Source organism: Natator depressus, chromosome 10 (assembly GCF_965152275.1).
Source record: "Natator depressus isolate rNatDep1 chromosome 10, rNatDep2.hap1, whole genome shotgun sequence".
Lineage (NCBI taxonomy): Eukaryota > Metazoa > Chordata > Testudines > Cheloniidae > Natator > Natator depressus.
The window spans coordinates 51,733,517-51,960,333 of NC_134243.1; the positions used below are offsets into that span (position 1 = coordinate 51,733,517).

General features: G+C 39.8%; 2 protein-coding genes across 4 annotated transcripts; one reads left to right on the forward strand and one right to left on the reverse strand.

Moving 5' to 3' along the window:
• Nucleotides 1-459: 459 nt before the first annotated feature.
• On the reverse strand, nucleotides 460-34,318 carry LOC141994515 (C2 calcium-dependent domain-containing protein 4C-like). Of its 3 annotated transcripts, none has more exons than XM_074964744.1 (3): nucleotides 34,126-34,317; nucleotides 12,614-13,930; nucleotides 460-1,136 (listed from the first exon to the last, which is right to left on the reverse strand). In XM_074964744.1, exons 2-3 carry the CDS (start codon nucleotides 13,851-13,853, stop codon nucleotides 1,120-1,122), a joined length of 1,257 nt encoding a protein of 418 aa, XP_074820845.1. In that variant the 5' UTR covers nucleotides 13,854-13,930; nucleotides 34,126-34,317; the 3' UTR covers nucleotides 460-1,119. The 3 variants fall into 3 exon arrangements, 2 of the variants coding, with proteins under 2 accessions (XP_074820845.1, XP_074820844.1); XR_012641151.1 differs by lacking the exons at nucleotides 460-1,136; nucleotides 12,614-13,930 and adding exons at nucleotides 31,486-32,228; nucleotides 32,662-32,904 and having other exon boundaries at nucleotides 34,126-34,311; XM_074964743.1 differs by lacking the exon at nucleotides 460-1,136 and having other exon boundaries at nucleotides 11,433-13,930; nucleotides 34,126-34,318.
• Nucleotides 34,319-34,449: 131 nt separating this feature from the next.
• VPS13C (vacuolar protein sorting 13 homolog C) lies at nucleotides 34,450-226,043 on the forward strand. Its single transcript, XM_074966157.1, has 85 exons — nucleotides 34,450-34,644; nucleotides 37,737-37,780; nucleotides 42,474-42,516; nucleotides 43,406-43,501; nucleotides 45,778-45,879; nucleotides 49,202-49,264; nucleotides 51,838-51,903; nucleotides 54,752-54,861; nucleotides 55,884-55,943; nucleotides 58,136-58,195; nucleotides 58,848-58,928; nucleotides 67,398-67,455; nucleotides 73,277-73,404; nucleotides 75,297-75,403; nucleotides 79,010-79,181; nucleotides 80,149-80,211; nucleotides 83,200-83,335; nucleotides 84,009-84,103; nucleotides 88,795-88,937; nucleotides 90,919-91,111; nucleotides 91,330-91,444; nucleotides 91,879-92,015; nucleotides 92,729-92,855; nucleotides 93,573-93,690; nucleotides 97,960-98,089; nucleotides 98,493-98,571; nucleotides 99,106-99,245; nucleotides 99,811-99,964; nucleotides 101,255-101,331; nucleotides 101,480-101,539; nucleotides 103,462-103,624; nucleotides 111,361-111,477; nucleotides 112,546-112,649; nucleotides 114,966-115,133; nucleotides 118,738-119,042; nucleotides 119,442-119,589; nucleotides 120,260-120,368; nucleotides 120,846-120,979; nucleotides 122,951-123,107; nucleotides 124,552-124,631; nucleotides 133,515-133,574; nucleotides 134,982-135,144; nucleotides 136,789-136,905; nucleotides 137,449-137,552; nucleotides 140,022-140,189; nucleotides 141,401-141,705; nucleotides 142,772-142,916; nucleotides 144,390-144,546; nucleotides 146,116-146,246; nucleotides 149,670-149,839; nucleotides 150,427-150,662; nucleotides 152,142-152,371; nucleotides 153,664-153,756; nucleotides 154,961-155,326; nucleotides 156,958-157,047; nucleotides 158,798-158,953; nucleotides 159,896-160,160; nucleotides 161,025-161,185; nucleotides 161,890-162,011; nucleotides 166,950-167,244; nucleotides 169,192-169,581; nucleotides 170,817-170,921; nucleotides 172,105-172,269; nucleotides 172,613-172,741; nucleotides 174,726-174,859; nucleotides 175,066-175,192; nucleotides 179,079-179,314; nucleotides 180,154-180,304; nucleotides 182,074-182,214; nucleotides 183,989-184,070; nucleotides 184,182-184,251; nucleotides 184,932-185,043; nucleotides 187,038-187,151; nucleotides 194,427-194,566; nucleotides 195,030-195,111; nucleotides 195,642-195,755; nucleotides 196,310-196,385; nucleotides 198,579-198,742; nucleotides 204,324-204,369; nucleotides 205,862-205,985; nucleotides 206,837-206,951; nucleotides 217,448-217,539; nucleotides 219,317-219,437; nucleotides 220,688-220,777; nucleotides 223,475-226,043. Exons 1-85 carry the CDS (start codon nucleotides 34,545-34,547, stop codon nucleotides 223,577-223,579), a joined length of 11,301 nt encoding a protein of 3,766 aa, XP_074822258.1. The 5' UTR covers nucleotides 34,450-34,544; the 3' UTR covers nucleotides 223,580-226,043.
• The last annotated feature ends 774 nt before the right edge of the window (nucleotides 226,044-226,817 follow it).

Sequence of the window (226,817 nt, forward strand, 5' to 3'; positions counted from 1 at the left end):
ATTTGCCTAGATGACTACAGACCCAGACCCTTGGATCTTAAGAACAATGAACAATCCTCCCAACACTTGCACCCCCCCTTTCCAGGGAAATGTTGGATAAAAAGCCTCACCAATTTGCATAGGTGACCACAGACCCAAACCCTTGGATCTGAGAACAATGACAAAGCATTCAGTTTTCTTACAAAAAGACTTTTAATAGAAATAGAAGTAAATAGAAATAATAAAAAAAAATCCCCCCTGTAAAATCAGGATGGTAAATACCTTACAGGGTAATTAGATTCAAAACATAGAGAACCCCTCTAGGCAAAAACCTTAAGTTACAAAAAAGATACACAGACAGAAATAGTTATTCTATTCAGCACAATTCTTTTCTCAGCCATTTAAAGAAATCATAATCTAACACGTACCTAGCTAGATTACTTACTAAAAGTTCTAAGGCTTCATTCCTGGTCTATCCCCGACAAAGACAGAATATAGACAGACACACAGACCCTTTGTTTCTCTCCCTCGTCCCAGCTTTTGAAAGTATCTTGTCTCCTCATTGGTCATTTTGGTCAGGTGCCAGCGAGGTTACCTTTAGCTTCTTAACCCTTTACAGGTGAGAGGAGATTTCCTCTGGCCAGGAGGGATTTTAAAGGGGTTTACCCTTCCCTTTATACTTATGACATTGGTGGTGATTAACTATAAAACAAAACTGTAAAAACAATTTAAATTGTTTCTTTAAACTGTAAATCAGACTTCTTTGAAAGCTTATTTACTGCAAATTCTAGTTAGTCTGAACACTGTCTAGTTAGTGGTCACTCTTCTACATTGATAGCCAATTACACATCTAATGCAGACTCCCAAAGAAACGCAGTTCCCGATCAGTCTCCAGAGAAGAGGAAAACTCTCAGATTACCTTTATTACATAAATTACATCACATTTCTCCCCACTTGAGCAATTCAGGAGTTATTCCTTTGCTTTCAAAGAAGCCATTGATCTGCTTCCTGATGAGAGAAGATGTTTTTATTCTTTCCTGGCAGCAGAGCAGGGTTTCTTTTAGCCAATCTGATCAAAAAGTTCATCAGTTGATGTGGTATCTTCAGTGAGATTGATGGCTGGATAAACTACAAATCAAATTACCAAGTGTGAAGTGCTGTTGGAAACAATGCAGAAAGGCAAATATATTACTGAATAAAAAGTGTTCGTAAGAGTTGAGATTGAACGAGTTAAAATAAAGTCCTGCTAACGCTGCATAAATGTGCCAAATATTCTGTCTCTTAAATAAAGCCACGCTGGAAAGGAATACTTTGCTACCACATCACTCTTCATCCCTCAATATCTCCCTGCCTTGCTTACCTCACTAAAAATGTGCAAATATAAATGCAAGATTCAAAACAAATATGAATAGTATTTAATACTAACAAATCTAGCCTTCTTTTTATTAAAACCTCAGAGTGGAGGTTGTTTGTAACTGAAAGTTCTGTAACTCTGAACAAAACATTATGGTGGTTCTTTCAAAAGTTTACAACTGAAGATTGGCTTAATACAGCTCTGAAACTTTACTCGGTAGAAGAAAAAGGCTGCTTTTAACCGTCTTAATTTAAATGAAACAAGCACAGAAAAGTTTTCTTGTCAAATCTTTTTTTAAACTTTCCCTTACTTTTTTTTAGTAGTTTACCTTTAACACGGTACTGTACTGTATTTACTTTTTTTATTTTATTTTTTTATCTCTGCTGCTGCCTGATTGTGTATTTCCGGTTCCAAATGACATGTGTGGTTGATGGGTCAGTTCATAACCCTGAAGTTCTACGGCATACAAATAGCTATTTTGCCAGCCATTGAAATATAGTGAAGACGGCAGTGCCAAAGAGTAGCTGGCCCCTTAAGACTCTCAGCATACTTGTAACGAGCTCTGCTAAAGAGAATAAGCCAGCAGATATCCATCTTGGGATAATTGATTGCCTAAGTATCTGGGGAGTAGTTAATTAGCGAAGGAATACCTGGGCCTTTTAAAGGGTTATATAAGCTCAGGGAGGAGAAAACCCAGGGAGAAAGTAGGTGGGGAAAGAATGTTTCAGGGGAACTGACTAGGAAGCTACTCCCAGTGGGGTCTCCCCAGAGATCAGAGGCTCCCAAAGGACAGAGCTATGAATGCCAAGTTTCAGAGAAACCTGGTCCCAATGGAAAGACTTCACCAGGCAGCAGCAACCCTAGACCAAAGAAATGATATGCTTTCCTAAGAAGAATTGTCATGGTGTGAACTCTCCGTGGACCTTGACTCAAGCAGAGAGACCCATTCCCAGATGAGGACAAGAGGCCCTTCTCCTGAAAGGGGTTCTGTGTTAAGGGGCCTGGACAGAAGTGGGGTTGACAGACTAAAGTTAATGCAGCCCCTTCCCTGCCTAGCTAGGATGCTGGAGTGGAAGCCTATTTGTATAATGTTCTGTCTTTGGGTTAAATAACTAGATCCTTGAAGGGACACTGTTCAATATACATAGTCCTCATTGGACTTATTGAAAGGCCAGTAGGAGAAACTGAGGCAGGCATAATTGCAGTGCTGCACCAGGCTGCCATGGGCGTGTTCCAGGGTTAAGGGCCCCCATTACAGGCAGCCACTCAATATGGTAACAGTTTATTAAAGAGCTGTTAAACTAAAACTATAGAATACAACTATTCAAGATGAAATATCAGCAGGATACTACCTGTATTGTGGTCATTAAGCAATTGATTTGTGGGGGTGTGTGTGCATGCTTACTTTTAGATAGACCACCATTTAGAAGTGACTGGAAGCAGTGCCACTTAAGGTGATCAGACAGCAAATGTGAAAAATTGGGATGGGGGTGAAGGGTAATAGGAGCCTATATAAGAAAGACCCAAAAATCGGGACTGTCCCTGTAAAATTGGGACAACTGGTCACCCTAGTGCCACTTAATTAGAACCCAGCATGCTCTTAAATTGATATGATATTACTCACCTGGGGAGGAAGAAAGCTACTTGCTAAATCACTAGTACATTTTCCTGTCATGCTTTGGTTTACTTCTAAGGGCTCCCATCCAAACAGTGGCCAGTCTGAGTCCTACTTTTCTTAGATTATAGCCTAATATAGTATGGCTAGCTAAGGTCAGAAGCCACATCTTAAATGTTGTTCTTGTGTAACAAACCCAACTTGCCATGCTCAAAGGCACCAATCTGAGGACAAATTAATGATAGGTAAAGCTAATTCTTTGATATGTAGCTAGTTGTAACTCTGTAATAAAAAAAAGGGGGAAAAACCCCTCAGTTTACAAAGACTATTTTATACTATATATTCTATTCTATCTTAAACTCAACTCTTGCATTTTACTACCAATAATAGTAAAAAGTTAAATTTATTTAAAAAAAGGAAAGACTGTTTTTCCACTGATCATCTGACCAAGTTGGTTACAACTGAGCTGACTAATGCAGTTATTCATTGTAATAAGCTTTTATCCTTCTCTGGCTATGCCAGTTCCTAGAAATGTGGCAAGTGGTGCTTCTGCACACAATTCAGATTACTAGTAAACATGTCCATCTGTTCAATATTTTCCTTCCAGCATAATTTTGACTCTGTGGGTAAAAGCAATTGACTGAGGGCAGTACACAAGAAGTATATATACTCTTACAGACTCTGTCCTTTTACTGTAAAACTTCATGGGAAATCAGTTGTAATTTGTTCTATCAGAATACACAATGAAGAACCCACATTGCCAGTGATGTAGCTATGTGTAAATTGAACAGAAATTGGTGCTCAGATGCAGTTCTTGGTCCAAATTCTCTGATCATGGAAGTGGCTGCGGTTCCATTGACTCATTTGCAGAGATAGTGACTCAATTTCACCTGATGCTTTTTTAGTCTAAAGGGTGGGTGGGTGTCTCTCTCTAGTATTTTAGTTTCCCCGCCCCGCCCCAAGAGACAAGATACTGAGGAATGCATTGGAGCTAGCAAATTTACTGGAAGCAAGGCCAACCTGCTGCTTCTTACCAGTTTCAGAAGAAGTATGCCAGAATAGCTGAGCTCTCCGAACAGCCATAGACCAAGACCAAAGGAATAAATGGCTATCAGGAAATGGGTTGGTTTTAGTACCATTAATCCTAAACACCTTTTTAAACCTCTTCTCACTTCAAGGGGTAATGTGGTGTTGTCGTTGCTTGATGTGCTGTCTGTTCTTTCATTTAAATCCAGCCCAGATCATCAGTCTGGGTAGTTTGAAAGAGAGGAGGATTAGAGTTACAGGATACATTAAAAACACAAATAAGGACTTAGTGCTACCCCCATACAGCCAGCTCAGAAGAATCCTACCATACTGTCATAACCAAAATCCTGACTGGGACAAATTTTTAAATCTGAAGGGTAGAATACTAGATAAGAGTATTTGCCAATCTGTGTGGAAAATAGGACACAAGGAGATAAACAGATGCAGCTCCAAAACACTGGAATATCCAGCCTTGACATATTCTTACATTTATTACTGGTTGTAGATGTAGGAATGACAGCCTTGAAGACTTATGCTATTTGACCACAGGCAAGGGCACCCTGGGCAACAGCACTATGCATTTCCTACACTGCCTTGAGCCTCCTCTAAGGTAAGAGCCATAGGAGCCTCCTCTAAGGTAAGAGCTATTCAGTTCTATATGACATAAATAGACCTTGACATTTGTGCTAAGCATAACAACAATAGCATGTACACAAGCATTAACCAACTTAGTCATTACTAACCTGGGTTTGATTTAAACCAGTAACATACCTTCGTCTGTCTCACTACCAATATGCTGAGTCATCCAGGCCCACCTGTTTAGGTAACAAATTATTTAGGGGTAATGAAAGTAGTAGTGAGGTGATAACTTTCTCATATGGTAAGTGTCCTGTAGCATCATTAAAATGTAGATAGAGGAGGGGATTTCAACTACAAAACTTGTCTGTTAAGCTTTATGTAAAGCAGGGGATACAATTAAAAACAGCAACGTCCGTGCACCACACTCTAATACTTTAGGTAATAAATATATTAAAGGTTTCAGAGTAGCAGCCGTGTTAGTCTGTATTCGCAAAAAGAAAAGGAGTACTTGTGGCACCTTAGAGACTCACAAATTTATTTGAGCGTAAGCTTTCGTGAGCTACAGCTCACTTCATTGGATGCATTCAGTGGAAAATACAGTGGGGAGATTGAAGTGAGCTGTAGCTCACGAAAGCTTATGCTCAAATAAATTTGTGAGTCTCTAAGGTGCCACAAGTACTCCTTTTCTTTTTGCAAATATATTAAAGAACACTTGGGACTTGATGCTATATTGGAATCCACTGGATGAACCCTTGCACTACTGCACAGTCCCACTTACATGAAAAGCCTCATCATAGCATAGGGATATTGCTCAGGTGCAGGGGTATGAACTGGTGGAAGACAGCACAGAATCAGGGCCTTGGATTATTAGTGTACCTAAAGAAAGCTATCCAAAACCCTATATTTTAAATGGCCTAGGTTATTAAAGATACTTGTATGGACTCTTGCAATGGACCATGTGAGCCCTTTATTCATGTGTGGTTTTTGTTTAATATTCAAGAGAGTACTTTCTTGTCATAGCAACAGCAGCAGTGTTTGCTTTTGGTACATGTGCTTCAGTGCTGTCAGAAATAAAGAACTGACTGTACTGAAACCAGAGGCTCTTCATTCCTAGTTTCTCAACTGCCTAATTCAACCTTCTACTGAGCAACCATTTTTTTAACAGATCCTTGGTTTTTCTCTGTCATTACTTTCATGCAGTATCATAAATAGTGTTTCCTTACTTAATGTAAGAGACTGGGCTATACATGGAGACCCTACCCACAAACATTTCCGCCTTTCCAGGCTACACAGTTTGAGTATACAGTAGATTGATGGTTTTGAGAGAAAGGCAGGCCTATGGCAGAAACCTAAATACATAAACCGGTCTTTTATTGACCCAAACTGCACTGAGTTGCAGAACAGGCTCAATGAGTATAGGTCAGTACACAAACACCCTTTGCAAATCACTGAGTCTAGATCAGGCAGCTGCCATTACTATTGGAGCTACCTGGGCAGGCTATAATCTGGAAGGTGGAATCTATAAGCTTTACAGCTGTAGTTCTCCTTCTCCTGCCACCAGCAGGCATCCTCAAGAAGAGAGAGGGAAATTGCTCTGAAGGCCACAATAGTTAATGAGAACCAGTATGTGGAGAGAGTGGTAGGATAGTATTTGATCCACTATTGTTATAGTAACTTAATGCCTTCAAGTAACTGTAGGTGAGGATCTACCAGCTAAAAAGAATCAAGGACTCCTTACACTCTTGTCCTAAAGGCAACAGGGAAGGTGATACCATCAGTTAAATGGGGATCTCCCAGCAGAGAGCTCAGATGTATCTGTAGCTAGATTCAAGCTCTGTGACTATAAAATGCAGTGAGAACAAGATAAATATTTTCAATAAATGTGCAGAGCAAAAGTGTGAGCATCAACTTCTTCATGTAAGGTAACGGTTCAGTCCATAATGTATGGCTGTTCCTTTCCATGTGGAATGTTCACAATAAAGATTTCTGGTCAAAGAAGCAGCATTCCTATTCCAGTCACATTGAACAAGCCCATGGTTTGGTCACATTGCAACATCAGACCAGGGTAAGGTGGTGTTGTCAAAACAGCTTCTATATCAAAAGGTGACAAGTTGTGTTAACAACATATCTGCAGAGAAATGTGAAACTCCAGAAGTTGTAGAGGGGAAATAATACAGCTAAGCCCTGGAAGTTGTATTGTCAGTGCATTGCATGTGGTTTCTGGCAACTTCCCAGGGGAGCTCTGTAGGTAGGGACAAAAGTTAAATTATTTCTATTTATCTAGTGTTCCTGTCCTCCGCTTCAGTAACCTGCTCCAAAAGTTGGCATTATAATGATTAAGTTTCTGCCAAAGAGTTTATTACAAGAAACCTGTCCCCCAGTTTTTAGTAAGCAGTGTAGTATAGTTGTGTCAGTCCCAGGACATTAGAGAGACAAGGCGGGTGAGGTAATATCTTTTATTTGACCAACTTCTGTTGGTGAGATAGATTAGCTTTTGAGCCACACTGAGTTCTTCTTCAGGGCTGGGATCCAAATTTTTTAAGCAGTCCCGGGTTTCATGGCTCTGCCTCACCACCTGCAAGGCTAAAATAGCCAAAGGTGACTGGTGATTCTGGGTGCCTCTCTTTCCAGCTGTACAACATGAGACCTGTAAAAGGGGTCAGACTTTCAGAGTGTCAGTGCTTAGCACTCTCTGAAAACCAGACCCCTTTGAAGGTCATTTAACACATTTGAAAATGTACTTCCAAGAGTCCAGAAGACGAGATGACTATTTCATCTCTGGCATAAAAGAGGTGATAGCCTTGGAAGAATACAGGGTCCCCAACTGCCATGTAGATCTGAGAGAAAAAAGTTCACCTCAGTGACATATGGGGTAAGATGAGAATTGATTTTTGCAGCTCAGGGCAAAATTAAAAGCCTTGCCCCAGTAGTTGAACCCTGTGCTTCATTTGTAGTGTTTCAGTGAAGGATGACTTTCCATCTCAGAAATAAAGATTGTAGAGTTGGTTAGCTCAAGACCTATTAAACTCATTGGACACTTTATAAATCAGCAAAACTGTACTGTTGAACTGAAGTTAAACTCATTGGATTTTTTTTGGTGGGGTTGGGTACAATCTGAGTGTCAAAATTATTGTCCAAGTAAAATGAAACAATTTGAGCTAACTATAACTATTAACATTTCCAAACTCCATAAAGCCTTGACTAGATTACGCTAAAGCTGTGTCAATATTTCTGACAAACACTTGCTTTTAGGGGGTTCTAATAATCTCTGGATGAAACCTGGAGTGGTGTTCTACAGGTAACTGAATTCCAAAGGCAAGCAGAAGAAGGCTAAGTAATAGAGATATGAGGGAAGGATCGGGCCTGCAGAGTGAAAGTTGTGATATATGGGTTTTTCACTTGAAGTGCTCAGTCCTAGAAATTGTTCTCAGTAGATATAAAAGTAAATTATTAGAATGCAGATGTTTCAGGTCAGCACTGAAGTATTCAGTGAAACCAAAGGTGGTGTTAGATGATGCCTAGCTCTAATGTTCTAATACCTTACTTGTGGGATAACTGTTGTTTACGTTCACACAACAGTTTACCCTCCCCGCCCTCGAGAATCCTGGTAAGACCTATACCCAGGATCAGCGTCAGAGCTACAGCAGGTTCAGTGATAACATTATTTGTCCCTTGTGGAAACTGAAATATGATAAACTTTGAAATAGGATAAACTTTGAAGGGCAACTTGGAGACCTATTATCACATGAATGGAAACAATCTTGGCTGATTGTGAGTTGGAAAAATAAATAAAAGCAGTAGCTGTTACTGTGAGAACCTTTTAATCGAGCTCAGGAAGGAATGTCCTGGGCTATTATGGATTACACCTTCAAACTACTGGGACTTTTGTTCAACAAGTGGGTGAGGGATTTTCCATGTAAGACCTGGGATGGTAAACTTATATTACCCAGTGCAGCTGCAGGCTTACTCCAGGTGTTGATTTAAAGGGTGATAAAAAGAAAGATGGTGAGATCTTTAAATACATAACTTAGCTTTGCTTGGGGTTTTTTTTACACAAAAAGCCTATTAAATTCCTGTAATAAACTGCAGGCAACAGTGAAGGAATTTACAGGTGTCTTGTTTCTTTCACTGTACATCTTTCTCAATAGATACATTCAAGACATTGAATGGCTTTGGTTACAGAAGATATCAAAGCTTCTTTTGGTTTGTAAACTCAGATCAAGTTGTGGGGTACACTGATGCTTGCTGTTGTTCTCAGGTGCGCTATATATTAAAATTATTAAACACACAGATCACCACTGAATAATTTTTTGTATGTGGTGTTTCGGGATGTGGCAGAGTCCAAACAAACTCTCAACACTATTTACTCTTTTTGCCACCAGGGCCTTTGACTTAACGTATATCTTTTTCTCTCCTCTTGAAACTGTAGGATGCAATATAACGGAAATATGAACTTTCCTTGATTGGAATCAAATGATTCATAAAATAAAGCCAAAAGCAAAACAGGACAATTTGAGAGTGGAAGATGAAATAACATTTGAGTCAAAATATGTGATATTGCTGAGGACCTGGAATTAGTGAAATGAAGATAAATATCTGCCTTTACTTTTGTGCAGCTTTCTTCCTCATCCTGTTCATCTACATGTTTTCACATATATAGTATGCATTTAGGGATTGACTTTCAGGCTTCTGTTCTTTGTGGGTGCAGTGGCTTATTTCAAAAGTGTTAGCAGCTTGCTTTCTGATAACTAATATTTTGTGGCATGTAGTTGCTATGTCAAAGAGGCAAGGCAACATAATACATCCCCTTAAGCTGTGTTCAGTAACCAGTTTATGTCATAATATAGCCAAAAGGACTGACGAACAAAGATGGCGAATCTGGGCTGAAGGAAAGTACTCCTTTGTCTCATGCACTGGACTAGCCACTTTCTCCTACCTCATTGGCACAGTGTCTAACTTTGCCCACTCATATCTCTTACTACCACATACTTTGAACATTCCAGCTAGGCAGAACATAACTATGTTATCTTCATAATTCAGCAACACACATTGTTTACCCACATATGTTTCTGGGGTTTGAAGATAAGATATTAATGTTCTGCCTAGTTGGAATATTTGAAATGTGTGGTGGTGAAAGCTGTGAGTAGGAAGGTATGATAATGGTGAGACCCACTGCTTTTTATTGTAAGTTTGTGCATCTCCAAGGCTGAATGGGAAGGAATGAAGAAATTCCGGAACAAAACTAAGTCTGCTCTCAGATCTCCTTGATAGAGCATGGATTTGATGTTTCTCTCTCCCCGTGGAAGTCTATCAGGGTGGAGAACAGAAGAAAATGAGAATAAAACTATCAATTACACACAAGAGCAGCATTTTTCCTTTTAATTATAGGATGGAAATCTTAGTTATTTGCAGCTAGAAAAGGAAACAGGAAGACAAAAAGCTAACTCATAACAACTCCTAAGAAAAATCACTTGTACTGCATACTCCTGTACACCACTGAAAGGACCATTATAATGTTTCCAGCAGGGGGCTGAGTTGCTTCAGTTTTGGAACTGATCAGAGGATGACATGATAGACAACTTCCTCTGTTCTTCCTGGCCAGTTAGATTGCTTTGAGAATGAATTAGTGCAGAGCTATTTTGGGTGAGCAAAAACAGGCAGAGTGAGAGAGGCAACTGTTTGGCCAGAGGAGAGAGAAGGAGGGTGTGCATACCAACCCTGCAAAAGGAAAGGAAAGGCAAGTACTCAGTTAAAGGTATATAAGCAGCCTGTTAAGTGAAAAACAATGTGGGATAAGTATGGAAGATGCTGATGGAAAGCTCAGCCTAGGCACCACAACAGTTGCTAGTTCAAAAGGAGAGACGCCAAATTGTGGGGAGAGTCTGAAGGTCAAATCGGAGACATGCACCACAGATAACGCTTATAGTCTTCAGGATCCTTGTGTGGGGAAGGACTAGTAACCAAAGGGTGTGGTTCTGATGGGAAAATGAAGAGATACTTGGATTAAATCTGGTATGGACCAGTAGGATTCACTGTAATTATTTAATTATTGGAATGGCTAATTGTGTTATAGCCCTAACCTATTCACTATCTATCTAACAGCAAGGGCAACATCTCTGAAGTAAATTACCCTCATTTTTACCTATCTTGTATCTTGGCCAGACTCTGTGTAAAGGTGGTTGCTTTCTTTTTTCACCCCTGTATGGTTAGAGTCAATCTTGAGAGAACCCAGCAGGTGTTAATTACTGAGGTGGTTCTCATATATGCAACGGCAAGAGCCTTTGTGGTTTCTGCTGTGGCTGTCAAGATCACCGATGCTAACACACTTTTGTGCACCGCCACACACGGTGCTCAGGCTCAGGCTCATGTGAACCAGGATGGAGGCATTTACAAAGCTTAAACATCAGGTGGGGTAATCGAATCATTCTTCAGGGCAGGAGCTCACTACCACCAGGTTGCCACTGAAAGCCATTTTCCCCTAGATGCATCAGAGAACAAGTCTCCAGGTATTAGGGTTTTATGTGCCTTCTCCAACAAAAGGCTTAGAATGCTGCTGGAAGCATGCTAATGAAGTTAATGGACCACATTCCCATTCTGATAGACAAAAACTATGATTCTAGAGCCCTATAGCCCATACTCAAACTATTAGGGTAGAAGGAATTACCTTTTCTGGAAGCTCTGAAGGCTTGGTAGTATCATATTCAAATAAATCCTAAGTACAACCAGGGTGGCATTAAACACTTGATCATGTGAGCATGAACTTTAAAGTAAGAAACTGGGATTTTTGGAGTTATTAAAAAACTGTCAATATACCAGTTCACCAATGGTGCAATTTCCTAGTTAACAGCAATTAAGTTGTGCCACAAATGTTCTCTGCCTTAATTTACAATTATCAACATACCAAAGACCTTCTGTAAACATTTTGCTTATACTGTTGGCCAGTGATGCAGTCCTTACACTGTCAAAATTCACCGTCAGTTACAAATGAATCTAGGTAAAGAAAAATTAAATATTTCTTCATGAAAATGAGGCGCACATGCAACCACACTGAACATACTGTATTAAAATAGTTTTTCTTGGTTAAATGGTAGCAAAAAAATAAACCTGTAAAATATTCCCCTTAAGTTAAATAAAGTGCCATCCCTTTTAGACCAAATGAGTATCAAATGAGTACATCACATGAAATTTCTCCTTGATGCATTTAAAGTATTAATAGCTAGGACCCTATTGTGGTAACTGCAAGTATTAATTGATGTGTATATATACTCAAGCGGCAGCAGTGAAGCATTGTTGTAAGTAATGTTATAGATTAACAACATGCTCATTCTATAACCTGGCACTTAAAGAATTTTCCTGAGACAAGTTAGCATCTTCCAAACATATGAAATCTCTTGGGCAAATGAAAATAGATTAAGTTGTCATTGACATGTATATGATAAATTTTCTCTAAAATCACACATGTAAAGTCTATTGCTGCAAACTCCCAAACTATATCTAAACTCATGTCCAACACTTAGTACCTCTTACCTAATTGTGAACGAATGTACTGCTTTTTAAATAGGAAGTTTCTTTCCTCTGTTGAAAATCTGTGTTGGCAAATACATGCAACTAACTTCTATATCAGCAGCATGGGTAACAAGCCAGTGGTCTGACATGATAACAAAAACTCCAGTTTTCTGTTAGTGCCTGTAAACTTAATGCACAACCGTGGGGATTTCAAAGGATCGTGCAATTGCTTTAAATTAAGGTAATGAGATATTTTAAGTCCCCTCTATAGTAGAATTTAAATACTGATATGTGGGGGGGCAAAACCCTGATTAATATCAGCCACTTACACATGATGTACTTGAAAATAAAACTTTGCCAATTATGATTTAACAATAACATCAATTAATTGTAAAATAGAAAGAGATTACATAAGAAGGGAAAGTAACATAGCCACATAAAATACACATCTTATTCAAAAGTAAATTTACCTAGCTCAAAATAGACTAGACTTAAATTGCTTTCCTGTGCCCCTCAGATAGGCACCATACTCAATAAGCAAAGTTCAATTTTACCTAAAATATAATCTCTCTTCGTAGTAGATGCTTTATTCACAGCTTTTATCTTGATTGATCGTCTGTGAAGATCATCCTTAGAAATACCATCAAAGAAGAAGTCCTCATTAAAGATGGGATTTCTGCTTCTCTTTATAACAGTGCTTCTTTGTTTCTGAAGTTTCCCTGGCACAAGAGAGAAGGTGATGCAACGGTTAATCCTTTTAGGTTCCACAAATACATCATATAAGCCTTCAGCACTTATCAGACGGAGTCTCAGCCTTCTGCTTTCAGGACAGTAGTCAGAGAACAGTCTCAAGATTCCTCTTCTATCAAGAAATACTGTACACACACTTCTAAGTCTCTCTCTGCCATTAGTAAAATCCTGGGGAAAGATGGTTGACTGTGACCCAGAAGAGCTTTGTGTGCTTGAGCACTCACATAAACTTGCCAAAGACCGCCTATTGGGATTGGGGCTGCTGTCTGTGGAGCTGTCTTCATCTGTGGATAAGGAGTTTTCCCTTAGCATGCTGGATTTGCTTTCTGCCTTTAAAGTCCTGCAGAGCAGTCTCTCTGGGCTTTGGATTGTAAATAAAAAGCAGGATCTGGGAAGGAATCTTTTGAGAAGTGAGGAGGTGAAAGGGGAAGAGTCAGTGGAGGAAGCAGTATCACAGTCACAAGTGTCTTGTCTTGGCATGTGTGGATGCCTAGAAGAGAGTCTGGTGGCGGTAGAGCTGATGATGCTGGAACCTACTCCTTTGAGGTAGATTCTGGAACTTGGCAGCAACAGTAGACAGGACACAGAACAACTGCATGGGTCACTGTGGAAAATACTCTCCTTTCTTCTGGTATGGGGACTCTCCAGCAAAGTGCAAAATCCATAGGACGTCTGCACCTTGGGGAAATGGATGAGGGAAAGTGCTGCCTGTGACTGTGGGTCTGAGTTGGTGCCTTCTTCCATTGAAATGAAGTTATTAGCAATTTCAGTTGAGAGGATATGTGGCAGCTGTGTGCTGGGGTTATGAACAGTTTCACGAGGGCACAGGTTGGTCTCTGCATAGGACTGGATGCGGGAGCTGGGATCCCTTGCAGAGTGGGAACTAATCAATCTGGATGGGATGCAGAATTCTGGAATCCTGTCTGGGGTTAAGATGTTGGGAGAAGCAGCCATTGCCCTCTGAGCTCTATTCCAGTAGCAAACTCCTTCTTTTCCCAACATGATTGGCTCTGAAGCCTTGCTGAGTTTCTCCAGGCACCACATCAGGAACAGTTTGTGATACACACAGCTATTGTACAGGAGGAGAGATCTGTCCTAGGGGAGAGGCTGGTCACTGGAACCTGCAACACAGGAAAAGTAAGATGAGGATCACTTGCTGCTTTTCATAAAAGCCAGCAGCCACTAATGGTCCGGAGGGAGGCAGAATTAAACACTGCATCAGGAGGAACCAGCTACAGACTTCACAGTTAGGGAAGGAGACTTTAAAAAAAAAAAAGAAGCCTGAGTGCGATTTTAAATGAATTGAAGCAAAATCACAAATGTAAAGAATTAATGAGGGAGCCTTCCTCTGTAGTGGTGAGACATGATAGGCGCCTCAAGTTTAGGTCAGTTTTCCTGAACCACTAACTTGGTTGAAGGACTTTTCTTTGTCCAAAATGGCAGCAATCACTTGGCTGCTGCTAAATGGCGTTTAACAAATGCCACCACTTAAAAGCTTTTGGCTTTTTAATTTATAAGAAGAAGTAAACACCCTACTTGACTTCCAATACACGTAACTTGAATCTTAAAGCATACTAGTCGAATGACATTTCTGATGTGCTGTTAGAATGGGTGCATGTGGTACAATTTAAGGAGTACCCACCTCTAATTCTTTAAATGCAGTGAGACAGTCCCTGCTAATGCCACTGAGACGGGACGCTGCAGTAGATGTTCAAACTGTAGTTCTGCTGCAATTCAGCTAAACAACTGGTTCTGCTTTATAAAGGCTGACAGAAGTGGTCAGCAAAGTAGACCATCACCAGTGGAGACCTGCTCTCTTTCGGGCAGCACACATCCTCAATTGCCGCTCTCGAGATGATGTGTTATATGCCACAGCAACAACCGGCAAGCCCCACCCTCAGACAGGCTTCCAGTGAGTTTACATGCAGGTCAGTTCATCTACTGCTGCAGCTACACAATGTAAGAGCCTCATTCAGAGCCAGTGCACACCCCCTCCTGTGTAACTGGTTTAGGTTTGCTTTTATTTGCTTGCATTTTTTAAAAAGACAGTATGACTATGTCTAGAGCAAATATAAAAGGAAATATGGTAAAAAGGAGTGGATGTAGTAATGATGATGCTTCCTGCAAAGAATGGTAATTGGATTATCGAAGTGCCTAGGGAAGGTAAGAGGAGAGAAATGGCAAGATGACTGGTACTGATGGAACTAGTATCAGAGGGAAGGCTAAATTGCAATACGGCACAGAATTTCATTGCTGTTGCCAGTGCAAAAAAACTACATATAAACAGAAATGACACGAATAGCCACCCCAGAGGTCCAGAATTTAGCCCAGTAGTTTCCAAATTGTGGAAGGAGAGATGGCTGGTTATATTTGTGTTGGCTTTCCACTTAGTATCCAGCTGCTGACTTGAATTCAAAACCACTTAAAGAAAAACCCACTTAATACCATTTTAATATTTTCTATCTAAGTAACTGCTGGTCAGCATAGGCACAGGCAGCAATTGCCAAAAGGAGTGTTGGGATTGCAGTGCAAGGGACATTTGCAGTGGAACACTTTGGCAACTTTGCTCCAGTTCACTCTGAACCACACTCTTCTATGAATGGTGTCTCTATTTTCCAAGGCTGATCAGAGTTTGGGGCAGTTGCCATATGGGGTACCATATTTGCTTATGGGTCATGCCAAATGCCGATTCCAGATGGTCCAACAGCTCCACCACCTTATCTATGTGCTTCTTAGCACAGTGCCCCTGATAGAGAAAGGCAGATTATTCAGGAGTGGCTTAAAACTCCCCAGATAAATCCTAAGAAGCAGGCATTATTCCAGAGAGCTAACTTGCCCCAATGTCAACAAGGCAATCACTCTAAAATATACTATGCCTTATGAAAAACTGATATCCCCTGGAATTAGGCCATGGTATACTTCCCAAAAGTACTTGTGATATCATTGGCTATTCTTCTGCCTCAACCAACAAGTAACAGGCGTCAGAATCTGAATGAGGATTCCCCATGCAGTGAGGAAGGTGTCTGACATTAGCTTGTGGTACATAAGGCTATTGAAATGTCAGTGCTGTCAGAAACCCTGAACATACTGCACAGTTCAGGTGCTGCTGGAGCCCTTCAGAAACCCACAAAATAGGATTTGCCATGGATGGGGGGAGTTCAGTGAAAGTTACCCAGTGGGCTTAGTCTCTTCCGATCCAAGGTTCCCAATCAGTTGGGGTTGGTCCTGCTTTGAGCAGGGGGTTGGACTAGATGACCTCCTGAGATCTCTTCCAACCCTAATCTTCTATGAGTCTATGATCAGTGTCTGCTTTAGTCCCAAACTTGATGAACACTAGAAGGTCTGAACCATGAAGTGCTGGGATACTTGCTGTAAAACTCCCTGACCTGGGCATGATTCTTCTCTCTCACTGATTTTACATACTGTAGTCACTGATTGTTATGGAGTTACTGCAGTTTTACATTAACATAAGTGACAAGAGAATCAATCTTAATACCTGTTTAGTTATGTAATGTGTATCCATGGCCATGCCAGGTATTCATTGTCAAGAGATAATCTCAGAAAACACTAGGGTGCCTTAGCTCTCTGGAATAACGCCAGCTTTTAGGATTTATCTGGGGAGTTTTTAGCCACTCCTGAATAATCTGCCTTTCTCTATCAGAAAGGGGCATTGTGCTATGAAGCACATAGATAAGGAGCTGGAGCTGCTGGATCATCTGGAATCGGCATTTGGCATGACCCATAAGCAAGTATGGTACCCCATATGGCAACTGCCCATACTCCAGTCAGCCTTGGAAAATAGAGGAACCTTTCATAGAAGAGTGTGTTTCAGAGTAAGCTAGAGCAAAGTTGCCAAAATGTTGTGGTTCTTTTTTTTATTAGGTGAAACACTTTCTTGCCCCATAGCGATACTGTCTAGTTGATCAATGCCTTGAGTAAGAAGGATCTTTTGTGGAGAGACAGAAATCATTCACCTTTTCACTTTAGGTTGAGTGATGCGTGGGACGTATGGAATCTTGCCATCCTTTGTTGGGCTACTTACAAAACCTGAAGTTCAGCTGATCATTCATTTACTTTGCTAGTCAAGCGTGGAGGCTGTAATTGTGCCATATCCTGCTTTTATCTTTATTTTTTTACTTAAAGGCCTTTAACTGTCTCTATAGTAAATTTTAGCCAATGACAAATCAGTGATCCTTCCAGAAAGAAAGCATTGCCAGAAGCTAAAGGAAACCCAGACTCTTGAACCTGCCCTGACTGTGCCCATTCAGCAGCTCTCCTTATTCAATTAATGCTTGGCCGCAAAACACAGCCCCATCAGTACCTCTCATTTCTGAATCACTTAGAAAGCCTAATCTAGGGGATACTGGTCACAATGGTGTTCATGTCCATAGATGACTGGTCCATCATCCAAGTGATTACAAGAGAAAATTTTGTCATGAGAGGTAGAATCTGTACTTGGGCTAACAGATATTGATGACTGTACATTTTACTGTCTGCTTAAAATTAATTCTCACATTCTAATTCTCTGATGACTGATGCACTTATTATGGACACAATGCTCAACACAGTCGTCTCTGATTCTATCTTCTTAGACTTTCTCTGTGACTTGCTCCTTCATATTAGGACACATAACAGTCATTATTAATTCTTCACCAGCTTCTGAGAATTTTCTATCTGTTTTTACAGGCTATGGTTATCCCTGAACTATCAAAATCACTTTGTTCTCATATACTGACTAATTTCCAGTTGACTCTGTTATGTTAATTCATACCCCAAACACCTGGAGCATGTCACCATGGTTCAGATTGTGCCATATCTTCAGGATCATGTTTTTGAAACACCCTTTTCAAAGAGGGTTTAGAATTGTCTGTTCTACTGAAGCGGCATAATTGAAAGTATTTGATGATCTTTCAAGTAGCTAAATCAAAAGGCCTTTCATCAGTTCTGGATTTGCTCTGTTTAGCAGTCACGTTTAACAAGATCAACCACAAGGTATAATGTTCCTGTTAATCCTTCTCAAAGGATTTAAGCCTCCATGCTCCAAGTGTTTTGCTGCTTAGATCTCTAATTGCCCATTTCACATTCTCCCTTGGACAAAATTATAATTATTCTATCCATGTGAATGCCCTTAAAAGGCTCTCTTAAGTCCCTCCCTATTTTCTCTTTCTGTTCACTTTCAATACTCTGCCCTAGTTATCAACACAGTGTGGGTGACATTCTCAGCAGTGCAACTGTACAAATGTTCCCTGATGACTCTCAAGGGATGAATCCAGTATTCCACATTAACACGTTGTGATCAGTAGCCAGCCTGGATCCAGCATGCATTGATGCTTCACAGAAGAGAGTGTTCATAGGAAATCAGCTCATCAGAATATCCCCTGATTTCTAAGGCAGAAGGGCTTCAGTCACAAAGTTGAGCTCCAGGTATGAATTGCCCAATAGCTGTTGGTGGTAAGGCCTGGAGTTCCGCTTTGAGCCCATCTCCAGTTAAGAACACTAGTGAGTAGTAAGATTCCTACTTAACTCTAACTGCACTGCTGCGGAACAGCTAGCAAGATGGTCTCTTCTGATTACTTGTTTTCTTTTGACAATCACAGATGGAGCAGCGGAAGAGCCCTCTCCAAAATCTTGGAAATCATATCATGCCCAGAATTATTGCCAAAATCCTGGGAAGTAAAAGCACAGATTTAAAGGCAAGAATGAGTTGTCTCTGTGTACAGAGGCCGACCTATGTTGGAAACAAGCATTTCAGTATTCCATTTGTCCCTTTCCTGCCCCAATAAGTCAATATGTGGGTGCATCAGTCATGGGCAAGCACCACTGTGCAAAGGTCTGTATTACGGTCTAAGGTAAAAAAAAAAAATGTACAACTCATTTCACAGTATTAAATTGTTTATAAAATATGCAGCATTGGAAACAGAAATATTGGTACAAAATGACTTGTTAAAGAACTGTGATACAGATCTTCAAGGCTTATAATAAATCGTACGTTGGCATAACAGTGAGATGAAAGATTCTAGAAATAGGAGATGTTTATAGTTGAAATAATTGAAATATGGTTTGATTGGTTAATTTTAATGGGATGAGTTTGCTTCCTCCTTTTGGATATTATCTTGTGGGACGCCGAAAGAAGGGATCAGTGACATGGATGAACTGGAAGTAATGAGGTTTACTACCAGGGCTGCCTCCCCCAGTCTATCTTGGGAACCTGCAATCTACTATGACACCATTAGGCCTTAGTTTTTCTGATCTTTAATTGCCCTAACCAGATGAGGGCCACTGAGAAGGAACCAGAAGATGTCACCATCCCACTTATTTAGTGTCAGGACCCCAATTATGGGGGGCAGGGGTCGAAGCCAGAGCCTGAGGGCAAGGGACTGAGAACATACTCAGAGTTCAGTCAAGAGGGTCAAGGACAGAAGCAGCAATCTGTCCTGGAGTCATGCTGTAGGATCATGATGGAGTTGATGTTGATGAACTGCAATGGAGTGGAGCCAAGTGAGTCAGATGAAGTAGATTTCAGAGTAACAGCCGTGTTAGTCTGTATTCGCAAAAAGAAAAGGAGTACTTGTGGCACCTTAGAGATTAACCAATTTATTTTAGCATAAGCTTTCGTGAGCTACAGCTCACTTGAGCTGTAGCTCACGAAAGCTTATGCTAAAATAAATTGGTTAGTCTCTAAGATGAAGTAGAGTTAGTGGAAGAGAGGCAAGGTGAAACATCAGAAGCAGGGATGAGGACCAGGAACTGGGATCAGGAATGAGGCAAGGGATCAGGAATGCACAGCAGGGTCTGTTTGCAGCAGCAAGCCAGGGATCTGCCTAGTTGCACAGATAGTCTCCAGATGTTTTCCTTAGGCCTTAAATAGTGTGCCTGGGCCAATCAGGCTCTGCCAGTCAGGACATCCATGGGCTCTCCAGTGGTGGTGCCGTGGACACAGCAGCTGCCCAGGTGCCAGCAGATCCAAGTTGCAGACTTGCAGATTCTCACACCTTGGCTATAATCTGAAAAACTGTTGGGTTGAGAGCCTTTGGTTACTCCTATCATTCTCTCCCTTATTTTCTTCTCTCACCTTATTTCTCCTCTTTCTTAATGTCCTTTTGCTGTCTTTTGTCGAATAAGAATCTGGCATAACCAGCCAAGACATTTTCCCCTCTGCAACACTGCTGTAAGCCTGTGAGCAGAGAGGAAGCTAAAAGCAGTGTCTTCAGCAGCCCTATGCTGGTAGGTTTCCCAGTTTTCAGAGTGTCTGATAAAATGATGCGTGCTGCCTGTGTTTCTCCGTAGCAAGTCTGTGAGTAAAAAACGTAAGACAGAAGCTGTATTTTCTGTTGTTGCATCTGTGTATGTCTTGTTTTGCCTTAAAGGGAATAGGATTGAGCTTCTCTTCATCAACCAAGAGAAAATTAGTTAAGATGGTCTTGAATTTCTTCTGTTTTTGCCAAAAGAACATTCAGTACCATCAAAGATTCTTATATAGTTAAAGGGAAGGGAATTAAGGGAAAATGTTACTTATTCAATTCTTTGTTTCAGATGTGCTATTTTCCTTCTTAGTTAAATAAAAGGTTAAAAATATTTTTTATGGTGGTTGCAATGGGAGTAAGCCAGCAACAACTTGATACAAAACCCAAGACTGTTACAGCATGAAATAGTTAATAAGGGTTTTATTAATGTCTTTTCCCCGTTTGGACCTGAAGCACCCCCTTATTAACAGAAGTTCTGGCTGATCCAGATCACCACTACAGAGGTGCAGGTACTGGACTTAAATCAGCATTTCATTTTGCATAGGCATTCAGCTTTCACTGTCAATTACTTTGATGAGCATGCAACTATTGAGTATGTTCCTTAGTGACTTTCTACTAGCAGAAGGACATCTATATATGGATTTGGAACTTCCAAGTCACTTGGCTCATGATTTGAATCCCTTTCCAGCTGACAAATCACTTCAAAATTGGCACTATTTGGCAGCTATTCCTGGAGGTCTGGCATGATGTAACGACTACCACAGTCAAAACTAATACGGCTACAGTAGAAAATTTCCAGCAATTGTTGACCTGCATCGGGGTCCCTTTTTGTTTGTGGTTGTCATGGATGTGATAAGGGAGGGCGGACTTGGAACACACTGTTTGCTAATGATTTAATGGTCTGTGTGGAAGACTGAGAGCAGCAAGTCAACTTTGAACCGTGGCAACATAGTTTTGAGCAGGCGGGACTTAGAAGGAACATTATTAAGACCAAAGCTATGGTACTTGTGGGAGGAAGACTCATCACAAAGGATAAAAAAGGCATTCCTGGAAGAATGGAGAGCTTAGAAGAGTGAAAGAATTTAGATACCTAGGATCAATGGTGGCTGATGATGGTATCATACAAAAGCTGCTTGGTGCAAATGTTGGGAGCTAACCCCAGTTCTTTGTGACAAAAAGATGCCAATACAGTTAAAAGGTAGCAAATATAAAACTGTAATTCAACCCATTTTAATGTACAGAATGGTAATCCGGCCAGCTGCTAGAAATCAGTAAACTCTCCACCACAGAAATGAAGATGTTGAAATGGTCAGATGCTCCATGATCATGTGAAGTCCTTTATTACTGAGGCTCAGAGGCAAGAGCCAGGAATTTTTGGGTTGCTGAAGTCACCGGTGTGAGGGACAGACTAGGAGAAGAGATTACTTGGCCTGCATAGACTTTTGAGGGAAGAGTCTGAAGTTTTGATTTGTTAAGAAGACTTCATATAAAAAAAACAACTAACTCTGCTGGAAACTGCTTTCCTGGATTCTGTGAGAGAGCTGAGACAGAACTACCCCAGGAAATGAGCTGTCTCAGCAAGAGCAAAACCTGGTCTGGTAGGAGGAGGGTGCTATAAGATAGGCTCCAATCCTTTACAACATTTACATAGTTAATGTTCAACTATTAGTTCCTGATGATTCTGAGTAAGTCCCTTCTAGTTAATTGTTAGGTTACTCCTCAGATATTAGGAATTCCTCTTGCTCAGCTTCACTTCTGCCACTGCCAGTACATTCTTCAGAGTTTGTTTCCCCACCCCTCCCCCACGCTCCTCTTGTTGGATTTCCTCATCTGCCAAGATATTTTTTCAGCAGCTTATAATTAGTTTCTACCTCTGGAGTATCCATCTGTATGTCTGAGATTTGGATTTCTATCCCAAGCGACTAGAATATATTTTTCCTTGTTTAAAGTCTTACTATATGATACCAATTTTGGAAGCTGAATGAGAGTTTAAAAGGGAATTCCCATTTGTAGTGGATTTCTGCCCTCCTGAGTACTGCTGTAATTTTCCCCAGCCCCTTTCCAGGAAAGCCTGAAAAAAAATGCAGTTTGTGGTTTTTCAGTATAAGTGCTGGATGCTCTCTGCTTTTTACCCATACTTCAATATGTTTTGCTCTTAATGAAGAAATTTCACAATCAGATCTCTTGGTCTGATATGAGGCCCCAGTGGAGGGAATAACACCCCTGTGTGTTCTGTTCACTTTCACTTCTTCCAAAAAACTCAGATTTAAGAACTCTGCAATTAAAGTTCTGACATACAATACTGGATTGTCTCCTTCAGCTTTTTCAGGCAACCTTTCAATTCTAATGGGCGATGCACTCCATAATGTTTTATGGAAATATGCTTATGAGTGTGAATATACTGTAACTGGAATATGCTTTATGCAAAAAGTCTCTTGTAAGGTATCATTACAAAGCTTATAATCTACTGAGTGTGTTCATCCTATTTGTGTGAATGTATCATTCTTGTATCTGAAACTAGGAATATGAAGTATAACTCCGAGGTCCTACTGTAAGTATGCAAAGTGTGGGCCATTAATGGTGGTTTGGAAGCTTGACGGCTCCCACTGACTAGGACAATTGGTTGTAAATGGTCTGTTTACTTGCAAACCTTTCTGGGTGCATGTGGGCCAGCCCTGGAAGAATGAAGGCTGGGGTCTCACAGGACATGTGAACATGTTACCTGATACTGGAATCCATCTTAAATCTGATGCTTTTCCTTTTAGAAGGAAGGATGGGGACCCAGAGAGACAAAAGATTCCCACCTTGTGCCAAACAGAACAAAGGTTGCTGCCAGTCATGAGAAAACCCCTAGTTTCCACCTAAGATGTCTGCTGAAACTAACAAGGACTGTACCAGGGGAAAGGATTGGGCCCAGACTAGGAAGGAGTCGAGTCTGTGAAAGAAGCTTATTGGAACATCTTGGAGGGTGAGATTTCACCTTGTGACAGGGTCGGGCCAGATGGCTACAGGAGAGTAATAGAAGGCAGATATATTAGCCCCAGGCTCAGTAGGTCCCTTTTCTCTGGGTAAGGTAATAGAGAAGGTTCCAGAACAATCAGGAACCTTCTGGAAACAATTAAGACAGGCTGATTAGAACACCTGCAGCCAATCAAGAAGCTGCTAGAATCAATTAAGGCAGGCTAATCAGGGCACCTGGGTTTTAAAAAGGAGCTCACTTCAGTTTGTGGTGTGTGTATGAGGAGCTGGAAGCAAGAGGCACTAGGAGCTGAGAGTGAGAACGTGGACTGTTGGAGGACCGAGGTGTACAAACATTATCGGACACCAGGAGGAAGGTCCTATGGTGAGAATAAAGAAGGTGTTGGGAGGAGGCCATGGGGAAGTAGCCGAGGGAGTTGTAGCTGTTGCACAGCTGTTCCAGGAGGCACTCTAGACAGCTGCATTCCACAGGGCCCTTGGCTGGAACCCGGAGTAGAGGGCGGGCCCGGGTTCCCCCCAAATCCTCCCAACTCCTGGTCAGACACAGGAGTCGTCGACCTGGACTGTGAATTCAGAAAAGCGGCCAAGCTGAGGGCTGCTGTGAAGCTCCAAGGCGAGCAAATCCACCAATAAGCACAAGACCCACCAAGGTAGAGCAGGAACTTTGTCACAACCTGTAATCAGTTTCTCAATGTATTAGGCTTAGACTTGTGTGTTTTTGCTTTATTTTGCTTGATGACTTACTTTGTTCTGTCTGTTACTACTTGAAACCACTTAAATCCTACTTTTTATTCTTAATAAAATCACTTTTGTTTATTAATGAACCCGGAGTAAGTGGTTAATACCTGGGGGCGCAAACAGCTGTGCATATCTCTCTATCAGTGTTATAGAGGGCAGACAATTTATGAGTTTACCCTGTATAAGCTTTATACAGAGTAAAACGGATTTATTTGGGTTTGGATCCCATTGGGAACTGGTTGTCTGCGTGCTGAGCAGTTTTTGGTTAAAGTCTGCAGCTTTGGGGGCGTGGACCAGACATGGGTCTGTGTTGCAGCAGGCTAGTGTGTTTGGCTCAACAAGGCAGGGTTCTGGAGTCCCAAGCTGGCAGGGAAAACGGGCTCAAAGGTAATTCCAGCATGTCAGGTGACAGTTCCAAGGGGGTCTCTGTGACCAAACCCGTCACACTAACATTCTTTTTCCCTGATCTGTTTTCTGTGCCATCTAATTTAAGCTTCATATCTCTCTCTGCTGCAGCAATGCCAAGTGGCTCTGCAGCTCTGACACGGTCATTTGTTTTTCTTTGGCCAGTTTCTAGAACAGTGACTCAACCTTCCAAGTCAGTCTTGTCCAAGATTCTAGGAGTAAAGGAGGAAATAAGATTACATCTCATTGTGACTTCAACGTCCTTCCTTAATGCCCCATCTCTCCCTACCATATTGTTCCTAATTATTGGGGCAGAAGACTATTTCAATCAGTAGAAATCAACAACAGCACAGGCATTGTTCACCAGCTAACAACAGCATTATCTTCCAGGGGTGCTGTACTGTGGAGTCGTACAGCAATTTTGTGGCATGGCACACCTGAAATGTATGGGTTTCCCCCCTCATCTTAACCTTAGTTGTCTTTTGAGATTTTAAATAAAGCTGTTAACCAACTAACTAAAACAAAACAAACCAAGCAACCAAACAACCCTCCTTTGAAGCATTCCTCAGACCCTAATAAATAGTGTGGACATTTTTATGCCAACAATCTACTGATAAACCTGTGGTGTAAATTCCTCATTACAATAGTATCAGATGATGTTATAATTAAGGCTACAGGGCCAGATCTTGGCCCCTGGTATTCACCTTTGTGCTGCAGCACAACATATTGCTAATACTCATTTGTCTTTTCTGAGAGCGGGCTTCTTGTAAAGAGAATGTGTGGCTTTCCAAGTGCTGTTCCTCCATGGATCACAGTACTCTTAAAATTCTGGAATGACTTGGCATAACTGGTTTTAGTCCCAATGATCACGCTGGAGTAGACTACTGATCTCAGTACCTGTGGATATGTCACATGTAGCAGTACTTTACCCTCTAGTTTCCCGACAATATTACTGACTTGCAGAAAAATCTGGAATTGAGATGGTCACCTCTTACTCATCTCTAACAGGTCACATGCCACCAGGGGCTATTCATATATTTTGACCTGGTACACTTTTAGAAGCTACACAAACATATAAGAAAAGGTCTCGTGCAAAAGAAGTGGTTTAGAAAATAGACTTCATTTATTCCTGTCACATAGCAGGAGTCAATATATGCTCTGTCTAGTGGCTGTAAAAGGAACATATATAGATCAAGATGAAAGATGGCTGTCATCTGCTTAAGTATTTGTAAATTAACCACAGTTGACTTGTTGACTGCTTAAGTATTTGTAAATTAACCAGATGTTGACTTGTCCTGTGCAGGACATATGAGGTTGAGAGAAAGAGGTATGGTACTTTCCCCTTTAGCCAGTGTGATAAATTACATGTGACAGCTAAAGTCCTGGTGCTTGTTTCCCAAGTTGAAACATTTCTGATAGCTAGCTCCACCAGGAGGCTGTGACTATCTCAAAAGCAGTGTGGATGGACAGGACCATGCCCTTTTTGCACTTAAGGAAGGATGTAGCAACTTCAAGTGAAATGAGACATGAGGACTTGCTTTCCAATGCATCCCTTCATATTAATCTAACCATTCTATGCCTTTGGAACACTGGAACAGTAACTCTGGAAACTGCTACCAGTTTAACATCTGCCCTTTGCACAACTCTGATATTGTGCCTATGAGAGCTGCATCATAGCTTCTAGATATATAAAAAACATATGATTATGATTAAGGCCTTATTTAAATCACGGGATGATTGTCAAAAAATTGCGACTGAGTTGTGGACAAGCCATGGAAAATTGTGGAAAACTAATAATGGACCTTGTTATTTGAGGTAATCAGGTTAATTACTTTTCTGTGATTTTTCTGCTGTTGGCAGCCTGGGGCTGAGAGTGGGGACTCCGACTGTTGGCCAGCTGCGGCTGAGAGTGGCCACCCAGGGCTGAGAGCAGCGGCTGGGGCTATGACTGTCAAAATTGCGGTGGAAGCCGCAATTTCCGCAATATTGTGAATTAAGAATGGCCTTAATTATGATTCAGTAACATATTAAATGTATTGTAGAAACAATTTTGTTGTAAATCTTTCAAATAATGTTTGTTTCTTGATCATATATAGCTCACTCACTGCCCTTTTATCTCTTTCTTAACATCAATTAACTTAACTAATCTGAATTTTTAAAAGATTGATTCAATAATCTACTTAATTAAGCACAAGCATCATGCTTTTTTAAGGAGTAATACTTTCTACTTTCTGTTGCGGCCTTTGATGAAAAGTTTATTTAGGACACAATGGGAAAATATTTTGTACTGTTCTCAGATCGCATAAAATAATGCCTTCAGCATATGAAGTCACTATCTGAATAATCTTTTTAAATATGACAGTGGTTCTGTGCTTGTGTCCAAATAAGGACTCAAGGAACTAAGGCAAGATTTGTACCACATAGCTAATCATGGGTATATGAAAGGAAGCTTTGCAGTTAGGAGTACTACTGAAAGTATAAGCCATTATATCAAGTGTATGTGGGTGTAGCAGATAAGCATTTCATTTACATTCATACTTTCCCAAACTCATGTTGCTGTGAGTCTTACACAACCTGACCATTCCCTCACACTCAATAACTCTGCATGTTTCAAAAAGAAAATCAAATAAATTGACAGAAGTGTAGTAGAGGGAGAGGAGAATGGAGGATAATACCCAGAGGAAAAATAACCAGTATTACTGAATCTGATACCTACCAGTGGGCTGTGCAAAAGCTGAGTCTAATGTACCCTAACACACAGGCTATGCAGAAATATCGTACTATAACTGTGACGGTGTGTAGCATATTGTTTCCCAATGTAGCTTGACAAAATTTCTTTACTCTTTTTGACAGCATCACTACTGCCCCCCTCAAAAAAAATCTATAAGAAAATGTGAAACTTCTGAAGCATTGATAAAATTTTGGGAAATTTGGGAGGTAACAAAAGTGATATAATAAATAAAACCGTACTTTTTTGGGGGGGCTTGAACAGGGGCCCCATCAGCCTCAAGAGTACCAGGTTAAGGTCCGAAGCTGGGGTGGGCTGTTGGATTTGAGGATACAGCCTGTCCAACCCTTTGAGGAACCGTCGCACCACATGATTAGTGAAGATAGAGAGGCCATGTTCTCCTGGGTGAAAACCTGAGATGGCGGCCAAGTGAACCTTCATCGAGGAGTGAGACAAGCCCTGCTGTTTCAACTTTAGCAGTTGAAGATAAAGGGTTAAAGTCCAAGATAAAGGGAACCAACGATTACGTTGGAGGGATATGGCTCTGCAAGCACCAAATTGCTAATCTTTTCCATTTGGCCAGGTAAGTAGCTCTGGTGAATGGTTTTCTGCTACCCAAAAGGACCTCCCTAACGGGGTCTGAGCATGTGAGCTCTAGCAGGTTTAACCATGCAACTTCCAAGCCGTCAGGTGGTGAGATTTGAGATTGGGATGCTGGAGACAACTGTGATGTGGAGTGATGAGGTCTGGAACTAACAGCAGAGTAATTGGAGTATCCACTGAAAGCTGCAGTAGCATGGTGTACCAATGCTGACATGGCCAGGCTGGTGCCACCAGGATCACCGAGATTCCGTCGCTCCGGATCTTGAGAAGGACCTTGTGAACTAGCAGAATCAGAGGGAACGTGTAGAAGAGGTAGTCCTTCCATGGAAGAAGAAACACGTCTGCCAATGAGCCCGGGCTGTGGTTCAGGAAGAAGCAGAATTGCAGGCACTTCCTGTTGCCCCCTGTGGCAAACAGATTGTTCTGGGGAACTCCCCAGCATTGGAAGATATTGCTTATTACGTCCAGATGAATAGACCACTCCTGATTTTGAAAAGACCTGCTGAGGTGGTCTGCTAGCTCGTTCTGAGACCTGGGGAGATAGGATGCTTCCATGAGTATCGAGTGTGCTATGCAGAACTCCCAGAGCTTGAGGACTTCCTGACATAGGGGAGAGGAGCATGCTCCTCCCTGTCTGTTGATAAAAAACATCACTGTTGTATTTTTCTGTCAGGACTGATATGCATTTGCCCTCCAGGAGAGGCTAAAAGGTCTCAAATGCCAGACGGAATGCCCTGAGCTCCCCAACACTGATGTGAAGCAGCAGTTCCTCCAGAAACCAGAGGCCCTGAGTTCTGTGCTCTCCGAGGTCCGCTCCCCACGCCATGACAGAGGCATCACTGGTCAGACATAGCAAGGGGTGGGGTTTGGAAAAGGTGATCCCTGCACACACCAAGTGCGGGTCGAGCCATCACTGAAAAGACTCGAGAACCCGTGGTGGAAGGGTAAGTACCTTGTCTAGGCTGTGCCTGCTCGGTCGATACACCTGGAGAGGTCTGAGTCTGAGCCTCATGTGTTGCACGACATATGTGCAAGATGCCATGTGTCCTAGGAGTTTCAAGCAACTTCTTACTGTGGTTATAGGTAACTGTCTGAGGTTCTGTACGACATTGTGAATGGCCTGGAAACAGGACTGAGGCAGGAACGCTCTGGCCTGTCTCGAGTCTAGCACCGCCCCTATAAACTCTATTCTTTGAGTAGGGGTGAGCATTGACTTTTGAGTGTTTAGGAGGAGGCCCAATGCGTTGAAGGTGGATCTTATCAGGGTGACCTGTTGATCTACTTGTGTCCTGGACCAGCCCTTGATTAGCCAGTCATCGAGGTATGGGAATACCTGAATCTGCCTTTTTCGCAGAAAGGCGGCCATGAGCGACATACATTGGTGAACACCTGAGGTGCTGATGATAGGCTGAACAGTAGCACTGTGAATTGGTAGTGAGTGCCCCTGACTACAAACCTTAGGAAGTGCCTGTGGGGCGGGGTTATGGAAATGTGGAAATATGCATCCTTCAAGTCAAGGGCAGCATACCAATCTCCTGGATCCAGGGAAGGGATAATAGTGGCCAAAGAGACGATACAAAACTTTAGCTTTTTCATGAACCTGTTGAGATTGCACAGGTCCAAGATGGGTCTGAGGCGCCACTTTGTTTTTGGTATTAGGAAATGCCGGGAGTAAAACCCCCCTTCCCTGAGCTCCAGCGGAACCTACTCCACAGCTACTGCCGATAGGAGGGTTTGTACCTCCTGCATAAGGAGTTGCTCATGAGAAGGGTCCCTGAAGAGGGACGGGGAAGACGGGTGGCAGGGGGGTGAAGAGAATTGGAGAGAATATCCCATTTCTACCATAGGACCCAACGGTCTGAGGTGATTTGGGACCACGCCTGTAGAAATGGGATAGATGTTCCAAAAAAGGGAAAGAAGGATTTGGTTGGCAGGCTGGTATAACGCCCTCAGGTGCATCCTCAAAAGGTCGTCTTAGGGCCTGGTGGTTGTCTGGACGACCCAGATCCCCAGTTGCTCGGGGGTTGGGGTTGGCGATGACTGTTTTGATTTCTGGGTCGCCTGCAATTATGGTCCTGTCAAGACTGCTCCTGGTATTGTCATGATGTGGGCTGAGGCCTAAATTGTCTATGCTGGGTGGCAGGAGCGTGCAGTCCCAGCAATCTCAGAATGGCTCAGGAGTCTTTCAAACTGTAGAGTCTTGAGTCCGTTTTCTCTGAGAATAGTGTAGAGCCCTTGAACAGGAGATCCTGGATTGTCTGTTGGACCTCCCTGGGGAGGCCCAAGGTCTGCAGCCAGGAGCAATGGCGCATTGCGATGCCCGAGGACACGGCTTGCATTGCAGAGTCTGCCGAGTCTAATGGGGCTTGCAGTGACGTCCTGGTGACCATCTTGCCCTCATCCACCAGAGCCGCGAATTCGGACTTAGAGTCCGGTGGGACCAGGTCAGAAAATTTGAGCATTGCATCACATGATTTCAAGTTATATTGGTTATACCTGCCATTGTGTCGGCCATGGCACTGGGGGAAGGTCTGCATCACCCCCACAGTCTGTGAGCGTTGGTGGCTATGGTGCCAGCTCCTCTGGGACACACAGGAGTCCATCTCCGATTTGGACTCCGAGGAGTACGAGTGTGGAGACCATGGCAGTGCTGTGCCCGTCGGTGCCAGGGATTGGTTCCGGGGAGATGGAGATCGGCGCCGAGTCATAGCCGGCTTGCCCTTGGACTGCACCGGTGGCCACTGTGGTGCCTCGGGGCCAGTGCACTCTCACTCTGATCAGGAGAGTGTGGACCTTCAGAATTATAAGAGTGATCCCAGGCTGCCTTGTAAGTCTCCGGTGTGGAGGGAAGGTCTAAATCCTCCACTTTGGTCTCCTCCAGTGGCAACTCAATGTCGCCTGCCGCGGGACCAGAGTTGACAGTGCCGGCTGTTGAGCAGGAGGGTAGGTGTGGTCCTGCACAGCTTGCCCTCCCTTGGGCGGCTCCCATTCCACTGCTTGGGAGGGAGAGCACCCCGTGTCCGTTTTCCTGTGCTTCTTCCTTGGCACAGGAGACTGTGATCAGTGCTGTGATTGCTCCCTTGCCATGGTCTTCGGCGCCGGGGAGTGCTCGTGCTGAGGGTGTCTGACCTGAGTCCTTCCTCGGCACCTCCTGGATTGAAGTCAGTGCACTGCGCACCGATGCCAAGGAGCCCAGTGCCATATTCGTGGGGCTCGACTCAGCCTGAGACCACAGAGCTGCTTCCATTAGCTGCAGCTTCAACCTGTGGTCCCCCCCTTTTCTCATGCGGGGTCGAAAACTCCTACAGATCTTACGCCTGTCCATTTGATGGGACTCTCCCAGGCACTTTAGACAAGCTGTGTGTGGGTTGCCCTTGGGCACAGGCTTTTGGCAAACCCCACATGGTTTAAAGCCTGGGTCCAAGGCATGCCCCAGGCCTGGAACAGGGAAGTGGAAGTGGGGAGGGAGTGGAGGAGAACACCCCCGAGTTCAGATACCTAAACTAACTATAAAACAACTTTTTAAAAAACTGCCTTTTACCTATTGACAGAGAGACTATGCTAGAGGATCGCTTGTGAAGACGAGACATGACTGCCACTGGCGGTAAGAAGGAACTGGAGAGGTGGCGGGTTGGCAGGGCCCTATATGCGGCACTATGAAGGTGCGACTCCAGGGGGCTCCACAGCCGACTTGACAGGTGCTGCTAGGGGAAAACCCTTCCGGCAACTGTGCATGCGGTGCGCACATACACAACTAACTGCAATCGATATGAGCAAACACGCGTAGAAGAACTGTGCTCCAGGACAAGGGGTGGGATTATAAACCCTTCTATTAAGTGCTGTGGAGCCAATATGCTTTGGTGAAACACAAGAGTGTAGCAAATCAACCCAGAGCCCTCTTTTGAAGACAATGAGGGTGCTGAATGCCCACAGCAAGGGGCATGTACTCCTTGAAAGGACCATTGTTTTTTCTTTCTCCTGCTGGCATACCCACTTCTGAGACTGAAGGGGCCACTTAATACATGTAGATAGTAACTGCCTTTCCATTTATGCTTTCATATTACTCTTATGTATATTCTATAGGTGGAGCAGGTACTGAAGCTTGTTAAGGTTGTCCAACATTAAGACAGTTTTCAAATTGCTTATAATTTTGCCAGATTTAAACTGTTCAGGCTCAAAGTACTCATATGGTGTGTCTGCTTTAGGCTGAAATGTTTTTGAGTTTCAGCAAAAATAAACAAACCAAAACAGATCAGCAGTTTCCAGGAATGAAATTAGGGAAAAACAAGTTGTTATACACTTCTTAATGAATAGGTTGCAAGTTTTTGCTTTATTTATTTATTTTTGGAAGCTCCAGCTTCTCCAAGATTTGGAACAAAGACTTGAAATTTAGATGGGGGCTTGCCCTGGTTTCAGGGATGTGTCTTTGGCACTCCCTGTGAAGATCTGGCCAAGTTATAAACCTTCTCAACATCTGTTTGAACAGGCTCAGTAGTGAGTTATTGAAGTTTGACTGCTAAAATTCTCAGAACAGTTTGTCTGCACTGAGGACACTCCAAACCAGGGTTGCAGCCAGTGACGAGGACTTTATTTGAAATTGCTGCTTCTGGCTGCAATAAGATGGATACAGGATCTGACAACTGCTGGACTGTTTCTCCAATGCTCTCAGTTCCTCTTCCCCTTATGGACATTCAGATGGTGTGGAGGAGGAAGCTACCTCAGCTGAAGGAGAGAGGGGACAAGAGTTAGTATTGGGTTCAAGGTGGGGTAGATGGGACAAGGAGAGAGGGGCACAAAAAATGGAACTGCCTGGATAAAAAGAGTGGGAGGTGGGAGTGAAACAGGGTCTGAACAACTCAGATTGGGAAAGCAGCTGAAGGGCATGGAACAGGGTTGCCTGAGCACTTGTAGGAGAAGAGACAGTGCAGGAAGAGAAGGAGGAGTTGTGGGGAATGAGGGCAATAGGAACTGGCTAGACAAGGAGAGGGAGGGTCTGTGTGTAAAACAGGAGGGCTGGGGAGGACCATTACGGGAGACTAGAACTGGCTGGGAAATGGGGCTGGAAGAGGGGCAAGAAGTCCCTGGAGACAGGGAAGACTGGATAAGGAAGACTGGGACAGGTTCAAAGGGACTGGGCAAAAGAGGTCACACTTACGGGCAACAGGAGAGAAAAGAGTGTGCCAACTAGAGCATGCTCCTCTCCAGAGCCTGGAACTGAACCCAGTATTCCAGTGTCTCACATTCCTCTGCTGTCAGAAAATATCTGTGAAACTCAATGGAGATGTGTCATCCTTCTCTAGTGATGGTTCATGTAGAGAATGATGGCCTACCACTGCTGTTAGTTACTCCGTTAGCTCAAGAGTCAATAGTTCGTGTGATGGATCTAAAGCTTCCAACCCTGTTGATGAACCACATGGATGTCAATACAACTGTATGTGATGGAATTAGTTTTATCAGGTTTTTTTTTTTTTTTTTTAAATTTAGCAAATTACACACACACACAAAATCCACCCTGAGCTGCTTTGTAAGGCTCACGTTCATTCATAACTCTCCCTCACCTACAAATCTCTCATACCTACCTTTAAGTTTACAAGTAAGCCAACTAATAATGATTAATAGAGGTTAACTGAGGAGATGTATATATTTTTAAAAAAATCAAATGCAAGTAATAGGGCCTGACCAATCTTCACCCTGACCACTTGCTCGGTACATTGTATCTTTCTCCCATCCTTAATGGTTTTCAAGACTGTTAGTGCTTTGGGGCAGGGTTGGTTTCCTTCTGTATGCCTGAACACATACAGGGAGTTAATGTAATATAAACAATAAAGGGATATGACAGAGTGCTGAGTTTGGAGTACCTAAAGTGCAGGTACATCAGGGCTTGTGGCTGAACTGTTATATGAACAAGGAGTAGGTGTGCCACCTGCAGTCATAAAATCTGCCATTCTGTGTCCCTGCAATCTTCAGTTAAAATGGGATTAGATTTCATGGTGGAAGATAAATTCCCATTATTTTCCACGAAAGCTGCTATAGGGTCATAAGAATTTTTCTGTGTTTGTAGATGGACCCTATATATGGTGACCATTTGTCCATTTTAAGGAATGTTCCTTATTTGGTGCCTAATCAGGGCTCATGGGTTGGGCTCATTTGGTTCAATCGAAGCAGTAACTATGCTGAGCCCTATAGAGTGTGATGCCCTGTGATCTGGAATCATAAATGAAGTACTGTGAGATGGTGTGTCTGAAATATGTTTTGACGCCTATTATTCATACATTTGTCCTTTACCTCCTTGAAATGTGCCATCCGTGAATCTGCATTAGAGGGGGCAGGCAGCCAGTGAAGTGACCACCCTCTGTCTTTGCAGAAGGGACTTTGTTTATCGAATCTGACCCCGTTGACTTGACACAAACAATACCACGACAACCAGCAAGCGATGAGCTTAGCTGCTGAAACTGACAGGCTGCCTTCGTACATGGACACCCCAAAGAGCTCGCCCTTGGTGCGGGGGGGTGGGCTGGCTCTGTCCTCTCTCTGCGAGCTCAGGATGAGGGGCCCCACGCTCTGAACACGTCTCGCCCTGCGGCAGCCTTTCCTCCGCTCCAAGCCCCCACAAACCTACCTGTCCGGGGGAGCGAGATGTGGGGGCCGCGCTCCGCCCAGCGTCAGGGCAGGAGACCCCGTCCTTCCCCGGCGGGGGCGGCCCATTACCCCGGCTCCCCGGGCCGTGCGCAATACCGAGGCTGCGCTGGGATGGGTGCGGGGCCATGGGGGCCCCGTTCTGGTTGTCGGGCGGGAGGGGGGATCCCCACCCCTTGCGGACCGGCCAGGCTCACGCGAGGCCTCGCGACGCTGTGAGTGACAGGGCGGCCGAGGGCTGGCAGCCGATTCCACGACGCCGTCACGCGCTGGCTGCGGCGAGGACCCGCCCCCTCCCCCCGCCAGTCACATGACAGCAGGGCGCTGTCAGGTGCGCGCCAGGCTTCCGTCCCGTGCCCCCACCTCTCGGCTGACCCCGAGGGTGCTCCCGTGCCCGCCGCCATGGTGCTGGAGTCGGTGGTGGCGGACCTGCTCAACCGCTTCCTGGGCGACTACGTGGAGAACCTCAACAAGTCTCAGCTCAAGCTGGGCATCTGGGGGGGTAAGCGCGGGGCGGGGCCTGTGAGCGCCCCCCTGCCCCTGCCCCTGCCCCTGCCCCTGCCCCGGCTCCGGCCGGTCTGCCGTTAGCCCTCATCCCGGTGTGGGATGCTGCCCCCGGCGCTGTCTGCACGGGCTCCGACCGTTAAACCCCCACCCTGCCTGGACGGGCCCCTCCCCCAGCGCGGCCGCCGCACGGGCTGGGCCTGTGGCCGGGCTGCCTCCCTTCGCGCTGGACAGCGCCCGAGGCAGGGGTTCTGCTCTGTCACCGGGGTGTGGAGTTACTGGGGCGGGGTGCAGCCAGCGCCCCAGGTGTCCCCCGCTCCGCCAAGCCGGGGCAGCCAGGCCCTGGAGCTCGGTGTTTGCAAATGGGGGGGAAGGGGTGAGAGGGGAGGATAAGTTTTGGGATGCCTGGTTTTGGCATGTTTCAGAGTAACAACCGTGTTAGTCTGTATTCGCAAAAAGAAAAGGAGTACTTGTGGCACCTTAGAGACTAACCAGTTTATTTGAGCATGAGCTTTCGTGAGCTACAGCTCACTTCATCGGACAGTATGCATCCGATGAAGTGAGCTGTAGCTCACGAAAGCTCATGCTCAAATAAATTGGTTAGCCTCTAAGGTGCCACAAGTACTCCTTTGGTTTTGGCATGTCCTCCCCGCGGGTGGGAGCTGGGTAGGGGTGCAGGGTCTAGAGAGGAATTCAGAATCATTCTCCCCTGTCGGCCCCAGCTGCAAGAGGAAATTAACATTGTAGGTGAGACACACAGCGGCGGATACCGAAGCCTCCCTGAAAAAAAACCCAAAAAACAAACAAACCCTACAAAGCAAATTCTGGTTTAGGGTGGTACCTTTTGTAGTGAGTTGTTTGCTCTGTTGGGCTGGTCTGAAGCAAGAAGCTGACTGAGAGGAGGGTCAATGAGATCATTAAGCCAGCAAGCAAAACAAGTACTTCTTTAAATCAGCTAGTCTGGGGAGCATTAGAGGAACTATGTTGTGTTGGCAGAAGAAAGTTGGTTGTACATATACAGGGTGTTGCAATGGCTGGGAGATGGAGGAGGTCTGAGCTGCTGAGCAGCACCTGATATATTTGGGGGACAGTACTGTGGACATTAACTTGGTAGTAGAGGAATTGAACATTTTAAAACCTTACCGTAATAATGTCTGAAATAACTTGTCACTCTTTCTGGTGTGGCTTATGACAGTGAATGCCTGCCTCAGGGCAGACACTTCAAACTGTAGTATGGTTTCTGATGAGACTTCACCAAGCCAGTAACTCCTAAAGTATTACAATAGTCTTTTATAATGGAGTCACAGATAGTCCCCTTAGATAATCCAGTCTATCCTGCCGCCCAGGCAAGATGGACTATGTGTTAAATGGTCACGTACACCAGAAATTTCAAGTATTCCAAATTACACCCAGTCCCAAGAGACCAGTCACTTACCCAGGTCAATTTGCATACTAGCTCTCTCACAATGCTGTGTAGCCAATATTATAGTAAACTAACTTAAGTTTATTAGCTAAGAAAAGGGAATGAGAGTTATTGAGAGGTTAAAGGAGGTACAAATATACATACGAGTGTGGCATTCTCTATAATTCCAAAAGGTAGCAGAGTTTTATTAAACTGCAAGTTTCCCAAAAGTCATTAGGGCTATTCAAAGTAGCTTTGGGGATCTTCATCTTCTCATTGGGTTGTTCTGCCAGTTTAGAATCCAAGCAGTCCAGAGATGAAGTTTTTCCTTGTGGCCGTATTTACAGCTTCTCAAAGAAACCAAGCTAACAGTAGCAGTTCTCATGCAGGTCTCTTCTTCACTGTGCGGAGGGAGGGGGAAGGAATGCGCTTAAAGTCTTTGGTCCTTGATCTCATGCAATGGATCATTTGTGTTTAATGAACAGGATTTAACATCTTCTTGTTAGAGACCATTAGTTGCATTACACAAGGCTTCCTGGTTTGATGAGCTATTTAGTTATAGGGGTGTATAGGAGTGTAAATGTTTGCTATTACATTCTGTCAGGATACATATAAGTGAAAATAATGCCTGCAGCATCCCATTAGTTTTCATGAAGTTAAACACCACATACATTCCTATATACTTAATAGTCACTTTGATCTATACTAATACACAAGTGAATTTGCCTGGCTTCCAGCTGTGAGTTGTCAGTTCTCATCTGATTCCTATGCCTTGGCCAGAGCTGGCACTTGGCTTACCAGCATCACATAACTTATCCTCTGTGTTTATTTCTGTGCTTATACTATGTGTGGTGCTTTATTGGGCCAATAAAATGGATGGAACTCCTGCTGTAAGGAGTTTAATACTTAAAAAAAAGTCTTAGAAACGTAAAAGGAACAATTCCCCTCCCTCTTCCCCCCCCCCTTTTTTTTTTTTGCTTAACTGCACACTTTTTCCCCCCCTTGTTGCCGTGGTAAAAGCTGTATGCCTGCAAACTTACTGATTGCTAAAGGCATATTTGTTGTAAGCCATGCATGTAAATACAATACAGGGAAGCTGGTTATGTATGTTTCCATCATTATTATGTAATCCTTTGAGCCTCCAGCTCTCATTTGGGAATGATACTTCAATTCTGATGCCTAAGGCAAATGGAGTATGAATAGCAACAAGTGTTTGAAATCTAGCAAATTTTTGAATAAGTTTACAATAGTTACAGGAACTAATCGTCCCAGGATGCCCAGGCAAATTTTGTGATTTTTTTACAATTCATATATTTTTGTTAAATGTGTTTCTTTTCCTATTGTTAAAAGACCCAGTAAAACAAGGGACATCGAGAGACTATGTAGACGATTTAGTGCAACTAACATACTCAGTGCTGTCAAATGAAGAAAGTAAACAAACTGAAAAAAACCTAATATTTTTCTCTTACTATGTTACCTTTTAAAACAAAAATAGTAACTCACACACACACACAAACCCCTGTCACATATATACCTTTTGCAATACTTAATTTCTCCAGTGATATCAGAGTTATTGATGTCCCTCTACCCCCAATCTCAGAAAAAATGCCTCTTCCTATTTTGTTAAATAATACTGTAGTCCTACTTATTTACAGGAGTATTGATAGTTTTAATCTTCTGCTTTGTAGGTAACGTGGCACTAGATAACTTGCAGATAAAAGAGAATGCGCTGGTAAGTATCTTAATATAATCAGTTGCTTTTTAGGATGCTTTTTTTATGGGTTGCAATGACCAAGCCATATCGTATAAAACTAATGACTTAGGAATTTGATTTTTATAATCTTTATTATTCATATTTGAGTTCTGGTGCAACAGTAATACATAGAAGCTTGAAAGGATAAGAAAAACAAGATTTCAGTCTCACCCTCCAGCATCTCTGCCCTTCACATGAATGGTATTGACATACCTTTTTTGAAGATGATTTAAAACAAATTGCACTTGTAGACTACTCTTACCATCTTGTTGTAAATTCTTACTCCCGTTCCATAACAAATGAATATAATGAACTACTTTATTTTGACTTCTACAGTCATTACATTTTGAATAGTTAAAACCCAGGCTTTTCTCCTGCATGTGGATCTGCAAGGGTGGGTCCTTGTGCCTGTGCTGACTCCAAACAATTTCTATAACTGAGCAAATACTCAGACCAGTTTTACTTGGTAGGTGTTCTCACAGATATTTATGTAGTACGGAGTGGATCCCACTGCAGGATCTATAATATGCCTCTAGCAAAGTTCTGCTAGCTTTTCACTATTGGATTTGATATAGAGGCCTAGGAAAAATTGTAGTAACTGAAATGTAACACTAATAAAGCATGTTATTGCTCTTTGGAAATTTCTGTAGCCATAGGTTTTATTGTATGTAGGAAAATAACACCGAAATCATTTCTTTCCTAGCTGAAGGAAGCTATCTTGCTGTAGTGCTCTATTACTGCTAGAAATGCCAGTCCAATATATGAAAATAAAAAATGTTTTGTTAAACATTTAAATGTTTTTTTTGTCTGTAAGAAAATGTTACTTATGATGTGTTTGGAAATTATTACTCTTAATCAGCTACCTACTTTGGGATCTTTAATATGTATTCAAATTGATAAATTCTAAGAGTTTCAATTCAAGGACCACATCAAAACTGCTATTTGAAAAATAGCATCTGTTTTAGTCCTGTTGGCCTTCTGCTCTGCCCGTAACCACTACCTAATGCTCCCTTGACTAGTACTACTTGAAATATGAGCCCAATAGACAGTACTTGGGCCTGCCTGTGGCAATCTGTATTGTAAGAAATGGATGGTGTTTAATGAATATATTTGATTTTGTATGCAGTAGGGTAATAGTGGAACATTGTCCAATATTAATGTAATCTGTGTGGAACTGATCTGTTATAGATTTAATACTTGGATTAGATTTAACACAATTGCTTAGCATTTGGTTTCTGTCATACTTTAGGTTGGTCATTTCATGTAACAAAATTACCAGTACTATAAAGTGCTGTTCTGCCTTGTCTCAGAAGAGAGCAGATACTCCATTCCACTTGCTTTCAAGAGATTCAACAGATCCTATGTATAATAGAGCCCTTATGCTAACTGTTGTGGGTTCTTCTTTAGTGTACTTACAGTACATGATCATGGTTAAACAGAACTTCTGCTTTACAGTTCAAGTACTAACAAAAGTGTTCCCAAGGCAAGATGTGTTGTCATGTAATTAGTAACAGAATAAGGGCTGAAAGAAAAGTAAGACAAATTAGAGAGAACTAAAAGTGAGCACTACTTTACTCAAGTAGGTAGTATGAGTACGGTACCTTTAGGCTTCATGGTGGATTGGAGCAATAGTAAATGAAAGGATTCAAAAGGTAGGTATTGGAAATGCAGGTTAGGTTTGAACTGCATGTTCAATTATAGGACTGTAGATCAGTGAAACAGGTATTTTAAAGCTTGTCCCTTTTAATTATAGTTACAAATGTAACTATTTGAAATTTAAATAGTCATAAGAAAAAAGAGAGTGGGAAGAGGAGACTAACAGTGGCATTACAATAGGAAAGTGGAACACTGCTAGCACAAACACAATACCAAACATGGGATGATAGCTTCCTGTGTGGTGAGAGAATAGTGAGTGATGTGTATAATTTATTCACTCGTGCTCCTTTTCATACATTAAAAATAAGATTTTTTTTTATAAAAAATAAAGCTAATGGAAAAGCTTTAAATTGAGCTTTCTGAACAGATGACTTATAATATGCAGCGTTCTTAGGAAGGAATGGCCACTCAGCAGAAAGGGATAAACTTTAAAAGCACAGTGTATAGGAAGTACACACATTTTCTTATGGGATTTCAAGTACACAGTGAATCTCAGTGTTAATATGCATATATAACATGAAGGAATTAAAATATTCCAGACCTTTTGATTGCTTTTTAAACAGATGAAGTAAGAATGAGTTGCAATAGATTTCTGTCAGTGGTCAATTTTAAAATGTTATTGACTCTTCTTTGCTATAATCAAAACAGGGATTTTGTTCACGGCTGTTTATTTACACTGATATTTAGTTTTCCATGCTATCTTGTTTTTTATCTATTCAAGAAATTGAGGGTTTTTTCTCATTTAAAACTCATCTCTCTAAAAGCCCATTATCTTAATTTTGGACCCATCGTGATTTCAGTAAGAAACAATTAACATCTTGCTTTTGTTTACACCAAATACAAGTTGTTAAGTTTTAAACCAGATACTTGGTTTCTTGATTGGGGCTGGAGCTGCTACTTTGGGGAGTTTTTTTGCTTTTTCTTACCAAATTGTAAAGGGAGCCAGGGCTCTAGCATCTGTCTCCCAGTCAGTGGGGAGAGGTGGCTAACATCTGTCTCCTTTGTAGAGATGAGTTTGATTGCTTGTATTTAATCTTTGAGATTGAGAATACCCCCCAGGCTCCTGAATCTAGTAATTGATATGATTCATTAAAAAAGCATCAGACTAGTAAGGAGTTTCAGAAACTAATTGGGAAGTGAAAGAAACCCCATGTCAGTTAAGACATGCCCCAAAGCTGGCAAATCTTTCTTTTAATGTAGACTAGAAGAAGTTATATTTTGGTTTAGTTAAAATGAATTTGAATGAGTATGATTAAATCTTAGACGCATTTGGTCCCTCTATTAAGTGGTGTTGGTATTTGTTTCGCTGTCTACTTTGTAGCTTAGGTTCTTGACTGTGGTTAATAAACTGTCCTGAGTGAACGGTAGTATATCTTCCTTGTATGGCTTTATGGGTCTGCTCAGTCCTTGATAATTGGCAGGGAGTTTTGTGTCGAACTTGTCTTTGCTATATTAATATTATTACACCTAGCTCTTATTTAGTGATTTTCATCAGTAGATCTCAAAACGCTTCATGATGTATTTATCGTACAATATCCCTATGAGGTAAGGAAGTGCTTTTCTCCCCATTTTACTGATGGGGCACTGAGGAACAGACTGCCACCTAAATGACTTGTCCAAGGTTGAGCAGGAAGCCTGTGGTAGAGCAGGGACCTGAACCTGGGTCTTGCAAGGCCTAGGTTAGTGCCCTAACTACTGGAAAGCTGAGGAAAATATTTTTCTTCCTTTTAAATACCACAAAATATAAGCCAATAGTGCTATTTTTTCTTGTGTGAATAGTTGAGCTTGTGAGTGAATAGTAAAGGTTGTGGGTATCACAGATTTATACAATAAGTTTTTTAATACCCCATTTTCAGTAATAGAGACTATTTTATAACCAGGTTCCTGTCAGTCTAATTATTTTCTAAGCTATGCAGTGTCACTTTACAGAAGAAAATTTCACTATAAACTTATTTTATAACTTTTTATAAAATACATTTATTTAGAACTTAAATGACTTCTTTAGATCATGATATTGTAAGCTGACCCACATGGGTACAGGGATCTGCCCCCCTGAATCAGTTTTATGATTAGGGCTTTAGTGTATAGAGGTTGCTCATTCAGTTTCTGACCTTTCAGAAAGACTAAATCCTGGTTCCTGTCAACTCTGATTTTAATCAACTAATATATTTGAGATTTGCCACTTACCAACTTCCACATTGTGTGTGGGGATTCTTCTCTTCACTGAGGCTTCAGTTCAGGAAAGCATCTCTGTTTAGGAAAGGGCATGCTAAGATTCAGAAGTAAATGGGATTTAATCAAATACTTAACTTAAAGCACGTTTTAAGTGTTTTCATGTGTATGTTTTGTCTAAATTATTCAGATTACACTAGAGCAAGTTCACCTTTTTTGCAGAAACTTACTTCTTGGATTTGATGGCTATCCTTAACCTTTGTATAGAAAAGTGATTTTTTTTTTTTTTAGAGTGACTTGAAAAACTAGCTCTGTTGGCATTTGCTGAGAGCATTATTTATCTGTAAAGAAAAAAAGGTTATGCTAATAACTTTATATGTTGCAAGTCATACTGAGGGGTGTGTATATATATATACACAAATGCACATAACAAGTAATTTAGATTCTGCATTTTTTTGTGCCCTAAAGATCTGTCTATTGGGAAAATATCTGATTTTTAACCTCTCTTTGCCACATGTTCCTAGTTGTAACTAATTAGCTTGGTCTTAAGTTTTATGAACCTCATTTTAACTATTATAATCTACAGTACTTGATGGAAGTTTATTTTGAGTTTGCCACACTAATTTCCTAGTTTGTAATTTCACAATTATCACTGTTACGCCATTGTCTCAGTCTGAAGGAATATTTTTGCATAAGGCAAAATTTCCTTGTCAAAGAAAAATAACTTGAAAATCAGTCCTAAGATTGCTAGGATACCCTGGTTTCTACAGCAGAATGAGCTGATCTTAAAAGTAGATGATAGCTCTGAAATGTAATGGGTATACTATTACTTTTCTTCCTACAGAGTGAACTGGATGTGCCTTTTAAAGTTAAGGTTGGGCAAATAGGTAAGTAAATACTTCTTACTACACAAGCTGGGTTAACCTAAGCTTTCACTCTGAAGAGGAAGTTAAAGTGTAAGTCTTAATGCTAAACTGTCTTGCTCTCAAGTTTCCTTTTGCTTAGAGTTCCCTTAAACGGATCTTTGAGTGCTTGATTTCCATGACTGACTTGCTGTGTGGGTGTCTTAACATTGATTCCATAGCAAGTGTTGAAATCTTTCCTGAATGACAATAAAATCCTGTTCTAGCATACCGACATGTCATTCCTGAAAAACCTGTCAGTAGGGATCTTGCTAGCAGATATGTGGGGTCAAACCTGAGATCTGGTGTGGACAAGCTGAATTTGAAAACGTTTTCTTTTCATATACATTAGGTACATTATTCCTGGTAGTAATCACTGTGCTGCAGTATAGAACCCATTGCAGAAATATATGCTTTGGTAATGGTCCAAACCTCTGATATGGAGATGTTTGAACCTGAACACAGATCTTTAATGTTACATTAATTTTTTCATATGTTCTTATCACTTAAATTGCTTTTAAAAATTGTTCCCAGGCTCAAGGTATTACAGCATTGTCTATTTCTGAATAACTCCCCACCCGCCCCAATTTTAGTCCTTTTTTAGTGGTTGCCACTGCTTATATAGCTTGAGGCATTGGGGGCTCTGGAAAAGTGAAGAGATGTACTTCTCAGAAGTTACCAAAACTAGAAATGCTCATGTGCCACTGAGGTAACCAAAAGTGAACATCTGCTAAAGGCCTGCTTTATCTTACAGTATCAGTAATATTTTTCAGTGTTTGAAATTTAGTGCAAACTAAATTAAGCTCTAGGCTTATTCAGTTTTTTGCTTTGTAGCAGAAGAAGCTGAATGTGAATTGTATTTTGGTCTGTTTAGATAAACTTACTCTGAAGATTCCTTGGAAGAATCTGTATGGTGAGGCAGTGGTTGCAACTCTAGAAGGCTTATATCTGCTCATTGTTCCTGGAGCAAGTAAGTAATGTCATCAAATCATAGTGAAATAGAATAATTCATGGTGCAAGAGGAGTAAAACTACTACTATCAGATGATGCTATATGGATGAGTACAAAATGGAACTGTTAACTAATGTAAATTACTCACTTACACATTGTTTCCAGAGAGAAACATTATTAGAATACTTTTATTTGTAGCCAAATATTGGCAAGTGAAGAAACTTGATGCTTTTACAGACTACCTTGTCCCTACATTTGCTTCCCTATCCTTTGTCAACTTGTGAACCGTAAACCCTCTTAAACTTGCTTATTCTGTCTTCGGTAGGTTTTTTCCAGAATGGACTAGTTTATTAGACTTAGGCTACATCTGCACTAGAAACACTACAGCGCTGCAGCTACACTGCTGAAGTGCTGCTGGTGAAGACATTCTAATCTGACGGGACAGAGCTCTCCCGTCGGCTTAATTATTCCATCTTCCACGAGAGGCAGTAGCTATGTCAGCGGGAGAAGCTCTGTCTATACTGGCGCTTAGGTCAGTATAATTTACATTTCTCAGAGGCGTGGATTATTCATACCCCGAGCGAAGTAAGTTATACTGAAGTAAGTTCTAATGTAGACAAGGGCTATGAATTTATTCTTTTACAGGAAATCTTGTCTAACTTCTAACCATTGAAAATGATATGCTTCTTGATCTTGCCTTTTTTCTCTGAGGACGTGGTTAATTTCCATGAACCTTATCTACATTAGTGGTCTTATGAAACTTAAAAGTTCTCATCTTGACAGGAAAATCAGTAATTCCTAGATCTGAAAATGCTGGTTTAATAGAATTTATAACCTGCACTGTCTAATTTTTTACCAGCTGCACTTCAATGGAAGAGTTTTAATTCTCTTAAATCAGAACTGTCTCATTGATTTCATAAACCTACCAGGTGCAACTTGTAAGATTAGTAAGTTTGTCAGTTCCATTATCCTTACTTTTCTCATAGAACTTTAGAAGCTCCATGATTTAGTGGGTCTGGTGCACGAAGAATTCAAAAGAAATAGAAATAGCTGCGTTTGATGGCACATGGATCTTGTATCTGAGAGATTCATATGAGTTGCCAATTCTGCAGCCTTCTGGGTGGAACTTAAGTCAGAGTATCGAGAAGGACTTGTGGACCTTGTGAAGTCCTCCAGCTATGTTGCATAGTATAAGACCTGTGAGCCATTGAAAGAAGGATTCACAGAAGTTGAATTTTGTTGTCTTGTTTGTTGCGCTTCAAAATGCCATAAATAAGTTTGGAAAGATTAGATTTTTATCGTAAATGTTGAAAAACGGTGATTTCTCTATACTCACAAGCTGACGAAAAAGCGTATTCATCAGTGATAACTGAAATTTATAAGTAGACGAAATCAGAAAAATGCTGCTTGAGAAATTCTTAGTTTGATTTAAGCATATTTATTTAGTATTGTTTGACATGTGATATTGACAATTTGTGGTTTAAGTTTCAATTTTTTGAATCTCAGCATATACCGTTATTAAATAATTGTCTAATGCCCCTTCATAATTTCCCGCAACTGTGAAAATTTAAATAGATAAAAATAGAAAAAGTGTTTAAAACCCATAATTTTGCGCAACTTTGAAAATTTATAATGATAGAAATCTAAAAAATGCCTAAAGAAATTTGATATCCATCAAAATTATATTAAAAAAATCTAATTCTGCCAAGTTTCTTGGTAAGACCTGAAATGAATAATTTGGTGGTAATTACCATAATTACCATGATGGTGGTAATTCTCTTTTTCAGAACATTTTGCAAAACAGATAAATTGGGTCATGAAGAAGTTCAGTTATTATAACACTTGTGCACCATATTTATTTAAAAGGTCCACAACTATAGACAGGTCAAAAAGGGTCTAAAGGCCCAGCCTTGTAAGAGTCCTTGAGGGAATCTATAATGTGGCCATCTTACTTTGACGGCTAGCTCAAGTAACACCTGTGAAATTTGTAAGCTCCCTGTATAACAGTTATGGCTTGTCTACACACACATCTAGTCCTGTTTCAAAGAGGACAAGGTCAAAGCGTGTTAACAGTTAGTCCATGGCAGGCTAGCGTAGGGTAGATTCATGCCCCGGCTTGCTGTGACCTAAATGTTTGTGTAGACAAGCCCTTGGGTATTAGATACTAAATATTAATTAGGCTTTAATTCATTTATATTAATTAATAATTATATTAGTTTATATTATGCTTTTATTTAATTTGTGTAGTTGTATGTTGAATTAAACATGAAATCTATCCTAATTTTTGTCTTCTAGGCATTAAATACGATGTGGAGAAGGAAGAAAAATACTTGCAGGATAATAAGCAAAAAGAGCTATCAAGAATTGAAGAAGCTCTGCAAAAATCAGCAGAGAAAGGTATTGTATGTGTACAAAATTAATTAAAAGTTTCGGGGTCTTAGACGATACTGTAGAAGTAGGAGAAACCTTATTCTATGACTGATTTCACAAGTGGTACACCTCAACATTTTAATTAACTGATGTAATTTTCATGCTTTTAAAAACAATAATTTCTGTGAAACTTAAAATAAGAGATGTAATCCTGCGTGTTTACTCTCCAGTTGCTTATTTAGTAATGTCCACTAGAAATGTGAAGTTGATTATTTGATATACAATATATGCCTTACCTCAAACAATAGCAAAAATGTAGATCTTGATGCAGCTGTAGAATGACAGCGTGTTTGTCATCCAGTATGTTTTAGCTGTGGATGTTGGTATATGAACATATGTTTTGGAAATTCTTTCAAACTGAGTCTTGTTAAGGGTAAGGAAATATTGAGCCTATAGGGAACTGGTAACTTTGTGAAAAATGCTGTAATTTTGGTGCTATAATAAGTAAACCTATATTTGCAGTTTTTAATGTTAAGCATCTGATGTTCAGTTTGGTTTTGATTTGTGCTGTCACATCTGAATATTCTAGTCAGCGTTAGAATAATTGGTAATAAATAAGAGGACCATTAAATAATTGCAAGACACAGGAAAATGATAGTCAAAAATAATGTCGCCACTTAATTTTTGGCCCAGGTCAGTAGGGGCTGTTTTATGGATAGCTGTTTAGCTTCACGGATGGATGTCCATGTTGCAAAAATCACTAGCTTAATTGGCACCTGTGCCTCCCAGTCCTGACAAAGGCCCAGGATTTAATTAAATACTCTCTACCCAAGGTGGCCCATCTGAGTCAGGGGTGAGACTCATTAGCTGGGTAGCGTGAGGAGTCTTCAACTATTGTTGCTTATGTTGTGTCCGTTAAGATAAATAGGTGACTGCCATTTATAGGGGTGCAGATCATTTCACTTTCATGATAACTCTGAAGTCAGTGAAAATTAAATAACACTTCAAAACATCTTTTAAAAATAACTTTGGAGTACAGTTTCTTTGAAAATTAAACACACAATCTTCACACTTTATTCTATTTTTCCTGTTTTTTGTGCTACTTTGAAATGTAAGCTAATGGTTTCCTTAAACTGCACATGTTCGGCTTCCATTTACAGTGAAGAGAAAAGCCCTTATTCATTGCACGTGTTCTTCTAACATTCCAGGAACTGTAGATTTCATGGTGAATTCATGTAATACTGATTGATAATCTGATCACTTATGTCCGTTTGGCCCAAAGAATCATATGCATAAATAGAAACAATCAGAGTTACAGACTTGACTACTACATAAATTACAACTGCTGCTTATCAGACAAGCAGAGCTATGGTAGAATGGGGCAATAGTGCCAAAAAAATTAATAACCAATTTGCCCATTTTTATGTTAAATACTTCATTCATCATCTTCTCTATACAAGCATTTATAATACTGTTAATGTGCAGCTTTCTGAGGGAAGGCATCACACTCTTTTATTACAACCAGCTGATGCTGTCTTGGTAACTGGATATAATTAGGGTTTGTCTATGCATACGGAACAGGAATATTGTTTAAGACACTATGAAAGATGAGATTTTTATGAGAAAGATTTCATAATGGCTGTGGCCATCAGTAAATCTGTATTATTAGATGAGTTTGATTGGACTACTGAAAGAAATGTGAGGTATTACATATTTAATTAGTAGCTTGATAGCTTCATGAAAAGACACTAGTGCTGAGGTTCTATGCTGTGTCTCAGAGAGGTGCAGCCCTGAATTCGCAGTCCGGGGGAAGGGAAGGCCAATGAAGTTTTAAGATGCCTTTGTGCCATCCTAATCCTGGGCTGTTCTGGGAGTTGGAGAGGCTCCTGGAGTAACTTAGGCAGCACTGGCCGCCTGTCTAAATTATTGTGCATCCTGTGGAGCTCTATGCGTGGCGTTGGTGCCTGGAATCTCTCCAGTGCTATGGCCTTGCCTCTGGCATGCTCCTTCTGCCCCTGGCGCAGCCCCTCTTCTGGAGCTTGCCAGTGGCTGATTGAGCAGAAGTGTTAGAGCTGTCTTGCTGAATGAATCTCCTTGACCGCAGCTAGGGTACAAGGCTTTTAGGGTTCACTTACGCCACTCTGGACCTTTCACACAGCGTAAAGGGCCAGAGTGGAGGAGTTAATCTCATTCCATAGATGTTCCTTCAGTGAAGTGAGAAGTGACTGTTCTTTGGGATGTACGTGGACTCCTGGCTCTCAACATGCTTTTCTTAATAATAGTCATAATAAAGATGCTTTTCTATTTGCTAGTGTACATAATGTATGGCAAAAATAATTTGAAGTGAGAAGCCTATTACTCACTAATTACACATTAAGAGAAGCTCTTCATTGGCTTAAAAAAATGGCAATTTTTAGAAGTAGTACTTAAACTCAGAACTACATGAAAACTGGGTCTATAGCTAGAAAACTCTTGCCCAGTTACAACAGTCAGCTGTTGTATGTCACTTGTGGGGAATGCCATAACCCTCTGGGGTACACTTCAGATTTACATGAGCGTATCTACTGGACAAGCTTTAAAGGCTGGCTGTTTAAGCCTGACACTTTTGGTTTGAAATTGGAGCTTTCTTCTCCAAGGTGAGCTGCCTGCCAAGGCTGATGAATCCCAGCCGCCCTGTGAAGATTTACTTTAAGCCGGTCTTTATTTGCCTTGCTATCCTCGTCATAAGGCCTAGGTGGCATTTGACAGAGGCAGCCAGGCCACCAGTTATCTCACCATGCCCTGCTGAGAGGTGTTGCCAGTTGGTCTGCAACTGCTTATTTAATATTTGCAGCTGTCCTGCATACATACAGGACGTCCCCTTATCTGCCAGAAAAGGGCATGCTTGATGGGAGTTGGTTGCTCCATTCCAGAAGTTACATAGCTAGAAAAGTGACACAGTGCGTTTGGGGAGGGGAGAGGAGGAAGGAGACAGACCGCCTTTGTATGTAAGTGTGTTGGGTATTAGATAAAGAATTAAAGAAAATGAGACTTGTATATTGTGGGCAATACAAAAAACTGCCAGAGCCTTTCTCCATTGTGTTACCAGTGTTAGCTTAAAACTACTTGCATATGTGTTAAAAAACCTAAGTTTAAACAAGTAACTTACATGCATAAAAAAGCAAGTTTTTCAAATGAATCATTTTGCAATGTCTATATTTATCTTCTAAATATCAGGAAAGGATTATCCTTTTGTTTAAATGGTATGTAAATGTGCTTTGAAGTTTAAAGATTTCATTTGCTCTGAAATTTGAAAGTAGATTTCCTTTAAAAAATCATATTTTTGGTTATTGCTGCCATGTGGATCAAGGCACTCATTCAGGAGACACCATATATGGCTTGGAGAGCTTTGTTTGCAAGGATAACAAGCCTGGTGGGTATGCATGGCTCATTACCTTCTTCCTTTTTTAAAAAAAAAAGCTTAATTTTATCATTGACGGTATCAGAACTCATATACTTGATAGTCAAGTATGTTGGCACGAAGTGAAATTTAGGAGGCTCTGGAAACAAGATATTAAGTAACATGTCACTGAGAGAATGTTGAAAAGTAACGTACTATGTTACTTGAATGTTACAAGAGTCCTACTTTCAAAAGAAAGATAAATAGAAAACAGTGAAGTCTGGTTCTACTCTCAAGTGTCACTAAAAACAGTATTGTTGATTTTTCTCAAGGAGCGTTCAAAGACACAGATGGCGGTTGGGCACCCAAATCCCATTGGCTTACAGTGGGAATATCTCGCCTGCTATTGGTGCCTTTGAAAACGTCCCCATCAATTATCATTCTACTGTGTTCTAACTGTGTTCGTTAAGGTCTGTCTGAACTGCTGTTTCAAGGCCAAGCTGTACTACTACCTTAATAGTGCAGCCAGTCTTCTTTTATGAGGTGGCTGTTACTGGGCCAGGTCCTTAGCTGTTGCAAACGGGCACAGTTCTTTTGAAGCCAATGAAACGAAGTGGATTTGCACCAGTTGAAGGTCTGGCCCCATATTTCTTGTAATGCGAGATGACATGATCATGTTTTGTGTCCTCATGGTAACCATGGTATTTAGCTGAAAGGTGCTAGAGTTGTATGATGTTTGATTAATTCAAAGAAGTTGCCATATATTAGTTGAACTCAGTGTTAGTTTTTTGTTTTTAATACAATCCATTCTCCTCTCTCCCACTGCTACCCCAAATAAGGCAGTTTTTGTCCGCTTAGCCTTGAGGCTGTTGAGATTGGGATTGCTGGGTGACAACGTTACACTCGTATTTACCTATTATGTTCTTTACAAAAAAGCAATTGCTCAAGACTAAGGAAACTTATTACTAAGGATTTAGGAAATATTCAACTACCCATATAAGAATTGCCAGATTGCATCATACCAGTGATTCCTCTTAATCACAGTCAGATGGGAGACTGGACAATAATAGATGACTTTGAGGGCGGTGCAGAGAAGCCTGCACTAGACAGTTGTGAAATAGCTTTTGCATTGCGTTGAAAAATTTAAGTTTTCTTCATGGAGAACATGTCTAGTTTTCAGAAAGTGGCAATTTCCTCTCACATTTTAACATTTGAAATCTGCTTTTTACAAGTCAATGTCAAATTCCACCTACATCTGTGTGGTGTGATTTTTTTTTTTTTTTTTGGTAAGCAGGTAAAACAGTGAAACTAACTCTGCAAAAATTTCAGAAAGGAACCCCTTTGAAGTTTTTATGTATCAAAAATATGTCAGGTCAGCTTTCAGGGCACATTCTAGTTGTCAATGGGAGGATTTTTGGCAGAGGGTGAGTTTAAAGGGATCTTAAAATAAGGATGCATCCATGATTTCATGAGCCTGAGCTGTGGAGAGATTGTCTTTTCACTAACAGCAAAACCACATATCCTCACAGGACCAGGTCCAAGGTTTGGGTTATACAGATTCAAAAACCTATGACTCCAGTATTCATTAAAGGAAGTAATGTAATTCAATGACTTAAATGACAAAACTTCAATTTCAGAAATATGAGATGGAAGACGAGTTTCAGTAAATTTAAATAGATTTATTTAGCAGCCATTATTGTGCATTGAAATAGCATGTTTAAACTTGAATCTCAAAGGATTAATATGTATACATGGTACACTGGGTGTGTATTTATCCTTCCCATTCTTAAAACGATGATGGAGAAGTCTCTCCGGCTGGCATCTGAGCCAGAAGCCAGGATTCCCCTGGTCAGAAGTTCCCTACAGCAGCCTCTGACAGAGGCTCTACTTCCAAGGCTCAGACAGCAGACCACCCTGCTATGAAGGTGGCTAAAAAGCATCCTGTGGCTTCACCGAACGCTTTTGAAAAGACAAAAGCATGGAAAAATTATTTTAGTGTTCTTCATTTGATCAGTGTAAAGAAGAGCATGGATAAATGCACCCTGGGGATACAATGAATAGCTGTCACTGAAACCGTTTAACCTGTGTTTTGTGACCCTGTGAGGCAGGAGTGGACTTGATGGCCCCATCCATATGTAAATGTCTTTTATTCTCCACTCAATGCATTTAAGTAACTGCTTGAAGTATTGTATTGGTTCAGCTTTTTGTGTCTTTGTCGATTGGACCAAAAAATAACGTTGGCCGTTTAAAGGATGACAGTTTTGGGTGCTAACAGGTACACCTTGCATGTGGAATTCTACTACCCTTTTTCAGAACAAAAACATTGTTTCTCTACCCAAACCCTAACCATTTTTATGTGGGCTTGTCTGTCTATGTGTAGAACTGAAAGATGAGAGAGAATTGGAAACAGATGATAAAACATACAGGATAGCATGTTGCTTCACTGAGTGAATTTGAAATATTTTAAAGGTTTTGAAGAAAGGCAACTGTTTAAGATGAATCATTTTCTTTTTAGAAAGCCAGTTAGCTACTTTTCCTCATTTTCTTTCTTACTTTTACTAACTTGAATTTTATCCTTTTCTCACAAAATTGCCTGCATTGAGAAGGACGTAAGCGTAAAAAGCATAAAAAGCATTTTAAGAAACCCTTTAAAAGTCATGATCACTCAAAAGGTGGGTACAATGTAGCCTTCTACATTGCATATTGTATTTGCTATTTGGTTTTTAATAGCAAATGGGAAAAACATAGACTTCCAGGGCCAAATTCTTCTCCTCCATTGTACAGCTGGAGTAATGCTATTGATTTCAGTATAGTGAAAAATTTAGGTTAACAGGCTTTATCACAGAATTTGGCCTATCCTCTGCATATAAAACTTCAGTTAGCTTGAATTTTACTGTTGGAAAAAGAAGGCACAAGATTTTAAAACCAGAATTTATTTTTGTTTGTGTCAAATTATTCCATAACATGAAAATAGTTGTGGTCATATATCAAGAGGCTTGTGATGCCTACATGACAATGGTTTCCTGTTGTGCCATCAATGTTTTTCTCAACTCCACTTTTGTTAGCATTTGTGATAAATAAATAATATGCTAAACTCCAAACAGAGTTACTGTGGGCATATAAGCTATTGCAAAGCATATAGAGAATAGAATTCACATCCTCTGATAAAGTTAATGTCAGTGCTGAGGCTCTCTTTTTCTTTCTTACTGATTGTACATAAAGCAATAAATATGAAGACTTTTCAAAGGCATGAAAGGCAGATAGTCTCCCATCCCTTAAATGAAAATGAAAGTGGGAGTTTGGGAGTCTGTTTAGAATAGAATATCAGGGTTGGAAGGGACCTCAGGAGGTCATCTAGTCCAACCCGCTGCTCAAAGCAGGACCAATCCCCAATCCAGTTTCAGATGGATTAATTAGAGGGGATGGGAGGGGTGGGGGGGAATGGAAGGTACTTTCTTGGATATTTTGGGATTATTTTTCATACCTGGGAGGAGCTAGGTGGAAATGTGCAATATATAAATGAGAGGCGAAAAATGAATGATGAGTCAGTGGTCTTGACATACAGTTTTTGCTTGCACACATTTCTGCTCAAAGTTGCCGATGATATGTTTGTGATTATGTGCTTTCCATTGAGTGAGCAGTGTCCTCATTCACCTTCAGAAGCAAGACACGTGCACCTTTCCATTTTTGAACAAAATGCTACTGAACTTTGATGCGTGAAATTTTTTTGAGATACAGATGTGTTCACTTTTCTCTTGAAGTGAGCTATACAGTGCATGTATACTTGGGGTCATATAGTTGATATTTGTGTACAATTCATAATAACTATATATTCTATATTTAAGGACAAATTATACATAAAATAGTTAAGTCTTCAAGATTAAGCATTCAAATGTCAGATGGTGTTATATGTGCAACCTTAAGACAGCCTTAATCCTGTCACTTGTACATAACTTGGCAGAATTTGATTTTTAAAAAATATTTTCTACAGATAATAGCCACGTTTCTTTTTAAGCATTTCCCCATTTTTTGTCTGTTTGTTTATATTTTCACAGTGGTGGGAAATTATAGGGGGAGTCAGACTGGGGGTGGGGAGCACACAATTATTATTTAATGACAATAGATGTTTTGATTCTGAAAGTTAAAGCTTTATAACTGTTAAAACACAAATTGTCAACATCACATGTCAGAATACACACCAAGTAAATATCCTTAAATCAAACTTTAATAAGTTTCTAAGTAGCGTTTTTCTGACTTAGCCTATCTGTAAATTTCACTTATTATTGATGAAAATATTTTTTTATCTTTTTGGGTACGGTGAAATCGACATTTACAGATAAAAATCTAATCCTTCCAAGCCTACTTGTATACAGTATATGCACATTCATGTATATAACCGCTGATAGCCATGCATAGCATTTTCTTCTACAGTGTAAGAGCCTGCGTCCCAGCAGTGAAATTCCAATTACTTATAAGGTGTATATGGAATGAACAAAGTTTCAAGAAGCCATGTCTCATTGAATTCATCATTGAGGAGAGAAACGCATTGACTGTGTAGCTGAGTTAGCCCTGTACACACGCATTGCAGCCTTGTTTGCTTAAATCGCCACTTGTAAATGGCTTTAGAAGTCTTACTTGGAAGATAGCAAACTCATGTGTGCCAATCAAACCCTATAACCTGATCAGATCAAAACCATTTTTCACCAGTACCCTCTCAAAACTACTTTCTGTCACTGAGGAGTATCCTCTGCCAAATTGCACCTTTCTACTCTTATCTATACCAGTGCTGGCACTGTTAGGCCATTTCTAAAGTGGTGTTTCATTATGGGTAAAACTTGTTTTTTCAGTTTCTTATTCAAACCTGGGTTTGTTCAAACTAGGAAAAAAATGAACTTTGAGCAGAGATTGGGTTTGAAAAACGTCAGCCTGAAAGATTAAAGTTGGTTGGTTAGAAGCATCTGGCTTTAAGAGAAAATACAACTATAATGCAGATTGTGTGTTGCTTGCTCTTTTTTGTTACACTTCATGAACTAAAAACATACATTCTGAATATCAGTATAGGCAGAATTCTTATGATCCACAGAACACATTTTTTTAATATAAAATGATTAACAGAATGTTATGGTTGGGCAAAGGATCGGGGAAATTGTCCACTCGAGAGGGATAAACTAAAGCTGCTGCTTTTGTCTCTTCATGGTCTGCTGAAGTTCTTAGTACAGCATATAGTTTGTCAACTAACATAACTGTCTGTCTCCATTCATACCGTATTTAATATCTGTAATTCAAACAAGTTTTTAATCCATTCTTTTGAAATTTCCCCCTTTAAGCTTTAATATTTTTAATTTTAAGCACAAAAGGGCTCTAAACAGTTTAGACTAAAGCATTTAAGGCAATACTTAAATGTGAATAAGTGGATGAAGTTATTGAAATATGGTGAACGAAACTTTGTATGTATAGTTGGGCAAAATGTAATGAATATAATGAATGCTGATTTTTGTTTTAAACTTTTTTTTTTTTTAGATAAGCCAAAGGCAGAGAAAAAAGATACATTCTTGGAAAAGCTGGCAACTCAAGTTATAAAAAATGTACAAGTCAAAATCACAGGCATTCATGTTAAATATGAGGATGATGTAAGGGTCCTAAACTTTTTTTTTTTTTTTGCTTTCTCTTAAACCAAATTTCTCCTGAGATCTCTCACTGTGACAATAGGCTATTTTCTATCTGCACTGTGTACTCAGTAGATTTGAAGTAAATCAGAGTTTTCAACCAACTTAAAAAAGTTTTTTCATGTGTTTAATACAAGCAAAACAAAAGCCCTCCAGGATGACTGAAAACTTAATATGCTGTGATATATAGCTGGACTTGGCCCTCCAGTTTGGACAGACAGCTGCTTTTCATGTCTTTATATAAGCAATTGAGGTGGTTGTTTGTTCAGTGTATTATGGCAGGAAGAGAATAGTAGACATCCATTCTAAAAAAAAAAAAAAAAACTTCACAACATTTTTAAGGAGTCTTAATACTAATTAAATCAATAATGGAGGATTTTCCTGTTAAAAACTTGACTTTTTTAGATATTTCTTTTGGGAAAAGAGAGAGGCTAGGAGTTAAACTGTGAAAGTTACACACCTGAAAAGAAGAAAAAGTTGTATTGAGGCTTAGGAAAATGTCCTCTTATCTCAAAATAGCCTCACTTCAGGACCTATTTGAAGGTGAAACTTCAGAGAAGTCTTTAAAAAGCAGAATGATGTAACCAAGACAGCTGTTGGTTGGAGAGTGTCTCCATGTGGTTTGTATGGAAAAGCGAGGATGGGGATATGGGACGTGGGGTGGAGGATAACAGGTTGGATCTCCCCATCTAAAAGAGCTTTTCAACTCAAAATTAGATGCAAGAAGAGGCTAGAAATAATCCCTCTAAACTGAATGAAGGGACAGATTAATGGAAGCTTTCTTAGAAATTCCTGCGTGATGTCTGATTTATCAAGGGCATAGCTAGTTACAGTGAAGTGTACGTTACATTGGAGATTTAAATTCCAAGGCTACGAAATAGAGTAACTGTTTTAAGATGTCTAATGAGCTGATAGGTGTTTGGTTTGCTGCATAAAATAATACAATATTTAAATAAAATTTCCTTTTTATCCTTTTCTGTTTGTAGATCACAGATCCTCTTCGGCCGCTTTCTTTGGGAGTGACATTGGGTGAACTTAGTTTACTGGTAATGTTTGTTGTTTTTTAGTTCTGTTTGTTTCATTTAATTCAACTTATGATGAATAACATGGTTACAGGATTTAGAACATTAATATAGACTTGCTGAACACATTTGTAAACAGAATACTTGGATCTGTTTACTTAAAGCTGTGTACGTAGTTGAAAGTAAAAACAAACACACAATCACTGTCTCTAAAAATATTATTCATGTTTTTGTGGTCAAACATGGGCTTGAGAGCCTGGAGGGAAGGTCCATCTGTGGCCTAGTTTATGTCACTTGACCTCATGCTTCAGCTCATCTGTGTAATTGGATAGAAGGAAGAGTTTACTGCTGATTTTGCAATAACCTGTCCTAGGTAAAATAGGAGAAACAATTCCATGTTGCTGTACATGGAACAGTTTTTTTCTAGGTCAGCTACTAGGTACAAGGAATTCATAGAAAACACAAGTTGAGTGCTAGTTAACTAGAAAACATCTGCAGGAAAAGAAAAAATCGTATATGGATTTTTTTTGCTTAATATTTTCATGCACCCTTTGACGTTCAGTAACACTCGAAAAGTGCAAAAACAAATGTAACTTTCTTTGTATCACTGATCTGTTGGAGAAGCTTAACATTTTGATATTAGATGAAAAATCTAGAACAGTATTCTGTGAGTTCTGTAGACGTGGAAGCTGGCACTTGGCACTGGCCGCAATGAGAGCAAAGTTTGTTCAGCACTGAGGGCTTTTGAAATCCCCAGCCTTAATCTTCGTATTCATGTTACTTACACGTAGGTCCCAAATCCTAGTTCAACATCCTTTTATTAAAAAAAAAAAAAAGGATATAATCGGCAATGGTGATTCTGGAGTGTTATTCCTTATGTATGTGAAACTTGAAATTCTTGTTCGAGGTAGCCTCTGCGCACTCCCAGTTGTGGGAAGCACCTTGTCTTCTGTTGCCACTGAGTTTATGGAAAGAGATGCTCCTTGGGACCGCATGACTGGTGCCAGAGAACATTCACTTTTTTCTGAGATGAGATTATTAAAGTGTCGTGTGGCTTGAACCACTCCAGCCGTTGCCGCCTTTATGTGTGGTTAGCTGGTGTAAGGTCTAGAGTGACTTCCCCCCCAGCTGAAGTCAGGTTGGTTGGGGCATTATTGATCCACAAATTTCCCTGATTTTATTGTTGATCTGTAATATGGGTTGTAAGGTTTTTTGTTTTTTAAGAAAAAGTTAGTTTTACACCTCCTTTAAAACAAACAGCCAAACAAACTGGATCTCTAGTCCTTGTATATGAAAATTCCGTGACCAACAAAGCCTCAGAGGATCTGGGTAGGAAGGGCAGTGTTGATGAGGCGTGTCATGCTCCTAAATGACGTTGGGCCAGCATACATACTGCTTTGTTTTGTTGTGGAAAGCCTATTCCTAGATCACTGCTTGGTAACATAGCAGTAGGGAGTGGAGGGTTCCATGCCTTCGTCAGTGAAAAAAGGCCTTAAGACCCTGTTGACTACATCTGGCGTAGGATCGGTTGTGTGGCCCTCTGAAAACAGAGAGAATCTACTCTCCCGTCAGTGTCAGGCAAATGCTAGGTCATGGGCTATACCTGGCTCTGAGAGCTGGGAACTGGGTGTCAGTTTCCATCAATAAACCCTGAATTTTGTATATTTAACTCTGTCTAAACTTGATGAACTTTGTAGCTCGACACAGACAAGTTTAGTGTTACGTGAACATAAACCATTCAATCCTTAAAAATTTTTAACTCCTAAAATGATTTATATTTAAACATCCATAATTAGATATTATAGAGAAACTGGTTTTAAACATATTGGGTTATGTAAGTCTTAAAATCCCTTTATGGTAAAATGGATCGACACTTTCTTTAAAAAAGTTATGTCTGAAGTGCTGTTGAGCCTTGTAAATGGGACTAGGTGTTGAAACATGAAATACATCAACATAAGTGGTGAAACTTTCAAAACCAGCCAACAAAATTTGTTTGCAAAATTTGTTCACAGGATATCTCACACACACACACACACACAAAACAGGCTATTTTGGCTTTCATTGTTTAAATATATGTTAAGTGTTATAAATTGTGAAGTTATCTGTACACCCTCAGGTTAAAAAGGATTTTAAAAAAACCCCTTTGAAATAGATGTTACATAATGAATTGAAGATGGCTTTATGGGGAATAACTTCCAATGTTTTTCAATTTCTAGACAGCCAATGAAAACTGGACACCTTCCATTTTAAATGAAGCTGCAAAAATCATATACAAGGTAATATGTCAAAGTTCATTATTACCTGGGTCAGGAGTGAAAATTGGACCAAAATATCACTGATAAATTAACTGAATTCAGTCGTCCATGAAAGGGTGGGTGGGGGAACATACTGATTTAATGAACCAAAATAAGGAAATAATGGTGCTGTAACTTTTTTTTTTTATTACTTTGTAGCTCTTCATTCCCTATGCCCTTGTTTTTCAGTTGTTTTTCCTTTTTATAACTAGTGAGAAGTAGAACCATGATCACTGCTTAAATATAAGGCATTTGTTCTCAACTCTCTGGGTAAATGGGGATCTCATACTAAGCACAAGCAGTAATCTGTTCATTAAATGAAGTCTAAAATATTGTTAACCTCATGCAGATTCCAGCTTCCTTACTCAAGGAATCAAATATTGACCTCAAAAAGCAAATTTAACCAGACACCCCTTGCATTCATTCTTTTACCCTCACAAATAGACTTCAGGTACAGAAGTAGGAAAAGAAGGCCAGATTTTTGAGCAACACATTAAAATCAAACTTGGCAAAAATAAATTACCATCAAAATGCGGGGTTTCACATACATTGAAAGCTTATTTCATTTAATACAGAAGTCATATTGTTTATTTTCATAAATTGCAAAATCCATTGAGTTTTCTTTACTTTGCAGCTCCTGAGTCTTGATTGCCTCAGTGTCTACTGGAATGTGGATAGCGAGATGTATTATCATGGGTCCCGTGAACAAATACTGGTAATTTCGAAGGCTGCATATAGTAAATGGTTATATGATATAAATATCATACTACTAGATTAATCTCTTAGAGGGAGATTTCAAATGCAAAAATATAAATTAGGTGCCTAACTTCTATTTCTGATGTAAAAATCTCCTTCGTAGTGTGTGTTGTGCTCTGATCTTAAGGAAATTTTTAGGCAAAGCTGGGTGACTGATTTTTATTCCCCCCCACTCCCTCTAATGATCTAATAATGAATTTAGGAACTGATCATGCTAATATTTACTGGTGGTTCTGCTGACTGAGTGTTATCCCATTGATTTGTGGGATCATAAACACTATCAACTACTATGCCTGTAGAATTCACAATGTTGGATGATTATAATTGCTTCTCAGGTATGATTACTTATATTGTTCAAAAATTGATTGTGGGCTACCTAATTCTTTTCTCATTTAGTAACTTAATCTGGGCTTTGTGTTGGTTTCTCCATTCATAGCATTTTTAATTTCATTATGGTAGCACCTTAAATCTGAATCAGAAATCAGGACTCTATTGTACTACACTCCCATCACAGGGTAAGCTAGCCCATAAAAAGGGTTGGGAAGGAGATGAGTGCTGAAGTCATGTGTCAAGGGTCATGTGACTAAACAAGGCCTGCTGATGGGGATAAGAGAAGACTGTGGTGAGCAGTCATAAGTGGAACTCATAGGAGCAGTAGACCTGGGAGATCAGAAGAAGATGGCAGGGAGAAGAGACCTGGGAGTCAGCTCTCCATCAAGAGTAGGAGGGCATCCAGGAGGATTGACAATGTAGAGAGAGGCGTTTGGAAGAAGCAGGACAGGTTAATATTTTAGAGGCAAATAATCTGGTGGTTTAGGGTTCCCATAGCAAAAGGTGGATGTGGGTTCGCCTGTGCTGTTACATTGGAAGGGATGCAGGGTCCTCTGCTGTTAAAGGGAGGCTGGAGAGAATTATGCTGCCACCTAGTGAAGTAATATAGGAACACCTATGAAAAAGGGGAGCATGAAGGCACTGGCTAGAGCCAGAGGGAAGGGGACTGCTGAGAGTGTATTGTGAAAGACAAGACAGATTCTTGAGGAGAAAGGGCTATGCCCGGCGAGTCTGGGACAGAATATTAGTTGTTTTGGACTTGAGATTTACTCTGGAAGGAGTGGGCTTTTTGTGAGTTGGCCGGAAGGCCAAGACATCTCCACAACCTGACCACTTTGAAAGCCAGGAGACCATTTGAGAGAGGGAAAGTGAGGCGGAGGATGGGACCGACCAAAGCCAGACCAGGAAGGTCCCAGCTACGCTGGTGTTGGTAGTCCATCGCTGACGATGACGATGATGATGATGATATTGTAACAGTTCTCATCTATGGCTCCAAGTAACAAAGATATTCCCTGCCCCAGAGATCTTACAGTTCAGGTGTTGGATAGGATGTGACATATCAATAAAACCAAATAAGGCAGGGTGGGAGTATCAACCTAGTTTTGTTAGGTCAGCATTAAAATGGAAGTCTATGTTTGCAGCTTGACTAACCACTGCCAGATGGAAGTGACTTGTAGCCATCGCAATAGAGAAAGTTTTAGAGGAGGAATTTGAAGGATGATAAAGTGGTGATTTATAGATTTTGTTGTTTTTTTTCCCCCAGTCATAGGGAGCAGCATTAACAAAAAGATGGAGAGACTTGAGGGAAAAGCAGACCACTGTATGAACAAAGCTGCGATTGTTAGCAGAGGAAAGATAAAGATCAACAGCTAGATAAGTTGGTATATATGAAAGATAGGGTGGGGCTAAACAGCAACAGCAAAAGACAAACAGAAGAAACTTGTGTTAGATATGGTGGTGGATGAGGGAGATCCGGTAGAGTGATGTGAGTGGACAGTTGATATTATGAGCCAGGAAGATGGTCATAGCAACAGTATTTTGTATGTGTTTGAGAAAAGTAGTGAAGCTGACATGAGGGCCAGGGCAAAACTTGACCACAGCTTGAAAGTCTGGGCTAAGAGAGAGTGCCAAATATAGGTTTAAATCAGGAGGTCTGGTTTTAATTCCTTCAAGCTGTTGTTATCTAAATGAGCAATAAATCATAGAATATTGCAAATTTTATATACACAATTTTTATCTCTATTAACTGGCAAAGAAGACTTAGTATGTTCTGTAACAGTTTCCCTTTCTTTGCAATATTAATACATTATCTTATTGTAAGATTAGCTCTGGCAAAAGCAGGAGTTGTGAACATAATGCATTAAAATAGGAGCCTAGCCATGATAGTTTAACTGAAATAGAAACTTAAAGTGGCTATCATGCAGGTTTACGTTCTGCTGTATTCATAATCTAGTATTTCCTCTTACAAAGCTGATGATTAGCTATCTATTACATTTCTTCAAAGCCAGTTTATAGATTTAAGAAACCCTGTAGACCCTTCCAATCTAGCTTTGAATCACAATTAATTTGGGTTTTGATAATAATTGTGACTATGGACAAATGTAAGCCTTTTTTTCTGTGCACTTGTTAAAGACCTCTGATGTGCCAAATGACCATTTACTAGTAAGCAGATTACATCATATGGCTGCTTCAGTAATGTGATTAAATGGGTTGCCTCATTTTTGAGTAATGACTAACAGATGGTACTTTGAGATTTGTTATTTAATTGAAGTAGTACATTGTTCAGTATCTTGCAGCTTTATTGTCCTTTGTGAGGAATGCTTTCAGAAGTACTATACAGGAGTTTTACCTTGCTTTGAAAGTTTTTGAAGACGGACATTTAATTTTTGTTTAAATTGAGATTTTTTTCACTTACTGATGTGAATGTTTAGTCAAAACCTATGTAAACTACTTACCTTTCTGTGCAGCTCATGAAGGAGTATGATCTGTTCAAATAGATGATTCCAGTGTGAAGCTTGTACATTTAGCTAACTAATGGCTTAAGAAATAATTACACTCAGAAGACTCAATTTTGAAAAGCTTGAACACATGGAAAAATATCCCCGGGGGGAGTGTGTGCATGGATACTAGCAGAAGTTGAATACAAATGGACATTTCAAAGGGAGAGGTGGAGTGTGACACTGGTGGGTGTGGCTGAACTATCCTGTATGGCCAATCCTGTAGCTCCTTACTTATGAAAATGTTCCTTGTGTGCTTTTGCCCCTGAACAATATGCGCTGGTTGGTAACATGCTCCAAGAGGAGCCTGCAGGCAAGTGCCAACCTGGCTCTTCAGTGTATCAGAACAGTAGTATAAGCACTGAAGGTGCTCATTTGGGTTTTACCTAAGCACTTAGTGACTGTCACATGAATATGGGTGACAAAAAAATGGAGCTGAGGGTTTAACAAAAGGTATTCACTAGAGCAGGTCAGAAACCCTCTGTCAAGTGTTCCGTTAGAAAGTGCCGTTTTGATTAAACCAAAATTTTACATAAAATCGTATCTGTTTAACTAAATTTCATGTAGCAAAATGGAAAAACATTTGGAAATGCCACATTTTGACATTTTCAGAATACATTTCAATTTTTCATTTTGAAATGACTTCTTGTTTCAGAATTTATCTTTTGGGTGTAAAAGGGTCAAAATTTAAACACATTTTAGATTCATCGAGATAAAATATTTTGATTGTCCCAAAACAAATTTTTAACAAGTTTTGTTTTGAGAAAATTTCTAAATTTTAGCTTTTTGTCCTAATTAAGGATGAAAAAAATAACTTTTTCAGGAGATGGAAAATCCATTTTCCATCAGCACTAGAGTTTACAAGTATCCACTTAACCAGCTGTTTTTTGTCCCATTGATCCCTTTTGTGTTTAAGTGTACGTTGTACATACACTTTTCCTCCAGTAATTAGTACATATAGTACTAATTACTATAGGGCATAGAATCCAGAAATCGCATTATCAGGAAATATTTGATTGCTTGCATGCATGGATTTTATAACGGAATGATTTGTGCATGGATTTTATAGAAGACAAGTTGGAGGGTGGTTTCCAGAAATAAGTAACTGAGGTTGTCTGTCTGTGTGAAAATTGATTGTGATAAGGTTCACATATTGACAGGATTGGTTTAATTCTAACTCATGAGACTTGTTAAGTGAATACAGAAAAGCAAATCTGAAGAGCATGATAACATTGAAAGAATGAAAAAAGCTGACTTACGAGGAAACAAAAAAGGAGGTAAAGGAAGAGTAGAAAACGGGAAGACCGTAAAAGTGGGGTGATTGAAGAACTTTAAAAAAAAAAAAAAAAAAAAGATTTCAGAGGAGTGGACCTCATACGATGTCATACTCCCCACCTATTGCAACTTCTGTGATCATTACAGAATACAAAACTGAACTGCCACAGCGTGAATAAACTTTCAAGGTCAGACTAAGATGTCATTCGAGCATGAGATCTTCTGCATCTTCTGCACCGGGCGGCCCTGCTGAGTGATGAGGGAGGGTCCAGGCCCAGGCTGACCTTTTTAAACTCCTCATTCCTAGGTGGTGAGTCATCCACCACGCTGACTGCTTTTCCAGCAGTTCTATGTCTCCCCTCCTCCCCACAAGCCAGAAAGCATTGCCTTCTTCTCCTGGCCAGCCAGACAAGCCCTGTGCGCACCCGTGCGCCACCCCTCTCCCGCCCCGCCCAAAGTGCAGGGTGGTGATTATCACAGTAAGAAACTCTGTGAATAATGACAGTTTCTCTACTTTGTTCTGTGCTTTCCACAGCTTCCTTCACATGGGGCTCAGGGATTGCTGTCCAGCAAGAACCTGTTCTTCACTGGAATGTGTCCACACTCTGCTGATAAGCAGTTAATAGGTTAATGCCCCCTCTGCTTTTTGATGGACTCAGTGCAAAAATATACTGCCCTAAGTTTTAAGCTTTAAATAGTGTGTAACCAGTCACTGGCAAAATTTGTTCTTCTGCTCGAAACAGGTTTGGAGTAACATAGTTAATTCTGAAGTTATGCCAGCTAAATTGTTTGGCTTCTGCCTATCACCTAAATTGGCAAATAATTTTGTTTATTCCCCTGTAGCACAGATGAGACAAACCATGTTTGATTAACTGGTTTGGTTGTTCATCTTTGTTCCCATCTGTTTGTGCACTATGACATCCCAGAGTACGTTGCTCCTGACAGACTAACAATATACTGGACAAACCGTATGGAATTAAGATAAACTTCACTGAATTAAATTAAATCTTATTGAATTAGGTTTAATATCTTTGGGGTCCATTAAAAATGCAATTGTTTGTGTTGTTGTATGTAACTTCTAGGGAAGTGATTAACGTAAATATTAGAAACTCCAAAGAATGGTTTGGGAAAAGATGTGTGAAGTGGGTTTCCTAGGAGGTATTTGGGAGGCCTATTGAAGCAACACCCTGGGACAGACCCTTTTATCTATTGCTGGAAACTCCCAATCAAAGACCCCCAAACTGTATAAAAGATAGACTAAACTTTTCGTGAGGGTGCATGATCTGAGCAGAAGCTGTGATGAACTTGAAACCACAGTGAAATCCCTCGGGTGGGGTTTTGAAGGGCTGTTCCTCACAGAGCCAATGTTAGGTTTGAGGTGATACTTGGTAAGCTTATTAGCATGTGTGTAGAGTCTTTTATTGTTTTAATGTTTTCTTTATAGTGCTTTCACCTTAAGAATGAAATCGGTTCGCATGAGAAGCGCTGTGTGGTATCTTACATTTGTTGGCAATCACTCTCTTATTAGCCTCTGAAGAGAAGGCAAGTGAAGCTTGCTTAGGCAGTCTATCTTTTGCTGAGAATAAAGCAGTGTAGGCTGGGAACTGTTAATCATGGAGATACTCTGGTCAGGAAGGAGAGAGACATGGGTCTCCACCCAAGAAAGGCAATAGCTAAGGAGCTTGGAAGCCCGAGAGTGGATGTCCTTGCTGAAGCACTAAGGGTGCAGTTGCCCTGAACTGTAACTCAACTCATTGGCCATGTTCTCCAGATGCACTCTCCCTTGCTGAAGCAATGAGCTGTCCAGACCTTCAGAATGGACTGATAGAGAAAAGATTAGGGAACTTGATAAGTGCGGATGTAAAAAACACAGCTGTGTGCACAAACTGAACCATGTTAGGTAGCAATCCCTCTAACTTTTTTTACAAGTACAAGGAAAAGTGTGGGCAGGATTCCCTGGCCTTTGTGGTAGGGACCCCAGGATTCCTTGGCTGTAGAATTGTGCGGTGGAAATGTAGAACATCTAAGATCTCCATTTTAGAGTAGAAGTGTCTAGCTTTCATGGGAATGACAAATTTTTTTTAAATATGAATTAATTGAGATGTTTTCCCAAACTTTCAGATGAACTGAACCTATAATTGAGGAGCATGAGCTATCTGGACCTCTTACATGTATACCATGATCTGTGGATCGACACTTGCCTATATATTCCGTAGTTTTATCTTTGTACTAAGAGTAGAATTCTGCTCCATGCTAATCAGAGGAAAACATCTAATTTACATAATGTTCAGTAAACCCTGTTTCCCAGAGGATTAGTTCTTCCTTCTAAACAGGATGTTTGGGTCTTAATTTTAAGCTTTATTCTCAAGAACTCAGTTTGATAAATGGCTAATTAGTCTGCTTCGTGTTAGTGATAAATTGTGTAAGCCTTAGCAATCTGTCATTTTTAGAGCAACGGGCTTGGTGTTTCTAAGTAACAGAAATATAACTTTGTTTGCGAGATGGGTTATTGCATATTAAATATCCCTATTTGACTGTTAGCTTTCATTAATATAGTCCAGCAGACAGGATATATGATGAAATACAAATATTGTGAATAGAAAGCTACCTCCTAGTAAATTACAAATTAGCTTTACAGAGGAAGCTGGGGAACGGAACACTTTGAAGAAATTTGTTGTGACAAAATCCCCTTCTGGTAAAAACATGATTTTTTTAATATCTGGTTATCTTTCCAATAAAGAAGCACTTGTGTAAACTATCCACTGTATTCTAGTAACATCTGGTTGGCAAACATTGATGCATTTTCGTCTGAATTGTAGTTCGTTCTTAAATAGGGGGATATTTGGGGATAAATATGATTTGCATTTTGTTACGTATACTGTATTCCAATACATTTCAAGTGCTTCCCATGACTAATTTTCTTTTTTTGGAGTGATATAAAATACATGTTTCTTTTTCCAGAATAAGATTGCTACAACTGTACTTAAACCATTCACCTAATTTTGCCGCCTTGTGATATTTTTAATCTAAAAGCTGTAGTAAAAAGAATATAATGCAGTTTTCATACATACAGTCATTTCAAAAGGTATTTGAAATGTGGGAACATGACCAAGATAGACATGAGAAGTTTCTATTTTCAGAACATACAGGAAAACAAGAAACAGAGTTATCAGTACCTACTGAAATGCTCATACAGGGAGACTGTGTAACACAATATAAGGGCCAAAAGCATCTTACTCGCCTACTGATAAGCTTGTTTCCTTCATCTCCTAGTTGTGGAAGCTAGTCACAACCATATTCAGAAAAGAGAATCCTTTGCTACAAAGGGGATAGCAAGTCATGATTTCAGCTTTGTTACCTTTCACCTGCTGGGGTTGAAGAGTATATGCTGAGGCACTATTCTCATACCTTTTTCTCACCTGAAGGAACAGGAGCTGCCTAGGAGTGGACTCCATATCTCTTGAGATGTTTCTGGGCTGTGTGACACACTTCTATATTCCAGTCTTGCAATGAAATGGTGGTGACTGAGTTCTGTTAATTTCTGTTGGAAATATCTTCTGTACAGATAGCATTTACAGGCCTAACTTGAAGTGCATATAGTTCTGCTGCCTGCGATTATTGGTGTAGTTTTGGTGGTGCTGGATAGATCTGCTACTTTGCACGCAATAGAGCAGTTGTTGTAGGGCAGCTTTTCATTGTGTAAATGGATTATTTGTGATGCTTGCTGTTTTTTTGTTTTTACCTTCCGATACTCTGGGATTAGCCATGGATTGGTTACCCACAGGTCATAACCGGGGCAATTTGGTTAATAGTTTCTACGCTGAATACTGTATCTGCTTTTCTGAGACTCTGCTGCATTTACATACGCATAGATCCATGTTGGATTCTTCAGACTCATGAATATGGAGTACGTGTAACTGCACTACTATAGCATAAGAAGTGTTAGACTCAGGTTGCATATCAGATGGTATTTTAAACAAACAAACAAAAAAAAAATCTAAAGCGTCACTGTGTTTTATCTCCAATGTTTGGCTTTGATAGTTTTGGAACTGAGAGAAGCTCAGTTGAATTAAAAGTTAAATCCTGGATTAAAGATAGAGGGAAAACTTAAACAGAAGACTTGGTTGGAGAGCAGCAGTGTAAGAGGTAAGGAGTTCTAAATAAACTGCTGCATTAAACTTCTTCCCATCTGAGCTGCAAAATGACAGTGTATGAACTTGAAACACAGGCTCAGTTGACTCAATTAAGAGCTCACTAAGAACTTTCTACACAGTAGTAATCAACACAGCCAAAGCCTCATAAAGTTAAATTGTCTCCAATTGCAGGATCAGCTAAAAAGAGGAGTTCCTTCTAGCAGTAATCAGCCTAAAAACTACCAGTATAGTAAGTATGTTGAAGAGTGTATTTGGATACAGCAGTTGTGAGTACTTTGCTGAGCTTAAGGTTTTTAAAATAAACGTTGGGAATCAATTTTTGTGATAATTTAAAATCGTCTGTTAAACAAGACCTGTGATAATGCTTGTGATTGTAGAGGGAGAGGAAGATAGGTTGTGCCATATTTGGTTTGTTTGCTATATAAAGAAGACATTACAAATTTTATCCATGGTGTCATCTCATTCTCCTCCACTTCCCGCACTTTTTTGACATTAGAAGTTACAGATACTGTTTATCCTATTTTCATAAATGACTAGGCACTACTGTAGAGGCAGCATAATAGGACATCCTGGGTGCAAGGGGAAACCTGAAAAATGAGGCAGCTGAATACAAGTCTCTTCCTTCAAAAACAATAAAGCTTAATTCAAAAGCTTAGAAAAAACAGTAAAATGATTCTTGTTAAATATTTTCCTTTTGTACACCAACAGTTAAGTCTTGAAATAGCTCCCACAAAATTCTTTGGTTCTCCATGGACCAGCAAAACCAGGAAAGTCAGGATTTGATATTCCTGAAATCAGGGTGGATTTGATTTAGTCAGGAAGACTTGATTTAATCATGGATTTCTACATAAAACTGCGTTCTTGTTGGTTGTTATAACCTTAATACATATTCTTCACAACTCCGAGAGAGATGTAGGTTTCATTTTTAGAAGGTACACACTATACATTTTTAAAGTGATTTATATTGAAAACTTTTTAGATTAGTTTTACAGCTATATCAGAAAATGAATGTTTTTTTTGTTGTTTCATTTACCAAAGGTAATTGAAGCAGATATTTATGAAGTCATTGGGAGGTGAACTATCTCCAATTCAATAGGTTAATCATTAATATTTGGAGGATTTTCTTGCCATGCTGTATTAGGAGGAGAACGTCACCAGACAGACATTTAAGTTGTTTTATTTAACTAAAACAACAACGTTATGTATTCTGGATTTTTTTTCTTTATCAGCAAACCTAGAATATTTTAACAAAACAAGCATATGAATTTTTGAATTTAGTTAAACATTCAAGTTTTTTAAAATCAAGTTTGTTTTTGTTAAAATTGTTTGTAACTAAAATAGTTAAATGAAATATTAAAAAAAAATTAAATCAACTATGTCAGCCAGGTCAACATGAGAAACTTAAAATACTGGCTTCTGCAGCTAACTCAGTCGTCTTTACCTGTTTGTTCATAATCTGGAAAGAAAAACAAGCATTCCTGCTTTTTCAAGTCCCAAACGATTTCTCAATTTGGAATGAATTAGTCCAAAGGAAGAAAATAGTCTTTCTACACCGGCAGAAGAAGCTACTGCTGTTAAAAGTGAGATTATCACTTCAATTGTCTCTGAATCCAAGTGCTTAAGTGACTTCCACCAGTTCACTGGTGTGACTTTCTTTAAAACATCATCGGCAAACAGATATTTCTTGACTGGTTCACCCTTACCTCTGAAGTTTATTATAGCTGGCATTATGGAGGGATGATTGCTGGATGTCCATGTCATAGCCAACTCCTCCTCTTCAGCAGTTAAGGTTTGACCCTGGTACTGATTATTGAGATAGTGCTTTATCCCATTCCTTTTTGTAATGCTTGTAATTTAACTCTGTCATTGCATATTTTTCTTTTTTAAGATCTCACTCAGTTCCTTCCAAATTTCAACAGCATCAACAATAAAACAGCTATTTCCCTGCATTTTGTTCAAGGCTACAGAAGTAGGCTTCGGGGAACTCAGCATGTGTTCAACATTTCTCTTAAGCCCAATGTTGAGAACTTTGGCTGTGACAGTGACATCTATTTTTTCATGATTTTGTTCAAAAACTGTCATCAGATTAGGCCTGTTCTTGATATAGTGCTCAAAACAGTCCGCTACTGAGTTCCATCGTACGTCATATAGGAGAGTTCGCTTGGTTCCTCCCACTTTTTTCAGAGCAGCTGCTGCAAAGTGGTTGTTACGGGAGTATTTTGCAATTTCAACAACATTAGCCTTTATTTCTGGAGCACTGAAGCCTTTGGCTAGGAGGTGCATCAAATGAGCACTGCAACTGTATGTTGTTAGCTTGGGACACTGTCTTCTAAATAGTTTCTTCTCATTTTGGATTCATTCGCAGCATTGTCTGTGACCAAGCTGCGTACTGGACATTTGAATTTTTTTTTCAGTTTGTTATAGCTTTTACTACTACTTCTTGTAAGTATTCTGCTGTGTGTGCATTTCCTGATCTATCAATTGTTTCTGTAAGGAAGACATTCTTTTCTTCTTTTGTCACACAAGCACATACAACAGGATCATTGTGGACATTGCTCCACCCATCAAGACTCAAGGTAACAATTTTAGCCTCTAGACCTGCTCAGTTTCTTTTTCATACACTTTGCCTGTGACATCTGCTCTGTTGGGTGGACTGTATCCTCTAATGACTGAACCATGTTAATGAAGCGTTGGTTCTCAATCATACGGAAAGGAGAGTTGGTTGGATAAACAAACTGGGCAATTTTTTCATCAATTACCTCTTTCTGTAATCTGCTGGTTCTTACCACAAACTTATTTATGGTTGTTTCTGGATGATAGAGATTTTTTTTTCCTTTTTGCTACAGGTGATATACTGTGGCTATGTGACATACATGATGTGACCGAAACACTATCTGTGACGGGTTCGGTCACAGAGACCCCCTTGGGACTGTCACCTGACTACTTCTGAGCCCGTTTTCTCTGCCAGTTTGGGCGTCCAGAACCCTGTCTTGTTGAGCCAGATAAGCTAATCTGCTGCAACACAGACCCAGGGTCTGACCCATCCCCCCAAAGCTGCAGAATTAACTGAAAACGGCTTAGCAAGTGCTCCTGTCTCTAGCACCCAGACACCCAGCTCCCAATGGGATCCAAACCCCAAATAAATCCATTTTACTCTGTATAAAGTTTACAGGGTAATTTCATAAATTGTCCGCTCTCTATAACACTGAAAGAGAGAGATGCACAGTTGTTTGCTCCTCCAGGTAATAATTACTTACTCTGAGTTAATTAATAAGCAAAAGTGATTTTTATTAAATATAATAACGTCACACTTTCATTGGCAGATAACTCTGAAACTATAGAAAATGTTGGTGAACTTGAAGGTGGATAGTCTTCAGAATCCTGTATGTTGAGGATGGATTCTCCTAAACAAAATAAGTCAGTGCAGTTCTTTAATGATTATTACCATACTTCTCATTTAGTATTACTCATTGCATTCACTGACAGTACTACTTTAAAGGTGAAACTGTAAAAGGAAGATCTGCCTATTTCAGCTATTTATTTTTCATCACAACTGCATCTAAAATGATAGTACCATAGCGTAACAAATATATTTTTTGCTCAAACATGAGAATTCAAGAATAGTCCAGAAGGAAGACAGACGGTCCTTAAGAAAGAAGTATGAAGGAAAAAAAAAAGATTACCAACCTGAAGATCCTTCATGTTCAGACATGTTCCTTTCATCATTTCCAACGCAGCTTCCTCCTGAGAAGGAGCACTTATCATTAAGATGTTTCATTCTGGCAACCAGGTCTTGCATTTCTTTGTTGCACTGTTTGCATTTTGCACGCATGCCTGTCTTACCCAGAGGAATTTCATTAAAATATTCCCAAACTGGGTCTCTCTTACGGCCTGCCATTATAGGTTTTCCCTTTTAGTGGGAGAATGGTATGGTAGATCTCAAATCAAAGAAGGCTACACTCGGAAAGACCTACAATTCTGGAATATGCTGCTCAAACAGTTTCACTTTTGTTTCTCCTGCCTGTCCCTCCCTTCTCACATTTATCTCCAGACTTCTTCTTTTGCAGATCTATTCCTCCCCCAACCATCTTCTATTCATTGAACTTTTTGAAACTTTGCACTTTTCGAGAGAGGTAAGGGATTGACTCTGTGTACACAAATTTGCAGAGGGACTATAGGGTTGAGGTCTGTTATTTCTCACCTCTATATTAATTTATTTATTTCAAAACATTTTTGCTGTTAACAAGCATGTTATCTCTGGAGACACAAATCCCCAGTTTGAGAACTGCAAAACTAAGCATCTCTGATGGTATCTTCTATACTGAGCACTGAGTCCCATTGGGTAGATAGAAAGATAAACCTAAATCTATACAGAAGCCCCTGGAACCCCATAAGATTGGGTTCCTAATCCGTGAACTATTGGAACTCATTTACAAAACTTTTTTAAAACATTACATGAATATATTGTCTCAATATATAAAACTAGAATTTATAATCCCTCTTCCATGATGAGATATCTTTGCGATAGAATGTATCTTAATTAAAACAATCTTTAGATAGGTTTTTCCCTAAAAAAGCATTTTTATCAAAAAAATCTGATTTTTATTTTTTAAAAAAAATCATCTGTTTTTATTCACCCTGCCTGAAATTTAAACAAAACATAAACCTTTAAAATAAATACATACCTTGTCTATACATTATGATGAAGCAAAAAGGGGTACAAATGCCCATCTTCCTCCTTGAAGAGTTAGCTTTAATAAAGCTAATCTTCTTTTAAATGTATATAGTGATTAGTAGAGTTTTTTATAATATCAGTAATTAGACATGGATTTAAGAAATTATTATGCCATTTAAGCATGGACTCCTGCTTTGTGTAAAGTGTTCATGCTGAAATAGTAAGGTAGTGGGTATCTTAAAAATATTAGAAAAAGGACAGGTTGCGAACTTGCTGATAGCATAGATTCTGAGCCAAATTAGCGGGGTTGCGGATGTGATAATCACAGTACACTTTTCTGTCTTAAAACAATAAAAAAATGAAATTATATAAAACCACTGAAATGAATGTAACAAGCTATCTTAGTCAGATGTCCTCAGAGTGAGACGGTACAAAGGTTCTAGAAATTGACCAAATAAACATTTTTCATTTTTCTTATAGAAACATAGTAAGTGGTGTATTATGTTGTGAATGTTGTCCTTGTACTGAATCCCTTCAGTGTTGTTTAAGGAGATCATAAAGAGCAGTGTCGGCTTCAGATAACTTAAGTATCTTGATAAATCCATTACAGACAGTACTGAGGAATGAATCCATCTTCGTTTTCTCCTCTTGCACCCCAAATTTGCCTAGTTTGGTTTAAAAACACTTGCTCATTTTGCAGAAGTGTATTCCTTAAGTGTGAAATGATCACTTTTCCTTCTAAATTCTAATCTGTCTTGCGAACACTAGGTTTGATGGAGTATTTTTGGTCTCTTTCTCCAGACATGCTATAGAGTTTCCTTCTTGGTAGCCAATACTGCAGTCGTCATTTTCTTTTATGGACTCCTCATAGAGTTAGTTTGTTTATCACAGAAGCATCTGCCATAATGTGTAGCTTTAATGCTCATAGTTTCCTAACAGCACATTTCTCCTGCAGCTGATTGAAAATAAAAATAATCATTTTGTTCTCATCAGTGTAATAGTTTTGAACTGACGCAGTCAACTTAAATATTTATCTGAAATGTTCACCTTCTAGTTAAAAGTAATGCAAGATTAACAATATGTGCAATGTTTAAGATGAGCATCACCTGCTAGAACTTTTGCTCTTGCTATTTTGGCATAAATATTACACTGATGTTTTTCTGTAAATATAAAATTTAATAATTGATTTAGGCTCAAACTGTGAGTCTTAAACAGATCTACTACATCGTATTGGGCCCTGTTGATTAGGGATATCACAGAATGCTTCAGAAGATCACCAGTGGCAGAATTTGTGTAGTAGTAGTTTTCTTTACTCGGTTTTACTAATTTTGGGCCAATCAGAACCATAGTGTTATACGTGTTTTGTATCTTGAAGTTTTTAGGCCAGTATCAGCCTCTGCAAAACTCTACATCAACCCGCATGCAGAAACTGAATTAAAAACTCCAAAGCTTGATTGGAATATAGAAGTACAGAATATTGCCATTGAACTCACTAAGCCACAGGTAAGTCATCTTGCTATTTTTATTCTCTGTTTAAGGATTATGACATTGCCTATATATATTCAACCAGACAGGTTTGTTAGTTACATTTGCATACCTGTCTAAACTACCTAATGGTAACCCTGGGAAAGTGTGGCAGCTTCTTTTTGTCTGTGTTGTAACAGACATTGCCTGGTGCTGGCTAAGTGCTACCTGTGGGCTGACTGTGGGTAAGATCCCAACCGATTTATGGTTAACACTTGTACATTGGCATGTTTCCCACCTATTTGAGGTGTCTTTCCTGCAGGGCTATTATATTGTTTGCCTTTGCCCCACATAAACATAAATTTAGCACAGTGAATCAGGGTTATGCATGCTGAGCATTTTGCTCATATTTTGGATAAGGCAAGCAAACGACTTTTTCAGTCCAAGTTACCGTGTCTTCTAGTTTATCTTCCTGATTCTTGCCGTTTTCAGATACAGGCTTTTGTTTAGTATATGCAGACTTTATGCTAATTTATAACTTGATCTTAATCTAATTGAATTTGCTTCGTGCTAATGTACATTTTCTGTCAAGCATCCACATGAGTCTATAAACCTTAAATTTTCCATAATGTTAAACAGTATTAATTTCTGGTAGATCATCATAGCATTGATTATCTATATAAAAGCAGGTGGTGGTGCTTAGTGGTCACATAGGACCTAGTTTCTGCATCAGTAACAATGCAAATAAGAGTGTGGTATTTGCGTGACTTGGCATAATACAATCTAAATAAGTAGGAATGGCTGTGTGCAGCAAAGAGAGGACAATGTATTGGAAGTATTGAAAGTGATTAGTATGTTCAGGAGAGAACCATGGAGAAGAGCCACACACAGTCATATTTAAAGTTACAGAACTAAATAGCATGTCATTTTTTATTTTTATTTTTTTAGTCTTCACTTTGAATGTTATGTAGAAATGTAAGCACATCATTAGGAAGATGCTAATTACAGTATAAAATAGACTCTAGGACAATAATGTTCTGCAAGTTTGAGAAGTATGTGTAGGAGAACTTGAAGAAACTTACAAAGTTTAAGCAAATAGAATGGACATTTGAATAAAAATACAGCAAAAATGTAAAATTTTAGTGGTTGGCAATTTATTTTAAATTGGCCAAGGTGTATTTTTTTTTTAAATAATCCATGCAAATTAAAGGGGAATTGAGGAAAATGAATAACACTGAAATTGTAAATGCTGTTCACGGAAACAATTGCATATGAGGATTTTGAAGCATTTCCACGAAACATTAAACAAGAGATTAGTGTAAAGAACAGCTAGTACCTGGTGTAGGAATTTGGGCTTGATAACTCTTCACAGCCATGATTTTAGGGCTGTTGCATGACTGCGCTGCAACAAATTAAAAGCTGTATATGTTTTTCAGTTTCATAGTCCTTTTCAGCTGGTTAGAATTTGGTCAAATTTTTGTGTTTAGACTGATGTTTTTCAGGTCTGGTCTAGTCCGAGGGTGTAATCTTGTGGCATACTGGCTGTATTACAGAAACAGCATGGGAAATGCAATAAATCTATATGTGGGTTCCAGTAATACAACTGAGACACACAGGATAGTGCATTGTGGGGAACGCACAGAGGGGAAGTGAGGGAAAGAAACCAATTTGAGAAGCTCTACCACAGGGAGACAAGCACACGAACTGAAATATAAACTGTGCCTTTTGATTGTGATTTACGCAACCAACAGTTTATACCGTGCGTCATGCATGTAACTCTATACTTCGTTATCCACAGAGCATGCATTTCTATATATTTCAGTAAAGACGGAAGACCATTAAATAGCTCTATGTGTAACCTGATCATTGCATATAATTAAATTATGTAAACCTCTGGTGGTAAGAAATAATGTTTTGTTTCATGTGTGTAGTACCTCAGTATGATTGACCTTCTGGAGTCCATAGATTACATGGTTCGAAATGTACCATACAGAAAATACAGACCAGATGTACCTCTACATAAAAATGCCAAACAGTGGTAAGTTGTATTGTCTAACAGAACTGCATTAAGATATCAGGCTTTGTACTGCATCTCCTGCAACTACTGGATCACTGAGTAATAAATGCTGGAAGCTTTCATATGGGCCATGACCACTATTCATGCTTTCTCTTAAGGATAGGACTATTTGTTACCTTCTTGATTTTACTTTGTTGTTAATATGCTTTAAAAATTGATGAGATGGTCTAGATACTACTTGTCCAATGTTAAGTTCTCACTTCTAAAGTAATGCCAATAAGGAAAACTGTATTTAAACAAGTAGAGAGGCAAGGTGGATGAGCTTTTATCTTTTATTGGACCAACATCTGTTGGTGAGAGAGACAAGTTTTTGAGCCATACAGAGCTCTTCTTCAGGACTGGGAAAGATACTCTGAGCATCACAGCTAAATGCAAGGTGGAACAGATGGTTTAGCATAAGTAGTTAGCACATATTCTAAATGACCATTCAAGATAGGGTGGCCTTTGGTCACATAAGCCCTACCCCTGCTCTCTCCCCCTTCCCCTAAAAAAAATGCCAAATTTAATTCTGGAAGTAACAGGGTATATTCAGAGGAATTAAACACCTTTCTTCTGCACATCATTTACTATTTGTTTAATAAAGGATCTTGGGTTCCTAAGAGTTGTATTTCAGTGCTTATTGAAGACTTGTAGGTGAATAAGCTTACCCATTCTCTTCTGTAGAACTTCCTTTGAGCTACTGGCAAAATGTTGACAGGTTTCAGAGTAACAGCCGTGTTAGTCTGTATTCGTAAAAAGAAAAGGAGTACTTGTGGCACCTTAGAGACTAACCAATTTATTTGAGCATAAGCTTTCGTGAGCTACAGCTCACTTCATCGGATGCATACTGTGGAAAGTGTACAAGATCTTTTTATATACACACAAAGCATGAAAAAATACCTCCTCCCACCCCACTCTCCTGCTGGTAATAGCTTATCTAAAGTGACCACTCTCCTTACAATGTGTATGATGATCAAGGTGGGCCATTTCCAGCACAAATCCAGGGTTTAACAAGAACGTCTGAGGAGGGGAGGGGGTAGGAAAAAACAAGGGGAAATAGGTTACCTTGCATAATGACTTAGCCACTCCCAGTCTCTATTCAAGCCTAAGTTAATTGTATCCAATTTGCAAATGAATTCCAGTTCAACAGTTACTCGCTGGAGTCTCGATTTGGAGTCATAAACCAGTTGGAGAACACTTCAATCTCTCTGGTCACGCGATTACAGACATGAAAGTTGCTATATTACAACAAAAAAAACTTCAAATCCAGACTCCAGCGAGAAACTGTTGAATTGGAATTCATTTGCAAATTGGATACAATTAACTTAGGCTTGAACAGAGACTGGGAGTGGCTAAGTCATTATGCAAGGTAACCTATTTCCCCTTGTTTTTTCCTACCCCCTCCCCTCCTCAGACGTTCTTGTTAAACCCTGGATTTGTGCTGGAAATGGCCCGCCTTGATTATCATACACATTGTAAGGAGAGTGGTCACTTTAGATAAGCTATTACCAGCAGGAGAGTGGGGTGGGAGGAGGTATTTTTTTTTCATGCTTTGTGTGTATATAAAAAGATCTTGTACACTTTCCACAGTATGCATCCGATGAAGTGAGCTGTAGCTCACAAAAGCTTATGCTCAAATAAATTGGTTAGTCTCTAAGGTGCCACAAGTACTCCTTTTCTTTTTGGCAAAATATTGATATTCTGAACTCCAAATGTCTACTCTCCAGGAGAAATGCTTAATAAGCCAACTCCATGTTCTAACTGGAAGCTAAACAGAAAAAAGTGGGAACTTGTTATAGCAACTTGTGGAGTCTTCCTTTGAATGTTTAATAGATGAGCTCTTTCAGTTATTAAGGAAGAGACTGAAGCAATTGATACAGAATGTCATAGCCAGTAGCTTTCCGCAAGCTGTTCTAAATGGGTATGCTAGTGTATTTCAGTCAAAACATGCAAAATGTTGTTCCAGCCCATTTTATTTTGAGCAGTGTGCCTATTATGCCAAGTTCTATGTTGCTGAAGTCAAATAGGTTAATTTGCAGCTGATCATTGGATGAGACCACTGAACATGAGGAATTTCTGATGTGATTTGCTGTTGTAACATAGATCTAGTACAGTAGCAGTTCTGTTCTTTTTCCATCCAACTTAATGTTGGACTGTATTGCCAGCTTCAGCTTTACCCTATTCAGAGTGGAAATATAGTTAAAGCTTATAGCCTGGTAACTAAAGATGAGGTGAATCGGGATGCTGGTGTGCAACACTTGTGAAAATCAGACATTGGTTTCAAATTTAATTTCTTAAATTAAACAATAACTGGAACAACTCCTCTTCTAGTAAAGGAGTACTTGTGGCACCTTAGAGACTAACAAATTTATTAGTTAGTTCATCGGATGCATGCAGTGGAAAATACAGTGGGGGGGGTGTGTGTGTGTGTGCGCGCGCACACGATGAAAAAATGGGTGTTGCCGTACCAACTCTAACAAGAGTAATCAATTAAGGTGGGCTATTATCAGCAGGAGAAAAAAAACTTTGAAATGGGCCATCCTGATTATCACTATAAAACAGTTGACAAGAAGGTCTGAGTAACAGTAGGGGAAAAATTAGCATGGGGACGTAGTTTTTACTTTGTGCAATGACCCATCCACTCTCAGTCTTTATTCAAGCCTAATTTAATGGTATCCAGTCTGCAAATTAATTCCAGTTCTGCAGTTTCTTGTTGGACTCTGTTTTTGCAGTTTTTTTTTTTGTTGAAGAATTGCGTCTTTTAGGTCTGTAATTGAGTGACCAGGGAGGTTGAAGTGTTCTCTGACTGGTTTTTGAATGTTATAATTCTTGAAGTCTGATTTGTGTCCTTTTATTCTTTTGCGTAGAGACTGTCCGGTTTGGCCAATGTATATGGCAGAGGGGCATTGCTGGCACATGACATATATCACATTGGTAGATGTGCAGGTGAACCAACCTCTGATGGTGTGGCTGATGTAATTAGGTCCTATGGTGGTGTCCCTTGAATAGATATGTGGACAGAGTTGGCAACAGGCTTCGTTGCACGGATTGGTTCTTGGGTTAGTGTTTTTGTTGTGTGGTGTGTGTGTGGTTGCTGGTGAGTATTTGCTTCAGGTTGGGGGGCTGTCTCCCAAGATCTGTGAGAGTGAGGGATCGTCCTTCAGCATAGGTTGTAGATCACTGATGATGCGCTGGAGAGGTTTTAGTTGATTAGTCTCATTAGAGTTCGTACGGCAACACCCATTTTTTCATGTTCTCTGTGTATATATATCTTCCAACTGTATTTTCCACTGCATGCATCTGATGAAGTGGGTTTTAGCTCACAAAAGCTTATGCCCAAATAAATTTGTTACTCTCTAAGGTGCCACAAGTACTCTGTATCAGCAAAAAGAACGAGGAGTAACACGGCTACCACTCTGAAATCTGTCATCTTCTAGTGTAACTCCTAGAGTTACAACTTGTTCAGGTACTATGAACAAAATAATCAAACCTTGATTTACTGTTCTTTTTTTTTCTTCACAATTTAATTTTAAGTTGTAAATCATAAAATGCAGCCAGAAATAATTAATGCAAATGAAATTCTTACAGGTGGAAATATGCAGCTAACAGCATTCTTGAAGTTCATATCAGAAGATGCACTCGCATGTGGTCATGGAGTAACATGAAACATCATAGGCAGCTTTTGAAGAACTACAAAAGTATGTACAAGAACAAACTAACACAGAGCAAACTATCAGAAGAAACACGACGACAAATTCAGGTACTTGCTATTAATATGGTGGTATATTTGACAGTGGAGTAAATCTTGATATCTTTACTGATGAATATTTTAGTGTTTTTTCTTTTTTTTGTAACATCCCTCCGGCCAACCAATATGTTAAATTAATTCCTCTCTTAAAGAAGAGCCTTGCTTAATATTCACACTTGACTAAAACTAAGAGAAAATCTGGAGTAGTATTCTTCACTTCTGCTATTTTTTTTAAACAAAAATGTTTTAAAATAATCAACCTTTTATCTAGAGAGAGTGAGAGCCTGATTCTTTAATGTAAAATGTGTGTAATCAAGTGTAAAGTCAGGAATAGTAAATGAATTTGAAAAACAATATGTACCAAAATGAAACATTAATTTTCACAATTTGGTGTTCTAATAGCATACTAGCCATTTGGATAGTGTCATTTTAAAAAAATATTTCAGAAATTGAGCTTAAAACTTGCGGGAGGCTGAAATTCTAATGGCTATTACTTTTTTTCATCACTGCAATTATTGACTTTTTGTTAAAACATACATGGGAAAAGAAAGCTAAGATAATTAATTATTTAAACTTAGTAATATAAAGTTGACGGCTGGTTGCTTTCCATACTGCAATTCTGTATGGGTATACTTCAATTTTCAGCTCCAAAGTATCAGAAAACCTCCATATTATTGTTAATATGTGGGCACTATGAAAAAGGATTTGTGAACTTCAGTTATGTTCAACTTCCTGAATTATAGATGAAATGCACTCCCAACATTTATTGAACTGGAAAACTGGTTTAGTAAATATTCTGTCTTAAGCCAACTTTCACCTTCTAGTGACCTGTTGTAGAGAGAGAAATTCTAAAAGGCAGAGGCTAGAAAGGAGTCTTAAATGGATTTGTGGAATGGATTACTGCAGCAATTTTTTTTTAAGAGGCCGTAAGTTAGTTCATCTTACACTAAACAGGGTATTTATTTCCTTTGTTTAACAGGATCTAGAAAGAGCACTGGACATTTTCAACATCATTTTAGCAAGACAGCAAGCACAAGTTGAGGTAACAAAATAAATAAAAAAACAGTTTTTAATGTTTAGTAGCAGGTATTTATGCATATGAAGTTAAGGCCTGGCTTGCGGAGGTTTTCTATCCTTCAGGAAAGAGTTTACAGTGTTTCACTGCTGTAGTCTTACCTACGTTATAGAAGCATAGAAGATAGATGGAGAGGAGCTCTTATGTTATAATTCTTGCTTTTTGCTGGACAGTTTACTATACTATAATTTCCTAGTTTGGTGTTCAGTCTTAAATTTGTATCAAGAATTGAGACTTCTAATACTTCTGCTGGCATGGTATCCCATAGCATGATACACCTTGCTGTCTTTTTTTCCTGATAATACACCTAAATATTCCCCTTTCTTTATTCCATTACAGAACTACTTATATTCCTGCATGACCTCCCAAATACTTGATCTCCATCCTTGATGTTATACATCCCAAATATGTGACTGTTAGGTCACTTCTCTTTATCACCCAGCCAAGCTTATTCCTACTGAGGCAGAGACGGAAGCAATGTGAGACACACCAGAGTATGGTTAAATGCAGTGATCACAACTTAAGCTATTAAACAACAAGAAACCACTAATTGGCAGGCCTGTTACAGTGCAGAATTTAACTGAGCACTGCTAACCTTGGGTTCTACAAACCTGTGTGTGTGTGTGTATATATATGTAGGCAGTGCCCTCTGTATATCCACTGGCCTAGTTGGAGATCCTGGCATGAAGCTAGAGTCTCAATCTATTCCCTTCATCCATGTTGGATGTAGGAGAGGAGAGAGGAAGGAAATCCTATGTCCACAAGACTTGGAGGCATATCTCCTCACTGTGCAATGTCATGTTTGGGCTCCATGCCCAAGCAGCCCATTGTTTTACGGGGTTTTTACATCTTACCCTTTCTCAACCCACCCATTGCACTGGAACCCACCACAGGGGACGACAGCAATTGGTTTATGTCTACTCTCACACTGCTGAGCAGCAAGAAAGGAATCTGTATGAGGTCTCGACCAAGGAAATATCTGTACCATATTCTCTCTAAACAGCTCAGGAGTGGTATACTTAATTGTTCAATGGGAAATCATTGCACCCCTAATTGTGGTAATATACTTGTTTCCCTGTTGACCTCTTTCCATGTCTGGTTCATTATTGCTGGTCTGGCAATTCCTTGCCAACCCAGTTTTGGAAGGTTTTTCGATCAGAGCTAGGTAACATCAGGGGAAGGGCTGAAATCTGGCTGATAGCTCTCTTTAACGTAATGATCAGACTAATACCTTTTGCTGTGCTTAAATCACAATGATGAATGAATAATGATCACCTGTGAAGGATAGGAACAGCCTGCCTAGGGTGGATGAATGGGGCCAGCAGGTTCCCACAACATTTTTCTCCTTTCCTGCCATCTCAGGTGGGGATCTTAATTGGAGAAGCCTAAATGGAGTCCCCATGTTTGCCAGACACCTTTTTTGTCCCCAGTGAAAAATACTGTGCCCAAATACTGAGATATCTATAGGTGTGGCTTTTCCATGTGATCCTGAAAAAGACAGACAACATATTTAATAATGAAATTTTAAATTGATGTTACCCATTTGGGGTGACTTAATACAGGATGTAAACACTGGTCCATGTGTGCTAGCACCTGATAGATTGTATCTCATAAGCACCAGGAGGAGGCTAGGACCCTGTTATGGAACAAGCCACGAAATGCTGGGCAGAAGCAATCCCTGCTTCCCACTGCCTGTGAGGGTGTAAGACAATCAGTCAGTCTGACGTGACCCCACACATACAATGGCGGCAGGAGTGGGTGGGATGAGCTCAGATGCTATTAGCTACAGCCTCCCTGGGAAGGAAGGGGAGAGGAAATAAACACAGTCTAGAGTTCCCCCTTGCTTTCCTTTTCTCCCACCCAAAATGGTGGGAGGTGGTTGGTGGTGCATGTGTCCTCACTGCCCCCAGTCGTATCAGTTACACATCTCGGGTAGCAAGATGAGCACTTAGGTACTCTATGAATAAAGATTTGGCTTTCTCCAGTTTTTTTGTTCCTCATTGTAATTGCTCCGTTTTTTAATATCTTTCTTTTAACATAGTGCCCAGAATTGAACGTAGTATTCCGGGATCAGTTATACTGGAGCCATATATAGATTGTCTTGGGCTCAACAAGGAATAATGTGTTAGCAATAGCACACATCGGTTCCATGATATGATGCATTTGTATATAGGGCTTGATCTTGAAAGATGCTGAAAAGTCTGGCAGCCTGGCAAAGTATTTTTCTCTTTGCTGACTGTCCTATTGCAAAGTCTTTTCTATCTTTCAGGTTGCTATGAGTCCTCAGATAAACTAAACATAGCCTATGTGTTTATAGTGCCATAATGAGAGGAAACTATTGATGTAGTTTAAATTTGTCAAGCATTTATGCTAAAGGTAGCTGAAGAAATAATGTAAGATGTATCTTTTCAATTGCAAGTTCTTTGGGCTAGGGACTGTTACTTAGAATTTGAGGTAATAGGGTCTTTCTGCTTAAAACGTAAAAGTGGAAGGTCTAAATATGAATACAAGAAATTAAAATGGTAGAACTATCGAGATGGATTTATAACAAATCCGAAAAAGTATATAAACTATATTAACAGTACATAGATTTTAGGGCCAGCAGTTGTCCTTCCCTTTCTTTATCTCCCTTGCTTTAGTTTTTTTAGCTCTCACTTGATTTGTTTGCAATTAGATTGGAGCCTCTTTGGAGCAATGGATTACAAGTAGATAAAGGGCACAACACAGAATAAATGTCATGTTTGGCAGTGAAGCACTTTTGCCCCTTTAAAATAGGGAGACTAATGTAATAAATACTTCCATCTTATGCTAGGACTTAGTCTCTGACCTCTCTCATTACTGAAAATGCATGTACATCATTTGATATATCCATTCTTTAATTTCTGGTAAAACAAAAGTTAATATGGAATGGTTCTAACATTTATGTTAATTTAACTAATTATTTTTGGTTTGTAGGTGATAAGATCAGGGCAGAAATTGCTGAGGAAGAAATCTGCTGATGGAGAGAAGAAAGGTGGAGGATGGTTTAGTGGGTTCTGGGGTAAGAAGGAATCTAGAAAAAAGGAAGATGAAGAATCACCAGTTCCTGAAAGTAGGTTTGAATTTAAATAGGTCATTCTCACATGAAGCTTGACAAATAGTACTAATATTTAATTCACTTGTGGGTAGGTGACTGTCTGTCCTGCTTGGCTATAGGAAAAGAAGAAAGGTAGAGATATGGAGTGCAGTGTTTCCTTGTGTTTTAATTTTGGTTCTCTGCTGTTATATCACTGAATAGATAGTAGTAATTCAGTGAAAACACAGTAATAAAATATGTCAGCAAATAAGCTGTGGCCTCTTGTAAATGATGTATGAAAATTTCAGAAGTGCATTGTAAAGAAAAAATACTGAATTATTTATGATAGTTGTAAAAGGCAAGTATTCACTAGCAAGTTCCTCTAGTGACAGTTGGCTGTTTGGGCCAGGAATTCTTAGGGTATTGCATGATGCCTAGCACAATGGAGTCTTGATCACAGCTGGGCTTCTCTGTGCCACTGGGATGCAAGTAATTTCAGTGAGCTTACATTATGTAGGTATATATCACTAGCTTGTGGTGGGGGAATGAGAGTCACATTGCATAATTTACAATCTTTTTGAGAAATACTTCATAGCAGAAACTAAATTAAGTGCCCTGGCAGCCTGTGGTGTTAAGATATATTAATTAAATTATGTTTTTCCTATACCAGTTATGGATACTAATGTGAATTTGAACACTTTTTTTTTAGCCATTGATGACCTCATGACCCCAGAAGAAAAGGCTAAGCTCTTTACTGCTATTGGGTATAGTGACAGCTCTCACGGCTTGACTTTACCTAAGAAGGTAAACTGACCATTTTTAATGAAAAAAGAACAAAAAATTTGTTGTCCTGGTATATGTCAGTAATACAGGAGTGAAGTTAGGAATGACTATATTTTGAGTGCCAATCGTTCACTGATACTGATCTGCCAAATATATATTCACTGTGAGTTCATATTCACTATATATAGACTAAAAGATCATTATATTGGGCTGTATAAATATCTGGGCTTGTTGAGATTTTGGTGTCCAACAGTCAAATGCATCCCGACAAATCACTCGCTTGATGTTACTATCAGGATGTCTTAATAAAATCATTCATGTGTGATCTTTATTCCCCAAATGATGTGCAAATAGGTAATGGGAGCAGAATGAGTTGAAAGATAAACTTGCTGCTTAAAAGAGAGGAAAAAATAAAAGGTTTGCTGTAAATGGGGGAAACAAAACAAATTCCAACAAACAAAAAAAACAACTAAAATAGTTTGACCTCTTCAGTGTCTCTATTTCTTGCTGAATGTTGGAGGGAAGAACTTAAATTGGAGTTTAAACTTAGAATCCTAACATCAGTGCATTTCTGTAGTAATTAAGTGAAATAAATATGTATTTAGTTCAAACGTTAGTATAGTATTGTTGATGCCTTGGGTCAATGGTTAACCAATATTCAGAGCTTGGCAGGGTTGTTCATGTTAGGATGAGAAATTGATTATATGAGTCAGGTATATACACTGTGTAATTTTGTTGGGTTAAAAATATATATGCACAAGGTGCTGTTTCCACAAACACAATAGTAACAAACAGCAGTAAGCAATTAGATTGTTCAGAAATCCCCAAGTCTGCATTCCAGCTAGTTATGTGCACAAGAAGCTCACATGGCCAAAAAGCCACGATTACTCCAGGTAAGAAAGAGGACAGCTTAGGCTAAAACCTGTCCTGGTTTAGCAGTGAAGTGCAGGCAGCAATTAGAAATTAAAAAGCAAAACACAAAAAATGGAAAAGAGAGGAAATAGTGAGTAATGAGAATAAATTAGAAGTTATGAAGTGTAGAAAATTGGTAAGGGAAGCTAAAGACCTCAGGGAGAAATCCATGGCTTGCAGGGCTAAGGACAGAGAGGAATTTAAATATATTAGGAACAAAAGAAATCCTAACAGTAGTATAGACTCATTACTAGTTAGAGACGGTAAAATTAATGATACAAAAAAGGCAGAAGTTTGAATAAATATTTCTGTTCTGTATTTGGAAAGAAGCAGGATAATGTACTAGAATCATAGAACATCTGCTAGAGATGAATCTTTTTAAATCAGGAAGCCCAGGTAACTTGCACTAAAGAGTCCTAAAAGAGTTGGCTGAGATCTCTTCTTTTTAATATATCTTAGAATACCTACCAAATTCCAGAAGACTGGAAGAGTGCTAATTTTATGCCAATAGTCAAAAAAGACAAACTGTGTGACCAGGCTAACAGTGGACTGACTAGCGTGACATCAGTCCTGGCCAAAATAATAGAAAAGCTGATCTGGGATGCAGTTATAAACATATTCGTATGTCAGTCAGTATGATTTTATGGAAGAGAGTTCTAGTCCAACTTGATTTAAATCTTTGAGACTACCAGTTAGGTTGATAAAGTTAACTGCATAGATGTAATGTACTTAAACTTATATAAGTTGTCTGTCTTAGTACCAAAAATAGTCTATTAAACAATTAGCACTACATGCTGTCAATAAAGCCCACATTAAATGAATTAAGAATTGGTCAACTGATAGATTTTAAAAAAGCAGTTGTCAGTGGGGAATCAGTATTGAATAGGGCCATTTATAGTGGAGAATCACTGCTGACAGAATTTGAAGATGTCACAAAGATTGGCAGAGGAGTAACTAATGTGGACAAGGCAGTCATACAGATGGGTAAGATGGGCCCATTCAAACAAAATGTGTTCTAATGTAGCCAAATGCAGTTATGCATCCAGGAACAAGTAATGTAGGTTCTAATTACAGAATGCGGGGTTGAATCCTGGACAGATGTAACTCTGAAAAGGATTAAGGGGTCATAGTGGACAATCAACTGAACATGAGCTGTGGCAAAAAGCTAATGGGATCCTTGGATATATAAACAGGGAAGTAATGAGTATGGATGTGACTTTACCTTGGTATATGGGATTGGTGAGATGGACGCTGGGATACTATGTCGATTTCTGGTGTCAACATTTTTTTTAAGAAGAATAATGAAAAAATCAGAGCAAGTGCCACCAAAATAATTGGAGGGCTGGAGAAAATGTACTACTTTGATTTACAGCATATTGCTTGAGATAAGAACCTTGCAGTAAATCAGAGAGCTTCAAGTATACAAAATATTGCCCTTGGCAGCTCTACCCCTTTGGCACAGAGTGGACTAGCCATTTATGTATTTATGATATTGTAGCTATACAGAAAAGGAGTACTTGTGGCACCTTTAGAGACTAACCAATTTATTTGAGCATGAGCTTTCGTGAGCTACAGCTCACTTCATCGGATGCATACTGTGGAAGTTTCCACAGTATGCATCCGATGAAGTGAGCTGTAGCTCACGAAAGCTCATGTTCAAATAAATTGGTTAGTCTCTAAGGTGCCACAAGTACTCCTTTTCTTTTTGCGAATACAGACTAACACGGCTGTTACTCTGAAACCTGTAGCTATACAGAAGTTCAGCAAGTGTTATCTATTTGAATGTGATTTTTTTTTTTTGTCCTGAAGACTTGACTGGAGATCTTAGTAGTGTAATATGAGTTGTAACTTCTCATAAGTGAAAGAAAAACTAGAATAATTCATGATGCTCATGAGAGATGTAAAATAGCCTGAAACAGTAATCTTCTATGTATCTCAATGAAGTGTTTACTCTCAAGATTGACCCTGAATACTGTTTCACTGACCCTGTTAACAAAATGATCAGCCGTCAAATAAACTTGCTCTGTTTGTCCTCTCAGAGAGTGGTTTGATGCTGCAGTAGGGGTTCAAAAATATACCATTGGAAGTTGTGCATAATGCAAACATAAACATGCAGATATTAACTTGGATGTGATTACTTCACTATACAAAGTGTGCAACATCTTAGTGAGTAGAAAGTGCATGCACATCCACCAAAAAAATTTGCAGGGCAGCATCACAAGAAAATGTTTTTGTACTTTTACAAGGTTGATTGTGTAAGCTTCGAAGGACACAGCCATTCTGAAAGTCTCCCAGACTCTTTGTGGTCATAGCAGAGATAATTAAGGGACAGCACATTTCCACCCTGAGGATCTCAAAATGGGTCTCAGGATGCGTTACGCTCTATGAACTAGCAGGATGATCCCCACTGGGTGGGATACAGGCCCATTCCACGAGAGCACAAGCCTCAACTACCGCTGCACTCCATGACATGCCCCTGTTGGACATTTGTAAAGTGGCCACTTGGAGCTTGGTGCACTTCTTCTCTTCTCATTATGCCTTGGTGCATGATTCGGCAAAGGACGCTTCATTTGGTACAGCGGTCCTTCATTCCATGCTTCCGTCATCCTCCTTGCACTCTCCTATATAGGTACTGCTTGTCAATCACCTCAGTGGAATACAATAGGGACCATCACTCGAAGAAGAACGGGAGGTTACTTACCAGTTACTGGAGGCTCTTTGAGATGTGTGGTTCCTCTATGTATTCCAAACCTACCCCACTTCCCCTCTGCTGTGGATCTGATATGTCTGCGGTGGAGAAGGAACTGGAGACGTGACTGGTCTGCCTTGCCCTTTATTGCTTCGGGCGAAACCAGGTGGCAGTGGAAGGGTGCATGTGCAGACCGACGGACACTACTATTTTCAAAAGCTCCAGCTCCAGGGGCAGGAAGCATGCACATTACCCTCAGTGGAATACAGAACCTTCCCTTCCGTAGAAAAGTCTTTCACACAGTGTGGGAAAATATTTATTATTTAATGAGGGAATCTTTGGTGGTATACTGTGGCAGTATACTCGGTGTACATTGCTACCCTCTTAATTTCTCTCTCCACACTGGTAGTCCTGTTCTTTAGGTTAGGGCTGCTAGTCACGTACTCAGAAGAATGTATGGGTTACATAACTGTTTCTTTTCCATGTTTATGTATCAAGGAATGTTCAAATCCTACTTTTCTGTTTTGATTCAGATAAAGAGAAATCATTTCTTCTTGTTCTCAAAAAGGAAAAGTGTGCTCTGATTTTATGTGGATGCACTCAAACATAGGTCCCAGGAAGTAATCCAGTAACTTTGATTTACATAATCTTTCTTGCTGCTGAGACTGACATACATATATGTGTAAATTATTCAGATCATTAATCAAAATTAATGACCGCACCTAGTAATTATATCTTTGAGTTCAACTAGCCATGGGATTAGGAGTTGCCTGGCTTCACTGGATTTCCATCAATGTAGTATGTCTATGACTCGAGTAAAAATAATTATTGTTAGATGGAATTGATGTCTGTTCTGTCAGAGAAAGGAAATACCTCAGTAACCTTTTTTTTTTTTTTTTTTAAACTTGGAGGGAGGGGATGATGATTGAACTCAGGGGCCTGTAACACAGGTTTCTTTGTGGGTAACCAGGCAATGTGTTGGGCTACTGGATTGGCTGCACTAAAACTATATAAAACAGTGGAATATGTGGTAAATATAAGAAAATAGAAATTATCATGAAGCATTTGTGCAAAGACTCTTAATCTCAATTTTTTTTATCTCCCCGACTAGTATGTTGCTCATGTAATGACACTGAAGCTGTTAAGTACTTCTCTTACAATTAAAGAAGACAAGGATGTGCCAGAGACTCTTAAAGTACAGATAATTGATCTAAGCACGAAAATATCTCAGAGACCAGGAGCACAAGCACTTAAGTAATTACATGTTTGCTTTTTCATATTTCTGTGAACAGTGATGAATTTATATTTTCAGGGTGCTAATTTTCACTCTGCTTATTCCTTTTTAAAATTAATGATTCTTGAACAAAGCAATATGTTGTGTATGACTCTCCTTATTACATTTTCTCAGATTTTTTACAACTTAAAACTTTTTTTGTAGGTAAATGAAGTTATAAATATTGATTTTTATTTAAAAAAAAAAAAGTTGAAGGAGTGAGCTGTGCTGGCTTGCTTAATAAAGGCCTCTTTTGGAGCCCTGCTTCATTCAGTGTTTAACATAATTACCTTTTATTTATGCTACCCGTTCATACATGTGCAGCTTGTCTTCATTCCATATTTTGTTAAAAAGTGCTAAAAGTAATACCAAGCCTGGCTCCTCAGTCAATGCCAAATGTGCTGGCCAGAGTGCCCACCCCCAGTTAAGTTGGTTATCTTGATTACTTTTAGCTGAAGAAGTGACAAATATTGCTTTGCACATAGTTCTGTTTCATCTGAAAATCTCAAAGCACTTCACAAAGGATTAACCCTGCTTAAAGCTGTGGCTGGGATGATTTAGTTGGGGATTGGTCCTACTTTGAGCAGGGGGTTGGACTAGATGACCTCCTGAGGTCCCTTCCAACCCTGATATTCTATGATTCTATGATAAAGGGTGCCCTAATCAAATACAGAGATTTGAAATAATAGTTATGATGATGGACGTGGCCTGTTTCCAGGATATGGGTCTGTCCTCATATCAGAGTTTATTTCCCAGCTCTGCCACAAACGTCCTATGGAATCTTCACCGAGGAACTAATACACTCTCACCCTTAGATGTTTCATCTGGAAAATGAACCTGTGCACACTTTTTCTAATTCAAGTTAGCATATTGGTGGTGAGAGTAGGAGAAGTAATTTTAACAGATTCTGTTTTTCCCCCCACTTTTCTTTTATGCAGAACCCAATTTCACAGAATATCTGTTTAAAATATTCTGTAATGTGTAATGTGGTTTCACTGGGCAGATTGAGGGACACACAACTAGCACTTGGCCCAAAAATAAAGAAGGAGACTTTTGAAAGTATAGTTGGCAATGAGACTTATGCTCAAAAATGTGGAAGTGATGATTTTATTAATAAAATTTCATAAAGGAAAAGGTGGATCTAATCTGCCTTAGCTATTCTCCTTTCTTTTAAAATGTTAAAAAAATCACATCTCTATGAACCTGAGCCTAAACGGACTTTCCTGTTTTGAACTCCCAAGTCTTTACTACTAAAACTGAATGAAGATCTTAATAGTCAGTTGTAGAAAAACCATGTATTTTTTTTTTCTAAGGTGCAACCAACCAACATAATCTCACATTCAGAAATCTGGTTCCTGTTTCCTGAAGTAAACAATAAAGACCTTCCATTGGTATCAAAGGGAGCAAGACTGGGTCCATAACTTGCATTGAAATCGGCAGGATTGGGCTCCAAACTGGCTCTCCTAAATCATTAATTACTTTTTTTCTAATCTAGCATAAGTGCACTATCTCTGAATAAGAGAATCAGTTACAAGAGAAATGTGAACCTGAATTTAAAATGAAATAAAGTTGAATGTAGATGGTAAGGACATTAAAATCGCAGGGCTTAATTTAGTCTCCTGTTGTATTCTTTTCTTTGTGTAGCCTGCATTGTCACTTAAAGTATTTAGCTTCATTTAACCTAAGGTATTTCTTTGATGCCTTTTTATAGGCAAGAATCTCCTAAAATCCTTTGGCATGTAGTTAGTCCTATGAATTTAGGATACTTCTTGAGACAGTTTTGGCTAATGATTAGCCACCCCTGTGTCTTGTGTTCACTTACATCTTGTCTAAGACACTGTGAATTTTCCTGTTTCATGTTGGTGCAAAGTGAAATTGCAGCTTGTATTCCATTGATACATTTACATACTCTTGAATATTCAATACAAATTGATTTAAAACAATTCTTGTCTTCATTTACAGAGTGGAGGCAAAGCTTGAGCACTGGTATGTAACAGGACTGAAACAACAAAGTATCGTACCTTCTCTTGTGGCTTCTATTGGGGATACCAAATCATCTTTGCTTAAAATAGTGTTTGAGACAAATCCAGAGGATAGTACTGCTGACCAGAGCCTTATAGTTGAATCACAGCCTGTGGAAATCATATATGATGCTGTGAGTAATATTCAAATTAGAAATGTATGGGAATACCTTTTTTTCTCTCTCCAGCTCATTGCCTTTCCATCTCCTTTCAAATATTGTACCAAAGTAGATTTTCTTCCTTGCCTTAATTTTTTGCCATCTCAGTTTAATTGATATTTAATTTATATTTTGGAGCTGAAGCAGTGTGTATTGGATGATTGCATATAAACTGATACTATTTGTTTTTAAAGAGAACAATAAATGCAATGGTGGAATTCTTCCAGACAAGTAAGGGAATGGATTTGGAACGACTAACATCAGCCACGTTGATGAAGTTGGAAGAAATTAAAGAAAGAACTGCTACAGGTAAATAGATAAAAGTAACTACCATTGATAAGTGAACCCTTAAATATTAGCAAAGAGTCTGGGGGCCTTACTTGTGAGGCAGTATTAGTATTGCTGTTTGAATAAACATCACACCATGGGATCTCTGAATCAAAATTGCTTTGAGTTCTGTTTCTCTTGAGTCAATACACAGGTAAGTGATTAACATCCAGATAGAATGCTCTCTAGCAATAAATTGAAAAATTGACTTAAAAACTTACAAGATGTTAGTATATAGAGAAGTTAACCAAAAAGATGTCTGCATTAAAGATTGATCACATTGAATCTGTAACTGCTCCTACAGTGAAAATATGACTTTTACCTTGGTATAGTATTGTTTGTTCCCTGTCCCATACCTATTGGTTACAGATGTGAATATATTTTCATCTTTTAACCTGTTCTTTTCCTTATTTAAGGGCTAGCTCATATTATTGAAACACGGAAAGTGCTTGACTTGAAGGTTAATCTGAAACCATCCTATCTTGTGGTTCCACAGACCGGTTTCCACAATGAAAAGTCAGACCTACTTATTTTGGACTTCGGTACATTTCAGGTATGCAGTTGGTTTCCTCTGGTTTCATTTGAGTTCAAGATAGAGGGAAATTATACAATTATTTGTTCGTTCACAGGAGGCTCGTTTTAAGACTGACAACAGTGCTGATCGGTGGTCAGGTACCTTTTTGTAAACCCACTAGTATCATTTGCATCATCATCTTTGTCATAAACACATGAATAAGAATCATCCAGAAGAACTATATTTCATTCTTTGTGAAATGTGGTTCCATATATCAAACAAGTTAAATTGTAAGAGCTATGTGATTTTTCAAAGCCATATCTTTCACTTGTTTATGAAGCACTGTGTACCTACATTTTTCAGCGAAGTAGTCTTCCTTTTATTTAACAAATAAGACTTAAGAAAAGCTGTTGAGCTACTCTGGAGCTGTGAAGTTAATGCTATGGTGGTGCTGTAAAGCTGAAACTTGAAGTCCTATATAAGTTGACTAATACATTGTTGTAGACATAACGTGATATACTAACAAAAATAAAAATAAATGTTACTGAACTTGCTCTATTTTCAGTTATGCTATCTTAATTTTTATTAAGGATAATGGCGTTGACATTTCTAAAATACCTCTTCTGAGGTAGTCAAACCAAAAATTACAGGCTTTAAAAATCTAGTAGTTTCGCCTGTACAGTATTGAAATGAATAATATAGTGTGTGTGTATAAATACTGTACTTTTATTTCTTTCAATCTGTCCCACCAGTTCACCAGCGTAAATCAAGGGGGTCATCAATCTTCTAGTTTTTCATCCTTGGAAGAGATTATGGACAAAGCTTATGACATGTTTGATGTGGAAATCAAGAATGTACAACTTCTTTTTGGCAGAAGAGGTATTAAAGCAAAATCACTTCTTAATCAAAGAACAATAAAAATGTTTAAATATATATTAGTAGATAGTGGTTTGTTCTTAAAATAAGTTACATATAATGTAAAGAAAATAGAAATAAAAACTGTAAAACTTCCTTTATTTTAATATTTCCAGTATCTTGTGTAAAAATGCCCATTTGTTCTCTGGAAATCTATATTATTGCTGTATTCATTCAAGTGTTAGCAGGTAAGTTAGGGGTAGGTAATTTTAGTATTCCGCACCGATTGATAGGCTCATGAATTTTTTTTTTGTTTATTTGGATTAATAGACAGCTCAGACTAGCTCAAAATGTATATGATATTCTTTTATGATGATTTACATGTGAGGACTCTTATGTTAGGAAAAATATTGTGAGGAAAAGAAGAAATCTGACGTACTGATAATGGCTGAGTTCATAGCTCTTGCTTCTGGGTTTCAAAGTTGTAAGTGAAAATACTTCTTGGTTTTGGCCCATGCTAGATGCTGATAAAGCATGATGTTAGGGGTGGCTGTTTTCTGACCTGTGGAAGTCCATGCAATATCTTGCCTATATGAACTTAGGTTTCTGCAGTTCATTAGATGGGCTGGATTTTTTAAAGTAATTCTTAAATGATTTTTCTGGATTATTTTTATACTCTCTCTTTGTTACAAAATAAAGCTTGTGAAGTTTAATTTTTGAACTGGTTAAACACTCCTTCAGGTGAAGACTGGAAGAAGGCTCGATTTCAGCATCCATCTGCTTTGCACATATTACAGCCTATGGATATGCATGTGCAATTAGCCAAATCAATGGTGGAGAAAGACATCAGAATGGCTAAGTAATGTATCAGCACTATCAGACAATTAATTTTTGCTTGGTCATTTGTCCTTATTGAAAAAGGGCTTTGTCACTGAAGCCCAGTGGGACAAGATGGAGTTTGAAGACTTAATTTTCTCCTTGTTATGGGCAAAGTCAGTAGCTACATTTATAATTAAGGCTGCCTAACAGTTTATATGTTGCTTGTAACTTTGCCAAGCTTTAATCATTTGGGATGAAACTTGACATATTGAGCGTTTACAAAATTCTTAGCCTGCAGCAAAGTTTCAGCTAAAACAATGTAGCCTTTTGTGAGAATCAGATAAAGGAAAAACACCTTCTTTTGCCCATGTTAAATTGCTAAAGCGTCTGTATGTTTTAGAGCATGCACTTAAGAGAATTCACACTCGTGTCAAGAATGTGCTTTTTGTCGTTCCTGTGAAAATTTGGCCTTAATTGTGAGCCTCTGAAAAATGGCACGTGCATACTTGTTAGCATTTGGTAGCTAAATTCTCAGAAGATACTATTTGCACTGACTATGCTCCATGCTCACACAGTTCCTACTGGCCTGCAATAATCTATTCTCTGACAGGTTTCAGAGTAGCAGCCGTGTTAGTCTGTATTCGCAAAAAGAAAAGGAGTACTTGTGGCACCTTAGAGACTAACCAATTTATTCTATTCTCTGAATGATTGCACAAGTACATTACACTCTTGGTGTGGGTGCATCCCAAGCACAGTTGTCAGAAATTTTTTCCTCTGAGGTACCCTTCATGGCAGTTGAATCACTCTTCCCTGTCGCACACCACTGTGTCAGTATAAAGAGAAAAGCCATTCCCTCCACCCCTCTGTTTCTTCTTACTTCCTGTGGCCTTATGCATATATGTAGTGTGGTGTGCCAGATTTCATATCAGGATTCTACAACGTTGGCTGGCCTCAGTATTTTTGCCAAGCTGTCACTATGTGAACACTGTGCTCAAGGGGCACCTCACGTTTTAGATTCTCTAGACTAGACTGGTGGGCAAACTCTGCCAACATTTGAGAAGGAGTTAATTTGTCCTCCTGAGCCATCACTCATGCTAGTAACAGATGCATCTGCTTTAGGTTGGGATGCTGATCTGGGTTCCCCCTCAGTTTTAGGGGTTATAGTCTGCCCTGACTCATGAGGTAAGGGGAGTTGACAACTATCTGGCTGGTGTGCCCAGTTTTTCTGTCACATTTCAATTTTCTCAGTATCACAGACAACTCAGCAACAATGTTCTATCTCAGCAGACAAGGAGGTGGCCACTCATCCTTGTTCTGCCAAGAAGTGCTTCTTCTGGAAGTGCAGAACAGGCTGGCAGATGACCAAAGCAGGTCATTGATGAATCACCATGAGTTGTCTATTTATCTGGATGGAACCAGGTTCATTTTCCAGCCCTATGCAGCTCCTCAGGTAGACCTGTTTGCAGTGAGATAAAACAGGAGATGCCAACAGTTTTGTCACCTACAGGGTCACTGTCTGGGTTCCCTAATGGACACTTTCCTGTTGTCTGAAGGAACAATCTTCTGCATGCTTTCCGATCGATTCCACTGCTTCACAATGTGCTACTAAAAAATCAGACTGCACCATGCCTGAATCATTCTTCTCGCCCCAGCGTGGCCAAGGCAGCACTGACTCTCCACTGTCCTGTACCTTTCGGTGAAAAAGCTGATACTGCTTCCATTGGACCCGGATTAAATTCCATAGGACTGGAAGGGACCTCGAGAGGTCATCTGGTCCAGTCCCCTGCAGTCACAGCAGGACTAAGTATTATCTAGACCATCCAAAATCTTATTTCTCAAGACCATGGTTGTCTGTTGTCTACCCAAACCTGTTGACATCCATTGAACAGCATAGATGCTCCATGGTTAGACTCTGGGGGGCAGTTGTGTTCAAAAGAGGTTAAGATGTGCTATTGCATAGTAGAAAATGATCATCTATATCTACTTGCCTCTCTGGGTATGTCTACACAGCGAAAAAAAACCCAGCCACCTTGGGCTTGCAGGGCTCGGGCTGCAAGGCTGTTTGATTGCTGTGTAGACTTCCAGGCTTGGGCTAGAGACGGAGCTCTAGGACCCTTCCACCTCACAGGGACCTGTAGGCTGGACTCTAGCCTGAGCCCAGAAGTCTATACAGCAATCAAACAGCCCCTCAGCCTGAGCTGTGCAATCCTGAACCAGCTGACCAGGGTGTGTCACAGGTGTCGAGTTACTGTATAGACAAACCCTCTAAGCAGAAGCATTTCTCTGTCTGGTCTCATCTGCCTGGAATTTTGCTGATACATTCTTCAATCCAATATATTTTGGACTATCTTTTGTACCTAACACACAGATTGGCTGTTAGTTCCATCAAGGTCCACTTAGTAGTTATCTCAGCCTTCCATTCGTAGGTGGCTGACTGCTCTGTCTTTTCTAATAGAATATCAATACATTTTTGAAAGACCTGGAAAGATCGTCAGGTACGAGATCCTGTTCCTCATGGGACCTAAACTTGATACCGTAAAAGTTTCTTTCTTTTAAGCTTTTAGCTACCTGCTCTTGACTGTCTCTTTCAGTGAAAGTAACATTTTTGGTGGCCATGACTATGAGGGTAAGTGAGCTGTGGGCCCTGATGTCCGGCCCTCATTGTAGTGTTTTTTTGAAGACCAAGTTTACCTGTTCATCCAAAGTTTATCTCAGAAGTGGTATCTAGCTTTTATATCAACCAAGCAGTTTACCTACCTTCATTCTTCCCAAACTGCACTCAGATAAAGATGAAAGGAAGGCTGTACATACTCTGGTTATGAGGAGAGCATTGGCATTCTACCCTGACAGGTCCAAACAGTTCTCTATCTGTCTTCCCAACTCTTTCTGGTGATCACAGACAGAATGAAGGGGCTCCCAGTTCCTTCTCAGAGCATATCATCTTGGATAACTTCATGTATCCGCGTGTGCTACTGTTTGTCTAATGTTAGCCTGCCAAGTGGAGTGATAGCATGTTCAATGAGATAGCAAGCTGCTTCTGCAGCCTTCCTGGCTAAAGTTCCTATCTCAGACATTTGTAAGATGGCAACTTGGTCTTTGGTGCTCATGTTTGCTTCCTATTATGCCATCACTCAGCAAGCTCGGGATGATGCCAGATTTGGGCGAATTGTCCTTTAGTCCCTGTGCAGATAGGCTCTGATCCTTCTACCTGTTTCCATGGCTAGTGAATCATCAAGAGAGGAATGCACATGTGCAATCACTTGAAGGAAAAAAACAGTTACTAACCTGTTCCATAACTGTTGTTCTTCAAGATGAGTTGCATATATCCGTTCTACGACCTGCTGTCCTACCTCCCTGCATCAGTGTTTTTCCGGCAAAAAGAAACTGGGGGTGGCGGTGGTCCTTGTCTTTTTTATACATATATGCACAGGCATGCAAGAGCAGAGCGCTCTCGAGCTGCCCCGATGGGTACTGCTGAGGGAAAAATTTCTCACCACTGTGTTCGGGGCATGTACACACCAAGAGTGGAATGGTCATGTGCAACACACCTTGAATAACCACAGTTGAGGAACAAGTTAGTAATTGTTGGTTTTTTTTTTTTTTTTTTTTTGCATACCACCTATTGAAATTTTCAAGGAATTCTTGTCTGAAGTGTTTTTGGTCACAGTTTCAGGCTGCAAATAATTCCTTTACATTTTTGTTTAAAAGCACAAACTGTTCTGCTGTTTACTGAACAAAAACTTTTGAACATTGTGGCAGTTGAGTGTGTTTTGAATAAAGTAGCTCTGGTGGGTTGTCCCCACATCTTAACTTTTCCAAGAAAAACAAATATCACAAGTTAAGAGCAAAACCAGTGACCTGAATACCTGAAATGTATGTAGAGGCAGTTTTCCTGGATTTTCGGGCAAGTATCTTATATTGTTCTCCAGCCATCAGTATGGCTAACACAAAGAAGGAGCTGAGAGGAGGAGGGAGTTATGACTAGCCCCTTGGGCTTCAATAGGAAGGCGGGGGAAAGGGGTTATTGGTGAAATTCAATAGTGGGGGGAAAATCTCCATTTAGCTTGGGTGTTTAATATAGTTTCACTGAATTTTTTTTTATGGCTGTGTTAACTATAAGTATATGTACTACCAGGCCCTGAACGCAGATGTCTGCATCATGAACTTCTTTGCTCCAATGGTTAATGACATGTTAAAATTAAAATTTAGTAAACCTCTTAGTATCTGCTGAAAAGTTGGCTCACATGTAACTTCATTCCAATATTACACTGTTCACAAAATGCTGTTTTTTTAAATTCTCTCCCCACAGGTTTAAAGTTTCAGGAGGCCTTCCCCTGGTACATGTGAGGCTTTCTGACCAAAAGATTAAGGGGATTTTTGATCTGATTGATAGCATTCCATTTCCTGAGATGTCAGCCATGTCAGTTCAAAGCACAAAGGTAAACTGACTAGGATAATGGTAAACTCGAACTAAAACATGATAGTATAACTGCATAAAACCCTTTTAGTGAGTGCATTCCTTCATTTAGTATTTACAGAAAGCCGATATTAGCAGGTAAGAGAAGGCTACAGGATATCTGAAAAAAAAATAGTAATATGTTCATCTGTTGCTGTAAATGATGATGAAGATAGTCTTCAAAGTCCACTTGAGCACACACAACTAGTCTTATTTGAATAGACAGTGTATTATCATATGTTGACTTGAAAGCTCAAATTAAAATTTGAGTCTTATCCACAGATTTTATTTGAAAAGCAGGGTGGATTTTCGTGAGACTATAAATGAACATTCTGAAGTAATAAGTTATGGTAGATTAGTTTCTGTACTTGGCTATTTTTTTCTAGGTACCTGCTATCCCCACGGTTACTGATGTGAGGAAAGGGTTACTTGACACCTCAATATTGCTGGAAGGAGTAGAGTCAGGTAACAAAATATTTATAACTATTTCTAAAAGTAAAAAAAACTATTGTCTATTTAGCAACAAAACTTTGCTAGGTGTTTCTGATCATGAAATTAGTGTCCGGTGGACAATAAATACCTGTGCATACCTGTGAATTGCAAAATTTAAGGCGGCCTTGCAGATCTTGCTGATACTATCTTAAGACACTAAACTTGCTTTTTAAAAGTAAATAATTAGCTTTTTTTGTTTAGAAAATAGCTTTCATAATGTAAATTAATGTATGGGAGGCTTTCCTAATTTGAGATCAGTCATTCAATGGGCTGTTAACTTGTGGTGTCTGGACCCTGATTGTCACAACTATCTTGCGCTTGTAATTACCATATTTAGAAAATACTTACACGAAGAGGCCTCAAACACAGGTAAATACAGAATTGATAATGACAGACAAATCAGTATGTCAAGGTACTAGCTGTTGCAAAGAGAACATTTGCTTGTTTTTATATTTGGCTGTCAGTGCCACAGACAGCATAAAAATATTACATGTCTTTATTTCCTAGAGTCTGATGAATATTTTGATGCTGAAAATTCTTTTTCACTAACTGAAATGGCTCTACCTGAAGGACATGATCTAAAAAACAAAACAGAGGCTATTAATGAGGAGTTCATAGACCTTCAGTTGAAGTTTGAAATTAAAGAGGCATGTGTTTTACTCTTCTCTCTTCAAATTGCATTACTCTCTCTTAATCTGAAGGCCATTATAAAGCAGTTATTATATGATCCATTACATGTCAAAGTGCATCCCCATTAGTCTTATAAACAGCACGCTGATGAAGTGTAATCTCAGAAAAGAATACATTTACTTTAACACCATAATACAGCAAACTTCCATATGTAGTAACTTAATAGTGATGCCACGTATGAAGGAGGAAGTTGAAACATCAGGAGAGTCATTAACAAAGAACCAACTCTAGGAGTTTGATTCTGCTTTGTAACAGCAAAATTCTACTCAAAATATTTGTTCACCAAGAATTAGAAATGTTTCCCCCCGCCCCCCGTTCCATTATGCTTCAAGTAGTTCAGATCTTGACAGCCCACCTTCATTTTCAGACTCTTGTGCAAGAATGCTAGTTGTTAAGGAAAATAAGACAGTAAAATTAGCAGCAATTTCATTTTCCTCTTTCTGATTAATAAAAAATGGAACATCAGATATGAAAAGAGATACCACTCTATTACTGACATTTGTGTAATTCTCATTCATGTAGGTGGTTTTAGAACTCACAAAGCAACAGAAAATAGAGGAAACAATACTTGTATTTAATGTAATGCAGCTCGGAACAGAAGCTACAGTCAGAACATATGACTTAACAGCTGTATCTTACTTAAAGAAAATCAGCTTGGATTACCACAAAATTCAAGGTAATGAAAATAATAAAACAAAATGGAGGATAAGAGTAATTGTGTCTCTGCTTAGTAGACTTCATAGTTAAACCTTTTTGTATCAAGGTTTCGACTGCCTACCCTACGCTTTCAGAGAAAAGTTCTACAGTATGACAGTTAGGTTTGATATTTAGAATGAGCCCCTTCTCTTTTGAGGCTGCGGTTGTGTGGGCCCAAATAATGGAACTTATGTGCCGGCACAGTTGATGCCATTAAGACATCCATCTGGTTTTCTGTGCTTATCTAGTAAATGAGTAATTTAGACATCTAAGTTGTAGTTGCAAAATGCTGGAAGTCAAGTTTTAAAAATCTGACCCTTACCCTTCGACACGCATCCAAATTTTTAGGAAGATACCTAGAAAAGGAAGTCACCTTTCTTAGTAATACATATTTGGCAATGTATCTGTTGAAGAGTGGGAAGGGGGTTAATTTAAATTTGGTCCAGAGAAACAAGAAGTGGTAGATCATAATGGTCCCTTCTGACCTTAACATCTATGAATCTATGGAAGTTCTTCTAGGGCTTGAATTGGGCTAGCATGCACTTGTGCACCTAGACTGACCAAAACAGCTAATTTATCAGTGTGTTCTGTCATTTGTCTGTTTTGTTTAAAGTTTTCTTTTCCTTAATAATAAAACACCCATGGTTAATAATTTTGATTATTTTACTTGGCTTCAATCATGGTGTCCCGTAAGGTATGTAAAAGAACCACTGGAGACTAAATAGTAGGAATCATAATGCCAGAGGATAGTCTCATGGTAGCTAGCTCTTACTAATTCAGGGAAAATCAAATCAAAAGACAGAATCTTTGTTACAGGCTAATTCATGAGACTATCCTCTGGCATTTGTCATGATTTTTTTTTTTCCAACTGAATGCTTTGTGAAACATTTTTCAGGGGCACATATCAACATTAGTCTCTCAGTACACATGGACTTCTAATACGAGTTTGGCACCTACCTTTTTTGAAAATTACAGCCCTTTAAATGTTTTAATATTCTTATTCTTCAATATAAGTATTTTAAATACGGCAAAAAGAAAAGGTATCAGCCTGTCTAATAACAGTGTTGACTTGTCATTGCCTGCCTAAACGTTCAACTCAAAATGTAAATATGGATTCTAGGTTATTGGCACAATGCTTCAGGCAGCATCACAATTTGAAGTGTTAAATAGAAAACGATGTTAGAGGAGAAGGGTTTCATAAACATTTCTTTGCCTGCTTCAATATTGTGAAAGCTGACTTCTCAATATGCTCTTACTTGGTATGTTACAGATAAAAAACGACCGCTTCACTTAATTAGCTCTTCAGATGGACCTGGATTAGACCTTTTGAAAGTGGAATATATCAAGGTACATGCTTACTATTTAATAAGTATTTATTAAAATGATCTGTTCAGTGTATCTGGTAACAAGTTACAAATTTAGCACACAAGGTATAAATGACTGCAGTCTGTACAATGCAGTGCCTCATTCAATTTGTCTATCTGTAACCTTTTAGGCTGACAAAAATGGTCCAAAATTTCAGTCAAGCTTTGACAACACTGAACAAACACTTCAGGTAAGTGAATTTTTTTCATGTGTCTAGTATTAGACACTTTACTTAGCAGGTACCTGCAAGTCAAAACTCAGACTCATTGAAGACTAAGCCTGACTTCCCTAGGTAAAGTGGTATGATCTTACCTCATGTTAGGTAAGTTAAGGTAAAATGCTAGTAATGACAGGGCAACTTGTAATTTCAGTAGGTCAAGTTGAAGCCTAGGCTCTTCCATAGTCTTACCTTGACCGGCAAACTCTTGTGAAAACAGCTGCTTGGTCTTCACTAGGGTTTTAACTAGCTATCTCGAGTTAATGAGTTAACACACCCTTCATCTCCATCCCCCTCCCCGCCACACCCAGTAGAGACAAGGCCTTGAAGTCCAGATTGCCACTATGCCACTCCAGCCCTGCCCCTGACACATCCCTACACCCTGGGGTTCATAGGAGATGGCTATAACAGCTGCCCCAACCTAGGAAAATTCTCAGCTGCACTTAGGGCAGTTTTACTGTCCTTGTGTGCCACTCTGGCAGTGCAAAGAGGTCCAGCTCTCCCAGAAGCTATTAGAGTATGGATCAGAAGTCTCAGCCATTCCCTGCCAATGAACTGAAATATGTGCTTAAAAGCCTTAGTTCAGGCACCAAACATTTTAAAATGACTAGATAACTGTAACAATTGGCGGAGCGAGCAAGCTCTGTACTAATGCTTTTTTCCTCCACAGTACAAGAACGAGGAGGTATTAAAGTTATAAAAGAACAAATTTAAGTATGTGAAAAGGAAATACATTTATTGTGTGGTACTCTCAATATCTGATGTTTGGGTGAAATGTCGGAAGAGATTAAAACAACCTGGGGGGAGGGAGGGGAGGTTAAAAAAAAAATCTCCATTAACTGTGCCTGAGATGAAAAATGAGAAAGGTAATCAGTTTTCTTACCGTAGGGCATATCGCCGATTGGTTTCAGGAAGAAACTTTTTTTCTCTGGTGTGAGCTGTGACTGATGTAAGGAGTACCTTGGGGATGAAGGCATCTTCTTTTGAAGCATCTGCCAGTTACAGTCAAGCTGAATATTTGACTGAAATGGTCAACTAGAGTGCTCTACATTGGGTCTATGAATTCTGTTTGTTCCCAGTTTAGAAATGTTTTATATTTCTGTGAATCCTTCTATATATTGAGTTGAATTCTTTGGTACATATTTAGTGTTAAATCTTTACATTACTTATATGAAACTGTCAAGGTTAGTGAAAAGTGATAGAACTAGGCTTGGGTACATCAGCATAATTTTAATGAAAATGAAGTTATTGATGGTTCCCAGATGAATTTATCAAGTTATGGCCTAATTAAACTACATCTCTTTCATCTTGTCTGTCTTTTTGTGTGTTTGGGACAACTACAGTGTGGTATACGCCTGGCTAGTACCTCTGGTATAGCACGGGATTTTTAGTAACATTCAACTGCAGCTTGCTTGAAAGGTTTATTTTGTCCAGCTGAGAACAGACAGTTTAACAATGCAAGTGTTCCCCTGAAGAACTTTCTGGGAAGGTATTTTCTGCATCTTCTGGTAATTAGTATTATGCATTTTCCCCAACAGACTAAGTTCTCAGGGCAACAAAGGTTAAGAAAACCAGAAACTACAAACTTAAAAAACAGATCAGGAAAAACTACTCAAAGACTATACTGGAGTCAACTAAAAGGGGAAAGAAAAAACACAACTAGTCGAGTATTTGATGTCTTTTTAGTTTAGTTGCATGTCACCTTGTTCTTGTATTGTGGGAAGATGAAGCTTATTGGTGATTACATATCTGTGTTATTTTCCTATATAATTGTCACCCTGCAAGCCTAAATCCCAACCCATTCAGCATGTCTACTCATGGAAGTGATCTGCATGCTAAATGAATGTTACCTGTAGCTTTACTTTTTGTGATTTGGATTCTTTTGTTTTAAACAGGTGGCCTTTTCGTCATTAAATTTTCTGCTACATACACAGGCCCTTCTCTCTACTATCAATTTTCTAACAAGTGTTATTCCATCAAGCAGTCCAAGTGCTGGTGACATAGGACAGTTGCAAACACAAGGAGAAAAGCAGCAAAAAGATACTAGTGTGAAGAAAGGTATAGTTAATCTTTTTGGCGAGCCTAATGTTGTTCAGTGTGTTATGTTGGATTGAAAGGGTAGATTTAAATTGTTAGACATTAATTTAATTTTAAAAATTATTAAAATATTTAGTTTGCAGAAACAAGAAATGGTAGGCAAGTTCTTACTAATTTTCTTTCACTGCCAACTCAGAGGCATCCACTGTTTAGTCACAAGAGTTATTTTACATCGCTTAGGGGACATCATGATTAAGGCCAAGCAAAATAATGGCAGTTATAAACTATGGCTGTTTTGTTATTGAAGTAAGGAAAAGAAAACATTTAAACAATACAAATGATAAACTGGTTATTTACATTACAATTTGTGTGGTATCTCTTTCTGTGGAAAGCTTTTAACAGAGATTACAACCCTGAGAATGAACACCTCTCAGGTATGCTTTCCTCTTGGTAAGTTAAAACTAAAGTATATTTTTCCCAAAATTATTGTGAATCCTTTCTTTAGTATATCCTTAGATAAATAAGAATGTTCAGAGATGGGGAGAATTTTGGTTAAAGGCAGGATGTCCCATTGTTTGTTAATATATAACCAGTTTATATATTAATAAGCCAGTTTATAGTTGGCCAAGTAAGCGATCTTTACTGCATCTTATGAAACTGAAGAAAATGTGGAAATCAGTTACTTAGAAGAAGCCATTTAAGGAGCAATCTTGAGACAGGCCAGTTAGCCAAAATTAAGACTCTTAAATCCAATTAAATCCCACTGAATGTCAGTTTACCAATGTTTAGCCTCTGTCTTCTCTCCAGGAATGCAAGGTTTAACCACTTGGTGATTAACAGGAGAAACTTAGTCGTTTAAGTATCAGAGGGGTAGTCATCCACAGAAACAACAAGGAGTCTGGTGGCACTTTAAAGGCTAACAGATTTATTTGGGCTTAAGCTTTCGTGGGTAAAAACCCTACTTAGTCAGGATTTTTTACCCACAAAAGCTAATGCCCAAATAAATCTGCTAGTCTTTAAGGTGACACCGGACTCCTCGTTGTGGTTTTTTCCGTCTCTTAAGTTACAACATTTCAGTATTACCAAGAAAATCATGACAAGAGTTTTAAAGCTAATCCCTTGGCAGTCTCTTAATTTCCTCTCACTAGTCCAGGTTGAAGTAGTGGGGCGGTTTCCTTGGGTTGGTTTCTTGATTTTTTTCCGTTTTCCTTACGTAGGTTGCTTATAGAGGTGGCCAGGATGAGTTGTGGAGTGCTTGTTGTCTAAGTAGTAGGGTGTGTGTGTGCACCTGTGCGCGCGCTCACTTCAGAGTTTTTTATATCCTTTTCTTTATTTTCATGAAATGATAGAACACACCTTTTTCATACTTCTTTAGCTTTAAACTGGTTATCACCTTTTCATTGGCTCCATGCCTTTGGGGTTGGCTTAGGTGGCACTTTCAGCTCCTGAATATGCACTTTGTATTATTAATATACAATATTATAGCAGGGAAGATCCAGAAAACTTTTAAAGTTAGTTTTAACTCTTTTATTTCCAGTCAAGCATTAATAAAATTGAAAGAGTACCTCAGATAATGGACGGAATACAAAGAAATTCTCTTTTCAAAAAGTACAAATGCTCCTGTTTTTTGATCAGTTTTTATTTCTCAAGAGCCTTTTGAAATTAAATAATTTATTGAAAGTCTTCAAATTAAGTTGTTGCTTCTATATGATCATTTTTGGAAAGATGATTTCTCGTCGTCTTGAGTGGGTTGAGAGTTATTGGCGCACTGTCAGCAATTAATTAATTTCTACATTCCTATAAACATATACTTCAATGACTTCTTACATGAGTAATTAGCTTAGCCTCAAATGACCCTGCTATAATTGTGCATAAAACATCTGACTATTAATATATCATGAAATTAGGAAGTTATTAAATGAAGGTATTCATTTAGATACAAAATATTTGCAAATGTGCCTTTTAAGAGGCTTATGCCATTGTAAGCATTGGAGAACCAACAAAGGTTTTCATCTTTAAGTGGAAACATGAGTTAGAAGTAACCAGTATCTTCTGTAAAACATTTCCCACCATAAATGTTCCTCAGGTTCAAGGAATGAAGACTTTAATGTGTTTACTAAAGAAATGAATTTCAAAAAGGATATTTCTAGTTTTATTTGTCAGAGTTTAAATTCAGGTTTTTCTTCGAAAAGAAAGTGGGGGTGGTTAGTATAGGCCCACTTTACTTCTAGATTTATTGCTCCGATAACGTAGTCTTGCATTCCTTTCACAATTAGGTTGCTTCCAAAAAGTGTTTACGTGGTTTGTCTGGTGTTGGCTGTATTTGGGAGATTAGAAACAGAAACCTTCCTTCATGTCTCTGATTAGCGTCAACATTTTGTCACATAATTAGCTAAACATGTGTATTGTTAAATTTCCAAAACTCCTGGCTTTAAAACTCCTGTATCCAATCTTAATGGTCAGTGAAGGGTTCAATCATGCAAGATACTAAGCACTCTGGCCCTGACCCAGCGAACAAGTTAAGAACAAGTACTTAACTAATGGAGACTGTTTGCTTACTTAAAGTTAAGTATGTGCTTAATTTGTTGGATCAAGATGCAGGAGCATTGATGTGATCTAAAGATAGGTGTGGCAGGCAAAACACGTAGCCCTGGTCTACACTATGAGTTTAGGTCGAATTTAGCAGTGTTAGATCGATTTAACCCTGCAACCGTCCACACAACGAAGCCATTTTTGTCGACTTAATGGGTTCTTAAAATTGATTTCTGTACTCCTCCCTGACAAGGGGATTAGCGCTGAAATCGACATTGCCGGGTCAAATTCAGGGTAGTGTGGATGTAATTGGACGGTATCGGCCTCCGGGAGCAATCCCACAGTGCTGCATTGTGACCACTCTGGACAGCACTTTCAACTCAGATGCACTGGCCAGGTACACAGGAAAAGCCCCGGCAACTTTTGAATTTCATTTCCTGTTTGGCCACCATGGCATGACCACGCAGAGCTCATCAGCAGAGATGACCATGGAGTCCCAGAATCGCAAAAGAGCTCCAGCATGGACTGAACGGGAGGTACTGGATCTGATTGCTGTATGGGAAGACAAACTCCGTTCCAAAAGACGAAATGCAAAAATATTTGAAAAAATCATGCCCTTGGCGGAGGACAGAGGCTATCACAGGGACCCGCAGCAGTGCTGCGTGAAACTTAAGGAGGTCAGGCAAACCTTCCAAAAAACCCAAGAGGCAAACGCCCGCTCGGGGTCAGAGTCCCAGACATGCTGCTTCTATGATGAGCTGCATGCAACTCTACGGGGTGTCCCTACAACTACCCCACACCTGTACATGGACTCCTGCAAGGGAGTCTAACACAACAGGGATGAGGATTTTGGGGACGAGGAAGATAACATGCACCAGGCAAGTGGAGAAACCATTCTCCCAGACAGCCAGGAACTATTTATCACCTTGGAGCCAATACCTTCCCAACCCGGGCTCCCGGACCTTGAAGGCGGAGAAGGCACCTCTGGTGAGTGTACCTTTGTAAATATAATATACGGTTTAAAAGCAAGCATGTTTAATGATTAATTTGGCCTGAAGACTTGGGATGCATTCACGGCCAGTACTGCTACTGGAAAAGTCTGTTATCGTGTCTGGGGAATAGGGCGGAAATCCTCCAGGGACATCTCAATGAAGCTGTCCTGGAGGTACTCCCAAAACCTTTGCAAAAGGTTTCTGGGGAGGGCAGCCTTATTGCGTCTTCCATGCTAGGACACTTTACCATGGCAGGCCAGTAGCACATAGTCTAGAATCATTGCATAAGAAAGCATGGCAGCGTGTGGTCCCGGTGTTTGCTGGCATTTATCTCTCTGTCTTATCCTCAGGAGAGTGATATCATTCGTGGTCACCTGGTTGAAATAGAGGAATTTTATTAAGGGGACACCAGAGGTGGCTGTTCCTGCTGGGCTGTTTGCCTGTGGCTGAAAATAAATCATCCCTGCTGTTAGCCACCTGGTGCGGGGAGGGGTGAAGCGATCATCCCAGAGAATTGGGTGTGGGGGTGGTTTAGCTGGGTTTGTGCTGCACGTTAACCCAAAAACATCAGCCCCTCCTTTTAAATGGCCATTGTGTCTTTTTCAATTTTAATTTCCCTTTTTTCCTCTCGCAGCTGCAAATGTTTCAACGCTGCGACTAGCATCTCCGTCCCAGAGGCTAGCGTAGATAAGAAGGTGAAAAAAACGCACTCGTGATGAAATGTTCTCTGAGCTCATGCAGTCCACCCAAACCGAAAGAGCCCAGCAGAATGCGTGGAGGCAGACAATGGCAGAGTTCAGGAAACCACAAAATGAACACGAGGACAGGAGGGACACGCGAGAGGATAGATGGCTGGAGCAACAGGAGAGGTGGTGGGATCAAGAGGAAAGGTGGTGGCAGCATGATGAAAGGAGGCAGGATGCAATACTGAGGCTACTAGAGGAGGATCAAACTGATATGTTCCGGCGTATGGTTGTGGTGCAGGAAAGGCACAGACCGCCACTGCAGCCCCTGTGTAACCAACCACCCTCCTCCCCAAGCTCCATAGCCGCCTCACCCAGACGCTCAAGAACGTGGGGCGGGGGGGGAGGGGCTTCTGGGCACCCAACCACTCCATCCCAGAGGACTGCCCAAGCAACAGAAGGCTGGCATTCAATAAGTTTTGAAGTGCAGTGTGGCCTTGTCCTTCCCTCGTCCCCTCCTCCACCACCCCGCTCGATGCTTCCCTCCTCCCTGGCTACCTTGGCAGTTATCCCCCTATTTGTGTGACGAATTAATAAAGAATGCATGAATTTGAAACAACAATGACTGCATTCTGCACTTGCTCAGCGTATAGTTGAACAGCTCCTGACTACTGTCCAGGGTGCCTGTGTACAGCTTCATGAGCCGTGGCATTAAAGGATAGGCTGGGTCCCCAAGGATAACGAGAGGCATTTCAACATCCCCAATGGTTATTTTCTGGCCTGGAAAGTAAGTCTCTTGCTGCAGCTGTTCATACAGACCAGAGTTCCTGAAGAGTGTCATGTACCTTTCCCGGCCATCCCACGTTGATGTTGGTGAAACGTCCCTTGTGATCCACCAGTGCTTACAGCACCATTGAAAAGTGCCCCTTTCGGTTTATGTACTGGCTGCCTTGGTGGCTGGGTCCCAAGATAGGGATATGTGTTCCGACTATTGCCACACCACAGTTAGGGAATCCCATTTCAGCCAAGCCATCCACTATGACCTGCACATTTCCCAGAGTCACTACCCTTGATAGCAGCAGCTCAGTGATTGTGTTGGCTACTTGGATCACATCAGCCCCCACAGTAGATTTGCCCACTCCAAATTGATTCCTGACTGACGGGTAGCTGTCTGGCGTTGCAAGCTTCCAGAAGGCTATCGCCACTTGCCTGTGAACTGTGAGGGCTGCTCTCATCTTTGTATTCTTGCACTTCAGTGCAGGGGAAAGCGAGTCACATCGTCGCATGTGTAAGGGCACTTTCATGGAAAAGTTTCGCAGCCACTGGGAATCATCCCAGCCCTGCAACACTATGTGGTCCCACCAGTCTGTGCTTGTTTCACTGGCCCAGAATCAGTGTTCCATGGCATGAGCCTGCCCCATTGCCACCAGGATGGCCAAATTGCCGGGGCCCGTGCTTTGAGAGAAGTCTGTGTCCATGTCCTCATCGCTCTCGTCACCACACTGCTATTGCCTCCTTGCCTGCTTTTGCAGGTTCTGGTTCCACATATACCGCATGATAATGCGTGAAGTGTTTTACAATGCTCATAACTGCCATGGTGATCTCATTGGGCTCCATGCTTGCCATGGTGTGGCGTCCGCAGGAGAACAGAGTTGCAGGGGAAGCGGTGGTTGGATGATTAGTTTTGCAGACCTACTGCACCATCTGCTGCCAGGACACAACAGCTAAGCAGGCTGCACGCTTGCCGTGGTATGGCGAGACAAGAGCAGCCGAGCAGAGTTGCAGCGGAAGCAGCCCTGCGAGACCACCAGGAGAGCAGAGTGCCAGCGGAAGTGATGGAAGACGACGGTCATATAGAGGACCTGCGAGGTGGATTCAAAGCATCAGGAGAGCAGAGTGGCAGTGGAAGCGGTGGATGACGACAACAGTTAGCAGTCCTACTGCACCGTCTGCTGAAAGCAGTACGGCGCCCGCACAGAAAAAAGTGCAAAACGATTGTCTGCCGTTGCTTTCACGGAGGGAGGGGCGACTGATGACCTGTACCCAAAACCACCTGAGACAATGTTTTTGCCCCATCAGGCATTGGGAGCTTTAACCCAGAATTCCAATGGGTGACGGAGACTGTGGGAACTGTGGGATAGCTACCCACAGTGCAACCTTCTGGAAGTCAACGCTAGCCTCGGTACTGTGGATGCACTCCGCTGACTTAATGCATTTAGTGCATTAGTGTGGGGACACACACACAATCGACTGTATAAAACCGCTTTCTAAAAAATCGACTTCTATAAATTCGACCTAGTTTCGTAGTGTAGACATACCCTTAGTAAAAAGGAAAAAAAATCAAAATGTTTGTCACCTGTGTTGTCTTCAGTTGGGCTTTTTATTCCTATATATGCTTGTTTTAAGAGCTGCTTCACATGTGGCTCACTCAAACTTTGAGGTATGCCAATGGCTTTCTCTCTCTGCTTGTGGAATAAAAAGTAAGGCAGGATCTTAATCCTCATTGCAGGGTAATGCACAGAGAGAAGAGGCACACGTTGCTTTCTGCAAGTAGTTATTAACTTAAGAACTCGGTGCTGAACCAGAAAATGCAAGAATAAACTTTTTCTGACAAGACTTGCTGACTATGTAGCGTGTTCCTTTTTTTAGCCTAATGAAAATCTCTACTTGCTTCTGGAGCATAGGAGGAAAAGAAGGAGAAATCCCAAGACAGTTGGTGACAGAGGCAACAGTCTGTGCCAGCTTCCCAAGAGCTATAAAATGTACATGGGCCAAGAAATGGACTACTCTGGCAGAAGAGCAGTCTAAAGCAGTTTATCAAGCTAATGATCTGTTTACAGGTGATAGGTTCGCTCCTTCTGCAGACCAGTAACAAAGTTACTGCACAGATAACTAACAAAGTGTGAGCATTTAAACTTCAGTGTTGAGCATTACTTTTAACTATGTCAGTCAGCACTTTTATTAATCAACACAAATATTTAGTCTCAAATTTTAAGAAAATCCTTTCTTATCCAAGCAATAAAATTTAATCCTGAAAATAAGGCCACCTGTACATAGAAGATGTAAATTGATAAAAAGCTCATGGGTTTTCGTAACTAGAAAATATTTATCAATCACTGTAACAACTCATATTTTGTAATTGATGTTTTATAAACAAATTAGTTTAATTAACATTGACTGCACTTAAGCCTAATGTTGCCACACTTGATTTCTCTAAAATTGTTGATCCACCAGAGGTAGCACAAGTGGGTGTGCCACTTTCAACAGGGCTCCAGGCAACTGCTGGCATTTAAAACATATCCTATAGACTAGATCTGAGCAGCTTAAAATGCTATTGGTCATCTGGAACTCTGTCAAGATTAGCACTGCCATCGATGGTATCAGAAATGAAGATGAACCAGAGGCAGCAGTAGTAGGGGTTCTTAATTTAAAAAAATAAAAAGGTTAATCTTGACGTTCCCTTTGTCTACTTGACAGAGGCCAAAGAGCTTCAAAGTATATTGAAAACAAACAAACAAAATGCATTATGATATTCTTTGTTTTTACTTAGTGACCAAAACTGCCAAGGATAAGGAAGTTATAGACTTCAAGCTGTTTGCCAAGTTGGATGCCTTCTGTTTAAATGTGTGTGATGAAAAGAACAACATTGCTGAAATCAAAATACAAGGTAATGGCTTCTTTAGTAAAGAAAGTGATTACTGGACTTGTTAGTAAATTAGCGGCAGTTTCTTTAATTACTTTTTACCAGGTTATAAAGTATATCTTACCATGGAAGTGTGAACTTGAGTTGTTTCACTTCTTTGAGATCTATTTCTGATGCCCCAAGTATGTATGCTGAAGCCATCTGGTGCCCCAAGTTTTAATTTTTTAATAATCACACGTGATGTAAAACGTTTCCACTTTGTAATATGTAAATAAAGAAAATTTAACTTACATTATCTGTGATGTCACATTAACACTTCCTTAACTGAATAATAATAACCAGCTCTTAAAAAGCATTTTTCATCCATAGATCTCAAAGCACTTTACAAAGGAGGTGAACATCATTATTCCCATGTAAAGATGGGGAAACTGAGGCACAGGGCAGGCAGTGACATGCTTGAGGTGACCTAGCAGGATTAGAACAAAGGCCTCCTGAGACCCAACACAGTGCTCTGTCCTCTAGACCATACTGCATCCAAACACACAAATACAGACAGGAGATGAGGAAAGGGACGTGGGGAAGCAGTTCCATTAAACACAGATGTGGGTGAATTGTTGTGGTGTTAAGTCAGAATGGAGTTGATACCTTCTCTTGGCAGATAGGAACCGTTGTCCATAGACTTTAAGGGGAGGCTTGAGTATGAAGCTAGAGACTCTGTAGCTGACTGTTAGACTTGTAGTTAAACTTTGTGGTACAATCTGCATTTGTATAGACATAACTGAAAGCAAGCAGCATGGGATCTGATTCTGAAGTGCAAAGAATGCACATCTCTATCTGCTGCTGGATAAAACACATTTTTGTTAGTCAGTAGCAAGACAGAAAATAGAAGCGTGTTTCTCTTCAATACCTGCAATCAACAAGGAACAAAAAATGGCAAATGGCATACATTGTTTTAAAAATAACAACTTCTTCAGAGCTCTTACAGGAATTCATTTACTATCTATCATATATAAAACTACTAGACAAATATTTCTGAAACAAATAATGCTATTCGGTAATTTGGAGTAGCACTTACCTCTCATTCTCTTGCAGGTGTTGATTCATCGCTCATTCTTCAGCCAAGTCACACTGTGCTCTTTGCCCGTCTTAAAGACATAATTGTCACAGATGTTGATTCAAGGACTATTCATAAAAAGGTATAATTCATGATAAGAGTATTCCTATTTTACTTGATCCTTGGTTACTTTTATGTATATAAACCATTTGTGACAGAATAATTCACCCGAATATCTTTAAATATTTCATTTGCTAAATTCTAACAAGATAAGATGTTAGAGACACCAGGTGGGTGAGGTAATAATTTTTATTGGACCAACTTTGACAAGATATTACCTCACCCACTTTCTCTGTCTTGGGACTAGCAAGGCTATAGCAATGCTGCATACAAGATTTTGTGTGTAATACCTAGGTAGAACTGTAAAATGTGAAACCACTGGTAATACCTTTTTTAATGTTTATTAAGTAGTTCAGTGGGATAGCATTCTCTCCTTCAAGTAGGCTTTACATGTATGTCTACAGTGGTGAAGGTTTGCAGGTCTTCATTGGTGATTCCAGAAATTGAATTGTAGGTGGTATTGATCGTGAATCACAAAAACGTCAATTTGGCACAATAGCAGTTATGATTCATGAGTCCCAAGCACCGGAATAGCCAGGGAATATTGCAGGTTTCAATAAAAGTGAAATTGCAGAGTTATATTTGGGCAGTTGCATAATGTCCTGTCTTTGTGGCTCAAAACACTGAGTTTCAAGGGAAGTACGTTGCCATGAAAACTTACTGAAAGTTTACATCCCTTCCCCATGCTAACCTAATGGGAAGCATTGTCACAAATCAACAGATGGATTTAAGGCTCGCATTTGGAAGATTTTTATAAAATATGGATAATTGTATGTTTCCTAAGTCTTGCTACCAGTTTCCTTCTTGCTACTATATAACTATATAAATAACTATAATTATTTCACCTACTGTGGTAATTGTCATAATTTTCACATTTCAGATCATTATGCTGAATTGATTACTGTTTGTACTCCTTTAAATAAAAATAAATAAGCATTTAGATAGGAGTAATATTGGGTTGATTCTTAATATTTTGCCTACAAAATTGAAAATGACATGAAAATCCAGCAACATGTAACTTGCAACTTCTCAAGGAAGAAGATCACATAGTTCCCAACAACCTTATTTGTCTTACTGCATATGGAGTTACATTAAGACATTTAAAGGTGTGGTTAAAACAATGGAATAATAGAACATTCTAATTGTTTCTCTCCAAACATTGAACTGCACTGCTATGTTGTCATTGTTGATTGCATTTTCCCCCTTTAAAAAAGAAAAAGAGGAGGAAAAAAATGACCAGAGATACCAGATTCATTTGATGAAGGAAAGTCAAATATATATTTTGATTTTTACTCTGACTGCACATACATCATTTTAAAATTAGACTTCCTTTTAAATTGTATGCCATAAAGAGCAAAAATTACAAGCGTCACAGCTCCGAGTTTGACAGAAGTGTGGGGCTTTTAGTGCCTCCATAATAGTACTGGGGATTCAGAGGACTTTTGGGGGAAAAAATTATTATAACGCAAAACAAGTCCTAGGGGATCAAATTTTGTCTGCAGGTATCGTCACAAAATATCCGTGTTGCATACATGGATAAATGAGGAAAATGGTATACTGTGCACAGACAATATGTTGTCACTATTCCATAATTTCTTGATGCTTAACCAGTTACTCTTGGACTTAGAATGCAAATCAGTTCCTTATTGATGTTCATGCCAAGATTGAAGATTAAATGAGGACAAATTACTGGATTATTGCAGTGCTGTGTGAATATCTGACCATTACTTTAAAATATTTTCGTGATCATAGGTCTGAAATGACATAGGAATTCTTAACTTTCTAAACTTAATTCTTAAATTTCAGAAGAGCTAAAATAAATATCTGTGCTCTAAGCATGAGAAATTTCAGAAGTAAGAATTGTTTATATTGTACCTGTATGTTGAATTTTGTATCATTTTAAAGGGCTCCTTAATTTTAACTGGAGCATGGAGTGTTTAAATAGACTTTGTGAGTGAACACTTTTAGCTTGGCTTGACTTCAATATTAAAACTACTGCATGCATGTACTACATTAGAGACGATCACTGAAAAAGCTAAATTGCCTCCAGGAGGGCTTAAAATAAAAATATTTTGTGGTTATGAAGACAAACTAGCAGATGGATTTGATATTTGAAAAATGGATGTGCAAATTATTTTTAACTTGAAGTAGAATCTTTTGAGTACCCATTTCAGACTAATGTATGTGCTTCGTCTGCTGTTTACATATTTAGTTTTCTACTTTATCTATTCATAAACCTTCAGAAGGGTAATATGAAAAATAGATTAAAATTTTGTTTTACACTTATTTGAGAACTGGGAATAGTGATGTGAGGATCCTGTACCTATGTCTTCTCCAGGCTGTCTCTATAGTAGGAGATGAAGTCTTCAGTTTCAACCTGGCACTGTATCCAGATGCTACTGAGGGAGAAGCTTACACTGATATGTCCAAAGTGGATGGTATTGTCTCTCTGAAAGTGGGCTGCATTCAGATAGTTTATCTTCATAAATTCCTCATGTCACTTCTGGTAAGATTGTTGATTGTACTGAATTACCAGTTCAATGTTGTCTGAGTACCTCCTCTGAATGAAAACCACTGGTAACTTGCAGTTGCCATTACAAAAAGGACAGATTTACTGTTTTAAATACATACTAGGAGGACAAAGGTTAGATAAAGCATTAATTTGTAGGATAAATTCTTAATTTTAATATCTGTTGAATTTAAAAAGCTGATGTTGATCTACAAGTGCTTGAAACTCCTTTTACAAAAATGAGACATGGTGGTAATCCAGAATTGAAACGTGTTTTTTCTATCTCAGCATCACACACAGTGACTTAAATGCATCATGCAAAACCCAGCATTATTAGAGGTGATCTTCTCTTGCAGTTGATTACCTCTACCATAACCTACAGTTCATGAGACTTATTTCTATTTGCTTTTCTGCTCTTCATAAAATGGATGAGTTAAATGTTGTTATCTAGTTTACAGGATGCAAACTGTCTTTCATTACGTGGGATGTACTACAAAGCTGATGTCATTAGGATCTGTGTTCTCCATGTTTCAGAACTGTTTGCTGAAAAATGACTTTTTAAAATGCAGTTAGTTAATATTGTTTGTTTTTAGCCACATCTTGGGTTTCTTTAGCGGACTTGTGAGCAAAAGAGCAATGTTGCTGTGCCCTGAGGTTAATGAGTTTTGATTCCTTTAATGAAGGCTGGCAATTTGTTGACAGAAGAGTGAATCATGGTAAAGAATTAGGTTATTACATTTGGGAAAATAGCAGAATGGGGACCCCTTCAATCACTGGTGAACATTGTTAAAATGCCAGTTTAAGCAGAACAAGCTGTTTACACTGTTACTGAATGATGTTCTAGACTGAGTGTTCAATAGTCCCATTCTCTTATCGAGCAGAATGCTTAATCTAAGAGATCTCTGGGGAAAGTTTATATTCCAAATTTTTCCTCTTTTGCTTTAACTAATGCACAGCATTATTTTGTATGTATTCTTTTTACAAGACCTTTACAATTTAATTTGTGGTACTTCTAATTCTGAATGTCCCAAGAAAAGGGAAACAAATTCTTTTAGGAGTAATAGAAACCACTGTACCTTTTGGTCTCGGCTGAGATAGTCAAAGCTGAATGTCCAGTTTACATTGAAACAATTTGAATGCCTAATTTACATGAAAACTAATAAGACCTGGATGTCCAAATCATTCAGGTGTCTGTGAAAACACATTAATAGTTTGAAGAAAAATAACTACACTTTTATAAAATTGTGGAATATTGGTATGGACATGCTTAAGGGGAAAAGATTTATTTTTTTAATCTGGAAATTAGGAAATAATGCTGATAAAGAAGAGAGTGACAGATGAATTAAATGTGCCCAGCACAATGTTGTTGCTGAATTATCCCCTAGCATATGCATGTATCTTCCTTTAGTAAAACCATAAGAAACAAATGTGTGTTCTCACTCTGGATCACAGATGTTGTTAAATCTAAAATTATTAGAATTGCCAGTATTTTTTCAATATACCTTTTGGGAAGACACTGAAGAAGCTGTAATTTACTAAATTTGTTTCGCAAACTAGAGAAAGAACATAAAGCTTAATATTTTTAAAATTAGTTTTCAGTTTCACAAAGTTGTCTCTGTTGTTGCCTGTGTCTGTTTTTCAAATTTTCTGTATTAATTGTGACAAAGTTCCTCCTCTACCTTGGTGGGTCTTGCGCTTATTGGCGGATTTGCTCACCTTGGAGCTTTACGGCAGCCATCAGTTTGACCGTTTTCGTGAACCCACAGTCCAGGTCAACTCCTCCTGTGTCTGACCAGGAGTTGGGGGGGTTGGGGGGAACCCGGGCCCGCCCTCTACTCTAGGTTCCAGCCCAGGGCCATGTGGATTGCAGCTATCTAGAGTGCCTCCTGGAACAGCTGTGCGACAGCTACGACTCCTTGGGCTACTTCCCCATGGCCTCCTCCCAACACCTTCTTTATCCTCGCCATAGGACCTTCCTCCTGGTGTCTGATAATGCTTGTACTCCTCAGTCCTCCAACAGTATGTGTTCTCACTCTCATCTCTTAGCGCCTCTTGCTCCCAGCTCCTTACACGTGCACCACAAACTGAAGTGAGCTCCTTTTTAAACCCAGGTGCCCCGATTAGCCTGCCTTAATTGATTCTAGCAGCTTCTTGATTGGCTGCAGGTGTTCTAATCAGCCTGTCTGTCTTAATTGTCTCCAGAAGGTTCCTGATTGTTCTGGAACCTTCCCTGTTACCTTACCTAGGGAAAAGGGACCTACTTAACCTGAGGCTAATATATCTGCCTTCTGTTACTCTCCTGTCGCCATCTGGCCCGACCATGTCACATAATGTTAACTTTATTCACTATCTATCCATGTGTTGATTTCTTGTTGTGAAAGTGGCACGGAGGTGGGGTGTGTGGCTTGTCTTCTCCCAGTAAGACTGGGAGGTGCTAGTGAAAACGTAACCGATTTTGTGCCAGGCTGCACCTTTTCTCACCTCTCAACAGACATGCTCCTCAGCTCACCTCTTGCTTTGCTTGAAGAAGCAACTTGTGTCTCTGGCTGAGGTGCTATCTTGTCTAGATCCCTTGTTGCCTTAGCTTTTAAAGTACCCAAACTTGTCCACAGGAATTTCACCAGGCACATACAGGCCACTAACTTGCTTGGTAAAGTCCCAGAAATCCATCCATCGAGGGGCTGGCATCCTAGAATCCTCCTTCCTGGTATTCAGAGCTCTCTGTCCATGGCCAGGAGACCCATCGTACAAACTCAGGCACTTACTGTCTCTTTTCAAGGGATCTAAACTCTTTTTGCATGGGTTCTGGACCTAACCATCGAGATGTCAGAGAAAGTCTAAAACAATTACCTTCCTATTACAATTTCTGCTTTCCACAATAACCAGGAGATTTTGTTCCCACACTTCTGAAATCGCTAAATTGAGTAAGATCCTCTGACAGTTATTTCATTCCCATAGAACTCTTAAACTTCATCTAGACTGTACCAAATAGAGGAGGAAGTCCCACTCCGTCTTTACTCAGCTCCAGTTTCCAAGGAAAAAGAAGAGGCCTGTGGATTACCTCTCTGGCAGCTTCTGATTTTGCTTTCATGTAGCTTTTTACATGGTAGACTCATGATTAACTTAAAGCTTAAACACAATTCCACTATATTAGTTGCCACCATGTGAGAAGAAAGAAGATTGCAAGGACTAATCTGTGTGAATTGATCTGTACCTGTGGCACTCTTGCTATAGGAGAAACAAGTATCTTACCTGTTGTATTTTTCCATGATGAGGTGACATTGATGTAGTTACTCACCATTTAGGTACTGGCTTGAATTGCTACCAGGGAGAAAGAACCAAATGAATAGACATGTCACAAAGTCACCAAACTGAAGAGCCTTCTTGTAGGGAATGGGTGATAAGGGTGTAGATGAGTGCAAAAAATGCTTAATTCTGATTGACAGATAACCAGACATATCTGATCTGTCAACCCATATTATCTTGCCATGGGAAAAAGTTAACAGATAAGAAATTTGCTTTTCACCATTAGTTATACAAAAGGAGAGCAGCTAAGCTGTACCTTACTTTTTTTCTTTCTACCCCCTTATATTTGTTACAGAACTTTCTGAACAACTTTCAGACAGCAAAGGAGGCACTGAGTGCTGCTACAGTTCAAGCGGCAGAAAAGGCTGCTACTAGCGTGAAAGATCTGGCTGAGAGGAGTCTTCGCCTTTCAATGGATATTCATCTGAAAGCGCCAGTTATAATCATACCTCAGTCTTCGGTGTCCCATAATGCTGTCTTAATAGATCTTGGTTTGATCAGGGTACAAAACAAGTTTAGCCTGGTACCTGCTGAAGGCTGCTCACTTCCTCCAGTCATTGATAAAATGGATGTGCAGCTCACGAAGCTTAAGCTGTCTAGGTATGATAGTTGATTTTACCATCTTGAACTTGAACTGAAAATTCAACAGTTAATTATTAGTAATTTACCTGCTATGAAGTTATTTAATATAACTTCTCTGTAGTTTAGAACTCCATGGGACAGAACAAAATATTACTTTTAAAATATTGCTTAAATTAGTTGGTGAATTTAGGATAAAAAGATGGTGTTTATTTTTTTCCATTGTGAAGATAAGTAAAGCTGTAAATCATTTAAATAGTGAGTTGACTGAGAACAAAAGGCAGCATCACCTCAAATAGTGTTTTATTTATGAAAATATAAATACACTTCAAGAATGTTTGTATTTGAGCTTTAAGTTGTTTTTTGAAATGTCACAACATATGGTTTGTTTCATATTTTTGTTGGTTGTTTCTTTACTAGGACAATTATACAGCCTGGTTTTTCACAGCCTGACATTCAGATACTTCATCCTATTAATCTGAATCTGTCTGTGAATCGAAATCTAGCTGCAACTTGGTATCACAAAATTCCTGTGTTGGAAATCAAAGGGCATCTTGACACAATGAATGTAAGTATTTTTTTTTTTTTTTAAACAGACTACTTTCTGATTGTGTTGTGTTGATAGTGTGAACCTTTACATTGTTAACAATTCCATAAATATTCTTTGTTTAAAAAAAAAAAAGTTACAGGTTGGTTAAATCTATGCAGGTTTATTTGGATCAAGAAGAGACTCATCATGTTGTGTTAGGTTTAGTTGGAATTAAAAAACAAACAAAAAACAAAAAAACTCTTTAAAAATATTTACTGCGCGAGAATATTGAACTAAAATACTGTTTTTAAACTGTTAAAGAAAATACACTAATCAAGAATGTGTGTACATTTGTATAAAAAGAAAATCCAATGAGTTTAAATCTCATAGCCATCTTGTAGAAAGAACATGTTGTAAATAAGACTGAATTCCATTGTAGATAGTCAGGTTCCTTTTCACAGTCCTAAAAAGTCATTACCCATAACTTGTGTGTTGTTGTTTTTTGTATTTCTTGGATGGTCACATCTAGAGCTTATGAAGGCCATATTATTGTGGTGTTTGATTCTTTTGAGTGGTACTGCTGAGTGAGACGTGATAAATAAAGAGTAATATATTCCTGCCATAAAGAGCTGTTTTGCTGATATAGGTAAACAGTAGAAGGAACAGATATACAATTCATTCTTAAAAACATAAAGCTGTTACTTTACAGGTTATTTTAAGTCAAGAGGATTTGAATGTTCTGCTTAAAGTACTGACAGAAAACCTTGGTGAAGCAGATGAAATGTTAAGTAAAGCAAAGCCAATAGTGCAAAAGGAAGGTAAGAAAATTTCTCTTCTGCAATCCTCAATTTTAAATGGGTGTTAGTCTTCATTAAATTTTCAGTGAAAGTGAACAGATAAATGTAAATGAAAAGCAACTGTAATTCTTTAAGCCTATCCCTAATTTTTACTACATAATTGTTTTGCTCTCTTGCTTTCTTGTCTTATGTATGTATGTTGACATTGCTCATACTTAAACATATATCTCAAAATGAAAATATTGGAAGTAAAAATGAGAAATGTTATGAACTAAAAATTCATGTGGAGTTAGCCAATATTGTCATATTGTGAGAGTATTTGTAATCAACAATGCTTCCTTCTTCCATTCTTTACTGAAAGGCTCAGTTGAAAGAAATTTTGTACATTTTCACTAAAAAAACTTTAAATATATAAAATACATGGAATGTGTTTCTTGTGTGAAATGAATTGTAGTAACACTTCCTTGAATGAAATTAACAAATCATTGAAAATGGCAGGAAAAATTAAAGGAACTGAGATACCTCTGTCAACACAGAATGAGAGTACTTCAGGAGAAAGCTTACCTGGTACAACAAAAGTAGCATTACGTGAAGATGTAACCAACATGCTCCTTAATTTTGAAATCAAAGAGGTATATATTTAACTGTACAATATCTTGCTTGTGTCTGACTGGGAAGACCAGGTTTTGTATCCCTCTGTGGCTGCTTTGCATCAACCAGGACAGAGTAACCATAAAGCCAGTTCAGCAGGATATTCAGATTGACCTTGGTTAAGGATATCACTAGTGGCTGGAAGTCACTCAACTTAGTGCCAGCTTCCTGGTCCCCAGTGTAGCACCTTCCCCCCACACCTCCCCAGCAGTTCTCAGCTACCTGTCTGTTACATGTTCAGCCAGTGAAGATATGTTGGTAAGAGATGGATGCTGCTATAGAAAAGAATAATTTCCCTAGGTAATTTTAAATGGACCCAAATCAAATGTAAATACTGACAACCTTGTGCTTTTGACTTTTTGCAATATCAGAATGTTGTGTGTCAGTCCAAATAAAATAAAACAAAGCAAAACCTTGGATTCCAGCAAAGAAATCGTGTGGTATCCAAAATAGTCCCTAGAATCACTGGTTTTTAGAAGAGTTACAAAATGGAAAATAAAAATTCTCATCCTCCAAGAGAAAAGAGCCTCTAAGTTTTTCATTCAGTCAGACTTAATTACATGCTCTGATGCATAATGTACATACTGGCCCATTTTTTCTCCTTTTCTGAGAGGGTGGGGGAAAACCAGGAGCTGTAATCTGCTGCCTGATCTGTATTATGAAACCAATTTGTTTTCCAGAGACTGTCCAAATATGAAATGTTCTGGCTCTGTCCCCAGTTCTGTTGTAAATTGGATCATGCTAACGGCTGTATTAACTTGATCCCCTTAGCTCTGGCCACTGTGGGGATATACACTAGCTGAGACTTGGCAGAATGCAGATGCCCATGACAGGGTTTGGGGAACAGTTGCCATAGGATCAAGCTGGTCTGCTTTACACCATCTGAGATTTTCCCCTATGCCAGGGATACTCTCACTTCTTCAGTTAGGGACGGATTAGGTCTCTTTGTGCTTCATGCTGCAAAATGGCCAGAACTGGGGATAGAATCTGGGTTTTAACTCATGATTGTATTTGAAAATAGGGGATAGCTCATTTAAAACATTGTCGTTTTGATTATAAGGTTCTATGTCTCTACTCCTCCTATGTCCCTCCCAATATTTTTGACTCACTATAATTCTTGTGCTTTCTTGTCTTCATGCCTCTTATCATGCTGGCCCTCTACCTGGAATGGTTTCCTCATAATATTCTAACAAGCACTTTATTATTTTTCATCTACCTCCATAAAACTAACTTCATCCTGCAATGCTTTCTACTACCTCATCAATCTCTTACCCAAAATTGCTGTACTCAGGATCTGGACTCATGGTGGTTTTTCCCCTTAGCTCAGATCATAAGGTGCTGAGGGGTAAGCACTGTGTATTACTGAGACGGGGTACATTGATGGTGGTGTTAAGGTTATTTTTTAATCATCTTGATTCTAACTGGAAGAACAGTTATTTACTTGCACATTCTGTTCATTCACTTGAGGATTTAGATACATTACTCATCTAAAATGGCACATGGTTCACATTAGTGTCAGTTCCCCCCTCCTTGCCCCCAGAGAGAGCAACTTGGTATTTTTCTAAGTTTTTATTTGCTTGTTTTGTGTACAGCACTGAACAAAGTCTTACACTAAATAGTTTATAATATAAAATTGATCTAGATAAGACAAGGAGGAGAAAAAGCCAGAGAGAGAGAATCTTTTTCTCTTTTCATGCTGTTTCAATAGATTGTAAGTGAAAATTTTTCTGGAGGGATTTTACAGGTATAGTGGCTTGGCTAAGTGGAATTGGGAGAACATTACATACATATAGAGAAGTATGGAAAAAGCATAGATACAGGCATGTGTGAGGTAAATAAATAAGGTGTCAAGGCTGGCATTGCTGATGGAGTAGAGTTGTGGACATTATAATTACCTACTATAACCAGTGAACTATTTTATTGGAATATAACCTTAATTTATCCCCCCCTAGGTTGTGGTAACCTTGATGAGACAGGTGCAAAAGGAGGGGCATCCCTTACATATCCTAACTGTGCTGCAGCTTGGAACTGAAACCAGAATTGGAAACCACAATATGACTGCAACAGCATATCTGAATAAAATTACTTTGAAGTGCCTTGAATTTACTGGTAGGTGCATTGTAACTTGGCACTTTTTATATAGTACACAAACATTATAGCAATAAGGTTGTACAGTTAAAAATTTTAGAAGTGCAGAAATGAATTTCTACAGCAACATTAACTTTGTGACATTGCCCTTAGGTAATGGTGCTTCAATAAGTCAGTCTTTAATAGTCTAAGGGCTTGTCTTTGGTGAAAAAGTTAGCTTGAGTTAGTACACTTAAGCTAGTTCAAATGGAGTAATAGCTCCAGTGAGAGCAACCACACCGCAAACCAGCACTTGAGATACAGAGTGATTAGGTTAGCAAATGATGAGTTTTAACTCATGCTGCTGCATTCTCAGCAATGTTGGAGCTTCAACCCTTTCTGTCAGGCCAGCTAGCTCGAGCTTAAAGCACCACTTAATTTGAGCCAGATGGTTTTGAGTATGAGTCTGACTAAGAACAAAACTCAGGTGATAGCTTGAGCTAACAACACAATGAAGACAAACTGTCAGTTTAATTGTGCAACCTTAATATTATATAGTGTAATAATTATTTGATAGCTGTACTGTTTCCAAAAGTAAATGCTAAAAAAAAGTTTTCAGTGAAAGTTTAATTTTAGTTGTATGACTTCATACCCAGCTAAAGTACTACTCAGTAATAGATATATGTTAAGATGAGAACTCCAGCATTTTTTGTGTGTTTTTAAATAAGGAAAAATCCGTAAGTAAATTTGAGCCCAAAAGGAAGACTTTTTTTTTTCCCTAAGGGTGTGTCTACACTGAAAACAAACAAACAAACAAAAAAACCCAAGCAACCAACAAAAAAACAGCGTGTGGCAGCAAGTCCCAGAGCCTTGGTTAACTGACTTGGGCTCACACTATGGGGCTAAAAATACAGTGTAGATGTTCAGGGTTGGGCTGAAGCCTGGGCTTTGGGACCCTCGTCCCTCATGGAGTTTTCAGAGCCTGGGCTCCAGCCGGAGCCTGAAGATCTGTGGTACTATTTTTAGTCCTGTTGCATGAACTTGAGACAGCTGATCTGGTTTCTGACACATGCTGCTACTGGTCTTTTTTTTTTTTTTTTTTTTTGCAGTGTTAGATGTATAATTGAAATAACTGAGTAGTGATTCAGATTTTTGCGACGATATAAAAGTAGCAGTGGGAAGATGCAGTTTTTCCAAACTGAAATTTTTTCTGGGTTTAACATAGTATAAAAACGACCAAGAGCATTACTTGGATAAAATTACATAAAATATTTATTTTCATTAGATACCTCTTGATCAGTGGTCTTTAAACTGAAAATGACTACTTAAAATTATTTTCATTATGACCCATTACTTGTTCACTTTCAATAGCTGAGTCAATTAACAGTTAAAGCATTTGCATGGGGGCTTGCTTTCTTATAAAACGTGTATGCGAGACAGAGTGATTTGAAGTAATATAAATGTATATGTGCCCTTTTGTCTACAGACTCAAAAGGAGATCCTCTTCATATTATTAATTCTTCGGATGAGACTGGTGAACACCTTCTGAAAATGGAATACATAAAGGTTTTAGTATAGTCTTTATTTGAACCTCTGGATTATTTTAACCAGTTTTAAAGCCCTGATACTGCAAACACACCTGCATTAAACTTCAATCACAGGCAGAAGTATTTGAAGGATTGGGATCTAAATGATCAAAGTCCTGTGCCAGTTGTCAATTTTCAAGAATAAAATCTGCATTCTGCTCTTACACTAGCAAGCATAGTGCTCACTGAAGTGAAGAATCAATATGAAGTAATTGAAAGCAATATCTTCCAAATGATTGAATGTATCCTCTCCCACTGGGAACAAGATGTGTCAGATGCTAGTGAGCACCCCTTCCTGGCCACCTACTAGCATTTCTGTGTGAGGAATCCAAGCCTCATGTGCTTTGGATTCCCAATGGTGTATTATACTTCTGGAGTCGGAGCAGAATCTAGCCACTGCCTCAATTTTGGGGTGACTAGATGCACTTTCAAGGTGCAGACTTTCTATTTGACGCTCTCTTTGGAAGCGTCGGAACTGACTGTCCAGATGCCTAGCCCTCTGGGTGCAGAACAGTGACCCTTCAAATTCCCCAGTGGTTGAACATACCACATCATTCACACACATTTTGTACAGTCATCATACACACACACTTTGTACAGTATCTTTATGATCTTTATATTTAATCATGGAAACCACAGGAGAGTGCAGATCGTGCAAAACAGTAAAACATCCTAAACACAATGTCCTTCACTAGCTCACCCTGTCCTTGGGGCAGGGATCATCTGTGTTCTGTCAGGCAGGGTCTTCCACAACTTTACCTACTCTGCCCCTGCAGCAGCCTCTTACCTTAATCTGATGCAAAATGGATCTCTCCCCCCCCCCCACACAGCTCCTGCCCATGAGTCCCTTTATAAATTCTTGCTGGGAGTCACCTGCTTCTTTTATTTTCCTCCTGTTAGCTTTGCACTTACAAACTCCTTTTCCTTCAGACAAGAAGTGGAAGTTTCGTCTGCCAGTTTGAGCAATCACATTGTCCCAAGATACTTTACTTTAAATAGATGTTCCTTGAGTGCTGACGACTCACTGTAGTCTCTGGCCTGACAGACACACAATAGAACCCTGTTAGCTCATGGGGCATCCACATACATGTAGACTTTTCATGATACAATAATTACATGATACAATTTCTTAAAACCGTCCACAGTTCAAAAGTGGTAGAGACAGAACTCTCAATTCATCACACAAGGAACAACCTTCTTTGCAAGAATGCTCTGTTAAATGGAATGGAACATTTGCTCATACCTATTTGTGTGGCAGGTGCCCCTTTAATAGTGGTACTGGCTCAGTAGGGTTCACAAACTGTGGGGAATGGACTTTGAACAAGGCAGCCTCTCATGGGGGAGTGAACTATAAATGTAGATTTAGTTATAAGAAGAGAGACCCTACAATGCAGGATATCTTTCAGAAGGTATGTGGTTATTAGGGACAAAGTCGAGGACACCATCTCAGTTCAGTAGTCCTTAACACTAGTGCATTCCTTTCTCTTCGTGCGTTTCTTTGTCTTTTTAGTCTGGAAGTACATAATTGTAACCAACAAGAGATCAAGCTGCTTATGTATCAGAGGGGTAGCCGTGTTAGTCTGTATCCACAAAAACAACGAGGAGTCCGGTGGCACCTTAAAGACTAACAGATTTATTTGGGCATAAATGGGTAAAAACCCCACTTCTTCAGATGCATGGAGTGAAAATTACAGAAACAAGCATAAATATATATTGGCACATGAAGAGAAGGGAGTTACCTTACAAGTGGAGAACGAATGTTGAAGGCCAATTTAGTCAGGGTGGATGTGTTCCTCTCCCAATAATTGATGAGGAGTTGTCAATACCAAGAGAGGGAAAGTTGCTTTTGTAGTGAGCCAACCACTCCCAGTTCCTATTCAAGCCCAAATTGTTGGTGTTACGTTTGCAAATGAATTGTAGCTCAGCAGTTTCTCCTTGAAGTCTCTTTTTTTTGAAGTTTTTTTTTGTTGAAGTATGGCTACTTTAAAATCTGTTGTTGAGTGTCCAGGGAGATTGAAGTGTTCTCCTACTGGCTTTTGTATGTTACCATTCCTGATGTCTGATTTGTGTCCATTTATCCTTTTACGTATCATAGAATCATAGAATATCAGGGTTGGAAGGGACCTCAGGAGGTCATCTAGTCCAACCCCCTGCTCAAAGCAGGACCAATCCCCAACTACATCATCCCAGCCAGGGCTTTGTCAAGCCTGACCTTAAAAACTTCTAAGGAAGGAGATTCCACCACCTCCCTAGGTAACGCATTCCAGTGTTTCACCACCCTCCTAGTGAAAAAGTTTTTCCTAATATCCAACCTAAACCTCCCCCACTGCAACTTGAGACCATTACTCCTTGTTCTGTCATCTGGTACCACTGACAACAGTCTAGATCCATCCTCTTTGGAACTTCCTTTCAGGTAGTTGAAAGCAGCTATCAAATCCCCCCTCATTCTTCTCTTCCGCAGACTAAACAATCCCAATTCCCTCAGCCTCTCCTCAGAAGCCATGTGTTCCAGTCCCCAAATCATTTTTGTTGCCCTCCGCTGGACTCTTTCCAATTTTTCCACATCCTTCTTGTAGTGTGGGGCCCAAAACTGGACACAGTACTCCAGATGAGGCCTCGCCAATGTTGAATAGAGGGGAACGATCACGTCCCTCGATCTGCTCACTATGCCCCTACTTATACATCCCAAAATGCCATTGGTCTTGTCAACAAGTGCACACAGTTGACTCATATCCAGCTTCTCATCCACTGTAACCCCTAGGTCCTTTTCTGCAGAACTGTTGCCTAGCCATTCGGTCCCTAGTCTGTAGTGGTGCATGGGATTCTTCCGTCCTAAGTGCAGGACTCTGCACTTGTCCTTGTTGAACCTCATCAGATTTCTTTTGGCCCAATCCTCCAATTTGTCTAGGTCCCTCTGTATCCTATCCCTACCCTCCAGCGTAGCTACCTCTCCTCCCAGTTTAGTGTCATCTGCAAACTTGCTGAGGGTGCAATCCGCACCATCCTCCAGATCATTTATGAAGATATTGAACAAAACTGGCCACAGGACCGACCCTTGGGGCACCCCACTTGATACCGGCTGCCAGCTAGACATGGAGCCATTGATCACTACCCGTTGAGCCCGACAATCTAGCCAACTTTCTATCCACCTTATAGTCCATTCATCCAGCCCATACTTCTTTAACTTGCTGACAAGAATACTGTGGGAGACCGTGTCAAAAGCTTTGCTAAAGTCAAGGAACAACACGTCCACTGCTTTCCCCTCATCCACAGAGCCAGTTATCTCGTCATGGAAGGCAATTAGATTAGTCAGGCATGACTTGTCCTTGGTGAATCCATGCTGACTGTTCCTGATCAGTTTCCTCTCCTCTAAGTGCTTCAGAATTGATTCCTTGAGGACCTGCTCCATGATTTTTCCAGGGACTGAGGTGAGGCTGACTGGCCTGTAGTTCCCAGGATCCTCCTCCTTCCCCTTTTTAAAGATGGGCACTACATTAGCCTTTTTCCAGTCTTCCGGGACTTCCCCCGATCGCCATGAGTTTTCAAAGATAATAGCCAATGGCTCTGCAATCACATCCGCCAACTCCTTTAGCACTCTCGGATGCAGCGCATCCGGCCCCATGGACTTGTGCTCGTCCAGCTTTTCTAAATAGTCCCGAACCGCTTCTTTCTCCACAGAAGGCTGGTCACCTCCTCCCCTTGCTGTGCTGCCCAGTGCAGTAGTGTGGGAGCTGACCTTGTTCATGAAGACAGAGGCAAAAAAAGCATTGAGTACATTAGCTTTTTCCACATCCTCTGTCACTAGGTTGCCTCCCTCATTCAGTAAGGGGCCCGCACTTTCCTCGACTTTTTTCTTGTTGCTAACATACCTTAAGAAACCCTTCTTGTTACTCTTAACATCTCTTGCTAGCTGCAACTCCAGGTGTGATTTGGCCTTCCTGATTTCACTCCTGCATGCCCGAGCAATATTTTTATACTCTTCCCCGGTCATTTGTCCAATCTTCCACTTCTTGTAAGCTTCTTTTTTGTGTTTTAAGATCAGCAAGGATTTCACTGTTAAGCCAAGCAGGTCGCCTGCCACATTTACTATTCTTTCTACACATCTACACATTGTCCCTGTAGCCTCAATAAGGATTCTTTAAAATACAGCCAGGTCTCCTGGACTCCTTTCTCCCTCATGTTATTCTCCAGGGCATCCTGCCCATCAGTTCCCTGAGGGAGTCAAAGTCTGCTTTTCTGAAGTCCAGGGTCCGTATTCTGCTGCTCTCCTTTCTTCCTTGTGTCAGGATCCTGAACTCGACCATCTCATGGTCACTGCCTCCTAGGTTCCCATCCACTTTTGCTTCCCCTACTAATTCTTCCTGGTTTGTGAGCAGCAGGTCAAGAAGAGCTCTGCCCCTAGTTGGTTCCTCCAGCACTTGCACCAGGGAATTGTCCCCTACACTTTCCAAAAACTTCCTGGATTGTCTGTGCACCGCTGTATTGCTCTCCCAGCAGATATCAGGGTGATTGAAGTCTCCCATGAGAACTAGGGCCTGCGATCTAGTAACTTCCGTGAGTTGCCAGAAGAAAGCCTCATCCACCTCATCCCCCTGGTCTGGTGGTCTATAGCAGACTCCCACCATGACATCACCCTTGTTGCTCACACTTCTAAACTTAACCCAGAGACTCTCAGGTATTTCTGCAGTTTCATACTTGAGCTCTGAGCAGTCATACTGCTCCCTTACAGACAGTGCAACTCCCCCACCTTTTCTGCCCTGCCTGTCCTTCCTGAACAGTTTATATCCATCCATGACAGTACTCCAGTCATGTGAGTTATCCCACCAGGTCTCTGTTATTCCAGTCACATCATAATTCCTTGCCTGTGCCAGGACTTCCAGTTCTCCCTGCTTGTTTCCCAGGCTTCTTGCATTTGTGTATAGGCATTTGAGATAAGTCGCTGATCGTCCCTCTTTCTCAGTATGAGGCAGGAGGCCTTCCCTCTCGTGCACTCCTGCTCGTGTTTCCTCCCGGTGTCCCACGTCCCCACTTAACTCAGGGCTTTGGTCTCCTTCCCCCAGTGAACCTAGTTTAAAGCCCTCTTCACTAGGTTAGCCAGCCTGCTTGCGAAGATGCTCTTCCCTCTCTTCGTTAGGTGGAGCCCGTCTTTGCCTAGCACTCCTCCTTCTTGGAACACCATCCCATGGTCAAAGAATCCAAAGCCTTCTCTCCAACACCGCCTGCGTAGCCATTCGTTGACTTCCACGATTCGACGGTCTCTACCCAGGCCTTTTCCAGAGCAGGCTGCACTGCGGGGAGGATGGACAAGAAGACCACTTGCGCCTCAAACTCCTTTATCCTTCTTCCCAGAGCCACATAGTCTGCAGTGATCCGCTCAAGGTCATCCTTGGCAGTATCATTGGTGCCCACGTGGAGAAGCAGGAAGGGGTAGCGATCCGAGGGCTTGATGAGTCTCGGCAGTCTCTCCGTCACATCATGAATCCTAGCTCCTGGCAGCAGCAGACTTCTCGGTTTTCCCGGTCAGGGCAGCAGATAGATGACTCAGTCCCCCTGAGGAGAGAGTCCCCGACCACCACCACCCGCCGCCTCCTCTTGGGAGCGGTGGTCGTGGGAACCCCCAACCCTAGAACAGTGCATCTCATGGCTTCCAATCGGCGGAGTCTCCTTCTGTTCCCTTCCCTCAGATGTATCATCTAGTCCAATCTCCGCATTAGTACCTGTGGAGAGAACATGACAACGGTTGCTTACCTGTATCTGCATTGCTGGTACATGGACGCTCCCCTTTCTTCTTCTGGAGGTCACATGCTGCCAGATTTCTTCACCATCCTCCTGTCCCCGCAGTGCAGCCTGCTCTGAATCTTCGTAGAAGCATATCCTGACATTTGTCCAAGAAATCTTCAGTTTCTTTTATGCAACGCAGGGTCAATACCTGTTGCTCCAGACCTTGAACCTTCTCTTCCAATATGGAGACTAGCTTGCACTTTGTGCAGACAAAGTTGCTTCTGTCCTGTGGAAGAAAGACAAACATGGCACATCCAATGCAGGTCACAACAGCTGAACAGTCCCCATCCATATTACCTTCCTTCTACGAGCTTCCTCAGGAGTTGTAGTAACTACTCAGAGAAGCTGGCAAGATGTAAGCCTCAGTGGGCTCTCCCCAGGCAAACTCCCTCTGTTAGCCTCTCTGCTGTTCGCCGCTCAGCTGGTTCGCAGCTGACTGGCTTTTTATAACAGTCAGGCCCACTCAAGGCTCACCTAGAACAAAGCATTCCCAATTCACACTTTTTTCCAACAACCAATCAAACACACGGTCAAACTGTCAAACTGTCCCCACAACAGACACTCAGATACTCACCAACACAGACTCCTTAATGCAGCCCTTAGCGTACCTCCTCTCAGGCAGATCCCAGGCAAACTACCTCTGTTAGCCTCTCTGCTGTTCGCTGACGTAGAGACTGTCCGGTTTGGCCAATGTACATGGCAGAGGGGCATTGCTGGTACATGATGGCATATATCACATTGGTACATGTGCAGGTGAATGAGCCTCTGATGGTGTGGTTGGGTCCTATGATGGTGTTGCTAGAGTAGATATGGGGACAGAGAAGGCAGCAGGGCTTGTTACAGAGATTGGTTCCTGGGTTAGTGTTTCTGTGGTGTGATGTGTAGTTGCTGGTGAGTATTTGCTTCACGTTGGGGGGCTGTCTGTAAGTGAGGACTGGCCTGCCTCACAAGGCCTGTAAGAGTGGGGGATCGTTTTCCAGGATAGGTTGTATATCGTTGATGCTGGAGAGGTTTTAGCTGGGGGCTGTACGTGATGGCCAGTGGTGTTCTGTTGTTTTCCTTGTTGGGCCTGTCCTGTAGTAGGTGACTTCTGGGTACCGGTCTCGATCTGTCAGTCTGTTTCCTCATTTCCCAGATGGGTATTGTAGTTTTAAGGATGCTTGTCAGAGATCTTGTAGGTGTTTGTCTCTGTCTGAGGGATTGAGCAAATGGGGTTATATCTTAGGGCTTGGCTGTAGACAATGGATCATGTGGTGTGGTCTGGATGGAAGCTGGAGGCATGTTGGTAAATATAGCGGTCAGTAGGTTTCTGGTATAGGGTGGTGTTTATGTGACTATCACTTATTTGCACTGTAGTGTCCAGGAAGTGGATCTCTTGTGTGGACTGGTCCAGGCTGAGGTTGACAGTGGGGTGGAAATTATTGAAATCCAGGTGGAATTCTTCAAGGGCCTCCTTCCCATGGGTCCATATGATGAAGATGTCATCAATGTAGCGTAACTAGAGGAGGGGAGCTAGGGGATGAGAGCTGAGGAAGCATTGTTCTAAGTCAGCCATAAAAATGTTGGCATACTGTGGGGCCATATGGGTACCCATAGCAGTGCCGCTGACTTGAAAGTATAAGTTGTCCCCAAATCTGAAATGGTTGTGCGTGAGGACAAAGTCCAGCCACCAGGTGTGCCATGGCCTCATCAGGGATACTGTTCCTGACCGCTTGTAGTTCATCCTCATGTGGAATATTGGTGTAAAGAGCTTCTACATCCATGGTGGCCAGGATGGTGTTTTCAGGAAGATCACCAATGCATTGTAGTTTCCTCAGGAAGTCAGTGGTGTCTCAAAGATAGCTAGGAATCCTGGCAGCATAAGGTCTGAGGAGAGAGTCCAAATAGGATTTCCAGGTGTATGGATCTTGGGTAGCAGATAGAATACCTCTGGTCGGGGCTCTAGGGGTGTGTCTGTGTAGATTTGTTCCTGTGCTCTAGCAGAGAGTTTCTTGAGCAGATGGTGTAGTTTCTTTTGGCACTCCTCAGTGGGATCAGAGGATAGTGGCCTGTAGAATATGGTGTTGGAGAGTTGTCTGGCAGCCTCCTGTTCATAATCCAACCTGTTCATGATGACTACAGCACCTCCTTTGTCAGCCCCTTTGATTATAATGTCAGGGTTGTTTCTGTGGATGGCGTTGCCTTCTGCACAGCTAGGTTATGGGGCAAGTGATGCTGTTTGTTCACAACTTCAGCCTGTGAACGTCTGCGGAAGCACTAGAAGTCCAGTCTGTCATTTCGACCGTCAGGAGGAGTCCACACAGAATTCTTCTGCTTGTAGTGTTGGTAGGAGGGTTCCTGTAGGTCAGTGCTCTGTTCAGTGGTGTGTTGAAAATATTCCTTGAGTCGGAGACGTCGAAAGTAGGTTTCCAGATCACCGCAGAACTGTATCATATGCATGGGGGTGGTGGTGCAGAGAGTCCCTGAGATAGGACAGACTCTTCTGTCGGGCTAAGTGTGTGGTTGGATAGATGAACAATATTGTTGGGTGAATTAAGGGTACCACTTTTGTAGCCCCCTGTGTCACGTAGGAGTTTAGATAGTTTACTGTCCTTTTTCCTCTGTAAAGAAGTAAAGTGTGCATTGTAAATGGCTTGTCTTGTCTTGTTTTTGTAAAGTCCAGCCACGTGGAAGTTGGTGTGGAAGGTTGGTTTTGTATGAGAGTCTCCAGTTTTGAGAGCTTATTATGGTATTTTCAGAATGGCTGTCAGGTAGTTTGTAGATTTGAAGGCAAGAGGGGCTATTATAAATTGTTTATTCTAACCCCCTAATTAAGATAGGCTATAGAATTTCACCCAGTAAATTTGCACATAGACCCCATTAACTTATGCTGGCAAAGGAGGTATTGTTTAGAAAGACATCCAGTCTTAATTTTAAGGTCTCCGAGCAATGGTGAATTGATTATGTCTCTTTGTAATCTTTTCCTTTGATTAATTATTCTTATGGTTAAAAATTGGCACCTTATTTCAATTTCAACTTTGTACTTCATCTGCTAAAATACAGATATTGTTACTGTGTGCTTCAGTCTTGACTCTTTTTATAGGCTGATGCAGATGGACCAGACTTTACCACTACTTACAAAAATACCAAGCAAGCTGTCAACGTAAGTATAAGTACATAGACTTCAGCAAGCTTTTTAGGTGAGTTCCTATGTTAATATGTAATTATTTTGAAAGAATAACTAAAAATATCTTTTTTTAAAGTACACTTGGTTTTAAGGTAACGTGAAAAATGGTGTGTCTAGAATTGATTATTCATTTTTAAATGGGAACTGATGAATTTTTAATCTGTTCTTAGCTAAGTGACAATGCCAATTTCTGACAATAGTGTTTGTGGGATGTGATTTGCTAAAAGTGAGGAAGTGGTGTACTCTAGAGTAGTAAACTTGTTAATATATCACATGGGAATATATTTGTGGTAGAAAAGTAAAAGCTCATAGAGCCAGAGTGGGAAGGAACAGTTGTGCTATGTAAACGCGCTGGACTGGGTGGCTTTTAAATTATGACATGAGCCAAGCAGGCTCGAGCAGTGTACTATCCCAAGTGGAACACGGGAGACAGTGTCACAAAGAGGCTACTCCTTGCTCGGAGGAAGAGTTCTTCACAAAGTTTCCTTGGTGGATAGACTGCACCCCAGGTGAGCTAGCTCAGCTCTATTTTCCCACCCCCTTTCAGTATCCTTTTCAAGCAAGCAAGCTCTGTACACATGGATCACATGGACGACAGTGAGCAGCTCCAGTGCAGCTGTAGTATAGAAGACTACTTGCTTCTTTGCAGGGGCAAGTCACCTTTTGAATCTCATTAAGTGATGAAATATGCACTTCAGAGATGAGGGGGGAAGGCCAGAGAGGCCATGGATATAATAAAATAAATATTTGCCAAAAGTTACTGTAGTACAAGGCAATACCGTGCTAGCTTACGTTCTGTCATATTTTAACGGTATAGATTTTAGTGACAACCACTATAGCTCACCCTCCATTGTGGATGTGTTGTTTGAAGCCTTTTATTATCCCAGAACTTCACCTAGATGTAGTAGGTGCTCTAGACAGAAACAGCTGTGTGTCCTTGGTTGGCTTTTTCAGAGCCATAGTTAAACATGCAGTGCTTTCTGGCCCTGAGCTGTGACATGGAGAAGGATTAAGCAGTATAAAGTAATATTAATACTGTATATTATATTCCCCTAAGGAGCGCTAGTTAAAAATGCAGGTTCACATCAAATAGCAGATTTTATATTTGGCACAGAAGGTGGTATAATGTCCTTGTAGGATTGTCTTGTATCATTCTAAGCTTTGATGTGACAGCATTTTGGCGCCTTTCTTCTCTATTGCTATGCAATGCTACGTTGGTCAAAAATGTCGGATTACATAAGTAGAGAGTAAGTAATTTTTTCTACATTTCAGTGGTGATAATTTTGAATTAGTCATACAAAGACATAACATACCAGTATGATACGTTTTCATTAATATTACCATTTTTCTCTCTCTCTCTCTCTCACACACACATCATGTCAGGTGTCCTTTTCATCTTTGGATCTAATACTCCACACAGAAGCCTTACTTTCCATCATGAACTTTGTCACATACAGTGTTCCATCAGGTGGCCTTACCAGCTCTGATAAAGGATTTGACCCAAAACCTCAAAGAGAGGAACAAAAAAGCGCTGTTCTCAAAGCAGGTATTGTGATATTGGAAATTCCGTATCTTTATTTGTGGTGCAATAGCATGCCAGCTGCTGTTAATCAACATTGTTTGCAAGCAACACAGAACTCTGTTGTCGTTCATCTGGCAACACATTAGTCACTCACCCGGTTGTACATGGAAAAAGACAATAGTAAATCACAATGTTAAATATCTGTTTGAACAAAAATCACAGATGAGTTTCTAAGGATATTGAATCTTCTTTTTGGTAATTGCTAAACACTTGCTTGTTCCACAAATACTACTAGCATTAGGTATTTTCCCAAATAGTGAATTCATTTTTATAGACCATTACCTTGACTGGTTAATTTGCCTGACATTCACATCCACCAAAAGTCTAAAATAAACAAACCTGGCTTTATCAATGGTTAAGCTATTTCATTAGTATGAATTAGTGAGGTGAGGTATGATCATTTCACACTCCAACTTCTTCCCCATTAGCTTCTTGCATAACTTTAATTACCTGAATGAATTAAAACTGGTCACTTGACAAATACCTTTCTTTACTATTCCTTATAGGTAGATAAAGTAGTATTCTAATTGAACATTAACAATGGTTGTGGAAAAACAAGGGTGCTTCTCGTAAAAGATGACAAGTTAGCTGCCATAATATGTACACCCCTTCATTGCATTTTTCAAACATGTAGCAAGAAATTGTTGGTAGCCTTAACATCTCACTGAAGGAGACAGCATGACAAGTTGAAAAGGCCAGTCGAAAGTCCTATAAAACTTGGAGCTGCAGAGGATGAGGCTTCGTTGTCAGATACCCTCACTGAACTGTGACTCATCAAAACTCACTACACATTACAGCAGTGAAACATACCTGAAGTTTGGTGCTTCATAAGTGTATGTGCCACTACCTCCTCTTGCTGCCTAATATGACAATTCCATATGAATGCTTGTATCTTTTGAAATCAACCAAACTTCACTGTGTATTTGCCAACTTTCTGACTATACGGAAACACAGTTTATAAGGGGAATCCTAAACGCTCATATCAGCAAGCGCTGCCTGTAACCTAGTGATGGGGGCAGTAAAGAGAGTTTTGTTAGAAGGTATTTAAGGATTGGCTAGTTTGGGGGTTTTTAAGAGTTATTTTTAAGCCTGATAGGCTTGAGCTTGAAATTGACTGACTGTCCTAATTGGTCTTGGTCTGTGTCTTAGGAGCTGCTTTTCTCCCTACACCTGCAGGCTTCCCTTCCTGTCCAGGATAGACAGTGTTGAGGGTGATTTCTCACCACACTGTGAAGTCTGGTTTTCTTTCCTGAATATGTAAAGAATGAACTACTAATTGTGTTTGGAATTATACTATTCTCAGAGGAGGTTTCAAATGAGGACAAATATGGAAAATGTAACCATATTCTGTTTTGAAGTGATTGCTATGCCTATATTTCATTTGACTGCTGTTCTTGTCCCAGAACAATTATCAGTCTTCTACACAATGTAATCAGATTTTGCTGTAGCTTTGGTCAAATAGAGTTAAGATTTCCAAGGTGTTGCAACAGATAAATTTTGAACCGTGTGTGTATATATAAACCTTTAATTACTACAAGATGTTTTGCCTCTGTTAAATTACTGGGATGAATGTGCCCTCTTCTGACCATGGTTCTTTCTGCTACGTAGTATCTAGTGGTGCAGCCCATGAAGATGTATATGACTTGAAACTTACTGTGAAGTTGAATGCATTCAACGTTTTTGTCTGTGATCAGAAATGTAACATTGCAGACATTAAAATACAAGGTAAGTTATCAGTTAAGTATTTTGACTAGTAGAGTTTAAGGAGATGCATCATTGCTTTTCCCCCCTAAGTTTTAAAAAGCTACTGTAGAAGTTATACATCAATATTTCAATAGCATTTGCTTAAATTTGTAACAGGAGATGAGAGAGCAACTGAGCATTAATCTGAGATTTTTAATAGCCAAGGTACACGTGTGATGGAGGAAAATGTATTTGGCAAAGATACATAAGTGCTTAGATTTTAATAGGGTGAATTAAAAAAACCTTGAGTTGCTAACTCACTAGAAATGCTGTGGACTTGAAATTCTCTAAGAGTTAGGCACTCATCAGTGTTAGTAACTGGTACTCAACCCTGTATTTTCAGAGAAAGTTAGAAATCGTCTTGTCTCTTCATCACTAATCTACGAATATGTGGTAGAGGGCATCAAGTAAATGGTTAGATCAGAAACTCCTAAGGCTGAACAGCTTGTTACATTCTTTTTTGAGTTTTAGCAAAAATGGATTACCTGTTGTTACTATGAACTAAAATTGGATTTTTTTCATCAGGAATGGATGCTTCTGTTTCTATGAAAACTAAAAAGATAAAGGTTTTTTCCAGACTTGAAGACATCATAATCACAAATGTTGATCCAAAGACCATTCATAAAAAGGTGACTTGTGCAATGAGATAAGATTATAGAAATTATGATTTTTTTAAAGAGATACTGTATGGCTAAACAGAGCACAATCAATTGCTTAATCAATTTTATCGAGATATGTATGTGGAAGACAAATGTGTTGCTTCAAAAATTGTCAAGTTAAAAAACTGAGTTTATAAACTACATTTAAACCAGGAAAGTAAAGTATTTTCTTCTGAATATTTCATTATTTGCTTAGGCTAGTGTTCTGATTTACCCTTTGGCAAAATGACTAAAATCTCCAGTAAACCAGAAATAGCTAAATGAGATAATAGAATTGACTGGATTCACTCAAACTTGTGTATCCATCATTTGCTGTATTAAACATAGAATCATAGGACTGAAAGGTACCTCGATAAGTCATGCAGACCATCCTGACAGGTGTTTGTCTAACCTGTTCTTAAAACCTCTAGTGATAGAGATTCCACACCCTTTCACCCCCATGTAATTTATTTGAGTGCTTAACTACCCTTTCAGTTAGGAAACTTTTCCTAATATCTAACCTAAATCGCCCTTGCTGCAAATTAAGCCCATTACTACTTGTCCTGTCCTCAGTGGCTAAGGAGAAGAATTTATTCTCCTCTTTATAACAACCTTTTATGTACTTGAAGACTGTTACCAAATTTCTCCTCAAGGTCATATTTTCTAGACCTTGGACCACTTTTGTTGCTTTCCTCTGGTGTTTCTCCACATCTTTCCCGAACTGTGGTGCCAAGAACTGGACACAATGCTCCAGCTGATGACTTATCAGTACTGAGTACAGTGGAAGAATCTCTTCTCGTGTCTCTCGCTTAGAACACTTTTGCTAATATGTCCCAGAATGTTTGCTATTTTTTTGTGACAGTATTTAATTGTTGACTCTTTGTGATCCACTGTAACCCCCATATAATTTTTTGCAGTATTCCTTCCTAGGCAGTCATTTTCCATTTTGTATTTGTGCAGTTGATTATTCCTTCCTAAGCATAGTACTACGCATTTGTCCTTACTGAATTGTATCCTATTTAGTTCAGACCATTTCTTCAGTTTAAGATCATTTTCAATTCTAATTCTGTCCTGTCTAATCCCCTCCTATCTTGGTGTTGTCCTCAGACTTTAAGTATACTCTCTCTGCCATTTTCCAAATCTTTATGAAGATATTGGATAGAACCGGACTCAGGACAGATCCTTACAGGATCCCACTTGACATGCCTTTCCAGCTTGTCTATGAACCATTGATAGCTACTGTCCACCAGTTCTCAAAGATAATCACTAATGTCTCAGAGATTCCTTTAGCAAGATCCTTCTAAGATGTACTTTGTCAGGCCCTGCTGACTTGAAGATATCAAATTTGTCTGTGTAACTCTGAACTTGTTGTTTTCCAGTTTGAGCCTCAGCTCCTATCCCATTTACACTGATGTTGACCGTATTAGTCGTCTGATCACTGCTAATTTTTTTTGGTGAAAATGGAAACAAAAAAGGCATTTCACGCTGCATTTTCTATTACCCTCTTTTCTTCCTCATTGAGTAATGGGCCTACCTTGTCCTCTGTCTTCCTCTTGTTTCTGATGTATTGGTAAAATGTTTTCTTGTTACTGTTTGCCTCTTATTTTGTGTCTTGACCTTTCTCATTTTGTCCCTACATGCTTGTGGTGTTTTTTTTAATATTCATCCTTCATAATTTGAACTGGTTTCCACTTCTTTGTTAGTCTCTAAGGGGCCACAAGTACTCCTTTTCTTTTTGCGAATACAGACTAACACGGCTGCTACTCTGAAACCTGTCACTTCTTCTATGACTCTCTTGCATTTCAGGTCATTAAAGATCTCCTGGTTAAGACAGGGTTGTCTCTCATTATACATCTCAGCTTTCCTCAGTATTGGGATGGTTTGCGCTTGTGTCCTTAATAATGTCTCTTTAAAGAACTGCCAACTCTCCTGAACTCTGTTTTATCCTTTAGACTTGTTTTCCATGGGATCTTACCTACCAATTCTTTGAGTTGGCTAAAGTCTGCTTTGTTAAAGACCATTGTCTTAATTTTACTGTTTGCCTTCCTACCATTTCTTAGAATTATGAAGCTATCATTTCATGATCACTTTCACCCACGGTGCCTTCCATCTTCAAATTCTCAACCAATTCATCTCTGTTTGTCAGAATTAAATCTAGAATAGCCTCTCCCTTTGTTGCTTTCTTCACCTTCTGCAATAAAAAGTTGTCTCCAGTGCATTCCAAAAACTTGTTGGATAATCTCTGCCCTGCTGTAACATTTTCCCAATAGATGTCTGGATGATTGAAGTCCCCCATCACCACCAAGTCACATATATTGCTTGTTAATCCACTCGTGGTTACATCCTATTTGTTTTAGACAGCTTGTGTTACATTCTTGGGCTGTGACAGAATTAACAAAAGGTTACTCTAGGATACTAAATACATATATTTAATAAAATAGCTCAATTCAATTCTTCCAGGCTGTCTCCATAGTGGGAGAGGAAGTGTTTCGATTCAAAATGGTCCTTTATCCAAACGCTACTGAAGGAGAAGACTACACCGATATGTCCAAGGTGGATGGTAAAATGTGTCTAAAAGTGGGCTGCATTCAGATAGTTTATCTCCATAAATTCTTCATGTCACTTCTGGTAAGATGTTGTTACTAGCATGTATAATTTGGTACATTTAGTTTCAGTTAATAGTTTCTGTGCTGCCCAAGAATGCAAGACAGAAACCTGTTTTATGCAGTGGTGTTGTAGATGTGGTGATCCCAGGATATGAGAGACACAAGCTGGGTGAGGTAAAATCTTTTATTGGACCAACTTTTCTCACCAGCAGAAGTTAATCTAATAAAAGATTTTACCTCACTCACTTTGTGTCTCTGAAACATAAACATGTAAGACCAAGTTCCTTACCCTGAACACATAATGTTTAAAAGTTGCACCACTCAGTGAGTTGATAAATATGAAGGGGAATGATGAAGTACAAGAGTGATATGGTGACTTAGTTTTGGCATGTACGAATAGTTGAATGTGAGCGTAAACCCTTCAGATATAGATACCTTATCAACCAAAAGTACAACTACTAGACATAAATGTACACAGTACATCCTGCTTTAGATGCATGTTCCAAGTAGGGTTGAATTCAACACTGAGTACCCATGAGTTAGAATCTTAGCTAGCAGATGATCGTGTAAGTGAGGCAGATAGACTTAAGAATTGTGAACTGCAACTTAACTATATTTTAGCAGGGACCAGGGCCAGCGAGAGCGCAAAGGGACTAAGCAGGTGCCACAGCCAGCTCCACTGACAACCTCTGCCTCAGCAGCCTATTGAGTGCCTTGAGCTTGTCACCTGGCAGCTCTGCCTCAATCACCCACCCAGCATCCTGGCATGCTTCACAGGCACCCTCTGCCAAGGAATGAGGGAAAGGCTCAGGGGCTGTCAGTACAGGGCAGCGGCAGGTGTTTGGGCCAGGCCTGGCCATTCTCTATGATGATTCTGATCATGGCATTGTCGAGGTGGAAACAGCAGCTCCTCTGAGCCCCAGTCCCTGGGAGGGCTGTGGGGCCAATACTCCAGGGTCCTTGACACTCTTGGATTGGCAGGGTGTGGTGGCTCGTAGTCAGAATGGCTGCGAACCCTCCAGCCGCTGCTTCTCAGGACTGGCCCCTTCTCGTCTTCCGCCCAGCGGCTCCACTTTGCCCTCTGTCACTGTCTGCTTTGCCTCCCATGCCACCCCCAACTCCACCCATAGCTGCACCAGCGGACCACCCAGGACTGTCATGGCCCACGGCTTGGGAACCCTGATGTAAAGTGTTTATTTTTGTGCTACGCGAGATAATGCTGTTTTCCAACAGAACTTCCTGAACAATTTCCAAGCACCAAAGGAAGCCCTGAGTGCAGCTACAGTCCAGGCTGCAGAAATGGCTGCTTCCAGCGTGAAAGATTTTGCTAAGAAGAGCTTCCGCCTTTCAATGGATATCAACTTAAAAGCTCCAGTTTTAGTCATCCCTGAGTCTTCGGTCTCCCATAATGCTCTGGTAGCAGATCTTGGTTTGATCAGAGTTCAGAATGAATTTAAATTGGACTTCACAGATAAATCTTCTGTCCCTCCAGTCATTGACAACATGGATGTGCAGCTCACTCATTTGAAGCTATCAAGGTATAAACTACTGTGTTTCCCTTGATACTGAATGTTTATAATTAGTGTTGGAAAACAGTTAAAGTGCCAACACTGCTCTGCATAGGGTAAGAAGATAAGGCCTGTGCCTCGAAAAATGTAATCCCTAAACAGGTTATACAGATGTCATGGGGAAGAGGGAAGTTGTGCAGCAGAAAAGCAAAGTGGTTGATTGAAGAGGCTCAGTATGTTAATTGTTAAATCTGCTTTTAAAAAAAACATTTTCTTTAGTTCCTGTTCTATTTAACACTGTTTTTAGAGGATAGGAGTTGGATTCCTAGGTTTCCTGGAAGGACAAAACTGTTTTGTTTTTTGTTTTTTTTTAAATACTTGGCTTGGGTTCTTTGGAATTGACACATGAACAGTATAAAGGGTCTTGTGGTTAATTTGTAAACTTACAATCAAGGCACTACCTTTCACTACCAGAATACAGATATACATTCACACACAGGCTCACATCTTCTGTCACATTTTATATACTTTTATTTTTTGCATCATAAATGTAAAATCAGTAGAAATAAATTAATACATTATTGCGTGGGAAACACTCTTGTTACGTATAGTACTAGAGATGAATGTACTCCATATATTCTCCAGGAACATACGATGGTTGGCTTTGCCACAGTGGTTTTTGCTGACAAGCTAATGTTTACCTACAGTTATTGCACAGTGGTACCTGTGATACTGCACTACCCTATACTTTACATAGAAAAGAAGTGCACAACTGCAGAGATTGTGTGATATCTGTGGGAATCTTTACTTGCTAGTGGCAACCACTGTATCCTTTTCTCATGAATACATAAACTAAAACATTTAAGATATGGTTCTGAGTTGAGATTTGAATGGGCTTTATTGCTGCAGTCCCATGAAAAGGCTGAAGGGCAAAGCTCCAAGTTGTTGTTTTTGGGCATGGTTTCTGTGCAGAAATCTAGGTTTTCACCTGCTCCATTCTCTAATTTCCCAGCTACTCGTGGAGAAGTAGGGGAAGACCTGTATGTCAACAGAGATTCAATAGATGTTACTTGAATCTTTTTCTGTGTGTTTTCAGGAGTATTATACCCACTGCTTCTCAACCAGATGTTGAAATTTTACAGCCAGTAAATCTGGTTTTGTCAGTTCAGAGAAATTTAGCTGCAGCTTGGTATCACGATATTCCAGCAATTGGGATCAAAGGAGACCTAAAACCTATGCAGGTAACGCCACGGCAAACTAATTGTTGTGTTGTAAGTAGTAATAGATTTCTGTAACGATTAGGCAGAACTTGTAAACTTGTTTTGTAGCACTTTAGGTTCTTGATATTTACAGAATACTGGTTTATTTGGTACCACGGTGTTCCTTGGCTGTCTCCCAGTCATGCACAATTCCAGCCTGACTGTGATCTGATGTAGTTGTGGTGCCAGATGTTGTATGGCTTCATTGTAGTCAGATGGCCAATACTTAATGATTTGGGTGCATGATACAATAAATTAAATAAAATAAAATGAAGCCTGTATTTAGGATCAGCTGATCCTGGCAGAACTCAGATACCATAGTCTTTTGGATTAATAGCCAGCTGTATCCATCCACATGAGTTTTCCTTTATTATGCAGCAACTTAACACAAGCAGACCAAACCTGGCTGCTTTATCAGAGCAAGAAAGAAAACTGCTTTGCTAGAATCCAGAAGCTAAGCTGCAGGCTCTGAAACTCCGCTTAGTTTGACTGCCCTGTATTACAGTTATTTGAGTGAATGTTAAGTCTTTATCAGTTTTTATTGTAAAGAGAAATCATCAGACCTCAGCTTTATCCTTTCACTTTCTTTCCCCATCATGTTCACAGTGTAGCAAGAGTCCCACTTTAATGGCCTCAAGAGTCCCAAATTTTAGCCAGGAATCAGAGTCGGGGTTGCCTAACCCCTGTACCAGTAAGGAGGAGGGAACTGATGTATCAGGCCCTTTTGGCCAGGGATTGGAGATGTCTGTCCTATGGCCAGAATCCATTAGTGGCATGGCACCAAAGGAGGCCCAATGTAGTTATTCAAATGTTGTAAAACCTAAATGCGTTAACAGCATACATTTCTAGAGACTTTAAGAATTGTCCTGTAAAGGTGTGGTGCTGTTTCTCATAAATTGTATTAATAATTATATATTCATAACATTCTATTTTGCATTAGGATTCCATAATGTTGAATTACTTATTTACTCGGTCATAAAAAGAGTTGTCATAGTTTAACACTTCCCAGACTTAATGTTGCCTGCTTTTTTTTCCATTGGCAAAGGAATTCTGTTCCATATGAATTAACTCACTCTTTTATTAAATAGTTATTAAGCTATGTGGGGCCAGCAAGCGTTTGAAAGCGGTGGATTAGGTTCTTTTCGTTTAAATCGAAAAGAAGCAAATGGCATCTTGGAAAAAGGAAAAATATTCTTCATCTGAGAATTTCTAGACTTCTTCAGCCAAGATTGTGTTTTTCAATAAAATTACAATCTTGTTTAAAGAGGAAACATCCCTTAATTAGAATGTTGATAGGAATTGCTGGAAAGAAAAGACCTTCACTAACATGGAATGTATTGGACTGGAGTGTCTAGGTTGGATAATGTGGTGATGGTACTACTAATGAAGAGGCAAGTTCTCAATATGTGGTGTTGAATGTCTTCACTGGAAATTGTTGTATTTGACAATTTACAGATTGCTGTCAGTGAAGATGACCTAACTGTCCTCATGAAAATTTTGCTGGATAACCTTGGAGATGCTTCTTCCCAGTCTAGTGCTACACAACAGACCCTTCAAGAAGCTCAAAAAACAAAAAAGGAAAAAGATCAAAGTGATTCTCATCTCTGTGAAGGTACAACTTTAATCCAAAATTTGGCGAGTTCAGAAAAAGATGAGCTGTTTTCAGTTGTTAATTGCATGTACTTTGAAAGTATAACATTGTTTATCTGTAACTAAGGGAAGAGTAGTGATATTACTATGAAGCTGAATAAAAACTGAACAATATTTATTAAGATATTTATACTTATTGCTTTTGTAAAACAAGTTTCATTTGTCAATTCATAATAAATTGCTTCCATAGATGTAGTTTCTTCAGGTAAAGTGACAACCCACGCAGACCCTAAATGATAAAACCAGATAGATTGAAAGACATACTTAAATGTGCATGCTGTTGTAATTAGCTGGAGTATATGGACCCAAAGAGTCAAAGATGTTAACGAGATCCTGTCACTGTCCACATTAAAGAGCCTTAAACAAGGTTTAGAGCTTGGTATAAAGAGATCTCAGCTTGCTCAGTACCATTGCAAACACACCTTTAAAAATTCTTTTAACTTTTATTATGGATACAGAAAAGAAGGAAAATCCGTTAAAACATTTGAAATCTAAAGTATTGATTAAGGATTTCATTTTAGCACCATCCATTGTTCCCTTTTGTTGGAGAGAGGTTTTAGAAGGAAAAACCTCCTCCTTTGACGGTCAAGACGATAATAGCTGTTGTTTTGGAGAAAAGAGAAGAAGTTGATAGATATGGGTTGGTGCTAGTGTTGCTGTTAAAATCTTATCCACTTTCCTAGAAGACAAAACAAGGCAGACATGCACAACAGGGAAGAGAAAACAAAAGCAAAGATAGGAAATGCAGCTTCTGTCTCTGGTGTTGACTCTCACTTGCAACGTTGCTGTTTGGAGAAACAGAGGCACAGCTCATGGTCTTATCTACCATGTCCAGAACTGGAAAACGTGTACCAGCATCAGGCTATAAAGAGCATTGCTTTTAATTGCCTCTTCCTGGTCACAGGGTAACAGCAGTGTTGCAAAATATACAGTCTTGGCCAGCTTATATTGACACCATGGGGAAAAAGGAGTGGGATAGGAAAGAGAAGAAATAAGGTGGGGCAGGAAAAGGACATGTGGCAGGCAGAGAGACAAATACTCTAATCCCAGTAGATGTATGGGATTCAGCTGGAGCCGGTCAAGGTGACAATGTCATATGGGTCTCTGGCCTCATCTGGTCTGGACATCTTTCATATTGGGATGACAAAGGCTCAGGGTCCCAGAAGGTGGTTAAGCCAGCTCCAGTAGCCAGTATTTTCCCCAAAATCACTTTTTTAAAGGACCCCAGAAGGGAATGATGTGTGGAATAGCCCATCCTCTCATTTTGTGTACCAATTAGGCCTAGTTTCTGATAAACCAGTTTTGGTTCATTGATTTTTCAGTCTCACACTGTGTCTTGTTTACCAGGCATGATCTTAACACAGTCCTTGAATTGTATCAGGAGGGCTTTTTGTTAGGACTAATTCATTCTTAACCTTCTGAACTTGAAAGATACTATTAAGCTTTTTGGGACATATTCTAATAGACTTCTTGGTTTTTAAAAGCAAAATTAAGTTGTTGTGAGTGCATGAAATTGTCTTTCAATTTGCAGATCCTGGTCTCACTTCAGGACAAACAGATATTTCTGCATTACAGCCTCCCGTGGAATATTATTCAACTCTTAAATTTGAGTTCAATTTTGAGTCACTTTCAATAGTTCTTTACATCAATGACCGTAATGAGGTATGTGGTGAAATCTTCTAAAAGCTGGGGGGAAAAAATGTCAATTTTTTTGTCAGCAAAACTCATGATAGGAGAATAAAACCATTCTCTATTCTTGTTAACTTTGTATGACACCTTTGCTGCCGTAGAACTTACGATTTGCATTCTGTTACTTATGAACTACTTGGGTAAAATTGTTGCATACTTTTCCATTTTAATAAATACTACTAGGAATATGGTAAACCAGTTCCAGTTCCCATGAAAAATTACATATGTGCGTATTTGAAACATCATTCCAGTTTACACTGGGCATTAGGCTTTATTAAGTAAAATGGAAACTGCATTATTGAGCTAAAAATGGCAATTCGTTTAAAAAATTGCAAAGTGTTTAGGCAAATGAGATGTTCAAGTGAGGCTAACCTTGGAAAATGTGAAGTGTTTGTAGGTGGCTATAAAACAAATGCTAAATCTGCTCTTAGTGGCCCCTGGGAATGCCACTGACAACAATTGACACATGGGAATGTTTGTTTAAAATGAAACAAAAACTTCTGCATGTATGTGTGTGTCTTAAACACTAGGCATAATGAAAAAATGTTTGTTTCAGGTTGTGACCTTGTAATTCTTGTGTGGTTTTGGATTTGTAAATGCTGACAGACAGACAGCCTAATATGGTTAAATGCAGAGGCCCCAACTTAATTTAAAACTATAATCCAACTGGATTGACGGCCCACAACTCACCTGCAAAGTTGTGCTGATGCGAATGTCAAAGAACACCAATAGCCTGGTTGGACTGTAAATCTGAGGGTAACTGTGAAGCCACCCTCCTTTTGCACCCTCAGGCATGCTCAAGGACTCTGACTGGAATCCAGAGTCCTAACCTGCTCCCCTTCTTTCCAGTAAGTCAGGGAGAGAGGCTGAGATGAACCACAAGCTGTGAGAGACGTAGATGTGTGCCCATTCACCATGCACATTATGCCCAGGACCAATGCCCAAACAGGCCACTGGGTTACAGAAACCTCTGTCAGACCCTTGCTAACCCACCCGCTCCACTGGAACCAGCCAACATTGGGACAGTTGTGATTTAAACCCTCAAAACCAGAACACCTAGATTCTGGCTGAGTGAAAGGTGAAAAAACCCAGAGCATTTTTCTAATTTGGTCATATAGGGATAAATCCCTTTCAGAGCGCAAAAATGGCTTTCAGCTTTAGCTCCCAGCATCATACCTAGAGATCCAGCAACTACCTTACCACAGTGACAAGACACGTGTGCTCTACCCCACCAGGCAGGAGCCAATTGCCCAGTTCCACCCCCACCACTTGATGCCAGCAGTAATGGGTCGGACAGGCCCAGGAGCCCAGGCCCAAGATGCAGCATAAGACCCCTCCCCATACCCTGAACTTGCGGTGGAGAAGGGGTGTGAGAGAAGAAGCAGCCTCCTGCATGTGGGGTGGGAGAGAAAGTAAAGTAGAAGGGGGCAGTTGCTCCCAGCTGAGATTTTTGTCCTCTTCCCCTGGCTAAACCCATACTCTGGCTAGTGAAATTAACATTTGGTGTGATTGATGTGACAAAAATCACATATGTTGTAGCTAGATGATGTACCTGAATCACACTTTTGCTAATTATGCAGAATGGATTCCATTCTTCACTCACTTAATGTCTGAGCTTCCTCAAATTTACCCTGTAATATCCCAAATTTTCAGATAGAATATAAATTTCTCCTCCCTCCCCCCCCCCCGCCATCACTGTTTGTGTGGTATTGAAGTTAATAAACTATTAGCAAAAAATTAGTTATAATAATATACAATGAAGAAAAGGAGTACTTGTGGCACCTTAGAGACTAACCAATTTATTTGAGCATGAGCTTTCGTGAGCTACAGCTCACTTCATCGGATGCATACTGTGGAAACTACACAGTTCTGCAGTTTCCACAGTATGCATCCGATGAAGTGAGCTGTAGCTCACGAAAGCTTATGCTCAAATAAATTGGTTAGTCTCTAAGGTGCCACAAGTCCTCCTTTTCTTTTAGCGAATACAGACTAACACGGCTGTTACTCTGAAACCTGTCAATATACAATGAATCATTCCAAAGGTATAGTTTACTCTTTCACGGATTAAAGTAGACTTTTCCTCACTCATTTTTAGATGAAAGAAACCATAATGCATCATTTGATGTCTGAAAGCTTGTAGTAGTACCAAAACCAGAAGCTTCTGAAACAGAAATAGCAGAATTAGAATTGCCAGAAAAAACAGTTAAAAAACAAAACAAAAAGGGCTAGTCTCATTTATGCTTAATTTCCAATTCTGTTTGTTCCCAGCAGTGATCTAGTACAAATAAAATATCCTAAAGGCAACAGTGATGCATATAATTATTACCACAATTCTTGAATCATAAATGGAGTTTGATAAAAGGTGCTAAGAAAAGTTGTTTGAGATTGGGATCAACTTAACTATTAAATGTTTAGTGGGCTCCATAATAATCAGGGCCTTGGCAAGCCTGAATTTGACGTGGTTTGTCGTGGTAGCTGTAAGTGCAGCCAAAATACCAGTATTTGTTGCTTACAAGCTTCAGTTAATTGAGCATGATAGATCACACCAGGTTATTTTTTTCTTCCTTGTTGTCATCCTTCCCCTGTACGCTTGGTGCAGTTTGAAGATACCTCAGTTGCATTCTTGCCCATTTGCCACAGGACAAATAAAACAGTTGAGAAATTCATAGCATAGGCTTCAGGAAGATCAGATGAATTGCTATCAAAGTCTTTATTGTTCATACTTTTTAAGGTAGTTAAAGAAAACACAAAAAACCGCCCACAGTATATGAAGCAAATATTTATCCTACAAGAATGATATACACCTGGCTTTCTATACTTTATCAGGTGGGATATAGACTGGCTTTGTGACAAAGACAACTTTGGTTCTATTGGTCAGTAATCTCTCTGGGTAGTGGATATAGATCACATGTCCCTGCAGGGGTTGTATTAGATCTGTCAGATGCTTTTGATATTGTTGATCATGAGATGGTGTTAATTTATCTATGGACTACAGTAGTGAATGAGGCTGCCGTTAAGTTGGTTTCTTTTCTCCCCTCAGCAGTTGTGGGCAACTGCTTTTCTTGGCAAAGAGATCTTCTGTAGGATGTCTTTCAGTCACACCTGATAGTTTGTGCACATGTACGCAGCTAAGGAGTATAGTCAAGAGGGTTGTTTTCAGTCTGCTGATGAGACAAAACTCTCTCTGTCATTCATCTGACTCAGATGATGCACTTCAGCATCTTAGCCGCTCTCATCCATGCTCTAATCTCATCTAAATAACTATAACTAACTTCTCTCATAACCAAATCATAAGGTACTTTCAATCTCTAACGTAAGTAGAAATACAGTTATGTTTGATCTTCCATTCCCTGTTTTTCCATTCCCCATAATTAATGTTTCCCAATGTTTTTGTAGCAGTCCCTGCTTTCACTGCATAGTGACAATTTACGCCTTGGTGAACTCAGACTACATCTCATGGCATCATCAGGGAAGATGTTTTCAGATGGTTCAATGGATGTTAATATTAAACTCAAGACGTGTACCCTGGATGATCTCAGAGAAGGGATTCAGAAAGTAACAGCGAGGTTAGTTGAATGCTCCGCAAATGAAGAGCTGCAGTGAAAGTGTTATCACTTGTAAATTACTTTTGAGAGGAATCTTGGCGTTAGCAGCTTTACTGAAATTTTATAAATAAATGTTAGGTATAATTTGTCTGTTGTATATATTTGCTGAGCCATGGAATAATAGTATGGACAAATGTCAAAATAGAGCTGCCAGACACGGAAAGAGAAGTAAATAGGAAGCCTGGATCTCTGGAACTTCATAAAGCTTGGAATTGCTGGCTCAAGTTGAACCCCGTTTAGAGCTAGGTGGTTTTGTGTACTTAAAAACTTGATTCACATTCCCTGTCACACTATATCAGTTTTTGAAATGTTGTAATAAAATACACTAGACTACATTTGTATGACTGTAAAACAGAATTCATACTTGTCCCTAGTTTCTTTGCTTATAGAGCACAAAAGGAATTCATTACTTTGGAGTTGGGATATATTGAAATAAGTGACTTTGAGGAGAAAGAATGCATTCCATTACCAAGTCCCTTCTCTATCAAATTCTTCTAATGCTATAAAAGTTAATTAAAATAATGTTTTTTACGTTTATTGTTTTTCAGAATGATTGACAAGAAATACAACAAGACAGATAATTATATGATTGATATAAACTACAAGCAAGATACAAATGGCATTGAAGTAGTTGCTATCCTTGATAAGCTATATGTGTGCGCCAGTGTGGAGTTCCTGCTAACAGTGGCAGACTTCTTCATTAAATCCATGCCAACAGCTTCAACTGAAAGGTCTACTCAGGTTCAGTTAAAGCATGCCCCTGGAAAGCCCAAACATGACAAAGGTTTGCAAAAATGTATTTGGCTTTTTAAGGAGTCCCTGGGGGAAAGGAAACATCCAGAAAAACATAACTTGCTGATATTTTTTTGAAGTTGTGTGGAACAGTATATCAAAGGGCAGTGTTAAGTCCCCAAAATGAAGATAAATATGGTCAGTTAAGGTGCCAAGATTATACTGAACTGAACAGTAATCGTATCTAACTCTTGCTGTCGTACAACACCTAGGTATGTTCTCCAGAGATCTTAATAGGCTGGGATCAATTTCTACAGTGACAATAGAAGTATTTTTCCCTGTTATAGTAAATTTTGTAAAAACAACTTGCATACCTATTTTTTTCACCCAGCAGTTGCTGTATATCTTTAGGCACTGAAAAAAACACTTAAATATTCAAAGGAAGCACACTTAAATTACCATACTGCTATATGGACCATTAGTCTAAGCATAGTTCTCTGCTTTTAAGAAAGCAAGAAAGTGAAGAGAGAAACAGCACACTTTAAATGCAGGTTACAAAGAGTATTTGATCTTACAGATATGTTTTTGGAGTGTAAAATTCCTCCTTGGCTAAAGAAGACTTGAAAACAACACTGAGTTCCCTAGTTTGAAATTTTTGGGGGATTTTTAGTTAAAAGTCCAAAACCTACCTACCTTCCCCTGCTTGGTAGAATTTTAAGGCTCCAACACTGGAATATGATGAAATAAGAAAAAGAAGCAATTTGTTTTTCAGAACAGCTGTGGTCTAATATGATGAATAATTTATTTCTGTTCATAGGCCAGGGGTCAAGAATTTAGGCTCTATCTTGACTGATCCTGCAAAAATTCAGTGTTGAAGCTTTTCAGTTAAAGCAATTAATTGCTTTCCTTTTACTTATGGTATCGCAAGGCGTCTGTTTCCCACATGCCTTTGGATTCTCCAACTGCAACATATAACCTCTTGTAGGGGAGCAAGTTGGAGAATTTTGTGCTCTGTAAAGAGACCTCTTTCTGAGAAATTTACTCATAAAGACTTGGAAATAGGAGGTCGAGTAATTTTTAATGTTAGGAACTACAAGTAGATGTTTACAGTAGCTTTTTATTCAGTTGTGGGGTTTTTTGTGTGTGGTTTTTTTGCCTATGTGACCACTTTACAGCTGTAGTATACCCTGGCTCCCACTGTTTTCAACAAGCCTTTTCATGTACAGCTCCTTTGTCTGGCTACTGGTAGATTATGCAATGTATCGTTTATAGGACCCACAGGGTTCTATTCTAGTAAATGGTTGTAATGAAACCAAGTCACAGCATAATGTGTCATCATTTGAGGAAAACCTTCATGAAGTCCTGCTTCGGATCAGAAACTAGGAACAGGTTTCTTAAGATTTTTTTCTACAGTATAAAATCACAGCCCTTCTTAATCCACCATAAATTAATTGTTGGTTAGCATTTCTGATGATGTAATTTAAGATGTGATGTAAGTATATGTCTCAGTACTTTTTTCTTTTTTGCCCAGAGAGTTCCTTACGGCCAAACATGACAGTAAAAGCAGTGGTCCTGGACCCAGAAATTGTATTTGTTGCCAATTTGACCAAGGCTGATGCTCCTGCCTTAAAAGCTTCATTCCAGTGTGATTTGTCTTTATCATCTGATAAGCTTGCACAAAGGATGACAGCTCAAGTGAAGGACGTAAAAGTGCTGGCCTGTGCTTTCCTCAGAGAAAAGCAGGACAAGAATATCACCACTGTAAGAAACCTCTTAGCATGCTTCACACACAAGGAAACTAGACACAGAACTGTTGGTTCATATAGCCTTTAATCAGTCGCGCACCCTTCCTCCTCCCCTCCCCCCCCCACAAGTCCAGCTCAGTTCCAGGGTAACATGAAGACATGTGTAAAGATGGGGGCGGGGCGATTGTACTGTGCCCTGAAGAGAGAACTGATTTGGGCTATTTGGGTCAAAGGGAGGGAGCTAGTCCCAAAAGTGATGGGATCAACTGGAGAATGCTGTGATATTCCCTTCATCTTAAATAAGCTGCAGCTTCAGCACCTCTGCTGATATCTGTTGTGTCAATATTGCATGTGGAGAGAGGCCACATACAATTAAAACATCAAGTTGGTATGGGTGGCGTGTTCTTTCTGATTTGTACAAACATACTGTTAACCCCCATTTCCCCAGCTCCATTTCATTCTATTTGCTTACAGGCCAACATGGCTGAGCTCCATAAGCCATCTCTCCAATTGCTTCTGCCCTTCCTTCCCCATCCCCCAAGGAAATGGGAAAGTTCTACTTTAACGGGACCCAGATCTCAAATAGAAATATTACAGAAAAAGTTGTAAAACTATGGAGTATAAGCACATTCAGTGAAAGATTTCTTCCTAGAGAAGACACTGATTATATAGTGTTTTTTTAATTTAAAAATGGATTTTAGCACAAGCCTGTGAGCTAGAGCTTGAGCATAAAGCAGAAATTGATGATAGCAAGAACATATTGTAGCTAGGAAACTAAAGTTAACTTACTAATGATGAGTTAAGAATAGTTAATAGAAAACCGTTGACTTCATATTACAGGTTAGATTTGAGTCTGTAGGGCTAGCCTTAAGTATGGGCAACTGGTAACGGCATTACTCCAGAAGTAACACTGTGGAAGTCCATTGGGCTCCTCCTTTTGCTGAGAGTATGGGGAGTAACTTGTTGAACCTCTTTTCAGGAAGTAGTTTACTCACTCCAGGAGTCTGGTCAGCTCTGTCCCTCCCTGCCCTTCAGTCCTCTTGCTCACAGGAAAGTATCTGGTGCCCGGCTACTGGAGCTCCTGCCTCCATGCCAGCATCCCATATTTGGATAGCTCCTATGTGACCACATAAAACCAGTATGGGAGGACTGTATTCCCCTGAAACAGCTGCATAGCTCCATGCTTTTTGCCAAGTGTTAACTCTCTTTGGCCATTAAGAAGAAAGATGTGGGGAAATTTTTTTTTTTTAAAAGATGGAAGCTTGGAATTAATTTATTTTATAACCATAAATTCAAATACTCCTTCAGGTGTTACAACCTTGTTCTTTGGTTGTGGAAAATATGACACATGTTTCAGGATTGCAAAGTATGGCAGTGACAATAGAACAACTTATTGTAAAGGTTAGTAATATTGTTAAAAATTGACTTAGAAAAAGCAGTTACACTTCTCAGATTAAAATTTTAACATGTTTTTTTTTCTTTTATTGCTGTCCAAAGTTTCCAATTTAGACCATCAAAATTCTATGTGTAATTTTGGTGTGGATGTCAAAACATTTTGGTAATACCACTATGAACAAGCACTGATAGTTCAGAGGTATTTTAAAATGCAGTGTACTAAATGATTAATTAGTATTAATGTATAGTCAGGTAGTTTGAAATCTGGTCAGTTAAAAAAAATCAGATAGTACCCTTTTTCCTGAGTCTCCAGCCAGTCTTTTTGGTTTCACAATTGGTTTTTCCTATTTTTAAAACACATTTCCCCTATTACTGAGTGCAAGACCTACATCTGTAACTTATGTCGATAGTTGCTTTAAATTTATGCACAATTACTTCTGTGCAAATGGTATAATTTGGTAGTTCTTAGAATGAAGCACTAATAACAGTCATAAAATACCTTTCACTTAATGGCTTAATCAGTAATTTAAGGATAGCTACATTAAGAATCTTCACTTGACATTATTGCTAGCTCTTCATTTTTATATAATGTGTGTTCTAATCATATCAGGGTAACTGGCACATATGGTGTATTGCAGTAAATCAGATTTCACCACTCATAGCAAGTCTTGACAGTAAGAATGTTGGTGGCTTACCTGTAAAATTAACTTTGGGTTGAAGTTCTGTAGAGTATGTACCGTACCACACAACAGGTTTAGCTTTTTAAATAAATATTTTGTGTTTAACATAAATGTTGATGCTTAAACAAGAAAATAGGTAGTATTTTAGCAGCGGTGGTGTTCACTGTATATATCAGTACGTTGTTAAAATATATGCTCTCTGTGCACAACAGTAAGAAGGTTAGACTTTGTGACTTAGAGCATCAAGAATACTATTACAACTCTGAGAATGTGTGTGGGAAAACTAGTGAGGATTTTAGGAAACATAGGTGAGAGACACTTATGCATGATGGCCATTTTTGTGCTCCAAATTTAAGTTGTTACTTGTTTGTGTAATCAGATACATGCCTTATTTATGTGATGGTGGATAACCTGTAACAGATACCACACTTTTGGGGTATATCTTCAATGTCTAATTGTTTTCCATCTGGCTTACATGTAAAATAAAAAAAAAAAAAGTAAGCTACAAATGAGACTCTTTATTCTTAAAGATTTCACCAATCATTTTGAATACTGTGATGACTATAATGGCTGCCATAAAACCAAAGGCCAAAGAAGAGGATTCCAAAGGGACAACAAGTGATTCTGGAAACTTGTGGGATGTGAAACCCATTGACCAGTGCAATGCTTGGTTCCTTGGTGTTGATGTAGCCATGGAAGCAACTGAAACTTTCACGGACAGTGAGCACGCTCTGAAAAATGAGAATTTTGACGTTGGTGTGAAATCAGTTCAAATCACCTTGGAATGTGGTCTGGGACATCGCACTGTTCCTTTATTATTAATAGAATCAGCATTTTCAGGAACACTTAAAAACTGGTCTTCCCTGTTGGGTGCCACTGCTGACTTGACACTGGAGGTAAGTGGGGTCAATTCATGCTTCCAAATTAAAATTGTTACAGGCAGAAAAATGTTTTGAAATGCTAAAAGACAATTGTTTGATTTTTAAGTAGTAGTGCTTAAAGTCCTCAATAATTATTGGGCTAGCATTGTACCAGTGCTGTAAAAATGCATACGTAGTCATAATCAATACTCCCAAGAAGTCAGTCGCATTAGAGACAATGTAATCCGTGTAAGAACTGATAACAGAGAAAGAAGGAGGGGCAGACGGGAGAAACCATTATAATGTAATGTGGTTTCATAGTGTTATCAGTGTGCGTAGCTTGATTCCAAAAAAGTAAACAATTATTTTTAAAATTCCCTATCAAATAACAATCATCTGCCTCTCTACTTCTTTAACATTTTTGCGTATCCTTTTGGGGTCTTGGTGATAAACCCCATCCCTCTTAATCTCTATGGAAAAGGTGATCTTGGATATGCATGATCATGCTTCATGTACTTCCTCTTCTCCATACAGGCTATGTTTACACTGTGAGCTAGCGGTGTGATTCTTAGACGTAGGAGCTCTAGTCTTCATCGAACTAGTGCGTTGAAACTAGTGTGGACACGGCAGCAGCAGCAGCACAGGCTAGCCAGCCTGAGTACCAACCTGCCTGAACCCTATGTGTACATACTGTGGGCAGTTGGCCGTTGGCCCTTGCTGATGCTACCTGTGCTACCGCGGCTATATTGCTGGTTTTATCAGGCTAGCTCAATGAGGGCTAGTGTGAGTAGGTCTATGCAAGCTGGGAATCACACCCCTAGCTTCTAGTATACTTGTAGCCACAGACGATCAACAGCTACTGCATCTATCTCATGGTTGGCTAGTGTTACAAATATCTATCCTCACAACTCCTTCTGATGAATTCTCCCCAGTGGAGGGTGTTGAGTCCCACATGGGGTTGGGAGGTCACCAAGACCCCAAGAGTTACTCCATGATCTCTGGTGTTGTCCAAGTAGCAGGAATGGGTCCCTGCAGCTGGGGAAGGTGAGAAAATCCATTAACTTGTTAGTGGACACATGTTAATGAGCTGTACACTAGATATTCCTGTAGTTCAGGACTGTGAATGTGCTGGCAGGGGTCTGTCTATTAACGCTCTAATCCCTTTCCTCACACATCCCCACCCCATGGTCAATTCCCAACCCCACCAAACAGCTCACAGAGTCCAGAACTGCTCACACTGTTGAGAATTCTGGGTCTCCAGATGCTGCCACTGGTGCTGTGGGAGGGGACAATGATTACATTAATGCATTAGGAATTGACTAATAGACTAACTTGAATTATCAGAATGTCCAGGCGAAGTCAGATTTAGAGCTAATTACAATTTCTAAGTGATATATTGAGAAAGAAGTCTAGTGCTATGAAAGGTAAGGAAACTAAGCTTGGTGTGTGGTCTGTTATACCTCTTTTTTAATAAAAGATATTTGTTAAACACATTAAAACGGTCTGTGTTTTTATAATAGTTAATATTTAACCCAATGAAAGAACCATTATATGAAAGTTTGAGTTGGAAGAAATGCATATGCTTTCATAACATGGTAATATAACTACTATAAGGAGTGATCTAAAAATGTGCTTTGCTTTTCAACCCAATTTTAATTTTCTTTCAGGTTCATTATTACAATGAAACTTATGCAGTGTGGGAGCCTCTTATTGAACGAATTGATGGAGGAAGGAAACCATGGAATTTAAAACTTGAAGTACGGAAACATAACGGACAATATATGAAATATTCATTGTGAACATACAGCTTTTTTTAACATGTTGATGCATTAAGATACTGACCCATGACGTCCCAGATACTGTCCTCTTTGACTGAGGGTGTGTGTACACTGCTATTAAAACCCCATGGTTAACCTGTGCCAGCTAATTCAGGCTGCAGGGCTGTTTAATTGCGCTGTAGACTTCTGGGCTCGGGCTGGAGCTGAGGCTCTAGGATCCTGTGAGGTGGGAGGGTCTCAGAGTTTGGGCTGCAGCCTGAACCTGGAGGTCTAGACTGGAATGGAACAGCCCAACAGCCACAGCCCCACAAGCCAGAGTCAACTGGCACAGGCTAACTGTAGGTGTCTAATTGCAGTGTAGACAGACCTGTCAGGGTTGAAAATTCTGAATGTTATTTGCGGAATTCTCAAGGAGGCTGCCTTCAAAATATATATAATAGCCTCTTCCTTGTACATGATACTAAATCTGTCTTACTGACAAGAAGGGCAACACAAGCTTTCAGGAGAACTTGCCAAGACAATAGTCACTGCTAACTAGCGATTAAAAACATCTTGTGTAGAGAGGGAATTGTAATTATCCACACTTCTTAGAGATGCTGTTAGGCCTAGGTGGAGAAAATGCTGCCTTTGTGGATATTGCAATGTGCATTTTTAAGTAACAGCCATGTACTTTAATTCTCACCTGGTACTGGTTTTGGATTCCAATAAATCTTTTTCCCCCACAGGCAGATTGTATCCCATTTTTTTAATAAGATTTGCACTTGGAAATTCTGACTAAAACTGACGTTTTAGCATGAGAGAGAATTTTTACAGCCTCTTCTAGTTTCTGATGGATTTTGGGACCCTGGGTATTCAAGAAAAAAAAATATTTAAGAGCATAACAAAGAACTAGTCAAAAAGCTAAAAGAACTAGTAAAAACTGAAGAAGGACAAAGTAATAACAAAACAAAAAAATCAATATCACCCAACAGTGATGATACTAAAAACCACTTTAGGACAAAAAGGTGAAGAGATCTCTGGAGGAGAACTCTGCCCTAGTCTGAGACACAGGGAAGGCATCAGAAAAGCACTTCAGGGGAGCTTACCTCTTTGTACTGCTAACAAGACCCTGGAGCCTAAGGAGGCATCTTCAAAAGAGAGAGGCCCAGCTGATGATGATATGACAAAGGTGAAGAGAAGAGCTAAGTGCTAATTTAGACATCTTGGAAATGAATGCAATTACCACTTGAGATGCAAGAGCCTGAATATTGGTGGTAATGGAAAAACTCTTAGCCTTGCATATATAAACAGCTAAAAGCCATTGGACTATTTTCCTGAATGAAAGCAACAGAATCCACCAAATGTTAATGTCTTGATATTAAATAAAATAAAATGGGGAATTCTATTGTTCCTCAGTGTCACCTTGCACCATTATCTTCCAGATTGCTCATTAATTCATAATAACCAATTAGTCATTGAGCACCACATGATAAATGTGCAGCAGGGTATGTTATAAAAGTGCAGAAAACAGTGCTATGTTTGACTTTTAATGTTGGTGAGTATGAAATAAATAATATATCCAAGATCATATTAAAGGAATTTGCTAATGATTTCTCAACACATTTGTGAAGTATGATTTTAAGAGAAAATTGCAAACCTGCATAAAGCTACTTAAATTTGGAGAAATAGTTTGTGTTCATGCTTATAAAATTAGACAAAGAGAATGTTTAATGCTGTTTTTTCCCTTTAGATAAAGACTAACCCTATACAAGATAAAAGTTTGATACCTGGGGATGATTTTATTGTTCTTCCTGAAGCACAAACTGTGGTTAACATCTCTTCAAAGGATACAATGAATATAACAATATCCAAATGTTGTCTTGCTGTTTTCAATAATTTAGCCAAGGTAATTTTATTCAATACGGGACTTGTCATGAATTAATTTTGTTTGTGGCCAGTCCTGAATTCTTATTAGTAGTGTTCTGCTCAGCGAGTCAGGTTGAGAGTCCACTTACTCATTTTCTGTCTTTCGTGATGGGGTGAATTCTTTCTTTTGCTATACAGTTGATCCTTCTAGCTATTAAAAAGTGAGTTTGACTTGTTCAGAAAGAAGCCAGCTGCTCCCTTGACTATGAAAATGGAGGTGCTGACACAGGACTTCAAAAGGGAGAAAATGTGGGAGGGAAATGACTGAGTGGGAGTCTTGTAACTTAATCTGAATTGGTACAAGACATAGAAGCAGCCCTTCCCCATGGTGCATGATCAATCTGGTCTCTGGTCTCCATTATAGGGTAGCCTAGCCTTTCAATAGGCATACTGGGGAAAAAAAGATACTTACTGACAGTTGGCCCTTCAAATTTAATGGAAGCAAGCCTCTGCAGCCCACCAGTGAGCTAAACTTCTATTGTATTTTCCTCTTACTCCTGAGGAGGTAGGACATGCTTGTTCATGTCCCAGAAGATGTTCTATTGTATGGATATTGCTCACTGATACTTTACTAAATAAATATAAATTGGGTTTATCTATGTAGGTGGTAATTATATCAGACTTATATGATTATTGTTAATTTATGAATAATAAGTTATAATAATGTTAGTGGAATTTACGTTTTAGCGTGGTGAAAACGACTCGTATATTAATTTATGTAATACCAGATTACTTCAAAATACTGAATATTGCTTTTATACAATCATGCCAAAAGCACATACTTCGTGATATACAGTATATACTGTTGCTTCTGTAAAGAAGGTAGTATTGTGTATGGATGTTTTTATGTTAACTGGTTAAGATGTTTTATTCTATCATGACCACTATCCTTTAAAAATCTTATCGTTGTACTTTCTTACAGGCATTTTCTGAAGGGACTGCCTCCACTTTTGATTATTCTTTAAAAGATAGGGCTCCTTTTACAGTGAAAAATGCACTGGGTGTCCCTCTCAAAGTGCATCCTAACATCAATCTTCGAGTGGTTGGTTCAACCTTAAAAGAAGATATTCATGATGTAGAAATTGGTCAGAAATTGGAACTGGAATATTCAGTTTTGGAACCTCTGCATCGAGGAAAGCTGTCGGCATTATACCGTCAAGAGAGCTGCCTGTTCACTTTGAGCTTAGGTAGTGTGCAAGGGATGACTGTTGATAGCAATTGTGCTTGGTGAAGAGATTCAGGGGAGAGTTACTAGGCCAGGTACCATGTGGTCAAACTTAACCACTGAATTTCCTTGTTCACTCTGGAGATAACTGCTTGCCACCAGCTGGCAAGTGTCTTTACTCTTGTCCCTGCTGGATGTTTCCTAGAGCCAGGGGTGCCACTCCATAGTCAATTTCTCATAACACTGACTTGGGTGGGAAAAGAGGAGTGGGGAAAATTCAAGTCCCTTTTCCTTTACTTCCGTAATAATAGAATTAAAGGTTAGTAAGAAGCACAGGCAGGTAGAACATCTTGCCATTCCATCAGAGGACTGGGAGAGCTTGTGAGCTGATGCGATTGCACCTCAGCTGGCCTGCTGACCTCCCCAATGGAGATCCACCTGTCACCACTCACTTCATATAGTTAGATTCAATCTCTTTGGGATAGTCAGGAGTTCCCACATAGCAAGTTGTGCTGGTCAGTTCCTTGGAGGGAGTACGATAGTGTGAATCCTGCAATACTGGCATTCCCCCTGTCTCCTCATTAAGAATCTTGAGTTGTTTCTGTGTGAAACAAATAGGCTGAGGGTGCAAGTATCTTTTGTAGAAGCTGGTGGTATCATACTTGATTTTCCCAGCCATTATTGACTTAAAACTTACTTTTAATTTTCCCTTCTGGTTAACCATTTTCTAGTTCTGGTGGGCCAAAAACACAACCTGTGGGTTTCTTATGTTGGAGGCTATGGGGTAATTCTATTAAGGGGCTGGCATTGCATGTTTGCTTGAAAATAGTAATGATTTGTTATGTAAGTCTGCAGAATCACATACCAGTGTTGTTTTGTAAAACAGCGCCTCTAGGCTATACAGAAGTGGCAAACATCCCCATTGCAAAACCAGGCCGACGATTGCACAGTGTACGGAGTCCTCTTGTCGACCACTCGGACTCTGTTCTGGTACAGATAGATGCAGCTGAAGGGAATAAAGTTATTACCATACGGTCTCCTCTGCAGGTAAAATGTATAATAAAATGCATAATAAAATGCATAAAGTTAAATAAGCCCAAGGCCACTGCTTAGAGTTTGTTTACTTCTGGAGAGTAACTTGGGCTTCCTTTTTTCTTAATACATTTTGAGATTATTCTTCAGCAAAAAAGCAAACACGAACATATAAAGTAAAAGCAATTATTTCATAAATGTAAGTAATATTGCTTTAAATTTACATTTTAGATTGTAATTTTAAATGTGTTATAGGATTTGAATGGAGACGTTGTATGCATATGCCGGTATAAAAATCTGTTTTATGTTAAATACCTGTAATGGATAGAAGTGCTACCTTGGTTACATTCCATTTAAAGACGGTAGTTATTAAATTGTGGCTTAAATTGGCTCTCCTGCAGCTCTAAGCTATATGTTTTCAATATGTAATTTGTACTGCAAGATGCAGCGTTTTCTTCCAAGCAAGTAATATTGTTAATTGTTATTGGTAAGGGCTCCAAAGTAGCATGATTGTGGTGGTGTTATTTTGATGTTTCACACTGAATTTTTTTGCTTTATGTACACATTAGTTACTTTCTGAGGACAATTCTTTGTAAGTTTCAGTTTGCAAAGGAGCATCCTAATTAGATTTACTAATTTTTGTACATTATGTATAGTTCATATTTTCATTTTGAAATTTGTGAAATATATTTAATGAGACGTATACATTTTTATCATAGATCAAGAATCATTTCTCTGTCCCATTTACAATCTACAAATTGGTTAGAGATGTTAGACTGCTGGAGCCAATAGGAGTATCTAAGCCTGAAGAGGAATTCCATGTTCCTTTAGATTCATACAGGTACACTTATACTGTTATGCCGAGTCTTACAGCGTGTGATGTGAAATTACCATTACTTGAATCAAAATATTTTTTTACCAACTCAATCTATTAGTCTTACTAGACCACTCATACTCATCTTGTGCTGGGCTTTTTTCACGATTGAATTGACAAAAGCCAAATTATATTTATTTTTAAAAATAATTATATAATGCAACTGGGTGCATTAAAAAAGCCCCCAAAATAGTAGTAATGAAGGGCAAATGGTCCTTCAAAATGGTCTCAGTTTACATATGTGCAGTTACTTGTATTGCATGAACATAACCATGGTTATTAGTCATATTTTGTGAACAATTACTCCATTTGCCTAATCATAACTGCATTTGCAAATCTAACATTTTTATAAATCTGACCTGAAATAACTTGCAATGAGGGGAGAGTTTCTAAGATCCAGGGGCAAAGTCAATCCATTATCTTTGGTAGGAATGGTATAGCATTTATGTGCTTTTTCATTGAAACACTTGGCTTTTTTCATTGTATTTTTGAATAATCGTTTATTATTTCCATTGTTCCCTTTCCCCTCCCCAATTTTTAACTCCTTTTTTCCTTTATAGTGTATCTTCCTTACAATGCGTTTATATTCAGTTGTTGATGTTTACTGTGAATTTCAGTGCTTTGAGACTTGAGGGAATATAGAAGTTCCTAAATGGTTGCATGCCAGTGGAATTCTGGCCTAAAACAGATGGGATATTAGAACTGTGAGCCTTACTTAAGCAGACATTTCAAAAGGTGACAGATGATTTTGGAAGGGGCAGATAGGCTTTCATCTGAGTCTCCAATGTCCATATTTTCGTTTAGGTCTCCAGGTGTCACAGTTCATTTAACTTCCTGTCATCCTGTGTCTGGTGAAACACTCATTAAGGTGAATTATATATCCAAAGAATCATAGGCTAAACCAGAATTAAACAGTGGAATCAGAGTCAGACCTAATTAGAAGAAATAAACTACATTTAGTGTCTCATAAGGACTCAGTTTAACCCATCTGTCTCTATTGACTTTACAAAATTTAGAGTTCATAGATTCTAAGCATCCCAGGATCACATAATTTCTTTTGCCCACAGTGTCACACTGGGAGCTCATGTTAAGCTGATTGTCTATTTCAACTGCAAAGTCTTTTTTGGAGTCACTGTTTCCCAGAGTAGTTTCCTCAATCCTGTACATATCAACTATGTTCTTTGTTTCCCAGATGTATACATTTACATTTAGCCATATTAAAACATACATTATTTGCTTGCATTCAGTTTACCGAGTGACCTAGATAACTCTGAATCGGTGCCCTGTTCTCCATTATTTATGGCTCCCCCAATTTTTGTGTCATCTGCAGACTTTATCAGTGATGATTTTATGTTTCCTTCCACGTTCTTGATAAAAATGTTGAATAGCATAGGGCCAAGAACCAATCCCTTTGGGACCCCGCTGGACACAGACGTGTTCAATGATGAGTTCCCATTTACAGTTATATTTTGAGACCCATCAGTTAGCCAGTTTTTAATCTATTTAATGTGTGCTATGTGAATTTTATATTCTCATTTTGTAAGAAAATGCCATGTAGTAGGAAGTCAAAGTACGTTACATCAACACTATTACCTTAATCAATCAAACTTGTCATCTTATCAAAAAAAGATAACAGGTTAGTTTGACAGGATCTAGTATCCATAAACCTGTGCTAATTTGCATTATCCACATTATCCTCCTTCAGTTCTTAATTGGAGTGCCCTATCAGCTGCTTCAGTGTCTTCTCCAGGACTGATGTCAAGCTGAAAGGTGTCTAATTACCGACTTCATCCCATTTGCCCTTATGAAAAGTTGGCACAACTTTCTTTCTTCCAATCTTCTGAAACTTGCCCAGTGCTCCAAGATTTGTTAAAAATCAGTGTAATGGTCCAGCAAGTTCCTCACCCAGGTCTTTTAAACTGTTGGGTAAAAGTCATTGGATCAGCTGATTATAAAATGTGTAACTTCAGTAGCTGCTGTTAACATCCTCCAGAGGTACTTGTGGAATGGAGAGAGTATTACCATTTCGCAATGAGGCTTTATCAGGGATCAGCAACCTTTGGCATGCGGTCTGTCCGGGAAATCCGCTGGCAGGGCAGGACGGTTTGTTTACCTGCTGCATTTGCAAGTTCAGCTGATCGCAGCTCCCACTTGCCGTGGTTCACCGTTCCAGGCCAATGGGGGCTGCATGAAGCAGCGGCCAGCACATCCCTCGGCCCACACTGCTTCCCGCAGTCCCCATTGACCTGGAACGGTGAACCGCGATCAGTGGGAGCTGCGATCGGCCGAACCTGTGGACGCTGCAGGTAAACAAAGTGTTCTGGCCTGCCATTGCGTTTCCCTGATGGGCCATGTGCCAAAGTCTTGCCAATTCCTGGGCTAGATCATGTTTTGTCCCCAGATTCAGAACGGAAATATTTATTTAACACTTCTACCTTTTCTGCATTATTATTGGTGATTCTATCATTTCCATCTAATAATGGGCCCATACCGTTGTTAGGATTCTTGTTGTTCCTAATATATTTAAAAAAAACTCCTTATTGTACAAACTTGGCTGGCCATAGATTTCTCCTTGTATCTATCCCTTGGCTTTCTTGATCAGTTTTCTACAATTCCTAACTTCTGATTTATATTCGTCTTTCGTTCTCTCTGTCTGTCTCTCTGTCTTTCTTTCGTCAGCTGCCTTCATTTTCCCTCTAAACCAGGTCAGTTTATAGACCAGCACTGCCTTCTTCCTCAGCTGTGGGATTGCTCAGAAGGACTGCGTTTTCCGTTTGAGGCAGCTGTTCATGGAATCTGCACTTCACCCAGTGCCTGTGGGCCGCCAAGGCTTGGGACCGAGCGCCTCAGTGCAGAGCGCTCCGGTGTCGGTTTGCAATTGGGGGCCAAGGAAGGACTCTACTGCAGGAGACCCTCAGCATCAGTGATCCCCGGCACCACAAATAGGCACAGGGCCCTGGCACCACTCCACTTCTTGGGTGCCTCACAAATGCAAAAAGCCTGAGAGAGGACGCTCCCCTTGCAGAGCTCCTGGACTGCCAGGGGATGCTTCGCAGCACGCACGGAAGGAACCGGCTCCCAGGCATCATGAGTTGGTGCCGTCAACTCCAGCACCCCAGAAGGCACTGTTTAGTCGGGTGCAAAGTGACTCTCCAGCAGGGCACGGCCAGGTGGAAGTATTGGAGCCACTCTCCACCCTGGACACTTCAAGGCTGCAAGGGATCTCAGAGAGATGACTGTGGCCCAGCCCCCTGGTCATCAGGAACAAGTCTCCAGTACCAGTGAGACCGGCACCGTCCAGAGGCAAGCCTGCAATGTGTAGCGCTCAGTCGCCAGTCTGGCATCGTGCCCGGCACCACTCCTGATCGCCATCACCACATCATTCCCGAGCACCGTGCTCAGCGGGAAAGTGCCTGGCACCGGCGGTGCAGCACTCCATCTTCCCAGCACCAAGCATACCTCTGCACCGGTCCATAACGCCCTTACAAGTGGCACCAGAGCGCAGAAGCTGATGGCCATCACCAGACAGGTGGCACTGGTCTCCCTCACCAGACTGTTGGCACCGGTCATCGGCAAGGTCGTCATGGCACTGGTCCCTTGTTTCTTCCTCACAGCACCGATGGCCAACTCATGGGGCCTCAGCACCACCATGGTCTTCGCCCTTGGGTTCTTCAGACTCTGATAGACTCCTACTATTGGAGGCGCAGTTGGCACAGGTTGAGCAGGTGCTGAAGAGACGTGCATGTAGCTTGGCAGCCACAGTGGAACCCTCCGTGAAATGGACCCACTGGGCTTACCATCAGGCCCAGGGTACCCCTTCCAGAAGATCTAGATCGGTGACCTCAGGATGCCCTCTTTCCCAGTCACCTAAGGATAGACCTGCTCCACGGGGAGCTGAAGCGATCCTCTCCTGGCTGCCCTCGCAGACTGAGGAGGTGGGCATGTCACCTGCCCAATACCTGCCAGCACCTCACAAGACATCTGTCCCTGAGGAGCCAGTGTTGGAGCCTGGTGCAGTCCAAGAGCAACCCAGGCAACTCAAGGGCCAGGGAGGACCCTGTACCACTGCTGGGAACCTCATCTTCCTCACCTCACAAGATGTTAGCAGGAGCATCAGCCGTAGGGCCCCCGCCCATTGACCACAGGACACACCAAGACCTCCTCCATCACATCGCCTGCAACATGAGCTTGCAGGTGGAGGAAGCGATCAAGACAGAGGACCCGATGGTGGACGTTCTTGCCCCAGAAGGGCCTTCCCGGGTGGCACTGCCATTATAAAGACCATCCAAAGCACTAATAAGACCCTGTGGCAGACACCAGCCTCCATCCCGCCCACCTCCAGAGGAGTTGAGAGGAAGTACTTCGTCCCTTCCGAGGGCTACGAGTACCTCTTCTCACACCCTTGCTCTCTGGTGGTCTCAGCAGTAAATGAGAAGGAGTGTCAGGAGCAACAGGCACCGGCCCTTAAGTCTAAGGAAGCTGAACGCATGGACCTATTCGGAAGGAAGGTCTATGCTGCTGGAAGCCTCCAGCTGAGGACAGCCAACCACTCCAGAGGACAAAGTCTAATATAGAATTCTCCTGCATTGGCTGCAACATCTTTTTTCATCCAGGTTACAAACACTAAAGAATTGACCATCTTATTATAAGTATTTCTTGTACTGTTAATAAGGTTGTCTATGAATGTCCGGGAACATGGTTGATTGTTACTCTTTCTGATAATCCTGATGCACTATTTTTCATTGCATAAAGGGTTAATCAGTTTGGGATTTCAGAGCTTTTTGGTTATTCAGTGTGATTTAGGTTATTCTATTTAAGTTTAGACTAAAATTAAATGTGTTGTCCACACATGTGTTTTTGTGAAGGCTCTATTGGTTGTTTTTGGTTTTTTTCCCCTCCACATAGGTGTCATCTATTTATTCAACCAACAGGGATCTTAGAAGGTCAGTTTAAAGAATCCACAACTTACATTGCCTGGAGAGAAGAGCTTCACAGAAGCAGTGAAGTGAGATGTATGTTACAGTGCCCTTCTACCGAAGTAAGCTTCTTGCCTCTAATAGTCATGACAACTGCTGTTCCTGATCAACTAAACTTTATTGCAACTCACGGGGAGGACTGGGATCCAGCCTACATTATCCATCTTTACCCAACGCTCACTTTGAGGAATCTTCTGCCATACTCTTTGAGATATTTACTTGAGGTATGGAATTTAAGCAATCGTGACTTTTTAAAATAAAGTTTAAGGAAAGCATTCAATGATTTCCATCTATAAACAGAAGATATTAAGTTATGTATTCTATGGACTACATTGGCTCTTGGAATCTAGGGCAAGGGATGTGGGCTGGAGTCTTTTTCTTCATCCCAAGTCAGTCCAAGTGCTCTTGTATGGTGAGGCTTGGTACCCAGAGACAGTTGGAGTTATTGTGTTGCCATCCACCTGGAGTAACAATGGCTAGGGACCAGGTTTTTCTAGAGCATCAAATATTGCTCATACAAGGAAAATTGTTCCCCACTTGTACCTTAGTTTAGTGCCAAGGAAAACCATATTGCTAAATGTCAAAACTTATGGACACCAGATTTTTTTTTCTGGCTATTGATCTAGGTCTTCATGATGGCCTTCTATAACATTTAACTTGGCTAGAAATGTGAAGAAGTTAATGACTTTCTTGATAATTTCCCCTTCCTCACTTTCTTGGTGAGGTAACATGGAGAAGCGTTTCCAGTGTCACATCAAAGGAGGACAGACTTCCATAAAGAGTAGTAGGACAATAATCCTTTTCCCCAAATCCGTTGTGCATACGTGCTCGCTCTCCCTCCCACCCCCAAAACCCCAACAAACAAAAAAAATCCACCCAAAAACTTTTAACGCTGTAGCTAAAATGCTAAAGTATTGCAGAAGTAAGGACATTTTGTCTTGCATTGTTTTGTTTTTTGTTTTGTAAGAAAACAAGACCCCTAAAAGAATGAAATCCTGGTAAGCTTTTGTACAGCGGCAGACAGCCTAAAATGACTGCTGTGAGGTGTTTCAGCCTCCTGGCCTAAAGGAAATTGGTATTTATCCCATGATTTGCCAAGAAGCAGCCTGATGTTCATTGCACACGTTTCTGAGGCATTGAAGAGCACTAGTTAGTGTTTATTTCTGGTATCGCCAGCTCATTTGTGTGTCCTGGCTTCATTGATGAGAGGTAAAATGCATTAATTGCATCTGATCACCATAGGCCCACCTTAGGGCTTCAGAATACTACTACTATATTAGTCCCAAACTAGGAGAGTCTTTGGATGGACAGGTAATTATCAAACAATAAACAGAGTTTCTGAGAGAGCTTCTGGATCATGGATGTGCCACAAATTAGCCCAATTAAGTTATTTATATAGTTAATCGTGGTAGTTACTAAAAAAACTTTGTAGGTAGAGCTGGTTGCGACATAAATTTCTCTCGAAAAACTTGGGACAGGCTGACTGGGTAGGTCATGCTTGGATCCAAAATTGTAACAGGAGTGTAATCCTGTATTGAGAGTAACAATTGTTGTCCCTGGGGAGGGGATCCTCTCACAGAAACAAATAGCTCTCAATTTGTAAAACTAAACTTGTATGTGCTAGTAGTTGGAGGAAAAGACCAAGTTAGCTCGCAGATCTGCCATGGGTTTTATGTGTAACTTGAGGCAAGTTGATTTAGCTACTGTGCTACCTGTAAAATACCTCTTTAACTATGAAATAGTTGAATGAAAGGGGTTGTATAAGAATCCCCTTGTTGATGGTTTGATGTGTTTTAGGTTTTGAAACCAGATTAAATTTGTGATAGTCTTTTCCCCATCCGGCCATACTGAATGCTGAAACACTGAGTTTGGACTTTAGACCAATATAGCTATTAAGAGAATGTTTGAAATAATATGATGATGATTAATCATTATGCTGTAATATATTGGCTTGTCCCTGAGTTCTTAAGGCTTCCTGTGTACAGTGGGCAGTCATGTACTGTGTGTCTGTAGTCAAAGATACCCCTTAGTGGAAACTCTAGAGTCAAGTGAACAGGTAAGACTTAAAACGTAGAATTTCAACTATTGTACTCTTTTTTGAAGTAACCACTGTTCAATACTGTATAGTTTTTACTAGTAAGCCTCTTAAAATTTGTTTGTTTTTATTTTAGGGAACCGCAGAAGCTCATGAGTTGCTAGAAGGGAGTGCTGCTGATGTTCTTCACTCAAGAATCAGTGGGGAAATAATGGAGTTAGTTCTGATAAAATATCAGGGTAAAAACTGGAATGGACATTTTAGAGTCCATGATGGGCTGCCAGAATTTTTTCCTGTGTGTTTTACCTCCAATTCCACAGATACGATGACAATAGATATCTATGTACATGTTAGGCAAGTTGGTAGCCGTATGATCCTGTCTGTGTTCAGTCCTTATTGGATAATCAATAAGACTTCCCGGGTTCTCCAGTATCGTGCTGAAGATATACATGTGAAACACCCAGCAGATTACAGGGATACTATCCTGTTTTCCTTTAAGAAAAGGAACATTTTTAGTAAAAACAAGGTATGCTACCTAATTTCTTTTAAAATATCCTCAAATGAGGAATTATTTAACTTTTGACATTATTCATGCTTGGCCTTGAAATTCTTACCCTGCTTCAGTATCAGTACTTGTTTAAAAGTAATCGATCAATATAACATCAGTATTTTTGTGTTTTTTGTTTAAATTTACCTCTCCTCTTGAGAAGAAAAATTAACACTAGTTTATTTCTCTCTTGCGTCTTTCTCTTCCCAATATCTCGGGGAAGTTTGGGGAAACAAGGGAGCAACTTGTGCAGGCAACGCAGCATTAGTTCATTCTGCACTGATATAATCTGGAGTGCAACTTTTAAAGAAAAGGAAATAAAAAATGTTGGTAAATTTGAAGCAGTGCTAATCTTGTATTTACAAAAATAATGAAGGGAGTTGTAATTTTTTCCTCAAAATTACATCTTATTGTGGGGACTAGATGCTTTTATTGTCTTGTGGCTGCTCAATTTCATTTCTTATTTATTAGATTTGAAGAGAGGTACATTAAGTGGAAGGGCAGACACGTGAGATAGTAGCTTGCTTTTGATTTTTAAGGCTATCGTTTCTCTTACAGCTGTTTAGAATCACAGTCAATTTAACAGACTGAGGGGCTGTTAAATTTACCTTGTCTGAGGGTACATTGTGTTGAATACATTAGTCATGATTTTAAAAAAAGAAGTGTTGCTGTGACAAAATAAATGAAACAATTTGTTAGTATTACTCTTTTTTCATATTTTTTTGGATTATGTAGGCCTTTAGTCCTGGACGTTCCATCTTTAAGTTGTCAGCAATAATTGAAGACTGGTCTTGACAGCATCTTTTGGTTATTACCCTGACCTTTAAATAGAGACCACAATCATTTATATATTTTCCTCTCCCTTTTTATCTACATGCTGTGGTCACTAAGGGCTACCAAAACAGATGACATATTTGGTTTTGTGTGCTCTTCCAGTGATCACCGATCTTCTGCTGCAGTGCACGTCTTTGCCAGAGCCCGAGAACTTCGTGGTTTTAGTAACCCAGCTATCTGGAATTGCAGTTGTGAATTGCTAGTAATACATCATGGGTGGGATTTTTAAAAGCATACGACCTAGGCACTGTGCCATTACACAATTGGGCTAGATATTTTAAATAACACAATATGGATAATCTTGCTGTCTATCAGCATATGAACTTTTAAGTTTTTGAAATTTACTTTAAAATACTTTAAAAATGCTTTTTTTTCTGTAGATCCAATTGTGTATTTCAACTAGTTCATGGTCCACTAGCTTCTCCCTTGACACTGTAGGAAGTTATGGATGTGTAAAGTGCCCAGGCAATGACAGGGACTATCTGGTAAGGCCTACTTTCTGTATTTGTTTACTAACCTTTCTGAAGCCTAATAATAGTAATTAACTGTATTGGATACAAATAAGTTTAACAAAAGCCAACTTGATATTTCATTTGTTTTTCTTGGGTGCATTGGTTTGTTAACATAATCACACTAGTATGCATAATACCACTTAGTTTGACGTTTGGTGGCCAGTCGTTGGGCCACCTGAGGATTCAGGCCTAGTTTGTGAAAACAGATGTTTAAATATTTGGACAAGGTGAGGCCTACCTTTTCAAAGATGCACATGCTATCTCAGATAAGTTAGAGACACAGATGGTCAAGTTGCAGATACTTGATTTATTTGTACAGTGCCTACTACGGCGAATCCTGGTTCATGACTGGCACTTCTAGGTGCTACAAATAATAAATAGAACGTATGCACTTAATTTTGTGTGTCAGTCTTTGAAAAATCAGATTCAGACTATATACAGTGGCTATCTTAAAAAAAAAAATCAGATTACTAAATAACATTACCTTGTTTGCAGATATTGAAATAACCATCCTGGGGCAAAATGGAAACATTTATAGGGAGACCACAAACATTTCCTTTTAAAGATAAACTTTATCTTTCCCATCAAACCAAAACCACTTATCCCCCTTTTTAATAACCCTTTAGAACCAACCCCCTATCCTATTAAAGGCCAAATTGACCTCTGGTTACTTTCCATTTTTTGTCTCTTGCTCTGTTCATCCAGGCTAAATCCAAAGCCTGTCACTTTTCTCCCAATAGCATTTCGAAAATCTGACCCCCACCCCACACACACACACACACGTTGATCAAGCCATATTTATCTCATGTCTTTATTGCAGTAATTTTCTCCTCCTTAGGTTTCCCTTTTCTAAGTGAATACAAAATACCACTGCTAAAATAATCTCTGTCCATTGTATTGGGTATATCTTACACTTCTTTGGAGGTACAGTCTCTGTTCCTTGGAGTTTGTGTGGTCTCTAGTACTGGTCCTGTTACTGTTGAGTAACAGTTGAGGCCTTTGGGTATTGCTGTTAATAGGATAATAAATATGTAGAAGGAATAACTTTATGGGATCACATATAGGTTTACTTTTCCACTTGTTTTATTCATGTCAAGCAAATGAAAATACCATGGAGAAATGGGCTGAGTTTAACCAAGTTATTTTCACTCAACAGGTTGGAGTTAGCATCAGAATGAGTAGTTTTAATCTCACCAGGATAGTTACCTTAACTCCGTTCTACACCATAGCAAACAATTCTTCTCTGGAGCTGGAAGTTGGAGAAATCAAGTCTAATGGCTCTTTGCCAACTCATAATTGGAATTATTTCTCATCTTCAGAGGTATTCTTTGTTTTTATTGCTTTAGATGTTTCTAAAACAGACAAATGATTCTGTGTAAGGTAAAATATTTAGAAAGAAATACTCATATTTTTGTTAATCAGGCTGAGCTGTTTGTCAAATTAATGAAGAAAATTCAGTGGGCTGTCTGATATAAGGTTCTTAGATCGTCATAGATGGAGTAACTTAGTAAGTGACAGTGTAAATGTGTACTGCTGGATGTCCGGTATGGAGGGAGAATATCTGAAAGACTAATCCATATTTGTCATTAACTAATCTTTTATAACAATATTGCTGAATTATCATCATGTTACATATGCCCTTTGTTTGACGTTTTTTTCCCCAGTGTCTTCCATTTTGGCCTGAAAATTTGTCTGGTAAATTATGTGTCAGAGTGGTGGGCTGTGAAAGTGCATCCAAACCGTTCTTCTGTAATACACAGGACAATGGTACTTTGTTAAGTCTGGAAGAGTTGGTGAGTCTTTGACTTTAAATAATAATATTTTCTATAATTTTGTTATGTTTGTGATGTTAACCAATTCAGTGGAATTCCTTAGTCCCCTGCATTGAGTGCTGGCAGATAGATTTAAAGTACCTATTGAAAAGTCAGGGTGAATATAGCAGGATATGCACTTTGTGCTTATGCAGGATATGCAGTTTGTACTTTTAAAAATCCTTTTTGTTAGATGTATGAAACTAGGTGGAATTGACTTCTTCACAGGCTTATAAAGAACTGCACAGCTGTATTGATCTATAAATAGAATGGTATAAGTCACCTGCAATTTGTTTACTTTATTTGCAGCAAGATTTGCTGTGATGTGTGTGCCACCATAACAGAAGGGAAGATCACTTATGTATCTCAAATGCTTAAGCTAGTACAACAGCCTAAAGATATGTGATGTAGCATTCTTGACAAACAGTGGACAATTATTAGTATGGTATGAAAATGGTTTCATGTTTAAACTGATAACATTTTTGAATTTTTTACTTGCATTATATGCCACTGTGAAATTCTAGGCAAATAAGTGTTGCATGCTCAAACAAGTCACTCAAAGCAGAGATACTTTACATATAATCAAAACCAAACACTGAATGGTTGAACAGATTGTTAGGCATGTCATTCAACTGATTGTTGTGGATGACCTTGGATTGTAGATGTCTGGAGAGATGTGCTGAGGCACTTACATTTATTTTTTTTTTTCAAATAGTTAGAAACAGAGGATATGTAAGCATGATATCTTTGACTCCCCTTTTTTGGGTCCTGACCTGCAACCTGATCTAAACTGTTTGGGCTGTGCCTCTCTTTGCAAATATTGAAGGCAGTCTGGATTTGTCCCACTGCTCTAGGGTTAGGCCACACCCCTTCTTTTCACAATCCTCTGTCTCTACAATGCAAATAGAGTGTAAATTTAGTACTTCCACCTTAACTTGAAATTTTGACATAAAATTTAATTTTCATATAGCAGAGTGTAAGTCCTCCAGTCCCTTTTATTTCCAGTCCTCTTAGGAGATTTTCAGAAGGCATGCGTTAGCTGAATAGGGCCACCAACAGAACTCCTCACTGATAACAACTGCACCCTTCCCCCAACACTACTCCACAGAACAACAAAGTAAGCCTAAGGTAATGAGGTGTACCATCTGTGTGGGAGAATCTCCTCTGAAGCTACATATGGCAAGGTTTGACACAACTGTTCTCAGGCCCGTAACCCTCACATGACTAGGGAGAGTGACTGTGACTTTGGAAGACATATTGGACCCTCTGCTCTTCCTTATGTGAGACAAGATTCAGAAGGCAGGGAAAGCTTTTTCAGGCTTGATTGCTTGGTAGACTGAACCATCTACATACCCAGGAAAGGTCTCCCTCACTCCTCAAAAGATATTGGCCATCCAAAGACAAAAGTACTGACCCCTTAAAGCTTGTGGAACACATGTACAACTGTGTCTCCATTTTAGAGGATGATTTTCTCTGTGAATTAACCATTAAAGTTTTCATTAGAATTAGTTTAACATTGCCATTTTTTACATGGGGAATGCCAACATAAGAAGCAATAAATATGAAGGTTTGAATATAAGTTCTAACATCTTCAGTATTTTAAGGTGATTGTTTCAGCCAGTACACTGAAACAAATAATCTTAAAAGCTATTTCAAAGATTTAACTAAAAATCAGTCACAACCTACATTAAGGTTACATTTGTAAATAGTGTATAAAGGGTTAATAAATGGTATAATAATTGGTTAATCATTTTCACAATTAGAGTTCAGCAGACCATTAGGTTGCTTATGACTATCCACTATACATATTATGTGCATCTGTAACATGCTTGAAACATACATTCATTTATAAATGGTTTATAAAGGGTACATCATAATGCAAAGTGACTCAGTTAATTTTCAGTAACTACAGTTCATATTTTATATTTAATAAACTATATACAGTGCAAGTCTTTATCTTCAACAGAATGGAGGCATACTGGTAAATGTGAACATTTCTGAAAATTCTACAGTCATAAACTTCTCAGATTACCATGAGGGAGCTGCTCCAGCTCTTATCATTAACCAGACTCCATGGGACACCCTTAAATATAAACAGAGGTATGTAAAAGTAAGAATTCTGCCATCTCTTTTTTCCAACTTTTATCCAGTTTTTACTGTTGAAGGTAAGGAACCTAAATTCTTGTGCGCTTTTCTTGAATGCAGTATAATGAAGATAAGAAACTGATATCATACAGTGCTTCATATTAAACTTGGCTTATGCCATGAGTTTCAGTGGCTTATTTACCTGCTTTTTTTTATTGCAGTGGGTTACAGGACGAGATGGAGTTAAAACCAAAGGAGGTGCGACTGTTTGCCTGGGCAGATCCCACTGGAATAAGAAAACTAACTTGGACGTATGCGCAAAATGTTGGTGAACACGATCTGCTTAAGGTACATTTAAAAAAAAAATATTGGGGGAGGGAAGGTATGACCTAAACTAGAATCATGAGTTCACTGAGAGACTGGAGATTAGGCCTTGTCTTTTGATATGGTCATTTAAAATGCAAGAGTTTTTGTTAGGTCATGGTTTTTGTTTCTGTACATAGGTAACCTTTTGTGTAGTTGCTGTTTCTACTTGAGAGTATGTTGAAGAATCTTGTAAGCCCTTGTGTGTAGGGCAAAACTCAGATCTCCCAATTTCCTTTATCTGGAACAAACATTAATCAGCCTAATAAGCAGGCTGTGTATAAATGAGGAGTAAGAAGGGTAGACTGTTACTGCTGCCAGGACTAGAAATCTGTCTTTGCTGATACACCTCTAAAGAGAGGAGGCAATGAAAGAGGAAATGGTGCAGCAAGTGAAGATGGTCACTCATACCAGTATCAAAAGTGAACAGTGTACACTCTAATTATTCCTGTTTGGACTGCAGCAGGTGAAAGCAGCACTTCCTGCAGTTATTTTCCAGAATATAATATGTATTTTTTCTGGGTTGGAGAAAATCACAACCCTGATGTCCTTCGCCTCACATGGAGGAAACACTTCCATTGAGTAGAGTACTGCACTTCAGGAGTTGCTCACTGTGAGCTACTTCAGTGTTCAGCAGCACGTACAACATGCAGGTAGGAGAGAAAAATGATTTAGGGCATGGCTACACTTGCAGATGTAGAGCGCTGTGAGTTATACCAGCCGTCGGAGAGCGCAGTATGGAAAGCACTGCTGTGTGTCCACACTGTCAGCTGCAAGCGCACTGGCGTGACCGTGTTTGCTGCACTTGCAGCGGCATTGGGAGCGGTGCATTATGGGCAGCTATCCCACAGAGCACCTCTTCCCATTCTGATGCTGTGGCTTGTGGGAAGGGGGCGGGGGTGCGGGGCATTCTGGGACCTGTCCCAATGCCCCGTGATGCATCGCTTCGCATCCCAGCAACCCCTGTGCTTCTGTCCACATTTGGCACCATCTTTCAACGTTGTTTGTACTGCGCGCTCTGTCTTCCCTTTCAGTCCGTGGGAATGGATCCCGAACTGCTGAGGAATATGCTGATGGGTCTCGCCAGCACGTCACCTTTGTCAGTCGAGTTATTCCTTAAGCTACAAACTGACAGTGAGGAGTCAGATGATGTCGATTCACGTAACTCATACGACACGAGATGGCATTCACGGACATGCTTACCACTGTGGAACGCCGCTTTTGGGCTCTGGAAACAAGCACTGAGTGGTGGGATCACATCGTGATGCACGTCTGGGATGATGAGCAGTGGCTGCAGAACTTTTGGATGAGAAAAGCCACTTTCATGGGACTGTGTAATGAGCTCACCCCCACCCTGCAGCGCAAAGACAAGAGATTGAGAGCTGCCCTGCCAGTGGAGAAGCGGGTGGCTATTGCAATCTGGAAGCTGGCAACTCCAGACAGCTACGGATCGGTCACTAACCAGTTTGGAGTGGGAAAGTCGACTGTTGGAATTGTGTTGATGCAAGTTTGCAGGGCCATTAATTGCATCCTGCTCAGAAGAACCGTGCATGTGGCTGGCTTTGCAAAAATGGGTTTCCCTAACTGCGGAGGGGCAATAGATGGGACGCATATTCCAATTCTGGCACCAGCCCACCTGGACTCAGAGTATGAATGTGGCTTCCGCCCTGGTCTATATGCAGCTTGCCCGTGTGCAGCAATGTGCAGCAATGGTCCCCCCACCCCTCACGGCACAGTGGTGTGGACATGTTAGCCTGACTGGGACAAGGAGCACAGTAGCGCTCCCAAGGAACCTGTGCAAGAGCATTGCACAGCTTCTGCATGAGACCTTTGAAGAGATCACTGAGGCCAATTACTGGGATGTGAAAGAGCACATCAACTCCCTATTCCGCATCTAGACATGCATGCAGCCCTAACCCTCTTTGCCCCAAGAGTCCACACCGAACAACTTCCTTCCCAAAATAAAAGCCGCTTACTGGGCACCTCCTCTGGTGTTTATTCTTCCCCAAGTACAGGCCGCTGCGACTGGCTACTTTCCTCCTGGCTGAGAACAGCTCCTGGCTGCATGCATCTGGGGATGCCAGGGTGTCGTCTTCCTCCTCCTCCTCAGCACCCTTGCTTCCGTTTTCCTCCTCTTCCTGCCTTGTTGAATTGGGCTCTGAAGTGTCCATGGTGATCCTTGGAGTGGAGGTGGGGTCACCCGCAAGTATTGCGTCCAGCTCTTCGTAGAAACGGCAGGTCGCGGGGGCAGCACCAGAGTGGCTGTTTGCCTCACAGGCTTTGCAGTAGGCATTCCGCAGCTCCTTCACTTTAACTCAGCACTGCAGTGTGTCCTGGTTATGGCCCCTTTCCATCATGTCCCTTGATATCTGCCCAAAGGTATCGTAATTCCTATGGCTGGAGCGCAGCTGGGACTGGACAGCTTCCTCCCCCCAAACACTGATGAGGTCCAGCACCTCGCCATTGCTCCACACTGGGGATCGCCTGGCACATGGAGGCATGGTCACCTGGAAAGATGCACTGAAGCTGAGCAAACAGGAAGGGGATTTTCAAAATTCCCAGAGAATTTAAAGGGCAGGTCTGATGGTTGGTCACCTGAGGGCAGGGCAGTAGAGTTCAAAGTGATGATCAGAGTGGCTAGAACAAGCATTGTGGAACACTTCTGGAGGCTGATCAGAGCGCGTTAACAGACCAGGGCATCCACACTGGCTCCACGGTGCTCCAGCCAGGGCGCACCAAGCGTTATGCCTCTCATGGAGGTGTATTACCAGGAGTGCTCCAGCCACGGAGTCAGGGCGCTCTGTGTGCTTTGCCAGTGTGGACGCGTCGTGAGTTAGGGCACCCAGGGCTGCTTTAATGCGCTCTAACTCACACGTGTAGCCATGCCCTCAGTGTAGAAAGACCATGCTGAGACAGGAAACAGGAAGAAAGGCAAGCAAAACCAAGGTGAAGACATAGGAAAAGATCAAGCAAATCCATCCTGCCAGAAACAGCACTTCATGGGTGGCAGGGGAATGCTGATGGACAATTTTGCATGGGCAAAGGATTAGATCATAGTCTAGGACAGGAAAATAGAAAATAACTGGAAAGTGACAGGCAGAGGAATAAAGGAGCATTTTTTATGACCAGTCTCAGAGGTGGAATTTATTTTTCTTCGCTCAATTTTAGTGATGGTGGTTTTTGTTGTTTTTTCCAAATTGAGGCACCTTACAATGTAAACATTGTTACATACCGGAAAATTGCTACTTTCTTGTATCTTCTGACTATTCAATCCTGTTTTAATGTATGTTAAGACACATCATCTCACTGTATGGTTAGCATTATATTAATTATTGTACATTACATGAGTATTACATTAATATTCACTTCTGAAGTTATATTTCAAAAGCCTAAGTAACTCTCTGTTCTCCTCCATTCACAGTTGTTAACCCTGAAAGAATTCTAACATGTTAAGGGGATGCTATAACTTTTAAACACTACATTTGTCCATTTAATATTGTGATTAGTATAATAAGGTGCTGTATAATAGGGGGTTAATTTTTCTGAACTCTGTCATTGTACTGCTAAGGTCTTCAATTCTTGAGATTACCCTTAGCGTCTTTTAAAAAATGTGGATATCTTATTTAACAGTTTAATAATCCAGAAGACTCTAAATAATAATAATAATAAAAAAAAGGACGGGTTGTATAGGCAGCCCCGGTAACAGAAGACTCCATCCCATTAATATCCTTCAACAAATTAAAGGCAATAATAAGGCACCTCAGAAATTCTAATTGTTCTGCTTAATTTGGGCCGTTGATGTATTTTGCTTGCTCCTTGCTTTGTTTTTTTTATGCAACCAATTAAAGTACCTTTCTTTTTTCCAACTCAGGATGAATGTGGTCAATTTCCTTATAATTCAAATACTCAGATACACTGGGTGTCCTTTCTGGATGGACGTCAGAGAGTACTGCTTTTTACAGACGATGTTGCATTAGTTTCTAAAGCACGGCAAGCAGAGGAGATGGAGCAACCTGATCAAGAAATAAACTTGTCACTTCATAGTCTTGGACTTTCTCTGGTCAACAATGAGAGTAAACAAGAAATCGCTTACATAGGGATTACTAGGTACTGCAGGTGGAAAGCAAGTTTGCCTTTAAATGGACCAAGGAGTAGTTTAAGCATATACTTTAATACACTTGAAAACTGTCATTTTGAAGTGGATTATGCTTCTAAAATCAGACATTTTTTTAGCATTATATGATGAATCTTTAAAATTACATTTTGTCTGCTGTTGTAGAGCTGTCAAGGGAATATAGGTTTTAAATGCCTGTCTTGACACAGTTCCCTAATTAATTTGACATTTATTTCTGGACTTCAAGTCTTATTATCTCATTTGAGTACAGTGGAGTTATTATGTGACAAGTTAAAGTACTGTGCCTCGTGATACAACACAAGTTAAATTTTGAGTTCATTTGTCACTCTGCATTTTAGTAACTTACTTTCCCAATTGCAAATTAAATTTGAAAACAGTCCTATGTGCATGATTATAAACTGTTCTTTTCTTCAATTTCCTATTCATAATTCAGAAATAACTTTACTGTTAACTTGATTCTTTGTATTAAATCATATGCCTCTCATCAAAAAATTGCAAAGATAGATGCACAGAAATATTCACAAAAGGACACTAGTAATTTGGGTCACGTCTTCATTGTGTTGTGACAGTAACTGTAGAAATCTGTTTTCAAGAAAAATAAATTTCATTTCTAAATTTCATTTCCACTTTCATCAGTCATTGACTTGGCAGACAGAGAGAGAATCATAATTTTGACAGATGAATGGAAATCAGCATCAGAAACATGGGGATGAAGCGTTGTGTGGTTCATAAACATTAGAAAATTTGGTGTACTCTACTTCAATGCATTTTTATTCAGAAGTGTTAATTACATTATGTACTTATCTTGTAGTTCTGGTGTTGTCTGGGAATTGAAACCAAAGCAGAGATGGAAGGCATTTAATCAAAAGCAGATAAACCTGTTGGAAAAAGCCTATCAGAAATACCTTTCCACAAACACCATGGAGGATCTGGGCTGGGTTAAAATAGACAACAACTTTGAGGTACTCTTGTGGCTGTTCAGTGTTTTGTATCACTGTATCAATAATTTTGATAGAAAAGTTTGTATAACAGTTTTTACCATATTAGTACCAGTAATGAACGTAGACAACATGTAAAAATTTTCATTTGGGAAATGCCTTCATAATTGTGTGCAATGGTACATTTAAGTATGTTACAGATCCTCTCCAATCAGACGTTTGTCAAATGCTATAATAAACGTTGATGATATTTGTCTGACACACACTGTAATTTCAACTATGCAGTAGTTGTATGTCGTTTAGGACTAAAACATTCCAGAATTTGCAGAAAATTTGGTTATGAAACCTTGTTTAAATTGGTCTAAAAAGTTTCTACCATGCAGAAGTTATATTTGATGTATATTCTTTATGAAGCACCGAAACACATCTCATCCCTTTTATGACACAGGAACTGGAAACTTTATAAGCACATTGGACTTTCTGACAATTGGCTATTTCACTTACTTTGGGCTTTTGGAATTCAAGACCATAATTAGTGGAAAAACTCAGATATCCGATTTAAAAAATTTAGGCTGCTACACCTTTTCCTAATAGAAATTCTCCTTTGGCTGTAGTAATATTAGGGATCAGGTGGCAGCCACTAAAAAGATAATATCAGTCACACTTCCACTCAACTCAGCGTGGTATATGTGCTGAAATCAGATTGCAGTCAACCGGACTTAAATATGTGCCTGAAGTTAAACATATGCTTAAGTGCTTTACTAAATAGGTGTGTACTGCTGAATTGTGGTCATTGGATTCCATCTATTTTAGGGCAGTGATGAATGTAAATGTTGACTACTGCATTATCGCTTCTTACTTAAAAATGGGAGCTGTTTCATTTTGTGGAATCTTCATCATCCTCAAATTGATTCACAGATAAAAATTGAGGACATAGCATTAAAGCTGTTAATGCATAGTGGTCTGAGGATAAAAATAGAATTATCCATTTTTATATTGTTGATTCAGAAAAACAATCTGCAGCTTTTCAGGTGTTTATAACGTTTCTCTCTTGTGATTTAGATGTTCCTAAAGAACCAGTCATTTGTAGAACATGTACATTCCAAGCATATTGGAATTGTTGAAAAAAATCTCTTAAAGTTTTTAAGGCTAAATAAAATAGAGACAAAACTCTTATGATATACAGTATTATAAACAATCTGACCTTTTCTTCTATTTTATATCCAAAAAGGTAATCTTTTATACTACCATAAATTTATATAGGCCTTAAGTCTTTATGTAGCTTTGATTTATGATTGTGTTTGAAATAAATGATACATAGGGCACACAATTTTTTGTGATTCAGTATTTTTGAGTTAAAATAATGGGGTGATGGTTTTTTCAGAAAATTATCCTAGTTACATAAATTTGTGGCACAAAAATATTTTCATTTGCATGCATATGTCTTTAATTTTGTTGACTAAAAATGTTAATACCACCTTAAATTGGGATAAGATTGCTCCTATCTTCTCCATTCAACAAACTGAAGATATGCAGCAAATGTAACAAAGTAACATCTGGTTTTCTTTCCTTCTTTCTAAGAAAAAGAAAAATTCAATGTTGGCTTGTGTATGATGAGTTCAATAACCATTCTATTATGTAACAGCGAGAGAGCTCCGGAAATTCAACTTTTTTAATACTAGTATACTTTCTTTTAATTGAACACCCATTCATGTCTAGTGAAGGCCATTTTAATGAAATCTAGGAGCAATAATAGTAGCCAAATGGAGCTAAAATGTATAATGTGTTTCTAGGTGAATTTTGGTAAGATGCCAATGAAAATGCGCCTCCCAATCAAATGCAGCATTCGACGAAACTTCCTATCGGGCATTCATATTGAGTTCAAACAGTCTCCTCACCAAAGAAGCTTACGGGCACAGTTGAATTGGCTTCAGGTATCATTTTTCATTATTCACTATAGGCTGAACAGGCATTGCTAGTAAGCGTTGAGATCAATTCCACAGCAGGTGAGATCATCTGAAGCTAACAGTCCTCTTGTGGTAGCCGCAAGGTATTTGTGGTGAGTAATCCTTTGATCTGGAGCTCACGGTTAGCTTTTTTTCATTACGGTATAGCTTAGATGACCTTAAAGACATGCTACAAGACTTTACTGTATCCTAGAATTTCACATGTGGTGCTGGTGAGGAATCTGTAGGGCAGAATAAAGAAGAGTGGGAGACATTATAATTGAGGTCATGACGGAAATCTTGTTGTGGCAGAGAAAATAATTTTAAACATTGTTTCAGCATTTAAGTTGTGTATTTTGCATTTAGTTATGAGATATCTCTTACTCTCTGTGCTGTGCCTAGAGGTTCAGAGTCCAATCCTACAAGAATTACCTGGAGTGGTGTTTACTAGCATGAGCAGTCAAAATAGAAATTACTATTCTCGGTAATAATTGTTCGAAAGTTTGGACTCTTCAGTGTATTGGAAGTCTGAAACCATACTTGTACAGTCAGAACATTTCCATTCTAAAACTTGAGCTTCAAACCTCCCCTTCACCACTTCCCGTAATTGCATACCCATTCATTCACTGCCATGAATTCAGCACCAAAGGTAAATCTTTTGAAGTGCTCTTAGAGAGGAAATATAGCTATTAAATTTTGACATTGTAGATTCTGATTACATCCAAGCTTAACAGATTCTAGTGTTCTTCAGTCAAAAGAAGAAAGGGAGAATATTTGCTAAAAGTTTTCTCCGAGGGGTAGATAATACTTCCTTAAAGAATGAGAGATAGGAGTTTGTGGAGGAAGAAAACTTGTGGTATTCTGGTATTAATACTTCTGTAAAGAACCTCTCTTTAAATAACCAGTAATGTTCCTCATAACTGGATGTTTTTTCCCAAATCCTGGGACTGTAACTGTTACTTGACTCAAGGCCACAACTGAAAGTGTTTTTATATTCCGTTTTTTTTGTTTGCCGAATTATATAAAAACTTTACAAACTTAAAAAGTTCAGTCCATTCAGTCCACAGAGGAATGAAATTTTAAGAAATTAAACCATCTTTATCTGTCTACTAAGCTCTATTAGCTTCTTACTATGTCACTTCAGTCATTTATAGCTTAGTGTTCACATCAGCGCTTTGTACTTGGAGCATTAATACAATATGGTACCAAGTATTCATTGTATGCCATATTTAGTTGGAATCTCAAATCATAACGTAAGGCACGTGTACTGGAATGGGGCACATGACTAGGCTGTTGAAACTGGAGTTTACAGAGACCATCTTATTTGATTTGAGCCAAATCCTGTAAAACTTAAAAAAAAAAAAAAAAAATCCCTTTGAAATAAAGGGGAGTTGATTTTAGTGGGATCCTTGCTTGTAAGTAAGGACTGCAAGATATGGCCCCTCACTATTTAAAATATGAAACAGCAACAAACAGTCAGTGTTTTTAATAGCACCTAAACCCCTGCCTGTGCTGAAATTTGAAACCTTATTTGCACACTTCCAGTCACAGCTGTTATTCTGATGGTCCTAATTCTTCTTGATAAATAGGTGCTGGCAAGGCTTCAGATATTAGGGTAAACACAAAATAAGCTTGCAAATGACAGTTTTTACTCCAAAACATCATTATGTACCTAAGCTGCTTAAGCTGCCTGAAGCCAAGGAATCCTTTATAAATCTTACTCTCGCTAAAAGACTGCTCATCTGATATGACTTTGTTTCAGGTTGATAATCAGTTACCTGGTCCAATGTTCCCAGTTGTGTTTCACCCTGTAGCCCCTCCCAAGTCAATAGCTTTGGATTCAGGTAAGTATGCAAGAGTGATCTAAAATTAGTTAGCTGTGACATTAAATATTTTGATTTAACTGCAGAATGGAATCCATTATAAAACTAACTAATTTGTACATTTTTTATTAGAGCCAAAACCATTCATAGATATCAGCATCATCACTAGATTCAATGAGTACAGTAAAGTACTGCAGTTCAAGTAAGTAAAAGCATATTATACCTTGCTTTAGAAATGTTAATACCTGTGGAGCTAATACTTTGAGCCTGTACCATTGTATGCTAAGATGCAATTAGCATATCAAGTCTTCCAGCCCAAGTACTAAAACAAGTCTCAGTATCATTGGTATACTTCCAGCATAAGCTGGTTTGATTAGCTACTTAAACACATTCAAAGAACATTTATGTTGTAAATGCAGTTTTCCCGTACCAGAAGCTGACAAACCCTGGTGACCACCCAGGTAAATGGGCAGTTCTACCTGTGGTCAGAATGAGGGTTTAAGGGTCTGAAGCCACGTATCCCATGACCTTTACTTCTTTCTCAGAATTTGTTTCATGAAGCAATTGTATTGTAATGTATGAAATACCAGTTAGTTATTAGGATAAACTCTAAATAGATTAGATTATTAATGTATTGTGCCTTTTCTGTGTTGAATTGTAGCTTACTATTAATAGCGGATCTCTTCAGATGTCTTTCTGTTAGGCCCCTCCAGCTATAGACTGATGCTTCTAATACTCTAACCAGAGCTTTAAAATATTGCTATGAGCTTGAACCTTAGTACCCAGCATGTGGTAGTTAATTTAAATCTGTATCTACAAGATGATCTCTGATTTTAGTATGAAAAAGTCAGTCACCATATTTTTCCTTTTATTTTTTCTTAGATATTTTATGGTTCTTATCCAGGAGATGGCATTGAAATTGGATCAGGGGTTTCTAGGAGCACTTATTGGGCTTTTCACGCCATCTACAGATCCAGAAGCTGAACAGCAAAGGGTAATGTGTGTTTAGGAAAAAAGTACTTATTTTGCTAAGACAGGTTTGATTTATTACCATGTCAATTAAGTATTTTGAAAATCAAATTTAAAACAAATTGAAAACATCTTCCAAATGGTAAAATGACTAGCAGTGGAATGCTCAGACAGTTGGGGAAAAATATGAATTCTCAAATTGAGGTATAGAATTGGGTACTCTGTTAGTTGGTGCGGGCGCCTACTAGTAGTAGCTTGTCAGTGTTTGGGTAACTACTATTTGTAAGAAATGTTAAAACACTTGTTTGCACAATGCATGTTCAACTTGTGGATCTCATGGTGTTGGGGGCCAAGATTGCAGTAGGATACATAAAATTATTTTATAGGGCTAATGAAAAATGCATAGTTAACTTACATATAGAATATCTTTAATTGAGCTTGTTAATAGTTTCCATTTTAATTGACTGTCAGATTGAACATAAGAATGGCCATACTGGGTCAGACCAAAGGTCCATCTAGCCTAGTATCCTGTCTTCCAACAGTGGCCAATGCCAGGTGCCCCAGAGGGAATGAGTAGAGCAGGTAATCATCAAGTGATCCATCCCTGTCACCCATTCCCAGCTTGTAGCAAACAGAGGCTAGGGATGCCATACTTGCCCATCCTGGCTCATAACCATTGATGGACCTATCATCCATGAATTAATCTAGTTCTTTTTTAAACCCTGTTACTGTTTTGGCCTTCGCAACATCCTCTAGCAAGGAGTTCCACAGGTTGACTCTGCATTGTGTTAAGAAATACTTCCGTTTGTTTGTTTTAAACCTGTTGCCTATTAATTTCATTTGGTGACACTTTTTGGTGACAAAATTTCATTTTGTTCTTGTGTTTTGAGAAGGAGTAAATACTTCTTTATTTACTTTCTCCACACTAGACCTCTATCATTTCGCCCCTTAGTCGTCTCCTTTCCAAGCTGAAAAGTCCCAATCTTATTGATCTCTCTTCATACGGAAGCTGTTCCATACCCCCAATCATTTTTGTTGCCCTTTTCTGAACCTTTTCCAATTCCAATATATCTCTTCTGAGATGGGGCAACCATATCTACATGCAGTATTCAAGATGTGGGTGTACCATGGATTTATATAGACACAATATGGTATTTTCTGTCTTATCTGCTTAATGATTCCTAACATTGTTTGCTTTTTTGACTGCCACTGGACATTGAGTGGATGTATTTCGAGAGCTATACACAACGATGCCAAGATCTCTCTCTTGAGTGGTAACAACTAATTTAGACCCCATCATTTTGCTGTAAAGTATGCATACTCATTCTGTTTCTTCCTAAGGGAGCAGCAGGTGCTACTTTGTGCAGTGTAAGACCGGAACATTTTTTTGTCATCTATACATCTTCAGAAATGAAAATATCCCCCATAATTTCTGTGTGAGAGTAGTTCCTACAAACTGGTTTTTCTTGAAATGAAACTTTCAAACTCATAAAGTTTCTTATTTCCAGGTGGAACTAAAGGCCCTATCTAATTGAGTGGGGGAAAAAAGCTTTAGGTGACCTAAGAGTTCATGGAAATCATAAGTGTTTATAATTTGTACTCAGCACTCCATCTCAATGAATAAAGTATTAGAAAACTAAAGAAGGACAGAAAAATCAAAAAAGAAAAATCTTGAGTGAGATGGAATAAATGTGAGAAGTTACATTTGTCATCAAAACGAGAAAATTTACCCATCAAAAGAAAAACGGGTGTAATAGGTCATCTAGAAAGGATTAGTTTGCCCCCTTTTGAATAAGGAAGAAATGAACATAGTTATCACAATTTAGTATATGATGGATAATTAATGTACTGTACTTGTGTACTTGGAGGACGTCTCTGCTACAGCTATCTAAGCAATTGTGTAATTATTTTACTTTTACCTTTCTTTGATCCCATAGCTTTTTTTTTTTCCATTTTGAATTCAGGTTGACATTAAGGAAACCAGAGTTTTGATTTAAAATTTTCTTTTTTTACAAACAGACAAAGTTAATTCAGCAAGATGTAGATGCTCTTAATACTGAATTGATGGAATCTTCCTTAACTGATATGTCAGCCCTCAGTTTCTTTGAGCACTTCCATATTTCTCCAATTAAGGTATGTTGTAGAGGAAAATACATTGGAGAAGCAAAAGCCTTAAGTAGTATCTCCTAATTTCTTCATCATGTTTAACTAGCTATTCACATTGATCGGATTAAATAACTATTTTCTAGCCTTTCATTTATAGTAATATGTCCTTACAGGAATCTGTGACTTGTCAGATTTTCAATAACTGGTGGAAATGTTTCTCAGTTGATCTAGGAATCATCAAGAAATATTTGTTTTATGTTTCATCTGCACTTAGTAACAGTGACTGTCTAAACAGAAGGCTATAATGGATGTCATATGGGTGTCAAAAGTAGGAAGAGTATAAAAATACGAACATATATGATGGTGAAAATATTCACCTTTTTAATGGATGTGAACAATCTGAATAAAAAGCATTAATCTTTCATTATACTTAATGTCAAATCCCACCATTTTATTGTGGCTCCATGATATTTTTTTTTGAACTTTGTCCTGAAGTTATGTGATTGTTACAATCACTAGTTTAATTTGGGAGCGGGGAGGAAGCACAACTAGAGCTACTTATGGAATTTGGTCATATACCTGTTGAATTTCATTGGAGATGGCTATGCCTTTTGGTGTTTTGGAGCTCTATCTTAAGGGTCTGTTATTTTGGGAAAGAAGGGCTGTTTTTTCTTTCCACCAACTAGCCTTGCAGGTCCCAGTATTCAAAAAAACTGGATGGTAATGAGGCTCAGAAAGTGACTAAGGTGAGCCGGGGAGGGAGAAACAAAACCAAAACTTAAGCAAGGAGAGAGATACTAAGAAACCCCACAATAAGGTTGATGCAGTAAACAGTTTCTCAACATAGCTGAGAGGATGAATATGGATAGAGAAGGCTCTTTCTTTTGCTGCTCCCTGCTAAGGTAGAGAAATTTTGAAGAGTCCTCCTACTTGCTAAACAGGTAGTTCTTCTTCAAGTGCTTCCTCATGTCGATTCCATTCTAGCTGTGTGCGTGCCCACGTGCACAGTTGTCAGAGACTTTTGCCTTAGTGGTATCCGTAGGGTCAGCTGTGGTGCCCCGTTGGGTGCCACGCTCATGCGTGCGTATATGAGGCGCCGCCAACCCTACGCCCTCTCAGTTCCTTCTTACCGCTTATAACAGTTGGTTGAAGTGCCTTGTCTTGCGTTTAGCAAGATCGTTAGTGGTTCTTCATAGTCCCTTGTTCTACCTAGTCTGTGTATAGTTAATAGTAGTTAGTTAGTCTTTGTAGTGTTAAGTTAGAGTACTTAGAGTCCTGGCTGGGTGTTGGCCCTGAGTGGGGCATGCCCCGCTCACCTGGCTTCAAGCCATGTGCGTCATGCAGCAGGCCGATGCCAATCAGTGACCCCCATGACAGCTGCCTGAAGTGTTTGGGGGAAGCCCATAGAAAGGGCAAGTGTCGCATTTGTAAAAACTTTCATCCTCGTACATAAAAGGAGCAGGATATCAGCTTGAGGGCCTTCACATTGGAGCCCTCTTCAGCCAAATCACACCGAGTACTTCCTCCTCGTCGGTGCTGAAGAAGTTCCAGAAGAAGAGGAGCCCCTCGGCACCGAAGGACAAGGGGGTTGTGGGCAAAGGATCTTTTGTTAGGCCATACGCCCACCGTGGGGCTTTACGGGGGTACCGCTGAGGTCAGACCCCCCCAAGCCTGGCCAAGGACCCACCCCTGACCCCAGGAAGTGGCAAAGCTCTACGACCTCTCCCAGGGCTGTCAGGGCCTGACTCGGTACCGGCGGCCAGCTCCACAGGCGCCACACCAGGTGGCTGTCTTGGCTACAACCCTATGAGAAAAGGCTACAAAGCCTATGAGAATGCAGCCTCACAGGGGGGCGGAATACCCCCGAATCTTCGGACCGCAGGTGCACATTCCCGTCTCCACAATCTTGGATCCCGGCACCGTATCCTAGCTCTCTAGCTAGACGACCCAGGTCACCGTCTACTAGGCATGGGAAGCTGGAGCCTCCCATGCTGCAGGTACTTCTGGCCACAGGTTGACTAGGCCCCAGTCTCTCTCATTCAGGTGGTCTCCTAGACATTGGTCACTGTCCTGGAGGGGTCGCTCAGAATCACGGCGCCAGTCCTGGTTGCCCTCCGGCAGTCCTCCGGCAGACGTCACTACTCGCCTTCGCTTCACAGGTCGCCATCCAAAGTCAGCAGGCAAACCCAGGCCTCGACGACTCCACCGTGTTCGCCAGTGGGACAGTGGTCTGGATCAGACCAAAAATTTAGCCCTTTGCCCTGACAAGGGAATTCTCCTCGTGAGACTGTCACAGCACCGACCATGGTGCTGTCACAGCAGGGACAGTGGCCTACCCAGTGGCCGTACTGGAACCCATGGGTGCCAGTGATGCAGGTCACGTATTCCCAGCCCTTCCTGGCAGCCTTGGACAAGCTAGCCATGGCATCGCGGCGTCACAATCAGAGCTATACCGAGCCGGACACGGCACCTGCACACTGGACCCCAGCTCCAAAGGAGCCTTCCTCAGATAAGGAGGGGGAACAGACTCTATTGTCTGCTGATGAGGTGGTGGCCAGGCCGTCCCACTCCAGCAGTCTCCCCCGATGATTTTAAGGAGCACCAGACCATCCTTAAATGGTGACTGATAACTTGAACCTCCAGGTTGAGGAGGTCGCAGCGGAGGCCGACCTCTTCAATGTAATTTCAGCCACCAACCCTGCTAGGGTCGTGTTGCCCGTCCTCCCGGGGATCCTTAAAATTGCCAAGTCACTGTGGCAAGCCCCCTCCTCTGTTCCATTGACCTCTAAGAAGGCAGAAAAGAAATACTGTGTTCCCACAAAGGGATTTGAATATCTCTATACACATCACCCTGTGGCAAAACTGGTTGTGTCCGCAGTGAACGAAAGGGATGGACAGGATCAAGTTAGCAGTACGCCGAAGAGCAAAGAAGCCAAAAGGCTTGATTTGTTTGGCAGAAAAGTTTATTCGACGGTTATCCTACTATTCAGGGTCTCTAATCACCAGGCCCTGCTGAGATGATATAATTTCAATCTGTGGGACTCCCTGAATAAATTCAAAAAAGCCCTCACACAATATTGTGCCCACGAGTTCGCTGCACTGGTGGATGAAGGTACGTCAGTCACCAGAGCAGTCCTTCAGATGGCCTGGAATGCTACAGACTCAACGGCCAGAGTGGTCGCATCTGCGGTGGCCATGAGACGCAGCTCTTGGCTGCAATCCTCTGGGTTGTCCCCAGAGATGCAGGCCACAATCCAAGACCTCCCTTTCAAGGGCACCAGACTCTTCTCTGAGCTTACAGACTCAAGGCTCCATGGACCTAAAGACTCCCAAACCACACTCCGCTCCCTGGGCCTTCATACCCTACAACAATCCAGGAAGCCTTTCCTTCCTTCCTTCCTTCCCCTCAGCAGTCCAAGGTCCTGGGGAACTTGCAAAGCGGGCTCCTACAGGAGAAAGGCAAGGAGCATAAGCGGTGATACCCATCATCTTCCTGCTCGGCTGCACAACCTGACCCTCCTAGAAGCCAGGGAGGCCAAAAGCAATCATTTTAAGGCTGTGCCCGAGTATAATGCCCGTGTCAATCTGATTGATCCACCCCGCCCTTTCCAGTCGGCCTAGTCCCGTATCTCATCAGACTGTTGAGTGTTCGATGCAGTTTTTATTGGGCTATACCTAAGGCTGCGATTTAGTCACAGAGGTCATAAGAAATATGGAAGGACTTCCTAATTCTGAAGACAAAAGGGGGCTTCAGACCCATTCTGGACCTGTGTCGCCACAACAAGTCTCTTGAGAAGTTGAAGCTTTGCATGGTCTCCCTGGCCTCCATCATCTCCTCCCTGGATCCGGGAGACTGGTACACCGCCCTCAGTTTAAAGAACGCTTACTTCCATATTTCCATTTTTCTAGGGCACCAGCACTTGCTCTGTTTCATGCTGGGCCGGCGCCATTTCGAGTTGATGGTGATGCCCTTTGGTCTCTCATCAGCCCCGAGGATGTGCACAAAGTGCACAGCGCCGGTGGCCGCTTACCTGCGACGTTAGGGAGTACAAATGTATCCATACCTCCACAACTGGCTGATACGGGGCCGGTCCCGAGACCAGGTGCAGAGGCATCTCGAGCTGGTCTGTCCGACCTGTCATGACCTGGGGCTGATAATAAATGAGAAAAAGTCAACCTTAACCCCAGTGCAATGCATAGAATTCATCGGAGTGGTTCTCTACTCTGCTCGGGCCAGGGCCTTCCTTGCCGAGACTCGGTTCCAAGCCATGGTGAACCTCATCTCGTGTATGCAAGCCCACTCACTCATCACCGCCCACATGTGCCTGAAACTGTTGAGACACACGGCAACCTACACGTATGTGGTCCGGCACGTGCGACTGTGCTTCAGGCCCCTGCAGGCATGGCTGACATTGGCTTATGGCCCCAACGGGTGATCAGAATTCCAGACAGCGTACTTTCGTCTATCACCTGGTGGTCAGACCCTGCGGCGGTGCTGGAACGAGTTCCCTTCGAGGCTCTGGCTGTGTTGACAGCCTTGGTCTCTGATGCTTCGGACCTGGGGTGGGGAGCCCATCTGTGCTATCTCAGTACACAAGGTCATTGGTCCAGTCACGATCGCTCCTTGCATATCAACGTCAGGAAACTCAGTGCGATGTGCCTGGCCTGCCAAGCCTTCCTACCTAATATACTGGGCAAAGTGGTTCAGGTCCTTACAGACAACATGGCTGCCATGTTCTATATCAACAAGCAAGGTGGAGCCAGGTCGACGGCCCTCTGTCAAGAAGCTGTCAGGCTCTGAGACGTCTGTCTGCAGTATGGTATACATCTCATTGCAGCGCACCTTCCAGGGGCCAAGAATGCCTTGGAAGATTGCCTCAGCAGGATCTTCTTGTCTTGTCATGATTGGTCCCTCCATCCCGGAGGTCAGTTTCATCTTCTGCAAGTGGGGAACTCCCCGAGTGGACCTGTTCACGTCCAGACAGAATAGGAAATGCCACGTCTTTTGTTCGATGAGAGGCTTGGATGGGGGCCCCTGTTGGATGCTTTTCTACTCCTGTGGTTGGGGGCTCTGAGGTATGCCTTTCCTCCAGTACTGTTGCTCCCCAGGGTCCTTACAAAGATCAAGTAGGACAAAGCAAGGGTGATTCTCATAGCACCGGCCTTGTTGCCCCAGCAGTGGGACAGCACACTGCTGGACCTTTTGGTGGCAACTCCGTTTTAGCTGCCTCTTAGGCCGGACTTGCTGTTCCAAAACCATGGCAGTCTTCTGCACCCAAACCTGGTGGCGCTGCACTTGATGGCGTGGCTGTTGTGTGGTTGAATGAGTCGGAGCAGCAGTGCTCAGCGTACATTCAGCAGATCCTATTGGGAAGTAAAAACTCTACCAGGGTGAACTACCTCGCCAAGTGGAAGCTGTTCACTTGTTGGATCTCAGAAAAAGGCATCCAGCCCAAGCAGGCCTCATTGCAGCTCATTCTGGAATACCTTCTGCATCTCAAGCTCCAGGGTTTGTCCCTTTCATTGATCGAGATCCACCTGGCAGCCATCTTGGCATTTCATCCACTGCTCAAGGGCAGGTCGGTCTTCGGCCAGGACATGACTGTCAGATTCCTCAAGGGTCTTTAGGACCTCTATCCCCATGTCAAGGACCCCATTACTCTGTGGGACTTGAACCTGGTGCTGTAACATCTTGTGGGGCCCCCTTCCAAGCCTTTGGCTTCCTGTTCTCTCCTCCTCCTGTCCTGGAAGGTTGCATTCCTAGTCGTGGTGACTTCAGCCCATCGAGTCTTGGAGATTCTTGGGCGCTCACCTTGGAGCTGCCTTATACATTTTTCTACAAGGACAAGGTACAGCTGAGACTGCACCGGCTTTCCTTCCCAAGGTGGTGTCTTAATTTCATTCAAGCCAGAATCTTCTTTCTGAAGCCGCATTAAGTTGGCAGAGGACGGTAGACTACATGCCTTGTACGTTAGGAGGGCTCTTGTCTTCTACATCGACAGGACCAAGCCATTCCATAAGTCTACACAATTGTTTGTTGCAGTGACCGACCGGATGAAAGGGCACCCTGTATCCACCCAAAGAATTTCTTCTTGGATCATCGCCTGCATTCGCTTCTGCTACGATCAAGCGAAGGTGTCGCCGCCAGTTGTTGTCGCTGCCCACTCGACCAGGGCATGGGCCTCTTTGGCAGCTTTCCTGAGCCCTGTACCTATCCAGGGCATCTGCAGGGCGGCCACCTGGTCGTTCATCCATACATTTACATCTCACTACGCACTGACCCAACAGGCCCGGGACGATGCTGACTTTGGTGGGGCGGTACTGCAAGCCATGAAACTCTGAAATCTGAGCCCAACTCCATAGATACTGCCTGAGAGTCACCTAGAATGGAATCGACATGAGCAAACACTCGAAGAAGAAAAATCGGTTACCTTCCATAACTCTCTTGTTCTTTGAGATATGTTGCTCATATCCATTCCATTACTCACCCTCCTACCCCTCTGTCAGAGTTGCAGGCTAGGAGGAACTGAGAGGGCATAGGGTCAGTGGTGCCTAATATACCAATGCATGAGCATGGCATTCAAGGGGGCGCCACAGCTGACCCTACAGATACCACTAAGGCAAAAGTCTCCGACTACTGTGCACATGGGCGTGCACACACATAGAATGGAATGGACATGAGCAACACATCTCGAAAAACAACAGTTATGAAAGGTAACCATTTTTTGCTTGAAGAGACTCAGAACTTAAATCCTGTATTGCCAACACTGTGAAATGTGCAGTTCCAGAGAAGATTGTTGGAAAAAAGATGTATTTATTTGCTAGCTAAATTCAGGCTAGTTAAAATACAAGCCTTTTTTGCTAGTACTAATTTCCATCAGGACCCACTTATATTCCACATTATTTTCTGTCTGTGAACGTGATTGATGTCGTCATGATTTGTGAATAAAAATTGTGTTATTCTCACAGTTTTTATAAACAGAGGATTTTGTTTGAGTTTTACTGTGCACATGGGTAGAGCCCTGCAAATCTGCGGATATCTGCATATAGCCGCGAACCATATTTGCCGCTTGCAGATGGATGCAGATCCAGATTTTGTATCTGTGCATGGCTCTACATGTGGGTGAACAAAAGAGCTATTAAGGGAACTTGATCACTATTTTTTAAGTGCATTGCAGGTGTAGCTGTTCAAGTAATGCAATTTTTAAAAACCAAGTCAACTATAAATAATTTACAAACGTGATTGTTGGATTTCATACGTACCTGTTGATTTCATTCTTTACAAATATTTTTGTCTTGTAGTTGCATTTGAGTCTGTCTTTGGGTTCAGGTGGAGAAGAATCAGATAAGGACAAAAAAGAAATGATCGCTATTCATTCAGTCAACTTGCTATTGAAAAGTATTGGGGCTACTCTGACTGATGTGGATGATCTTATATTTAAGTAAGCTGATACTTCTGATTAATAGCTTTTGACTGTTAAATTTGTAAATAGCGTTAGTGAATCCTTGCAGGTATTTCAGTTCTTCAGCAGTAGTCAGTAAATGATTGGTCTGATTTAACTATTTAGAATGAATTTAATTGCCTTGTAATCAAGTACAGTCACATGCATGGAAAGTGTGTTTGTTTGTGTTATTTTTAAAAGTGGACTTGAGATCCTCAGAGGGAAGGAGATGAATGGGAAAGGAAGGGTATCTAATTGTTCTAAACCCTTGCACTGCATCCCTTGGTAGCTTTCGCTTCCTACAAGTGTCTAAAGTAGTGCTCTAGCTACCTTACTGAATAATGCACAATAAAAGGTATAGGTTAGTTAAATAATTTTGTAAATTTAAATACTCTAATCTCTAGTTACTAAATCAATAAGAGATTTTTTTTTCAGCTATTAAATGTTGCTATTTGTCTTTCAGACTTGCTTTCTTTGAAATTAAGTATCAGTTTTACAGGCAAGATGAGCTAATAAGGAGAGTTGTTACACATTATAGTGAACAAGTAAGTTCATTCAGTGAATTCTACTTTTTAAACATATTTTTAGGATAAATATGCTTGTCTGGAATGTGAAGCTTTTGTGCTTATTTGGGTATAAACTATTAGTTTTACAAATCCATTGTTCATAGTCATTTCTGTGGCAAAGCATCTAAACGTGAATTACCTCTACTTCAAGTGGATTTCAGTTTCAACAGTTTCTGCTTTTACTTTTGCCCACCTGTGTCAAATATGGTACTAGACTCATCATCTACCATGACATTCTGATGGAGCTCCTTGTACATGTACAGCATCTTTTGCCATAGCCAGACTCTTTCACAATCACTCAAGCAGAGCATGCTTACTCCTGTGCCTATGTCGTGCTTTTATCCTGGTCTGTAGCATTGTGCAGTACTTCTGCTAAGCCACTGTTTTAACACCATCTTACTTGCGCTTGGAAGATTTAAAAACTATGTTCTATAGATTTTAATTCTAACTTGGGTAGTATATTAAAAAAGAGCTGATATGTACTATGTCCACTTTTGTTCTTCATTTAGTTCTTGAAGCAGATGTATGTTCTTGTACTGGGTTTAGATGTCCTGGGAAATCCATTTGGCTTAATCAGAGGTTTGTCTGAGGGTGTTGAAGCTTTCTTCTATGAGCCTTTTCAGGTATGATTCCTTCTTTTAGGTCACTGTATTAGTCAGTTAGCTATAGGTTGCTAAAAATATTTTTGAACCTGATGAATTGGGAAATCGTGGCACTTGCTAGTCGAAGAAATGTCTTGTTAAAGGGTATGTCTATAACGTAATAGAAGATGCATGGGATGGCTGCGGTTGGCCCAGGTTAGCTGACTGTGCCTTGCTGGGTTTGCGGGCTATGCAACTGTAGTGTAGATATTTCGGCTCGGGCTGGAACTCCGGTTCTGAGACACTGCAAGGCAGGAGGGTCTCATAGCTTGGGCTCTAGCCTGACCTCAAACATCTACACTGCTATTTTTAGCCCTGAAGCCCAAGCCCGGTGAGCCCATCAGCTGACCTGGGCTCTGAGACTCAGAGCTATGGGTTTATCACAGTGTAGACATACCCTAAATGAACAGACATTTTCCAATGCACAGCAGTTGCCATTTGATTCTTGAAGAGCTGTAGGATGAAGAGAGGGGTTTGTTTCTCTCTCTCTCTCTCTCTCTCTCTGTATTTGAATTTATAGTAAATTTCATCTTTAGGGAGCTGTTCAAGGACCTGAAGAATTTGCTGAGGGCTTTGTGATTGGTGTAAAGAGTCTTCTTGGTCACACAGTAGGTATGTATCATGTACCTTTGTTATTGACAAAAGTACTTGTTAACTTAGTTCTTGTACTGTATGACCAAATGTCTTTGTAGAGCTTTTGCTATTTTAATTTGGTTGAGAAGCATTTTCAAAACACTAATATGGGAATCATGGCAGAAGCTGTGATAGAAAACACTGGCTGAAGAGATCTATGAGCTATTAGCAATTATCTTTCAGAACTCATGGAGGATGGGAGATATCACAGAGGACGGGAAAAGGGCAAATATAGTATCTATCTGTTCATAATCACCTAGAAGATAATAAAGTGATAAGTAGCAGTCAACATGGATTTCTCAAGAACAAATCCTGTCAAATCAACCTAATATTCTTCTTTGACAGGGTAACAACCTTGGTGGATAGGGGAGAAGCAGTAGATGTGGTATATATCTTGACTGTAGTGAAGCTTTTAAAACTGTTTCACGTGACCGTCTCATAAACAAACCAGGGAAGTATAGCCTAGATGAGCCTACTGTAAGGTGGGTGTACAACTGGTTGGAAAACTGTACTCCAGAGTAGTTATCAATGGTCCACAGTCAAGCTAGAAAGACCTATCAAGTGGGGTCCTGTAAGTATCTGTCCTGAGTCCGGTTTTATTCAATATCTTCATAAATGATTTAGATAGTGGCATAGAGAATACGCTTTTATCAAGTTTGTGTATGATACCAAGCTCGGAGAGGTTGCAAATGCTTTGAAGGAAAAGATTATAATTCAAAATCATCTTGACAAACTGGAGAAATGGTCTGAAATAAAAAGGATGAAATTCAGTGAGGAAAATGAAAAGTACTATGATGAGGAAGGAATAATCAACTGCACAAATACAGAATGGGAAATGACTGCCTAGGAAGGAGTACTTTATTAAAATGGATCACAAACTAAATATGAGTTAACAATGTAATACAGTTTCAAAAAGAGCAAACTTCATTCTGAGATGTATTAGCAGGACTGTTGTAAGTAAGACACAAGAAGTGATTCTTCCGTTTTACTCAGCACTGATAAGGCCTAAACTGGAGTATTGTGTCCAGTTCTGGGCACCAAACTTGAGGAAAGATGTAGACAAATTGGAGAAAGTCCAGGGGAGCAACAAAAATGATATAAGGGCTAGAAAACATGACCTTGCGGAAAGATGGAAAAATTGGGTTTGTTTGTTCTGGAGAAGAGAAAACTGAGGGGGGACATAAGTCTTTGAGTACCTTCAGGAGAGAAGGTTCCCCATCAAAGCCCTCTCAGAAAAGGCAGAAGGTTGTTATAGGTTTGTAAAAGGTTGTTATAAAAAGGAGGGTGATAAATTGTTCTCCATCACCACTAAGGACAAGACATGAAGTAAAGGGGCTTAAACTGCAGCAAGGGAGATTTAGGCTTGACATTGTGAAAAACTTCCTAACTGTAAGGGTGGTTAAGCACTGATACAAATTACCTATGGAGGTGGTGGACTCTCTGTCATTGGAGGTTTTTAAGAATAAGTTAGACAAACACCTGTCAGGAATCATCTGGGTAATATTTAGTCTTTCCTCAGTGCAGTGGACTGGACTAGATGACCTATCGAAGTCCGTTCCAGTCCTGCAATTCTATGATTCTGTGCTAGGTGTTGTAAAGTCTGCCACTCATTCCATAAGAGCTTTGTTCATTTGCAGATTATTAGTAGCAAACACAATTAACTGAGAGTTCCTAGTTTTCAGCATGATGGAGAAAAAGGCAGCTAATTTATGAAAATGTAGAATTCATTGTCAGTGCTGGGATGATAAACCAGTGATAAGTATTAGACTTCAAAGACATTTTTTGGAGAATAGTATATCCAAGACCAACCATTGCTTTGGCTAATTTATTAAAGCATCTATTTTAAATACTGTATCAGTTGTTGGAAAAATTCAGGTAACAGAGGATGGAACCTGACTGTGTGCTAAAAATATTTCAAGGCATGCCAGGTCAATATGAAATATTTGTCTTTTGCTGCAATAAGTTTCATGCCTATACACTGGAGCCTGTTGCTTGAAAGATAATATGGTATTCCATGCTTCTTGTCTGATGATTTTACTAAATTATCATATTGTCAACTTTAGCACAGAAAGATTCCTCTGAATTGCATGCAGTTTAAATTGTACATTATGGTTTGTCCATTATTAAATATAAACAAGGAGCCATGTGACTTAATCTCTCCTTGGCTGACAGGGGGCGCTGCCGGGGTGGTATCTCGGATCACTGGTTCCGTTGGAAAAGGCTTGGCTGCTATAACTATGGACAAAGAATACCAGCAAAAACGGAGAGAGGAGATGGGCCGTCAGCCGAAGGACTTTGGTGACAGTTTGGCCAAAGGAGGAAAAGGCTTTTTACGGGTATGAAATTCAAACTAAACCTACAGTGAACTGACAGTTGGGTCTGTGCTAGAAAATCATTAACTGCATGTATGAAACAATTTAATGGCATCCTCCATATTCAATTAATGAACTAATAAAAGAAGCAGAAACTGAAGGAAAAAAATTAAAGTCCTTTTACATTGCATGGAGTACTGGATATTATCGTAAGGTGATTTATTTTCTGTTTCTTCTAGAATCCACCTGGGAGTGTCATAAAAAAATTTACATTTTAAAAAAATATCTGAAGAGGAAGTATATGTAGACAAATTGCTTCAACATTTCTGAAATGTAATGTACTTTAGATTCTGAAGTGTGTTCTGTTCATGACAATTATGCAAGTATTTTGAAAAATAGGACACCTAATACTATAGATATGTGACATGAGGCAGAACAGGGGAGTGTTGGGAGTTAAAATCCAAGAGATATCTGATCATAAGTAAGTGAAATTCTAATTAACAATAGTATTGTCCTATAAGTCCTAAGTATTACTACTCATTATTATCAACTTCTGTAGATCTAACACAAATATGCTAAATGCTTCTGAAAGAATATCAATTATAGTAGTTATGAGCTACTGTCTTTTTGTAGCTAGTTTTTGCAAAGTGGGAGGCTCATATCAAAGGTATTTTATTTTTAAAAAATCTATCTTGATGGGTAAGTGTGAAGAACCATGCAATTTATATATTTTATAGATAATAGCTATATCGGGAACAGAGAAGGAAGGAGGCTTCCACTCCATTCCTTATATGACTTCCCACTTTCCCCCATAGCAGTAAAGATGAAGGACCAAAGGGAAGGACTCAGGCCCCTTCCAACCACTTAACTCCCCTTCCCCCTGGCTAGCAAGTTTCTTGTCACCTGAAACTTACTGGTTTTTATATCTTTATCTCTGGAATGACTAATTCTTTCCTGATTGTCCCTATGTGTAGTTAGTGCCCTTCAGGTTGCACATGCTCACCATACACCCAACAAACACTATCAGTACAGGATTCTTCCCTTGGGACTCAGGGCAACACCAAGAATGTTCACCAAGATGCTGTGAGTGGTGGCAGGTTACTTCTGCTGACAAGCAGCGACAGTATTCCCTTACTTAGAGGACTGGCTCCTAGAGGGACAATCTTACTGCAAAACGTAAGAAGCAGCTACTGGGCTTCTAGATCTCTTTGACAGATTGGATTGAGGGTGAACCTGAAGAAGTCCACCCCAGAAGCCACGATTGTGGATGAGGTTGGATGCTGTGACTGCCAGGATATATTTACCAGATGGCCAGTTCCTCTCCATCAGTCTCATACAGTGAACCCCAATGACCCTCAGGATGTCCATACAATCCTGGCACTGTTGGATCATATAGCCACAAGCACCTAATGTGATCCCGTTAGCTGGGCTTTGTGTCCGATGTGTGAAGGCTTGGTTACAGACTGTGCATACTCTGGTTCAAGCATAGACTCAACCTGCTAGTCAGGGTTCCCCAAAGGTTCTTATACTCTTTTACTTGGTGGGAACACAGATGAAAAATATGTGCGCGCGTGTATGGGTACCATTCAACTCCCTGCTCCCAACAAAGACCTTGACCATGGATGCATCCCTCATCAGTTGGGGAGTACACATGGAGGGACAGGTATATAATATTACCTATAGAAATATTGTTATACCTATGTTTACCTATTCCTCCATGTGTATATAATCTTGAGTTCTGTTGTAGGTTCTGGAGAGGAGTATTCCTCTACTGGTTACAGACCTTCTGTCCCATCTCCTCCAGTTTTTCTGTTTCAGTCCAGTCTCTTTCACACTTCGCCATGTTCCCCCATCTTCTTGTTTCAGTTTGACCCTTGGGTCTCCTCGTCCCTGGGCTCCCTGTCAGAGTACTTGTGTCCCCACGCACTGGCTCACAATCTTCTCCCCACCCAGCTCCCTGTCTCTTTCTTCCTCCCTCCCCACCCTGGGCTCCTTGTCCAAACTGCCTTCTCCTTCTCTCCCGTACCCCACTTTGATTCTTGTTCTCTCTGCATTGAGTTAGGCTGCTGATTCTACGAAATTGTTTGGCCACCACCAGGGGGAGCATTGGAAGCACAAGAGAGAATCTCTTCCCTCAGTTCCTGTGCCACACCATAGGGGCTCCTGGCAGTGGGAGGAGCAATTCAAGTGGAGGTGCTTCTCAGCTCCTGCCTCCCTGGACTAGAACATACTCAATGGCTGTCAAGATGGTCTTGCCCAGTCTGCTTGGTACACAGGACCCGTGGGGAGATGGAGCCTGGAAAATACAGATAGACTCTTAAGAGAATTTAGCTGCCAGATTCTTTTTAAAAAAAAAAACAAAATCTCTACTGAGCATGTGTGAACTGAGATTTTCAGGAAGGTAATAATTTGGCCAAATGTGGGCTGTTTCTCACGGAAACCACAAAGGAAGCAGATTGCCAACCCTAGGGTGTGACCCACCTGCCAAATTTCAAGTCCCTGCTTGCAGAGTGGTTCATTCACCTCAGGAGCCACCTCCTTGTGGCCAGGCGTGGCGGCATACTCTGTCTATGGCACTCCCTGCCAATAGTCACTCCATTGTTACGGTGGTCTCTCTCCCTGCAGCTTCGCCTTCTGGCCAGGTTATGCTTTAATCCACCCCTTCCAGGGTAACAGAGTCACACCCAGCAATAGTCTTTACAGTGGGCCTTCCATCTGTCTTGGTGGTTGGAGGTTGTCACAAATTCACAGGATCAGTGCTACGGCCCCAGCTACCTTGGTGACTGGTACGGAAACCCAGGAATCTTGAAGCTGGCAGCCAAGGTCTGCTGCCTCAGACATCTTGCTGTCTCCCTGGATCATATCCTGTCTTTTCTATCCCCCAGAGAGAGACTACAGACTGTATCCCTGCAGCCCTTCCAAGCTGGGTTTCGGTATCAGTTAAGCTTTTTTGCTCTCTTTCTTGCAGATGCTGCTAGGTATGTTGGGGTGTACACACCCTTCATTGCTCCAAAGCATGGAGACGCTACTAGAGCTTCTAAATTAAACACTTGTAAAAATATTTTTAACATGGGCAAAAATATTTCCCCCAGTCTTGTTTTCAGAAGCAGCTGTAATATTTTTGCTAAAACTTTCCAAAAAAAAGTTGAATGTGAGTCAGAGACCCAGCATGTAAAACTTCAGCTGAAATTTTTCAGGTTGTGGCCGGTTAGAAAAACTGAAAACTGTGTCATAATAGGAAGTGTTGGGGCAGCCTTAAGTACAGGCAGGACTCTCAGCTCCACCTATAATTACATATGTAAATAAGTTACTAGTTATGTTCAATTTTGGAAGAATTCACTCCCCAGGTGAACAGTTGAAGAAGGCTGTGTCCACCTTTATTGTCTGTGACAGAAACAACTATAAGATGCAGTAAAAGGGTTCATGTGGAAATTCGGATCACTAATCATTTGGTTCACCAGAGAAGAAAAACAAGCTTCAAATCTGAAGTTTACAGTAACATGCAACAAACTGATTTTTTTAAAAAATCTGGTAAGGGTCTGATGAGCATGGAACAAATGACCACAAAATAAATACGACGTTACCTACACAAGGTTTCTCTGAAATGGATGTACACGAGGTTTCTCTGGAATGGATGCTAAGTGCCCATGTGATCCATTTTATCTCAAGTGAGGAATTCTTCCTAGGAGATGAAAGGCTGTGTTTACATCCAGTGTCTGTTGTTTATGTGGGTTTTGAATCATACCTATCATCTTTGTGCTAGAATTATTTGTTACATGAAATGCAAATTAAGCACATTAGGAATTGTTAATAATCAAAAGAAAAAACTCATTTTACTTTCCCAAACTTGCTCAGTAGCATACCTAGCGTGAGATGTGTTTTTCTAATCTTGTTTACTGACGAATTCGTAAAAGCCTGTTTGCTATTCTTGTATTGCACTGCCAATCTTAAGCATTAATCTTTTTAGTGCTGTTGTGGTTGGGGTACTGCCTAATGCATTAATTTACTTATTTTGTTTACTTTATAAAACTATTCAGCATATTAGTAACCTCCTTTCCTAAAAGGCTTTACTGTACTTTGGATATTTCTAAAAGCACTCACTTAAGATTAGGCAAAGTACTGTTGCGATACATGTTGTATCAGGGCTTACCTAGATGAAGACTTGGGCTTGTCTACCCTTACCGGGGGATCAACAAGTGGCAATCGATGCATTGGCGGTCAATTTAATAGGTCTAGTGAAAACCCACTAAATTGACTGCAGACTGCTCTCCCGTCGATTTCTGTACTCCACCAGATCGAGAAGAGAAGTGTAGTGTGGATCCCACAGTAAGTAAATCTAAGCTACGTTGATTTGAATTACGCTGTTCACGTAACTCAAATGGCATAGTTTAGATTGAATTTCCCCTGTAGCGTAGACAAGGCCTCAGTGGCAAGCCAGGATGTGACTCTACAGTGCACAAACCTGCTGCATACTAACTGGCTGTGTGGACTCTGATGTGGAGAACTTTTAGTTCATGGTAGCAAAGTGCTAGAAGTTCCCAAGTGCACTCTGGCTTAGAGAACTTGTAATGCGTGGTAGCAGAGTCTGCATGGCCAGTTAGTGCTTTGGAGGCTAGTATGCTGTAAATTTACATCCTGACTTGCAGCACACTATCTGTAGAGAAGCCCTTATAACATGTATGCCATAACCTAGGCTTAGTTAACTAGTTATTGTTGTGTCTTATAATATTGCTCACTAGTGTTTCTCAGCCAGGTAAGCTGTGATCCGTTTTTCATGAAAAAAGCTATGCTCAGTGAAGGATGTCTCTCTCCACCTCAAGCTGTCCCACAACAATCCATTCTTTATTTATAACCAGGATCCCCCTGCTAGTTGTTTTTCCTGTGTGCTCCTTCCTCATTGACTCTACAAGCTTTTCATTAGCATCAGGCTCATTACTGCAAATGTACTTCAATTGGAAGTCCTTCAGTACCAGATAACCAGCCAGAGAGAGAAGTGTTTACTCCCTTCTACCGAATAGATCCTGTTTATCACCTCTGGTGACCTGTGTTAACTTATATACCTTAAGAACATTTTTTCAGTAAAGACACGTAACTCCTTAACTATCATTGTACATACATTTTGCAATTATTATGATGACCAGTAAGCTACGAGCTCTTGGTAGAGACCTCACATGCCCCCACTCTTTGGTGAATGATTACATCGGGGATCTCTGTAAACCGCTGTATATGTCCTCTGCCAGTTGGCCCCAGTGATCTGTGGGTCACATCCTGTGACATAGGCTACAGAACAGCCAGGGAATAGTGACTGGTAGTGCAAAACAACAGTTAAGTTAAGATTCTCACATGTTATCTGGCAGGGATCGTCTCTGTGTCCAGTTTAGTAGTTCCCTGTGCTTCTAATTATTCCAAAGATGTTTTCTTCCATGATGATCATGTCAACAGGAATTCATAATAAACAAAAATAAGCCTTAGGAAAGATCCCATTTGAACGCTTTGCCTAAATGTTAATTTTAAAACACAGCAGGAGAGACACCTAGTGGCTGAATCGTGCTTCAGCAGTTCTGGCTTTCAAGTGTTGACAATGAAACTATCATTTTTCTTTCAGGGTATTGTTGGTGGTGTGACTGGAATAATCACTAAACCTGTAGAAGGTAGGCAAAAATTATTAGTAAACCTAAAGCCCATTTTTCAGAAGGCTAACACACTGTACTACTTATAACTTACTTAAACATGATAGTACTTACTTAGGTCTGAGCTCATTATTTCTGTGTTTCTGAAGAAAAGTAACATTTTTAAAATCATGTCATTTGTAAAAATTAAAGTTTTGATTTCAGATATTTTTACAGTTGTTACTAAAGGTTCTTGTGCAAATTCACATGCAGACTTTGACAGACCAGTTCACATAATATCATGTGCAGCTGCATATGAATAAGTTTAAAACGAAAACTTTCTCTGAACAGTCATATTTACAGCAGGCATGTAAATTTTTGCTATTGGACAATTTCAGCAGAGTTTCCTCTATATCAGCAAATTAACTGTATAAAGCTGGGCTTGAGTAACTATCTCTACCGGCAAAGAAGTAGAGAAATAGACCTTTATGCATTAACATATTTCACCCCATAGGTGGCACATGCGTGTGTGTGTGTGTACAATTAGATGTTGAATAATAGAACGGGTAGTATTTTTGTTGTTGTTTAAGTGACAGGGTAAAGAATAATTAGAGTGGGAGCCACACTAGACATAACATCTGTTTTAACCACTTGGTCTGTTTCTGCTGTTTCTTTTAATTGGGAAGCTTAACTGGCTTGTGCTTAAACCTGTCAGGTAGTTTTTTTGTTTTAAGCCTGCTTCACTCTATCAATACGAGGCATGGTAAAAAAGAATAAAGGAGATTAAAAAATAGGTGTAATTGCTTCTTTTAAATCTGGCATTTAGATAGGGAATCAGGACACTCTCACAGATATACAATCCCAATTCCTTAAATGTTGACAGAAGAACCATCTAAATATTAGTCAGTTAATAGCACTAAATTTCACCTGATTTTTGCTGGTTGCTAATAAATTAAGTGAATTGTTCTTCTCTTCTGAGCAGTGATTCTGTAAAAATGATATAAAAAAAACTACACACAGTCATTTGGTTCTTTTTACTCGTGCATCATTACCAATGCAAATGGTTTTGGAAGCTAAATTCTTACCTTAGTTGCATTTGCGTAAATCTACAGTCTTCACATTTTGCTCTTAATCAGACCTGTGGAGGAACCTCATTGTCTTCAATGGAAGTGCACTAGCGTAACTGGCTCTTATAATTGTAACTTTTTTTTAGTAAACAATTCTGATAATGTAGAAGAAAGACGAATCCCATTCACCCTCTCTTAGCTATGTTGGTTCTGAAGGGCTAATGAGATTTAAGGTGAACAACTATGTCACCAAACACAGACTGGGAAGGTTCCGTAAAGCAAAAGGTGTCATTAATACATAGTATTTTTTCTGAGCTGAACTGCATGTAACCAGCTATTTTGGAATGTTTCAAGTATAGAATTGTGCTAATTAAAGTTAAGTCTTCATAAAGCAGGAGGTGGATTAACTTTAGAATTTGGATCTTCTGCAAGGCTATGTAACTAATACTGTATTTTCTTTTCTGAAGGGGCTAAAAAGGAAGGTGCAGCTGGATTCTTCAAAGGAGTTGGAAAAGGGCTTGTAGGTGTTGTCGCCCGCCCGACAGGTGGCATCGTAGATATGGCAAGCAGTACCTTCCAGGGAATTCAGAGGTAAAATGATGGGGTGGGAGTTAGTGATTGTCTGTTTACCAAATGTTCTCAGGTATGTGGAGTGTGTGATTAGAGATACAGTGGTAACATATGTTTGCTTGCCATTTGATGTGATTAAAGTACAAGCTGCATCAGGAGGACTGAGAGTGCGCCATGGTGATGCTTTGTTAGGTGCCAGGTGAAGGAAGAGTGCTACAACCACCTGAGACTGATGCTATTACTTAATATATAACTTAATATACTGCAGTGTCATATGGAGGTTATATCAGCTCCATGCAAACATGAAAAATAAAATGGAAGTCCTGTATTATGGTGTACCAACTAAAAGTCCATACAAGACTGTAAAAACTAAATAAAAACATAGAACACTCAGTAATTAAAAATGTTGTTTTTCAACTCCTGAATGCTCACAGCCATCTCTCACTTTACCCTGCTGTAATACCTAGAACACTGCAATGACTGTCAGTGGGACTTGTAATCCTAAATCATTTATGCGCTTTTGAAAGTGCAACTGAAAAACTTTCTGCAAGCTATAGAAGAGTCAATAATTATTTAGAGTTTGGAAGAAACTTCTCCCATAGACATGCAGTTTCATAATTGTCTGACTGATGCAATAGGGCGATGATATAGAGTGCCATGACACACAAATAATTTGGATAATTCATGGCTAGCTAGCAAGTATGAGCAGGATCTTTCAAGGTTTGAGGAGATGAATTCTAAATAACTTATTTAAAAATCTGTGCTGACTAAACAATAAAAGAAATAAAAGAAATGCAAGTAACAAAAACAATTTTGGTGCAAACTGAAGTCTGTACCAGTCTGAACGCATTGAAATTGTTGGTCTTTGACAGGGTGGCAGAATCAACTGAAGAGGTATCTAGTCTCCGTCCTCCACGTCACATTCATGAAGATGGCATTATCCGGCCATATGACAGGCGTGAAGCTGAGGGTTATGATTTATTTCAGGTAGGAGTTGCATTGTTAATGTAAGTACAGCCTAAATTTTCTAACCATTGAGGAGCTTAATGCAGTATATTATTAAAATGCTACTTTGGGGAAGGGACCTGGATATTTATTTCAGTTTATAAAATATGCCTATGTATTGCCATCCAATGCAAGCTTTAGTCACAATGAAGAACTAACATATGTGCTATGCAGAGTAAATCAGCTTACTGCACAGCCTTTCAATATTCTGTTTTACCAGTTGCTCATCTCATCATTTTGTGTTAAATATATCACCATGACCCTCGCTTAAAAAGCGGGGGGGGGGGGGGGGGGTGAAGATATTTTAGCATTTGTGGGACAGTCTATTGTGGGACAATATTTAGGAGGTTAATCCTGTTCCTTATGTTTCCCATGTTTTCAAACTGTGGTTTTTAATGGTAGTGTGCTAAAAGCTACACAACGCATATGATGGTCTAGTCTGGTTGACCGCCTGCATGGTGTTAGACATGGGTGCCATATTGACAATGAATGCTATTTCTCATACACTGGGGAATTTTAATCCAGTTAATTTTGAGTAAATGCAACAAGACAGCAAACAGGAAGAGCACTTTAAGAACATGCTGGCTGAGATTTCAAATGTAATTTAGCTGAAGTATTGGTTATGATAAAACATAAAAAATACTGGAACAAAAGAAGTGATTTAAAATGTTTACTTCTAATTTAAGACTGAAACTTGCATCTTAATTGATGATGATTGCATTTATTTCCTGTAGATATCGTTTGTGATCCCTCGGCATGGGTTTCTAATGTTGTCCTCTCTCTCTCTCTCTCTCTCTCCCTCCCCCTCTCTCCCTCTCTCCCTCCTTGCATACGCAGCAAGAACTGGAATAATGGAGTAAACATTTTCCATACTTTTTCATGATTTCCTTCATGGGCCTTTAAGAATTTAGATTAAGGGCATGATTCCATAAAAGAAACTCAAATTATTCATTGACTTCTATTAGAACCTCTATGTAGCAGTTGAATGGCACTTTAAATTACCCAATTCATAGTAAGAACAAAATAATTTACCTGTTACAGTCTAAAGGGTAAGACTGGACGGTAGTACATGCTAACATGAAATCATTTCCTCTTGCCTGTTTTTAAAATGATATTGGGCCTTACTTCTGAGCTCTGAATGGCAAGTGTTTAATAAAGTGGTCACTAAAGAAATATTCAAGGTAGTGTAGATGATAAAATGCTTCTTGACTAGTCAGCATTCTCTGGAGGGTATTTTTATAGTGATCTTGCTTAAAAATGCCAAGAAAAGAAAGTAAGCATGGCTACTAAAAATGAATAAAAAATTTGCTCCTGTCTATGAAAATGCTTTTGTAATTTCGTGAGTCGGTGATATAAAATTTGAAAATATGTCAGATAAAATGATTCCATTCATGGTTTAAATAAGCTGCTATAGGTCTGCCCTTGACACTGCTGACTAGCCACATGACTCCATGTTCATATTGAAAAATGACTAATCTTCTATATGATATGTTCTTCCAATCAAGGAACAGAAGGCTTGGTTAACTCTGCCCTTTGCCCCAAATAAACCTTTTGTATTCCATTTTATGCGACACATATACATACTACTGCACATCATTTAAAACTGTAATCCCTAGTATGTAAATGCCAACTTTTTTAGCATGAGTGAAGCCACGAGTCTCTCCTTGATTTGTGAAATTTCATATTAGGGAAACCAATAATTAATCTTACTAGCAACAAAATGTCTGTTCTGTGTTTTATGCATAAACGCTGTTGACAAAAAATTTTACTGGCTTCACACATTTGTCTTAAACATTATTTATAAGATTGTGATCAATACGATTGTGATCAATACTCAACACTTCTTTTCTGGGCTTGTTGTGGTGCTTGTGTGCATCTCTGCACTAGCATGAATTTTTTTCAGTTCCCCTCTCAAAAATTCTCAATATTAAATAGTTTCAATCTTTTTTAAACAACACTATCTTAAACTTAGTGCAAAAGCAATTTTTTTTAAAATTCATGTTTGTCATACCATATTAAATAAAAATATAAATATGTTAGTTCTAGGTGTGTGCTTTTCACTCTATTACTTAAAAACACTTTTCAGTGCAGTGTTAGACTTCCTGGTCTGTTATGTGGGGAAAATGCTTTTGGTACATGAAAAGCAAAGATGTAGCACAATTAATGTTGGAAATTGGCTGCTATAAATATATGGAGCCTCTAAGATTTGTATGTTTAACCTTCTTTTTGTGGATTAAAGTTTTGATAATATTATTCAAAAAAATATTCCTGTACATAGTTTTCCATATTGAATTTTCTTTCTGTCGAAAGCTAGGAAATACTAAGGTCGCTGTGAAACAGCTCTCTTCACCACCCAACGCTGTTGCTGTACCTGTACATTTTGAGATTATAGAAATTAGGGTGGTAGTGTAGCGTAGCACACATGATCTGTTTTAATGATCAAACAAATACAGAGTTGAGCCTTAGAGGGAAAATAGGACATTTAGTAAAGAAGTCTTAGCCTTTAAACTAAATCACTGTTTCTCATAAAAAGCTTGCACTTGTCAAAACACTGCATAATAACTCAGTCTGAGTCCTAATTTTGAAATTTCTTGAACTAAATTTGTCAGAACCTTACAGTTAGTGAAACATAAATGTTTTATTTCATACTTCTGAGGGGATTCTGCACCACTGCACATGTGCAGAACTCATGTTCCCCTGCAGAAAACAGATTATGTTGGGGAGGTGCTGCAATTACACCTTTTTGCACACCAGGGGCTGCTGTGGTGTCAGAGTGGGCAGCCAGCTCAGGGCCAGAGCAGCCAGCTGCAGAGAGGGAGCGGGGAAGCTACTGCCCCATCATAGTATCCTGCCATGGGGCCAGGTGGGAAGACAAGGGATATGGGAGGGATAGACAGCGTGGGCAGACGCGGCTGCTGGAGGTGGGGGTTATATAGACAGGCATTCAGAAGAGCTAGTGGGGGGAACAGATGGGGTGGGGCCTGGGAGCTAGTGTGGTGACAATATTGCGTTGGGCTGAATGGGAGTGGAGGTGCAGAAACACATGGGGATGGCATGGGGGGATGCAAGGACACATGAGGATGGGGGAGGGTAGTGGCTGAGTGCGGGTGCAGGTACACATGGAGATGGGCAGGAAGAGGAGTGCAGGGACACGCGGGGACTGGAGCAGATGTGCCGGAGTCAATGGGAGAGGCTAGGGGTCAGCTAGGGTCTGCATGGGGGAGGCTCGCCAACTCCCTAACAGTCTTTCTCCCCCCCCACCCCACACCCCCCAAAAAAAAACCCACAAAAACCACCTGTTCCATACTTCTCCCATCCATACCCAACAAACCTCCAGGTTCACTCCCAGGCTCCTGCCCAGGAATTACTTGCCTCTCCCTCAGCTCCTCTGTTACCCCTGACTCCCCTGAGCCTTTGCACTACTTCTGAGGGGTACAGGAAATAGGTTTCTGTCTTGTAGTTTAAATGAATTATTACTCAAAGTTCTGTATTAATATGCCTAATAAGGAATCTATTTGCCAAAAACCATTTCTTGAATTTTTTTTGTTTTCTGTATTGTTATAGACATACTTGCTGACAGGTATTTTGAAATAAATTACCAAAATAATTGAAACTGGTGTGATTATATTGTGGTATTTTAACAAATAAGATATGCAGAATTTTCAAAATTTTACAATACTGTGTACAACACTTTTTTTTTTTTTTTTTTTTGGTGCAGAATTCCCCCAGGAGTAATTTCAATGTAATTCTCATGGTTTTTTCCTAGTGAATTGGCCAGAGTATAAGCCTAAGAAAACGAATATTTTTAGTTGTAAATGAGTTACTATAGTGTAAATTTGTCTCAGACTTCATTCCTTTCATTCCGTTGCATTTGGTAGCTTCACAATACTCGCTGTCTCACAGCCTTGCACCATTGACATGTTCAACTGTCCTCCTCTCTGCCACTGTCCTGCTGCCACTTTGCCACAACAGCATTTCCAGGCTGTTGTTTTCCTGCTTCCGAAATCCTTGTTCTGGTCTTGAACATATCATGTCTGAAACACTGACTCACTTTGTCTTGTTGAGTAATTCAACTAAAGTTCTCCAGTGAAAACCTAGACTTCTCTCTGGACCATACCTAGGGTTCATTTGCCTTCTGCAACAAATTTAACCTTCTCATTGTCACTTGATTGGACCTTCTCAAATTTTATCTCCATCTCACCATCCCACTCCTGTGTATCTGCTGCCTTCCTCACCCCCTCCACTCTTCTTAATGTGAATGCCTAGCTACTAATTCTTTTTGCCCACTTATTTCCATTTCTTTTCCCCTGTGTCTGGAACTCACTTCCTTACCAAGTCCACCATGCTTCCACCATCTCCTGCTTAAAGTCCCTGCTTAAAATGCAGTCTTCAACGAGGCATATAAAATTTAGGATGCCCCTCTAAAATTAAATGTAAGTTTCTAAAATAATTAAGACAAAGGCTTGGAATCTTGAGGAAGAATGTCTTACTCTCCAGACTACCAGTGGTGGTGTTTTGTTCTGTCTTAAAGCTGGATTATGCATGAAAGGCACTTGATTGAATTGGGTGCTGCAGACTGGCATCCCAGAAGAACTTTGGCTGTGAGGCAGTAACAATGCCTCTTGGATTGTAACCTCTGGAATGCCCTACAGTAGAGTGTCCATAGCTGACCAGCTCTGCTAGTCAGTGCAGAAGATTGGAATAGACTCAATTACTCACCAACAAGTCTTGGGATAGCTTGTGCCATTAGTTGTCTTGGCCCTCTATAGCCCAGAATGTAAAAATTGCAGTTGTGACTGACTGCTGCATCATGACACTAGTGGAGAGTTCTTTTGCTCTGTTCCCCACAACGTCTGCAACTCCACACACAAGTCAATTTCAGTCTAATCCATATGTAGAGAAGGCAGTGGCTTGTCTGTTTTAGTTGTCTAAGGGCTTATAATGGTGCTTTACAAAGAAGATAGAAAACCTCTTGATAAAGTGAGCTAACTTTTCATACCTAATAAATAGTTAATGATTTATCCATTTATAGGAACGTGAAATAATTTGCATGGGATGGTGACCTCTACTGGATTGTGAACATATACAAAATGATCTGGACAAACTGGAGAAATGGTCTAAAGTAAATAGGATGAAATTCAGTAAGGACAAATGCAAAGTATTCCACTTAGGAAAGAACAATCAGTTGCACACATACAAAAGGGGAAATGACTGCCTAGGAAGGAGTACTGCGGAAAGGGATCTGGGGCTCAGAGTGGATCACAAGCTAAATATGAGTCAACAGTGTAATGCTATTGCAAAAAAAGTCATTCTAGGATGTATTAACAGGAGTATTGTAAGCAAGACACGAGAAATAATTCTTCTGCTCTATTCTGCACTGATTAGGCCTCAGCTGGAGTATTGTGTCCAGTTCTGGGTGCCAAGTTTCAGGAAAGTTGTGGACAAATTGGAGAAAGTCCAGAGAAGAGCAACAAAAATGATTAAAGGTCTAGAAAACATGACCTATGTGGGAAGATGGAAAAAAATTGGGTTTGTTTAGTCTGAAGAAGAGAAGACTGAGAGGGGACAAGATAAGTTTTCAAGTACATAAAAGGTTGTTACAAGAAGGAGGGAGAAAACTTGTTGTTCTTAACCTCTCAGGATAGGACAAGAAGCAGTGAGCTTCAATTGCAGCAAGGACAGTTTAGGTTGGACATTAGGAAAAACTTCCTAACTGTCAGAGTGGTTAAGCACTGGAATAAATTGCCCAGGGAGGTTGTGGAATCTCCATCGTTGGGGATTTTTAAGAGCAGGTAGGACAAACACCTGTCAGGGATGGTCTAGATAATACTTAGTCCTGCCTTGAGTGCAGGGGACTGGACTAGATGACCTCTCAAGGTCCCTTCCAATTCTATGATTGTTCTTCTGTATTAGCTGGAGTGATTTTAGTGAATGTCCAGTTCAGCCCTAAATGCAACTAGTGACAGTTATACCCCAATCCCTTTCGGTAGTAGATCTGGTTAACTTTTTATTTTTTGCAAAAAAAAAAAATTCTTTATCTTTTAATTTATCAAAAACATTATCAGAGGTTCTAGAAACTGCTTGCTTATCAAAACCCTTTTAAAATAAAAATGTCTGTCTTGTAATTGTTCTATCAAAAACATGACTGAAAAATGGTGACAAACTGAAAAATGGTTGCATTTTAAAATGACAGTAAATATAAAATTTTCTTGAAAATAAATTTTCACCTTTAGAACTAAATGCCAAGTAGAGCTGGTCAATTGTTTATTACTGCAATTGTCCTAAAAATTAACTGGGTATTTCAGAATGGTAGGCTGAAGTCAATGATTATGCGATTATCACTGGGGACAGAGAAGTTCCAAAGTTTCTTGTAGATACAGTTAACCTACTTTCTAATCTAAAAGCTAAACTTGGAGCTCTTCAGTCTTGTGTTGTAAGAGAGTTGAAAATGACTGTCCTTAAATAGTTATAGAAAGAACAGTTAATTGGACATAGAGGTAAGGTATCCAAGACCTCCCATCTGTCCCTCTCCCCAAAAAAGATGTTCCCCTAGAAAAGTGTAGGAGCTCTTGAGAATGAAATGCTGCATTCTCAGACTTTCCAGCTACATTTGTTGGTTGGTTTGTTGATTTATTAATAGCAATGTAACCAAAATTGTTAAAAGAAACAGGACATGGCATTGACTTGAATTTGTAGATGGAGGTTTTATTTTGAAATATACTTCTCATCTCTGTATCTTTAACTGGCTTTAATTTTTCTAAAGACAGCTAAGCTAGTAAAATAGCAGCAAGATAACCAGCTAGCCTACTGCACATAAAAGTATAAGATGAGGTTTTTATTTAAGGCTGAGCACTTTTCAGTATTTTAAGCTTGTTTTAAGAAGGAAATTGAAGAGGATTCTCATGTCGCACACTGAAATTCCCAAAGATGTTTTGAGTTTCTTCAAAAAGGATTGCAATTGTTCAGCCAAAGAAGAAAAATAAAAGATCAATTTAATTTATGGCCAAATGTAGGAGCAGGTTTCCATTTCCAGTTTGAGATATGGTGTCTTGCACAATCAGCCGTTGAATATGCACACCTAACTTTAGGATTTGGCCCGTAGATTACAACATACAGTTATCTTTGGAATGAAGCTGGCAAAATGTTTTTTGCTCCATTTATTTGAAGTAGTAAAACAATAATGCTTCAGATGTATAGGAAGTTCATTAGATAGGTTGAGGGTTATGTATTTCAGAATTCATACATTGCCTTAGTTCTCTAACTTGGAGGGATGTGAAGAATTTTCTTGGATCTATATTTGAATGTGAAGCTCCTGCTTTCTCATTTTTTTGATTTGGCATTGCACACTTTAGAATATCAGAAGAAGTCTAGTTTGAAAGAGAAGAAGTCTGGTTTGAAAGAGTGTTATAACATGAACCTACAATAGATTAGAAACTTGTTTGTAATGATTTGTGGTGACTGAAAGAAATGGATATTGGATTAAAAAAGATTTATTGGAGTGTCTTGTTGTTGAAACCCTCTCCAAAGGCGCACAGAGTCCATATAACTTTAAATGCTGGAATTTTAATCCATCTTAACTGAGTTGAAAGATAATGTATATTGCAATGTATAATATGTTTTAAGTACTTGGAAAGAGTTTTTAAATATGGGAAAATGAAGTGCAAACCTAAATAAGTGTTGAAACCTATTTTAATGGACTTGGTATTGATGTGAACCATGATCACTTTGAGACCTTTCCATGTATTTTACTTGAACTCAACAGCAATTGTAGCTACACAGTAGAATATAGAAAGAAAGAAGCAAAGTTAATCTTAACTTTTATTGTTCTTGATAGATGTACATTAATACAGTGAATATTTGTTTAAGAAATATACTGAATTGAAAATTTAGCTTTAACAGGGGGATAACTAAAGAAAAATGGACCCAAATTCTTTCACCCTTTCTTCCATTGAATGTCATTCAGGTTCATGAGTAGTCCACTGACTTAAGTGGGACAACTCACAAAATGTGCAACTACTCAGCATGAGTAAGGGTATTGGAACTTGACCCAAAGAAAATTAAGTAACATTAGTAGCAATGAGGAGCTAAAAGTATTCATGTTAATCAGTTATATAATTGAAGTAAGGTTTGGATTATCTTGATCACAGAAGGACTTCTGGGCATCCAGTTATAGGCATTAGCTGTATTCTTATCCAAGGCAAATCCATTTTGCATCCCTCTAAGCAGAGGATGTATGGTTTTCTTTACTCCTTTCATTCCCCCACATAGTTGCATCAGTTTCACACATGACGACAGTGCATGCTGCATTCTAACAGGCAGTGTAAGGAGTTGGGTTAATTTAGAAAAAACTGACATGCACTGATTTGCTTTATCTTGCTCATTTTATTAATTAAAAATATTATTTCTTAGAAGTCTGTGTTCTATAAACACTTCAGACAGTAATTATAATAATGTTTATCAGTGCCTTGACAGTATTGAGCTGAAATCTTATTAAACATTTATTCAAAAATATATTGCAAATATTCTTGTGTATTGAAATCTCTTGTGCTTGGCAATAAAGTGTGAAGTTGATTCTGTGAACTTGGAAAGTAGGGATGTTGTTTTTTTACAGTTGCTATTGCCGAAACTTAAGCCAAACCCATCCAAGTATGATAAATCATAAAATAAATTATGCAGGATTCATGCCTCATGATGTACTACATTTGTAACAGACATGGTCTACATTTGAACACAGTGACAGAATCTCCCAAACGCTACATATTTTAAGTGTACATGAGCATAAAGCAGTTTACAGCCCACATCTTAGGCTGCCATATTAACATTCCTTTTTAACCCTAGCAAATCACCTCCCCTGCCCTTAATAAGCTGCCTTACAGTTGAGCAACTTTATGTGCATTTCCCCAGAACATACAGACTGTAAACAAGAAACAAGTTAATCCAAGGGAAGAACTTAGATTTTAAATCACTGTTTACCACATGAGGCAAGAAGCAAGTTTTCTAATATGTGCAAGTTTGTCTGCATATGATTGTGGAGTTAAAATTGTGTGTTCAGTATGATTTCATTTCTTGAAATACATTTGTTTCACAGTTTTACCTTCATAACTTACTGTCATTTGGTCTGTTTGCTTTCTCCAGAGGCCACAGATGTGTTGTCATATCCCCATCAGTCTCATAGCCTCAGTATTATCATTGGCTCTGTGTGTGTAAATGCGTGGAGGGGACTGCTTGGTTTTTTGGTGTTTATGAAATGTCAGTACCTGGCATTTTTCTGTGATGTATCAAAAAGATAAAGGTTCAATATTAGTGACTGAATCTCTCAAATGCTACGTATTTGAAGTGTACATTAGTATAAACAAGTCTACAGACAGCCCCCAGATAGTATTTACATTGTTGAATTGTCATGTTTCAGTTAAACAGCAGATAAAAACGTTGCTAATTCTAAGAACTTGGTTTAACAGAATAAAGTCCATAAAAACTCACTGGAAATGAAAACAATTTTTTTAACTTTACTGTTACTTGAAGACTCTGCTCCCTACTACTTATGTATCAGAAACATACCTGAGATGTTGGATTTACTATGCATTTTCCTTAAGCTTCTTTTTCAACCTATATGTTCCATAAATACTTGTATCTAACATTTCAGTTGCTAACATTTTATAATAAAAGGCGTGATCCTGAGAGGTGCTGAGTAGATGCAACCTGATAGTTTCTTGTGTGGGACACCTCTCCCTCTCTCTCTCTCTCTCTCTGGATCATGGGCTGAGTTGTGTGTTTAAAACTAGGCATATTCTTTAAACAACATATCACAGGATTCTCACTCTTGTGTTAAAGGATCCAGTGTGAGGCTTGGCAGAAGGAGAGAGCTCCAAGACTGCCAGTGGCAGAAAAAGAATGACAGCTGAAAAAATTAATAGGAATCTTCTACCTGTTTGAGTGGCTGAGGACTTGAACAGATCTCCAAAATGACTTAACTTGGGTTTGAGACTCCCATGAGATTACTCATTATAGTTCTGTGACGTTGATAAATTTTTGAGCTGGAAATAATAAATCCAATATAAATCGAGAGCTCATTTAAAATATGTTCCTAGAATCATAGAAATGTAGGCCTGTAAGGGGCCTCAAGAAGTCAAGTCCAGCCTTCTCTGCTGAAGCAGGACCAAGTAAACATAAACCATCCCTACAGGTGTTTGTCCAACCTGTTCTTAATAAACTCCAAGGATGTTGATTCTACAACCTACCCTGGAAGCCTATTCTAGTGCTTAACTCCCTTTATAGTGGTATTTTTCTAATATCTAACCTAAATCTCCCTTGCTGAAGACTAAGCTCATTATGTCTCATCCTATCTTAAGTGCACATGGAGAACAATTGATCAAGTGCTCTTTATAACACTTATTTGAAGACTGTTAACAGGTCCCGCCTCAGTCTTCTTTTCTTAAGACTAACCATGACAGGTTTAAATCTTTGTTTTCCTTTTTCAGAACTCTCATATCAGAAAGCTGGAAGGAGAAAGTTATCGATACCACTGTGTGCTTCCAGGAGGCAAGAAGACAAACCTTGTTGTTACCAATAGGTATTACTATCAGCATAGCCTAATGTCTATTCAAAAGCTGCTTTTTAGAAGAGTTCCATATTTTCAGGGCTTTGTCTCTCTCTTAGTGTGATAAATAAAAATCAATTATTCTTTGCCCTATAGAAGTTATATTAAACTTCTGTGAACTTTCCTGTTTTCTATTTTCCAATATTTTAAACTTCCTTAATTTTGTTCCTATAAAAATTTTAAAAGGAACCAAATCTCTATTGATATTAATATACCTGCTTGGGAATACATCTTAATCAATGTCATTGTGGTTTGTGGCATTTTTCATGCAACTGTACTTGACTAGGAGGCACACAATGCATGCAAATGAACATCCACAAAGATAATCTATTTCATGTATTAGATGAATGGACTCCAGCACCGTGGGTTTGGTTTCCCAAATGATTGTTTTGCCCCTTTTACTCAAATAGGTAGACTAGGTTATACTGAAACTAAAATTCCTAAATTGTTGTAACAATCAAACTCTAATTGTTTGAGAAATGGATTTCAACCTTGTTTCTTACATTACATTACTCACACGCCGTATACGTCTACTTTATCGCACTTGCTCCAACAACTGTGCCAGCATTAATGTGCCGGTTGAGGCACCTGTGCCTTTTTTGTACAAACATGGGAAGAAATATAACAATCGCTACTTCGGAACAATGGGAACATCGCTTATTAGGTCACTGCCTAATGGTCTTAGACCCAAACAGCTGAGCGATTTGATGGTTTTTTAGAAGTGCTTAAACAGAAGCCAAGAGCACATGAGAAACAGAATGAGTGGCTGGTTTCTGATCTTACTGATCACATGGGGTAAGTTTGCCAAATACAAGACCCACATGAAAATCCCTCTTAGTTAATTTTGACAACCTATCCACCTTGAAATTCACAATGCAGTAGAAAAAGCCTGTTGAAATTACTATTGAAGTCCTGATAGTGGTAACAAGTTAAGGCTTGTCTTCACTGCAGCGTGAGCTTGAGATATAACTGAAATGTAAGTCCTAAGCAGACTCCTGTCCCCACACACAAATTTTGTAGCTCGAGTTAAATGTTTAAACTCAATTTAACTTAACTTAGAGTTAAGTTTAAACTCAAGCTAGCTGGCCTGTTGGGGACATGGGTTGAAGTTTGAGTGCTGCTGATGCTCCAGCTAATAATGCAGCAGGAATGCAGCTACAGCTTGAGTTAGCACAACTCATCAAATAGCTCTGTGTAGCTCAAGTGTGTGTTTTGCTGTGTGCTGGCTCTTGAGTGGAGCAGCTTGAGCTAGCTGTGACAATGAAGATAAGCCCTGAATTTTCAACCCTGATGAAAAGGTGGTTTTAGTTGCTGTTTGGGTTTTTTTTGTTTATGCAGATTGGTCTAAAACATAACCTATTTTTGAGTACTCCTGATATTCAAGTTATCAAGGTAGTCCCAACACCACACGCACAGCCCTCAAGTAACACAGCTCCAGAGCCAAGGGGTCATTATCACTGGTCTGTTATAAATATAAGGACAAGGCGGGAGGGATAGCTCAGTGGTTTGAGCATTGGCCTGCTAAACCCAGGGCTGTGAGTTCAATCCTTGAGGGAGCCCTTTAGGGAAGAGGCAAATATTGGGGATTGGTCCTGCTTTGAGCAGGGGGTTGGACTAGATGACCTCCTGAGGTCCCTTCCAACCCTGATATTCTATGATTCTAAGTCAAAATTAACCTTGTTTTCTTCTGATAAAGTCGTGGTCCTAGGAGGAGATTAAATATTTCACATTGCTTTTGTCTTTTGGATAGGAGGCTGATGTGTGTAAAAGACGTGGATATCCTAGGCCATGTAACAGACTGGGATTATTTATTTGAAGATTTTACACAACCTCCTTCTGTTGAAACAAATATACTAAAAATCACTGTGAAGGTAAAAGAAATATTTATGCCTTTGAAATGCAGATCTACTCTGAAAAGTGATTTAGATTTAAAAAGTATCAAAATGGCATTGTGGAGTTCTGTGTGTCAGTGATTACAGTGATAGTGGTGTTTTCCTGCCACCCTGAAAGTCAAATTGAGTTCCTCCCCTTCTCCCCCCCGCCTTACATCTTCCATTAATAAAGGTTTTGCAGGCAAAATTATGCCCTTGGCCAACATTTGCAACCCCATGATGTATACATAGGCTCTCTGTGAAACCTCTCCATCTTTACTGCCTTTAACAGACATGCACAGTTGTAATGGACTGAAACTTTTTAATAAACTTATAATGTCAAGTACAGAAAAAGTATATTTTAATAAGGCTCAAACCTATATTTTTATAACAAGTCCAAAAGCTTAACTCTTTTCTGCAATGGTATACTGAAAATTTTTATTTAAAATTTTTTTACACGTAGCACAGCCTCTGCTGCTTTCAGCATTTGGTCTTAAGACCTATATTGATATATCAGTTTTCAATGAAGAATATGCATCCAGTTCCTTGGAAAATTCAAGAACTTAATGGAAAGTTAGGAATCCTAGATTTGAAGAAGCAACCTTATCAGGCTGTTTATATTACCAGGTGTTCTTGTATTGTTACTGTATGTCAGCCAATTTCAAAATCTTTGCATTTCCAGGATGCTAGCTAAATCAAAAACTACTATCATTCAGCCAGTGCATGCTGCATGTGTAATGTTGATGACATTTTTTTGTGCCTTTTATACTCTTTAAAATGCCCTAATTACATAAAAAGCGTGATTTTCAGGAACTTAGATTGTAACATCATTCTACTTGAATTGTATCCTTGCATCACTTAGCACTTTGTTGTCATTTCTGAGTGGAGCTAATTTTACTGTCCTCCTATATCCAAAGATTTTGCCTGAAATTTAGGGAAATAGACTAGTATTTTTAATTTTTCACTGGTTATGAGTTCGCTAGTAGTCTTGTTGCATGATACTTATCCATAGAAATTCACTAATTTAAAATTAATTTTTCAGATATGTAAACATCTGTCTCTAAACATAACTACTTTGATAATAAATTAGGATGATTGTGGGGTGAAATCATTTATTTATAATATGGCCTGGATCTGTACAGAAAGAAAAGCAGATATAACTTAAAAGATGACATTTAAGCACCCAGTATTGGGTTGTGAATTTTTTCCCCCAAGGCTTTTAAATTTATTTTTATTCCTCTTTGTAACAGGATCAGGGGCTATTAATGTTCCAAAAAAAGGACCATGCAGCTCATGAATGTCTGAAGAAAATTCAATTGAAGGATGAAACTACTGCAAGGGTAACTTTTTTTTTTTTTTTTTTTAACCTCTCATGCTATTCTAGCTAAATCAAAAACTACTGTAATTCAGCCAAAGGGGAGGGCCTGCTTGAAAGGATTAAAGCAGGCCTGCCTTGACTACTAGTTATTTGGTACAGAGGTCATTTAACACCGCACTGGACCCAGATACATGTACCTTTTAAAGACGTACACCTTTGTGTACATTATCAATCCTAACAAAGACAGATAGTCTTTGTAAATTTCCCCTAAGGTGATATGTTTCTGAACGCTGGGAATCTTGTGAAAGGCAAGACAGTGCCTGGGGAGGCCTCAAAAGTGCCTTCTGTAAGTGCTGAAAGGCAGCAGGTATGGTTCAGAGAAGACTGTAGCCCCAACTATGTCAGTTCCCTCCTTTCTCAAAGCAAGTGTGCATGTAACGACCCTCTCTCTGTGCCCAGAGCTACTCCTTAGATTTTTGAACAAAAATTCACGTAATTTCTTGTTTTGTTGTATTATCACAGCTAGGTAGAAGTGTTAGGTGACTTACCTTTATTTTTTGTTTTGGATACTTCAGAAACTCAGATAACAATGGCAGATTTAAGCACTTGCTCATTCTCCATATTGCAAGAGGTCAATGCATGTCCCTGTTGACTCTTCTATTAATTGGCTATATTAATTATTTGAAAATCTCCAATTAATAAACAAAACTTCTGGGGTTTGATAGGTTCTAGTCCCAGAATCAGATATAGTAGTATTAGAATTACTGTTCGGTTGGGAACCCTGCCATGCACAGCTGCAACACTTGCACTTAGGAAAAGCTTTTGTAATTTTATTAACACTAGTAAAAACACAAATGTTCCTATGCAAATGAGAAAGTAACAGTAGTGCAATATTAATTTGACTTCCAGCATCATATCATATATATATATCAATATTCACATACATATATATATATCCCCAGCATCATATATATAATATGCATACTCGCACAGTTCTGGAAGTGGGCAGACAGGTGATGGTCCACGAGCCAACCTGTCTCTAGCATGCCGAGCAAGTCCAATGGTTGAGATCTCTGGCTTAGATGTTGGTTGGGCCTATTATAAGGTCTGATGACTGCCCTGAACATTCATAAGAGAGCTCTGCCTCCTTTGCTAACTAACTTCTTCACCTTAATAATGTTGTGGGTATCCTTATCCTATAGCTTAGTAATTAATGATGTCAAACTTATTAGCATATATATTATATATGCTATATATATATATATATATATATATATATATATATATATATATTAGCATAGTAACCATCAATTGGTTACTATGGCAATCATGTGGTTATACATCTGCTGGTATTCCTATCCTAAAATACCCCAAAGTGGTATGAACAGATTTGATGTGGTTACATGTCAGCATTTTATAAGATCTCAGCAGAACTATATACTGCAAAACAAGCAAAATAATATATTTTATGACTAAGTGTAACTGCTGGTCAACTTAATTACGCTAAGGCTTATAGGCCTGACTTCCTTATGCTAACTCTGTAAGCTAATACTTTACAGGCTTGGGCCTTGCAGGTTCCTTGCATTACTGCTGGATACTATACCTTACTTCTGTATTCAAGCTGACTTAAAATTTATAGTGTATTTACCTAGACTAGTTCATAGGGCCTTCACCTCAATCCCACACTGATAAACAATGAGGGCTTTTTGCTATCCTCTCCAACCCATTTTACAGGGTGGAAAAAAATCTCTTGCCTAATTACAAGTTTTAGGTTGTCTTCAAATTTTGGGGAACCTAAATCTTTGCGGTTGGTTCACATTCAAAGTTTGCATTGAGATGTCGAGAGGTATAGAGAGGGAGATAACATACACACAAGCCAGTTTCACTCTATCATATTACATATACTAAATGAGTACACTGTTTCTAAAAAGAAAGGCGTGTCAGTTTGAATCCAGGATAATGGGAATTAATGCATCCTCTTAGCTTAAAAGCCCCTTGTTGTATTTTTTTCATTAAATATGATACTCTCCTTTGGTATCCTTATTTTGTTACATTGTTTTGAGAAAATCATCTATTACTATTTTGGGGATACCATATGATACTTAGAGCAGTCATTAAAATGTTAACCTTACTGAGTTGTTGGCTGTACATCCAATTTACAGATAGCCAAAGCTTTCCAACTTGGGTGAATATGTTTAGTTAGACGTCTAAGTGGTCTGACTTTCAAAGCTACAGAGCACTGACTTAAATGGAAATTTTACATGCTCAGCACATGTGAAAATGAAGTTACTTAAGGAACCTTGTTGTATCAGTGCCCTAAGTGTGTGCCTAACTATTTAAGCATGTGAGGAGTCTTATTGAGGGCTCATGTATGTTTTAAGAATGTGAATATGTCCAGTGACCTCAGTTGGGACTATTCACTTGCTGAAGATTAGGCATATGCTTAAGTGTCTTGCTGAATAGGGCCTAGGTGCCTAATTTTAGGAGCACAAGTTGAAAGTTTTGGCCAGTGTTCACACCTTTACACTAATGCTGATTGCTTTCAGACAGTGAGTGCCAGCATTTTAATCAGTCACCGTGTTTTGTTGTTTGCAAAACTAAAATACATTTTAGAAAATACACCTGTTTCAAAAATTGCCATAATTATGTAAGTTGCAACTGTTTTTGGTGGGGATAGCTAGATAAACATGGCCTTATTAATTTTACTATTGCTTTACAGAGAATTTGTCGTGCTGTTGACGAAGCCCAAGCAGCAAGACAGCAGCAAAAATTGGTGAAGAAAGCTTCACTGAAATTAATCAAACCACAGCCACCACCCCAATGATAACAGGGCTTGCCTTTGGTTTAACCAGTGGTATATGATCTTATTCCTGAAGATTTACCAGAAGCAATTTGTATACAATGTACAGAAAAAAATGAAATACACTGATGGTCTTCCTGCAGGGTGTAGCTCCTATGTTATCTAGACAACCTTTCATTTTTAAAAGTGAAGTTTCTTGGCAATTGTTGTATAACGTCACCTGATGGACTCTAACATTCCCCTTCAGCATATATATGTATTTTGACTATTTTGCAGGAAACAAATTCAATAAGTTGAAAATTTCCTTTAGAAAAGAGAGACCTCTACTGATTTTCCTCTTGCCTTTTTTCCGATATTAAGAAAAATATCCAACAATTCTTTTTCACAGACTTGGATTGCTACTTGCATGAAATTATACCTAATTTGCACTATAACGTAATGGTTTACAAATGAATTAGCAATAAATAATAATTCTAACTTTTGAAAACTAAAATCCATATATATCTAATTGAAGCTTATTCGCACTATGTCTTGTGTATTACGAAATATTTCTAATGTTTAAAAATGATCTTGTGGTGTTGGTCTTTCTATACTTGAAAGAAATACAGGGCTGTTTTTACTCTGTGATACAAGAAAATATTGCACTTTAGAATAATGTAAAAAAAGAGAATGTGGGTATATATAAAACACATCGTTACTTCTCAGTAGAGATGTTCACTTTAGAAATAATAGCCAATTCGTGTATAATTAGAAATGAAATGGCTCTAACTCACTTTAAAAATTGACAGCTTAGGTTCTCCTAACATGAGAAGCCATTTAATATCTTAATAACGCTTAATAATAGAATGGATTTAGTAGTAGATTGTACATGAATACTGGCTGTAGTTGAAAACTTAAATAGTTAGTGGGAAGATTTCCCTGTGAAGAAAATGCAACTTTTTTTATACAACAAATTATATACAGTTGGTCAAAAACTTGAACGTTGATTTGTTGTCCATATTTCAGTATATAATTGATATTTGCCTGAGATTTGCCATTTATTTAAGTTGTATAATCAACAGCTGACAGTAGTATTCTTATTGAGTGTACTATTGCTTGTCTAGAATTCTACTTCTAGGCCCCAGTTCAACAAGATACATAAGCGCATAACTAATTTTTAAGTGTGTAAATGGCCTCATTGACTTCATTGAGACAACTCACTGCTTAAACTTAGGCACATGCTTAAGTACCTTTCTGAATCAGGCCTATATGAGCAAACTGTTCAGTTGAGTCATCAGTTAGCTGAGACCTACCACTGTCAAATGTTTGGCTTTCAAATGAGAAAATATGTGCCCTAAAACACCACTTGTAAATTTTTGCATTTTTTACTTCATTCCTCAACTAGAGAAAAAGACCAGTTATTGACTTACCCTTATTTTTCTTTATATATGCAAGCTTAAAGACTGCCCGTATGAACTCAGTGTTGAATAGATTCTTGCTCTGTTAATATTTGAACTTTATTTCCAGTCAAGCAATCATCAAAGATAGAGGAGGACCCAAATTTCAGATCTGTACCAGAATCTAAACTTTCCCAGATTTCAGGGGTATGGAATTCTAGTGTTCTGACCTGGGTTCATATCTAATTAAGTGGGATACTTTGCCTGTCTTACCAAAGGGGAGAAATTAAAGATAATGAAGTGTGCTGCCAAATATGAAGCATCTAGGGCAAACTTGCACCTGTGCTTCATTTACTGTTACTATGTACATTTGTAGTTTTGAACATCACATAGTACAGTAGGAAGAAAAAATCTTAATTCCTTAACTGTGAGGCCTTAGACACAGCTGTTGGCTAGAGAAGTCCTGAATGTAGTTTCATTCTAATGTTAAAACAGTACAGTGAATTGATAGAATGAGTTGTCTGGTATATTCTGTACATTTCAACTACTGTTTAAAATACGGACAAAATAAAATCTTTATATGCAGTTATTTATGGTTTGAGTCTCAAAAACCATGGTATGAATCTCAAATGATGAGTGAGGTTTATTTTCCAAGTGAAATGTATAAACATTCTTAAAATACTTATGGTGGTGGCTACAGGTGGAAAAAGAGTACTCACATACACTCAAATTGTAAACGTACATACTGCCCAAGAGTTCTCACTGTTTCATTGTTTTCTGCATTGCCTTTCCTGAGCTTGATTTTTGGCCTCTGAGGAGCAAACTGGCAAATCCTGTTAGAAATCAGAAATTTCACTACTCTTTCCAAAATTGGTCTTGGATTTTTAGAGGCTGCCATGTTGATTGAGGGGAGTAATGGGGATTAAAACTGACCCCAAATTTCTGCTCACAGTTTCTGCTATCTTGACTCATGTGGCTCTCTTCACAGTTGCTGTTATATCTGTAATAGTAGTTTAGTCTTGTCTGCAAATGTTGTAGATAATACTTAATCATTTAAATAAACATGAAGAAATAGTTTTATATACAGATGGAAAAATGGGGGGAAAATGATTTTTTTTTTAATACTAACATTTTTACAACTTGGGTCATTTAGCAAGGGGTTTGGACCTTTCGATTCACATCGCAGATCTCCACTACTTGAGCCAACACAGTAACTGGTGGTACTGTCGGGCTGTTACCAACTATGTGGGCCAGCCACTAGAGGGGATCCTAAATGTACGCTTTCCCAGTGGGTATCACAGCTGTTTGCTAACAGAAGAGGGACGTAAAGACTCCATGCTCTTGGTTCAATTCCGGATTATGTATGGGAATGTGGTCCACTAGTTAAATCCTGCCTGCTTTGCATCTATCTTCCCTCCCCTAGCTCCTGCCTCTATTCTACACTCCTTTTATCTAATCCCTGCACCCTGGCTCTGTCCCTCTCCTTCACCTGTATATGCCCCAACTTCCTCTGCTGCTGCCAACCCTCACTTTCTTCTACATCCTCCTCCCTCTGACTCCTGCAAACCCCATCTGTTTCCCTCCCTTTCGTACTCCTCTCCAAATACCATTCTATTTTGTCTTCCGCAGTACTTTTCAAACTGAAGCTATCATAGCAGGAATATGAATGTTGTTTTCAATGGATTCTTCAGCTAATGGCTTGTAGTATTCAAAAAAAATCTGAGAAAATATAATTATTGAATTAATATAACATGATATATATCTTCAATTGGCTGCAAAGAACTTCTTCCCCAGGACATCTCAAGTCATGAAAAAACATAAAATATGAAAAAGTACAAAGAAGTTTAATTTAAAATGTGAAAAAATTAACTTGTAAACCTTTTGGT

Coding starts and splice junctions, on each gene's coding strand:
- LOC141994515 (XM_074964743.1), bottom strand. CDS start 13,853: ATGTGGTGCCTGGAGAAACTCAGCAAGGCTTCAGAGCCAATCATGTTG.
- VPS13C (XM_074966157.1), top strand. CDS start 34,545: ATGGTGCTGGAGTCGGTGGTGGCGGACCTGCTCAACCGCTTCCTGGGC. Junction 42,517..43,405: donor AGTTAAGGTTGGGCAAATAG/GTAAGTAAATAC, acceptor TGGTCTGTTTAG/ATAAACTTACTCTGAAGATT. Junction 112,650..114,965: donor CAAGGACTATTCATAAAAAG/GTATAATTCATG, acceptor TGTCTTCTCCAG/GCTGTCTCTATAGTAGGAGA.